We start from the raw sequence: 244,908 nt of genomic DNA, 5'->3' as shown, positions 1-244,908 counted from the left end.
ATGCATGTAAGGTTAATTGGTCACAGTTTCTCCTTGATGTCAGTGTTGTTGGACTGGTGACCTGTCCAGGGTATAACCTGCCCACACATTGTCAGGGCAATATTAGAAATAAAGTCTGACTGGTTGAATAAAGGGACCATGAAAAACAAAGAGAAACACTCAACTCAAAAAAAAAGAAAGATAATTGAATAAAAGGTTAGTATTAGTATGATAAGGTTTGGATACTGCACACTGGGAGAAATAGTGAGTTCTAAAGTAACAGTAAAGTTTATTCAAGTTTACATGGGCTGCTTGGATATTAGAGCATTATTGGATCTGTCCTGTGTATCTGATTAAAAGTCAATACTGCACTGGAAACCTTGTTGGACAATAAATGTCACTCCATTCATGTAATGTACGATAACTGAACAGTTATTTAGACATTAACAGCTTGTTTATGTGTTTTCTTGGTTTATCCACAATGTATATTTTATGAGATCATATTTTTTTCCATCTACAGTCACACCTTGTCTTGTGTTTAATATGTATTTTAATACTAAATTAAGATTTTTTGCATGGTTTTCCCTCCACTGTCACTTCCTTGTACTCTTTGCTTATCACTTTCCTGTTTTCTCACATGAGCACACAGAGGCGATAATATTGCTGGACTTGGGCTTGTTGTGTAAGCCATTAAAAGGCCTGGAGGTGTAATTGTCTGGGATGTGATTGTAGACTTTGGACTCTGCAAGGCAGCATGTGCAGAGCAATATGAACTGGTTTACAGAGCCACCCATTGAATATTATGGGCATTGCAAGTCATAAGTGTCATAAGTTCACAGGCAGAATCCAAACAGCATACTTCACAGTCAATTATTGTCCCTATGTTCTTTTTTTTTTTTTTACATATATTGTTTGTCTGAAATGTGCTTTGAACAAATTTATGTCAGTGGATTGAATTCCTGTTCTTGACAATGGCGGCAGTAGTTGAACCTGAGTGAAAAATATCTCGTACTTGTGATTTTGGATTTTTATTTTGGGCCTATTTTTGCACGGATGTCCGGGTTCATGATCCTGGAGAATCTTGAGTTGTTTGTCCATACAGGGATTCCTTATATCTGCAGATATGCTAATATATAGTTGAAGAGAGTCTACCAGTGGACCTTTCTCAGCATTTCCTTGGAAGTGAACCTCAACCCGATGATGTGAGTATTTGTATTTGACATGTCCCATTGGGCTGTGAGCATCATGAGTCTGCTCATATCAATAGAGCTCTCTTACTTTCTGCAACTCTTTTCACACATACACCCATGTACATTCGTACATGTTCAAATGAATGAATGAATGAATAAACAAATAAATAAATAAATACGTTAACTTACAGTACACACACACTTTTACATAGAAACAAGATATTTGATGTCGTATGTGTAAAAACCAAACATCAGCAGTTTCAGTCCAGGCTGTTGTGGAAGCTTTGTCATACCAAAGTCAGTGAACAGTTGTTGATATTTAGACATGTCAGGACAGAAGTTGTGTGTGTTTGTGTACGTGTGTGTTTGAAAGCAGCAGTGGACTGTGGACCGACACACACTATGAGTTTGCCATCAAGAAAGAATACCTGCTTCGATTTGCTGATTTTTTGGGTGAAGTTTTATTCCAACACAATTGAGTAAAAAATGTACTTTAGATTAATACAAGTGTGTGTGTGTGTGTGTGTGTGTGTGTGTGTGTGCTGGTGGTCCAGCACTTTTCATTAAGGTCTCACTTCGGCCCGTTGCGAGTGCAGCTGGGGCACAAGGGGCATGCTCGCTTGGTAGCGCCGGAAGTGCTGGGGTGGCTCCTTGGGATGTAGTGGGCTCCCCTATCTAGATCGGGGGTGGGTGCGGAGGCTCCGCACTCTGTCCACTCTCGCAGGGCAGCTTATGTCGGGGCCCGGGGCCCCTGTGTCCCTTCTCCCTCTCCTGCGGTCTTCTCCTGGCTGGAGGGAGGGTCTTCTCTGGTTCTCCCTCTAGTGCCTTCTGGGCTGGGGGTGTGGCTCTCTCCGGGGTGGTTCGCTGGGGCCTTCTCAGATCTGCTGAGGCACACGGCGGTATGGCTTCGGGCCCCGGGGTGTTGCTGCGTGGGGATATAATGTTCATTAAGTTCAGAATACTCCGCCAGTAGCTGCTGGTATACACCACCCGTAGCTAAAATATTAGTAAAGGATAACGTTACTCCCTTAACCAGCATGCAGGAGTAAGAGGAGAACAAGACCGCGTGTACCCGGCAGCGGTTTGCAATAGAGTGCACAGAAAATCAGCTTCCAGGATGGGGATAGACACTGCAGCCATCACAAAATCCCATCCAAATTGAAACACACAGTAAAAAACCTGGTGCCAAAGGTACAATAGAAGTACCATTTCCAGAATCCAAAGGTGACCCATTACTGCTGCCTGCGAAATCAGTGATGGAGGCGGCGGTGATGCTCCACTGTGCGCCAGTATCCACGAGGAAACGCCTCCCAGATAAAGTGTCCAAACAGCAGCTGAACAGCAGCTTATTCGAGATCCCAGCGCTCACAGCCACGACCGAGCGCCGGGTCTGGCGTTTCCCTGCACTGGACGGTGTTGAGGCTGTGCTGGCAGGACAGCATGCGCTCCGTACAGCCGCAATGCCAGCAGAATCTTGTCTGCCTCCTCCGCCAACCCACGATAATCTTTAGTGCACATGAGCGGTGAGCTGGCCAGTACACCTGAGGTGGTAGTTGATGCAGGAACAGCTGGATACAGAGGAACGTAGCATCACCCAATCCCAGAGGCTCTAACATGTTCTCCATCAGTTCAGTGGGTTCGCTCTCTCCCGAGCCGTAGAGAGACGGCAGGTGCTCTGTTCATTCGGCATAGAACAACTGGAACAGCTGGAGGAGTTGGGTTTAAAGCACAATGTGTTTGCCCTGAGCCGGCGGGTCCCGCAGCAGTCCCATCCCTCAGCCGGTGGTGGAAGAATCCAGTGCTGCGACGACATGAATGTACTTTGTGTTGTTGGCTGTAACCAGTGATGCCAGTGGTGCTTTAGTGTATGATCACTTTTTCAGTAACGAGTAATCTAATGTTATTATTTACAAGCCAGTAATCAGATTAAAGTTACTTTTCTAAGTCACTGTGTAGTGTCCCACAGGACGTTGGAAAGGAGGACGGGTTCCTTTTCTATAAAACCACTTTATTACTTAAGAGAACAGGCAGAATATCCAGGCTGCTCCTCCAACTGGACACACACACACACACACACACACACACAGGCAGCTGGTGTGTCCATCCACCTTCTCCACTCTCAGCCAATCACAGGTCAACTCGCTCTAACGGTGACTTCTGGATCCTCATCACCACTGGAGTTTGGGTCTGTGGTTTTTCAGAAATCGGTTTCATCTGTCTTCCCTGCAGCTGTCTGTCTTTGTATACATTGAGCTAATAAGGAATCCCTGTAGACAGTAATAATTAATTTATATCAATGAATGTGGTTTTATTTTACTGAAGTGTGTGCCAATCACACGTTTTTGATGTGAATACTTTCCTTCAGGATTATTTTTACCTCCCTAATCTGGCAACGTATATGTGGGACGTTTCAAAATTGGTTAAATCAGCTGTATACATTGTTTATGACAGTATGAGTATTCATGAATTTTATTTTGTGAAGTTGTTGTTTAATTAAAGGTCACCATAAGACATATTAAAGGGAGGTTTTCATATTTGCTGATTTGTGACTGATAAATTTCACTTCAGAGTCTCAAAGCGATGACAGAGGAACTCTTTGTTACCCTGAATTTACCAATAATAAACTCATACATATACACTGCCTGCACATGAGAGGTGAATCCTGATCATCTCGTGTCTTTAATAGAAGCACAACTTTACAAGCTTCTGTTTGCTCTGATCGGTATTAATTCAGTAACGTTCTGAATTCACTGTGACGAATCCAGTCAAGTACCGCCGAAATATAGGAACATGTGTTCAGGACTAGAAAAACAGAGGAGATGTTTGCTGACGACAGTTCATTTTATTCATGAAGGTTCATTTCATACTCAGTCAACTTTAAGACGGTCTGAGCTATTTTTGTGTAGACATTGATGCTGACATTTACCCTGCCCCCCCCTCCATCCTCTATTGAACCCCAAAATGAGACCAAGAGATGCATTCACATTGATTTCCTTCTCCTCCTCATTTCCCCTTGGTCTCGCTGCTCCTCATATTCAGACATTTCATAAAAAAATGACATTTACCTGAAACAGTGGTACATATACCCAACAACCCAAAGTGGTCTACAAACAGCCTGGACTAGACTCTGTTAAATAAAGTGTATTACAAACTACAGGAGATTCCTTTCACTTTCATTTGACAGAAAGTTTAAAAAAAAAAAAAAAAAGAAAGAAAAAGAAAACTGAGATAGAGAGATTAGGTTTGTCTAAAAGGAATATAAATTAACTTTAAAAAGCCTCCTGTTGTCAAAGAAGTTGTACTATCGTATTATAAAAAGCCTCTATAGAAAATACTTGGAATGTAGAAGAGAAATATTGTACAAAAAGAGAAGGTTCAGTGACACACTGCTGCCTACAGCTTCACGGGTGCAGTTCGCGGCTGAGAACACCCCCCGAGACATTTACACTGTGCCGCGCTGTGCAGTAAGACACCGCAAGGACCGACTGTCATCTGTTAGACATTTAAAGCATTAGACTACTCACAGTTAGACGCTTTATCATGTTGGTGTTGAGTTCTGGTAAGGTAAACTCTTCACAACACTAATGGAAGCTAATGAAGCTGAGCGCTAAAGCCTAACTTTCTCCTTTTCTGTGAACTTTGTCTCCAGTTCCCTTCAGGACTCGTCCTTCTGACTTGAAGACACATCTCCATCTATACGCTCCGCACGTCTGGGAGGGAGTGCCTCTTTTTGTCTTCTTTTCTCTTTCAGTTGTTTCTCCAGCCTTCACTGACTCCACATCCTACTTCTTGGAGAGGAATTTCATCTTATTTCCTAGAAGAAAAAAACAAAAAACATTGTCATCAAGATATTTTTTCCATATAAACAGTTTTTTTTACATTGATAAATGAGTCAATGGGTCATCTCTTTGACTGGGGAAGAACATAATCTCACCTAAACCTTTGAGGAACTTGTTGACGCCTCTTTGCTCGCTCCCTGGCAGCGAGTCCAGATACTCCTGTGCTCTCACCTCAAAGAGTCCTGAAGGAAGGGTCACAAAAACTCCACATTTCACTTCATTTTGAAAGGTTACGCCAATCTTTTCTTGAGCACGTTTTTGTTTGATATTTATAATCAGGTGTAAAGACATATAGTCAACTTCTAAGCAACGTTTAATGAATGCATTGTAAACACATATGGATTATCATATTGTATGCCACCTAACTTCTAATTCATTCTCTATTTGAAGGTGCTCTGTGCTCTGTCTTTACTAAAAACTGTGAGATAATATTAAGAGCTGTGACTTACTGCTGCCAACTATTAATAATACATATTTTATATTACTGCATTAATATTAGGTGTTACATCGATAAAATCTCAGAATAAAAGTAAACTAAATTGAAATTTACGGGATAATTACTGGCTGACACAATAACCCCAGTTTACCAGTTTGTTCTAAAGTTTTTCATTGCATTTTGAAGTCTCAATGAGCCTCTAAAACATAGTTTTTTTTTTTATCATATTTGAGAACTTTTTCCACTCATAAACAGTAATGCTTTTTCTTTCTTTTTCTGTGACAGTCACTGAAAGCAAAAGAAGATAAAAAGGATACAAACCGATGCGTTTTGAAATTAATGATCAAAAATCTATAAAATACAACATAATTGGACATAATTTGCAAATATAATAAACACAACAGTTTCTATTTACTCTCAATTTGAAGTAAAATACCAGATTTAATCCTAAACATTGTGTTTTTGAAGTTCAACAACATTTCACTGTACTGTACCTCTGAGGCCCTGCCGGCGTAGCTCCCTCTCCTGGATGAAGCCGGTAAACATCTGGGTCTCCATGAACACCTCCAGAAACCTCCTCAGGCTCTTGGAGGTGACCGCTTTGCGAAACGGCTCTCGTTGAAAGGAGGAGGAGGAGGACGACGAAGAGGAAGATGGGCTGGGTATAGTGGGGGAGGAGACGGACTCGTCCTCCCTCTCTGCTCCGCCCATGAAGAGGGAGAAGTGACCCACCATCTCCACGAAGAAACGCACGAAGGCCTCCGATACCACTGTGCTGAGGGAGCCGGAGTCTGTGAGGACGCACAGGAGAGAGGAAAATAGAGAACAAGGTGTTTAAAGCACTAATTTAACTTTTCAATACCGACCTATCAAAGAATAATCAGAAGGAGTGGTTTACGAGCCATTATCGTGGCAATCTTTTTCTACATTTTAACTACTCATCTAATTAAAAAATAGTTTTGTTTTGGGGTTGTTGGTTTTTTTTGAGGGGGGGCGCACACACACACACACCCACACACACACACACACACACACACACACACACACACACACGGTCCCACAATTAAAAAAAAATTCCACAATTAACTTCAAATGCATGTTTTTGGGCTGTTATCAGAAAGCTGTGACGCTGAAACAAGTTCATACTTTTTATATCAGTAGTCAAAGTTAGTTTATTAAAACATTGGCAGTTTTAAGTGAGATGATTCACCATTGGGCAGATCTCCTTTCTCACAGGCCAGCTCCCTCCTCTTGTCCAGCACATGCTCAAGAGCTGCCTGCAGCTTATGAGGAAGAATTGAGTCCTCGTCATCCAGCTGTAGGAGGACAGCAAAGACGGTAAATTGACATATTATGTCCACATTTGTTCAGAGTCTCAACATTTGCGCTGAAGCTGCATCCTACAGTTGTGCTCATAAGTTTACATACTTATACGTATTAAAAGATATCCAAAGAATTGAGAATGCCAATCAGCAGTGTTCGAACACTGATGAAGAAGTGGAACATGAGGGATTCTGTTGAAACCAAACCGCGGTCAGGTAGACCAGCAAAGATTTCAGCCACGACTGCCAGGAAAATTGTTCGAGATGCAAAGAAAAATCCACAAATAACTTCAGCTGAAATACAGGATTCTCTGGAAAATTGTGGTGTGGCTGTTTCTAGATGCACAATAAGGAGGCACTTGAAGAAAAATGGGCTGCATGGTCGAGTCACCAGAAGAAAGCCATTTCTGCTCAAAGTATCCCGCTTCCATTACGGAAAACAGCACAGAGACAAGCCTCAAAACCTCTGGAACAAAGTCATTTGGAGTGATGAGACCAAAATTGAACTTTTTGGCCACAACCATGAACGTTACATTACAATAAGGCCTATGATGAAAGGAACAGCATTCCTACTGTGAAACACGGAGGTGGATCACTGATGTTTGGGGATGTGTGAGCGACAAAGGCACAGGAAACAAAATTGACGGCAAGATGAATGCAGCATGTTTTTCAGAAAATACTGGAGGAAAATTTGCACTCATCAGCCCGAAGCTGCACATGGGACGTTTTTGGACATTCCAACATGACAATGATCCAAAACACAAGGCCAAGTCGACCTGTCATTGGCTCAGGCAGAACAAAGGGAAGGTTCTGGAGTGGCCCTCTCAGTCTCCTGACATCAGTACCATTGAGCCACTCTGGGGAGATCTCAAACGTGCAGTTCATCCAAGACAGCCCAAGAACTTACAGGAGCTGGATGCTTTGTACCAGAAGAATGGGCAGCTTCGCCATCTGAGAAAATAAAGAACCTCATCCACAACTACCACAAAAGACTTGAAGCTGTCATTGGTGTTAAAAGGGGGCAATGCACGGTATTAACAACTGGGGTATGTAAACTTTTGATCAGGGTCATTTGGGTACTTTCTTTTGTCATTTTGATTTAAAAAGAGTAAACACAGTTGTTGGCCGATACACAGCTTCGCCCAACCATTAACCATGAATGGAAGAAAGGTTTTTGTGTTATCATTCATATTCTCGGAAGAATGACCAAGAAATCATAAATTCTCCCAGGGTATGTAAAGTTATGAGCACAACTGCACGACTGAAGTCGGTACCTGTCTCAGGAAGCGGCTGTTGCAGAGGTCAACCACCAGGACCTGAGCAGAGATAGGGTGAGGTCATTTCCTGCAGCTATTGTTCTCTGCAGGAAATGCCCAGGTTCGAGGGCAATAAAAGCAACAAAAAAGATCCAAGATAAAACAACTGTGTCTCACTTCTTCTATGGGAAGCTCTTTGAGACGAGGTAGCGAGCTGGAGAGGAGGCCAACGATGAAAGGCGTCGGGGTGCAAACTATATCCAACATGGACGGTGGGAGAACGGGGATGTACGTGTGCTGCCAGGTGAAGGGATAGAGGAGAGCCACGACTGCATGACAACACTGAGACAATGTGCTGTGGAAAGAGGGAAAAAGAGATCGTAATACCCGAATCAAATGAAAAATATACTATTACACCTCAAATAGATATTGAAAATATTGTGACAATCAAAAAGACAAATTTGCAGATTCTCAATATTCAGACTTTTAGATTTTACTTTTCTTCTATAAAACATGTTTTTTTTTCTTCTTCATCTTGGATATAGTGCTCTGTGACTTGAAGCTTTTAATCTTAGTATTTGTGACAGGGTTTGTTGAAGACGTAACCGTGATAGTGTGAAGCAGGGTTGTTATGTAGATGTTGACTTATTTATTCACAAAGAGATAGTGTGCAACATGGAGTTTGCACATTATCAGTTACCAGCTTCACACGTTGTAGACATGTTTTCAGCCCCTAAACGAAGGTTCACTTCTAAAAAAAAATCATCATCATGCTGTTTGTAGGGCCAGGAGTAAAGTTCCTTCGAAGACTCTCATTATTGTCTCTAGTGATGCTCATTGACACCAAACAAAAGCACATTATAACGCTGTCAGTGTTTTTAAGTGTGGGTTTAGTTTTTAACCACAAGGGAGTGCTGACGTGCTAAATCCCCCCCGAAAAAAATCCCTCCTCGACAAACATTTATTAATACAGAGCATGAGGTGAAATTTTTATTTTAGTTGGCCTCCACAAACTGAACTTACCCTGAGAGGAATATTTCAATCGAGGCTGATAAAACATTTATGACGCTACAAAGCAGCAGCAGACACAATCACACTGTGAAGTTAATGTTTCCCAGGTGTGCATCTGCCCACAGTTAATTCATTAAGAAACAAGATTAATGAGGTACAATTTCCACTGGATGGTACAGAGTGTGCAGCAGCTCTGGAGGGGAAATGTTTCTCATGTTAACCTGCTACACTGAACAAAAGATAAAGCAGGAGCACGACATATTGTTTCACACCTCGTCGGCCTCGACGTTCAGAGTGAGTCCACTAAATTTAAGTAAGACCAGTGAGCCTGTTTCTGCTGCTTCTTCCTGTTGACTCAGGTTTGCCACACCAGTTACAATAAACCCTGCTGGGGAGGATTTAACCGCTATTATCGTGGTGAAAGTTAAAGGTTTTGGGGGTGATGACGTCTCACTGCACACGTGTTGGCTCTGCTTTCATGCTTTCAGGCCAAACTCCTTCTTTCTGGTATCCATGACAGCTTTCCAGAGGAGGACTGATTGTTCCCCAGGCGACTGTAAAACACAACAGCATTCCTTCCTCTCACACTTGGTCGGGATCTTCTTTTCCTCGGGCTGCCCGTCGAGTTGAGGTCCTCCGAGGCCGAGCTCCTCTGAGTGCCAGTACGCCGCCTTCATTACCACTCACCCGTTAAAAGGTTCATTGAGATGTCGCACAGTAACTCCACCAACCTGAGTTTGTCAGCGGTGAAGATGACCCTGCGCTCCAGCAGCAGAGAGGCAAACACCCGCAGGAGGAGGCGCAAGTTCAAGGACGAGAAGAGACATTCAAAGTCCACATGCTCCAGGCGTGAATCCGAAGGGCGACACAGTTCAATCACCTGTACAGAAGACGTTGAAACACTGTAAGACGTACACATGAAGACACTGATGTTTTGGAATCAAGTATTAGAGTCTCACCTCGGTCCCGGAGCCGGGTAGGAAGTTTTTGACAGTGATCGTCCTCCCGGGAGCCGGAAATGGTGCCTCCATGATTCCTCTCATAAACGGCTGCACCAGAGCAGGAGAGATAGCCCTCCTCTTCTCCACTTCATCCAGGATCTGGATACAGCAGAGAAGAAGCACACACTTTGAGTGTTTTATGAGTCTCGATGACCCAAAAATGACGTTCTATCTGTCCATCCATACAGGTATGACTAATCATTTTATAAAATAATAGTTTGTTCCATATTGTTGCCTGTGAATCAGTAGAAGTGTTTCAGTGCTGTATCTGACTTTCAGGAAGAAGGACAGGAAAAGAGCAAATACTATAATGCAGCTCTACTTTTCAAACTGATCGAAATAGATTAACCCTTCTATTTTGTTCACTTGTCTCCTGAAGCATCTGTGTGAACATGGCAGTCCACCTGCAAAACAATCAGCACCTCACACTTTTTTTTTGTTATAACTATAGTGTATTTATGAAACAGACTATTTCAGCATCGTACTGGAATACAACTACTTTGTTTAGTGATTACAAATGGTGTGGTAGGTTTCCAAACTCAGATAATTCCAAGTAATATTTCCTTGTTGTGGGAATAGGTTGTTCGCAGTTTAGTGTCTGTCTGGAGTATTAGGTCAGATCATATGAGAGTATATTAATCCCAGGTCAAATCAAGTTAAATCAAACTGGTGTAATGTCAAAGAGAGATAGTTTACTGTGATGTTGAGATCCTGCAATATTGCATTTTTTTCTATGCCCGTAAAACCTGATCAGTATACATAGTGGTATTATGGTTTCCATATATGCTTTACAATAGTGTACTTTACAGTGCATTCTGTGAAATCACCATTGATCCCCTCTTAATCTGTATTGACCTCAGTGTAATGTCTCATTTGAATTCGGTCAGCCACGCTTTACTTTTTTCATTGCAAACTCATTCTTTCTGAATGCGTGCACAGCCACCGATAGTAAAACATCAACACGACCGATGACTAACATCCTGAATCAATAATGTGTTCTCCTCCACAAAAACATGACACACACACACACACACACACACATCTGCATGGTATAAAAAACACCCGCGTCACTGAATTCATGCAGAAGAAACATGGAATAAGCTATTGGATGTCTAAGTATGTATCCTGACTTATATAACTTTAGAAATGAATAAAGTTGGCTGCCAGACATGTACTCAGGCCGTTATGTAGGTATTTCTAGTGCTAATCAAAGGGAACCTTCTCCACTGCAGCAACCACATTAGTCGCACTTCCCATGTGTTGCTCTATCGGCGCCTGGGCTACAAGGCCTTGCGGAGAGTGGGTGGGGCTTTGGTGGTGGTTGTGGTATTTATTTGGTGGAAGTGAAGCTGCTGTAAGAGCTTATGCAACACGCGCAAATCCAAGCAATGTGATGGAAGATGCAGAATATATCTGAATAATCATTTTGCAAATGTTGTTGCTGTATAATGTTGCTACCTTAGAGAAGAGGTCGAAGCATCCCAGCCGGCTGACGATACAGTAGACCTCAGGAAGCCTTCGGCCTTTACCGCTGGGCTGTGAAGGGCAAAGGAAGAGAAAAAAGAAAAAAAGACAGCTTCAAAACACAAGACCTCTCAGACAGCTGCATCGACAGCAGTGGTTTTCAGAGTTGGGGATGGGCGTCCCTCTGGGGGAACTAGAGCGATGGAGGGGAGCTGCAGAAGCAGGAAAACCTAAGAGGGAGGACTTTTTGTGAGAATTACTTTTCTCCTTTTTAATTTCTGCGAAGAAATCATGACACGAATAAATAAGTGGAGGATAACAGCGTTATTGAGTATGACAGATATAAAAGGTATTTTGAACAAGAATTATCAAACGAGCATGTTTTGTGGGTACATTTAAGAATCTTCAACCGAATTCAAAGAAATGCATGAGAGGGATGAAAGACGTAAAAGTCGACAGCCTTAAAATGAAGTGTTAATGGCCCTAATGGCAGGAGCATTTATAGAGCATACCAGTAAACGCCGACAGTAGCCAAATCGCCTGCTCCCGTCTTCACCAGTCAGTACAAATGAGAACGTCTCACTGAGGGAGTAAAACAAAAAGGTAAAGTCATTCATTGTATGTGGAAACCTATCTTTAACTGTTGAAGATGGTTTAAAATCTCCATTCTACACTGAGTTTCTGGAAGGAAAAACCTGTTAATCATCTTAAGTGGGAGGTGCCTCAAGGCAGGTTTACTGGGAGAAAAACCCACATAAAACCACCGTAGCTCTGCCTGACAGGTATTCATCGACTAGTGACGACCTCCTCTACAGCGGGGAGCCTCAGCCGGGTCAGTGCAGGTGTGTGTTTGGCCGCCGCACACTCATCAAACATTTGGCTCTGGGAAATATTTAACCATCCCAGTCAGGCCTCTCATTATCCCATCTCAGAACAATGCAGACATAGAGAGGATGAATTGGATAACACAGGCAATGTCAAACAACACTCAAAGAGAAGTGTTTGGGTTATTCTTTAATAACAAACCAGGTGTGAGGTGCAGAATACACAACTGCTGGTATGAATTTGTCATTTTCATTGACGTCTGCAATGAAAGAACAGTCGTCTAAATGAGCGACTGGCTTTAGGGCTTTCAGTTTCTTCACAACCAAGTGGTTATTAGGAGGAAAGAAACAGGTGAGATATTAGCAGTCACCCAAGAAATTCCTAACTCCTTGTTTTGTTCAACTTCATACCGACCTTGTGTGCCGAAGCAGCAGCTTGAACTTGAACTGACCTGGGGAAATTGTCGACCGGTGCCCAGTCTTTGGCATCGGGGAAACAGAACTGAGGGATGACCTTCAGCTGGTCCTCAGTCTCTCTCATGAACTTGAAGCTCCTCTCGAGCTGGATGATACGAGAGAGAACATATGAATATGTTACACTGCTGGACGGATCACACAATTAAAGTCATGTACATCCTGCTGTACAAATCCAGCCTAATTCATATTATTATTATTGTTGAGAGACGAGTATCTAAATCAACATTAAGTCACAAAAGAGCTGCTCAAGGCAAATAACTTGTTTTTATACCATAATCTTTTTATGTTAATGTTAGATCTGTATGAGCCTCATCCACATACCTGTTAATGAACAAGTTCTATCATATTTCTATACAGTGTTAACATATTGTCGCAGTGTAGATGAGTACGGAAACCAATGCTTTCTATGTAGCTCGTTCCTGTAGACCGCTTTCTCCTCACTCCATACCTTTTAGCAGGATTTCAAGCTGTATAGCTGCAATATGGTGATTAATTCTTTCTACACCCATCAACTCTGCAGTATGATGAACAGCTTGATGTCTTAAATCAACCTTTGTGTTTGCTTATGGTTCCATCTTCTTACTATCTCTTAACCACAGCAGGTACAGAAACTAACTATGCAGGTTTCTTCCTGACAAAGTGTAGTTTTCCCTTCACTATATTAACTATTCTTACTCATGTGGGGTTGTTCAATTAATATCTAAATATTATCATTTATCTATTTGTTTTACATGTCCTGTCTCACACTTTGTTTCACGAGAGTTTCCACCATCTTTTACCTTGAGAGGAAACTGCTGTGTGACTTCTGGCAGATAAGGAACTCCGGCTTTTGTTTTGTGGAGTGCAACAACTATAAAATACTCAAAGAGCTTCCTCTCCTGCAGCTCCATCAGATCTCTCTCCAGGGTTCGACATCTCCCCGTCTGCCTCAGCATGGACTGGACGGACACCAATCGTTGGCTGTGAGCTGAAACCACACAGAAACATGCATGTTAATGCAAACACACAAATCGCATACGCAAAAGACATGTGACTCTTTCCATCTGTGTATATCGTGAATGATCTTACATGAATACAGATGCATTAAACACTAGACAACAAGCAGTCTAATACAAGTATTTTGTTATTGCGTGTTCTCACCTTTTAGTTTCTCCTCGGTGTCACTTTCTGACTCGCTGTTCTCATCTGTTACTAAAAAACAAAATAGAGAAGAAAGTAGGAAAAAAGGAGTGACTGGAAGTAAAAAATCGCATTGCTTTTATTAATTCACTGTCACACAAACTCATTTACAGTTTTGAAGGAAAAATTTAACTTTTCCCCGAGAAGTGAATACACACGAGGCCTTTGTGGTTTCGATGAGTGTCGGAAATAAATGGATGCTGGAAAATGTTGCTCCTGCATAATATGCTGCCACACCGCAGTAACTCAACTCAGTTAAAAAAAAAAGAGCAGATACCAACAGGCAATGTTGTTGGTTTAAAATTAGATATAGATTCATAAACTCAGAATCAGGTAAAGAAGCAGCATAATAGTGATCATTGTGGAAATCTTTAATTATTGTTATTCAGATGAATAATATTCATAACCAAATAATAACTTTAACAGAAATGTATAAATTCTCTAAGGTTTTGCTATTTATTTTCTTTAGCCATTTTTTTTAAAACTACAGCATCCAAATCTTTCGTGTTTTTATTCATTGTCGTTGAGGCATAATTTGTGGTTGTTTTTACTGTTCTCTTGGTACAAATGTTGGTTTTTCTGTGTGGAGTTTATGTGGGTATCGCTATTTCATTGAAGTGTTTTCAAAATGTAAAACTCAAGCCTTTTGTGTCATTCTTCACTTTATTTTTCCACAAACATCATTATAGAGTTTATTCACCTAAATTTAAAACAAGAAATGTTATTAAAAGCAGATCATGTTTGACTATATGTCTCTGTTTGAGGAGAATAAATCTACAAAAATTCCTTTCACCTAAATCAAAATGGGTCCAGATGTATTGATTACATTCTTTCTTCAAGTTTACTGAGATTAAAACACAGGATTTCCTCGTGGTAGGAAATAGTTTTGACTCTCAGCTGAATCCAAAGCTGATGGGATGAGAAGGTTACAAACAGACAATGTCACGTCTGAGGCAGGACTGTGGTGCAGTGATTAGCACTCTGGCAGTTTTCTCCCACAGTCCACAAACATGTACTTGTGACTCTAAATTGCCAGTAAGTGTGAATGAGAGTGATTATTCAGGGTGTACCCTTCCGGACTTGAAGGCTCACCTCTCCCTGAGCTGGATTCGGTGGATTGTGACACCTTCTTCATGCGTTTCTTTCCCCTCCGTGCCTCAAAGACCGTGTTGATTTTCAGCACCATCTGGATTTAAGGGGAGAGAGAGAAAAAAAAACTTAATACAAAATCTTCCATGATCATTTCAATACATTTTCACTCAGAGCACACTTCCTCCAAAGAAAAAAATCTTTTTCTGTACTTTCCTCATCTGGCACACAAGCAGCATGAGCTGACTAACAACCTCTCCTATAGTGGGATGCTGGACCATAAATCTGAGTGAGCCTCTCAGACGTCCATACCTTTGGGATTTTCTTCCTCCTGCGATTGTAAGGGTCCCCGGAGAGACAGGGGGTGTCATCGGGGCTGCTGGGTGTGGAAGGGGGGCTGATACGGGAAGGGGAGGAGATGCCAGTGTCTCTGTTGGTTTTGCGTAATTCGGGTACTTTGAAGCTTCTTCGTTCTGAGTTTTGTCTGAAGAAGCCAGGCTTGGAGCTGAGCTAGATGGGAGAGAAACATTGCAAAGTGGTTTTTAAAAAGGAACTTATTCTGTTAAATGTAGTTAGTTTTCCAGAGTGCAATCAGCTACCTTAGTGGGCGTGTCGGGGACAGGCGATGAGGAGACCGGTGAAACCCATTTACTCCCCAAACAACTTCTTTCCAGCTCTATATCTTCATAGGGGTTCTCCTTGGATGGAGGATCTTTGGAAGAAAAAAAAATAAAAAATCTAATTTGAAGCGTCATCTCTGTTACATAATCTCAAAATCCTGCCCTTTCCATTGGACACGTAACTCTTCTTTCCACATCAGTCATGTTTGCTTTCCTAAATGATTCCCACTCAAGATTTAGAGGAGAGCAGTGAACTTAACCTGCTCATATTTCACCATGATAAGATGTTTTCACAGCTCCATCTAATAGTAGCCACCAGTCCTCCCCTGCAAGTAAAGAGTGAGGCAGTTTCCCCAAAACATGTGGCTCTTTCTCCCTTGGTCTGTGTCTGCTGTGTCTCTTCCCTGCTCCATCAATTCTTCCCCCAGATGTAACCTGTGCGTGTGCAAATACAGAGGGACATTCAGTTCCCTGGTTCTTGTCTCTTGGAGGAAAACAAGGGATCAGTGAAATGTTTTTCACATTGTTGGCTGATGAAAACAAGTATTCACAACCATTTTGGTGTTGTAAAACGCTTCGCTGTAACATGCTTGTAACTCATGTTTATCATGACAAGAATAATGCAGATACAATTACGCAAGTTTCAAAGAACTTGTTTGGTGTTCCATTTGAAATACAGAAAGACAGTTTTTGAGCTGCAGTCTGTCTAGGCTGCTAAAAAGCCATCCATAAACATCAGTTGAAGCTGAAGTCTTAATGTTTATCATTTCACCAAACTCCTGTTTACTCAAGGTTAGTGTTAGATGAACTAAATTAGCAAACATTTTTATCTGAGCATTCAAGATTCGGATGTGTGTCGTGCATTTCAGCTGTTCTGTTCAGAGAACATGCAGATTAGAGTATCTTTTTCAAACCCATGTAACTTTACCTAATTGAGAAACCCAATGAAGAGGAACTTTTACCAAGCAAGGAGTTACTTTCTATTTTCAATAAATGTGAAAGTAAGCCTCCGTCTTTAAAAAAAAGAAAAAACAACTGGTAATTTCTACAAAGTACCAGTATTTTTGTTAAACATTGTTGGTGAGAATGTTCTTCCTCTAAAGATCAAAGACACAAAGAGAAACTTGGGCAAGACTTTGAGTATATCACAGTCATTCATCATTGTCTAAATAATCTAGATTAAATCTCTGCCTCCCTGAGGTGTTTGCAGAGTCGACAGTGACAGTGCGTCTTAGCTCCTTTAATCATGGGACGCTGGTAAATGTTTGGTTAACTGTTTAATGATCAAACAAACATTGGCACTGTACATAAGAAGGGGACTGTAAAGAGATCCAAATATAAGATGTGACATCACCCAAATATAATGAAAAACAGCAGCGATTATAAGAACAGGCTCTCATCAGAAAATGAAAGGTACACTGAAGCCATTGCCAGTAATGCCGCACGGCTCTAAGCTCTGCACATGCCCCCTGCTATCGCAGAAGCCAAACTGAGCTACAGTACAACCTCACACAACGCCACTATTGTACATTATGAAATTAAGCAGGCTCTTGGTGGGGTTGGCACAACACTGCAGACAATAAGGCAGGAGCATAGTTCAGGTTCCTGCATATAATTTTTTAATAAAAGCAGAGCGGCCTGGCTCCAAATTAAAAGTGGAGCAGGAAAAAAAAAAGAGCAGAGTTTGTCCTTCTCATCGACTCTGGGCTGAACTCACACACACCGACATGAAACATGAAAGTCAGAGGTCATGGAGTGTATCAGGAACCAAGAAGAAAAAGGCAAAGTAAAATGCAATGTTCACATTTTACACACAAACACATCAGTTCGTGGATTATGGATCCATTGGCCTTAAGGAGCACGATGTTGAAACATACATGTCAGAAACCTCACTTCTAAAAGCAACGTCAAATTTAATTTAGCCCAGCTAAACCAACAGTGTGACAAGATGTTATGTACCTATTATGTCCTCATAGACGTTCTCCTCTGATAAAGTGCGTGTGAGACCCAGCCTGGACTGAGCGTACCAGTCCACCCGGCAGCTTTCCGTTGACGACTGGAGCAGGTCTTCGAACTCGTAAGACTTCCTGATGGACAAAACGACACAAAAATGCAGGAAGGCTGCACAGTCAGCTCAAAGAAAAGAAATTGTGTGTGTAACTGTGAATGCATTCACACTGTGTTTTATCAGCCAAGCAGGTACACTGATGTTGCAGCATTCAAGCAGCAGCCTTATAACAGCCACATCTGTGTTTCATCATTGGCAAAGACTTCAGCCCAGTGGGATAAAGTGCACTGGAACATCCAGGGTTTCATACATTCCTATATAGTCGCATATTAGACTAATATATCAATGTATTAGGACAACTCGCAACAAAATTCATAATTTAACTAGATAGATAGATAGATAGATAGATAGATAGATAGATAGATAGATAGATAGATAGATAGATAGATAGATAGATAGATAGATAGATAGATAGATAGATAGATAGATAGATAGATAGATAGATAGATAGATAGATAGATAGATAGATAGATAGATAGATAGATATGCCTGTGTTAATCATTAAATATGACTGATTTTAAGTAATATATTACTGTTTACAATCACATAATGAATGTCTCGTAGGGCACGTTATAAAACAGTCAATGGTATAAACCACAGGTCTAACAGGTAAAAAAATGTAGGGTGTTGACGGGAGAATTACTAAATCTTTAAAATTTTAAATCTATTTTTCCCCAAAAATCACCCAGATGTTTTGCAGATCTCTGGTTTTTCAAAATCTCTCAGATTAGAGATTTATATTATTGTGCATTACTGTGATACAATGATTTCTGTTTCTGAGTGATTAAGTCGCGAACACCAAGCTGTCAATCATAACAACACATTAAAAAAAATAATAATTCTGAGTAGAAAGTGAAGTATATAAAGTAAGTAGAATAAATTCTTCAGCAAAGTACAGACACCTGAAAACTTCAGTCGAGATAGTATTTGTGCTTTGTTACTTCTCACCGCAGAAAGCTACCCATTCATCCCGATCCAGATTGCAGAGGGGGCAGTGCTCCTGAGCCACAATTTACCAGAAACATGAACATTAAAAACATTGTAAAATTGGATTGTATTGTGGAACGACTCCTCAGAGATGGACGACGCTGAGTCTGTCAAACAAATGCGGTGACTCTTTGCGTTTGTTAGGACACAGGCATATATACAAAAAAATGCACCCTGTAACGGACACTCAAGAGGGAGACAGCCTGACCAAACAAAGGGCTTGACACCGCACATGGAGCAGAGTGAGGCCTCCACATATGGTATGGAATGTAACAGATTCAAGCCAAGCTCCAAACAAGAGCTCAGACCACTGGAGAAAATGAACAATAGATGTGCTCCAATACTGCAGAGTTCACATTTCTCTGGTTTCCCCACAGAGCTCTGTTCATTTTATTGTAACCATCTGAATTGAAGTATTGAGTGGATACTTGAACTTTTCAATCTGCCATTTGACAAAGGCCGAAATGTGTTTTTTTTCTTTTTTATAAAAGGGTTTCAGATTTGAGGCTTTATACTTCACAAATGTGCCTTTTGTGATTGCGACATCTTTCACTATCGCTTTTACTGTTAAGGTTGAATTCCTTCGGAAGTAAAGCTTGTACATGACTCACGCTGATCTAAATGTTGTTCTCTCTTCGGAGTTTTGGAAATGAGCAATGAGTAAAGCTGATGTGTACATTCCTCAGGTTCAACCAGTGAGCTCATTTTGTGAGATATTTAGAAACTGGATGAGCTCACCAGTGGTTTTGATTTACAGCAGATGTGGGAGATGTTGTGCACCTCGGGCTGGTGGTTATGGGGGAGGAGTTACGGGATATGTACATTGAAGTAGTGCCTATGAATCCTGATTCCACATCCTGACCTTGTTCTGAGTGTTTCTGAAATACTGGGCATTAAAGTTGACCACATTGGTTATATCAAACTCCAAACAGTGTATAGTATCTAAACTGGCACAAGGTAAACAGACTAATTATATTTGCCTTACCTGTTACTATTGTCACGAGCTTTGTCAGTCCACGGTCTCCTGCACACCCCCGGGGGAGGGCACGTGGGTAAGGGTGGGGGAGGAATGGAAGGCAAAGGAGGCAAGTTCCTCTTTCCCTTTCCCGAGCAAGGCCCCGAAACTGGGGTAGTGGGCGGCGTGTGGTGCTGGAAGGTTCTTTGAGGTTTAGGTAGAGGATTTATAGATGGAGCACCTGGCTCACTGTATACGTTCTCCAAATCGCCCTCCCTCCATCTCCGAGACCCTTCATGTCGAACCATATCAAAAGTCCCAAAGATTGGCTCGTTGCCTCGCTTTTCATTTTCCTCCAACTCCTCCTTTGAAGGAGGGCAAAAATAATTCCCTGGAAATACCAGTGAAGGCTTGTCTGGAACATCTTTTGTTGCTCTTTCCAGTTTCTTAACGTGGGTTAAAACAGTTTTTTTGTCTTGGGGTTGTTCTACAGGTTTGGAAGGCCGAAATCCTCTTTCTAGTATCACATCTTTGTCTTTGTTTGTTGGACATTCCGGAGATCGAGGCCTTGGATCCCCCAGCTTTCCAACATTTTCCTTCCCTGAGTCTTGTCTATCCCAGCTGACAAACCTTTTGCTGTCCGTCCTTTGGACCTCAGAGGTTTTGGACTCTTTTCTCCTCACAGTCTCAGGCTCCTTCTGCATTGCAGTTAGTGGACATGTCTCAGTAAGAGCTATGGAGGCAGGCTCTTTCTTTCCTTCCCACTGTGATATCTTGTCACGGATGCTGGCCGTCTTGGCTCCTGTTGAGCTCTTGCCGTGGTTCAACTTTCCACAAAGCCCATTTTCCACGTTAGTGGTTCGTGAGTCACTTGTGGTGGTCGTGGTGGTTCTCCTGTGAGCCAGCATGGTGCCAAGATCACCTCGGCTGTCACTCAGGCTGAGAAGAGGGGAGATTGGAGGTTTGACGTCTCTGTCTCTGTCGCCTGGTGACCCACACACCTCTTGGGGTTTAGGCACCGCAGACGACGGGGCCTCCCCGACCTTCAAGCCGCAGCACTGGAGCCTACAAAGGAAAGAGACACATTGATTAACTCTCACAAACAAGAAAACACATATGTACATGTCAAAAAATGATCGAAATAAATCAATGGATCAATACACTAATGGGGATTGAATCAGAAATGATTTGATATTATGTATGAAGAGAAAGAAAGTAAACACATTTTGAGCTAAAAACATCAAATTTGCTGCAATAATTACAAATCAAACACGCCACCTTAGTTTTAGCAAAGAAGAATTTGAGTAATTCATCTATCTGATTTTGTTAAAGTAAAATATATTTTCCAGCCTCAGTGAAAATGTTCTTTTTTTTTCCCTTCACAAGAGTCAAAGTAGAGCATGACATAAGAAGACAAGTGACTTTGTTTTAAAACAAGTTTAAAATGCTACATAAAATAGAGAAATCACAGCACTTTTCCAAGCAAAATCATGCAGTTTTAGTGTCCCTTTTCATATGGCAGAGGAGTAAGAACAGGAGTAAAACCAAAGTAACAGAAAAAACATTCTCTTTTCTGAGTGACGCTGTGGTAGACATTACAGTTCTCAACACCATTGCCACCCCTACAAATTCAAACAATGAGAGATTTAATAGAAGCGTCACTTGCTGCCATCAGTGTACATAACAAAGCACCAGACTCCACATACCTCTTAAAACTGGCCACGCAATGTGAGCACTCACAATTACATCCAAACAGATCCTTGTTTTATAGGGTAAACAAGAATTCTTGTTAAAAGAGCTCAGACATCTGCTTGGTGCCTCTGTCTCAGCTGTGAGTCACTCCTGGAGCATTACTGGGTCATGACTGTTTGAACTCTGGATTCAAGAGTCAAAGTTTACAAGCCATACAACACACACACACACGCAGGCACACGCACGCACAGGCACGCACAAGCACGCACAAGCACAGCTATTTCTGGAGACGAGGTAAAAGTATACAAAAAAACCAAGGGGAGGGGCTGAAGTTTAGACGTGCAGCTTTTCTTTTCTACTCCTGACCCACAAAACGCAGTGCTGGCCTGAGGCCCATTCATCAAATGATTGAGTTTCCAACAAACAGAGGAAACGTGGCCTTGCTGTGTGACTTCAGATGACATTGCTGGATGTAAAGTCCAACAGTCATGTAATCTGAAGAAGGAAATCTCGTGGGGAACTGCTGATTCAAATTTCCTCAGAGACCGTTGAAGGAGAGACGAAACCTGACGTGGCGATCACCAGCAAGAACATTAAATGAATGTCTTTCAGGCTGCGCAGGGTTTTATTAGTGTTTGCCCCCTCCCCCTCCCTCCCCCTTTTCAGTCTCCCTTCACGTCCCCTGGTTCAAACACAAGTTTTTATTAAGCATGAAGCAACAGAGGGGAAAAATTAGGTCAAACAGATAAGCCAAGAAAGGGGGAGCAGGAGAAGAGCTGAGGGGGTCAAGCTATGAACTTACAGAAAAATTTAAGCCAATTGAAGATTTAAATTTTTTTTGCCCTGATACAGGTGAAACAAGATTGATAATAAAAAGTCCCTTTTAAAGAACTGAAGTCTTGTCAGTTCCAGCATGATTCAGTGGGGGTACAATGCAGATATGGGTTACTGATATTTTGCTGAGCAGTTCTGCAAAAGAAGACCCAACAGGCTCGAGGTTGCCTTTGAATTGGTCAAAATGATATATGCATATCAACAAGAATCCTTCCTGAGAACTTCGTCTTTGGTAGGAGACTGACCCTCAAAACAACAGACGCTGAAATCTTCCTCCTGATAATCCTCCCTATTGGAACAAACCAAATCCCTTCATTATAATCTAAATAGCACTGATGAATATTGCAAGAATGACAGAAGGGACCGTAGAGAGTGGTCATGGAGGCATTAGGCGGTGGCAGCGGGGGGGGGGGGGGGGGCAGAAACAGTATCCAGATGGCAGATGGCCAGCTATGCCCTGTTCTGCTCTCTTGCCCCACTATTGTTTTACTGCTGACCCTAATGGAAAGGGACGTCTTCAGCTTGCTTAAGAGCACTTCAACATTTTATGATGACAGTGGGAACTTTTTTTTTGTTTGTTTGTTACACATCCAAACAAGGTGTGCTTTTGTACAGATCGTTAGGTCCTTTATGGGAAGTGATACCACATTCATGTACTGTGGGATGTGGTTTTCAACCTGTGATCCGGGACCACCTTGGAGGGGGGGTGAGGCCATGGGCGCCAGAGTAGGGGGGATACTTTGCCTGCCCTGAGATTGTCAAAATTAGATTTGCACATGTTGAAGAAATAATACGACACATTCTCAAATCTAGTGCAGATGTCAGAAACCGCTTATTGCGTTTATATTGAAGGCTCCTGCTAGTGCGTGTCGGTGGAAGCAGGGGGTGTTTGGCTTCACAGTAATGCCGCGGCAAGTTAGAGATTGGAGAGCGGCCTGCAGCAAGTTTTTAGAGGCTATCTCAATGTTCACCCAACTTACAAAGAAATTCTTGTTCGAGGGTATATAGGTGATTCAAAATGGTGAGGTGCTTTGTTGGCTTTCAAGGAACGTACCCGTTGACTGATTGGTAGATGCAGTTCTCAGTGTTTGTACAGAGCAGCAGGGCCCTCCCACCAGTCATGGTGCTAGCAGCTGGCATCCTGCACAGACAGAAAAATAAAAGGGTCAGTCATTTAGAGGAATATATTTGTATAATGGGCTGAATGCAGCAGCTCCATTAAAAGCTTGTAGGAAAGTATGATACTGACAGGATAAAAAAAAAAACTGTGTTAATAAAGTATCAAAGGGAAATATTTACATGTCAAACTGTTGTACAAATGAAGTTTTTGTTCAACAAAAACGATGATGCACAAAAAAAGGCTAAAGAAAGAAACTACTTCTCAGGAATTTCTTCAAGAACCCTAGTTGGTCTTAATTTCACTATTTCTATCTGTTTTACCCAAAAAATAAAGATGGTCTGTTCATGACAGCTTCAGTATACATGATTCAGTTACTGTGCTGAATGAGATAGATCAACCATGTGTAGAATCTTTGTGTAGCTTAACGGAGGGAAACATGTCAAAGATATGTTGACATTTTTCACCCAAGGTAACATGATTGTAGAACAACTGACAGATTCAGTGGCATCTAGTGAGAAATAAGTCCCATTTAGAATTCAAGCTGCTAATTGTCTGACTAATTCTGACTAGATTTATACTAAATGGGATAGAATAATGTAATGAAGACTAACATGTTAAAGAAACTGACTAACTCTTCTTCCATCGTCCTTGTATTGCAACTATGAAATTCCAAGTAGTTTTAATGAGTGCTACCTTTAAATTCGTGAGGCGCAAACAAATACAGCCGCATTTTGAATCTAACCTATGAGTAACTTTAAAAGAAATGTGCTTTGTGCCTTTTTTAGTACTTTTACCTGTCGCTGATACAGTTCACATGTCTGTCTGGCAGTAGTTTTATTGAGTACAAATTGTCAGTATTCGTTTGCTGGGACCTCTCAAGTTTGTTTGTGCAAAGTGAGACGTACGTATTATGAGTCACTGTCCTGCACACATATTGTTGTTTCTGCACCTCTTATCATGCCAGCAACAATAATTTTTTTTATTAGTTGTTTGCTTTCCAGCTCCATACTTGCTGCTGTCTTTCATTATGGAGATGGTGTTGTTGGCAAATATGAGGGGACGTGTTCAACCCATTTTTAAAAGCTCGCTTGTGCATTTGTCAGAAACCAGATCCGCTTGGAGCATCGGCAGAGCATCAATATGTAACACTGAAGCAGAGCCACTGGAGCACGCAGCTCATGACTTGGCCTTTAAACTCTGGCAGAGGGTTGGATGAAGCGCCAGGCCCCGGCCTCTGTTTGGCAAAGAGGGAGGCAGAGGTCAGGGCAAAACTCCTGTGTGTGTCTATTCAAACATTTATTAAATTCACAGAGACAGTGATGCTTGCTTTGCCAACCTGCTGCATATTCAAACACAAAACCTCATATAAAAGCACACCTACGTAGATCCGCACTGCCTGCCAAAGGCCTGCTATGCCAGACTAACACATGGATTTGTGTGTGTGACTTCTACCAGATGTGCAGGGATACTTTAGAGTATTCACAGGCCGTTAAACATTTCCTGAGCTCTGCCTGGCCCAACTCCCCCTCCATCCTTCTCTCTATAAACCTGCATTAGCTAACCCCAACACTTCTCCTTTTTGCCCCCCTATGGGGGGGAATGTGAAAGCCTCATTCAGCCAAATTCCACAAATTGTTGTCCAAGTTGGCAGCAGGACAGAAAAGTCAGCAGGGAAAAAAGCTACAATTTTAGAAGATTATGTTAAAAGAAAAAAGAAAAAGAGCTGAACTCTTCCGTGAGCTAATGATATAATTGTCCCGCTGGTTTCAGTGTGTTGGAATGAATCAAAGTTTGTTTGATTTTTACTTCCAGAATAAAAGGCAAAATGGACATTCGGGAGACACTGTGGTCAAACAAGAAGAAGACTATATTAGTACAGTAAGTCATCTTGTAGCTCAAGCCATTCATTCTTTTGTTTAGCCCACCATCGGCTCGAGGCCGAGCCCCCCAGAGAGAAGAGAGAACGGGAAGGAGAGGGAGGAGGAGGAGGAGGAGGAGGAGAGAGGTTTGCGTCAGAACGTCACTGGCCTGCAGGCCCAAATTATTTTCAGCTGTGAGCTGAGTGGGGGTCACATGTCTGAGGGGAAACATCAATAGTTTTGTTTTTTTTCTTCTTCTTCTCTTTCTGAATATTTTCTTCTGACTAAAATTTGACACAGAAATGTACAGCAGAAATCCTGCGAGGAGAACGGCGTGAGCTCTTTGGCACGATAAACAATGCATTATTTAGTTTTCTCATTACTATTACCATTACTTGCTACAGGTTGCTACATTTCACAGGAGGAGCGGAAAAATGGAAGATATGGAGAGAGAGTGGCAAAGTTAGGGGGTGGGAGAGACACGGGTTGTCAAAACTAAAGAGGAAAGTGGATATTGTAAAGAATAATATAAGTATACAGTTGCACTCTGAAAACAAGTGCAGGCTTTTAGGCTCTCCCTTTTCATTGTTTGGAGCCCCAAGGCCAAAATAGAAAGCGTTCGTCAGCAGAGATTCGAGGGCCGTAAAAGGTATTTTGTTTAATTCAGACGATTGTGACTTATTGGGCTCAAACATTTCTCAGACTCGATGCATAGGCACAAGACAGTGCTTTCCCCTGTTCACACCCAGTCTTGACAAGCAGTAGTTCATTCTCATCTTGTCGAAGCAGTAAAATTGACAGCATTGCTAGTTTTACTGTGTTCGGTTACTGAGGAAACTCCTTTCGTGGGGCACACAGGCTTTTGTCTCCTACAACTATCAGCAAGTCTGACCTCCGGAGCATGATGGCCATCATAACAATGCAGCGGCTGAGGGAAGCCATCTGCTGAGGTCAATAAAAACATCACGAGGAGCTACTATCCAAAAAAAAAACCCTCCACCTGCCCCACCCCCTCCAGCCTCTGTCCTGCGAGGTGCTACGGGCCGTGCATGCTGCAGAGGAAATGGAAGTAGTATTGTTCATCAGCAGCTGGTTGGACGACCACAGAGTCCTCAGACTAAAAGTAATTCACAAAGTTTCAGACATTTTTATAGGACCATTAAAAAGACATTTATGTAAGTAAATAAAGTAAGACATAAGAAGGTATTTCCTTATATCTTTCAATCACCTGTTGCTTCTCTGCTTTTATTATTACTTATAGTTTGGGGTATTACGAGGCTTTTATTTGATACATTTCGGATTTTTAAAAAACAATAATTTTTTATTGCATGTACTGTACAAATTTCAGAGCAGTTCAACTCCAATCCAGCTCTCGGATTAATAACCGGACTGCACACAGACCTGAATAATTTAAAGACTCTAGTAGATGAACATAGCAGCAGCCGGGGTCAGAGGCAGGCCATCAAAGAGCACCATCAGTTGCATAACAAACCCTGCAGGAGATTCCTATCAACGGATGGACACTGGAAATCTGGAGCACATTCTTGTAAACATGCACTCAAATATATTGCCGTGTATAGCGTTGATCTAATAAACAGTAACCTCAATTATTGACTATCACCACTGAAAAAAGTACTTTAAAATGTTGAGTATAGAGATAAGATCAGAGGTTGTTATGTCTATTTATGTGTGCAAGTGCAGCATTCTTCTTCTTTTTTTTTTTTAAACTCATTTATGAACGATCCATAAACATACATACTGGTTGAACCTAGTCTGCCATGAAATCTTTAGCGATACCTCTTATTCCGTTTTCTCAGAGGCACAGTCCTTGCATTGACTATCAACAGTCTATGCAAGGACTGTTAGTCTTTTTGCATTGGCTCAAAGACTTAGATTTCACTTCAGCTGCAAGATTTTCCCCACGGGAAGTCACGCTGACAATTAACTGGCATTAAAATGAATGCGTCTAGATACACATGGAGGCCTTCCATTGATGATTCTTGTGCTGAGTCGACTTGTACATTGTGAAGTTCCAGAAGAGGCAACAACATCAGCCTGAATTCATCCACTTGTGATGACACACCATGTTTTATACCAGTGAGGTGGTCCTCAACTTTGTCAACAAGTGTTGGCTTTTCCTTTCTACTGCTCTATACTGTGTCATACAATGCAGCTCTCAGTTGAGACATGAATACTCTCAGTCACCCTTTTTTTGGTTTGTAGCTTTAAAGATGATCCCTTTTGTGGGTTAAAATGGGACGAAGTTTTGCCACTGTCGGCGGCCCTGTCGTCGTTAGCTTCAGCTCCATCAGACCCTCAGATAGCTGTCAACAAGCGGTGGGCTCGATGCCGTTACGGTGCTCTGGAGGCCTGCTCGTCTGTATCTTCACTACAGCTGCTTCTCATAAAGATTTCAACCTCCCCTCCGTTCGTCTGTCCAGCCCTGCAGGAAGAGCTAACATCATGACATCATCGCGGTCCCCGGCTTGCTCGTCCTCAATCTTTTCTCCTCTCTGTCTTTTTAAAAACACTTAAAAAGCACAACGACACTCACACTGCCTTTCACAGACATTGTTACTTGGATGGTAAATACCATAAGAGCACTGAAAATTTGTTCTGTGACACATTTCTTAAATCAAGTACTGTTGTTGTGAATATTCAAATATAATTAAAAAGTGCTATTTTCAAAACCTACTCAGAATATTAGTTACCTTTTACCCCCAGTGTACTGTATTACATTAGCAAATTTGATTCATGTGAATGAAAGGACATTTCTCTGAAGAAAAAAAAAAAATCACAAACAAATTTTATATGTGAAGCACTTTTTGCCTACAAACATGCAAATTAAAGTTACAGGTTGAAATGCAGTATTGAATTTTAACACACAGTTTGGGCGCACTAGTGGAGTAGTTAAAATGGTGTGAACTGAACTTAAGAAGGGATCAAATCACACACTCTAAAAACAACAAGTACCAAGAAAAACCACTTAGTTGTACCATTCTATTCTGTTTTTGTGATCTCCATCTCTGCTCAACACAGAAGCAAACAAAGAAGTTGACATCCTGTTACCACTTGCAATCCACATGAATCAAGCTTGAGCTCACGTGAGACATGGGAATGATAGAAGGCATAGACGGAAGAAAAAACATGATTTATTGTCCTCACTTTCCTTCAGCACACGGGCTTAGTGGAGGACCCCATCCCCTACGAGATGTAGTTCAGTTTAGCGCGTGCCAAAGCCTTGCCTGCAATCAATTTAACGCACCACTGGACATTTGGCCAGGAATGGCAAACTTGGCTGCACTTTTACCTCTCTGCCCTTCACTTCTTTTGTTCCTTTCATTCCCACTCTTTCTTTCATTCCCACCGACTCTAAGAGTTGCATGGAACAAGGTATGATAGAAGAACGAAAGGTGGACAAAAAGGGAAGGAAGGAAGCAGAAAGGAAGGAAGGGGGAGAACTGGTGTTTAATCCTTTGCCACTCTGCCTCTGTGCTGTGTTTTACATTCAGCTGATCTGGAAGCGAAACTCTTCATGTACAGCCAACCTGCTTTCAGCACTAGTGTGCCTGTTACTTCTCACATGTCTAAAATGAAGTTCTCGGTTGCGGGGATTTCACGATGGCTGACACCGTTGCCTTGACCTGGAAGGTTGAGGGAAAGAAGAAGCCGGAGAGGTCTGATGGTGAAGGAAAAAATGCATGTAGAGAGGAAGAGGAGGTTGAGAAAATAAAGAGCAGTACTTTATCGTCTCCTTCTCTCTGTTTCTGTCTTTGTGTCCCGTTCAGGGCCCCTGCTGCTTTCCCAAGCTGATTTGGCCTTGTGTTCAAGCCAAACAGGACAGCTCTCTGACTGTGTGTGCCTGTGTTTGTATCTACTGTCCATGTGACCGTGAGACAGAAAACGTGCCACAGGGCTGGACGTTACACACTCGCCGGCACACACAAACAATGCGAATACAAGCCATCTCATTGCCAAATACACTGTCTAAACCTATTGATAGTCCTGCAGCTCTGCTGTGTTGTGTCCCCCTTGGCCCTCCACACCCTCTCCTCCTCCCTCCATTGTAGGAGGAGGATGGACCTGAGACAGCATTGAAACTGGGTTAGCCACAGGAGCAGACAGGAACTGACGGGAGGGATACCACAAACAATTCATTTCTCCATGCAGGTTTGTGCTTATCAGTCTATTCTAAATATAACACAAGCATTCATTGTTGTACCCGTTATGCTGTGCAGTTAACATTGCTTGCTATTGTTGCTTATAACAGAGACTCCTATAGGCCTGATTGTCTACGGCCAATCCCACTGGGGGCTGGAAGTATGGTCCAAAACGTTACCTCAGTAAAGGCATCAGCATATTGTAATTATGACTGGGGTCACAAAGAAAACCACCGCGGATGTAATTATGGTGTACAGGCATGACCATGACTGGGAGCTCCACCACTCAGGAGGCCAGATAGTTATTTTCTTGTTTGTCTTTGTGCACTCAAGCAGATAGGAAGTGTGATGCCACTTCAAGAAGTGGAAGTTCGGCTGACATCCTGAGGTGAAGTCATCAGCATTCTGCTCAAAACAACATCTATCCCACAAATTCCCCTTGTGCAGTAAGAACTTTAGTTTTTTTTTTTGCTGATAAATGAGACGGCTCTGATCCCTACAAGGTCGAAATGGTAGAAAAAGGAAGGAAAACACCAGACAAACTCAGCAAATTCCTCCTTAAAGTCCTTGCTCAACTCCACCTGTCAAGAATCTTACAAATGACCATCCTTTAACTGTTTAACTACAGGCTTTTAACAGAGGAGACCTCCCCTTCCTTTGGAGTTTGTGGGTTTCATTCCACATTCCACTGACTGCAAATGGTGCGACTTGCGGGCTAATGATGCACTAAAGAGTTAGAGGTGATAAAAGCACAAAGTCAAGTGGAGCAATGAAGTGAAGTCAATTGATTGACCTTGTGGAAAATTGAATGCTTAAAAAAGTGTTTACAATATAATACTAATTCAAATATGCTACAAAGACCTTGATGAAATGACTCTTTACCAACAAGACCACCTTAAGGGGAAGACAAAAAGAAGTAGGAGGGTAAATCCAACTCAAGAGTCAGAAAAAACAAATCTCTCTGGATCCCTGCATCTACGCGAGGGTGTCGGGTGTCTTCCCTTCATAGAGGTGGAGCGTTTGTCGTCCAACTCCCTTCACAGACATGCCAGCCCCTCCTCTCCACAGCCAGAAAGCTCCCATCAGTAGAGCTCCTGACTCATCCGCAGTCTGCTCCCAATTACCCTGCTGGCTTTATGGTCCGATGGCCATGCCAACTCATCCCAAGGCCCACTTTTAAACAGCTCGAACCTACCAGCCAACATCGCACCCCACTTCACAACACTTCTGTCAAATCCAAATATTTCCAAATATAGTATGTTTTTTATCAAAAATCATTGTAAAGTTAAACATCAGAATCTGACTTTTTTAACGTTGTCAGCAGGCTGGGATAATCGTGAAAAGAACAATCCAGCATTCTGTAGGATATCTTGCTTTTATCTCATCTTTAAGTAAGTCCATGTCTAAATAACAATAATGCCTTTAGATATGCCGGCACATTTTGGACACACAGACAATTTAAACCCTTGTTGCCATATTCTGCTTTAACATTTGGAAGTTGTGTTAACAAGAGCATCAGCAATACTGTTTTCAAATTACTCTCTATTTTCAGACATTCTAACACACAAACCATCAGTTCCTGGCAAAAAAGCAGGTTGTATTCTTCCTCAAATCGCAACACTGTAATTCGGATGATGGAACTGCATTTGGCAAAGCTGTTGTGAGTATAAACGACCATATCACACCACATGTGACTTACAAGAACAACATAACTTCATAAACTCTCAGCGATCAAGGTCATGGTATCGCTGTTTCATGGCAATTGTAAGGCATTGGTCCTGCCTTACAAGTCTGACGGCTTTAAACTGTGGAATTGTCGGCTCCCTCTCATCAAAACACTGTGCAAGCTGACATGCACTGCACACATTCATCTTGAAAATGAAACTCAGGGTCCTTGAAGCTGCCCAGTGTTTACCTTAGGAATACCAATACTACTCATTTTGGCAGTTCTTTACATAAACTCCACAACTCAGAAAAATGCCTGAAAGGAAGAAAAAAAAATCCTAGCTCTGAGGCAACTGGGAAGGCGCATTATCCGATCTCTGTCTGCCGCTTGATTCAAACAGACATATTTCCGCGACTATTTAGAGAAAAATCTAATTACACATTCATTTTTGAGATCACATGCTTTGACAGTGGGCCGACTTAGGACTGCAAGCAGAATAAAACTTTGAGTTAACATGTTAAACATCTCGGCATCTGAAAGAATTCCACGAGAACGTATCAACACAAGAATATATCTAAAGAAAAAAAAAAACAGTAGAAGGTCATAACATGTCTTCCACCTCACATAATATGTGGCTCTATTGTTAAAAATACTTGATGTACATAGATTGTAAAGACATGGGGAAGTGTGAATTCATATTCAATCATTCATTGGAGAAAGATTAATTATCTGATTTTATACTGCCAATACACACTGTGGGATTTTGGGACATAATGATAGAAGCTGTCCCGTCTGAATCAGGCGCAAGCCAAAGTGAGTGTGCTGCAGCAAGCAGACAAACGCATGCTTTCGACAATAACCTGGCTGCCTCAGCACACGAACATTATTCTCTGGGTCACATATCACATTTCTCCTCCAAGCCACAGACTCTGAGCCGAGCTCCAGTGTCAAAATACTGTCTTTTCCCTCTCTTTCCTGTTTTTTTCCCCCTTCATTCCATATTTTTAAGGTTCCACTTGAGAATTCCCACCAGAGCTCCCCCGTCTCATCCCTGCTCCGCTGCAAGCCTGCACAGAAACAGATTTTTATAATTCAACCCACTGATCCCCGGGAGAGTCACGCAAGGCGAGAGCTTGGGAAAGTGCTCTTCCGGAGCGTAAACTCCAGCGTCGGGGCCGACGGTTTCAACCTCTGTGCACCCCCCTGACCGACAACTGTGAGCTTGAGCCAAGGCCACCAGTGGATGAAATAGTGAGTGAAATGGAGAGGGGTGTTTAGCACCACTGACGCAGGCCAAGCAAAACCAATGCAAAGATGTGCAGTTCCATCGCGCTCTCATCGGGAACCTCAGGACAAATTGTACTCAACACATGGAAAACATGCTTTGTAGTTTTGAATTTGGGGCCGTTTAAACTCCACTCAGCGAGCGGTGTTGTTTCAGGACTATTGCTTCAGCAAATCCTGATGGAAAAAAACTACTACCCAGCTTTCTCCATCTATCTTGTTAACCCTATGTTGTTGTTTCCAAGAATGTGTTTACATCTCATCACCATAACTCTGAAATTATTCATATCATTAGAATCAAGATTTTAAAACAATAATTGAGTTGCGCTTCGAAGTCTGAGCTATTAAGACAGTTTGAAGAAGCAATCCACCATCCAACCACATACAAAGGTTCCACAACTTGTCGCACCTTTGGAACATGAGTTTCTCGGTACCATTAACAATCAGACAGTGATATTGAAGAACTGCCAGGTATTGAAACCTGGAGTGATCTCGGATCAGTGAGCAAATATATTCTACAGCCGTCAACACCAAACAAACGCAGTCAATCTATTAACTAGGTTTGTAAACACCATTGCAACCGTCTCATATCCTATTGACATAACATATAAAAGGTGCAATTTTCCACAAAACAGCAGTGTAATGAATAATGATATCATCAAAACTGTAATTACCCTGGAGACAGACAAAGAGAAAAGTACCACCTTGCCTCCTCTCAAAACTAACGAGACAGTGTTTCGATGTGATTTGGTAAGATCAAAGCTCCTCTGTGTCTGCAGTCTGTCTGGAGTATCTACTCATTAAGTTGTTACACTTGAATTAACTTCCAGATACAGTTTTTATTTTAATTGTCACGAGAGCGTCTCGCTGGATTGACAGGTAAACAGCATTCCTCTCATTCTGAGCTAAGAGAAGAGAAGAGAAGAGAAGAGAAGAGAAGAGAAGAGAAGAGAAGAGAAGAGAAGAGAAGAGAAGAGAAGAGAAGAGAAGAAGGCCTAAATCATTGAGTTGCCTGGCCATATTGGAAATACATTGGGAACCAAGATGGACACATTCTTCCCCAGTCAGAAATCTTCACGTAAATCTTGTCTGTCCAAACTGAAGGTGTTAAGAAAACAGCAAATGCAGGTTCATGTGCGCGTGTTGTATGTCAGTGGATGTGTTTGGACGTGTGTTTACATCCATCTGTCTGTGCATGTTCTCGTCTATATTTTCATGCCTGTGTTTGAGGTTGTCAGTGTCGGTTTCCCGGCAAGTGTTTATGTATGTTGTGGCATATGTGTGTGTTCAGGCTTGTGCTCTGCTCTGCTCTGCTAAAGAGCTATAAAGCCACAGCAAGGGCCGGATTTACAAAGACTCTGTATAAAGCAAGCTAGATATATGCTAAGGCTAATCGATTGCTCGGTTTTCAGTTACAGATCAGTTGATCAGTTTTCATTCATACAGACACAACCAGAATAGCATAAAGCCGCCACCTCTGAGCCTGGTTCTGTAAAGGTTTCTTCTTTTCTTTACAAAGTCGCTTATGCTTGCTCATGTGGATCTGTTGGGTTTTCTCTGTAAAAGTGCCCTGAGATGACTTTATTGTAGTCGGCACCATATAAAAAAAGTTTAATCCAATCCAATCCAATCCAAGGGTTCTCGACATGGGTATTAGTTTCCCATGGTTCTCGAAGGTTTGATCCAACAACAAGCCATCAGAACTGTCGTTGCCTATATTGCTAGAGCTTGACATTATACGTTGGAATCTGTGATAATACCACAGTAGGATGGAGATAAAGCCTGCTTTGTCCTGTTGAATGTTCCAATTAGACTCACAGTCATCATCTCCGATAAAAACACTGTCCACTTTTTTCAACTAAAACAACTTTGTGGAAATGGACTTCCAGAAAGAGCAACATCAATGCAGGATAAAGAAATATATGTGTATATATTTTTGCATTAACCCATTCAGCGTATCTTAGAGCTGATTCTATCTAACTGAAGGCAAAAGCGGGGTCCATCATAGAGAGACTGACAATCATACACACATTCATACTTTTGGACTATTTACTTCCCAAATTAACCTCAAATGCCTATTCTTGGACCACTAACCACTGCACCACCATGCAGCACCTGTCCAAAGTTTGTCAGTGAAACCAAAAGCATTTGTAAATATTAAATATTTGAATGTTGCAATCCACATTCATGGGTAGCAGTAAGATTAATAGAGAGAGAAAAAACATTTGAATTACAGCCTTTTTTTTTTACACTAAAATCATAGTCCAAATATTTACTACCGATGAAACATTGGAATAAGACAGCATGCAGAATATGTGCATATAACTAATCATTAGCCTGAGTCAAGGAAACAAATGATAAACATTTGTTGCAGATCCAACTTGCAAGGTCCTGCAAAATGTCTTTCACTTTCACTAAGATTGAAAGAACTTGGCCTACCAGAAAAGCATAAGTGTGAAAGTTTGTTTGTGAGAACACAAACGGAAAGTATATAAATATGTCTTATTGCAATCCACATTCATGGTAATTTCAGTAATATTCATGTAGACACGAGACAAATTAGATTGACTGTTTTCAACTGTTTTCCATAAAACCATGATCCAGGTCCAATCCATGATCCAAAATACTGCTTGGTGGAGTGGAACTGCCAAACAGAGCAGCAGCCACAGAAAAATAGGTATTATCATGAGCATATTTTTTGCGGCAGATCCAGCTGTCATACCGCAACAAGATATTCCACTTTCACTGACATTTTCAGATATATGGCCTACCAACATTCAATCAAAGAAAAATCCAGTTGAATTAAGATTAAAGTTCGCCAATGACGAAACAAAGGTGAATGTAGATACTTTAAGTTCACAGCAGTGTTCACCTCAGAAATCGACTGGAACTGCTGAACAGAGCAACAACATACAGGTGGAAAACGTGTTTGTGTTTGTCAACATTAATATGTTCAAAAGGAAGAAATCATTCAATTTTGTTGTCAAACCTATTTCTGCAGAATTTATCTGCCAAGCTGAACAACAGGATGGAGTAAAATACGTGTATATACTGTATATGTATGTGTGTCAAAGTTCAGGATACACATAATGAGAAAAATATGGCGAGCTGCCAACTGGACAACTCACTGGAGGACCGAGTGCAATGGAATCTATTATCCATGCATGCATGTATGTATGTCTGCATGCTGGTTGGACTGTTTCAAGCACAGGGTTGTGGTAGTGTGTGTGTGTGTGTGTGTGTGTGTGTGTGTGTGTGTGTGTGTGTGTGTGTGTGTGTGTGTGTGTGTGTGTGTGTGTGTGTGTGTGTGTGATGAGGGCTGCTTGTGATCAGGACCAACCCCATGGCCATCCACCAACTTCACAGACAATACCGTTTGCCATAACTTGGACGCAAGTTGAATTCTGTGACCGTCACCACAGGACACATACTTTCATGGTATATTGCTGTGGCAACAACAGCAGAACTGACATGACGGGAGGTTAGCCCGGTGGGGTCTTTTAAGTGTCTGTGCCTCCCTACAGCGTGCTTGTCAAAAAGTAGTTCCTAGAAAGGGGGGGGGGCGGTTCGGACTGTGACCTCCTAAAGCCCTGCTGTCACTTCTGTGAGCAGACAACAAAAGAGAGGACAGATGTCACACACAGATATAGCGACACTATGCAAACAAACAAGCTGAACAGGTCACCAACCAACAGTCCTTAAAGACGGCCACCATTTTATGACAAGTAAAAAAAAAAAGTTTTTTAAATGAGAAAAACTACACATAAAAGTAAATGTTAACTTTGTTGTAAAGTCAGACCGTAGCGTCAGTGTGTGAGGCCAAACACAGCTTTCCTGGATGAATTTGCACTCCAGTGACTCATACTAATCAATCAAGACCCAATTCTCCACTTCAGTGTTCTTCCAGAAGAAAAAAACAAAAAACAAGCTGATTCAGTTGTGAGGGATGACAGAGTTGTCACGACACTAAACATCTGGTGCTTGGCTTTCAGCGCGCTGAAACCATCTTTTAACTGAGGAGACTCAGGACCTGTTGATTTGTTAAGTGTGCGCTTAATGTTGGTGGGTGTGCGAGAGATCATGGGTCACAAGGGTAGAATAGATAGAGTAGAAGATCACATAGGGAGGATGCCATTAGGCAATACTTTTGGTGAGAAGAAGAGAAAATTGACGACTGACTGTGTGTCTGAGCAACAAGTGAGTCATGTAGTGGGGGAGACTCGGAGTGTGTGTCTACATCCTGGGTGGTGAACACAAAGTGACAAACACCCTCCGTTCCCACTACAATGCTCATTGTCCTGCACAGCTGTCATGCAAAAAGCTTCTGCTCCAAACTCAGAATGTAGAAACAGCCACAATTAATTACATTTTTTGACAGTTTCTCACTTATTTCTGTCAGAAAACAGTCGGAGAGCTGCTGTTCCTCTGCTGAGGCAGCCGTTAGTATTATTATTCTATAACATTGGCTAGTATTAACCAATATTAGCCTGTGTGGACAGTTGAAGGTGCATTCATGGCCCATAGATAAATATTAGTTTATCTTTAACAGACCTGTTTGATGAAGACGACATGTTGGTAGTTTATGTCAGTTTAGCATATGGGACTTCAATAATGACTGATGACCTCAAACAGTTTATCACCATTTCACTTCCAACTAACTGATGTAACTTCAGCTGACCTTTATGAGTCGGTCAGTCATCAGACTCTTGAAATATTACAAATATTTTCTGTTTATTTAACCAGTAAAATAACTCAACGGCTTTTCAAAGAAGTAACTGTTTGCAAGCGCTATTTTTCAATAAATTGTCCGACACTGCAAATACCTGGCTTAACCTGCCAAACCACACATGAGAGTAATGCTGGTAACACACACACACACACACACACACACACACACACACACACACACACACACACACACACACACACACACACACACACACACACACACACACACACACACACACACACACACACACACACACACACACACACACACACACACACACACACACACACACACACACACAACAAGATTGCAGCCCACTCATTACAACCTTGCTGACTAGCAGACAGTCAGTCTCTGTCTCTTTATCTCTGATTCTATAAACCCTCTCTCTTCTCCACAGCGCCAGAGCAGCCAGCCCCAATTCAATAATCTCTCGGTCTTACCCAGTTGAGTAAATAGAGAGCCGTGACAGACAGCAGCAGGAGACGGAGTGAAAGAATGTGAATTTGTCCTCAGTGAAACTCCTGTTGACCTGCTTAAGCTGCTCATCTATCCCAGAGTGAACATAAAGTACGGAAAGTCGTTCCAAAGATGAACTCAACCTTACTCAGCAGCTACACCAGTCAGGTGTATAAAATTAAATGTTCCAAACACAGTGTGTTCCCCAGAATGTGTTGCTTAACGATTGCTCAACTGGTTGACGGCCTGTCAGAGGCCCACTGAAGCCACTGAAACAGATTAAGTGGACGGACCGATAACCATCTGTCACAACTCACCGCTTTGAGGACATAGCAGACATTCTTGCAGCACTGTTATGTGACGTGCGGCGGAGCAAAACTTAAAGGTGCAATATAGTCCTTTTTGGCCACTTGTGTCATGCTACAATAAAGGGCATGCCATTTGTTTAATTCCTTGTAATCACTCTTCTCACATATAAAGTCCACAAGAGCTCATTGTTTTTCAGCAAATTCTGCTGAAATCGTAGCAGGTGACAATTCCATATTGTCAGCTGTGCTTGTGAGCAAACAAGACTAAATTACAGTTCCAATGTGAATCCAAACAGTCAGCTTACATTGGGTGGAGGACAGCTTGGTTTTCTGTCTTGCTGCTAATGTGTCCGCGATTTTTAATATCTACAACAGAGGCAGTCAACATCAATGGGCAACTTGGTAGCCTGCAGGAAGTTTGTGAGTAGCCCACAGCTTTAAAAGCAGTGGTCAGTACAAACAACATGATTTGAAACTGTAATTATTGTAACAATCCTTTGTCCTTTGTATTACTCGGTACACTTGTACAAAAATTTTTTAAAATAAAGTGTCCATAGGCTCAATTACTGTAAATAATTCGATCATTTGCACACGGCTGTTGGCGACGTCACTTACACAGATGCACAGTCAGTTATAAAGTGACTTTTTGCCACCACCTGAAGCTGTGAACTGCTCTGTCCTCCCTGGGGAGGGGTCCACCCCTGCCTGCCTCCTCACAACAATACAGGCGATGCATGAAGAGGTGCCTTTGTTCACCGTGAAGAATGCTCATTTTACTTATCCTCTCCTCACTTCTCCCCCCCCCCCCCCCCCCCCCTTTGGCGAGCCCAGCTTGGAATGTGATGGTTACGGATCCACGGGAAAGTCTGTGTCTTGTTGTTTTCATTCAACAACCGCTGACTGTGCATGTGCGTTCACGTGTGCGCGGCTTGATCGGTGAGGTTGAGAGGAGAGACTCTTATGTGGGCAGCTGTGATGGACTTGGTTGTAACCGGCCACTTGGGCGACACTCAGCATACTTCAGCTGGAGCCCGAATGAAATACGGCTTAAATAAACACAGACAAAGCCATACCTAAACATTGGGCATCCATATTGCTTCAAACGAGCAGCACTGGAGTACATTCTGTACACACACACACACACACACACACACACACACACACACACACACACACACACACACACACACACACACACACACACACACACACACACACACACACACACACACACACACACAGCACTATACATTTAGAATGGAGGACTGTAAATGCAATACCAGAACAGACACATTGATTCAATGTAATGTGTCTAACAGCCGCTACAGTTTTGACCGTCTTTCTCAGGAAAATCATGCAGAAACATCAAACACAGGGACATTTTTCAGAGTGACAGTACCTCTCTGAGCTGGGTGAGCCCTGACGAAGTGCTCCTGGAGTAGTCTCTCATTTTGCGAAACCTGACCCTGAAGAAGATAGCATCCACTTGCATGGCTCCTTTCCTTCAGAGTAGTTTTCCTTTTTTTCCAGACTCTCTCTCTCTCTCTCTCTCTCTCTCTCTCTCTCTCTCTCTCTCTCTCTTTCTCTCTCACTACCTCTGCTCCTCACTTCTCTCTCTTTGCATTGCTCCAGCCAGTTTCGTCCACATACACATACTGAGAGATGAACAGAAGGCACAGCTCCAATCACCCTAGTAAAACAGAACAAAAAAGTTTGAAAAAGTCACAAATCCCTCCTTCTCCTCCTCCTCCTCCTCCTCTTCCTCCTTGGTTCTCCAGGCTCAAATGTTTACAGCTCTTTCTCCACTCTGTCTTTCAAACACTCACTCCGCTTCCTATCTCTCAGTGACACTGACTTCTTCTCTTTCTCTCTCCCCTTCTCAAACTTTTCCCACCCCCTCCTTTCACTAAAACCTCCCTCCCTCTCTCTCTCTCTCTCTCTCTCTCTCTCTCTCTCTCTCTCTCTCTCTCTCTCTTTCTCTCTCCTCCCTCTCCATTTTCCATCATCACCCCCTGCTGCCCCCTCCTTTCCTCCACATCCCCCTTCTCCCACCCACCTAAACCCCCCACTGTTGAACTAATCTGGAGCTGGCCGGGTGATTGGAGCCCTGGTTGCCAAGGAAACCGAGTGGAGGATTGCAGCAGGAAGGGGCAAAGCAGAGCACAACTGAATACATAAATAAAAGCCTCCCCCGGGAGCAAATTACAGAAGCCCAAAGGGCCGCTCTTCCTATCTCAGAGAGTGAACAACATGTTCATTTATTTTATCTCATCAAGAGGGTTTTGTTTTTTTCCGGAGGCCAACATGTAACAAACAGGCGTAACAACAAGTAAACATTGCTTAAATATTCCACTAAATACTTTGTGTGTTGAATACACAATGTGGTTGTGTGCGTGAGTTGAATCATACCGACCTCTCGCTCCGAGTGGAGGAGTCCGGTTCACCATCAGACCCAGACCTGCAGAGGGATTCAATATTCCTGAGCAAAGAGCAGAAAAAGAAAGTGAGAGGCAGGAAACAAGACAGAACATGCACACTAAAGACGGGTGGTATTAACTGTTAACCCGTTTAACCTCACAGGCCAACAGTCTCACAATTTCAGTGCCTCGGAAAGTTTCCCAGACCCGCAGTCTTTTCTCCTTCTTCATAGAAATGAAGACTTGAGACGCTTTGGACTCTCAGTTTCATATATAAGAGATTTTTGCTTTGTTGATTGATGTAGTTAAAACATCTTATTTAAGGAAAATTGTCAAAAAAATGTAAGCAATCAAAATTGTGAAATTATAGTTATTGTATGGTGCACATTTATAAGATCTTACCAATAAGGCGTTGCATATATATTCAAACACATCTAAATACATAAATGGCCATTTTCTGAGGAAAAACACCTTCCTATAATATCTACATATTTGCATGATTATTGTTTTAGGGCACATGCATAAGTTGTTTGGGTTAAAATATAATATCTGATTATACACGAAGGATCAACTAATCAACTAATATTATAAGCTACACTATTTTTATTCTTCCAGTTTTTTTATTGATAAATTCAATTTATTATCTTGAAATCAAACAATCACTCAATATATGTTGTTAACTTCGGTTTTCAAGACTTCAGTGGTAATTGGTTGAGAAGCATCATACCATAAATAATAATGCAACGTGATATAATTTCACTGAACTATTTTGCAGTGTCTTTCTCATATGCGGCTTGTTTAGTTTCAAACCATCAGAACATCTGTAAGTCACAAATAAAACCACACATTTCATCAGCTTGCGGCTTCTCAAGTGGAAAGTTGCATTAGATGCATTTTATTTTTCAGGTGATTTTAATTTTGATGTTGTCCAGTGGTACAGACTAATGATCGATTCTCAATCTCACAGTACCGGGTGAGACAAACTGAAAACAGGTTTTTGACAGTCCCTTCGCAGAAACATGTCAAAGCTGCATTCCTCCAGTCATTTCAATGAGCAGCCTTCATAAAGTGAGGAACAGCTTCACCTCAAACAGAGCAGCCATCCTGCTGACCTCTGAGCCTCGGCCCTGACCTCGCCTTTGAAATGCAAGCGAGATCTAAAAAGGTCTGCCTTGTCAATAGCGGTGGGGAGAATGGGGGTGGGAGGTGGAGGTTAGGAACATCTGTTTAGCGTTTATCCCACCTTATTGTGTTGCGGAGCCCTCTATCAGGCCCACAGCTGGGATCCTGGGAGCGGACTGAGCCCAATGTCCAGGGGGCTCACACCGTGACTGGGAACATGGCTACAACAAGTTCTCAGTCCTTGGTGGCGCATGGTGGGATAGTTGCTTAAAGCAAATTAAATGATAATGAAATCCCACCCGAGCAGGGTTTGTTTTGTCCCCTGCCTCTTCTTTTCCCCCTGCGACCCATGGACTGCTTTGGTTGTCATACTAACACTGCAGAAAAACAATAAAGCAGTTCATAAGTTTTTCCTCAGGATCTCTGTTCAGGAAAACAGAGTATCCCGTCATATTGACTGCGGCCAAGACAGCCAGCAGTTTCAAACACGAAGTCAGGCTGTAGGCTTAGGCTGCTGTCAATGATCAAATATGCAGTGTACTATATCCGCGAAACATTTTCAAAATGAAAGCCCAATCACATCGCCATGAATCTATTAGAACTCTTCTAAAGAATGACGTATTCAAGCTAAAAACCACTTTGTGAAAGTTAATTGAAAAAACATATGGATGGAATTCAAATATTCTTTTCAGTATGATAATAAGTCAAACTTTCATGAGTTGTCTAATCAATTTTGTCATTTATTCCGGGATATGACTCAGTTAGTATTACGACATTCTGGTGAGTCATTTCAAAATAAAATCGTTTTGAAAATTAGAACAGAACCAAACACTCTCCCTGGTTTCTTGTTGGTTCTACTCCAAAATACCTAGTTGTTTTGAGGTCTTTCCACATCACAGTGATAGTAGACCATCCCAGGATATCACGCAGTTAATGTTAGGATATTCTGATGTGTCATTTCAAAATTAAACATTAAAAAAACAAAACAAAACAAAAAAAAACACTTCATCATTACAACTTATTTCAAGTTGGAATAACTCCAGAATTTCGCATTACAGCGATTGAAGGCCATTCCAGGATACCACTCAGTTAATATTAGGAAATTCTAATTTGTCATTTTAGTGAGTGCTCATCTTTGAGAAACAATGTGAGTACCAGAGTAAAAATTTTAAAAGAGCAGTTTTCTCATTAATAAAATACTGTTAATACAGCTCCTATTAAGTTTCCTTGAAAATTACATTCTTTAATAGAAAATCCTAATTATAATATAGTAAATTAACAGCAATTGTTCAGCCCTACAAAGATTCATTCCACAGTGTTTTTGAAGACTTATTCGAAAAAATGAGGCTTGTGAAAGCAATAGCTACATTTTTAAACCGTAGAGTAGACTGTCAACAGTCAACGTATGCCTTTGGAGTATCATATAAATGCTGTAATATGGTACCGAATTATAGTTGAAAATATACATCATGAAACTTATGAAACTAAAAATATCTTTGTGAGGTATAACAAATGGGAAATAGTAGCCGCAAATGTCTGCCTTCAGTATGATTCGCCATCAAAATATCAAGGGATATGTCGTTTGCAGGTTATTCAAGTGAAGTGTTGCTGTTTTCTGAATGTAGAATGAAACACAAACCATTGTTTTCCATACTCAACACAGCCAATTTGCCCGGTCCAATATGGCGGAGCCTTTAACGTCCAGTTCAGAAACCAATATGGCGTCCATGTGTTTCGTCGATGGTCATACCGTGTGATGTGTCTTCATCTGGTGGTTAAAGAATGTCTCTGCAGTGACATCCATCAGCATCTGAAGGGTTTTAGTCTCGTCCTCCGTCAAATGGATATTTAAACCGTCGTTGCTAATAATAATAATTCTATATTACATACAGACAACTTTGGCAAAAGAGAAAAAACATACTATTGGCTAAAGTAATGAACACAAAACTAAGAAACTACTTTTTTTTCGGACTCTGACTGGCATTTTTAATTTGCAGCAACGTTATAACGTTGTAAGTGTCTCGCGTAACAATTTCATTTGTGTTCGTAATGTTAATTAACAAATTAATTTATCTAAAGTTGCATTGCGTCTTCATCACGTAACGACGGCGCGGTGACGTAGTTGTCATCGCACCCGGAAGTGAATCCTCCGGACTGTTTTGAATCAACATGCATGATGTTTTTATATTATATGACCCATGAAAGGTGTCTTTCATTCAAGAAGAAAACAAAATCCCAGCCCGACCTACATTAAGCTGCAGTAGCCGTCAAGGGACGTGCGCGAAGGTAATCCTGGTGGATCTGTAAAGAACACATTGCTCGTACTAGTACGGATTTCTTGTAACAATAACCAAGTTTGCGTGTCCTTTCAGGAATACTACTTTCCAGTCGTTTAAATGGAGAGTGCATTTTGTTCAGAATCTGGAGTCACCGTTCACTGATGATTTCGTAACCTCCAGTCACCTCCAGGACTCATCCAATAACATCTGACAGGATGGCCCTGATGGCCTGTGTGGCCAGAGGACTCCTCGACCTGAGGTCCACTGTTCACAGAGCAGGCTCCTTTGCCAGAGTCACATTGATCCAGAGGCCCAAGACGTGTTTTATGAAAAGAAGGGTGATTTTAACCCATATACCCAAGGTCACCCTTCTGTGTCTGGGGGCAGTCAGTGCATCATCATGTGCTGCCAGATGCCAGGAAGCAACTCTCCCATTATCCCAAGTTTCCAACAAAAAGTATCTGGTTAAAGTCCAAGTGCACAAAGTTATATTCCTCCTTCGCCTCGGCTTGCGAGCAATAATTCTTTTCCTGAAGTTTGGGCCTCTCCTCGTTCTCTCCCCCTTGGCTCTTGTGTCGACTCGCTGGGCCTCTTACTGGCTGGATGCACTCCTGTGGGTCACTGAGACGTCTGGCCCGACCTTCATTAAGCTGGGCCAGTGGGCCAGCACCAGGTGGGATGTCTTCCCTCAGCAGTTCTGTGAACGCTTCTCTCGGCTCCATGTCAAGGTGCACCCTCACTCCTGGTCCCACACTAAGCAGTGCCTGCGCAGGGCCTTTGGGGAAAGCTGGAAGAACGTTTTGATGTTTGAGAGCAAAGAGCCCGTGGGTTCCGGGTGTGTTGCCCAGGTGTACCGAGGCATGGCCAGGGTGGATCAGGTGGAGGATCCAGCCTTCCAAGCACTGATTAAGGAGATGGAGAAAGAAGACTTGCTGGAAGCTTGGGAGATCCCTGGCTTAGCAGGTGTGGCGAGGACTCTGCGGAAGCTCTGGAGGCGGGATCCCGAGGAGGACGGCTTCGAGGAGAGAAGTCTTTTAGGTGGCCAGCATGAGGAGGGCAGTGCTGCGAAGGAGCACCTGATACCTGTGGCTATCAAGGTCAGCCTCACAATAACAAAAAAACCCTTGTTTCACACTTCACAGATGTTACACCTCAATGAATTGTAACTTAAGTAGTATGGTTCTCATCTCGTTAAATATTGTTAAATGTTGTTTTTTAGGTGATCCATCCAGGCGTCAGGAGGCAGGTAGAGTTGGACCTGATACTTATGAAAGCAGGCAGTTGGCTTCTGCAGTGTCTGCCGGGGCTTAAATGGCTCAGTATGTGTGAGGTTGTCGAGGAATTTGAGAAGCTCATGACTAAACAGGTACTTTTTAAAAAATATTCCAAACGTGTGACGATGATCTGACATTTTACTAATGTGACTTATTTAGATAACTTGCAGTGAAATAGCACTAAACTTTTTCATTCCTCCAAAGTTATTCCTACAATTTGGGATGTTACTTTTCCAAAAGTAGAGGGAATCCCTCAAAGCAAGGTGCTTGTTTCAGATTGATCTTCGCTTTGAGGCCAAGAACATCGAGCGGTTCCAGGAGAATTTCCGTAATGTTGAATATGTTAAATTCCCCACTCCGTTACACCCGTTTGTGACCAGGAACATCCTGGTGGAAACCTTTGAAGTGAGTAAAAAAAAAATATATATATTTTTTCAGTTTAAATGCACCATGCTGCAAATATCCGAGTTATATTTGAATCTATGTCACTGATAAAACTGTTTTAAGGAGGGGGCATGTGTCAAATTGATTTTGATATTCTTCTACAAGTACAAAAAAAATGAAGAAATGTGATGTGAAAATATTCCTACAACTATATATACATATATTTATATAGAGAGAGATTTTTTCCATAATTGTTTGGCACATAATAAAAGATGAAGTTGAGACTTGGCCTGAAGGCACAAGATAAAAACTGGGGAAATGTGTTTAAGTGGTTATGTGTTCTGTAAAACTAACATTTGGTGATTTCATCTCTGAGCGCTTATTGTTTGAACTTAAAACTGTCACAACAAGTTCTCTTTATATTCAAGTGGTTTTTTCCTTCTTATCAGGAAAGTGAGCCAATTTCGAAGTTCCTGAGCCCGGAGATTTCCCCCGAGGTGAAACAAAAAATAGCCCGGATGGGAGTTGACACTCTGCTGAAAATGGTGAGAATTGAATTATTGATTTGTTCTTAATTTCTTAAACTTTTTTTTATGCTCAATTAATTGATCAAGCCCTTTTTGCTGCCGTGTCTGTTGAGCTGAACCGTACCACTCATTCGGATCCCTCCTCCCTGCTCCAGGTGTTTGTCGACAACTTTGTGCACGGCGACCTCCACCCTGGTAACATCCTCGTGCAGTCTTGTGCTCCCGACGCCGGGTCCAGTGCGGCTGCCGGTGCGCATCACGGAAAGGCCGCCCTCACTGACCTGTGGGACACGGTGGTGGTCAGCGTCCGGCCCGACCCGTGTCCGTTCCAGCTGGTGCTGCTGGACGCCGGCATCGTGGCCCAGCTCAGTGACCACGATCTGGCAAACTTCAGAGCCGTGTTCAGGGCCGTGGTGCTGCGGCAGGTGAGAAGAGGAACGCCGCACGGCTGAAAGGGTCCATGTTGAACTGTGGAAGGGTCAGAGCTTGCACATGGGGTTTCCATAATTCTGAATTTCAGTAAAAGAGTATTAATTAGCAGAAAGCATTAAACCTTTTCACGTTTCTTAACTTTACACTACATCCCAGCAGTTTTCAGCTCACGCTTCGTCATAGTTTTGTTTTGACTTCTTTCTTCCCGACGCTCTGTTTCTGTTCCCAGGGTGAGCGAGTGGCAGAGTTGATTTTGCATCATGCCCGAGATAACGAGTGTTCGGACGAGCCGGAGTTCAAAAGGGAAATGGCTGAACTGGTGGATCACGCCCTCAGCAGCAACAGCCTGTCTCTGGGAAAGGTAGAACCGCACATTTTGCTCTTTTAATGGCATCTAATCGGCCTCGTGTCTGCCCCACAGGGTCAAAGTGAATGGAATTGATTGGAGCCACATGGTGGTGTAGTGGTTCGCACTCTCACCTCACACTGAAACCCTAAGTGTGGTTCGAGTCCAGGCTTTCGCGGCCTTTCTGAGTTGGCATGTTCACCACGTTGCATGCATGGGCTTTCTCCAGCTCCTCTAGTTTCTACCTCCAGTCTCAAAACGTGTGGTGATTGATGACTCTAAATTGCACGCTTTCTTGTGAATGAGTGACCCTGCCTTCGTCTAGAGTTCACCGAGATCAGCGCCAGGGCTCCAGAAGATGGATCAAGCAGTACAGATAGAACTGAATTGAGTGGCTCATGATTTCAACTCATGGAGACTGTACTTCAGAAGATTTTTGTGTGTTCTGTTCGGTTTATAGATCCAAGTGTCGGACCTGCTCTCCAGAGTGTTTGGTCTACTCATCAAACACAAGGTAAAATGTTCAGAATCACTTTGCTCCTGCGTGTGCTCTGAGGTAGTGAGAAGCCCTGGCTGTTTTGATGGATTCATATTTTGGCTGAGTAAACGCTCCAGAGATATCTTAAGGTTTAGTAAAATGAAACATGTCATCACCGTTTGCTTCACGGTGTTGTCAGGACAGTGTAAGTCAGGCGGCTGCTGCACGAGGACGCGTCTTCATATCAGTTGTTCACGAGTTCTGCACTCGCAATGCCTCAATAATCCAAATACATTGCGTCGCACAAATTCCCAAAAAAACATTACAGCTGTGGAAGTTTTGTCACCCACCAACAGTTTTTGTGCATCTTTTGGTGCTGGAAACACACAACGCTCCAGAAAATCAACTGGAGGCCATAATCATCAAAATTGCAACTTCTAGACTTCAAGGTTAAACTAATTTAACGTAACAGATTTTTATTGAAATCTTCTGAGATGCACCTGTAAATATTTCCTCTCTGGTCTGCTGGGATTCCTCCGGGTTTCTGTGATGGAGGTGTGCAGGACAGTGAATTTACTGAACTATGACTGAGAGACATTGTGAAGTTTCAAACTTCAGGCTGAAATATCAAAGACAATCTGTAGATTTATGCACGATGGTCCTTTTTGGCGATGTCTTACAGTCTCAGATGTTATTTTGCAGTTGTATTTAAAGCTTTGTCACCGTCATCCATTGAGAATATTTACCATGCAGCACTCACTCTATAATGGTTGTTAAAATTTTTTTTAATTTCATTACAATATTAGTAAGTTATTGGGTCTTCTAACTTTGAATGGACTATTATATTCTTAGGGATTCTGTTTTAGGCCCTTATTGCAATATTGGTTTTTACTGGAACCGACTTCTCTGTGGAAGCGACGTCTTCCTATGTTTGGATATCTGAGCTTATAAGCAACTGGAAAGCAGGATGAACATTTTGAACCAGTAAAAAAACACAGGTGTTGAGGAGTCATGTTTTCATGTATGCTGCTTACTGTCTTTTTAGGTCAAGCTGGAGAGTAATTTTGCCTCCATTGTGGTCGCCATCATGGTTCTGGAGGGTCTGGGCCGGTCACTCGATCCCAACTTGGACGTCCTGGATTTGGCCAAACCCCTGCTGCTCAAGAACTGTGCCTCGCTGCTCTGATACACACTCAACACCAAAACCATAATACATACCTCATTTCATTTCGTGGAAGTGTTTTTATTTCCTTTCCCGTTTCCAGCACTCCTTCCTCTTGGGTTTTGCCATTTACTGTGTAGCTGACGTGAAAACATTTCACGCACAAACTAACTTCGAGGCTCCGTCAGCTCCGCCTAATGAATGACAGGCCCAAACGCCCGCCGTGGTTTAATGTGTGCTAATGGATGAGTCAGACATCGACAGACACACAGATGGCATCGGAGACCATTTGTAGTGATTTAAGGTATAAAACAAAATAGTGTGAGAATCCCCAGTCGATACTCAAAAGCATATTTTTACTTTTTAATGACTGATATTGATTGCAGGATGTCTTTTATCACTTAATCTTTTATTGTTTCATAGGTAATGTTGTCTAATGGACCATGTTTGCGTGAATCGCGGCGTACTGTATCGTTTGTTCCTATACACTACCATGACGATGTGAAAGGTCGAACTTTCCATTAAAACTGTGGGAAAACTGTATGAATTATTCATTTCAATAAAAAAGGGAATCCACAGCTAATTGGACTTTATCCTTTTCTTTGCTGCCTCTTGTGACCGGCTATACACTCTCTAACCCTTTTAAGCCAGACGGCAGCATCGCCAACGCAGAGAAGTCACTCCATCGAGAGCACGGCTCCATTAATTTACAATTTTATTAAATCTGTCAATGAAAAACACAGACAAGACGCGATTCTGTCAATGTCATCAGGAAGAACAGTCAGCATGGCTGAAAGAGTGAGATCAGGAGGTTTTGGTGCAAAAAAACTCATCACATACCCTTTATTGCAAAACTGTTGATTTCTTTTTTTTTCATAACCATCACGAGCCCAGATAGAGCAGCACTGTTCAAGTAAGGAGGGAGGGGAGAGGTGACAACTGTGTAAAAAAACCCAAAACAAAACAAAAAACTTTCAATAATATTAATAATAATAGTAATGACAAAAGAAATAAAAACATCTCTAATAGACAAACACAATCACCTCAGTATAAGACGAGATTTTTGTCACGGTCACAACAACCAGAGAAAAGTTGTTTTCTTTTTTTCCTATTTTTTAATGAATTAAATAGTTTTTAAAAATATCTCACCATTTACTTATACTCATCTTTTTTTTCCATTTATTGCGAAAAATAGGCAACTGGACTAATTGTGATGATGCGAGGTGTGTGTGTGTGTGTGTGTGTGTGTGTGTGTGTGTGTGTGTGTGTGTGTGTGTGTGTGTGTCATAGAGAAATAGAGATTAAGTGGAGAGACAAAGTGGAACGGTTGGCACTGAGAGCAGTAGCGATGCAGTACCCTCAATCGGCCAGCAGGTGACACAGTTCAGTCTGGACATCCCTCCAGGGTTGAGCCAAAGGGGAGGGAGGGGTTATCCCCCGCCCTCACTTCCACTCCATCAGAAGAAGTCGAGTTCTGCCAACAACAACCTCTGGATTTTCTTGTTTTGTTCTCTCTTTTTCTTTTTTTTTTTTTTTTTTGGAATGATGTTTGTGTGTTGAAACTTTGTCCACAGTCGCTTATCTGTGTTGCCAAATCTCAGTTTTATGTACAAATGTTTCAAATCCCTGAAGGACATCTACAAAGACAAGTGCAACCTCCATGTAACCATCACCTTTCAGGAGAAGCTCAGGGACACAAAAGGTTCCTCTAAAGGGCAGACAAGGAGGGAATAGTACCAACCAGATCTGGTAAACGCGTCACAGTAGGAATCAGCAGTACTTGGGGGGGGGGGGGGGGGGATTAAAGTCAGGAATGATGGCGGACGACTGAGGTTTGGGAATGTCAAAAAGCTGACAGAGAAGGGATTGTAAAATAGTAATCTTCGTTGGAGGGTGGCACCAAAATATCCTAATGCAGTTCTTTCTAACAGAATGTTGAAGAGGAGATGATGAAACCAGAAAGAAACCAGCGAATTGCAACAAACTAACCAAAGCGTCCGTTGTTCGTTTGTCATATCCCTTCATGCTGATCCGTCTATCTCTCCATGCAGTTTAAAATCAGTCTCAAAAGACCAAGCAGTCCTCCTCCACATGGGACTGATTGCTTTACTCACTGCACTTCAGCTGTATTTCTGTCAGTGTGGTACCCCTGGAGGACTGGCTGCCCTCCGGTTCCCTGTGGCGGCGCCCCCAGCAGGAGCATCGACGGGAGTCAGGGCGGGTGTGGGGGACGCAACAGACGACGACGGCTTTCGGGAACTGGATTCTTGGAAGATATCAGGGTGTAAACTTTTGAGTTCATTGCGTGGGTTGTCCTTCCAAGACCAAGGAGGGGTGGGCGGGACTGATTGAGGAGAAAGGTGTATGGAGGCAGATCTCGAGCACAGGCACATTTGCTCATTCTCATACACAGTAACACACACATTTGTCCGTCTTTGAGGCCCCCGCTGTGTAAAGGTCATGGCAGAAGATGAAGCTCTGGGTCGTCGGCTACTCGTTGACATTTCCTTCACATTACTGGAAAGACCAGCAGCTGTCGAAGCCCCGTGTCAGGATCCAAACAAGTTAAACTAAGAATTAGGAAGTGATGGGCGCATGAGAATGGCTGACATCTTGACGGCAGAAGAGAGCGCCTGACTTTTCCCTTCCAAGCAGCATCCATCCTGAAAGTATCCAATTCGTTTGGGGCGATGTTCAGGAAGACACAGTCACGGTATCTTCACCAGCTTATCTTTACATTCCTTTTGGGAATAGATGAGAGGATTTAAGCCATGTCACGTAAATGTGCGATGGGGATGTAGGACAGGGCAGGAAGAAAGTCTTTCTCATCTTGGGCCGTTTCTGTCCAGTTTCTTTCCACATTGTGGTTCCAAGGGCCGCCACCAGGGGGTGATGTTTGGGCTAACTGTTTGAAGGGACAAGAGGAGGAGGGTCTGATCCGAGTTTGTGGCTACGAACTGAGCCAGGGATGGTTGAGGCAATCGCCAGCCGAGGCCCTCTTCTCGGGGACCATCTCCAGCATGGGCAGAAGGAAGTGGGTGAAGTGGCCGGCGTCCTCGTGTGCCCAGCCGTACTTCTCCACCAGCACATCGAACAGGGACCACGGCTTCAGCTTGGTGATGTGCCGCAGCTCACCTGCAGGCACCACAATGAGGGGAGTCAGTGAGAGCACCAGAACATGTGGGGAGAACAAGACAGCAGTGTTTAAAGGGCGAGTCCACACAAATCACATCCTCTCCTTTATGATTGAAATTGGTGTTTTTGATTTGTTATTTTTCTCCTTTTCAAGGAATCTCACACATTTGGCTTTTTAAAACTAATGAAACAAAACAACATCATTGATAAAACTTAAAAGGGAGTTTGGATTAACTGAAATGGGGTAGTTCATAAGAAGGATCAAGCGTCTAAATAATTAGTCTGCGAATAAAATCCACATTCTAGAAAATCTCATCACATTTCCATCAGACTTCAGAGTGTCCTCCACCTTCAAGTGATCCAAGAAAATGTCTGTGTACGGCCGTCTGCGCCTGTAACCTGAAGATATGCCTGCATTCATTTACTGCAGATAAGAATCGATTGATAAATATTAGGTCTGACCCAACTTCAGATCCACACTCACAGACCTGCCATCCTAATTTACACGATCAAATGTGTATTTGTATATAAAATTAGTCTTACGATTTACTGCATCAGTTTCATTGTTTTCATATTTTGAGAAATACGTCTTCTTTTAAAGCAGAGGTTTCTAAAGAGTGAAAGGAAGATCCTCTATACAGATGGTCCACATTGTGGCCACCTACACCCCAAGCTCATTTTCTGGTTGAATGCCAGACTTACTCATGTTTTCTGATCAAACAAAATTATTAGAAGCTGTTGGGATGTATAGGAAATAAAATACCTAACTCATCCAGTAAGTATTTATATTTTGTATATATTGCATATAGTACAGTGAATATAAAAAAAATTATCCAAGGTGTCTTCAGGAATTCAGCAATAACATGTGTTCCTAAAACAATGCACATTTGGCATTTGGATTTTTTAAAGAATACATCAAAGAAAAACCATTGATAGAAACACATGATGTATTATTGTGCAGGGGTAAGTCGTAATTTATGTGATAAATGCATCTATAGTTTGAGTTTGTCAAACAAACATGGTTGCTTACAGTTACTGATGTAGCCATAAAATGATAAGTTTTGTTATAAATGAATAACCCCGCGAGGCAAAACGTTGTCAGCTGAAACTATATGAACATCAGTAATCTACGTTGAATGATGCAACTAAAGCTTTCATCACACGAAAACCAAGATCATTGTAATTGTTTATGTCCGTGTGGAGTTATCTTCAATCTTAGCTCATCAAGAAAGGACGTTACTGCTGAAATGTAGTTTTCTGGTGTTTCGTGTAAATGTGTGTGAATGTCAGGAGGATTTTTTTTCTTCGTGGGCGTGTTTGGGTGAACTGGCCATTTAAATCAGGTACCACAGGGTTTGCCATCATGCAGACTCCGGCCAAGTGACAGCTGATTTCACTAATTACTTCACCTCCACTGTTTGAAGGTTTGCTAATCAGTGAGGCGCTGTAACTATGGAGGGAAAGACTTGGCAGAGGCCTACTGGATCGGAGTGTGAGAGATGGACAGAGAGATGTAGAGCTAATAGAAATAGCCAGGCAGAGGAAGAGGTCCATTATTCAGAAGAGGAGGAAAATCAGCTGGTTGAATGTACAAGTCTGACAGAGAAGAGAGAAAGAGCGAGGGAATGATTGATGATGGGAGAGCGATCAAGACCGAAGGTCCAGTTCGAACCACGGCTGCCATGGTAACCTGTCTTTCCTCAGCGCTGACAAGTGAACACAACATGTGGAAATGAAACCATACATCAATAATTCCTTCACAATGTAGCAGACATGCATTAAGACACTGTCGAAAGCTGATTTCCAACATTGATATTAACCTACAGAGACGTCGCCATTGTTTGCGAACAAATAACGACATCATGGCCGGCGTATTCATGAGAGGAAATGTGCGCGGGTTTTAGAGAGTTGTTGTGTCTCCTCTCCATGTACCCGCTCTCTCTGAAGTTCAAGAAAAAAAAACCTGCATGCTTGAAAAGGAAGGCTGATAGGACTGTTCCACACAGCCGAGGGCTTTCAGAGCAGACAGGAGGAGCCCAGAGAGACACGGCCACAGAGTCAGACCAGATTAACAGAGCGCCGAGAGATAAAAGGGAGAACATTGAGACATCAAGTGTAGGCTAGAGACAACATCAAAGGCAAAATATTCAGGTCTCATGACACACTATGAAGAATGTATGAGCAGAAAGGAAAGTAGAATGAGACAAACTCAAAAGAGAATAAATGAAAGAGTGCAAAGGTTATTGGCTGTATCAAACACAGACGCTGCACACTTACCGGGCCCACAGAGGAGCAGAGTCAGAGACGTGTGTGACACACTAAGGTAAAGATCTCACGCGTATATACGGTACAACGGGACTGTGTCTTTAAGCTGTATTTCACTGGGCTGCGACATGCAGTTAAAGGAACTTGTTTAAAAACGTTCCAAAATATCTCGAGACCTTCGCAGTCGTCTCAAACCCACCTTGAACCCTTCTTAACTTCCTTCACAGGAATTAAAAAGTGTGAGAAATGAGACTTCATCCATGTTGGGGTCTTCCTCCGCCAGCTTCTGCTTTTATGAGCTTGAGATTATGTCTCCAGTAGTTGTGAGTTGTCGCAGTCCAGTGAGACTGAGGCCTTAATAACCATTGTGCACAGGTAACCGAGCTGACAGTTGTAAGTTCTGGGTCAAAGCATATGATTTTATTTAAGTATTAAGTGTTTTAGAACCAAAAACTGATCTGCTACCCGATCTACCGCTGCACTGGTTTATCTGAGTCTGTTTAACTCCTTAAGACTTGAAGACCTGTGTGACGCGAGTGTGTTTCTCTTCTAGGAGCTGAATGCTACCCTATCCTGTCTTTTTCCCACATTTGTCTCAGAAACTATGACACATTTTATTGGTTATGGACTTGAGTACAGTATGATCAGCAAAAATTCATCTTACAAACAGTGCTTCAGTGCCTCTTATTAGTTTTGGATCAAACAATTTGATAATTAAAAAGTAGGAACAAACATTTGAACTTTGGTTGACTTTCAGATAGAATTTAGTCCGATTGAACGGTTTTGGATATTGCCAATCTTTGTTCATTGTAACTGGTGACGAAAACCATGATGTTGAACATTTTAAACATAAACTCTGATCTTGTACAAACTTACCTTAACCTGGCTTAATGCAGGATATAGAGCCCACACTGCGCTACGCCAGCAACGCTACCTGATCCAGTTGTCATTACCGCCTGCTGAGTTCCTCCGACACTACGGCTAACCTCTTGGGTTGAAGCCCCCCTGTACACCTCAGCAGCCTCTAACCGTGGGGTCGTTTACCTTTCTTGGAGAAAAACTCTCGGCTGTACTTCCCGGCAGCGACCACTTTGCGTGGGACCTTCCCAAGGAGCTCCGTGATCAGAGCGATGTGGTCTGCCCACCACCACATACATCACAGAGGGAACAGCATTACAGCATGCACACGCATCGACACGCACTTACACTGGCTGGACGGAGACTGACACACACTGCTGCCCTCAGGTACGGCGCGGACACGCAACTAATGGATATTTCCATCACCACCCAATCAGTAGATTTCACTTGTTTTTTTTAAACAAAAGTCCAATCTATTGATGCTTTTAAATAAAAAGTCTTGAGTGTCTATAATCCCACCTCCCCCTTAGGCAATTGTGTGTCTCAGTCCCTGCAGCTCTCTGGCCAGCGCTACCTCTTCTGTTGAAGAACTCCCGGGAATATTTTCCAGAGAGCGCAAAGTGCCTCGGAATACAGCCCAGCAGCTCTATGATGTGGGCTATGTGGTCTATGGAGGAGAGAGGAGGGTGGGAGGGGGAGGAAGGGGCAGGGAGGAGGCATGGGAAAAACCCAAGGAGGAAGGGAAAAGAAATGACGACAGAGAAATACATGGAAAAGCCGGGGAAAAAAGGCAAATATTTAAAAGAGAGATGGAGAAAAGAAATATTGTGGACAGGGAGTTAACAGAAACGGGGGGTAGTGGGTGAGGGGGATCACGGGGTGGGATAATAAGAAAGGGAAGAGGAAAGAGAAGAGAGACGGTCACAGATAGTAAAGGAGAAACACCCGTGTTAGTGAGCTGTGCCTCCACAGCAGAGGTGACGACAAGAAATGAATAAAAATGACATGCATTCAGATTTGTTTTGAAATGAACGGGCTGTGTCTTTAACGCAGGATTCAACAATAAAGACGACACTCGCCAATTGCCCGAGTAAAACATGCGAAACGGACATAAGCAATTACAAAAAGAACACGCACAATTTCAAAGAAATGAAGTGGAGATGAAGTAATGGATGAGTGTAAATGTGTTGTGTGAGTCCAGGTCACAAATGAACGAGAATGATCAGTGGGTGAACTCTAATTACAAGTACAAAGAAAAAGTCATGTGACCCGGGCGCAATTTTTCCGGGAGGATCTCGGGGGAATCCACTTGGTCTCCTTTTTTTTACAGGGATTAAAGCTAATTTACCACCAGAATGGGGAAAAAAAGACCCACACCAAATAAATATATAATAAATGTCTATTAAAATCAAAGTAAAGCAGATGCCAACTCTCTCTCAAGATTGGTGGCAAATTTGGTTGATATCCAACTTCCGGACAAATTCTAGATTTAAGATCTGTTTGTTGACGTTGTTGGGATCAATAGCCAATAAAAAGATGTATCGGAGTCATACTGGCATTTGGCTTTTAATTTAAAATTGGATGTCAGGTGGGGTCGTTCCTTATTTTTACAGAGACACTCAAGGCTTTGCACTATTGCTGAATTTACTATTCTAATGTCTTCCTTACGTTCCCCTCACAGCCAGTGCCAGACTCGTGCATTTTAATCAAGTAAAAATTTGCCTGAAATGCTATTTATTTCTATTCTGTTGGAAAAGAAAGAGACCCTCGCCCTCTATGGATACTCGTAGTGTCACATCCATTTCTTGGTTTGTTGCAGAAAAGGTGTAAACAGAGGCTGTCTGAACTTTTAGTGTCTCTGAAAGTCCTTCGGTGTTTCCATGTGAAGATTTCAGTGAACAGCAGGATGAAAATGAGTGGAGGCATAGCAGCAGAATTAAAGGACAGCTGACAGTGGATAGGAGGGTTTGGGGAGAGGGAAGGCTGTACTTTAAACTAATCTCACTTCGGGGGATCATTTCTATCCACTTTCAATACTTCCATCTTTTTTCTTTGAACAGCTTGGTCTCCATTGTTCAGATGCGTTTGGCAGAAGTCCGTTGGACAGTTGATACATTTAAAACTGTGCAGTGTTGTCAAAGGCCCTTATTCTTAGAAAGATTGGATGCCCAAAACAACCTAAACGTTTTCAAATGGGAGGAAATGTCCACTGAAGCACATTCTAACAAACAGACTTTAAGTCCAAGGGACGTATGAAGTTCTCCCAAACGCCAGTGAAGCAGTGATGGCAAAAATGGTGCTCAGCACACAGAAATTAGACAATATTCAGAACATAGATTTGGATATTTCCTAAACTGACTACATTGTAAAACTTTGGGAAAAGTTTTCCACCTGAACGTGACTACCCAAAAGCAGGTTTAACTACAGATATCAACAGAAAAGCCAAAACACTTGTGTTTCCAATCATGACAACAGCAGCCACCGAATACATTACAATTAAAGAGGTGAAACCAGAAGCGCCAATAAATAGTACGAGAGAAACAACCTGGGGATGTCACTGTCTCCTAACATTACACACTGTGTTGCACATAAACATAAATGAGTAACGACAGCCACACTCTTTTGAAATCCACATACTTATTTACCTTTGTTCTTAATTGGTTTGGCTGATTGATTAACTGGTTTCCTTTTTGTCCTCCTTCTTTTGTTTCATTAGCGTGATCCTCCTTCTGACTTGGTAAAGTACAACAACTGTATCACGGTGTTATAAAACCAGTGTAATTACAAACAGGTTCCTATTCAGCCAAAGTTAGACAGCCGCGTCTAAAATCAAAACCAGGACATCCGCACCAATCCGTCTGAACAATGGAGAAGAACTGCGAAGTCAGTCAACGACGAGGCCATTTCAAATATTTCAGACACTTTGCTCTTACTTATTATCACATATTATTGTTCATTTTCAACTTAACATTCACACTATTCATAACAGTCAAAACTGATTTCATTTTCTGTACGTATATGGAAAAGGTTTTGATGCTCACCCTCATCCCGGGAGTAATCCTCTCCAGAGTGGGGTTCAAACAGGTAATCTCCAGTGGCGAGCTCAAACGCCTGCAAGGAAACAAGTGTGCTCTTTTTGTTCCCGGTATGTCACATGTGGATGATTACATGCATGTGCTGTCCTCACCATGCACGCAGTGCTCCAGATGTCAGCGGGGGTACTGTAACCGGCTCCGATCAGGACCTCGATGGAGCGATACTGTCTCGTCTGGATGTCCTCCGTGAAGTGCTTGTGCTGTCGACGAGAGGAGAAAGAAGCTTTCTCTAGTTAAATCAGGCTAATGCAATAAGACTTATGAACCACACAAATACGCCTCGTGAGTCATTTTTATCGTTTGAAAAAAAAGAAAAAAAACTGAATCAAAATGAAAAACGACAGTGACTAATGTCAAATGAAGTTACATCGATGTCATATTCTTGGGAGTCAAAACCTTGTTATACAAAGTCACTGTTGCTTTGTTTCTATTTGTGTAATTACTCTGTGTGCTGACTGCAGGAAGTCACTTTCTGCCAGAGTGTTCACATCTTGTCCTTTATAAAAGACAGCCCACTGAAAACAACAGTGTCATTCAAACACTGAGGAGAGTTCAGGGTTTGACGCCACATGTGTTCTCCTCTTCTTCCTCCTTTTCTTTTCGTGACCTGAATCAAGTGTCCTCCACGACTGAAGCTTCTAATAGAGCAATTATTTAATGGTATAGCAATATTTAAACACTTGTAAGCAATATATATATCCGTATAAGTTACGAAACCCTCCTTCGAGATATGAACAGCAGCAAACAAAGTGGCAGCTGTCTGGCAAATTTTCTTTCTCCCTCTCGTGGTTGATGCACGAAACAATTCTTTGTCTCTTTTCTGGACTCTAACAGCAGCAATAAAGCACCACTGCTGTTACTTGTTTCTTATTGTCATGTGATTGCTGTAAATTAAAAAAAAAAAAAAAAAAAAAAAAGGGACCTGTGGCCAGTTCCCAGCTGCAACAACATGTGATACGAAAACGTCTCTCTTATGTATTCAGAAGTTCTGCTCAAAAGACAAGGAGTCTTACCACCCAGCAGGCATTTCCAAGATCAGCGATTTTGACTCGAATTGATTCAGCGTTGCGAGGGTCTAGTGGGTTTATCAGCAGGTCTGCGGCTCTGGCCCTGACTGGAAGGAAATAGATAGAGAGGAATGGTGTGGGGTTCAAATATATAAAGACACAAGGAAACATGCAAGGCATCGTGTTCACTGGGTAGTGACTATAAACACCACCTTCACAAGGGATGGGGGGAGGTGGGGGGGAGGGAACAAACCTGAAGCAGATGATTTGGCTGAGGGGAAAAAAAAAAAAGGGTGTATCTCAGAACTTGCTGTACTCACAAGTTTTATTGACAGTTTGTTTCTACTTACTGAGCTCCAGGGACCCTGAAACAACCCTGGAGAGAAAATCTTTGGTGTCCAAGTTGATGATTTAAAATGAATGTTGTAGGTGGATGAGTAATGGTGAGGATGTGTCATAAATAACAAACTAGAGGTGATATTTGAACATGAAAATGAAGAAATATATTCAAATTTATTCTAAAGGACATATACTCATAATGCAGTGAGCATTTGTTGGGTAATTTGGTAATGTACCTTAGACTCTTTTCTGTGAATGTGCGTTCAAAGAAAATTCACTAATATGTACATTAAAATTCATTTTCGAACAGAAACCGCAGGTTATTTGTTTATTTAGCGTATTTAGCAGCAATAGGACATGAAATAGTTGGATTTTTATACCCTGTGCTACATCCCGATTCAAAAAAACACTTTTTACTTCAGATAACTTGTGTAAATGACCTTCATAAATGTGATATATTCAAACTGTGTGCATTCACAGGAATTGAAAGATGGCATGGTCACCATATCAGTTATTCCCTACAAGGTTCAGCAAGCTCCCAAACTTGTCAGGAAGCGTTCGATTGGATATCAAAGGACACTTTACCATTTGAGATATAGAATTTCTGCTAATGGGGATCACAAACAGAATAAACATCATTTCTGCATCAAATCTAAAGACCCCCCAAAGTTCAAGCAGAGGGAAAAATAAAAGCTGCTTTGTTGTGTTGCAACCGAACAGAAACTGAAATGTTCATATTGACATTGAAGTTTGATCTAAAAACATCAATAAAGGTTTTTTTTAATGAATCCCACTGTCAGGTCTCAGGAATACTATGGAAATAAATTCGGATCAAAAATCTATTTGAAATCTAGTAACAGAAATGCCTTTTCATTTTCAGATTAAAACTGCATTTTTGACTGATAAATAAAATGAATAATCAATCATCCAAACTGCATTTTCATTTTCAACCTCAAGACTGCTTATTCTGTGACTTAAAAAGAAAATGACTTTTGTAAGATTTAATTTTCAACAGTTTAGATGTTTTATTCTTAATTTTATCTATGAGTCCAAAAGGCAGTTTTTGTTCACTTCCATAGAATACACATGTAATTCTTAATTTGGATTACAGAGTTAAACCGAATACAACTCAAATTTGCTTCAAAATAAGAGAAAATATATCAACTTCGATAGAAACCTTGGACACTGGCAGACGAATTGAGCAAAGCGTCTGAGAGAAGATTGAAAATATGGAACTACTGCTGAGTCCGTCATCGTCCATGAACGCCTGTAGAAATGCTTCTTGCACGAGACCCATTAATCCAACCCAAGAGCACCTTTCCATGGCAACTTTCCAGGAGCAATGACCTCTTGCTGCAGGATATGAGCGCTGCCAAATTGTACAACATACATAACGTGGGAATACTTTCCAAGTGTCCTCAAAGTTCAAACTGTGTTACACAACTGTGTGTTAACAACAGTCAATACTTGTGCCACTGTTGGTGCTTGACCATCAATTACATGTGAGGTCGTAGCGTGCAACAACCAATGATGTAACTCCTGCCAATAATATAATAACTTGCCAATTGTGTTTTATAATATTTGATCCATTATCATAATAACACAACAGAATTGACATCATACGTTATTACAAGATTGAAGTAGGATTAAATCCTTAAAAATGTAATAACTGCAGCCGATAATGTAATAATACATGCACAGGGCTGCATTTCTTTTCAATAAAGGCTTTGTTTTGCGGGTTTTGTGCAGTTTGCTTATCAAAAATAAATATATTGGATGGGATAGTCGTCATATTCATTGGTTGAAAGTGCACACTCGGCAACATTCTGAGCCATGGTTGGAAAAAAAAATCTTACTATATATTACATTATAAGGAAGTTATTACGTCATTGGCCATTATTACATTATTGGTTATTACAGGGCGGTTGTGTTAACAGGAATATGTAGCGTTACTGGTTTTTTCACCTATTTATCGTGGTCGTACAACTTTGAGGCTTACTTGTGGACTTTATCAATGAGTAAATCTATCGAGGGAAATATCCGGAACTGCATCATCTTATATGGCTTCACTGACTATCACATGGCATCTGCAGGGTTAGATAATATCGCCAGATGAGTTTGTGAGGCAAGAAAAGAGGATTTCATTAGACTGACAGGCAACATTTGGCCAATCAGTTTACAGAGAATACAGGCGATTAAATAGTTACAGAAATCTGTGAATCTGCAGTACGCACTCTGCTTCTACTGATGCATCACTCAAGAGTTGGATATAATGGTTAAAATAAACATGGAAATGTTTATCATGTTCACTTTGACTGCAATTCCTCTCATGATTAAAAAAAAAAAAAAAGGCCTTTATTTGGACAAGAGTAGGAGTAAATGTGTGAAATTGTGAAATGTGATAAACACTTGCGACTCACCTTTGGGTGTGTCTCCTGTGCTTGAGGATGACACAGTGCGGCTGCGGTCTGCAGAGGGGCTGTTGGGTAACGGTCCAGCTCCTATGTCGGCCGTTCCAACAGAAACGGGGTTATCTGGTTCAGGGTCTAGAGGCAAGTCAGGGAAGATCGGCAGCCTGCCCTGGTGCTGCTCGCTGGAGCCGTTCGTCAGCACCGGCTCGCTCACTTCGCCGTTGTACAGCTCATACCCGGAGCTGAGAGAGTTATCCCTGTCTGTGTAGCTGAGCTCGGACTCCACCAGGGGGCAGAGGAGAGGCTCGGGGGTGGGCGAAGGAGGCGGAGGAGTGCCCGGGTTGGGCTTCAGTAACTCGGAGCCCAACAACACGTGGCCATTGGTTTTGGCCAAATTGGTTTTATTGTTGAGGGGTTTGACAGGGGAGGTGTTGTCCGTGAGGAGTTCAGTGGTCGTGTCCTCATCCTCGTCATCCTCGTCATCTTCTTCTTCCTCCTCCTCATCATCATCATCGTCATCATCATCCTCCTCCTCCTCCTCTTCTTCCTCTTCCTCATCCCCCTGCTGCTCCTTTGGGTTCTCTTCCTCCACTGCAGCCTCCTCTTCAATTTTGGTCTCAATCTTTGGCTCCTCTGCCGCATCCTCCTCTGCCTCAGTCTTATTATTCTCCTCCCCTTCCTCCTCCTCTTCCGCTCCTCCCTCCACCTTTTCCTCTGTCACCACCTCCTCATTCTCATCTTCTGTCCCTTTCAATTTCTCCTCCTTCTCCTCTTCCTCTTCCTCCTGCGGTTGTCCCCCATCCCCTTCCTGCCCCTCCTCCTCCTCATCCTCCTCCTCCTCCTGCTCCTCCTCCTCTACCCCTGGTTGTGATGGATTGCCATTACGTTCCTCTGAGGTTGGGGGAATAGGGGCATCTTTTTCAGCGACAGGCGTGGGTTCCTCCTCCTCTGCTTCATCGTCTTCTTCTTCATCATCATCTTCTTCTTCCTCCGCTTCCTCCTCCACCTCCTCATCGGGGTCATCATTAGCAACGTTCGGCACCTCACTCTGCTCCTGGGGAGGCGCTGCACCTAACACGAAACAAGGAAAGCAAGGAAGTGGGTGGGAAGGAGATATACAGTAAGCACAATAAAAGGCAGTGTGGGCAGAAAGAAGAAGAGCGGGAAAGGAGAATAAAAGAGGGAAAAGCAAGCATACGAGAATGAAAGAGATAGAGTGTGGTGAGACAGTGTGGAGGAGGGAGACGGAGAAGGATGGTGTTTTTTTTGTTTTATTTTGTGAATCAACCCAGCCTCCCTTGCTCAGTAGGGCGAGTGTGGGTTGAGAGGTTGGAGCCAATCCACATCCTATTCATTCACAGACAGACTACACAAACCTGCACAAGCACTCCACACTCACACACGTTCACTCAGGATGGAGACCTGCAAGAGCCTCTGCTCTGCTTTAGAAAGATACGTCTTAAAATCTTAAAAAATAAACTACATTTTCACTGGTTGATTTAATACCTAGAAATGTCCACCAAGCTGCTGTTAAAGTTTTCTTTATCCTATCTTACACTGTGAAAGTGGGTCATCCTTCCACACTGACCTCATGAAACCCTCGCAAGAAATGTATCTCATTCATTTCACAGTGCCATATTACGACACAAATGTCCATCAAAGTCTGAAATATACTGGTGTAAAACCTATACAGAAGGTGGACACAAGTTTTAAGAGAATTAACAAAACACCTGACAGGCACCGGTAATATGAATGCAAATAAAGTCAAATGACAAAAGAAAAACACTAATTTTCCAGGTCAAACCAGCAGCTCTCATCAGAAAAGCCTCCCAGGAGCACAGAAGAGGACTCACATGTATGATTGGTCAACCTGATAGGCCTCTCCCTTTCGCCTCCCTCCTCCTCCTCATCTTCCCCGTCCTCCTCATCGTCATCGTCGTCATCGCTCTCTCCCAAGGCCATGCTGGGGCCCGGAGGCTTGGGCGGCTTCTGCAGCGGTGAGGACTGGTTGTGTTGGCTTCCCTCCTTCTCTCCCCCCTCTTTGGCTTGCTCCTCCCTGATCTCAGCCTCTCTCTCCAAGGCTTCAATCTCCAACATCCGCCTCTCCAGCAGCTCAGCTTGCCGCTTCTGTTTCTTCTTCAGCTTCTTCTTCTTGTTCTTGGAGATCTTTCCCACCTGGGATGGAAAAAGAAGGGAAGTCACAAGGAAGCAAAACACAAATGAATGGGAGGTATTCAAGAAAATGACTGGTGTGGTACAGATTTGATTGGTGGTTTATGGCTTATACGTAATATCTTGCGTGTCATTTGTAGCATTAAGTGTTCATAAATAAGTAAAAAAACAATTTCCTGGACGAATATGATAGTTAGAATTAATAACAGATGTATGATGTTTTCTTGACTGTGGTGTACTCAGTACATTTTCTGCATCTTTAACAGTTGAGGCATTACTCGAACTTCATATTTTTATTATTCTGCTTCAACCTTAATGCGTATTTATCTAGCAATGTACGTATGTATTTATTTATTTAAACCCCCCCCCCCCCCCCCTCTAATTCTTATTTTATTTTAATTAATTTAAAAATATTTTTCTGACATTTAATGGTGCCTCCAGTTTTTCCCTTCTGAGGGTTTCTTCAGCCATTTGTTTTCAATGAGTAATGTTATGTTGTGTTTGGGAGACGGGAGGTTGTTTTTCTGTTCTTGTCGTGTAAAGCACTTTGGGTTGCATACTATTCATATGTAAAGAGCTGTACAGAGTTTAATTGCTTGATCATTCATTTTCTGTGTGTCTCTCTGTGTTTTTATTTACTGGCGTGTGTGTGTGTGGAGTATGTTTGAGTGTGTATGCATGGCTCTCGCTTCATACTCACATCTGTTGTACTCACCGGTTTGAGCTGGGGCGCTGTGCTAACTGACAGACAGAAAGAAAAACAACAGGAATCAAACACTGTGAGGTTTCACCGACATCAATCCGTAACGCAACCGAGGTGATAGCTCACTGGGTGTTTTTTTTAAACTGGAAAGCAGATTGATTCTGGAGACTTCCTGTAGGTGAAAACTGGAGAACAGCCTGTCCTTTGTAGATCAGGAAAACCACCAGTATGAATAGTTTGATCCACTTATGCTTTCCCCTGATTCCGTACATTAGAGTACATGTGTATATGAAAGATCTAAACATTGTAGCTAAATAAATCTGCAATATTTTCCTTAGATAGCTATAAGCTCATTATAACAGAGTAAAAGAGAATATAGAGCCCCAATGCATGTGCCGCATATCGAGTTGTTCTCAGGGAGAACAGAAATAGAAGCCAGTTCAAATTTGCTGACGTCAGCACAAGATTTATTTGTTTTGCGTCTTTAATCACAGATGGATTCGGTCACCCTGGACTCCTCTTGCTTTGACAGCTGATGGTCCCGCGCCCAACGTTGCACATGTAGAAACGTAAGCTGTATAATTTGGTTACCCTAAGGCTCAAAAACGACTCGTCTGGCTGATGCAAGCAATTGACAGCTCACTGAGGGGGGTAGGGGTTCACCGGGGGGACAGGGTTCACGCTGAGTTCGTCAAGTACATTTCTTTTAAGAAGTTCTCTTTCGCAGAGGAGGAACTTGGTGACGAGCGATGGAAGGAGAAAAAAAAAATATCTGTAAAATACCAAGAAGGGAGCAACTTGATGAGGCACGAAAGACTTTACTCTGAGTTCTTTTTGTGAAACACTTCAGTAGTAATAATGATCTTTGAGATGGAAAAAATAATAATAAATCAACCTTTGGATAGCATGAGATTCATTCCTTTCATTGCAAATGACAACACAAAAAAAGATCTGGAAAATAAGCAGAGGATACACAGCTTGTTTAAATCCACTAAATATAACAACCTAAAACAGTTTGAACCTCAAAACCTTACAATATTCGCATAGTGGTAACAGCATGTGTGTATAGAATTTCTTTCGGGTATGAAGATATAAAACGTTTTTATTGCTTCTTCTTAGTAATTGATAGTTATTATTTTGTTTTCGCCTGCTTTTTCAGCTGATTATTCATTGAGAAAAAAAAAGAAGAAGAAAATGGGGGGAAAAAAGTGAAACTTTCAAACAAACCCTTAAGCATAGCTAGTAATACAGACAGGTTGACTGAAATGTCACAAATTTATTTACCACATACAACAAATAGAAAAGGTGAAGTGGTAAATAACCTCTGATAATAAAGGCTACTGCTCTTTTAAAGGTCTGGCAATTACGGAAGATATCATATTTTTAGTGTCTCCTTTCAAGGTACGATTTAGTTGGGATGTACTCCTTCTAGTCAGCTGCTGATCTATTTATAAAAATGTACTTCGCCTTCACAGCAATTAAGTCTATTTACCAGCAGATTACATATGAAAAGGCAGCACAAACTTCACCATCTCACATTTGTTCAAATCACTGAGCGCACACAAGTGTGTCCGAACGTCACATTCAAACTCTTGCTAATTCACCTGTAATTCACTGTAGCCTGGATAACATAAGTGGCATAGATGTCAGGGGTTAGAGTCACTGAGTTGTTAATCCTGTGGTTAGAAATGAGCTCCTAACGAATGGGGAAGCTTTAACATCTCAGCAGCATCCAAATATAATCCTAAGAAAGAGAGAAATACACCTAACAACACCACTAAAGATGTCTCATTTGTTTAACTTGAACTTCAAATGCATTTCTTATGGCTCCACCACAGATTATAAAGCAGCACCTTTAAAATACACACTGGGACTGCGTTGGTGTCCTTACCAGCAGATCCTGATGGCGGAGGAGCTCCAGCTTTCTGCCATTCCGTCGCCTCCATGGCCATACGCCTGACAAAGACATCGTCTACACACATCAGGATGTTCTCCGGCTTGATGTCCGTGTGAATGATTTTACATTTTGTATGGAGATAATCCAAACCCTGCAGGACCTGCAAACACAATAAGATAAAAAAGACACACATTTTATGACTATTGCTCACAGTTGAAGCATGTGCAGGCTCAAATAAGCACTGCCTTGCTACCAGTCCATCTTCATCTCCTTGTCAGCTACTTCCCCTCTCAATCCTTTTCTCCTTCGGGGAGCCAGATTACTCATTCGTCTAATGATTGTCGTTTTCTGAGAGCAGAAAGAGGAAACTGTTGATGTTTTTGTTTCGCTGTTTCTGCCATTTGTTTCTGTCTGGAGGCTCAAAAGTGAAGACGAGAACAGTCTCATCTAATTTCATCTCGTCTTGAGCTCGGCGTTCAAGAGGCTGGCAGCGGCTGAAATGATTTGACCTCTTCACGCGCTGATCAGGTGAGACAGAAACGCCTCAATGCCCCACGGCTGACAAAAACAGTGGTAATGAGTGTATCGCCATTAGGCATTTTCTTTTCACTCAGAGTTCATCTCTTTGAAACTGTATTCGAGAGATGGAAAGAAATTAAGTAACTTTTTTAAATATCAGCCTGAATACAAATGTATAGTATGCATTTCACTTTAAGCCTGTTGCCAACAGGTGTGATTTTAATGCCCAAAAAATGTACTGAAATATTACTCATTGTCAACCCAGGAGAGCTCCTTCTGATTGGTCAAATATGTTGACATACAGAATATGAATGCGGTCAGTCCAGTAGATATCACAGTTCTGATACATTTGCATTAAATCGTGCAGCCCAAGTTTGTGTCCATAAAAGTTGTGAGGATGAAGAGGAAAAAAGCATTGAGATAGCAAAAGGTTAATGGGTGGCTATGCTCACTGATGTACTTGGTCCCATGCAGACCCTAGCTCGCAACTTCTGCTCAGTTCTTGTCGGTTAGCTTTTGGGATGTTAACGGATAACCGTTTCCAAATAAATGCCAAAAAACAGCGAAGAAATGTCCCATACAAAGCGGATGAGAGAGACTTAATAGGTGAAATCAAAGGAGATCAGCGCCTGTTGCCATGGAGACGTTCCAATCTCAGTGTTTCACGCAGTGATGTTGCTCCCTGACAGGGGAGTTAGCATCAATACGAGCTAACAGCTAACAGGCCAGCAACGCTAGCTCAGTTCCGCAAACAAATGTGGCTTTGGCGAAGGTCTGCGCCCTACTGAGTTCTAGTTCTCAATGTTTCAGCTCAGGACACTTTGAGAAAAAAAATCTTATTTGATAAAGGTTGAATAATCTGTGCTTTAAATATGAGAGATTTCATGTCCGTATGATGATAGGAAGTGTTAGTGCCACTACCTGTTTGATGATGCTCTTGACACACGGCAACGGCAGACCTTGGTAGTTGGATTTAATAATCCATTTGAGCAGGTGGTGACCCAGCACCTCAAACACCATACACACATCTGACATGGGGAGTCAAGGATTCACATTATTAGAACTCTGTCATGCACACAAACGCGCGTCGGGTTTTAATCAGGATACGTATGCCGTTGACTCCGGAAATCTTGAAGTCATCAATCAGCTGAACCACCATGTCCTTGTTGGGATCACCGGGGTCACTTTCTCTCACCTGGAGGACAAGATGAGCAATAAGACAAAGTCAGTATGGCAAAGATGAAGAGATGAAAAGACACAAGTAAATACAAAAAAAGACACAGACAGATTAAGAATAGATTCAAACTCGAGGAATCAAATGACTGAAGAAGGCTGAAACAGAAGAGAAAAGAAAAGTCTTGAAGAGAACAAGAAGGCAAGAAAGGCACATGAAGGAGGTAAAGATGCTGAAGAATTCACTGGAAGATGACTGTCCTCTGTATCGAGCATGCAAGATAAATAACAAGTACATCCTTAGTGTTTGGTGTTAACAGAGAGACAAAATAAAAATGGAATATCTGAGGTGTCAATGAAAGAAAAGAATGAAAGGTGGAAATAAGAAGGAAACAGAGAGAAAAGAAAGAATGGCGTTGAAGCACAGAAGAGGAAAGAGAGAAGCGTGATGAGAAGGAAAACACATCATGAAAGAAATTCCAAACATTGAAAAGGTCAAATTAATCAGATTCTCACGCATCGCAGCAGTTTGATCTCATCCAGGGCCGTCTCTGTGTAATGCTGGGCGCTCTTCACCACCTTCATCGCCACAAAATTCTTCACTCTGAAATGCCACACACACACACACACACACACAAAATACACTTTCACTTTAGACTGACTCACTTGGACCAGGTTTTTGGAGCCAGCGATGCTGATTACCAGGATGAAAATAGGAATTACCACAAGATGCAGTATTAACTAGCAATTGTTCGCACGGCCCACACTGCCACTGGAAATGCATATGTATGAGTCGAGTGGCATTTTATCACAAAGGAACAATCTCAACTTTATGAAATGATAAAGCATTGACAGACCTCTGTTCTCAAATGGCCCACTCATGCAAGTTTTGATCGACCGACATCATGCTGGATATTTAGAAGTGCTTGTCCTACTTCTTTATCTGCTATATGTCCTTATGTACGTCTGTAGACTGAATTCTTGGTATTTTAGCAACACCCCAGGAGACTGTGATGGCCAAATGTTTAAGATAACGTACTCAAAAAAGCATACACGGATTCCCCTTGAAAAGGATTCATGACATGTTGCATTTGTCTGGACAGACATTAACATCTAAACCCTTGCTGGACGTTGGGAGTCATATAATTATCATACAAATTCTCATCATGAAGACGTCTCATCAGAAAGGCTTCATCGGGACTGATAGGAGTTAGGAATACTCTGACCTCTATAATATATATAACTAATATATACATCCTGATGTGTGTAGACTAATATATACAAACTGCTTGACAGTAATTCTAATTTCTTCATAACATTGTCTCAAAACAGTCAAACATTGTTAGCTATTGCAACGCTATACAAGTGCAAAACATCTGAAAACATGATGCTTCTGATCACAGTGACAGCAACCATCAGGATGCAATTAAAAGAAATGCTTTGTTTTAGAGAGAGAGGAGTGGTGTATCATTTGTAATTTGCTTTGATAAAAGAAACAAATGAAGACTTATGTCTGTGGCAGGCAAGCACAAAATGGACAAGCATCAGATGAACATAAAACAACATCAAAATATCTAATGGTGAAGAAACCAAATCAAAAAAACAGACACAATTAAAAAATAAAGGGGTAAAAGAAGCAAAAGAACAAAGCAAAAGAACAGGGGAAAAAAAACAATTATTTACCTGTCAAATGAGGAGGTACAAAATAAGACAGTACACTCCGTGCAAGTTACATAGAGTGAAATAAAAGGATTTGCTACAGATTGTGACTGAGTGCCGACAGTAACTCAACCTCAATCCACTAGTTTATGACCACCATTAGTGTAATTAACACCAGTGACATGAGTAAATGAGTTTGTGCGTGTGCGCGTGTTCGTCAGCGAAAGGTGACACTGGGTCGATGATACGGCCGTCCATCCAGCTCGGTTGCCACGTTACCACAGCAAATAACATTATAGTGTGAATGGATGGTGACAGCGCAGGGTGGTGTGAGTGGCAGCTGATATCAGAGGGATGTGTAAGAGCCTGGCAAAGCCTGTGTGTGTGTGTGCGTGCATGCGTGCGTGCGTGCGTGCGTGCGTTCGTGCGTGCGTGCGTGCGTGCGTGCGACACAGTTGGTATTAAGCATATGAGGGCTCTTTCTGAGTCATGACATGTTTCTGGGGAGTATGGGTGGGTCTTTAGTGTGTATGTGCATGAGGGAAACATGAAGCAGGATCTGAAAGCCTATACTATACAATGTCATGCCTGTGTGTGTGTGTGTGTGTGTGTGTGTGTGTGCGTGCATGTGCGTGCATGGAAGACTCACTGTATGTCCCAGCACAGCCATACGGTGGAGAAGTGGCCCCACCCCAACTTCCTGATCACATGGTACCGCCCGTTGAACAAATCCCCGATCTTCACCGGATGGTACCCTCCTGAGCGAGAGAAAGACAGAGATGATGAAGGTTACAGTCAATGACATACTATTTATTCAAGAGGAAGAGGTGGAGGAAGAGCAGCAGTGGAGAAGGAGGAAGGTCAAACTGAGAGCATGTGAGGCCTGAGGATGATGATGGGTATTGAAACAACCGAGCCCCTGGAAAGCTCAGAAATAAACATCACTTTGAAATATTCAAATAAAAGCAAGAATAAGTATTTTCTTGGCTGATTCATTAACTGAGGAAATTGTCAAAAAAGTGTTCATGTGTTCAGGGGTGTGTGAATAACCGTTTTTTTTGTTGTTGTTTAATTTATCAATAAATATGCACCACATTATGGAGATGACAAAACTATATTTAAAAGTTTATAAGCTATGTTATTTTCGTTTGGAAGGTTAAATGTGTTTTATGATTTCAGCCAAATGTCATCTGATGCTTGAGGGACAAAAAATGTCTCTTTCGGTCATAAAGGTTGCAGACCCCTGACCTGACTAGGGCAATATGAAACACTACAAATGAAGCCTGTTATACATTCTTCCTTTGGCTATATTAAATATAGAGTTCAAGTTAACTGAAACCCTTTTTCAAGAACAGCTGAATACATTTTATGATCATGTTTAAGTCTGTAATTTGCGGTGCTGTTAAATGACTCTGCACATGCGGAGAGGCGATTCTGAAGGTTAAAATAATTCATTCCACTACTGAGCACATTCTAATCAGCTCTGCATCATAATCTAAAAACTGAGTATCAACTGGCAATGAATTTAATTAAGTATAGGTAATTAATGATGAGCTAAGGCAAGGGCAGCGCTGACTTAAAGGTTAAGAAAGTAAGCTTGTTTCTGGAAGTGGGTTCGAATGCAAACCGGGTCATTATTGTGGGTTACTGAACAAGAGACTCAAGAGTAGAAAAGCTTTGCCAAATCAAATATATGGCTCACACCATCCTTATAGCAGACCCCGGATGGAGGCAGCCAAAACGCACCACCACCAATTAGTTGGGTCATTTTGCAGACGACTGGTTGTTTTTTCTATTTGCTGTGGGAGATATATGAGTGAAGACGGGGTTTCCTGCCTCCACTGAATGACTTCCATTTCAGGTGGGGACAAAACCCGTCCTTACTCATTGTGCTTTTCTAGCATAAAGCTTCGGCTGGATGGCCGAATGAAAGACAGATCAAAATAATGCAGTGCTGCATATTGTCCTACTTTTATGAGACCTTCAAAAACAACACCTAACACTGAGAAATAGGAATTCAGGATGGGAAGTATCTCACGGGATGATGAGTTCAAATAAAACAACAACCGGAGCCTGTAATTTAAAGTTTTTTCTCTTTCAGTGAGGTTCAGGGACGACTGCGAGGGAAGATGGAGATCAGCTTGTTCTTTCCACTGAGTCACACATAGTGTGTGTATGACCAAATGACAAGTCCGACTGAGATACAGTTTTTCAAAAAATGATTTAAATCTTTATTCATTTGCAGAAATACATTTTTCAAATCACAAAATGATAAGGATTAACAATGAACTTTTGTTCAGCTGTCATTGTATTTAAAGTGCTATTGAAATAAAGTCGACTTACTGAAGTTTAAGATTATCCTGCCAAAGACAAACAGGAAACAAATTTCCTGGGTAAAGTCTGACCTGGGACACACTGGCTCATCCTGTAGCATTGGGACATTCACCAGTGGCCTGGTCGCTTTTTAATATTAGAAAATGAGCAGTCTGAACTGCCAGTCTGACAACAGAAAGCCAATTAGAATGCAGGAGATTAGTCATAAACCCTCTCATCCTTTTTTACAATCTCTATCTCTCAGTTTTTATTAAATGTGACCCTTTCACAATCAAAATGAGTCAACAGAAAGTCCCCGCTCACAGATTGATCACTTTATGAGTAAAGACAGAATAACACATTAGTTGTAGGCAAATGAATGCACATTTACCATGTAACTGTAACACCTGAGGTTTGTCTGTCGTCTCCCAATGGGAAGGTTGCCGGTTCATCTCCCGCGGAACACACGTCAAAAGTGTCCTTGAGCAAAACGCTGAACCCAAAGTTGCTCCCAATGGAAGGACTTGCTTGGCAGCTGCTTCCATTGGTGTGTGAATGTGTGTGTGAGTGTGATGAACACTGTAAAGTGCTTTAGGACTGCTGAAGCGGTGGAAAAGTGCTATATAAGTGAAATCCATTTACATGTAGTTAAAGTCTGCACCACTAACAAGAAAACTTAACTCAAAGTATGTCCAAACACGTAAAATATTAATTGAGATAAGAAAGGAGGACTAAGTAGTTGAAGGTTTTTAATGCAAAATTTGGCAAGTCATTATATAGAGCATGCAACCGTCACAAAATCTGTCATGAAGTTCTTATTCTTAATATCATGAAGATAAATCTCTTATTATGTTCTTCTCAATAACTCCAAAGGAAAAAACTCTGGGCTGGGAAAAGGCCCCTGACCTCCAGCATTCTCCTGCTGCTGCCCCCATTAAGTTCTTTGAAAGCACTGACATATTGCATGAACCTGATGAAAGAGAGACGGACAACAAGCACATATCCCACACTGCCTACAGACAACAGCTGTCTCTGGATGGAAGCATAAAACGTCCTTTTTCAGGTTGCATTGTGGCATCGCATCTACAAACACCGCAACTTCTATTTATAAAACCTGCTCATACCAATTTAGATTATACTACAGCATTGTACACACCGTGTACACTTCTCATGTTGAAGAAAGAGAGAAAACATGCAAGGAAGAAACTTTTTTTTTTTTTTTTTTAAACAAGAAGTGCATGAAATACACAAGATATGGATCACTTAAGTCTTTTATCTTATAGAGCTTTCTGACAGTGGATCTTCCTAAACTTCAAAATCAAGAGTATTTCCACATAAAGAAAAACAAGCTATCCAGAAAAAAAAAAAGCTCCCTTTGTGTTTGCGGTGGGATATGAACAAAGCTAATGACTACAGCTCCTCACAACAGATATAGAAAGTGAAAACGGTCAGCTGAGAGATTTTAGAATGGCAAGTCCCGTCTGCGTGCGGAGTGTGGCTCTGACCTTTGCAGTAGTCCGCAGGATCCTCCTGCTCCTCATCATCGGAGCCCAGGATCTCCTCCTCCGGCTCCGGGGGCCCCGCCGGCTCAGGGGGAGGTGGAGGGGGTGGAGGGGGAGGAGGGGCGCTCACCGGGGATTTCTGCTGGGTCTCAGGCCTGCGGAGACACGGCAGCAAGACAAAAAGTTCAACGTTCCATCAGAGCAGGTCATTTTCACTTTGCGCGCCTGTGTGTGGCTCTAGGTGTGACTCACAGCAAGCGAAAGCAAACTAATACCCCGTGACATTTTCGTGCGTATAAATGTCAGCGCTTAAAGTGGTCAAAACTGCTGGTTCATGAAACCTTTTACATTTTCTGTCCTTTTGGGAGAAAACAAAATTCACAGAGTGACGTACTCTGTGACTGCTTCAGACAAATGAAGCTAAATCTGCAGGTGGCATGCCCATCAATATTCGGGAATAAAGTGTTATTTATCAAATACAAATGGATTAAAGCTGGGAAAACTCAAATATAAAATGGAGAGAATTAGTCTCTGGAAGTTACAGATCATCAAATACCAATAAAGCCCAACAAAGTGGTGTTTGGTTTGGTATTTTCTGCAAGTGAATGACCAATAATATGCACATAATATGCAATTGTCTTAAAACTAAATGCTAGTAATCATACAATATTTTACTTGAAAGCTTTAATGCAGTAAAGTTCCATAGATATCAGTCTATCACAAAAAAGTAAGCAAACGTCTGTTTGATAGTTTATCCCTTGTCAGAATCGTATACGAATAAAAAGCCCCAGAATTCAACTTGCTTTTAATAGGGATCAGCTTATATGCCTATAGTGAAACATTCGTTATGATGAAATTAAACAGAATGACCATAAAGACTAACAGCGTCCCAGAACAGAAACATAGCTGCATACGGTTGAAGGATTGATAATAGTTTTAAAGTTGAGAGACAGTCAGGTTAAACCAATCCACTCCCACCCAACACCTCAGAGATAAATCAGCACTTTAAAAAAAAAAAAAAAAGCTGTCCAAAGTAAGCCAGAAAGAAATGATATTTTCACTCCTGTAAGTGTGTGGCACTGGATGACACTAACCTCTCAGTCTATGGTCAGTCCGTTCACCTACTGACCTTTGTAGACTTCACTCTCTTTTTCTAAAATGGAACTGAATCCGCGAGAAATAAACTACTAAATAGACTGCAGAGCAATGGCAGCCTCTTTCTCTTGACCTGGCTACATTTTGACCATCTCGCAGGCACTTTTATCGACCAGGTAAGGGAGTCTGCGTTCTACATGAAGCCACACACACTGTAGCTCTTTCTGGAAATTTTTGGAAGCGACCCTGTAATATTTCTTGTTTCAGAAGATCCCAACACGTCTTCTTGAGTGGCTACATCTTCTGCAGGATTTGTATTACAATACAACACACAGACAATAGCAACTATGGACACTCGTGTGTCGCCAGTTCAAAGAACACAAACAAAGGCACAACATATCATGAGTACCATCATAATATAAAAAAAAAAAAACCACAAGCACAAATCAAATTTGTGCATATGAAGAATCCTATAGTGGTTACAGTAATTAATGTGGTTCAGCTAGAATAAACCAAAAGAAACAGATTCCTGGGGGAGGATGAGATGAGATGGGTCAATGGATTATTTACAGTATTTCTATCCTAGTGGTTGTGGTGTTAGTTCAGAAAAGTACAAAAATAGATTTATTTGGCAGTAAGTAAAAAGACAATTCCAATCTTCGTATTGTAGCCAAAATATTTTTTTCCAGCACATAACTATGTATGTTAAGTGCTTCACAAAACGTATCAAACAGTAATTACTATCACCACAGTTATTCTTCTTAACAAAAAGTCCCTTAGCTTTTAGTCTACATCGTAAAGTACTGTTTGATGTAATGATGAAAGCACACTGGGAGCACCCATCCACGATGATATGCTTATATATGCTCATATACATAACCCTAAGTTGCTGGAATATTTTTTAAACAAGCAATAGAACAAACTGTCCAAGGACAAGCTTATTTTACAAACGGAATTTATCTTTATTACATTTTTAACAAAGTCAATACTAACATGAGTTTTAATTGAATAATCAATCGTTATATGCTTCATATTCTATTATCTTTCTTTTTTTTTTTTTTTCTTCACAAAAATGTAATAAAAAAAATTTATTGGGTAAAAGGCATTGAGACCCTGAGATATTTTCTCCCACTGCAACTCTCCTGAAGCTCTTTAGCGCACCCCAAGAGGCCCACACACCCCAAAAATCACAGTATCAGTGCTAAGTATCATTCGCGTTCGAGTTCGAGAGTCACATTTCTGACCATCTGATGACGTTAAGCCCATTAATCTCTCTTGGTTTAGCTTCAAGCAGCTCCTCCTGAGGGAACGCTCTCATTTTTAGCTGCTAAATACTCCCCTTTATCATTTGGAGACGCACAGGTGGGTTTCTCAAGCTTTATTACTGAGGGCTACAGCCTACTATGGTCCAGAAAAACATTATTAAAGTGCTGACGGAGAAAAAAATCTGTAATAAAGTGACCGGCTGGCAAGTTAAACAAAGAGCTGAACTACATAAGGTCCTGTGGAGCCACGGAGAGCAGCAGATTTGTGGGATCATTCCCAGTTTCCTCACTTCAAATAACCCCTGATCAATAGATTTTGCAGTTTATATATTTTAATTAAAAAATATAAATCGACCATAGCCCAAATATATTTTTGCAATCCCGCAAAATGATGTTTGATGGATGCAATGTACAGATTGATGTATAGACAAATCATTGATTTACAATCATTGGTACATAGAAAAAAGCTGATCTTCTTAAGATAACTGTGTGTCTTTATTACAAAAGAATTACAGAACAAAAAGCAGGGAGGTCAACAAAAACTTTGTCCAGTGCTTCACCTCAAACTACCAGCAAGATGATCAACAGCTAAAATTAAGATGGGAACCAAACATAAACACACAAAGCCAGGGCTTGTGAGCTGTTATGAAAATGCGGTCACAGGCACAGACACATGATGGAGCCTCTTGGTGCGTTGCCATGGCAACTCCAGAGCAAAAGGGGCGGTGGGCAAATCCGGGACTCAAAGCACTAATGTGGTAACAAGGCACAACACACACACACACACACACACACACACACACACACACACACACACACACACACACACACACACACACACACACACACACACACACACACACACACACACACACACACACACACACACACACACACACACACTGCAGCAGCAATGCTATTTTACAACTCATATATACACACACAGAAGTTGAGGGCTGTGTCCTTGCAGTAGAATGCTACTTCCTTACCAAAGCAGTCACGTAGCGTGTCATACATCACATCTATAAGTTCCATGCTTTTACAATGGCACATCTCGCCACTGGATGTATGAACACTTCGCTCTCCCGACCCCCCCGAAACTTTTTGGACCTGAGCCGAGCAGTAAAAACACGAGTATAGGACAGACCCCGGCGTCTGAAAGGCGAGCGGAGGAGAGACGGTGACAGAATAAAAAGGAACCAACCCGGAGAGCAAACAGATCTGTGATTTGTCGAGATAGAGATGGAAGTAAAAATGCCAGAGGACGACTCAGGCAAGAGGGAGAGCCAGGAGGGCAAAGAGAAGCATATCAAGAGGACGAGGTAGACAGACGAATGGACAAAATACAAGAAAAAAACGGACAGAAGCTTTACAGAAACATGAGAATGCTGAAAATCTAGACGCAGATATAGCAGGTGAGGACAGAGGACAAAGAGAGACAAAGGCAGAGAGAAACACCAGCAGTCGATTGAGTCCAGTGACACCAGTCAGAACAAAATGGAGACATAAACAGAGACAACCAGAAAGAGAAGGAGCCTGTCCAGAGGCGAGAGAAACACTGTACACTGCACTGCACTCCACCTTACATTAGCCTGAAATACAGGTGGCGGTGGGGGTGGGAGGGGAGCAATAATGCTGAGCAAGTGGAAAACACCAGAGACAAGGATGTCAACAAGCTCATTTACCAGCAGCAAGACACAACAGTGAACTCGGATAACTGAGGTGCACAACCTTCAAACATTCACTGTTATTTGTTGAATTTACATACGTACATTAACTGCCCCGCGGTGTGGTGGTAGGCGTTATCGCATCGCAGCGAGAATATCAGTCAGTGTGTTTACACGGCGTCCCTGTATTCCTCCGGGTGCGCCGATTTCCTCTCACAGTCCAAAATCATGCTTTCGAGGATAATTGGTGTCTCTAAATTGACTGTATTTGTAATTGTAAGTATGTGTGATTGTCTGTTCCTCTGACCGGCGACCTAACCAGGGAGTAACCTGCTTTCCCCCGGTAGTCAGCAGGGATTGGCTGCAGTGCAAGGATGAGCCTATAGAAGATGGATGCACGGCTATACCGAGCATGTGATACACTGAAGCTCCTATTGAATATTTCATTCAGTCATTCTCCATTGAGTCTCCTAACCTATTTCTTTTGCCATCATGGTGGTTGGAAGCAATTGTAATAAAAAAATGACACTGTCAGAATTGAAAAGAAAATCTGGACTTATTGAACTAATTAACACCTCCTAACAATGACTAAATACCTAAACACATGCGCAATTATTTCCCAATACCATCCAGAGCAGTAAATTTGAGTCTGACGACAGACGGAATAGTGGATACTTTGGAAAATACCATATCCCTGGCATAGTTATTTATTGTGGACTTTGCAACAAATTTAAATGCTGATTTATTTTTTATTTATTTTTTAAAGAATTAGTAAACATGGATAAAATTGTAATTGCATTCATTCACAATATGCTAAATTGTTGAAGTTGGTCATGTAAATGAGTGACTTCAATATGTGCCAGATCCACCAGTGTTGAGAGGTTTTTGTCTTTAAATCTAGCGTGACAAGTACCCCACACTGCTAAAAGGAGCTCTAATCAATTCACTTCACTAATTAGAAGTAATTTTCACTCCAGGAGCAATGATTCAATCCTCAGCTGGTGACTCTGCCGCTACGTTAGTGACTTGGGTATCTTTGTTTTTTTAACCGTTTACAGTTTCGATTTCGCAATGCTTTCCAAACTGAACTGCGCCTGTTTATGGTTGAAATCACCTCTATTGGGATCACTATAGACATCAAGTACAAACTGGATTGTATCAAGTCTTTGAATTTCTCAGTCTGTTTCGTTTTTAATCGTAGTACCATAAAACCACAAACATTTCCAAGCATGACTGAACAGGCCATCGTCATACAGTAGGTGCTCACCCATTGCAGTCAGGCAGGGCCATCGTTCAGACACAAACACAAACACACCCTTTTCATCCTGATAATGAGGATAAGTGTCTGCGGCACCCTGAGCTTGCACCTTTAGGAAAGGTGATGGTCAGGTGTGTACAGTGTAAGTATTTTTGTGTTCATACAAAAGAAAATGGGCGTACGTTTGGATCACTTAGCCTTAAGGGTATGATGACACTCATGCAGGCGTTCTATCCTGTTACGGGTCACGGGGCTCTGGAGCCGATCCCATCTTGTTATGGGCGATGCAGGACACACCATGGACAGGTCGCCAGTCTATCACAGGACAAACACACTGGGACAAACAACCACACATACTCACATTCATACCTAGCGGCAATTTCAGTCACCAGTTGACCTCACATGCATGTTGTTGGACTGTAGGAGGAAACCCATATTTTCCATAAACCCACTGCGGTGTAAACAACGATATCTAGGCTACGGTTACCTACTGAGAACACCTTCTGTCAGGAGTCCGTCAGCCTTGTAACCCTGAACTGTAAATAACTGCAGAATGTGTCTTCCTCCGTTCAACATCTTGTTGAGTGTGTGTGTGTGGACATGCCCAAACTGCCTCTTTCAACCATCAACCATGTGTGTGTGTCTATGCACAAACGTGAACACACCAACACACACTGGACCTATTCTTGAGTCTCAGCTTTTCCATCTCACACCCTGCAATGGCATCTACTGCCCGACTGTTAAAAATTCTACAACCCAGCATGCTTCTCTGTAGCTGGCATGTTGTGTCGTATACTATCCGACACAAAAGAAAAATATTTTTCATGGCACGTTCAGGACTAGTTTGAACTTGAAGAGTTAGTGTTTATGCCCATGTCTAATGTCCAACCTGCATTGCTCCAGTCATCCTGATTGCAGCGTTTACGATGCGCTGATGGATGCCGTGAGCACCGAACAAGAACAGCGATGTAAAATGATTTCATTTGATAAGATCCACAGGGAGATGATGGAAAACCAGGATGCCACCAAAGGCTGGATTGTGACCCGATCATAAAGCAATTTTTCCTGCCTGTAAATTCCTCGTCACTTCGCACTTCGTAAACGTGTCTGACCAGATTTACTGCTGCAAGTTGCAGAGTTGACACGACAGGACTGAAAATACCATCATAATAGATGTTAAATAATTTCTAGATTTACCCTCAAAACAAACACTGATGTTTGATGCATCAATGCACAACAATCTGCCATAACAACATGACTACCATATTGTATAAGCCTTCTATTTTATAGCCTCATCAACAAATGCATTTTGTATCGTGACACTTTTCGATCAGACGTCGATCAACACTCAGGCTCCCGCATACGTACCTCACTTAGACCAGGAACAGCTCATCAGAGCTGGAGTTTAGCTGCTGCAGCTTGCAAGATTGGGTCAGAGATAGTCTGATCCATCTGAACTCGTCACATCTAATGAAATCTTTATGCTTTCCCATTTTTGCAGTTTCAAACACATTGAGGACACCGTGTGCACTTGCTACTCAAAATATCAAGCCCACTCACAGGTGCCATGATAAATCCTAGCAGCGTTATTGACTTCAACTTCAGTGGGCATAATGTTACAGCTGATCTGTGCAATTACGTCTTACAGTCACTGTAAGACTAAATTATCAGTAATCTCTGGTGGTGATAACGATTTTGCCTCTATGTCATCAAAAAATGACAATTGTATAACTTCCCAAAGAATGGTGCCTGTGACTGATGATATCCACAACTTCTTTTTTAATACTATATCTATATCTAACATTTTAATACTATATCTATCTTATACCAATATCTAGTTTATATCACTCTATATCTCATCAAAGCCATTAAACTAACACTATCTGAGTAAACAGGAAATCATTTAGAAGACATGCTGGTTGAAAACCAGAATTGTACTATATAGAAAGTCTCTGAGAAGTTAAAATTACTTGGGCTGCCAAATAAAACTAGTGGCAGCAATTTGCCTCTGTAATAAAGAGAAAGTAAAGGCTTCATATTCAGGCCTGCTGCAATCATGCCTGTTACGCTTGTGCTTTTCCACTCTATCAAAAGATTCCTCCTAGATAAAGACAAAACCATCCGCCAACCACCACTTATTGTCAGAGACACCCATGCACAACGATATTATATATTTACTAGAGTAAAAGTAATTTCCTACTTTTCACTATTTATAATCAAATGTCAGCATCTACTTTGCTTTCGCCTCATCACTGCACATCCTGTCTGGGTCGCCCAGTCAGGTGAGTCATCAGTTTGAGCCCTGAGCTGGCTGATTCACAGAGATTCCCATTATCACAGGAGATAATCAGTCACCGCTGCGTTGAAAACTTCTTAAAAGGACCCATCCGGGCGAGGGATACACATGCCTTTTGAATTTGTATTTATTGCGTGTGAACGTTTGAGGTAAACTCCACAGATGACGCATTCATACAAGGAAAGCATGTGCTCTATGCCGACCCAGTGTGAGAGTGTGTACGTCACAGATTCTTTTTTAATAATACAGAATATAACCAAAAGCTGGATCAATATATATTATTAAAGGGTAAGTTGTCAGTATCAAAGTCAACCCCAATGTTTGTCCTGACTTATACATGAATGCATGCACAAATCAAAATCAGTGGGGTCATTTTAGATTTTACTGCTCGCACATAATCTATTGCTGATACTTGTTCTATTTTAACTGAAGTAAGAACGCAAAGGCAGGAACCTTTCATATTATAGCATCTATAGACTGATAATTTCCTACTAGAAGCTTAATGATATACTCTTCATAATGGCATAATATTTTTCAAGCATTTCGTCACTAGTCACTTCACGTGTTGATTATACAGAATATTACAACAAAAATCTATATTATAATACATTATTAAGAGGTAAGCTATTGGTACAAACCCACTGTTAGTGGCTGCAACTTTATTGTGATTTATACATGAGGATAAACGTATCATGTTCGTTTTCATGTCAAAATTTCTTTGAAATGCTTTAGTTTATCATCCCACATGGATCCAAACTAGATCGTGATATATTATTAAGGGATAAACTACCCTGGGACCTGCTTCACAAGGGAAGCCGACATTAAAAGAACTCGCCAAGTCAGAAGTGAAAGCTGCAAAGACTCTCTGTGCCTGTAAACAGCCAAATAAGTGAAATCCAAATAGACAGTTAAACCAAAGAAAAATGAAAGAATAAGCTGTCAGTATAATCCTTTGACCTAAAGTTACTGACTGCAACTAGTAGATGTACTCAATGCAAATGTACAACAATTGTAAGCCAGTGGGGTCATTTTGCATGATTAGAACTTTTTCTGTTGTTATTTGTTCTCGAAAATCTCTAGAAAAACAAGCGCAACCTACTGAACACTGCACATGTTTTTCAACAATATAAGTGAAAACCTTTTTTGTCAATTCAATGGGCTGAGCAGAAGGAACGTGTGAATGGCCTTTTCTCTAGTTGCCTCTTGCCTTCTGACTGATTCGGTCTAAAGTTAGACGGCTTGACATCAGTGGCATGCCCCGCTGCTAATGAAGGAGTCACAGTTCATGGTTAAAGCAGCCCCGACCACCGAGGAGTCCAACTCGACAGCTGACCGCTCTGGAGTTCAAACTTGATGACTCATCCTTAAACATATCGCATTATCACCAAGGTAACAGGTATTCCTTAGCAACAAGAGCACCGTCCTCCACTCTCAATGTTAAGGCGTGGGTTTTTAGACCGCGCGTGTCCTTCGGCACTGATTACCCATTCCGATGGTGGCGTGTCTACTTCTGATTGATTCATCGTTTATCTCTCCCTCTCTGCATCTCGGCCCGTGTTGGCAAGACAGCTGACTCACTCTCTCCTCTCTTCCTCCGGAGGATTTGTCTGCGTGCAGAACTCAGATCTCACCGCTATTTTCAGGATGCAGCCTGACGTCACTGGCTGCAAAGCCCCCACATCACAATCTAAAGCTGCACATCGTGGCTCCGCAAGATCCAGTTTCATCCTACCAGCCGACCTTTGAATGTTGTGAAGTGCAATAAAGGTGTTGACTTAATCTTAAACTTTTTTTATACAAATTTTGAGTTCAGTCGAGGTGACCAAACCTAATTTAAAGATATACTCAACATTGTTGCAGATTATCTGGATTGTGTAAATAAATGATTTTGTTTCCAATTCTCGCGAGACGATATTAAAATATCTATATTTGCACAATTGACTTAGCTAATAATAGAGCGGTTTTTTTCTGTAGTTGCATGAAACCTGCATTGCATTGCCTGTTCACTTCCAACCAGTTCCCTGGGCTACTGTAATAACTGAATTGCCCTCATAGGGATCAATAAAGTGTTTTTATAAACACATCAGTAAGCTCTGCTTAAGTTTCGACAGTACAACAGCCAGTTTACTGAATCTAGGCATTTTACAGCAACAAAATGTGTTTCATTAACAGCCACACACACTGCAAGACCATCAGTTGCTGTACTGTACGTCACACTGGGTTAACACATCAAGTAGTTGGCTTTAACTTGCAGGTTGAGTTGCAAAACATAATATGTTTACAGCAACAACTCACTGCAGCCTTGCCCAGTGGTACATGTATCTTCTAAACATAGTACCATGCTCTAAGTAAAACCCAGGCTCATGGCTAAATTGGCATTTGTCACACCAGTTTATAGATACTGAATTGATTTTTTGGGGGTAACTCCCCTCAGGCAGCAAATGGATTAAAAACCACACGCATCGCTGCATTGACTGCACTCTGGAGCAGACACAGTATCCAGTACGAAGCATACTGTCCAAGCACAGTATATATGCAAAGATCGAGATCTAGAGAAGCCCTGTGGCATGCATGCACGGTTGTGCTGGTGCACTAAAATAAACTCGCAACAGTAAAGCACTTCTGCGACAGCCTGGAAAAACGCTAGAAAAGGATTTGCCTTCCAGAACAGGAACACTGTTGCACATGGCTAGTAGGGGTGGCACGTGGGCGCAAAACGAGGAATTCAAGTGACATGACTGCAAAATGCAGGACGGATCAGTCTTTTTAGATCTGATCCAGCATCCACATCCTCAAATGCACAAAAAAAAAAATTGCACATCAAAACAAACAACATTCACATATCGATGTTGTTGCGTGCTGCAGCCACTCCTTTGCATCATGTGTTTTCTGTTCCCTGTTATACAAAAAGTAATTACCTTGTGTTTATATTACACTTCACTCAGTATAGAAGCAAGCAACCCTCAATCTCTCACCCACCGCCGCTGGGCCTCTCCTGTATCTTCGATTGCACGGTGCACATACTGTATACATTACATTGAGAACTCCCTTCTCTCTCCCTCTCCCTCTCGCTCTATAGTGCACCCATTCACTGCCTTCTGTATTTATACATTCCAACGACGTCAATCAGCCACAAAGCCCCATATTGTGGAGGTTACATCCGCCCACAGCAAGAAAGGCCATCGCATGAAGCCACGTGCATGCATGTAACATGCTGATATAAATATTCTGTAGGCTGACTGTGATCCTTCTTTCAAGGGACTTCTGTGATTTACATAATGTGCGGCATATTTACAGTATATATAACGTGATGTAACCATCCATCCATCCATCCATCCATCCATCCATCCATCCATCCATCCATCCATAAACATCTCCAACTGCCCTGACAATGACGGCAAACCAAAACTACTAATACGGATGCATTAATTAAACCTATCAACATAAATATATCAACAAACATGTAAAACTGCAATTTTATCCACAACTGTAATGGTAATCAAACAACATTTTGAGACTTTAGAGAATCGTTTCTTTTTAACCGACAAATTAGTAGACTGAAGACAGTTTTCACCTGACATGTTTCGACTGCGTCTGCAGTCTTCCTCAGTGTCATCTGACGTGATATGAATTGTCGCTACAAACCATCTTTCCCTGCTGATTTGTCGCTTGTATAGAAACAACTTCCCCTAAAGTTATAAATGACAAAATGTACATAACTAGGCAAACATTTATAGTCACTTTTAAAGCAAAATACTTGTCAGTCGCAGTTGTGACAATATTGTTAACTATATTATATACACTATACTGGCCATTAGCAACTGCTACATTACATACAAGTAACTAGACCATGAACTGATCGTTGAGAAAACTACCGAACCGTTAAACTCATGCTCAGGCTCAGGCCCAGGAAATGACAAAATTGTTTCAGAGCATAAATCACTTATTGCCCTTATACCAAAAAATTTAATACATTTGTAAGTAAGAAAAACTAGCACAAACATTTTTTGAGTCTTTGTGAAATACACTGGAGTATAAACTGGGATATATTTTCAACAACTATAAATGGAGCCTCATTTTAATTAACAATTCACCATGAGTTACAGTCACCACTATAACTCAGTGTCTTCATGTACATAAGCAGTTTACATGGCTCATGGCAAAATACAATTCTGCGTATTAGTAATAAATGAGCCAAGTTGATATTGAGCTGCTGCTCCCGCCTGCTCAGCCCTCCCCTGGGGATTCATTGATAGCAAAGGCCCAATTTCCAGCAAGGTAACATTAATCCTGAATGCTAACACAGCGTTATGAGTTTTCATATGGAGGCTCTAAATCAGTTCTCATAATCACTGCCAATCAAAAAGGATGTCACCACTAATGAGAAATATATAACAGTGCCTTCAAGAGAAAAATAATACACATAGCATGGACCTGTCATTCCACCATGCAGCACAGAGAGAGAGATGATCAGGGACCGAGCAGAAAGACTGAGGTAACTGTTGTCTGACGTAATCTCAACCATCAGCAGCAGACATAGAGAGAAACACTGCAAACACAACTTTATGAGCTCATTGTGAATATAATCATCATCAGTCCCCCTCATAGTGTCATCAAACTATACAGAAACTTCACATGTCACTTGTATCTCATATTACCCATTGTGATGTGTCTGTGAGTGTTGGTCAGCACTGGTGTCTCACTGTAACCTTCCTTGTTTGGATCGACGAGATGTTTCAGTGTGACGTTTGTTTATTCTGTGGTATTGTGGCTTTTTCCTACGATCCAAAGACATCAACAAAGTTGATAGCACTGAATATCAATGTGAACGTGTGTTTCTAGGGTGTATGAGGCATTTACAGGTGAACAGCTTGCACAAGTCAGTTTAGTTCTGTAAATAATGTACCTTTACACCATTCGATTTAAAATGACTTCAGATGTATTTACATTTGTAGTGAAATTGGTTAAACAGAATTAAGGTTTTTCCTATTTAATAATGTAGAAAGTACCACAGTGTTTAGATTGTGGTGGTTTGGGTGAGTGGGGGTGTTAGCCAGGCGTACTAGAGCCCAATATGTAACGACGAGCCAAAATGAAAAAATCAACCTGAAATGTTATAACAGTACATTTTAGAACAATTCAGGTGGTTGTCACATGTTGGGTGGTTGTTACCTCCTGGACTCTAACAAGACACATCATGCAGCAGTATTTAACGTTTTTAACATGTTTTATTTTCTTAACAACACACTCTGGTGGGGGAGGGGTGGGGGACTTAGTCTCAGGTTCCTCATGGGAAGATCTTTCTCTGATGTCTCTTTTTTTTTCTTCTCCTCCTCCTCCTGCTCAGCTTCTCCTGCTCCACCTCCTGCTGCTTCTCCTCCAGCTCCTTCTCCCCCTCCAGCTGTTTCTCCTCCAGCTGCATCTCCTCCAGCTGTTTCTCCTCCAGCTGTTTCTCCTCCAGCTGCTCCTCCTCCAGCTCCTCCTCCAGCTGCTCCTCCAGCTGTTTCTCCTCCAGCTGTTTCTCCTCCAGCTGTTTCTCCTCCAGCTGCTCCTCCTCCAGCTGCTTCTTGTCCAGCTGCTCCTCCTCCAGCTCCTCCTCCAGCTGCTCCTCCTCCCACTTCTTCTCCTCCTGCTGCTCCACCTCCTGCTCTCTATCAGAGGTGCACACCACCTCCATGTCTTTTCCAGAAGATTTCACATTGACATTTTTATCTTCTTCAGTCAAGTTGTTCATCTCCTTTTCTGGAGTGCTGATCTTCTCTTTGCTGTTTTTCAGAATGTTCAAACTCTTTGCTGCGACTGCCATCACTTGTGTCGCCGGTGCTTGTCTATCTATGGTGGGAGCGCCACATATATACTGTAAAACACAAGCAAAGACAATCATTAGACCCGCTCAATTACATTTTTACAGTACCTTAGAAAATGTTATTGTGGTCTTCAATCTCACTCTCATTTCTTTTACATCCAACATTACATTGTTTGACCTAGATGCACTTGAAGTGCCACTAACACATGCAGAAATTGAAAGGGCCAACGAATCCCTTCTCCTCCCACTTCAATTGCAATAAAAATTCTCTTTAAATTTTAATATACATGTAATCACTCTTTTGATATAAATATAATCACTACAAAAAGTATTGTGACTAAAAGTGTGCCCTAGATAACATCGATTCATAATACTTTGTTGAGCTTGTCATATATAAATGACGTGTTTCCAAATGTATTGTCAGATTTAACATAAGAACATGTGCACTGTTGGTCTAGTGGTTAGGAAACATACCTGTCATGAGGTTTGGGTTTGATCCCAGGAGGTGTCACTCCCCCCATTGCGTCGCGTCATCTAGAGGTTTGGACATTTATATGACGTCCAGACAGGGCGTCCATGTAATGTCCAGGAAAGACTTGGTTGGTAGAGCGGTCCGTCTCCCAATCGGAAGATTGCAGGTTCAAATCCCATCTCCACCTGCCCGTGTGTCGACGTGTCCTTGGGCAAGACAATGAACCCCAAACCACTCCCATTGGAGTGGCAGCGCCCTGCAGCCTCCATTGGTGTGTGTGACTGGGTGAATGTGATGAAGAATTCACAGACACCTATAACATGAGGCCATGATTAGGCCGACCCCGACAGGCCAGAGTACGAAGCCCCGATCAAGGCTGCTTGCAGCTTTTCTTAGGGACTGAGCCCGAGAGGCCAGGACCCTTTTGTATTTCGTGCATTTCATATTATTTTTTCTTTCACTCCTGAAAATTTGGCTATTAGCCCAAATTTGACAAACTAAACACACTCAAAAGCTCACCAAATTTGGCACCTCATCAAGACTGGCAATAGAATTAAGGACATGTCAAAATGATGTCCTTAATTCTATTTTCAGGTAGATAACATTTAAAAGGGGCCAGAGGCCGTGGTTGGGCCAGAGGCCGTGGTTGGGCCAGAGGCCGTGGTTGGGCCAGAGGCCGTAGTTGGGCCAGAGGCCGTGGTTGGGCCAACCCTGACGGGCCAGGAGGCGAGGTCCCGGCCAACGCTGGTTGCAGCTTTAATTTTAATTGTTATTTTGGGTTAGTGTGGGCAGATATTTATCCTGGCCTTTACCCAAATCTCATTTCAAATGACTCCAAATGTCTTTATCTTTCATTAAAACATAAGGAAAATCATGCTGCTTGAATTTAAATGCCTTGTTTCAGAGCTCTACATAAGTGCAGAGATTCGGTACAAAATTTGGTTTTAAATGGATCAAGACAAAACTACACTTCATTATCATTTAAACAATGCTTAAGGTTTGGAATCATATTTATATTTCCCTTTCTGACAGATTAGCAACTTTGTTGTAAACTTTAAAGTATTCAACTTGTTAAAATATAATACAACTAATCTTCATATCTTAGCATATCTTTTATTGGTAGTGTTTTACGAATGCATCAATGTAAAATGTCCCAGTTCCCTTTGGACGATCTGCTCTGTTTGGATTGATCCTCTTTGTCTTCACGTCATTAGCCCTGTCAGTCTGGTACCACGACTCTCGACCTCTGCTTGTCAGTCATCCGCTCCTCTCTCCACAGTTTGGAAAACATCATTTTGTATTTTTGGACCTTTCTTATTTAGAAATGACACAAACAAAGATCATAGTGCAATACAATTATTATTTCGAACATTATTCCGGTCAATCCAACTAGCCCTCGTCACTCTGTTCCTCATTTCGCTTTGCCAAATGTTCAAATATTGATCCCAAAGACAGCAACTAGTCAAATGACATACTCCAAACAGCTTAGCAGCTGTAACAAAAAACAAAAAACAAACAGCTCACACCCTGCATTTTCTCTGTCCATCCAGCAATCCTCTGACATCCCATTTCAATCATGTCTTGCTTTTATCTGTTTCTACCTGAGATGAAGGGCTCGGTGGCGCAGACGAAGCACGCACAAAGCCAGACCCCATTTCTTCTTCGCAGCCATGCACGAGTTGAACTCCAGAGGAGAGAAAAGACAAATGGATGGCTGAACAGCGAACACAGATACAGCAGGGCGAAGTGGGCCCGGCCCTGAATTCCTGCAGAAGTCACATGGAGATTTGACACCCACCTGCTAAGGCTTCCTGCTCTGTGTCGACGCGACACGATGAAGATATAGGGGCAATCATTCACACAATCATGCAAAAAAAAAAAAAACATACTGGAAAAAAGTATTTCCCTGAAACTCCCACCCTCTTCTCACCCAATAACACCCAGGGAAAGACATCCCACAATTTGTAAAATACTGCAAGGTGTTTGCTGTAGGTTGAGCCGCATCTAATTAAAGAGACAAAACAGTACAAATAGTTGAACACAAGTGGCTCCAAAACAGGTCAGAAACTCAACTCCAGTACATTTCTATCTGCGTGATCATTAAAACAAACCATAATACACTCTCCAATGTCAATTAAGCTTGAAGACAACACTGTTACCAAAAATACTTTAAAATAAGGAGTTGGATGTCAGCTCATTACCAAACCAGTGTACCTAGAGTCAGAGTTTTACATATTGTTGTTGTGACCCAGTAAGACTCTGGCCTGGAGTTTCCCAGCAGTGCAGGATGGTGGTGAAAAATTGAGCTAATTAAAAATAATGACCTGTGTGGATTGTCTTTTATATCAATTTTTTTTTTTTTTTTTTTAACAGCGAGATCAGCAAAAGTTATCTCTAACCATTTCCTAACTCACCGAGTTGTACTTCAGTTTCAAAATGTGGGACAACCCACCTCCGAGGTAGGGGTTTGGAGGATGCCTTTTCATATTCTGTCCTATTCTTAGTTTTTTTGTTTTTTTAATGGAAACACACATTTTCAGAACTGATTTGTTGAGCTTGAGAATGAAATTGTGATGTCGTGTGGCCTCATTTATCTTCATCTTATGGTTGCATATTGTAAGATTGACCGTGGAATGCAGTCGTGCAACACATACCAGTGGTGTGGATTCAAAGTGTGTTCAAAACATTCCTACGCCACGATGCGTCTGACAGTGTCTGCAGCACCGGGGATGGCTTAAGGTCCATTTGGGATCTTCTTTCTGAGTATCAAGACACTTGGTTTCATTAAGTTTTCTCTACAGCTTCTCATTCATAGTTGCCACTGGTGGTTTATAACAGCTTTAACTCGTCGTTGTCAATTATGTGATCACTGCACTGAAACATCAGGCCCAGTTCACACATTTTATGAACTGAACAAAGCCAGAGCGACTGTATATAGTGTTTCATCCACACACAGACTGTGTTTTAGTTCATTAAAACTGTTAAGATTAGCAAAAGTTCCTTGTCTTTGTGCGCTGGTCTATACGTGAAATTCAGAGTAATTTCATAATAATATCCAGAAAACAACTACATTTTCATTTAATTTTACTTGCAAGTCATCATTCAGTCTTCACCACACACACATTTGTGAAAATGCAACGGTCTTGAGGCTGGGAAATTTTTTCTCATCTCAGACAAAAGAGAGGCAATCGTGACGATATCTTTTATCATTGGACTTGTGTCTGACAGTGAGATTGGTTTGTTAAAGGCCAATGTCAGAGTCATAACACCACAGACTGACAATTATCTTAGAGATGATAATTATTGTGTGACAGTGTTCGAAATTTCACTCCTTTTACTAAACCCCACAGTCTGACTGCTGCTATGACTGACGACGAACAAGAAGCAGAAATTGACATGATGATCAAACAACAAAAACTTCCAATATTTCATTTGTTTGATGACGTCCTATCCGCAACAGTAGGTCTGTTTATTAGCCAGTTAATATCTGCATTCATAGGTACAAATCTAAAGCCTTCACAGAACAAAGGTTAAACGTGGGCATCAGAGTATCAGGGTCAGTGTTGATGTGGCATTTTCAAAGTGTCGCCAACTCCATTGTTAACAAATAAAAACTAAAACTTGTCTACTACCTATAGCTCGCTCATAGTTGTGAATAAAACCGCTGTCTTTTGTTTTGAACGAGTATTAAAGTCAGAAGTCTATATTTGGAGCTGTTTTTTTCAGGATGCTACAACCATTGATATGATTTACTAATCCTCATTTCAGTTCCCTCTTGAGGTCGTACTAATTAGTTAGACAAGCTTAATGTTAACAAGTTTAGAATCCACAATGAGGAATTTATGACTTCTAATCCAACAACAGCTGATCACACAAAGGCAATACATCTTTGACATTTGGTTATTTATATCCTGCAAGGGATAACAGCTAAACCAGATGGGATTCAGATTTGATCATTTGGTCAGATATTGCATTTGTATTTGGTGCGATGCCATCAAACTGCAGCACTACCCACCACTCTGATGGTATTAGCTGCTGCTGTCTGACCACTGCTGCTAAACTTGAGCCCTGGATGTGAGCAGAGCATGTCGAGCTGGTGTGTTAGGGGACTTTTGCGGGTCCAAGGCTCAATATACTCCTCCCACTCGGGCCAGTGGAGAGAAATGAAAACACACACACACGACCATCCGGCAGGATAGGAGACAACAGCTGAACACTGTTCTCAGACACAACAAATGAATACTGTTCACAGTTATGCAGCAGACCGGTGACTCAGTTCTACAGAGCTCTGAGGAAAGGGGTAATGTGTGTGAGTACGCAGGGGTTTATGTGAATGTGTGTGTGTGTGTGTGTGTGTGTGTGTGTGTGTGTGTGTGTGTGTGTGTGTGTGTGTGTGTGTGTGTGTGTGTGTGTGTGTGTGTGTGTGTGTGTGTGTGTGTGTGTGTGTGTGTGTGTGTGTGTGCAGGTTTAAGGGTAGCAGGAGACAAAGGGAGACGGGAAAGTGGTGCCTTCAAAGGAAAACATGTTATCTTCTGACGAGGACGTGCATATGCAAAGCCGCACAAACAAACACATGTCTCCCAACACAAACAGGCCATTATCATTCCAGTGCTTCCACGCTGCAGCATCAGTCGAGATTAGTCCCCCGGTGACCTAGCATTACCCAACACACTGCGCAAGCCTGCAGAGAGCCATCTATCTTCCCTCTCCATCTTCCCTCACTTTCCCTCCCATCCTCTCCTTCCCCTCAATGGATTTTTGTTTTTTTGGGGGGGGAATCTCCGTCTCTCCTGAGGTTTCTGCTGTCCTTTCCTGTTCTTTGCTCTGCGTCTCTATCAAGTCATTCTCCTCTTTCCCAGCCTACCTACCACGTCTTTATCATCTTACCCAAGTTCCTCTGTGGGGATCATCTGTCTCCGAGGGCTATCGTTGAACCATGTTCCTCTGCTCCTCCTCCTCCGAAAAAAAAAAGAAAAAAAAAGAAAAATCGTAAACTTCCCCTCCTCTCACTCTTCTTTCATTTCTCAGTTTCTGCTGAGTATGAGTTGCACTGTCGTGGCATTAAAGTCGACTCCAGGAAGGCTAATATGCTGATGGCAGATAGCTGTGAACTAATGAGAGGGAAAGGCCCTAGCTGCATGCTAACCATCTTCACTGCAGCGAAAGTTATTATACAGTATGATTAGGGGGTCGAACAAGAACGCTCTCTTGGTTGTTTTCTTCAGCAAATTCCTGTTGCATAATAGACATACAGTGAACTGCTATACAGTGAACAACGAGCATCTCTGGGCGCACAGCTGGTGGCTAATAACGCACAACGATTGCAATTCTGTTGTTGGCTGGATATCGGAGAGCTTATAGTGCAGAATTAGTTTATGATAATAAGCTGCAGTCTCGCCACTGTTAGAAAAAAAAGCATGTGGCTTAAAGTTTTATTAACGAACAACAACGGGGGACCTGAAAATGAATTGTAACGACAAGTTTTGCGTGAGACCGTGCCAAACGGACAGGTAAGAAGAAGAACATGAAAGAATTTAAAAAGAAAAATAAATGGTTAAGGGTTTGGAGGACAGGAACAGGGAGAGAGTGAGTGATATGAAAATGACCAATTAAAGTGCCATGCAGGAAAGGCTGGAATGTTGTATATGTAAACACACCCAAGTCAGCAGGAACTGGACGCAGGAGCTACAGCAACCCAAAGCAGTCAAAGTGAAAAGAAATCTTGCTGCTCATCGCCTGGATCTTATTGCAAAACACCTACTTTTCCATTCAACACAATAGAATTTGAGTAATACTTTGCTCAAATCTTTCACCACAATCAAGTGATTATCATAACAGAAAACGGTCTTATATATAACCAGAATGTACAAGTATTTACATTCTCTACTCAATCAGAAGTGTCAATACTTAAATCTTTGGTAATCATACAAATTAAATTTCTTTAGTGAGGTTAAGTGAACAAATTGAAGGTTCTGAAATGTACTCTGTTGCAAAAGAAATATGAATTGTTAGCTTAATGATACAAAATTACTTATTTTAAGGTATCCTCAACCTTTTTGGGGAGAATTCTGGAATGTCAAACAGAAAGTTTTGACATTCCAGGACTTTTGTCACTCTTTGTCAACTTCTGCAACTTCACTATTTATTAACGTCAGAGGCTTTGATCCTTCACTTTCACTCTCAACAGTCCTCGTAGGAGTTTAAACAAATATATACAGGACAGTTTCTAGAATGTCAGCACAAAGTACAGACGTTTGCATTCCAACATAAGCAGGGAAATAAAAAAGTCATTACAAAAGTCAAAACTGACGTAAAGAATTACATATTTGGAAAATCTAATACTGAGTTACTTGGTATCTTTATTTGTATAAAAGGGTGGGTGTGTGTGTCCTTGAATCAAAGTAACGTTGTAGCTGTATGTTGCCATTATAAACACTGACAAAGCACTGTTATTAGTATATGTGTTATCTACTAATAATATTTGAGTTTTATTGCACCACGTTAAGAAACACATGGTGTTTTCATCAATTCTCACACATCTGCTGATACCTCACATGACCTTTGACCACAGATTACACATGCTGACACCACAGTCCCACTGAGACGGTCTTGGCAGATCAAGTGCCCGGGTTCGGATCACATGACCCATCCGTGGGGACGTTGCCATGGCGATTGACACACTACTCGTGAGGTGTCTTGTTCCTGGGTGCTGGATGTTTGACTCAGTGATTGTTATTACTGATTAACCACATAGGATTTCACTGGAAATTCCCAGTGCTGTTCTGTGGCGACACGGCCATGCAGGCCGGTTAGGTTAGTTCGTGGTGGCTGAAAATTTCAGGGCAGTTTCGACAACACAGTCCCACAGACTGTTTTATTTACCATATCGACATCACCGAAAGCCCTCGCAGGGATAGGGGAAATGGCCTGCATGCGTTATCTGCTTCATCCGTCCCAAATCAAACAAGAAAATGAGGTGGCAAGAGAGAATGTAACGGTATTATCCTCCGTTTCCCCTACAGACATGCAAAGGGGCTGTTGGCATGGCGGGATAATGGAGGCCAGAAAGCCAGACAGGCAGGGCAGGCCTGCTAGTTTGCTAGCTAGCTCGCTGCCACGCTTCATTAGCTATTGTCATGTCGCGGAATAGCTGGGGCTGCTCATGCTTGTGAGTGTTTTTGCACACTGTGTGTGTCTGCAGTGATGTGGGTCAGACCAGAGAAGATGGTGGAGGCCATGTAGGCCAGTCGAAGCCACATACAGAGAATGTGATAGCTGCTGGGTGCAATGCTGTCTGCTGTGTGGACCGGGCGTACCGACCAATTGGAGGCATTTCAACACTCCAGACGGCCTCCCCTGCTCATCTATATGCCCATTTATTTTCCTTTCTCTCCCCCTTTTTCTGAAGTTACATCTCCACCAACTTAGCAGTTTTTTTTTAAAGACACAGTAGGGGTTTACAGACAAAAATACTGCAAATCATGACAGGTGTCTCTGAACATTGTGTTGTAAATAGGGTAACAAAAGCAACTTGCCCAAGTATCCATCTTTTACAAGTAGGTATCATCTAATCCTCAGTTCTCTTTTATTGATAACTAATACCCTGTAATATGTGTGTAATTTAGTTCACTCTGTTCGGGAGGAATATAATTGGGGGGCGTTGCTGGATGGATGGATGGTTTGACTGACCTATTTACCGTCAATCCGGGAAAAATATAAATAAACTTGCATCAGACTTGTTCTTAAAATAGAAATCTTCCCCCTCTGTAACATGGTTGGGGATGTTACTCTTTTCATGGTTAATGTGGTACAGTGAGTTTTCCAGAGCAGAAATTTGGAAGAGGCAATATTGTGAATACTATCAATCAGAGTACTGTTGCAGAGGCTGAAATTGAAGAAGGCATCTGTTTATCTTGTTTTAGTACTCAAGGCTCCAAATCGAGACAAATGTAGACCTGGGACCTCCTAACCTTTTTGAGGGGGGGGGGGGGGGGGGGGGGGATTCTTCATTGAAGTTTTGTTTAATCCTCAAAGAAAGTCTGAAAAGTACATAAGCCTCTCTACCCAACAGCAATGTTGATGGCCTAAAATGATGTGCTGCCTGTCACCCCTCAAAAAAAGGCTTTAAGCTGTTCATACGCAATGAGGATGTCACAACAATTAAATATACTCGTGCACATGCGCACACGCACACACAAACACATACAAACACACACACACAAAGTCGTTGTCGTCCATCCATCTTCAACATGCCTCAAGTGCCAGGTTACACAACAGGGATCGTCTTCCTAATGCGAGTGCTCCACAAGAAACCTGTCACTGTGCCACTTCTTGCTCTTTTCAGCCCACGACACGTCCATCCATTTACTTCAACACACATCAAGTCCACTTTGCCTTATTGTTGACAAACATGCCAAGGCACATACCAAATGAAGTACTCTCGAACTGTGTGTGTGTGTGTGTGTGTCTGTATGTTGTCTGGGGCCCAGATGGTGTTGTAGACAGAGAAGCTGTGTTAACTGGTCTCAAGACACAAAGCCAATATCGATACTGATGTTTCATACTCAAACAAAAACCACTCAGCAAACTGAGAAGTAGATCAAACTGCTCTTAAACCCCAAATGAATGTTTTTGGAATGTGGGTAAAAACCTATTCATGTACCATAACAAAACGAAAACTCCAAACAGACGTATGGAGGGTATGTTTGCTGTGAGATGCAAGTACAAACCACTACACCATGTGCCCCAACTCTTGTCGCATTGTGTGTAATTCCACTTTAGATTCAGTTAATTAGTCTTTATTGTCAGTAAATATAACCGTAAAAAAGAATCATTATGTGAGCTTCAAACCTGGATCAAGAAGTCGACTATCAAAAACAATTCAGTTCACATGCATATAAAATGCCCTTAAGTATCATTAAGAAAGTACTCAAAAAATGTAATGTACTGTATGTCTTTGTGGGTGATCACATACATAACTTGCATCTGCACAAATTCCATCATTCTCACATCATTTGCCAAATTACTTTCTGTTCTGTGGCCAACGTAAGATGACTGCTATAATTACATTACTATGTGTAAAATAAATAAAACATGTCCAGATCACGGAAGTTATAGATTCCCCCTGACTCCTACTGCACAGTTCAGGTTGTGGCACTAACTGAAAGGTTGACTATGCTTGACAATGAAATGAAGCATTATCCCTACTTATACAAATAAACCTTTGGCCAGTTCCTGAGTGACCAATCATCTGCACAAAACAACCAGTTAGCTCTTGCATAGCAGTCATCTGAGTAGTTGCAAGAGTTAAAAAGGTTACCCATGTATGCAAGTGTGACTCTTTGTTGTGACCTGTCATGCATCAGGGGGCTGCTGTATTATTCTTAATTACAGGCAGGCTGCTTTGGCCCCAACAACAGAGGACAAGCTGCATGGTGAAATCCACAGACCTAACCACACCAGAGCTGCCAGATGATACAATGTTATGAGGGTGACACAATTCTGTTTTTTTTTTTATTTGTGTAGTTGCTAAAAGTAGTTTTCATTCATGCATTCTTATTGGCTGTTTGTGTGTATCTAAAGCCACTTCCATTTGCTCCAAATTAAACTTCACTTCATGGGTCCAGCATAACAACACTCTCCTCTGTGCCCAACTGTCCATGTATTAATGCTTAATACTGTTAGTGCCCATTCATTTTTGCTTTCAGTGTGCCCAGTGCACTGTGCGTTTACATGTGCCAGTCTGGGGCCTGGCACTAGGTTGTGTGGATGGCAGCTCTGCCTGATCGTACTTGGCACAGCATCAGTGGCTACCTGAGTCATCCAGTCTGCCTGCTCCTCACCCTCCAGCACCCGTCAAATTGAGCTCTTTCCACTCCTTTCACCAAACTGAAATAGGAATGTGGGATTCTTCCAATTAAATCTCAATGGATATAGGCTGTGCATTCAGGAGAAAGAGGCTGCGCACACATGACTTTCTTAGATTCCTTTTTAAGAGTCCCTGCTTTCAAAGAGATATAGCAATGACCAACAAGAAATATTTTGCTCCTAAACATCTCTTGTTTGTGTTCTCCCATTTTTTAAATAAGCACAAACTATCAAACACTAAGGGGACGCAAACCTTCTTAATCAGGATCGTCTCAGTGGCCAGCATAAGTTCAAATGCATTGTTGACATTCATGTTGGAACATCCAATTAGGCATAAATAAGTACAAATTTAAAAAATATACGACATAAGAGGAGGAATAGCTTCTGAATCATAGCTAGGCTTGAGCGTCATCCTTTGTTGTGATATATGCAGCCATAACAATCGTGTGTGTGTGTGTGTGTGTGTGTGTGTGTGTGTGTGTGTGTGTGTGTGTGTGTGTGTGTGTGTGTGTGTGTGTGTGTGTGTGTGTGTGTGTGTGTGTGTGTGTGTGTGTGTGTGTGTGTGTGTGTGTGTGTGTGTGTGTGTGTGTGTGTGTGTGTGTTTCATTAGACACAGTATGCCATGTCACTGATAATGCCTTATGACCTTGCTCGTCATGCTATGCATCATTATTGGCTGTTTCGCAATATGAAACACTCTCAGTTGGCCAACAATTTGATAAACCTGCATATGTTGTGTTTTGTTAAGAGGTGCCATTGTTCAGTGATGTTATGCACTTAGGTGCGTCATGTGCTGAGCTGTTGTCTTCCACTGCTGCTGAGATGCATTGCTGCTGCTGCTGCTGCTGCTGCTGCTGCTGCTGTTCATGTTGACGTGTGTTGACACTTGCTGTGTAAGCTCTGTGCAGCATGTGTATATGCTGCTGTGTGCATATGAATGCATTCTTGTTGTTATTGTTGTCTTTGAAGACGATGCAGCTTCAAAAGGCAGCGTCGGCTTGAGCCAGAATTCATGCGAAGTGGTGTGAACAGGATGAGGTTTTAAGTCGATGTGTGTGTACTGTACATGCTGCAATGTGTATTTAGGCAAGGATGCTCTCTTTAGGCAGATATTTCTATTTCTACAGCACCAAAAAACCATGAAACACTGCATTTTTCCTCACTGCTGTGACCCAGACAATAGACAAACCCAGCTTAGGGTACACAGACAAGAAACTGAAAGAGTAGAGACAAAACATGGAGGTGCAGAGGGGGATGGTGGTGCTTGGTAACGGTGTGGTGGGAAAACACAAAGTAGCAGATGCAAAAGAAGGACATGCACGTAGACGTTTGGGGACAAAATGATAAGGACAAGGAACGGGGGAAGGAAGAGGATGAAGTGTTACCTTTCGGGGGACGAGGATTTCTCCGAGTTCACGGACATGAGCGGTGCCTGTTAGCCGCTCTCTGGCCGAGGGACCACAGGAGACGGCGAAATAGAACAGAAAGCTGCTTTCTCTCTCGTTTTTTTACTCTTCTCTTCCTATCTCTCCCAGCTGAGCAAAGGAGAGGAGAGGGTTACTGCCTCCCCTCCTTCTCCTCCTCCTCCTTGTCCTCTTCCCTCCTCCTCTTCCTCCTCTCTCTGTGTCTCCCTTGTCCTCTTGCTCGGAGGAGAAGAAAGGATGGAGGACAAGGCTTCCACAAAGGATGATGAAGGAGCAAGCTACTGTGCAGCTGTCTGGGTGTGGGTCTGCCCGTGTTGGTATATGTATGTATGTGTGTGTGTGAGCTGATAGCAAAAGCAGTAATGTCAGTCAAGCGCCCCTCCTCATGCATGCGTCTCTTTCCTTCCTCCCTCCCTTTCCTTCCTTCCTTCTCCTCCTTCACCTTGCTCTCTCCCTCTCTTTCTCCTTCTCTCTCTCTCTCTCTCTCACTCTCTTTCGCTCTCTCTCTGACACACACACACACACACACACACACTCTCCCTGTAGTCACTGAAGCTGCTTTAAGTCCCCTTCTTCTTTTTGTCCCGGTCCACTCTGGTATTGCTGGTTGGACTGGGTGATGAAAAAGATCCCGATCCACACTGTGTGTGCCCCTGTCAGTCTCGCTCAACCTTCGTTCTCTCCCTGTCTAGCTGGCTCTGTCAGGCCTTCTGCAGCTCTGCACAACAACAGAGCCCAGAGTGAGCTGGAGTATTCCACTTCCTGCCCAGGCAGAGGGGTGTCGGCTTGTCACGCCGACGGAGAATTTGATGCATTTTTCCTTGAGGCACACTCCTCTCCCCCTGTTTTCACCTCATAAATAGTCCCTCCCTCTGACTCTCTCTGCCTCTCTCTCTCTCTGCCTCTCTCTCTCTCTGCCTCTCTCTCTCTCTCTCTCTCTCTCTCGCTCTCTCTCTCCCAATTGCCTTATTACGACATCCTGTATCTCAGGGCAACGCTGCACAGAGCTGCCTTGCTCTCCTCCCCTCTTCTCTTCTCTCTCTCTCTCTCTGGCATCCTCATTTTCTCTGAACCTAATTTCCACCTCTGCTTTTTTTTTTTTTTTTTTTAAATGCATACCACCGCTTCTATATACGTGCACACATGTGTGTCTCGTGCCTCTCCTTGTCTGCATCCCTGTCTGCCTCTTATTTTCTCGCAATCTCTCGGGGCAGATGGGTCTGCTTCTACATGAGTGAACAGCTCACTGAGAGGTAGCCAGAGGGTGTGCCACGATGGGGGGTCTGTGTCTGTCTCTCAAATCTGACCTCAATATTGCTGTGTGGGTTTGCGGAGGTATGCGTGTACTGTACATGCAGATTTGTGTGAGAAATGCACGGCGGGGAGGTTCGAGGGGCAACCGGAGGTTAATGCGTCTGACTACGCCTCCAGGAAAATTACAGTTAAACACAGGAAGAAAATGTGTAAGGTTCGGCTTTCTGTAAGGGAGCTGAAAGGACACGGACAGGATTGTTGCCAACAAAAGCTTATAAGAGTAAAAGATATGTGGATTAAAAGAAGATAGGCGGTAGGGTCGGGCAATATCAGCCATGAGAAGATTTGCCACCAGATATTGTGCTGTATGTTTTTTTTTTTTTAAAGGCAGCTAGCCCTTTAAAATCTCTGCGCTTTTTAGGTCATTGCAGGCAACGATGCAAATTAATAAGCATGGCTGCTTTTTGATGTTATTGGATTGAATAGATTCTGCATCAGTGTGGCGACACACTTTTTTTATTGTGTGTAAAAACCAAAGGCAGACATTTCTTTCTACTTATTAGACACGCACGGCTTATAAATGGCTGTTGGCCAGTCAAATTAGTGAAAATACGATTGCAGCGATTTGAGGGTGAGTTAGTATCACTAAGAAGAAGGCATCTTTCATTTTTAGTGAGATATTTTGTACACTGCGAAGTCTCGCCGTGAACATTAGAAAGAGCCGCCACTAGGGATGCCTACATCTTGTCGGCTTAATGATGAAGAGTCCGTCCCCTTGCTGGTCAGTAGCAGAAATATTGGTTGGTTGTTTTTCATTTCGTGTACAAAGCTACTCAACTCTCATGCGGCCGCCCGCCAGAAGTCAGGAGTAATGTGACCTGTTGTTGCTCCCGTGGACTAAAGATTTAATGAATTTAATGGAAGATATTGAGCCTTAATACATGAGATGCAAAATAATACCCTCCTGAGTACTGGGGGACTCAAAGTGCCTCATACCTCAGCAATATTTGGAATGTGATATAGGTGTTGAATTTTGTGATTAAAGGCTTTAAAGGGCTCTTAATATCCAAAAGTAGTTCTGTTTAAAATATGTGATTTACTTTTGTTTGTCCTGTGATCAACTAACCTGAACTTCATCCATAATCAGCTGGGATTGGATTCCGCAGCCCTAAATTGTATAAAGTGCTATAGATGACGTATGGATGGATGGATGGATGGATGTTTGAGGTCAGAATAAGGTTGAGATTAGGCAAGTTTGATGTTTTGATTATGAAATGGATGCTAAAGTTGTGTGTGCCCTTGCTTCTATTCTAATAGTGCACATATTCCTATTGGGAAATGCAGTACATTGTACATGAGGACATGAGGTTAAGATTACAATTATTCATCAAAAAATTCCAGCCTTGTTTAGAGCATTTTCCTTCCTTTTCTAGACTAGTCATTGAGCCTTATTCAAAATATTAGTTTTGTCGAGAGAGAAATTAGTCTTGGGGAATGTCTGGAGATACTGGACCGGACCCTGATGCAGCATCAACAGAAGGCGATTGACAACCTTCCATTTACTTCTCGGCCACCACTGACCAAGTATATTACAACACAAGTGCCTTTTGAATATCCATAGATCTACCATTAGCTGTAATCTCGTCACAATTACGTCTCACTACCAACCGACCTTAGACCCCTCACTGTCTGTCAGTCCTGGGGTTAACACAGTATGTCTCACAGCTGCTTTTTCATGGTAAAGCCCAATCGCAGCAGCCACATGCATGAGAAAAAGAAACAGAAATAAAACAGGAACACGATGATCCTCTTTCTCTCCCATCTCCATACACTCCACTTTCCCACATAAAAGGACTACATTAGGCACACATGTCTCTGAGCCAAACTATTGTCCTCATTCTCTGTGGATGTGGGCCAGTGGGGGGTAAAGTACACTCTCACTCTTGGTGCCTCCAAACAGCAGGAAGAACATCGAGCTGATATGAGGAGGTGCACTTAACATTTATCCATTCATTTTGGGGTGCCTGGTTGATTTTCTCTTTTTCTTTCTTTTTTTTTTTTGTTTTGTTCGTGGGTCTCGGGGGTTGGAGTCAGTTGCAGAATCATTGATAGAACCTAAGATTTTAGAAAAAGGACAAATTACCACTGTGACAAACACTCTTTCAAGCACTGTCAGGATTTAACAATGTTAATTTAACCAACCAATAATTTATAAATTTATGTGAAAAATACAATTGCGTCTTGAAAATATTAATAGAAAAAATATTTTACATTTAAGCTGCATATATTTTACGTTACCTACATTAAAATATTTCAGACCTTTTTTTATTTTTCACTTAAATCTTAAAATACAACAATATTTTAAAGGGTTTTTTGTATATAATTTAAATTTTTATCATTATTTAAACAGAGACCATAATTATAATTAAAAGTAATACTTCAAGCTGAAGGCAATAAACTTTTCAATAATATTCAAATTTGCGAGAGGCACCTGCGATTTCTGACCATAAACTATTCAAGCGTTGAAACTTATACAAATACAAAATCATCTGTTACTTTTCTGCACTTCATTCAACTTTGTGGCGGGGCCCTGAAGCAGACTATGTGCAAATACAGGACACAAACTGGACAGATGGTGTTACCTACCACTGACTATTTGGACTGTGGGAGAAAATGGGAGTAAGCTTACCCAAAGCCACACAGAGTGAGGAGTGTGACATACATCACACCAGTGTGCGGCTGCTTATTTCAGACATGTAAACACTAGACAAAACAAGAAACAGTTTCATAACAGGAACAGAAAAAAAAAAAAAAAAAAGGATTTGTCTTCACAGGCCTGGTCGAGTCTTTTGATCGAGTTAATCGATACGTCTGAAAAATCAACGACTGAATCAAATATTTAAGAAAATGATATTCAGTTCATATTTGAATTCTTGCAAGCATATTCTAAATTGTGTTGGTTACACTCCGATTTATTCGAGGATTCTTTGTCAATGTTTCTATAAAATTCTGTATAATTTGTTCAGCATCATGTCATAATTTTGCTTGTATGTCTTTCTACAAGTTTCCCTTGTGCATCCGACCATATGGGGAAATCCTCAATCCACTCCCCTCGTTTCAGTGAGAACAGTGGTACCATCCTGATGTCACACTGTCACCTTTTTGTGAGGATAACTTGTAAGGGAAGACTTCAGAGTGCCAAAAGTTTAATAGCTCATTCATGTAAAATAAACATGTGCGCGCACACCTCAGGATAATTCTCCTGGGCATCAATTTGCAATTTCAAAGGCTGATTCTCACTCTGTTTTCAAAAGAAGGAGCAAAAGAAGAATAAGAAAGAGGGGGGGAAGGAGGGAGATGATGACTCTCATGAGCAGATATATTTTAGGATCTGGTATTGAGGCTGCCGGGAGCTATCTTTAAACGGCCTACTTCTCCTCACTGCCTGGTGGATGCGCAGGAGCGAGAAGGGGTTTACGCACACGCGCGCACACACACACACACACACACACACACACACACACACACACACACACACACACACACACACACACAAAAAGGTCCTGATGCAAGCTGGTACTGGACATACAGTACATACAAAAATGCAGCCAGAAGTCAGTGCAAAGCATAATCATGAGCACAAGTAAATGCACAGTGTGTGTGTGTGTGTGTGTGTGTGTGTGTGTGTGTGTGTGTGTGTGTGTGTGTGTGTGTGTGTGTGTGTGTGTGTGTGTGTGTGTGTGTGTGTGTGTGTGTGTGTGTGTGTGTGTGTGTGTGTGTGTGTGTGTGTGTGTGTTGCTTGAACATATTCAAGTAAGATGCTTCTTCTTCACAGTGACTGTGCTCTTTGCGTCAGTAGCCTCATTGTCTCTGTCCGCAGAGACAACACTGCCCCCAAGTGGTAAAACGCACAGAAACTGGCCTGCCCATACTCAGTTGTGTGTGTGTGTGTGTGATAGTTTACACCCAAACTGCTCTCGACACACAGATTGATTGACATACTGATAGCCTCTGGTCTGCCTTACAGCACTTCATTTCCTCTACTACAGACTTCCATATGGACCCCGCTCGTCTGCAGGGACTCTATAATTCAGACTGCATCACGTGGAGACGAGCTGTAAATCTGCATGTGCGCAGGAGGCGAGAATAAATCCATGCTCTTTGTGTTGCAGTGGCACATTTCCCGCTGTCAAAATGCACACAGTAAAAGGAAATTTAGATTGTCAGATTAAGCGTGGAAGCACTAAAGCTGATGGAGACGTACAACTCAATGATCTGAACAGATTTCTGAATCAATAAATGCTATTTCCCTCTCAATTGCTCGCCAAATGTCCAGACAGTTAACCAGAACAACACAAGATACAATGAAGATGAAACTTGTGGGAATAATCACAAGATTAAGAGGATATCATATAATCAAGCTGCGTGATGTGTTGTTTAATTTTTCATAACGCTCACGTCTACCAATAGGCCTGTTTTATTCAAGTGTTGTAATCGGTCACGTGAATGACTGAGCATGCAAAATACAACACCAGGATTGCCTTGCTCATACAAATATCCATCACATATTTGATTTGTGACATTGAATCGGAGCCTTGAAACGTTCCACTCTCTTCCTCCTGTTTATATCCCGTCACTCTACTTTCTTCCAGCTCAGCAGAAAAGTGCCCAACTTCTCCCGCAACACAAACACACACAATAACACAAAGAGCCCAGCGACCAGCACCAGTGACGGGTCAGAGCTGAGTGCTCGTAATTCATCCAGACATACACAGGGAAGCATCTTGCACTTTCTGTGCCTCATTACCCCCGGGAACGCACTCTCAAGCAATATGTTGGAATGTGTGCACCTTGCAAGACAGCCCAGGTGTGTGCCGCTCGTGTGTGTAGGAAGTGATGCGAGAGGCAAAAGGGTGTATATAATTTAGCGAAAGATCAAGGTTGAAGGTAAACCGATCGTCTGAGTATACGTATGTATTTTGGTACTCAGGCTTGTGAGCAGTCACATTGTGGAGACTTGTCTTATCAGTTAGAATCAACAATGTTCCCATGACATAAATACCTGTATTTTGAATGAACACTGGGTTTGACGGGCCACTCAGGAGTGTTCTGGTTTGCACGTTTGCCTGATAGCCACACTGTCTCCAGTTGGAGTCCCGGTTGGTCTTCAGAGCCTTTCTGCTTGGTGATTGCATGTTTTCTCTGTGCGTGCTGGGGTTTTCTACGGGTCCTCTAGGTTTCCTCCCACAATCTAAAATACAGGCATTTGAGATTCATTGGTGTCTCTAATTTGCTGGTCGCTGTGGATGTGAGTGTGAGTGTGATTGTCTAACCTGCCTTCATCCATAATCAGCAGCAATTGGATTCAGTAGTGCTGCATTGGATAAAGTGGAGGAGATGATGTACGTATGGAGGGATGGATTTAGTTTGAGGTCAGAATAAGATAAAGATTACTAGTGTCTGCTGTTATGATGGGGAAATGGATGCTAAAATAGTGACGGCTGAGGTTATAATTTGGTAGAAGGATTTAGTTGATTGTCAGTTAAGGATTGGGTGATGTGTCGTCATGGTATATGTGTATACATTAGAGAAGCCGGTACAAGGATAGAACTGTGTGTGTGTGTGTGTGTGTGTGTGTGTGTGTGTGTGTGTGTGTGTGTGTGTGTGTGTGTGTGTGTGTGTGTGTGTGTGTGTGTGTGTGTGAGCTCATTAACTAAGTGGTGTATGTTTAATTGATGAATGAGTGACCCGCGCCCTCTCGTCCTGCACTCTGACCTCAGCCGTTTCACCACAGCTAACAGCTTTCAGAAGGTTTTATCACAGGAGGGTCAGGAAACATTTCACACCAAGCTCAAGAGAGGTGGCAACACCTGTGTTTGATCAAAAATAAATAAATAAATAAACGGTCTCATAAAGCGTCCTATATTTGTAGACTTGACAGTCCCTTCTGACCAGTTGACTGTGTTTGAAGCACTTTTAGTTTATTTTAAATTCCAGAGCAATTTCTCCAACAAAACTTTAATGACACTACCTTTAATTGAATTTGGATATGCTTTTACACTACATTTTGCAAAACAATGGCGCTTAAATACATTCTTATGAAACTGAAAATATTATATAGTATTACAAAATATTCCATATTTTTCTAAATGTGTAATCAGTTGGGGCCGTATTTCAAATACAGCAGCTACAATCCTGAAGTATGATTTTATTAAATTGTGTGTGTGTGTGTGAGTGTGAGTACACATTGACACACACGATAGATAGATAGATAGATAGATAGATAGATAGATAGATAGATAGATAGATAGATAGATAGATAGATAGATATCACACAATACATGACAAATATTAAGCTTTCGTCCCCTGTTCACTTAATAGAATAAAGTATTCCATCATTTCCAACATGGCACATACAAGTCAAGATAAGCAATACCAACAAAGAATCACTTCACCACAAATTCTGGGACGTGACTGCCCTCTATTGGTTAAAATAAGAAGTGCATGAATGAAATTTCAACCTGCACGTGATGCTCTTTCTGCTTTATACAAGAAGGCATCTATAATGGTACACAGGGCACACCAGGTAATAAAAAGAATCACTTTGGGAGACCAGACAAGGATAAACGGAAGATATTTCTCCTCTTTGTGTGGCTTTAAAGTGTGCAGAGCAAAATAAATTAAAAGAATTGGCAAAAGCAGAGGAGTGCACAACAATGACAGCCCTGTGTGTTTCCGACGTCACAGCGTTGTGATAACAAATCTGCAGCAGAGAAAAAAAGCAGGCCTGTGGTCACCAGCGAACATTATGTCAACACAATGAATGTGATACTTCAGCTCGCAGAAACACTGCTGTAATGTCACTGAAATAGCTGCAGAATGGAAGTTTATTGTCTCTCAGTGAGATCCAAGCCTTCAAGTTCTGGGGTCAAGCAGCAGCCACATCCAACAGGCCACCAAAGGACAAGCCAGAGCTGGAAATATGTGCCTCAAAAAAAACCAACTTGTTTCTGAATTCCAGTTAAGAATTAAACATTCATAACCTAAAAAGTTGAAAGTTTGATATGTGGAAAAGATCCATGGGGCTTCCTGTCATCAGCCTCGATTCACTGGCAAGACAGGAAAACACAAATTGGTACAAGACCAAGCAACTAGGACTTATGTACATATGGCCCTAGTTACTGGGTTACATGTGCAATTTTTAAAAGAAGCAAATCACCAATAGAAAGTCTACAGCAGCTGTGCAACAACAACAACAAACACAGAAGTTTTTGGAACACACTCTACTTGCTTTATTGCTGATGACAGTTTAACACAAGTTGCAGATAAAGTAGGGCTGCATGGTATATCACAAATGTATGGTTATCATATCAACATTTACAATACACATTTAAGATTGAGTTTCAGTAAATGATATTTTTATGGATTCCTACTCTGTATGCCAATACATCTGGCCAATCACTTAAGCGTAGGCTGTGTAGACAATAGATCATATTTCTTGTAATTAACAACATATCATATATTACGACTTCATACCTGGTGTCATAAAGCCAGACGTCAGAGACACAAAAATGAATGGAAAAATATTAAAAACAAACTTTCAAAACACCTTTGGTGGGAACTGCAGGCGCACATGCGATGAAATAACTGTCTGACTGTGTTGCTGTGTATTTGTTGCTATACAAATAAAGTTGAATTGAATTGAAAGTTGAAATAAGGCAGAAACAAAATAGCGTTGAAGAGAAACTGCACTGTTATTTCATTAATGCTTATTTATTAAGCACAAATCCCACAGACATCAACGTCACTGTGTTTATTTATTGCAAGCCATATCTCGATTGCAATACTCAACGGCATTATCGCACATCAATAAAACAAAGATGCGTCCAGATTTGATGATTTTGGAGACCCGCTCAATGAGGCCACCAGACTGCTTAGTGGAGCCAATTACTCAATGTTTACAGGAGCAGCAGCAGCCTTGACAGAAAGAGGCTGATGCACAAACTGTGTCGGAAACACACACACAAACAAACAAACACACACATTCTCTCAGGAGATATGGGTTAGTGTGCCGAAGCGGTGCTGAGACAAATACCTTGTGGCTGGACTGCAAACATGAGCAGCGATAGGAGCCAACACCAGTAATTCAATGTAGCAGGAATGAGTATTGATTCTGCCGAGTTGTGCCTGAGTCTGCATTCATCATATTAGCAATAATTACTGGTTAGCAAATGGGGAAAATGTTTAAATGTGTTGAACAGCACTGTGAACATGAGCAGCATCTTGGTAAGTCATCAGCAAGCGTCCTTGTTTTCCATGACATTTTGGGGCTTGTGCTCAACGATACTTATTTTAAGAAGGGGGTCATTACTTCAAATCAATGGTGCCGGTTCACGGTGTGCAAAAGCTATTAGACAAATGCTGAAATGACACAGGAGGAGACGGATTATTTTCAAAGAGTTGACATCGCGTATCCTGCACAGGGTGTAACCAGACACCGACAACACAACCAAGAATGTATAAAAATGATGAAAGGCAGTGATGTTTCAGGGTAAATCTTCCACTCAATATTTCTGACTCGCTTGCCAAAAATTGCATGTATAATCTTTCCGTTTGAAGAGTACGTGTCTGTGAATGTGTTTACACGGTGTTCCTTTACCAGATCGAGACCAGAGGAGAGAAAAGATATGAAAAATATTTATTCTCTCATTTGAGCCTTCTGCTATAATCAGCCAGTACTGATTTTCTGGCCTGTTTAGTCTTGGGTTTAGATTTTCAGCTCCCCTGTCTAATTTGCTGGGGCTATATATAAACCTCGAAGGAGATCTGTCAACACTACTCTACTTTAATCTCTGTGTGTTTTTTTGAGGGGTTAAAAAAAAAAAAAAAAGGTTAAAAATGGGTTTCATTTGCAAATTCTACACAGTCACATCAGAAAAAGCTTTAACTTTGAAGACCACAGAGTGAGCTGTAAGGCCAACATGCGTTATATTATCAACAACGTCTCCCAAATGCTACATAACTCAAGGGTCAAGGCAGAATATAGAGCTGTGGTTTGAGGACCTTCAGACTGCAATGGCAACTATGCAGTCTGCATTTTAAAGAAGCGGCCGAACAGTTTAAGGCAGACAAAACACCGAAGGAGGAAGCGTGACGTTTTATAGGCCTTTGTTCAAAATAAGTCTGATTACAGGTATAAAGAAGGTTTATAGAGAAGGACTCACTAAGTTAAACAAAGAGATGGATTAGGGAAAAAAAAAAGAAAAAGGTAGAAGAGACACATGCATCAGAAGCTGCGCTATCCCCCATTAAGTCTGAAGGGGGCAGTGACGAGTGCCTCGATAAGGTCTCCAACCTCCCCAGCTGCTATAAGCTCCTGTCCTCAAAGAATTACATGCTCTAGTAATGTCTTCCCTTCCTCTTCCCGCGATGACCCACTGGCCCCCCAACTGCAGAACTGGACAGCACTTCACGAGCATTACATGAAAAGGAGGCAAATCCTTGAAATTCATCTTTGCTGAACAAATCCTATTTGGACCACACACACACAAAACATGGGAATCCCTCCCTCTGGGTCACACTGGTCTTATCTCCTCATTCAGTATGATCGACTCTGTAGATTTGCTCGGATCTTGTGCTTCGCCGGCCAGCACAAAGCTCGTTAAGGATTTTCCTTTAGTTCTTAAAAAGAAAACAACCACCCCTGGTCAGACAAATGTCTGGTTTGCAGAAGAAAGCAAAGCCAAACCAATGTGCCTCTCAAGAAATTGACAATATGTGAAGCAGTTTGAACTGCCGCAAAAGAAAGTTCCGACGTGTCCTATAATGATCCAGCACAACCTCACTAATTCACAGCCTTTGAAGAGGGAGCTTCTGTTCAGGTTCTCCCACTCACACCAACTGGAGTGCCCTATTTCTAAATTCAATCAGTCAGCCAGCAATAATAGTGTAATAGTGTGCACTGTGGCCATCAGGGAGATACTCATTCCCACTCAGACACCACAGAGGAAACTGCCAATATCATATTACAATTGAATATGCAACAATGAATGATCTCATAGACACAAAGCTTATCTTTGTGACGGTACTACAAGCCCAGGACTTTATCTTTACCATAAACTGTAAAACCTCTGTGCGGACCGACAGTCATTTAGTGTGTTCCTCTCCCAGAATTCAAGTATTTTAGATGGATTTTATACAAGACATGTGGAAAAATATTTGGTGTGTGTATGTGTACAAAAACCCAGTTTTATGTATTTGCTGGTACTCGATCTCAGAGGTTGTATACTGTCTTTGCGTATCCTGCTAGAAAGAACAATGTTTTTGTATTACTGATATATGAGACATCTACCTCCAAACTGGAATGAGATAATCTTGGGACGTTTTCCTCTTCAATATTTTGCATGCATACTTCATTCATCCAAAGGGTTTCCATCCAATATTGATTCAATTTTTCAGCTCCAAAGTGGCTTAAATGTTTTTAAGAAACAAGTTGGATTGACTGTGGACCTCTACCCACACTCTTTCCTTATAATACAGCAATTCAAATGCACCATTTGTCATCTATTCATTGTTACAATTTGGTATTTTATTCCAACTTTTTGGTTGTTTTTTTTTACAGAGCGCTTATGAATTTCTCTATGAATTATTAATGCCAATTGTGAAAACAGAAACGTTTTCAGTATCCACAAGAAAATAAAGTCGGTGTTGGTGGCTGAGAAGGCCTCATGTAAAATGTAATCTTTTTCTATTTCTTGTTCCACAAACTAACATTTTTGCAGCATCACTGCATTAGGTGTTGGTCATGTGGTTGTGGTAACAGCTTATTGTGCTGTTCCGAAGTGGCAGGTGAAATAAGTTAACGTCTATTTAGGCTTTGATGGACAGTCGGGATCATCCTGATCAGCTGTATAGAGGTAAAATTCAGCACCGCAGGCTGACGTGATGAAACAGGTCACAAGACATAGTGGGTGTGGCTCACCACAGTGAATAAACAAAAACCCAAATGTGACTCTTGCGTTCGGTCCTTGTCATCTGCCAGCCGACTGTGTGAACTGTTGTCCTGCAAGTCTAACTTGTACTCGCGTGTTTCAAAAGCTCTGATAATTTTGTAGACCAACTAATGAACCAGGCATGTTCTTTTACCAATTACCAGTCCTCGTGGATCATAGTTGTGTAGAAGTGGTCGTTATAGGCTTTCAATCAGCCTCCACATTCAGCCACCTATGAGCTTTCCAATCAGCACAGCGGTTTTTCTTTTTGCTGTGCCTCTTTTCTTGCTTGCAGCTGCCTTATAGAACCTCCTTTTCTTTTTTTCTTCTTCTTCTCTCTCCACTTTCCTTACTCACTCTCTCCAATCTGAGCTTCCTTGCTGCAATTGGTTGACCACAAAAACATGCCCATACAGAGAAAACTCTGCTCCTTCTCGCACGGTCTATATCGCCGTTGCCTATTCTCCCTCTTTACATTACGCACAATCTCATACTCATACTGCCTCTCTCCTTCCTTTAGCTCCTTCTTTCTACATGCAGCTCACACGCTCGGCTCTCGAGTCTGCCATCAGCTCCATCCAGGCGGGCCGCAGTATTGATGAAGGAGGTGTTATAGGCTGAGCCACACAAGTCTGCTGGCCAAAGATCCAATCGCTGAGCTATTCCTCACACACATCACATAGCGGTCATCAAACCACCAAGCCCTCTTCAGATCGGACATCTGGTACACTCTTCGTCACTCCAAGCCTTAGACTGAGAATCGATTCAATTCATTACCAGCCCAGCAGGTCCAGAATCAATAAAGATCATTCGATACGGAAATGAGCTGACGTGACAAATAACCAAACACAAACAAGTATTTAAATGCTAGTGACAACCTAAAAGAAAAGTTACAACATTCTAGAGCTTTAAATAGTTTTCGAGCCGGGAGTGCGATGAACCGATCAAGACCTCTTTGATATCTGTGCCGTAGATCAATTGCCAATCTAAATGATGAAACCATAAAAAAAGACAACGTGGAGAGACGGGGATCCAATCTGTGTCCCAATTCACTCCATTTCATCTGTTCTGCTTTGGTCTGTGCCAATAAAAAAGCCATGCTGGCATTTATTGATCATTTCACTGCTGTGAGAAGAGGTACACAAGAGCACTCTGTGAGTTCAGATTAAGCTGAATGCTTCAAAGCATATTTCAGTGTTGTTTTTCCTGAGAATATAACCAAAACAACCCAAGGGCTTTTTATAAGGAAGCGCTGGAAAATTCACCATGAGCTGAGCCAATCACCTGATTTTAATCCAACTGTGCTGAATACCATAAGATAAAAATAAGCCTCAGTATTCTTTGTCAAAGGATTCAGAGTTACTGGAACATTTTTCACAGAATATTAAACAAGATAGTCTTGCGTATGTGCTCAGTGTCTTGGCCACTATGCCAACCAAAACCAGTCTAAAACCACCACTGGCCAAAACACACCTCCCACAAAAACTGATTATGGACATATATTTTTACCCAGAATGCATTAGAAAATTATTTCTTTATGACAGCGTCTCTTTGTGTTTAAATTTGCATTGCTGAAGGTTGACTGTGGTCATGACAATAAACCAGGTACTCAAGCAAGATGACATTTCACTGTCATTTAATGTTTTGCACATCAATGACTCAAAGCACTAACAACTATGACTATTGTTGGTAGAATATATAAAAGCCTAATAAGCACTGTCCAGCACAAGTGTGTTGACTAATTCTATAAATAGTAGGGCCCTTCTCTGACCTCTGCAGACGTGGGGTCCAAACATACCGGGGCGTATCGGACATCTGCCTCCAAGCACGCTTGTCCTTAATCAAATCCTCTGATTCTAATCCTGTAGAATCACCAATAATGATGTGCTGGTGGTAATTCAGGTAAACTTTGCAGCTTGGCAGCAGTGTGGCAGTTTTGGTTTCCATCACACACAAAACTACAGTTTTGCCAAGTGGATTTCAGAAGCTTCCAACTTCTGGGTTGTTGCCACCAGCTGTGATGTAATGTTGAGCGATGAAGTGAAATACAATCCAGAATAAACATTTATTTGACACGTCTGGTAGCATCCCCAAGGGGAAAAAAAAAAAACAATAATCCCTTCAATCACCAATCGGTACAAGCGTAATATGTGTACATTGTTATATAGACTACCTGTTTTCGGCAAAGCACGTCATCTTTGCATGGGTGACTGTAACTAACATTGAGTACTGTTCATCTAATAGAAAAGTGCTGTTTAAGTCAGATCCATTTGCCAATGTAAACCGCTCTGCAGAATTTATCATGTATTCGCTTCAGTGATCTATATACAGTAAGTGAAAACGAGCTATAGCTTGACATTGACTTCATCAAAGTCTCTGATGGCAGTGAATAAGCCCTGTCTCATCTTGGACAAAGTTCTGACCGGCTGCGGTTCAATCAATGCAGTTTACAGTGCGACGTGTGAAGTCATAAGTCAGGCTGGAGTCAGTTCATTTCATGCTGAGGGGGCCTGTTGTGCTCAGAAGGGCAATGCAAACTGCCCGATATATATCTCAAGAAGAGTATTAGCATTTAGACTCACAAGTGCTCTGGCTGGAAGGAAAAGTTATGAATAATGAAAGCTATTATACTGGTGTCATTTTTATGCGCCTTTTTCACACTCACTATCCCATCTTGGTATGCTAATGGCGATCTGTTTTATTAAAAGGAGGAAAATCAGATTGAATCTCTGCCACTGAAACTTGCAAGGAGCCGTCACCTCTTAATATGAAAAGCTGGAACATTTGCAGGGTCTGATCTTTATTCTGGACTTTACAAAGAGCTGAAGAGAAGAACAGTGCACTGGCACTAATGGGCAGCCAGCACTGAGGTAATAAAAACCACAGTACAGAAAACTTAAACATTTTGTAGGTGCTACAGAGCGGCCACCCAGCTTTTCCACCCAACTCCTGCAGCATCTGTTGTTCCCTTAATCATGGCAACTCGGACTGACTCTGGTATTGTTGCCACTGGCTTCACTGGAGTCACACTGTCCGGGTTTCTATGGCAACGTGCACAACAAAGGGCACGATGGTCCGGTTATTTGAAGTGACAGTCTAAATTCAATAAAGGGAGAGATGAGAAAGTGAAGAAACTAAATGGGAAGGTGTAAACTATGACCCATCACTGCGTGGGACACATCAGAGAGAAAAAGGGCTGTTTCTTCAGCAAACTTCAAGGCACTGATGTTTTCACTGCCACCCTTTAAACAAAGCCTAATAAGGAGAAAACTAATTACACATTAAACACTGGGCTTTCCCAGATATATCAGAAGGTCTGCGGTACAAATAAATAAAAATTGTTTTATTCCTAAATAACTCGCATGAATTCTCAGTTTAAAATCCAAACTGTTTCAATTTGAAACTGAATTTGCCCCCATTGAAGTGCATAGTTCAATTAAAAATGTATTGTCCGTTTTTTAAAGCTCATGTTAGGAAAGTATGAATAAAACTACAGCAAACAATGTGATAATGATGGATGGATGGATGGATGGATGCACCTTTTGAACTTCAGATGGTTAAACCCATAGTTTTCTTCTCTTCTTTTGGCTTTGACTGCATAAGAATGACTTTAGTCAAAAGTCGATACCAGCAAGTTCTCACATCAACTCCAGTACGTCTCTTTGGAACACACACGCACGCACAAACACACACACACACACACACACACACACACACACACACAAACACAGCCTGACTCATTTCCACACTGAAAACCAAAGGCCAGATCAGCAGGACAAACTAAAAGAGAGATCACATTACTCAATGCAGACAACAAACTGAACTTCAAAGGGCAACCCAAGCAAAACTTTCGGGCAACAAAACATCTCCTACTACTCCACCTACAGGCATTGCACATCTTTATGTTGGCATGCATGCACGCGCGCGTGCACACACACACTCACATAATACAGTCAACACTGTGTTATGTGAGTGAATAAATCCAATAAATAGCACCACAGCGCAACTGTGTACACACACCGGCCCGGCCCGGCCCCATATGTGATGTGTGGTCAGCACATTGAAGAGAAGTAATAAAAGCTGGAAAAAGCCTTTGAAGACCGTACTTGTAGCTGAAAGGCCGATACATCAGTTTCTTTGCACCGTGAACGTGCTCTCCTCAGCAATTCATGTAGTTGCACTCAAACATGTGACTGGTCCACCTCCTGTGCGGATGATCAGAAAACAACAGTGAGCATGCAGTTCCTCGCGGATGATGCCTCTGGGTGGAACAAATATGGTATATTTCTATTTCTGAATAAATGGGAAAGTTACAATCATGAAACACAGCTGAAATGTGACATTTCTACAGTACGTTTCACATCAAGATTGTATGAAAAGGTGTTAAAAGACAGTAACGAGGTTTAGTTCATAAGTAGCTATGAATGTATAAACAGTGAAAGGGCCAGGTATAAACCTGCATGAACTACAGGACAATTCTTCTGTGAAAGCAAGTACGGTATTCATCTAAAAGTATAGTGAGTCCTGTTAGGTGCAACTATTGCCACTGGGGAAGCAAGGAGGACAATTCTAATCTACACAAATACATATTGTATCATTAGATAATTAAAGGTGATTACATAACTGTCATGACTCAGGCAAGGTTTACTCTGTGTAACACAGATAAATATTGATGTGAAACATCTATGTGCATGTGCACGGATTCTGTTTTAGTTTTTAACTATAATAGAAGGTTATACTGTTATACTGTGTGCTAACACAAGTCGCCACAAATGGGTTCTTCTAGTATCTCCTCCTCTCTGTTAGCGTGAGTATGCTGTGCAGACTGAGGTCATGTCAGAGGTTAAAGAATCTAAAAGGTGAAGACAGACACTCTCACAGCCGAAGGCTTTCAATGTGCATGCAACCTTCCTGTCTTTGTGTGCATTTCTGAATGAATCAGCTCTCAAAGCACTATCCGCTCAAGTCAGGAGACATCAAAGTCAAGGGACAATGAACTGAACTGAAACCGAGCACCGTCTACAAAGTATCAGTCACCTGGGTACATAACAGAAGAGATATGAACGTCTGTTTGTGGGTGAAAGTGTGGGAGTAAGAGGGTTTGTTATGGTTTACATTAACAATGGCCCGTCTAAACTGCATGTTTCTGGATTAACGTTATTATTACTGCTGAAGAATAAACTCACTACTGAAAGGTGAGTAAGAAGCCAAATGTCAAAAAAGAGAGAGACAGAAACTTTGCTTTAAGGTTCAAGTATAAAATATAAATGATGTCCACTTTTCCCCAATGTGATTTTGAACCTGACCTGGATAGGTTTCTCAAGCAGGGTGAGATATATGTTTAGATGGATGAATGTCTGACCCGTTTATTTTTCATGGTGTGAAAGAAACAGCACAAAACCAGTGGACAGGGATGATGAGAAAATGACAAAGTTGCTACAGGACACATTCAAGTGCATTTTATATGCAAAAGTCTATTCCATATATTTTAGGTGGGCTGATAGGCAGCAAAAAGCATTCAATGTTTTCTAATATGTTGATGATTTATATACAGTAGCACTATACATCCCAAACTTGAATTGAGTAGGAAACAAGCTTTGCACCACCTGGCAACAAAAGATCAGGAAAATCACTTGTAAACTGTAAAAATGTAATTAAAAAACTGAAATGATGTTGATAGCCTAATACTTAAGTCAGGCCACACAAGCTATAACTATAATCTCTCCTGGCATCATCTCAAACTATACATTTGATAAAGCTGTCTAGATTGGGTCACACTATAAACTGAAATATAGGTACCACAATTTTAATTTCCTTGTAAATGGATACTTGAAATGCAATACACATTTTTCGGGCATTTTCTTCATTGCAAATTGGATTCAGTTCTTTCTGAACGACTGATACAATATGCCATATGTTGGGACAGGATCATGAGGCACCAAGCATTTGTAGTTTCACACCAGCCCTGTTGTCTCACTTTCTTCTGCTGTGTTTTGATAACCATAAAACGAAATGGAGGTGAGCTCATACACACCTGGTTCAAACCACCTGAAGCCTGATGTTTCTTCTTCTTCCAAAAGGAGTAACATAAACTTGTAGTTAATATCATTTAACACTATGGCAACATTTAACATTGTAATATCAGACATACTGCTTCAGAGGAGATACAGAAAAGCAAAAGAGGCAAAATTCCTATAGCCTGGAAAATAACAAGTAAAAGTTACAACTCAACATTGAAAACAATTGCCCAATAGAAACATTGCCAAGATATGACTGATTCTGTCAAGGGAAAGAACAGTTGGTCAGCAAGCGCTTTCATCTGTAGCACCAATGTTAATAAAATGCCTACATAAAAGTGTTTCTTTGGGAAAACCCTTGATGGAGGCAAACAGCAGTCTGAACCTTTATCCCCCAAATATATATGTAAACTTTGTATCTATGAGAGGAAATACAAAAAAGCAAAAGAAATAAAACCCTGAAAACAATTTCCATAAGCAGAAGGTGCTTATACCCTCAAACCTTGAAGAAGAGACTAGAGAGCTACCGTCTGGGTCCAGCCATCTTCTATATCGCTTTATCCAACTTAAAAGTTGCAGACACTGGAGCCAATCCCACCTGACTACACTCAAGACTCAAATGCATGTGCTTTGTATGTGGGAGGGGGAAAAAGAGAGTACCCAGAGAAACGCCATGCACGGGCCCGATACAGAAAAAGCTTCAAGCCTGGGCTCGAACCCATAACATTCCAACCGTGAGATGGTATTTTTTTGTACTAACAGCTACTTCTACAAGTCTGGCCATTGGAAGTTCCTTTGACCATATGTAGCTGTTTGACTGTCCAACCACATCCCACAGGGAAATGAGAACATACCAATCAAATGACAATTTATTTACATAACATGCAATACGCGAGCGTTATTTAAAGTTGAAGATGTGAGCATTAGTTTCCTAACGTACATTGGTTATGCTTGTGGGTGGGGTTTTTTTTTTAACCTCGAATATTCATTGTTGGCCAAAAATGCAAAGAAATACAGAAAAATGGAGCAATCAGACTCATGTAACATACTGCTTGTTTTCATATTGATGAGAATTAAACAGTCCATCCACAGTAGTCCTGGTTTTTTGTAGAAATCTTTCATGACAGTTATGATGAACGTGCAGCAGGACACATCTGATTGCTGTGTCTGAGTCATGTGCATGTCTTGAGTGTGCAGCCGTTTGGGGGCGTTTCTGCACCTTCCTGCAGCCCCCCCGGGGTGGTCGCACCGTTGGTTTCACCTAAGTGATGCCTTCACCGGCAGCCGGTGACGTCGCTCCAATAGCATCGTGCCATGAAGGAAGCCCCCACTCTCCCCACGAACATTCGCATGCATTTTACGCAGCCACTGCACCTCTCACACGCTAAGGCAGTCGGCTAGAAAAAAAAAAAAAAAAAATAATAATAATAATAATAATAATAATAATAATAATAATAATAATAATAATACTTCTCATTGAAAGCCTGACTCAAACCAGCAGCAGATCCGAGGAAAAGTTACATAACACCAAGAGAGAGAGATTCCCCAAACAGGCAAGGAGGCGTTTTACTCCTGGGCCGTCTGCTGCTGCTGCCATCACTGCAAGAGGATCACGGAAATGAGCCGTCACGTCTCCCAAACCTTCCCTTTGTCACCCCCCCCCCCCCCCCCCCCCCCCCCCCCCCCAGTCTGATTATCAATCTGTGTGCCATCGGTGCTGGAAATCCGGGGGGAGGGGGGGTGCGGTGCGCAGCCTGGAGGAGCGAGGGTCGTACAGTCAGGTGTGTCCACATACACAGCCCTCTAATGTAAACGATAACTTCCCACACCCTGCAGGATCACGCCAAAAATACCCATCTTATACCATATGCGTTCACAGGCTTCCCCGCCGACGCACCGGCAGCCGCGCCGGTGTCACACAGAGACAAGACCGGCTGTCAACAAACCAAACCCCGGCAAACAAACACTCCACTCACTAAGCCGGACAACCTCCATCGCCGCCGCCCAGCTTACCGCTTATGGTGACCCGCTTTATCTTTCTTCCCTTTCGGCCTCCTCTTCTGGCCTGGATGGCCATCACTGCCGGTCCGAGCGCGCGTTCGTACGCGGGGCGCAAGCGACGTCCGAGTCGGGGGAAAGGGTGTAGGAGTGTCGGGGAGAGAGATACAGAAACAACAAACACATCATCATCACGGAGATCTAAACGCGTGGCTGTTGCGAGACATGCAGCGTCGTTTTAGCGTTGCACACACACAGTCCATGCACAAGACTTTATTAACATGAAGCACAGTCGGGAGTCGGCTGGCACAGCCGGGTGAGAGGCTGACAGATACGCACCTTTCCTGGAGCTCATGGTTCCTACTCTTGCTCCGCAGAAGCGGACAGCAGCGACAGCCGGATCCTCTCTCTCTCTCTCTCTCTCATCTCCTCACTCTCTCTCTCTCTCTCTCTCTCTCTCTCTCTCTCTCTCTCTTCTCATCTCTCTCCTCTCTCTCTCTCTCTCTCTCTCTCACTCTCTCTCTCTCTCTCTCTCTCCCTCTCTCTCTCTAGCTGGCAGTAACAGTAACCACTTTGCCTCTGGATGACATGCGCTCCCTCTGTCGTTAGAAATAGGAGCGGCGTGCAAACAGCGTGGCTCTGCGTCGAGGTGCGCTTTTTTTTTTTTTACCTCAATGTTCGCATCATCAACGTGAGCGAAAATCACGTGGGAACGTGTGTGTGTGTGTGTGTGTGTGTGTGTGTGTGTGTGTGTGTGTGTGTGTGTGTGTGTGTGTGTGTGTGTGTGTGTGTGTGTGTGTGTGTGTGTGTGTGTGTGTGTGTGTGTGTGTACTGGTTCGAACCCCCACCCCTCCCAAAACATGCTCTCACCACCTCAACATTTATAACAAGCCTCAACATTCATAATAAATTGACTGAGCAGGTTATCTTATGAGAATATGAGTGAATCATTTTCTCTGGCTCAACTGAAACTAGAGGTCAGGGAGGGAGGAAACAGGGCCAGACCAGGTGGTCTCAGTTCCAGGATGCTCAGTGACTTTATCTCAGGTGGTTCTGTACATTCATCACACCAGTTCATACAGACATCAGCGACTAAAAGAAACCTAAAATCTTACCTTTAAAAAAAAAAGCATTCTCTTAAATGTCTTCTATGGTTCTCCTTTGCCATGGAATGAAACCGACAACTTTTGCATTGAAACTATTTTTTATTGACCTTCTACATTTAGTTTGTTTTTACGTTGTAGCACTTCGAGAGTGCCCAAATATAAAGTGTGTTACAAATAAAATCTGTTGTTGTTGTTACTTTTAATTACCTGGGTGTTTGCCTCACACATAAACGTACATTACCTGTACAGTAAAGATCAGAGCCGACTTCATCTCATCTCCACTTACCCCGTATTTTCACGACTATAAGGCGCACATAAAAGTCTTAGATTTTCTTCAAAATGTGCGGCGCGCCCTATGGTGCAGTGCGCCCTATGTGTGTGTTGTTGTTGTAAAGCGGACGTAGTAGTGAACACCATGAGAACGTTAAAGGGGGAAGTGTGGGCGTGGATTGTATATAAATGAACGGGTATGTGCGTTATGCAGAACATCGTTGTTTTAACAACCCTGAAAATGGAGAAGAGACACGCTTATGAAGCACAGTTTAAACTGAAGGCCATCAGCTACGCGGAGGAACATGGAAATCGAGCAGCCGCGAGAGAATTTAAGATTAATGAATCGATGGTTCGCAAGTGGAGGAAGCTGGAAAACGAGCTCCGACAGGTGAAGAAGACGCAGCTGAGTTTCCGCGGACATAAGGCGAGGTGGCCCGAGTTGGAGGAAATACTCGAGCAGTGGATCATCGCACAAAGAACGAGTGGGAGAAGCGTTTCGACGGTCACCATTCGACTAAAAGCAGTAACGCTAGCAGAAGAAATGAAAATTGAACATTTCCGCTGGACATCGGTGTGAACCGGCCGTTCAAAGTAAGGCTGCGAGCGGCGTGGGAGCGATGGATGACCGATGGAGACCACAGTTTCACTAAGAGTGGAAGGCAGCGCCGGGCGAGTTACGCCACAATTTGCAAATGGATTGTAGATGCTTGGGCTAGCGTGTCTGCTGGCACTGTTGTTCGAGCTTTCGCAAAAGCCGGCATCATTTCCAAGGAGCCGCACGGCACGGAAAGTGACTCTGACAGTGAAGAACAGGAACCTGGTATGTTTGATGGAGATTTAGCGCAGCTGTTCAATTCAGAAACAGAGGATGAGGAGTTCGATGGGTTTGATTGATGACGATTACAGGTAAAAAAAATGTTAGTACTTTGTAATCAATACTTAAATAAAGCACAACCAAACTCAGTTTTGCTCCCGCTCTATTTTTAAATACGCACACTTGTATGCTTGTGTGCGTGTGTTGTTGTAATGCGGACACCATGAGAACGTTAAAGGGGGAAGTGTGGGCATGGAACCCGCGCCCTATGAGCAGGTGCGCCTTATGTGTGTGTTAAATGCAGTAATGGCACACATAACTGAGACTGCGCCTTTTAGTACGGTGCGCCTTTTGGTCGTGAAAATACGGTAGTTAAGGTCCTTCTATGACACAGTAGTTACAGGTGCCAGGTTTTCTGCAGAGGTCTGTTGCTGCAGTGGTTGCATGGATAGAAAAGAAGTAGGCTACATGCCAATAGTCTTTTGTCTCACAGGCAGTCAGGGTCTTCAGTCAGTCTGTCTGATCTAGTGTATGTAGGTTTATGAATGTATATATTGTACGCTGACCCTGTATATACTGTAATGTTTTAATATGTCCCATTCTGTACACACATAATTCGTATATTGCAAAATATACATGGTGACCCTTTTGCATAGGCCATTCTCTTGTATGTAGTATTTTTATAATTTTTTTATGTGTACCATTTCATATTACTTTGTTACAGCGCTTATTAATACTTTTCACCTTATTATCTATTATTGTCACATATCTATCACCGTTTCAACAATTGAATTTCCCCAGTGTGGGATAAATAAAGTCAGCTCTTAAAATGGCCATCAATTCCACTGTATAAACAGATAAATAGTTTGTCGCTCTGGATCCCTCTGAATACCCTCTGTATGGAACAGCAAAAGCAAAACCTGTTGTCTGCCTGTCTGGATCTTTAGATCCATCCGTATAGATTTTTATACATTCAGCATATGACACCTCAACACGTGCTGAAAACGCTGCCAACAGGTCAACTTTTCTTTTTGCCTTCATTTTAAGCTCCAGCAAGTACAAATCTATACACGGTGCCTATATTGTCCACAAAAGGTATTTCTGGCCAAATAACAGAAGGACTAAACTTTATTTGACTGATGCCCAACTTTTGCACATACTCAGCGCTGTAACTTCCGAATCTCATAACACGCCCCTCGTCCTCCCAACAAGGTTGCAGCACAGCTCTTTTTTTGAGTTTTTGAGGCAGAGTCAAAAACAATACACCCATAATCCAACACCGAACGAATCATAGCGACATACGTACATGATTTTCAGAGAATTCTGACGAGCTCCCCACTTGACCCCACTGAGGCATCTCATAATGTTGATAACTTTCTGGCACTTTGTTACAATTCTACTGATATGATCTCTCCAGATAAGCTTAGTGTCAAACAGTACCCCCAAAAACTTAAACACATTGACCTCCAATATCCTTCCATATAGCTGAAGGGACACCTCCTCCGGGACCCTCCTGTTTTTAGTGAATGCCATACGATTTGTCTTCTCAATAGAGAACTTGAATCCCCAGCTATATCCCCACCGCTCTACTTCAGTAATGGCTTCTTGCATTCTGTATTTAACGTGCCCCAGATCTCTTCCTCTCTTCCACAACACCCCATCATCTGCAAAGGAGGGAGCTTCCAATATCTGGACGAACAGTGGAAAAAGACATTGTTAATCTTCAAGGAGAACACGAAAGGACGGATCACACTTCCTTGTGGTGTGCCATTTTCAACCTCAAAACGACGGGATAACACACTACCTACTTAAACTTGAATAGACTTACCAACCATAAAACTTCTAACCCATCTGAACATTCTTCCCCCTACCCCCATCTGTCTCAACTGTAGTAAAAGCCCCTCCCTCCACATCATGTCTTAAGCCTAAGTCAAAAAAACACTGCCAGTACAACCTCTCTATTTTTCTGAGCTTTCTTAATTTCATTTTCTAGGCACACTACAGAGTCCATGGTTCCTCTCCCTTTCCTGAAACCACTCTGATATCTTGAAATAATGCCATTATTTTCTGCAAAATACCTCAAGCGCTCAGTGACCATTCTTTCCGTAACTTTACAGATATTTGATGTCAGCGCTACAGGTCTCCAGTTACCAGGTTTAGATGGATCTTTACCTGGTTTCCTTATTGGTATTATCACAGCCTCTTTCCATACTCTGGGGAGTCTCCCTTCCTCCCACACCCTGTTATAAAGCCCAAGAAGGGATTTCACACCCCTGTACCCCAAGTGCCTTTACATTGTATAACATATTTGATCTTTCCCAGGCGCTGTGTTATGTACCTGCCTTGCTAATTGCTCTATAGAAGCTCGTCTAAAGAGAAATGAGAGTTCATCGGGCACACGCTCATATCACCCACATTATCCAACAATTTTGCAGACTGCCTCAGAGTCTGCTCGCTACACCTTTTGCTTTCCGCCGATAAATTTCCAGACCCCATGCACCTTCACAAAGGCCCTAAGTAACATTTCTGACTTTTCCATATCTGGAATAGCCTGATTTCCAAGCATAACCCTTCCCGGCAAAGCTTCTCCTTGAAATTCAAGCACCACAGTCTCCGTGTCCTGTCGGATCTCATCCACCCATGATTTCATGCGATATGCGTCCAAAATACTCCCTCCCCTCAGATTTGCTTTAATTTCTTCAACTCCGATATCCACTGGTACTCTAGTGATGACACCTGTACGCCATCTGGTCTTGTTTGATCCAACTGTGTGTCTTAGCCACCTGCTCGTGGGTAGTGCACCCCACTAACAGATTGCCATCCTGAATTCCATTCCACCCGTTTTCTCCCCAAAGCGAACAACACACTTAATAAACTCTTTATCTTGTTGATCAGAATCATCAGACCTGCTCCTCTCCCTCCTCTCCTTCCTCTTCTTCCGTGTACCTATGGTACCCCTATGGTACCCCCACGGTCCCCCTCACTATCATCCTCCCCATTCCAACCAATATTACTCTTTGATCCACTCACGGAACAATTACTCCTCATCGCTTCTGCTCTTTGTCCAGCGGAGGAAGCTGCCATCCGTGAGCAGCAGTTGTAAAGATGCGAAGCAGAAAACTTCCCAGAGTCTGACCGCCGCTGCCAGTCACAACAATCAGCCGAGCAGACTCCGACACACACTCGATCACCAGCAGTTGTACACAAAGCGCCAATCCAGCCCAGCCACCCTTCTGTCAAGGATTTCAGATCCATGACCCTCGTCTGTGCTTTACTGTTGCTGTCATGACTCCACAAGTGTTTCCCTGCTGCTCTGCTGGCTGGCTGCAAACTGCAGAATGGATTTCCTGAAGGGAGGCGGATCTCAATGAGATGAGGAGTAATGAGTCAGGAAATCCAATCCACAGTTTGCAGCCAGCTAGCAGGCTAGTGTAGGAGCTCTGTGCTATCCAACTTTTCATGACAACATGTCGCTGTTTGGACGTTCCGTAGTCACGCTCAAAACACCGCAAAGCAACCCACCAACTTGAATGTTTGCAAAGCCGTAGTACAGCGAGTCGGCCTCTCTGCAGCCAGGCGTCACCGTTTTAAAACGCCAGCTCGCCGAGGAGAACGGCATGGACCGCAGCATCAAAACAATGAACAGCAGTTCCTCCATGCTGGAGCAGGAAATTCACACCTCACAACCGTTTGAGCTGCGTTAGTGCTGGAAACATTGCTGTTTGTGCTGCGTTGCTAAAGAATGCCCCCAGGGATTAATAAAGTGATTGAGGTTTAAAAGATATAACAAGTATATTATGAGATGATGACGCCACGCAGACACCCACATTGTCCAAATTGAACAAAAATAGTTTGCACTGTTCCCTTTTCTGACCTTATACTAACCTCAAGTTGCCTTTTGAGAGAATGCATGCATACATTCGTACATTTCATACTTGCCTGTAGAGAGGAGTTTATTACAGCCTCACATAAAATCAACAATAATGATAATAATATCAAAACAAACCGAGCTCTGGTATCGGAATAGTATCGGTATCGGTAGATATCCAAATTCAGGTATCGGGATCGGATCAGAAGTGAAAAAATGTGGATCGGTGCATCTCTAATTTTGGGTCTGGATTTAGAGTTAGCCTCATTTTTTGATGTTAACTCTGTGGCTGAATCGGTACATATGAATGACTTGGCCAGTTTATTATCCATCACCCAACAAAGTCCCAAAATAATCCCCAATATTTTTGCTACTAGATATACTGTCATGTAATCTGGAATTCTATACCCTTTTCTGACCTTGAAATCAGGAATGAACACACCAACAGCAGGGTTGATTTTATCTGGGTTGTTAGATCCGCCTGTGTAAATTTGTATATGAGAGCTCCATTGTTTCCCAATATGAGGCCTGACAATGTTGTTCATGCACTCTGACTTTAACTTGTAGCTTTTTAGTATGAACAGATCAACATCTGGGTTAAGGAACAGCCATGATGGGATGACTGGCCAACAAATTAGAGAACAGACTTTAAGACTAAGTCCGCCTATTTCTTCTCCAATTTGTTTCCAAAATAAGGCTTAAATGGTTTGCAAGAAAATTCCCAATGTTGATCTTGCATACATTTTTGTAAGAAATGATTCGTCAAATGCTTTTATTTTCATGAAGTGCCGCCTCGCCCCGTGATTGACGGGTCTTTTGACCTACCGCGTGGAGGGGGCGGGCTCTCGGTGGGACTTGTTTCCGGAAGCACGCACATGTGGGAAAACTCTGGCGTTAACAGCCGTACGGTTCCTTTTTGAACGCCTCCAGACACACGTGAGTTAATCCACAATCTCGCCTACCAAGGTCAGCATGTAGACTCTTCACAACATCATCTGAACGCGGGGGGTTTTCTGCCAGAAACATCAAATTGAGCCCGCGTTGTCAGCTAGCTTGTGCCTGCTCAGACGCTAGCCGCTTTGCTAAGTTGTGTCAAGTGGAAGTGTGTTTATATTCTCTTATAGATCCTGCGTCTTCGTAGGGCGGCTTTTTGCTACCTTCTCACAAACTGTAAGGTTTTTCAAAGATTTAGAAGTCATTTTTTTTAATCGAAGTGGATGCAATTGTCCCATTCTTTTCGGCTGTAATTTTGATTGACAAATCAAAAGTACACTTATTTGTTTTTCACAAGGATGTATTTGGTGACTTCAGGAAAATCCGTTTGAATCTAGTAGGTACAAGTCATCTTTAGACATAATTGTTTTTCCTGTGTTTTTCCTGTTCCAGCTTGGCTTTGATGGCAGAATCAGAGCCCATACCTGTCCCTGTCCAGGTCGGTGAGAAGAGAGGCTGTCCAGAAGGGGAGGAGCAAGAAACACCGTCCAAGAAGACAAAAGTTGATAAAGATCACAAGAATGGTCGCCCTGCAACCAAAGATGAGGAGGAAGTGCCCGGAGGTGAAGAGGAGAGTAATGGGGAGGAGGAGGAGGAGGGTGAGACCTTTGCCGATATGATGAAGCATGGCCTCACTGAGTTGGATGTTGGCATCATTAAATATGTCAGTGACCACCAGGGCTTCTCAGGGATCCTGAAGGAAAGGTTGGCTGATTTTCTTCACGGATTGTCATCATCTTTTTTGAAGTGGTTCAATTCATTTAGTGTCACTTTTTGTTTATTTTTTTACTCAGATATTCAGATTTTGTTGTGAATGAAATCAACAAACAAGGCAAGGTGGTGCATTTGGATGACCTCTCTATCCCAGCAGAGGCTGAGGTAGGATATCACATCTGAGTCATTACTAACATACAATTTGTTGCAAGTTGAAGTTAATGTGAAAGACTAGCAATCTGAGATTTGCCTGCAGGTGTTAAGTTCATTATAAAGGTGCAGTTAGTGATTCAAATCTGCTTGAATGACTGCGAGTTTATACAAAAAATAAACGAGACCTTTCCAACAGTTTACGGATTTGTTTATACCTGGTAAATGTATTTTCTTCCTGTTTTTTCAGGAAGTTCCACAAACTGAAGAACAGCCAAAAGAATGTGATGTACTGACTGAAGAGCAGAAAAAGCAGCTCAGTGAACTGCAGTTATTCACTAATAAAGAGGACAATGTCTCCATTGAGGTGAATTGGTACAAGTTTAACTCCTTTTTCAGTATTTTCTCAGTTCTTTTTGAGAATGTAGTTTTCTAACTATTTTGTCGAATATCTTTAGGTGATGGATGATACAAAAGAAAAACGAACGCTTGTCCACAAAGCCATCAAGACGCAATTTCCTGGACTTGAAACGAAAACAGAAGAAAAAGAAGGGCGCAAGTATATTGTGGCATATCACGCTGCAGGGAAAAAGGCTTTGGCAGGTATTTGATTGAATGGCTACAGTATTCTGAACTATTATAATGTATGATCCAGAGATCTATTGCATGTCCTTGGTTGTTCTAATCATATCTTCCCGGCTGGACCACATGTAGAGCAGAACAGTAAGCCACAATGCATGCACTTATGCATATGCATGGTCAACACACCTGCATGAGACGGTTCATCTTTGTTAGTCCAAGTAGTTATTAAACCAGAAGCAGTTTGATTGTGGACTGACCAGTCTGAGGGACTGGGGTGGGGGGTGGGGACCCTGTGCACTTGTGTTGCATCAACCATTTGAACGCTCCGCTCTCAGGCCAGTGCATGAGATCTCACCCGTCACGTCATCACACTGCATTAAATCATAAAGTTATCTTTCTTAGTAATGTCATTCTATCCTCCCTTTGCTTTTCTCTGGTGGATAGAAGTCAAAACAGCTGCAGGTAAGACTTTGTTGTCTACACGGCAAAGAGAAGTACCGCACTTTAAACCCATGTGGAGTGAGGCACAGCTAACGAAATGTAATAAGTTACTCTTTTTTTTTTTTTCTTCGTGTTAAGCAGTGGAGTTATTGGAAGAGAGAGAGAAACCATCCTGAATAAGACTTGTGATATTTAGCGTACTGTTCAAAACATGTATGAGAATCTGTCAAACACCGTTTAAACTGTATCTTGATCTTTAAATATATATATTTTCAAACAACCTTTTTTTTTCTTCCCCCTGTCTTTCTGAAAGCTCCCCGGAAACACTTTTGGCCGAAAAACCGTGGCAGCTATTGCCACTTTGTCCTGTACAAGGAAAACAAAGACACGATGGACGCCATCAATGTGCTTTCCAAATTCCTCAGGTCTGATTGATGTGTGTTCTAAAAAAATACGATCTGTTGATACCCTGATAAGAATATCATTGAAGAAGCAGAATAACAACTATAAGGAGTTTTAATAATGAAGCCCTGTCCTATCTGTTCAGGCTGAGACCCAACATGTTCTCCTACATGGGAACCAAGGACAAGAGAGCCATCACCGTGCAAGAGATCGCAGTGCTCAAGTGAGTATGCATTGCTCCCAACTAAATACCACAATGATAATGTTTTTTGGGGTTTTTTTGTGCGTGAGCTTTCTGCAAGCATCGGTAAATGAACATTTTCACTGCTCTCCCAGGATCACAGCAGAGAGGCTGGGCCACCTCAATAAGTGCCTCATGAACCTCAAACTTGGAAACTTTAGCTACAAAAACCACCCTCTGAAGCTGGGGGAGCTGCAGGGAAACCACTTCACTGTCATCATCAGGTCCGTACATGTCAAAGGATGCAGTCTGTGATATTTCCTATTTATGCTAGTCACTTGTAATTCAAGGGTGAACTGGAGGGACGTCAGCAAGACACTTGTGGACGTTAGTTAGCAAAATCACATGTGTTGTTAGTTTCTTCTTATTAAAAGGGAGTGTTTTTTAAAAAATAAAATCCTTTATGCCAGGTGCTTGCTCAGAGGGAAACTTATTTAAAAACATCGGTTAAGTGACAAATACTAGAGTTGGCACTGTATAATTTTAGATAAATCTCATTGAAGTTGCTATATTGAAAGCAATGATGAACTCCAAGAAAAGCAAATGACATTAAAGGACAGGACATCTATGATGCCGACCTAAAATTATGTTTAAATTTCTCCTTTTTGTTTGTGCGCAAATAATGGCCTGACCTTTGACTCTGCTTGGTTGCTAACTGCTTCCAGAAAAATAACAAGTGTTTTATCCATTTGCAAACCAGGAACATCTCAGGGAATGACGAACAGGTCCAACAGTCCATGACATCCCTCAAGCAGACAGGCTTCATCAACTACTTTGGCATGCAGCGCTTTGGCACCACGGCTGTTCCCACCCAGCAGGTTGGCAGGTGAGCTGCGTGACGGGTGTCAGCTCGCTTCAGAATATCCTGACACGGCACATTTCGAATGAGCCGTAATCTAAACGGTTTTGTTTTTTTTCCCCCACCTCTCATTGTCGTGTACAGGGCTATTCTGAAAAACGACTGGAACCAGGTTGTGGATTTAATACTGAAACCTCGGCCTGGAGGTAATCATATATTAGTGCCCTTACTTTGTTCTCCCGTTTCAAGTGTTTTGACAGTGATTAAAACTTTTTCTGGATTGTTTTTCTGCAGCAGAGAAAGGGTTTCTGGTGCGGTGCCGGGAAGAGTGGGCAAAGACTCAGGACCCAGAGGCGGCGCTGAAAAAACTGCCTAACAAGCGCTGTGTGGAAGGACAACTGCTGAGAGGCCTGTCTATGTACGGCAAGAAAAACATCATCACTGCCTTCGGACTGGTTTGTTATTATTTTTACTTTGTACAATTTCCTCCTTCAATAACCCGTCGGACTGCTCATTATTTCAAACTATTATCCCAATGTGCTCTTGTACTTGCCAGATAAGCAAGTAGGAAGCTGTGCTGTACCAATTGTAACGATATTTATTATGTCATACCTCCATGGTGAGGAAGATCAAATATATCGCACCACAATCGAAAACATTCATTTATGCCTGAAATTGATCATAATCCAATCATGGTGCCCTTCTTTCTTTCTGCTGGCGTTTTGTTTGATATTGTCCATCAAGCACAGACATAAGTCTGTCAAGGCTTTATTTTAGTGGCATTTTCTATGACATTCTATGAAACATTTTGTTCCCTCCTGTATTTTTGTCCTCCACAGATTCCTCGCAACAACCGCTTGATGTACATTCACAGCTACCAGAGCGTGGTGTGGAACACCATGGTGAGCCGCAGAATCGAAGCCTTCGGCCTCAAAGCTGTGGAAGGGGACCTGGTGCTGGAAGGAAGTTAGTAATCCGTCGTTTTATACAGCAGTGTCGCATTGACGATGATGTGTATTGTGCTCCACCGTCTTGGTGTTGGTGAGGACTCCTGATGAGATGCAGCAGACTGACCGATTTATTCACTGAGACCTGTGAACACACCGTTACAATAATCCAACGTGCTGAACAGAAATGCATGAATACGTTTCTTTGAATCTTGTTCGGTCAGAAATCCTTTAATTGTTGCAATATTTTTCAGATGTTTGTAAGCCGATTTCGTTATCAGTGTGTTAGTTGAATTTCAGCTCTGAGTCCATAATTACACACAGATTTCTGATTTGTTGCCTCGAGTGATGTGTCAGGATGAGCGCTGACTTTTAACCTTTCTTCTTTGGAGCCAAAAACACTTGCCTCAGATTTTTTTTCTGGGTTAAGTTGTAAGAAATGGAGTTTGCGCCATACATTTTGAAAGGTCAACAAGCTCAGCGAAACTAAATGATCTGAACACCAGAGTCAGATTTAATGCCCTGCAGCCCTTCAAAGAGTTTGTTTTAGTTTAGCTACAAATCGAATGTAATGATTCCATGTAGGCTAGAAAAAGGGAGTTCAATGCAGAATAAATGTGTTTATGGTTATGTGCAAAGAAATTGTACTATTCAACATGAAGTCCATTGGATCGTACTGCAAGCACAGCTGTTATTATGAGAACATGATACATTACAAGATGAGCTGAAGTTCCATAGACTGCATTCTCAACCTCGGGATCATTCGAAGAAGGATTGTTTTGATCCTAATATTGTTTGTATGTTTTTGAAGCCACGGCACGCGTGCTGTCTGCAGAGGAGGCTGACAAACACTCCATTCATGACATTGTGATGCCTCTCCCTGGCTTTGATGTCATCTACCCCTCTCACCACGGTAAGAAGAGTCTCCGTGCAGTCTATTATTTATTTGTGTTTTGGATGAAGAGGGAGACATGATTACATGTGTGACTGGACGCAAACTGAAACTGCTTGTTTGTTAGTCGGTAAAGGCTACAGCGAGCTGCTGACTGCAGATGGGCTGGACATCGACAACATGAGACACAAAGTGAAGGACTACTCTTTGGCCGGAGCGTACAGACGCGTCCTCATCAGACCCACCAATGTCAACTGGTTAGCACGCCGTCTGTTTCTATTTTAAAATATTTCTCTTTTCAAACGTCGTACTTGTCTGTTTCACAGAAGATGACCCTGCGTACAGAGAAAGTGTTTCAGCGACATTTGTTTAATACAATAAGAGTTGTCTGTCCGCATCACGAGCACCGCTTGCAACACCAATTTATAGCTCTGCTTGCCGCCACCTCAATCTGTGGTCAAGTCTATTTTGAGTCTCCAAAGGACCTTTTCTTTATACTAAATACATTGAACGTGTATTTGCCAGTTTTAGGCCCCGTTTACACACCAATGAAAACAGGTGTAGCAGCAAAACTTTCTTCACTTTCGGGAGGTCCGTTTACACGACACCAGTGTGCCTATCCTCTGCAACTGCGACGTTTTTTTATGCCGGGGCCCAAGGTGGAACTTTTCTTTCACCCTCTCGATTCTCCCCCACAGAGACCGCCAGAGGCTATACAGTGCCGTTACTGTGCATGCGCATCTCCCCCCGTGGTAAATAGGTCCTTCTGCTCATGTGCCAGTAACAAACATGGCATCCCCCATAGTGGTGTGACTCCTGGTCTGTATTCTAGTTTTAGTCCATATCTGTAGTTTTATAGTTGAAATTCCCCTAATGGCATTCGATTCCTCGTCTGTCGATATGAATGTCGCCTACTGTCCATTGTGTTAATGTGTAAAGCCTATTGTTTTCTGCACACATGTATGTGTGGTTTCCTTACAAAAACAAGCAACAGCCTCTTTTATTTTGAGGCTGCTTATGATTAGTGGACAACAGCTTTCAGCTCCCTCAGAGTTTTGTTAAACTATTATCAGGAGTAGTTAGTTAGATCCAAGTGTTTGCAGCATTTTGTTAATAAGTTACTTTATATCTGCATGAAGTTCTTTGTGAGTCTCCATAAACAGGGAGTCGCAACTGTGTGATGGTTTTACAATCATTATTTTCCTTATGCTGTCATGGTCGTCTTAGTTTGATGGCGTTGGTACAAATATTGATTTTTTAATGTGTTTTATTTTTTCATATTTATGATGAACACAAAAGACACTAATTAATTCACACTATAAATAGGATTCGCTTGAACCACGTGTTGCACTTTGCACAGAAGCTGAAACAAATTTAGACATAAGCTTGACTGAATCTAAACGTCCTCTGACTTCAACTTAGTACAGCTCACACTCTGCTTTCTGTGTGGACAGAGTGACGCCCACACATTTGAAAGAAATATCCTGTTATTGTGTACTTATAACTTTGGCCTCTTTACTCCATACCTCTGCTGATTCCCCTTAAAATGACGTGTTACGATTGATATTCTGGTTGTTCTGTACAGGGAGGTGATTCAGTACGACGACCCCAGGATCTCCCTGGTCCACAGTGACTTTGAGATACTGGAGAACAAACCAGCCCCAGTCTTTAACACAGGTAAGTCTATTACAGGTCTGTCCTCATTTGTGTATGACTTGTGCAATTATGCATGTGCATTTAAAAACATCAAGTTACAAATCTCTCACAGGTTTCTTTTCATTATGGATTGCAGCTTTCAGAATGCATCAAAAAAGTAAAATGTTTGTGAAGTGTTCAGTTGTTCACCCAGTGTGGTGCAGATGGACATATCGAACTACTTGTGTAGTGTTTTGCTTTTGGAAGGGAAACTACAGCCCTCTGCTGCAGGAGGAGGTTTGAAGTGTCTTAACGTTTCCCGGCGGATTCTACATTGCGTTTGAACGTAACAAACCAGCAGCAAATGAAAAGGCACCTGAAATCGTTAGACACTCCGCTGCCATATTCTGGGTCTCTAATTTCCAAATGCTATGCCCTGCTGATGTTCGTAATGAGAAACAGCGCTTTAAATAAGTTGACTCACATTTGCACATCAGTTTGAAATCTTTGATTTCTGTTGTGGTCAACAAAGAGTAAACCATTTCGATGTTTGGAGATTTTCTGACCGTCTTTTTTCCCCCATGGCAGAGGGGAAATATCGGGCTCTGCGGATGGAGTTCTCCCTGCCTCCTTCGACCTACGCCACCATGGCAATCAGAGAGGTGCTCAAGCTGGACACAAGTATCAAGAAACAGACTCAGCTCAACACCACCTGGTTCAACTGAGGCCAAAACCGTGCCAGGTTTGAACTGGACTGCAGAGCACCGATATTTACTAGCTACTTACTGTTGTGAGTGTTTTTAAAATATACGATTCATTCTTTTAGAGATAATTTGGGTTCCATATGAACCTAAAGGTCATTTCTTTGACGTACAAAGAGTTTATCATCATGCAGCTTTTTTTTTTTTATGTTTTTACTTCCTCTGAGATGTTTTTGTGCTGCAAGTGATTGAGCACATTGTCACGGTTGTTTATGTAAACCTTGTGCTTTCGGGGTGCCCAGTTATCCCGGCTGCACCTGGTGCCTCGCCTAAACCTTTTTGTACAGAAGTATTATTTTTGTTTTGTTTCAGCTTTAGTAGTGTGAATTGTAAAAAACTATAAAAACAGAAATTAAATTGTCCAGAGGTTTAACATTTGAGTCTGTCTGCTTTATATATATTTATCGAAGCACGTCTTTTGTGTAATACAACATATTTTTGGTTTTCTCTTGTTTATACTGAAGATTTTATACATGAGGTGTGGAGCTGCGTCATGTGACTAATGTAGTATCTTTGCCTCCCTCTACTGTTGGTTGGAGAAAGCGATTTCTCCACCTGCACAATTTGGGCTCTTATCAGGCTGCTGCTAGTCAAAACAGGCTCTGTTGAGCTGGCCTTCTGGCACAGCTGGTAGGATAAAATACCCCCCACTCCCCCAACATATTATATTCAGTTTACTGTTATTTCTGCCTTCCTAGTTTTCTCTTTTTTCAGTTTTAATACCGTTTCGTGCATGACTGACAGAAACTAAACTAAACCTAAAGAAGAAAGATCCTTGTTTCTTATAACAATCAACAAAACTCATTTGAATAACCCTGACCGTTTTTCTTTTGCATCACAAAGTTCACATTTATTTTAGTGTGTGTGTGTGTGTACTTTCAATAGAATTACTAGTTGGACATTAAAACCAGGTTGTCTGTGCTAGAAAGCATTAGACTAAAGGTTTTTGATCGCGATATTCACTGCAGAGTTAATGAATATAAAACTGAAGTCTTTGGTGTTCTCAGTTCTCAGTCCTACAGAGGCGAGTGAAGATCCTTGTAATGGACAGAAGACCAAAGAATGACGAGTAAAACCACAGCTTATGAGTAAAGCTACATCATTCACAGTGCATTATCACTGTATTGTTCAAACTTGAGCAGTTTTTTTTAAGTAGTGATACATTTTATACACTACTCGCAAAAAATTAGGGATATCCTGCTTTTGGGTGAAACCTCAGGATAAAATTCACTATAACCTTCACAGATGAACTTACTGTGCTCTTCTTTAAACCTTTGTATGTCAAACTGTTCAATGTTTCACTACTTTTTGCATGACCTGTTCTGTTCTCTAACAAAGCTAAATGGCAAAAGTCACAACAGATGTTTCATCCATGAATCGACCAAGACACATCTTGGTTCAATTAGGAGACGTTACCAAACTAAACTGTTATTGACTTTTGTTTTCATAAATAGAGATGAGAAAATCACCTTTGCGTACTCCTCGTTCAATGCCCTAGATTCATGATGTAATATCACTGGAGCATGAACTTTTTACGTTTTCAAAAAACTTCACCCAAAAGCCATAATTTTATGCGAGCAGTGTGTATCATAATTTATGACAGGTTTGAATATTGAGAGATATGGACCTTTGCTATTGTCGTACCTTGGCTTACTTTATTGTGTATGTTATATAGTTTCGAGTAAATTCAAACAAGACTACACATACAACAGTCGACATCATAGAGTAAATCATCAATCAATATTGAAATGTTGCATAATTTTGAGGCTTCTTTGATATTACTGGTATAAATGTATAATATATTGAGTGTTCAGCTCATTTTCTTAGATTTTCTTTGTCAAATCCAGTTTTCAGGACTTTTAGGAGGCACACAGTTATCATAGAAAATCTTGAAAGTGCTGCCAACATAAGTTACTCTTTTCAGGAAGTCCTCCAGCTGCTGCACCGTCATCTCTCGGACGTTATTATTCTCCCTGTCATTGAGCCCATGCGCTGCAAACGCGGGAAACTTTGAGCGCTCCGAGTAAGGGGCGCTGTGGTCGAAGTCGATGCAGCAGTAAGCCGACCACAGATCGGTGGGGATTCCAAGGCGGTTGATGTTCTTGCGGCGGATTCTCTGCCCGGAGGTGGTGGCCCCAGTGACCACGAAAGCGGTGCCGCGGCAGTAGTTGTTGAGCCGCTTGCGGATGGCGTGCTTGTGGTGTTTCCAGGGGCCGATGTTGAACTCTCGAATCTGAGGAACCACGTTTGTCAGAGTGTAGGTGGCTGCTTTGTCGTCCGGTTGGGCCTGGTGCTCGTCTGGGTTCAACTGTCCGCGTTCAAAGATCACAGAGTCGGAATAGTCATCAAGCACTGCCTGAGCATTCTCAAAACCCTTGTGAGCGTTTTCGGAAGAGAACTGCTGCATGTCTTTGCAGTCGGACGCTGAGGAGAGCTGGCAGAGAAAACAGCTGTCATTCAAAACAAACGAAAGTGGAAATTAAAATAAATATATATCTGCTTCAGTCATCTTTACCTGAGGCTCATACATCCAAGGGACGTCAGCCTTCGTGGAGCCATCTGAACGCTTGAAGGTGTAGGCAGAATAAACAGGAAGGCGGTTGAATGTGTCGTACAGAGTAATAAACCGTGGTTCCCCTTCGTAGAATTGACAGATCTTTTTAAAAAACTGCTCCTCAAGCCCCTGAGGCAGCGTCTCCATATAAAGGAACTGCTTGCACTCAGTAGAAAGATGTTCCTGCACCTCTGCCCCTGCCATCGTAATGATAAAAACACAAATAAACCACTGATGTGCTGCAAAGAGAGTCATTCTTGAATGTGTCCTATATCTCCTCAGGCTGTTTAATCCCTGATGCTGGTCCGCCCTCTGATATATGCTCCTCTGTCACTCACTCCATTCAGCGCTTATTATGCAAACTCTTATCTGATTTCCTTTTTCAAGTGGCCAAACCAGCATGTTCGATGAGTCATGAAAGAGGCACAGTTAAATTCCTACATCTATTTTAATATGGAAGGTGCTGATAATTATGTGACACCACGATGTTCATCCTCGGACAGAGCTAAATGACTATGCAGCATTTCAAAGGACAATTTACCGAGCAGAGTGAAAAATACTCGTCTTTCTCACCCAAGAAAAACATAACTGGTTATTATTTTCATTTCTCTGTACATACATATTGAAACTGTAACGCCTTCTTGAATTTCTAAACGATACTAGTAATAACATTCAAAGAAACTATGATAAGATGTGGCAATCATTAGTTGGGCCTGGTTGAATTACACTGCACCCATGGTGAACTCTTGCCCGTGTTGCGTCCCACTGGGACTCTCAGCCTGAAGTCATCCTCTCAAGGAAATGCACGGTGGTATTTACTTTACCCTTTATTTTGTTCTCAGCAAGCAAACTTGTGTGTGTGTGTGTGTGTGTGTGTGTGTGTGTGTGCGTGTGCGTGTGCGTATGTGTGTGTGTGTGTGTGTGTTTTAGTGAGAGAATAGACTGTGGAATGTTTTTGAGGAACATCTGCTCCAATGAAAGGCTGGGATGACCACATGGGAACAAACACTTCCTGTTTGCTATCCGAATGTCCCAGGAGTGACACGTTAACTTCACAGCAATCATTCACCCATCAGTCCTTCCATCCAACAAGGATTGACGTGTGGTGTTGTAGTGTGCTGTGGTCAAGACACAATACTGCTTGCGGAGAACTTATTTGAAGCTTGAAGCTGGATGACTTTCTGATACCCTGACACCAATATCATGTTTGAGTGCAAACTTGTACAGATTTAACACGAACTACAAACAGAAGAGCATCGTTCACCTTTGTGTCTCTCTTCTCCTTGTTTTGCCATCTATCTGCTATCACTTAAGAAGGATCAACATTTATTCTGAGAAGTGATGACCTTAATATTAGGCTTTCGATTCACGCAAAAATTGATATTCAAGCAGGAAAGTCTGAAACATTGGCATCGCCAAAGAAACTGCAGCTGTAAACTAAAGCCCGAGAATATAAACCTGAATACAGCAGAGTCCACAAATACAACTAACAGCGGCCATATACACTTGACTGCAATTTGGGACCACAGTGTCAACTTTCCACTGACGACCATTTGGTATTAAAAAAAATGACTGTAACACTCATTCTCTATTGAACTGTGATTTGTGTTATATCTGAATTTATATAGGTAAAGTAACTGCACCGACTTCACACGTCAAAATAATAAGCACTCTTAATTCAGTATAATTCTAGACAGTAATACGAATGTACTTGTGTCAGAAGAAAAGAATCAAAAACCTTAAGTCAAAATACATTTTTGATATTTTCAATACCACAATAATAAAGGAGCCAGCTGTATTAAGTCTTTTTGGACTAATTTTTCCACCTCTACTTTGTGGTTCCAGGGACTAGTCATATAGCTTTTTTTTTGTTTTGTTTTGTTTAATAAAATCTTTTAGATGTTTGAAACTACTTCAAATATTGTATTACTTACTGTGTAATATATTTTGAGCTGAGTCCTCCTTAACAGCAAAGATCAGCTCCAAGATGATCATTTTGTACTGGGGATCTGCCAACGAATTGTTCACAGGCCTTTTCACAGTATTCATGACGGGCGATTGCCTCTATTCTGATATTGCGCTCAGGCTATGAATGTGAGGGCTGTTAGCTGTTATTTGTCTTCTGTGTGGGTCGTTACATTTGATTTCTGTGTACGCTGTGTGTTTGAATATGTGAGCCACAAAGAAACAAAGAGTGCAGTTGTGTTTGCACATATTTGTGTACTGTAGGCGCATTTGGAAGTGTCTGTGTCTGCCTGGAGAATATGAGCAGCCCAGGGGATGGGCAACTCTCTGTGTGTGTCTGTCTCCGTGTGTGTGCTGCTGTAGATGTGTGTTTGTGGGGGGAGGGTGGTGGGAAGTTATTGTGTCTCTCGGGAGGTGAGTGTGTTTGTATTGCGGGGGGTTGATGTTTGCAGGTCTTGTAACTCTCTGCTGGGGTGGTCTTGTTTGAGGACGAGAGAAAGGAGCTATCTGGGTGGGTGTGTGTGTACATGTGTGTGTGTGTGTGTGTGTGTGCGCGTGTGTGTGTGTGTGTGTGTGTGTGTGTGTGTGTGTGTGTGTGTGTGTGTGTGTGTGTGTGTGGAGGGACACTGATATACACTCAATGTCTTCAGTCAGCACAGTACAGATGTGGAGATTCAGAGAGAAACAGAAGATATCTCTGACAGAAAGTGAAAAGAAAGAGGACGGCAAGAGAGGACTCATTCTTGCTCCACAGCGGCCATCAGCTGAATATCAGCATCTGCAAAAAGAGCTTGTCCAAAAGACACCTGAGGTGAGTGCCTGTTAGGAGCTTTACCAGAATTATTCTCACGACCACTTCTCACTAATTATCATGGGTACCAAATGCTTATCTGCTTTAAGGTTCCAACTTCACACTATTGGCCCATAAAACAGAAAATAACTATTTCTACCTTGAGCTCTATTCCTCCACACAGAATAATGAGACTGACACTGGGCACGTTGGGATTTTATTTATTCCTTCCGTTGTTTCGATGAATGCTGATTTAAAAGTGCAATTCTTATTTCTTGAAGGTATTGGTATGTAATGAAATGTTTATGTATTTTTACTGGGACACATTTCATTTCACTTGCGTACTGAAACTAAATATTCATTCATTCATTCGAGTGCAATACACACTATTGAACGTAGAAATAATGAAATGGAAATGTTTTACGTATATGTAAATACTGAACCCTGGAGGAAGTTTGAAAGTATCATGTCTAATAACAATTCCCTTAAAATAGTTCAAAACGTTGATGACCCTCATTTTGAAATAGCAGAACAGCACGATTTGATTTGATTTTACTAACAAGGTTAGCTGTATGTGTTGCCTTTGACCAAAACCTTTCTGTTTGACTTGCATGCTGCCGTCTATGCTACCTTTCTACTGACACCACGCTGCTTTTCTATGTCACCAAAGTCTATCTGGCTTCCTTGTGTCTCTGTCCAACTGTCTCTAACTCTTTGTAAACATTAGTTAAACAAAGTGGGATACAGTCTCTGCAAAACGGTGGCGACTAATGTTCTGGATTGAAAAACGTGTATGCGCATATGTCAACCGCTATATGTTTCTGTTGTTGTATTAATAAAACCTTGTTGTGTTTCTTTGAATTTTCAGACCATCCAAGTCAGCAGATAGAAGAAGGAAAACCAAATTCAGGGTTTATTCATATCTGCCATCATTTATACTCCTGGACCACCAAATCAGCTGTACCAGGGGAGGAGTTTTCCTTCTCCACTTCTCCACAGCGTCTAGGAGGTTCATGGCATCCCATGACATTTAGAGATCAAAGAGACAGACAGATGTCAGGCACAGGTCTCCTCCAATCCCCGGCTCCTTCTCTGTCTCCCTACTTCCACTGTGACTACAGTGAGTGGTCGCCCACCTATTCCATCATCCCCTCCATCTACCTGCTGGCCTTCTTGGTGGGCTGCCTCGGAAACAGCCTGGTGCTCTGGGCCTACTTGGACCGAGCTGACGGCAAAAAAACAAGGAGGATGGAGAAAAAGCAGCCACGAGCTGGGTGGTTCTGCTGCCTCTCTGTTTTCGGGGCCAGTCCGCAGAGCATCAGGAGCGATGGCGGAGCTCATTGCATGTCTCTTTCTCAGACAAAAAAACCCAACAGTGGATATTCTTCGGGAAAAACCTACAGACCTTCCTCTCAATCCTCCTCTTCTCCGCCCTCCAACCCTCGTCCCACTCGCTCCCTCGCAGACGCTCTGATAGCCAGTTTAGCATTAGCTGACCTGTGTTTCCTTGTGACTCTGCCCCTGTGGGCCGTCTACACAGCGTTGGGATACCACTGGCCCTTTGGCCAACCCCTCTGCCAGATCAGCAGCTTCCTCACTGCCCTCAACATGTACGCCAGCGTGTTCAGCCTGAGCATGCTCAGCGTGGAGCGGTACTGGGTTCTGACTGGACGCCGGCCCTCCAGCCGCCACACCCTGCAAAGCTGCCCCAAAAGGGCTTTGTGGGTACTGGGAAGCGTGTGGGTCGTGTCTGGAGTGCTGGCCCTTCCTGGTTTGCTTCTGCGCTCTGTACGGGAGGTGGAGTTCAGTGAGGAATTGGAGGATGATTGGCAGCAAGATGCTGTTGATCGATCTGTCATTCTTTCCTGCCAAATGGATTACTCCATGCTTACTGGAGCACAGCTGGAAGAGGCAGAGAAAGAGAGGGCAGAGATGTGGTGGGCTGCTGTTTTGAGCCTAAAATCAACACTCATTGGGTTTCTGTTGCCACTCATTATATTACTAGTTTGCTACTGCTCACTGGCCCAGCTCCTCAGCAGACATTTTGGGCAGGGACCTCGTCCTGACCGCAGACGCCAGCGCAGACTCCTCAGGGTCATTGTAACTTTAGTTTTGGCTTTCTTCTTGTGCTGGCTACCTCTGCATTTTAATAAAACTGCGTCCCTGCTGCTGGAGTTTGGGTTCCTCCCTTACTCCTGCTCTTTAGATCGTATTTTGCTGGCCGCTCACCCGTATGTCACATGTTTAGCTTACCTGAACTCCTGCCTGAACCCTCTTCTCTACGCCGCCTGTGACCCATCTTTCAGGAAGAGATGCAGGGGAGCTCTCTTTGGGTGGTGCAGGATGACCAGAAAAGGGAAGGAGACGGGCGAAGGAGACGAGGGTAACAAGAATGGAGTAGAACCAGAAAAACAAGAAATGAGCTCAAAGTTTCGCACAAGGACACAGGAGGAGACGGAAGACAGTATAGAGGACGGAGAACCAGAGAGGGTGGGTGACTTAGGAGTTGAGTAAGAGCTGAAAAAAATATGTGCTGTGACCCAATCAAATCTAACATCATCTCAAACAAACACGATATTAGGTTATTCTTTGTCAAAAGCAACTTGGTATATATACTGGCATATTTACGCATGTACCATTAAGGATAAATCACATGAGAACAAACCCCCGATGAAACCAAGTCAGGGGTCACCATGTTAAAGAAAAAACATCCATATCAAATGAAGATGAACATTCAGTATATATTTTGGTTTCCCATTATTCCCACCGGAAAATGAAACTTTCCCAAGGAAAGACAGGGGGTGTGACCTGTCCAGGTCCCCTCATGAACTCTTTCTTTATCTTGTACTTTTAAAATAGTGCTGCTTGTTGATTTGTGTTGCACGGTTGGTGGTCTAAAGTACTTTGCACAAAATTGAATGCTATTTGTGTTTGGCTGATTACTCCTATGTTCTAACAATGTTTCTTGACAATTAATCTTTTACTGTTGAACAGTCTGTTCATTGCCCTTTTAAATGATATCACTGTTTTAAGGAGGATATATTTGTGGAATGAGCAGCAGACCTAAGCATGTGGGGTGTGCCTAAATGATCAAAATCTTCTCTGCCAATGCCGCGCAGCTTTTTTGTGTTGTTTTTGACTCCAGTTTGGACTTTTGGTAAACCCAGGTTTGGCCAACGGTGATGAAATTCTCCAAACATATTTCCACATTTCCACAAACAAGGCAGCTGGTTTATTAGAAGCTCAAACCAACAGTCAAAACCCAAACCAAAAACAAAGGCTGTAAGGCATTGTCTGGGAAGATTTGGATTTTTTTTTTTATTGCCGCAATCCATATACGTACTCTGCTCTACTGTTCATCCCACAAATGCATGTTCCTTACAAATATACAGTATCACTATTTGAAGGAGCAATAAAAAGGCTTTTCCATTGGTGAGATGTATGGAAGTATTGTCACACCAGGGAAATGTTTTACCAAACACAAATGTTCTTACTTTTTGTGCATTGTTTTATAAGATCATGAGAATCACTTCAGTTCACTTCAACTTTATGGATATAGCACCAAATATAACACGGTTATTTCGAGGTGCAACAAATCCACATGAGGAAGCATAAGCAACTGTGGAAAGGAATAACGTGAAATCACTTTTTCCTTGAATTTTTATTTTTATTTTTCATGATATTGCTATGATATCTCAGTTGTCACTCTATTTGGCATGCCTAGATGAAACTAATGTCTTTTTTTTTTCTTTTTTTACAATTCTTGTACAATAAATCCTGTTTAAAATGGTGTTTCACCTTTACAGTATTTTCAGACTGCTAACCTCTATTCTATTCTGCTGAAGTTTTCAATATAGCGTTTTCTTCATTTACATCAGTAAGCACAGCCTAAATAAACACTCAAAACATGTTGCCAATTTCTCCAAGAGTAAAATAGAATGTGAGGAGGGTCGAGGCAACATGCATCATTTATACTGCTGGCATAAGGTTTTGTTGAGAATATGCAAAAATGAAATAGTGTCAAAATTAGCAGCAAAGCAGAAGTAAACATTGGCCTTTATGTGGCTCCTGTCTATGCCAGGATCTGGGCTTGATCCGTGAAGTAGAAGAAAAAGAAAAAACATACCTAGACAATATGTTTCAGGTGGAACTAATTCAATGTGATGTGTGAACACCTAAAATATTAAGTATCTCTATCCATCAGCCTTTCAGACATGACTTCTTAGTCCATTGCAGAGCTGAGGCACCAGGGAAATAATGGATGTAATATAATAAGTAAAAAATTCTTATCATCCTCATAAAAACCCTAATAACGCTATTTCAAACATTAATAAAAACAAAGATGGAACAAACCGCAAGTGCCTGACTTACTGTGAAAAAAACTAAAAGTGAGTCTCTGTACTGTTGTGTTTGTCTGGCGCTTGCACCTGTGGTCAGTGAAGGGACGCGTTAAAGACTGGAAACACACTCACCAAAGGATGTTTGCTTGTACAAAAGACAGCAAACAAATGCCGTTGTGTGTTGAGCAAATGAAACAGAAATGTCAGGTGATGGTTAAATCTACATGACGAAGCAATCTTTATTTGCACTCAGTTGGAAATATTTTAGAAAAATAAATAAACTGAATTACAAGGCTTTACAGAACGGTGCGCTTACTTAACATGTAAGGTTATAATTCCATGATTTTAATAAGTCGTGATCTATAGTTGGCCGGTCCAAAGCATGAAACTCCAGGGCTGAAAATGAATGCCTCTCAGGCCTGCCCTCAGATAAAGAACTAAACTGGTTAGAGGAGAACCCCTCCAGCAGAGGGCGACTGTGCATGCTTCTTTTAACTATTTGATTTGTCAACCATCTCCACACACGCATGCAGCGATTAATCAATGTTGCATCGGACCACTTGTTCGTTTGCAGCTGCAGGCTTGCAGCCTTAGTCCAGACACACTTTTCAGTCCTTGTCTTGTCTGGAATCGGCAACACTCGAGGGAAATGGCCACAGCGCTTATTTACGATGGAGAAATGACCAGCCACAAACTCCTCTGGGATGAGTAAGTATTAGACACACAATATTATACTTCATGGTTTAAATTCTTGGACATAATCAAGCAGACTACTGTAATCAGACGCTTGTAACTAGTTTACTACATGGACGCCCTTTTCGCTACAACTCTGTTGTAATCACTGTAATCACTCTAACTAGTTGATTACTTTTTGTTGTGGGGATGTTTCCACACTCACATTATGTGAGTTAGTAGTTGATCATTTTTAAAAAACAAAATAAAACAAACAAACTACAAGAGAGACCGATATTGTTTTTATTTTTATTTTTCCTGTTGCTCATCGGACCCATTTCAGGGTAGTACCAGGATTTTATGAACGCATGAAAATACTTGAAATTTCTTCGTTCTTCTGAATTAAACGAACATCTATAGATTCGTTTTTCACTAAAGTGTTTGCGTGACTCTGTTATTGTGGTGTTTTTAATCTCTTTGCTGGCTCTGGCTCGATGCTACAACAACAACACGTCATGTTTGTTTGAACGTTGTTTTGAACTGACTGGTTTAGTTAGTTTTAAAATCCACAATTTACCTTCTAAAACGCCTTTGTTTTTCCCATCGCTGCCGTTCATTGTTTGTCCTTCCTTGTTTTGTCTCGTCGCGATTCTATCATGGTTGTGTCAACTATCCTGTGAAACTCTTGAGTTATACCAATAATCTTTTCCCCAAATGTTTGGATAAAATAGAAACATTTTCAGAATGTACTTGCATGTCTTTGCACTATATATTTAAAGAACACTACGTTTTTCAAAATAAATCTTTCTTCAGGTAGTAGGAGAGGGGCCGACCAACAATCACTGCCCTATTGCAATATGTAATGTCGATATTTAAATGTATTGATTTGTACTTGCGCTCCTTCCAATGATCTCAAACAACTGAACTTTTGATGTTGACAGTTTATCAGTATTCTAAAATAAAGACCAACAACTCTTTGTATCTTTTTGAGTTGCTGAAACAAAGCAATTTCCTGTAAATGATCAATAAAGTTCTATTCTCTACTGTTCTATTCTATTCAAATGTATTCTATTAAGGACGTTTACAGTAAATCTGTAAATAATACCATTACTCATCAACAAGCAGGCAACTGGTTAAGACCATCAAATTATCTTATTGGAACATAGAGAAGAGTTGTAGAGAATTTTAATAGAAGAAGAAGCATAATGCATTGCTTTCAGCTTCAATGCTGCAACCTGACTGCTACTTCTGCTCTGTGATGTCTGAGCCAGACAAGGATACTGTTTATATGAATGTATTTACACAAGTACTGTGTCAAAAACAACCTGCTGCTTTAAGATTCTGACTGATCTGCTGAACCTGTGCCATTTGGTTATCAATCATCAATCCAGTCACCTTGTTTGTACCACTTTGCAGGGCACTTGAGCCAAGCCCATCAAACTGGGGAAGAGGCGGGGTAAACCATGGTCATCTAAACTGGCAGTCATTAACAATCCATCTCGTTACATTTTATTTGTTCAGGAAAACACATGCTCATAAAGATTCACAAGAAAACTAATACTGAAGTAGTCAGCATGGTCATTACAATGAAAACAACAGTAAAGGAGGAGCCCCTCACAAAAATCCGCAATGTAATTTAACTGATCTCTAGTTAAATATACTGTATGTGCCCACAATAATTTGACGATATCACAGGAAAGATACATTTTACTGAGAAGAAAGTAGAGAAGCTGCCAGTTGTAATGGGATCCAGGCTTGATAAACAGAAGATTTAGAAGAAACTCAATGATTTGAAATCGAATATTTCAGAGAGGAAAACTCTGTTCTGCTGATCCGCGCTTCTTAATAATGAGAATAATGTAATTATCAAATTTTGATGTGTTCAAAATAATGCTGTCTTTATCTCCAGCCCATTATGTAAGATCGAGGTACCTGATCGTCTGACTGTGAGCTATGAAGCTTTGGTCAGGAGTGGCCTCGCCGATCGCTGTGTCTCCATTCCAGTCCGAGAAGCCACCGAGGACGAGATTCTGCTGATTCACAGGTCGCTTCTGAATTCAAGAACTTGCTCGTGATTTTGAGTAATTTAAACTCTGCTCATAAATTCTCTTTAAACACCTCCGATTACTTATGTTTTCCTTCTGCCACTCAGGGAAGAATACCTGGAGAAAGTGAAAAAGACTCCACACATGTCTGTGGAGGAGTTGAAAGACTTCAGTCTCCAGTTTGATGCCGTCTACTTTCACCCGGTTAGTCACGCACACACACACACACACACACACACACAATCTTTTTCTTTTTTTATATACTGTATATCTCATCTGTGATCAGGACTGACTGGCTGTTTACCTGCATTGTCCCATATTTTGTATTTGCTCTCCCAGAACTCTTATCACTGTGCAAAGCTGGCGGTGGGGGCTTCACTGCAGCTCGTGGACCATGTCATGCTGGGGAAAGTGAAGAATGGCATGGCTCTTGTCAGGTGAGGCGACTCGGGGCAGTCTTGCTGTGAAATACTGCTTCACAGGGAGGAGACTTGTTGGTATTGGTGCTCTGTTTTTGTATTGTAAACTGTTGTTTCACTTCCTATTTGACCTGGACTTATCCTTCAACTCCCACATTAAACAAATCTGCAGGACTGACTTTTTTCACCTCCGTAATATTTCCAAAATTAGAAACATGCTGACTCAGAGTGATCTCGAAAAAGTAATCCATACATTTGTTACCTCCAGAGTAGACTATTGTAACTCCCTATTATCAGGGTGTCCAAATAACTGCTTAAAAACCTTCAATTGATTCAAAATGCTGCAGCGAGAGTCCCGACAAGAACCATCATCAGAGATCACATCACTCCAATATTAGTTTCTCTTCATTGGCTCCCTGTTAAATCTAGAATAGAATTTAAAATCCTCCTTCTAACTTATAAAGCTCCTAACAACCAGTCTCCATTGTATTTTAAAGAACTGTTAGTCCCATATCTCTCCCAGAAGAACACTCAGAGTGCTGGATTACTGGAGGTTCCCAGGTTTTCTAGAAGTAGAATGGACAGAGGTTTTAGCTTCAGGCAATTAGTGGCTCGTTATCAAGCTTTCTGCAGAGCCTCATCATGAGAAACTCAGGTGTGTTTGAGCAGGGAAACATCTAAAACATGCAGGGCTGCGGCCCTCAGGAGCCGCAATTGCCCACCGCTGCGTTATTTAGACACAGCGCCACCCCGTGGGCACATTTCCCCTCATTTGGCTCCTACACTATCATCATATTCGTCCATTGAGGATACATACTCTGCGACTCTCTCGCTCAGTTATGGTTGTAAAAAATCTTTTACTATCTTATTACTTCACTGGCAGTTATTGGCCATTTAGTTTCTCCAGGGCAGGTAAAAGAAAATTAAAAAAAACATGGAAGCTGGCAAAAGTATTTAATTGTGCTTCGAGCTGATATGGAAATTACTGTACCTTTATATGAAATGCCATTTTCTCTGTTATCTGTTTACTTCAAACTTTCACTTTTTAAAATTTTCTGTGTAAATATAAGCAAAGCACTGAGGCAAGTTCTGTTTCTTTTCAAAGGAATGATGAGTAATCGGCCATCATTTTTGTCTGCATACATTGAATATTCATGGCTGGTTCTTTTTTCTGTTGATAGGCCCCCAGGACATCACAGCACGCACGATGCTGCCTGTGGTTTCTGCACCTTCAACAATGTCGCCATAGCAGCTCAGTATGCCAAACAAACATACGGACTCCAAAGGTAGAACAGCCTTTCATCTTTAAATCAGTTCATGCAACCATCTGGGGGATTCAATTCAATAAAAATCACCTGCATATGTTCAAATCGAACATCTTTTTCAGAGTGTTGATCGTTGACTGGGATATACATCATGGCCAAGGGGTGCAGTATTGTTTTGAAGACGATCCAAGGTGACTCTTTTTCTCAGGGATGATTGTGAAGTGTTGACATTTTTGTTGTCTGCCATAATCTTATATTCTATGTTCTTGCTGTCACTTAAAAAAAAAAAAAAAAAAAAAAACATTTCCCAGCGTCCTCTACTTTTCTTGGCATCGCTTTGAGCATTCCACCTTCTGGCCTAATCTCAGTGAATCAGACTACAATGCTGTCGGCAAAGATCAAGGTGCAGGGTTCACTGTTAATGTACCATGGAACAAGGTGAGAAGGTGCTGCAACAAAACCTTTGGATGTTTTAGTTCACTTTCCTTAATAATTGTAATTTATGTTGTTTTGGGGTTTTTTGTTTGAACTTTTGCAACAAGAGAAATAATCTATAGGCAATGATTTTTATCTTTTAAAAAAATAAGAAAATATTTTAAAAAATGATTAGTTTGATATTATTGGAAGGATTGCCAGTACAAATCAATACATTTAAATATTTTTGTTACATTTTGCAAACATTTTACTGGATGTGAACTTAATGTAACATCAAATCTGAACCCCTGCTCTGCCCCCACACACAGTCTTTCATTAGCTCTTAAAATCGTTATTTTCCAGCATTTTTTTTTCTCAAAGTTGTATTCAGTCTAGAAAGTCTAGAAAATATTCATGTATATACAATTTGCTTTGGGGACAATGTGTAAAAAAAAAAAGTGTATGTTTTGTCTTATTTTGAAATGATTCATTCAGACCGTCTCATTCGTCATATTTCAGGTGGGGATGAAAAACAGTGACTTTCTTTTGGCCTTCTGTCATGTCCTCATGCCAGCTGCATATGAGGTAAGTCATTTTGTAAAATTCATCTTTTACAATGACTAAAGTGCAGCATTCAACCTGACAAGTCTGACTTTGTGCATCTTTTTAAAAGTTTTGCCCAGAATTGGTTTTGGTATCTGCTGGCTTTGACTCAGGAATTGGTGATCCGGAGGTAAGACATAGTTTACCACAACCAAAGCTGAAGTACAAGTTTTAAAACAGTATGAACTCAGTGTTTCCTCCATTTCCTTTTTAGGGTCAAATGCGTGCCACTCCAGATGTCTTTGCACACCTGACTCACCTCCTAATGAATCTTGCAGGAGGGAAAGTGTGTGCCGTGCTGGAGGTCAGACCACACACACACCGTGTGCTTAACATCAAACACACTTCAGTTGCAGCTCCATTTTCCTCAAAGGCCGGGTTGTAAAATGTTACACTGTGCTTTCCAGGGTGGATACAACTTGACTTCACTCTCCCAGTCAGTCTGCCAAACAGTCCAGACTTTGCTCGGAGATCCAAACCCTCGACCTGACAATCTGGACAGTCCCTGTAAAAGGTGTGTGTGTGTGTGTGTGTGTGTGTGTGTGTGTGTGTGTGTGTGTGTGTGTGTGTGTGTGTGTGTGTGTGTGTGTGTGTGTGTTCCATATCGGCAATTATTAATTTAATAATTTAACAATTTTTTTGCTATCTGTCAGTGCGCTTGAATCTATCCAATGTGTCCGGTGGGCTCACAAACAGTACTGGTCCTGCTTCAGGCATGCAGGTACAACTTTCACATACTTCAGATTCTGAGGACCTCAAAAAGGTCATTGTCACTACCGGAGGTGGCCCTTATGCACAGACTATCAGCCATAATAGAGATGAGTGTGGCTTCTAATTTGATTAAAATGATTATTTTTTAACTCATGAATTTTTTTACACCTGGGAATTAATTTAGTAATACAGTCATTTCAAATTTAATACAAGTGAAAGCTATTCTTGAAATTTTCATTTAAAGTTTCTTTTAATCCAGAAATAGTTTTTGTTTCTCAAACATCACTCCTATGATATTCAACGTTTACATAAATATGCCTCATAACATTTAGATATTCAAACTCTGCCTCCTCTGGATGGATATGCAATTCAGATTTAGTTAACAAAACAGTTACTTTATATGGCCAAAGGCACAACATCAGTTTGGCTGCTCAGACGCTACTCAAGAGCATTTTAAAACAACCTCAGATGAAGCCAAAGTGTTGTACATAAACATAAAGAGTAAGCAATAAAACAACAAAATACAGTAAAATCAAGTCAACGGGGTACACTATCAGAGTACTCAGCATGCTTCATTATTATAAAATCTATCTTTAGTAATACAATGAAAAATAATATCTCTTTTCAATTCTTACTGTATAACTAAATTAATAGAACTGTCAAAAAATACCCTGGATAACTGTTTTTAAAAACAAAAATCAATCTTTAATGAAATAAGTATTACTGTGTCTTCAATGCTATTCTGTAACAAATAGTAGCCTCCCAAAGATCAATCAATCAATCAATCAACTTTAATTTATAAAGCCTATTACAACACGCAAGGTGACCAAAGTGCTTCACAGTAAAAACAGTCAGTAAAAAGGAGGGGGGAAAAATTTAAAGACAACAAGAGTAAAAACATGCACTATATCAACAAGAATAAAATCAAATTGAATCAACATAAAATAAAATAAATAGGATAAAATAAGATCAAATGTCACCATATTACTGTGTATGAAAAGCCAGTCTGAATAAATAGGTTATGAGCCTGGATTTGAAGAGGTCAAAGTCGGTTAAGGTGCGTATGTCAGGGGGCAGTTTATTCTAGAGTCTGGGGGCAGCATTTGGCTAAAATGCGAAGTTGATAAAAACCACACTGTCCATCTGTTTGTCGAATTTAAAACTCGGAATACAAAGGAACATTATCACCAAATAGGATGTATTCTGTTTTGTCCTCATTTAAATGGAGGAAATTTTTCCCCAACCACAGCTTAATTTCTTTGTGCAGATTGGTGTTCTAAATATAGATGAGGAATTCAACCGTTATCAATCCTGTGACCGGAGTCTGTTGTTTCCCCTTGTCTCCTTCTTCCAGCCAACCTGCCCGAGGGCCAAATCAGCACCAAGCCCGTTGGATTGGCAAAAGAAGAGGAAGAAAGCACAGTGAAGAAGGCAAAGGAGTGTGTTTGGCCTGAGCCTCCAAAACGTGTTGCTCCTCTTGTGCGCACTGCTGTGCTCCTCTCAGATGATTCAGTTTGTCCGGAGGGATGTGAACGCCTCACCTCCTCGGACAGTCCCGACCCGGACGTCGTCAATGAACTCAGGTGTGGATCTGAAGTTGCTTATCAGGGATGGAATCAATCCTCACTCATATGCAATTCAAGCCAATGTCTTTTCCTCTCTGCACTCAGGGAGAACTTCCTCAAAGGTGACGGTGACCGCGAAGCTCTGTCAGCCCTCACTGACCTAATTACCTTCATGGAGAAAATGGAGAAGAATGAGGTGAAGCCATGAAGTCTTTGCATGTAGTTTTGGCTCAGCTGATCTCTGTGTGTGTGTGTGTGTGTGTGCGTGCGTGCGTGCGTGCGTGCGTGCGTGTGTGTGTGTGTGAGCTGACGGAGTGTTTAACTCTTGTCTTGCAGATCTGCAACGGCTTGGCCGTGGTCCGTGACATCACCATGGCGGTGACGTGTGTTGTGCAGCAAGTCACCAAGGCTCCAAGCAATCGGTATACATATATATATATATACAGTATATACATTACCATTTAATCTTAGTGTTTATCACCCAGTGAGAGTTATATGAAACGATACCACTTTCTAAGAATCTGGGACTTGTAAGCAAATGTCTATTTCAGATATATTCCAATATTCTGTGTATTTCTTTTGTTGTTAATATGTTGTTCTAAGGTTTATTTGTCACTTTGTACTCAAAGTATCACAGTTGCACGTTAACAGCAACATAAATGTATTTTGAAGTGACCGGAAATGTAAAAATTGCTTGCTGAGGATGTTTTGTTCTCAGTGGTGCATTCTGATCGGTCCCTGCATGTCTTCCCGCAGGGTTTTGGTCGTGTGTGTTGGCGACGGAGAAGTCCCAAGTAACATTACAGGAGACGGGTGATCTTTGCTTCCCCTCTCAATATAAAGACTTGTCTGATTGAAGAATTGTAACAGCAAGAACAACATGCTCACAGTGTCTCTTCCTGTAGGAAAACACTGATGGTGCAGGTCGGCTGCAGAGAGACCAAGCGGTCCGATCACAAATCTTACATTCCTGTGTGTTTAACGAAGGTACTGTGGACTGCAGAGGGATGAATATTGATTCAACAGATTTTGTAGTGTTAGATTTTATTTGCGCATGTGTTACTTGCTCAGGTTTATTTTCACGTCTTCATCATGATGGTCAAAGTAACATTTATGTGGTAGCTCGTTCAGAACTCTTAACGTGGGGATGTATGTAGAACATGGAGGAACTACATTAAATTGTTTGTCCCACAGGGCTGCAGTGACTTGTCGGGGTTCATTCAGGCTGTGTTTGGTCTCCTTTTGCCTATGGGATATGAATTCAACCCCAGTCTTCTTCTCCTGGTTCGGATGCCCGGGAGTGACGTTTGTGACCGTATGTGGCAGCAGCTAACTGGTCTGCTGCAGAGCCTGGCTAAAGGACACATGCTGGTTCTGATGCAGGTAAAAGACTGTACTGGGAATCGTACACATCCTGTGGTTCTGCATATTTACGGCCTTTTGTGTTTTATTGTTGTTTTGTTTTTAATTTCAGGCAGGTGAGAATAGCTGTGTGAGCCCAACAGCCTCTTCTCTCCTGGGGAACCCGGCCCCTCCACTGGGCCGGCTTCAGGCCCCACTCCCACAGGATGTGGAGGAGATAGAGAGGCTGAGACTGAAGCTGCAGGTCGACTGGAAGCTCCTACAGAACACAGGTGAGACCGCAATATCAGATAGCAAAGCATTTCAGCAACAAAGGCCTGCTATACTCTAACTGGACTTTGTGTCCCCTGAAAACAGCACGAGATGCACGAAGGAGTGATGAAGTCTGAAGATGAACGGATCTTCTTCTGATTGATGACATCTTCAGAAAATATATGTCTTGAATAATTGTTGTTTTTTTTTAAGGTCTTTTTTATTAAAAATGAACTGTATGGGGGGGGGGGGTTGAAGCAAGTTGAACAATAAAACTTTTTCTTTTTAACACTTGACAACAAAATAAATTGGAAAAATAAAAATAAAAACTGCCTCTGTATAGTCGTACACAGTCAGGTCGACATTTCACTCAGATTAAAGTGAGCAAAAACAAAAAAACAACCCCAAAAAGCAGGACATCAGTATATCTTGAGGTAAACAGTTTGTGTTTTGGATCCCGTGGATAGTGGACTCTTATCACCCAAACACTTTCAAAATCAGTTACAATAGTAAGGGAATGAGTAAAGTATCCTTAAAGCTAAATAGTCAAGTAAACAATAAGTAAGTGAGTGTTAGAACCGAACGGGAAATCAATTGGGAGATAGTAAATTCACTGAGAAAATAAAATAAGGCTGAATAAAACAAAATGATATAAAGCTAGTCAGAGATCACTGTTGTGGGATTCTTTTGGAACTTCAGGAAGGGTGTCAGGAGAATTCCCTAGTAAGATCCTCAATGAGACAGAATACACAGGAATCAGACTGAGAGTGATTAAAGAAAATTGAAGAGAATTTCATTACATTATTCTTGCAAGAAAATATAATTTCACAGCACAACCCTTAGTGGGTGTCCAGGAATTTGTCTAACTATGAAGTCAGACTTCACCTTCTTCACAGAGGTTCCAAAAGTGCTGACACAGGTCATCCTTGAAACACAGACTGCAAAATTACACATCATTCTTTATGAGACAAAAACAAGATTTCCTTAACAACGGGGTGCCAAGCTCTATAAAACGTATTTTCTGATCCTTGTGTGGTCAAATGGATTTTCTCGAGATTCAACCAGCTCATTGTGTCTCTCATCCAGTGCGAGGTTGAAGTAAGAGGGGTAGGATCTCTACGTTTCAGTAAAATGGGCCAGCAACGAAATAAAGGCTAGAACTTTTGCTTTTGGCAAATCAACATCTGGAGATATGCCAAAGACAGCAGTCAGAGGATTTGGCTGCAGTCAATGGTTGAGGAGGTTTGGAAATAAAATGTCCAGAATGTTGTTAAAGTTGGATGGGTGCAGAACATATTCAAAAGTGAACCAAGAGCGATTTTACATTTATCACAAGTCGCCTCGACATCAGGGTAATTTACCAGTTAGTTTGATTTTTATAAATGTGAATTCTATGAACTGCTTTGAATTGTAGCAGAGCATGTCTGACACATATGAAAGAAGAGTATATGTGTTTGAGGACTGATTCCCATGTGTCATCTGTAAACGTGGCATTAAGCTCCTGCTCCCAAGCAGTTCTGATATTTATCTCAGAAATGAGGTTATAGAGCTCAGACATAATACCTTTGGACGTTGGGTTGTTGGAGAGGGTTGGTCGGAGGGTTGTGAGCAAAGTTTGGTATTAAAACTCTGTACTTGGTGCCTAACTAGTAGGAACCTAAAAAAGTGTGTGTTGGGGATACACAATGTTTGGGTCGGTTGGCAAAAGGAAGAATAGTGATGGTCAAAAAACAGATTGTCGGTACATTTGACATTTTTGTTGAAGTACATCTTGAATTCAACAGCAACTTTCGAAGGGACAAAGAGATGACCAGAGACAATAGGACTTCTAAGTGAGAAAATGCTTTTTGAACTGGGCCCAGATATGAGAGGACTGTTTTACCAAATGATTACCACAGAAGTTAACAGAGGATAGTGGAAATGCGGTCCACCTTTATGCCGCGCTTCAGCAACTCGTTTTTAAGGCTGGTTACCGTGGCCTGTAGTGAAATCATTTCATTGGACTATGCTGATAATCCGTCCTTCATGTCCCACATGTCCCACATGTCCTACATGTCTACTTTCACAAGGTTGACTTCAGCCCATATTGCCTTCATATTATTGGAGAAAAAAAGCAGAATACAATGACTTGTATATAAGATACTGACTTTAATGTCATGTTTCTGCATCAGGACAGAAGTCATATCATCCACTGCCATTCCTCGTCTTGCAGGTGGGTGGCGCTGTGGCGGAACCGGTGCAGCAGATTGAGGCTCGTTACTCACATGTGACTTCATTGTGTTGATGCCAAACCACCACAGCTTCTCTAATTCCAGCTGTCTGTCACATTAGGGGTTTGCGGGTTTTCGCTGTGATTATCCCCCCCCCCCCCCCCCCCCCCCCCCCCGGTGCCTGAGTGCGCCACAGGGCGGAGTGAGCGGACCAGTACCGGGCGGAGAGCAGAGCGCACCGCGCCGCGCGCACACACCCGCACTGAATATGTCCGGGACTCCGGCCGCGTCCGGCAACAAGATGAAAAAAGACGAGTCCTTTCTAGGGAAATTAGGAGGAACCCTGGTCCGGAAGAAAAGGTCCAAAGAGGGTGAGTATTGTTGTGGTTTTTACCCGTGAAAGTGTCCCCTGATGTGATTCTATGGTGCGCAATCACATGATGCGCTATTAAGATATTCTCCTGCGGGACATCTCAAGCGGCTTAGACTGCCAATCTGATCCATTTACCTGCTTTCATCCCATTTTATCATATGTTATCGGTGTCGTTCTTGGTTAGTCATCTGGCAGGTTTTATATAAAACGATTCACTGTAAATTTTGATCCATAAAAATGTGAGCTATTCCTATTCTGAAGAAGGCAAGACAAAGCAGCCTCACATACACTTAGCATGAGGTAAGTAAATATAAATAGATCACACACACTCTGTAGCCTGCGACAGGAATGCAAGTTCATGAAGATAAAGCTGTAAGAAGATTACTTTATTGTGGACAGTCCAAACTCTCTAGTTTATCATACTGGCTTTCACTGTTGGGGGTTATTTCTGGTTCTCACTGTCTAGTCAAAGGAACAGCTGCAAACTTTTAACACCTCTATGTGTGTGTGTGTGTGTGTGTGTGTGTGTGTGTGTGTGTGTGTGTGTGTGTGTGTGTGTGCGCGCGCGCGCGCGCCCAGTCATGTGTTTCCCATCCCCTGCTGCAGGCTCACAGTAGCGCTTTAATTGTTTAGGCGTCTCTTTGAATTTTATAATTCACTTCAAAAGATTCAAGGTTGACTCTCATCCAAAAAAGAATACGAATAAAAATTCATGATGGACAAAGCACAAAGGCTTCTGTTATATGATTCAGCTCTTAAAAACCACCACTACGCTTCAAAAAAAAAAAAAAGATAGCACAGATTGACTGATGAGACTTTTCCACACTTCAATGTCAACACATTTTTTCCCCCTGCATAAAATGATTATAAAGCCTATGCTCTTATGCATGTTCATGTATTTTCAGTGTGTTTCATTGGAATTTATAATAAACATCTGGCCTTTTAGGCTACCTGGCAGCATCTTTCTTTATTTTATATGCTCACTGAAATGTTGATGATGGTCATCATACCTGTTGGTTATGGCCTAAATACACACATTTGGCTTGACTTTACAGCTTTAAAGTTACTTAAGGTGATATTAGGTGACTGGAAAGAAGTAGACACAGTAGTATAGTGGTTCCCACGCCTGCCTGACAGTGACAATATACCCAGTTTGAGCCTGCTATAAGGCCTTTCTGTGTGAATACATGTTTTACTGCATTTGTTGTCTTCATGTACTTTAGTATCTGCCCACAGTGTAAAAACATTCATTTGGGGTTAATTGGTGACCCTAAATTTCACTCTATATTGCAAATGTGAGTGTACATCTGTGTTTGTGTGTCTTTGTGACTGTTGTTTTCCGGTTGATGGACTGGTGGTCTTTCCAGGGTGCATCCTGTCTCTGCCGATAATCAGCTTCCCAGCCGGTCCCTCGTGGCACTCAATTGGATAAAGTAGTGTAGAAGATGGATTGTTGATTAGACAGCCATCCTGGTGGATAATTAGAACCGGAGAGGTGGAGCTCTGTGTATTGAAGCAATTAAACTAATCTGTCTGCTTAAAGACAAAGGAGCTCCAGATATTGTAATGAGTTTGATTTTCTCAGTCTGACTGGGTAAATGCAATAAGTTATATATCATTTATATGTCCCCTTGTTTTTGGTTCCAGAATATCGAGTCCAGTTCAGAATAAGATATATGTTTTAAACCAGAGGTCAAAATAACAAATTTCTTTTCCTGACATTGCTGTTTCTAACTTGTAATGTTGGTCACTTGTATTTTAATTTGTGTGTTTTCAAGAACATTGATTTACTCTTTGAAGAAGGAGCCTTTATCTGTTTTTTTACAAATTGCCATAGTGTAACCTTTATGTACTTTATTGTTCATTAGAGAACTGCGCTTTGAATGTGAAAGATGCTTCATGCCTGATATTGACCAAAAAGTAATCCTGTGTATTTTCTTTCTTGAAATTAAGTAATTAATATTATCTTGGCCGTGCATAGTTACACATAGTGAGTATTCTCTCCACCTCTCCTACAGAAGTAGAAATAGAGAAGACTTGTATGGAAAAAGAAATCATCTAGCCTAAATCTTTTTGGAATGAATCGTATTAACAAAAGAGTTTGTGTGGCGCAATTGTCGGTAACGCTCTTGCATCACAGTGAGAATATCCTTTGTTTGTGAAGATTTTGCATGCTCTCTCTCTCTCTCTCTCTCTCTCTCTCTCTCTCTCTCTCTCTCTCTCTGTGCCTGGTTTCAGGTTTCTGGTCACTTTCTCACTGAATTTGACTGTATGTGTGAATATGAGCATTTGTGTCTGTCTCTGTGTTTACTGTGTGGTGGACTGGCGACCTGTCTACTCACAGTATTAGAAGTGGATGGGTTGAATTCAGTCAGTTTAAAGGTTTTCTTTCTTATAAAGATATAATAAAAAGCTATTTAACCTTCATTCTGACAATAAAACAAACAAACAAACAAACAAACAAACAAACAGAAAAACCCCTCTCTGAATCAGAGCAGTTTGCGAGGACTCCTCCATGTTGGACTGGCAGTGAACCTGAGCGTGCACTGCCCCTGTGTGGTCAGAGGATTTAAAGCTTGTGTGAAAACACAAGTCAGTTTAAAAGACACATGTGGCGTTGTTTCAGTATGAAATGAATGTACTAGAAATAATCGTTTCCGAGAGCTCAGAGCATGAAGAAAGCTTCCTGCTGTGGTTTCTCTTTTATTTCTGAGTGCGTCTTCCATGAAGGATACACCCAACAGAGACGAGTTGCCACTGGAAAAGGTTTGAATAATCACAGTATTACAGACATGGCCTTGTGGTTTCTCAAACTTTGCTGACACTCCTCCGTTTATACACGTCCTCCTCCCTTTGCTGATACTGTGGAAGTGCATGTTGCTTGAAACATATGTGGCTCATACTATTGATATGACTGTGGCCTTTTTTCTGTCAATGCAGATAAAACTGAAAGGAGGTCTGCCTTTCTCTGACAAGACTCAGATCTCATTGTCAGCAACAAGCAATGCTGTAATGATAATTTAGTGAGTGAGGAAGGACAGGATGACTGTTTAGTCACATCCTGACCATCTTAACAGGAGAAAACACTCTGGCAATGTGAAAAACATTAATACAAAAAGGGAGTTGCTGTAGGATGGATGCTCATGATTGTAAGTCAAATGTTATTGTTTTTTAACCAGCAGATATTATTTTTCAACCATTTTACCAAAATCGCGAGCTCTGCAAATGTCCATTGATTGTACAGAAAGTATAAACGACAAAAATTAAGGAATTGATAATAATAATAATAATAATAATAATAATAATAATAATAATTTCAACTGAGAACCTCATATGGTGGTGTTAGTTTGTATTATAATTTTTTCTCATACTTCTAAGGAAAAAATATACACTAGTTTTTACAAAATAGTTATTAAGATATTTGTCATTTCAATCTGGTGTAAAAAGATTTATTCTCCATACAATTTAAAGTTGTCCCAATAAACTAGTGAACTGATGTTGTTATGTCTTATTTTTACGGTTTTAACAACATGATGAAAGTGTATTTCTACCTGTGTTGTTTCAGTCCTACCAATAAATGTAAAGCTAATTCATTGCGCAAAGGTAAATGTATTTGTTTATTACAAGGGTTATGATGATGAGAATATGTATATCTTCTCTGCAAGGTCAATATTACTATCAGAGTGAAAATAATAGTTATATTAATGGCGGTCCGTCGACACATAAATGTAGGATGAACATGGCCACACACATACAAACACACACACACATCATAACTACTATATTATTGTCCAACTTAAAATTAATGGACAGAACATAAAACAATACAAATTCCATTTACTTCCATTTTGAAAACAGAACGTTTTTTTGTTGATGTAATTTCATAATTCCTAAATTGGTAAACTTCTGCTGACTCATCCCAGGTAATTGTTTTAGGAAGCTGCTTTGATCCTTTCATTGCAAGTCTAAATCCTCATTCAGAGAGTTTGAATGAATTATTGAGTCAGTTATAGCAATGTCAGTTGAAACCACAGGTACTAAATGTAGGGAGGAAGAAGTCATGAGAAATATAAATAGTACGGATATATGCAAATGCTTGGCCGCCTCTGTAATTAGTACATCCACTTTTACTTTTTGTCTGAAGAGAAGTGGAAAATTTACATTATAAACAGCACATCATCTCAAAAAGAGCAATCACTGCTATTGTGCATAAAAAAGAAAAAACAACAACCCACAAAACGGTATTATTTCTTTGTATATGTGTAATGTATATTAGAAAAGCACAAGCAATGAATATAGTAGATAACATAAAGTATGGAGTAAATATGAAGAGTCGCTAATGACTTGCATAGTTTTAACTGTCATTCTTAATATTGGCCGAAGGCCCCCTGTGGAACAGACTCGGTGACTCTGTCATCTCCTGCCTGCTGTTACTCACTGGAGCCACTGTTGGTGTAAATAACCAGAGCTATATTTAAGGTATTGCCTGTCTTCTCCATACTGCCGCATTATTTATATCTTTCCGCCCCTGTTCCACACTAAACTGCCTCCTCCCCCTCTTCTCCCGCGAGCAGCGGCAACAAACGAGATGCGGTTGATGTCAGTCTGGTTTGGTGTTTATGATGGAAACCGGTTGTACCATTCCAAACAAATACAGTCATATGTTTTCTGTTATCTTGACTATGTCGCTTTTACAAACTAGTTAAGAGAATCTTTCAATAAATGGTGCATAGCAGCTGGCAGAAGATGTTTGATATGGTAATTGTAATCTTCTTGACTGTAGGCTTCCTTTATATTGATTTACTTTAATTCTGTTAACAGGATTGCAGCCATTGCATGATTGATTACCTGCTGCTGCAGCAAAACCCATGAAAGACTGTTCATAGTGAAACAAGTCTACTTCTCTGAATGCTTCACATTTGCTGGACGGCTGCTGAATCGAGCGGTGAATTAAAATTGTGACTTTTTGTCTACTGTTAAACTGCCTGCAGATAACTGGTGTTTCCTGATGATGGCTGATGATACATCTTATTCCTTTGGTGCCAAAGAAATCCGGTCACATGTTTCTGTTACCCTAACTAACTACATAACTACCTTTTTCATTAAGTTGAGCAAAGAAACTGGTCCGTTATCTTCAATGAAATACAGTAACAGGGTTGTTCGTGGCTGCAGGCTTTGCTCATGACTCATTAGTGTCATTCTGTTAACTGTGTTCACACGGAGAGCGACGAAACAAGTCAACTCTGAAGTCGACAGATTCAAATTCACTGGACAGCACCGGAATCTAACAGTTAGTTACAAACCTGAAGACATAAAACAGAATGTGTTGCATTTAAAACCTGCTGGATTTGGAAAATGCGTGCATGTGCAGCAATTACATTACCTGATGTTGAGCAGTGTGGTCTGTCATGAGTCCACTGCTGAACGGTAACTGTTGCATCTCTGCCACTGAGTCTCCCTATCATACACACACACACACACACACACACACACACACACACACACACACACACCCCTCCCTCACCCTCTCCGGTAACTGGACCGTCGACGTGGGGTGGAGGGTTGTGACAGAAATAAACACGTGATGACGCTCTGGCCACTGCTCAGCTGCACTGACTGCCGTTCACACAGACACACAAACACACACGCACTACCTTTACTTTGCTGCGATTAGGACGAATCTGCTGGTTTATTGAGGGGACATGGCGGGGCTGCTGTGTGGGACCAAGAGGAAGAAACAAGGTAATAAGAAGTTAATGTTTGGCTTTGAGGAACTTGAAAGTAGAAATGGGGAACCGGGACCTGTTACCTTTCAGTGCAGTGCTGGGGAACACCCAGCTAGTGCAATGTTGGTCTCTGTCAGAGGTCATTAAGATGCTTCGTTTAAAATTCCCAGGCAGTAAACTGAGCTATGTTTTATCCTTGTTGCGTTTTAACACAGAATTGCATGACGCTCCAAACTGGTGTCCAGCCCGGTCCAGAGCAGCAGCAGTGCAATCAAATGCACACAGACGGAGGAAGCGGCACAACGATGATGGCTGCTCTGTAATTACAGAGCAAAGTGCTGATCTGTAGTGATATTCAGGGCTCCAGCAGATTTTTAGCCCTTACTTGAAGGCTGGATCAGATAGTAAGTCTGTGGGGACCCTTTCCTCCTGTTCTGTTTATCTCCCTTTCATTCATGCTTTGAAGGAGGGATTTTGTTCAGATTGCAGTGTAAACACACTGATGCAGGCTTCCACTTTAAAATAGGTTTATTTCAAGCTTCAATGTGAAGAAAAACTCCAAGAAAATACTTTTCTTTCCTTTTTCTTAAGCCACGCAGGCTTTATAAATAGATATTAAGTCAGTAAAATGACAAATTTCAGACTATTGAGTGTGTCCCAGCCTGTTACAAAACTGAAAGGCATGGAGATAAAAGCAGCATCGCCATTAGAAGTAGAAAGCCTTTAAATCCCTGGAGTGTCTCATCTCGGGAGATATTGATTTTACTCAATGATAGACTCGAAGGCAGTTTGTTTATCGGCTGGCCCCTTTTGTGTTTTGTTGGCATTACTGATAAAATTCCAGCGGAATTCTCTTTCAAACCACATTTTCAGAGCATGTTGTCCTAAACACACTGCAACTTAAGGTCTAGAGTTTTCTGTGAGGTGCTCAAACCAGAGCTTTGAGTGTGTTGTTGAAGGACGCTGCCCAGTGTAATCTGGGGGAAGGAAAAAGCCTCCCGTGGCTGGAGGAAAAGAGGGAAGTGACAGACGTTTGACACCTCTGGAGGAGCTCAAAGTGTAATGAAAACAAACATTTGAACTCAGTGTTATGCGCTATATAAACCACCACAGCAGCTGTGTTCACTTTCTGCAGATCAGAAGATTTAAAGTCAGAAATTCGACTGTTTGATTATGGTTTCAGGCCAAAGGCCCTTTAGTGGAATCTGATGCTTTGTCTGAGTATTGTCAAGTTAAGATTTGTTTTCAGTATTTTTCCCAGCTCATATACTATATGATAATGGCACAGTGGTCTCGTGGTTAACGCCTTCAAGTCACAGCTAGATAATGTGTGTACCTTGCCTTCAGAGTTAACCAGCTGGGATCGCTTCCAGTGTCCCACCACTGAAAGATGAATGCTGGATGTATGTTAACGCCAAGGTTAAAATAGTTGAATAACACACAATTTTACACACTTTCTTGTAATGAATCTAGTATAAGCCAGTTGGACGTGTGCGTAAACTACAACCTCGTTGGTAAACATGTAAATTAAGGAATATCTTCAAAATGTCCTGAAGCCAAATTGAGAAAATGTTCTGTTCTGTTTACCTGTCTAGTTATTAAGTAAATCCGGTGTCTCAGACTTGCAGTTCGTTTGACTATATTTAGTATTTTATCTCACTATTATTTGTGTGCATTTGGAGTCAAACTGAATATACCTTGTCTTTGTCACTTCTTTCCACTGCCATGTGCATTGAATCGAGTGGTTTTCTGAAATGCATGAAGAGGTGCCTGCTGAGGCGGGGCAGAGAATGGAAATCCTTTAGAGGCCACAACTTTGCCATTAAAACACCAAATCTCACCACCAAGTGATACTACCAGTCTGTTGCCAGGTGTCTTCCCCTACTTCTCTCCTCCACTGTCTCCATAACGTTTGTGCTGTTTTCTTGTCCCACCAGTGAGTGATCTACACGAGGAGGGGAAGAATGCCATCAATGCTCCTCTGCTTCCCACTGGGACAGACATCCATCCCGAGGACACACTGCTTGGTAGGGACACACAGAATCAAGTGTACTGTTGGTGATTCCTCCAGTGTGTTTTTCAAGCTGGGTGTCAGCGGTAGCTGAGGTCACAGGGGGTAAAATGAATATGTTGACACAACTTGACTCATGGGGACTCTGACAGTGGAGCAGCAGGAAATGAAAGTGGGTGGAGTGGAGACGCCCGTGTCTTCACCAACCAAGTAAATCACTGACATGAATGCAAAAGGAACAATGTCTATTGCTTTTGTGTCTAAAAAAATGTATTTATGTGAGCAGGACATATTGATCTTTTATTTTGAAATAAGGGACTGAATATGGAGAGGAAAACATGTTGATTGTTGCTTGTTTTTCTGAATTATTCAACATTGTCTTCCACAGAGGAAAACGCTGAGAGGATCATGTTGGATCCAACATCAAGGGACAACCTTAAATTTAAAGACCTTTTGAAGGTATTGTGATTACATTTTGCGCACAAGTACGTATCCACGTATGCTTGGCATGGCATAATATTAGAATAGAAAGTTGGCACAGAGAAACAATAAGCAGAAAACCGAATTCTGCTGTTCACCCAGGTCCTGATTGACTGGATCAACAGTGAGTTGGAGGAAGATAGAATCATTGTGAAAGACCTGGAAGAAGACTGTTACGACGGACAAGTGCTACAGAAGTTATTTGGTGAGACGCTGCTTAATTTCATGTCCCCTTTGACGACGTACCCTTTAACCTGCCATGCACAGGAAGGACGTATAGGAGCATAGAGCAGTAAATTAAAATACTCTAAAGCTGATTGTAAATTAGCTTGATTATTTATTTATTTTTTTACATCACTCTCTCATCCATTTAACATACTGTACTGGATTAAGAGGAACAACGGTCACAATAGCTGATTGTATTGACTTATAACTTGCTTGAACATAAAATCATCATAGAATGCTTCAGAAAATGACAGAACACATGCATGTCATAGATTCTTTTGAATGAATTTATTGTGTATTATTACGATTGATGGAGTTGTCAGCTCTCTTGCCTCAGAGTGACAATTTCCTCGGTTTGAGCTAAATGTGGATGATCTCCCTGTCCCTGCATGCGTTCAATGTGGTTTTCTCCACAGTTTGAAGAAAAACCAAAACATGTTTCACATTAATTGGTGATCCTAAAGGGTCCCTATGTGTGAAAGAAAGTGTGCGTTTGCCCTGCAATGGACTGGCAAGCTATTCAGGTTGTACCCACTTTCGGCAATAGTCAGCTGGGAAGTGTGCCATTCCTTGATGACCCCAAATTCAATAAAGCATGTCATTGATGCGTAGTTCCTCTTTTTAAGCAAGTATTGCTCACCTGTTTCCTGTATTGTAGTAAGACACAGTGTCCTTGTTCCAGTGGAGGTTTCCCTCTTGTGACTGTTGTTTGCAACTGCAGTCGCATCGCTATAAAGAACTGAAGTCATGCAGTGTAAATCAAGGGATTTACTCTCTCGATTCTCAAAAAGTTGAAAGGAGGTATGAAATGTATAAAGAACAACAATTTTGCGAATCTCATTAAATCTTATTTAATTCTCAAAAAGCACAATGCAGCTTAGTTGTGTTTCTATCTGCCTTTTTCAGCCTAATACACAGCAGGCTATGTTGCAATTGTGTTGCGACACTTTTCATCAGAACCAACAACAACTTTTGTAGGACTTTGAGCTACAGGTGCTCATCGGATCAGATCCCACTGGTCGGCTTTCACTCCACATGTGCGAGATAAGCCCACCTTTGACCCCATCTCCAGGTCACCTTTCCTTCCTTTGACCACTTTTGACTGATACTGCCCCCTGCAGACCAGAAACGCTCCATTGCAGTTTCCCCAAGTCTTCTAACATGACAATTAGTCAAATTACACAAATCACACAAAATCAAGCAAAGAGAGCAATTGCAGCTTTTATTTTGATTGTTTTAGATATGAGTGGTGTCTCACACTTGACTGAAGTAAGACTGTAACTGCTCCTCAACAGTCCAGACATATCCTCTGGGAGTTTTTGCTCCAATGTTTTCCACCGATGGATGATTTTTACTTTATTACATGTCACCTTCTACTGTGATGCCTTTTTATTGTGATGATTCAATTACCATATGGTTTAGAATTATCTTTCTGAAACCTGCATTGTTCATGTATCCAATGATAACAAACACATTTATTTGCATATGTTGCTGAAGTGTCAAGAAAAACTGTTGGAAACAGTTTTGTTGATTTAGGTGTTATTTCTTGCTTTTTCTTTGAGCCTTCTTTAGTTTTCACACTCTTTTATCACTTTTGTACCTTATGTAATCTCACCATTATATTACATCAGTGCTGCTTGCAGTGGCATTTTCATTTTTTTTACTTTTCATATTTGAACCTACACTCGGGAGCTAAGCCTCCTAAATCCTGCGCCTCATTCAGTACTTGGAGCAGTAAAATTTCCCTTTCTACTTATCTTTTGTATCCGCTTCCGCTGAAGTTCTTCAGCATCGTTATGCCTGTATTTTGCAAAGACTGGCGCTCATACCACCATCGACCAACATTTCTTTGAAACCTTTTATTGTTGTATTTATTTCCGGTAATAGCTAAAAGAAATGACAACAGACTTCTCAGGGCTTTTGAGGTTGGGATGAGAAGATAAACTTCATTCTTCTCCCATTATCGGATGGTAATTTCTTGTGTATTTTACATAAAATGTGTCGTTTTTGTCTCTTTTGTGGTTGACAGAAAAGTTGTCCGGCAGGAAGCTGAACGTGGCCGAGGTCACCCAGTCGGAGATCGGCCAGAAGCAGAAACTCCAGACGGTTTTAGAGGCCGTCAATGATATGCTGAGGCCTCATGGCTGGACCATTGAGTGGAGTGTGGACTGTGAGTTTAAGCATGGCTTCTGTGATTCACAGATTAAACTGGTGCCTCGTCAACTGCAGCATGTAACTCAAAGACACAAGAGCAAAAGCTCTGAATCCTATTTATGGGTCAGGCCTGCATATCCCGGGCTACGACTAAATCATTTTGATTTTTCCTGGGATCTCAGATACGTTTCAAACAGCTTAACATTTTTTTTTCAGACCTAAACATTTTGTAGCTATACTATATACACTGAACTTCATGTGTTAAATGCCCCTTGAGTACCCAGTTTTAATTCTGTCCTCAAACATAAGGATTTCTCTTTGGAAGTAATGCCGTACTTATTTAAATTCAAGCTTCATTAATTCCTCTGTCAGTAGCAGCTTTTCACTTTTTTTCCTCCCCTTTGGTCTTTGTAAAAGCACCAACTGTTATCTTTAATGTCCAAAGAATTGCTGCTCACATTGCTGCATGAAGGAAGCTCACAGTCTTCCATTATGGTTTATTGTTTTTCAGCCATCCATTCGAAGAACCTGGTGTCTATTGTTTATCTGCTGGTAGCTCTGGCCATGCACTTCCAGGCTCCCATCAGACTGCCCGAGCACGTGTCCGTACAGGTGGTGGTGGTCAAGGTAAAGTGTCCCATCAACATGTCGAGCAAAGTCGGGATAGGTACAGTTTATATATAAAATATTTGATATTGAGTAGTTGAAATAAGTTTAATACAAAAATGGTTATGCAAATAAGACAAATTAACTCCAAATCATTTATATATATATATATATATATATATATATATATATATATATATATAGAGTATATATTGTTTACTGAAATATCAATTTCCTTATCTTCCTTTCAGTGTCCTTATTTTTACTCCTTATTTTTACTCAAACTAAGGCCTCTCACACTATTCACTAATAAAAAGTCATTGCAATAAGGATGATTAGGCATCAACAAGTGTATTTTTACTATCATGTTGAAATTAACGCCCCTCCCCCCCCTTTTATTTTTTTGTACACACAGAAACGAGAGGGCATCCTGCAGACCGGACTCGTGACCAAAGAGCTAACCAGCACTACAGAGTAAGTTCTGAAAAGTATCCTCTCCTGTTTTCTAAGCTGTAATGTAAAGTAACACTACTACGACCAGGTGGGGCAGCAGGTTCAGTCATGACCTTGAGTGTGGGTGACTCAGGTTATGTGATAAAGGGCATCCAGCTTAAAAACCAGCCGGTTTTACAGTGTAAACTGCAGCTGAATAGAAACTCAGTTACTATTGTTTCATAACCCACAAAGTAAAATAAGAATAAGGATTGTAAACATTGTGCGATTTCTCATTTTATCTTCTCTCTCTCATTTTTTGTTTGTCAGAATGATGATGGGCAGATTCGGTGAGTGTCACAGGGTCTTCGTCATCGAGATTTGCTTTTTGTTGCTTTGAAAAAATAAGCACGGTAATACATGTAAGGTTGTCAGATCACTTTAGCCATGAATTATGTCTTCCTCACTCAGAAATAGCCTGATACATACCTTAATTGTAATTCCTCTATGCAGTTTAGGTGTTAGATTAATGACATGTAATCCATCAAATGATGAGACTAGGAGTTGACAGGGAGTGGATTTTATTTTCCTTTAGACTTGGCCATGTCAGCGCTCTCCCTGATCTAAGATGTACATTTAGAGGACGGATCTGTGAAGAGTATTGATCTCCTTCTATTCTTGACATGCTTGACATTGTCCAACATATCCAGCCAGTAATGTATTCATAACCTTTGATTTTCTTTTTCTTTTCAACAGAGAGAGATGCATTTGACACTTTGTTGGATCATGCACCTGACAAGCTCAACGTGGTGAAAACGGTAAAAAGCCATTTCCTTTGTGCAGTGAAGGATTTATTGTGTGACATCAGTGTATTGAAGTATACACTTTAATAGTGAAGAAAAACGATTGATGTATTCTTGGTTCTGCTCCTAGTCTCTCATCACCTTCGTCAACAAACACCTGAACAAGTTAAACCTGGAAGTTACAGAGCTGGAGTCTCAGGTGTGTGTGTGTGTGTGTGTGCGTGTGTGTGTGTGTGTGTGTGTGTGTGTGTGTGTGTGTGTGTGTGTGTGTGTGTGTGTGTGTGTGTGTGTGTGTGTGTGTGTGTGTGTGTGTTAATATTGTGTCCCATATATTGTGTATGTAGTTTGCAGATGGAGTGTACCTGATTTTACTGATGGGGCTGCTGGAGGACTACTTTGTCCCCCTGTACAACTTCTTCCTCACTCCTGAGAACTTTGATCAGAAGGTGATTTCACCTTAAGGCTGTTTTATTACGTATTTCAGGAGCAATATTGCATGTAAAGGAACTTTTTGCTCTTTTCCAGGTCCACAATGTTGCCTTTGCTTTTGAGCTGATGCAGGACGGAGGCCTGAAAAAACCCAAAGCCAGACCAGAAGGTAAATCACTTTTCCACGATATTACAAAGTCAAATTAAAGATAGAAAAACATACATTTTCTATTTCGTTTTCCTTCAGACCACAGTAATAAGACATTGAGTTCTTTATTTGACCATTGTCGTGTTGAAGGTTGTCCAGTAGGTGGAAACCTTGCCTCAAGCCTCAATTTTGAAAAGATGCTGCTGCCGAGTTGCTTTTGTCTTGACATTTTAAAGACAGATTTTACTAATACATCAACATTTTATTGTTTGATCTCATATTTGTGTTTGATTTTAGTGGCTAACTACGATTTTCCTGCTCATTTCCTGAACAGAAAGAATTTATGGACCTGATACAGACGATTCCTCACTTAAACTATCAATAGGTGAACTTTTTAAATACAGACATAGCAATGAATAAAATACATTAAATAGGTTTATAACCTTGATATACTAGAAAAACTCAAAATGTGCGAGCTTATTCTGAAACATCACATTTAGAGCCAGAGATATGGATCTACAATTTTAAGCAGCCTGTATTTGTGTTTCTATTGCACAGCCTTATATGTAACCTCTTCTCATGTTCTACCTCCATATAGTTCATTCATTTTTTGTTTTTGTTTGTAAACATCACATGTTACATATCATATAGTCAATGACCTATATTTATATTTTAAGCTTTTATCAGCCAAGGGATGATTTTTGAACTAACTACTACACCACAGAAAATAGAAACTGTGCTAATTATGAAGATATATTTATTATTTTGGTAGTTTTTCACATAGTGGCATCAACCCGTGTGAGCTTTTTGCTTCAGCAGAACATATCCTGTTCATAGTCTGTGCAATTGATGACCGCATTTATCTTAAGAATACGTCAAACACTGTGGCTGAACATCGGCGCTGAGAAAATAACTGCAAGTGACCGAATCTATTTTTAAAACCACACCCAAATGACTCATGTGAGTTATATTTAGTTAAATTTTTGTGTAAACGATACAGTAGGAGTATTGTAGGAGTAGCTGTCAGTAATATAATGGGCATTTAGAGAATTCTTACGATTTTGAGGACTTTAATGTTTCGAGATTTGACTCTAAAACTGGCATCTTCACACTGGCTTCAACAATTTCAACAAGAAATATCTGGCAACAACACAAATTTTAGTGAGAGACCAATGAAGGATTGATCAGTTGTTTCTGTTTACTTCAATTTCAGTTTATTTTCGATGTTCAAGAAGCAACAGTGGTCAGTATACACTACTGTATATACTATACAAAGTATATGTAAACACTCCAGCTTTGGTTGTTTTTTTGTGCTTATTTTTTCTATATTTCTTTCCATACCATCCATCAAAATCATGTAAGATATTGATTGTCAATGTTGATTCTTTTCTCTCTTCAAACATTTTTCCTGTATAAAAATGGTTTGTTTTTATTGATAAAGGCTTTTTGCTCACCATAAACAAGCAAGTAAAGAAATACAGACATTAAGATGTTTAAACTACCTACTATAGCTGTTGTTTGGCTGGTCTTGTAAAATAGACTCAAACACCACAGTGCCTACTAAGAGAACAAAAAGTACTTTTGTGCCTTCGAATCTCCTGGTAATGCATTTAATAATAATTATTTACAAATTCTTGGGAGATGTTTTTAAGCTCCGTTTATTTCCCAAAATACAAATAACCTTTTGAAGGAAAGCTGTCCAACAGAAATCATAAATGAGGCTCCTTTGCATTGTAAACAGGATTTTTATGGTAGCACAGCCAATTTATTTTGCGCCTCAGTGCCCGGCTGATCCAAGTTTTTCTCCCATAATTTTAGCTTTTATACACGTCAAACCTGTTTTCTTCCAAAAGTTAATGATCTCTGCTGTTTGCTTTCCAGATGTGGTCAACCTGAACCTCAAGTCTACCCTCAGGGTCCTCTACAACCTGTTCACCAACTACAAAAACTCTGAATGAAGTTCCGCACTTCTATTCCCCTGACGTTACTCTGAACGCTGCCCTGTGCCTGCAACCGACGTAATACATTACAGCCTGGACACCGGAGACCAACTGGGACTAAAAGTCATCATAATATAGGACTTAAACAGACCCGGGGGGGGTGAGCCAGGGAAAGGATCTGAATGTTAGTATTTAATCTTCCCCGAATGTCAGTATTTATTTATTCCTTCTTCGGATGTTAACTGCAGCGCAGGAAGCCCTGCAACCTTTAGCCCTGCATTTGAATACACAGGAAAATGTTCAAACTGGAAAGTATTCTGAATTTCAACTGAACTGATTGCCTTAACTCCAAGGGCTAAAAACAAAATACTGCTAACAAATCTGTATTATCTATATGTGCTTTGTATAAATATTAAAGAAATTGTTGGATATTTTGGGAAATATCATTCTTTCTTTCAAAGTATTCGAAGAGACGATGGATTCTTCTGCTCATGTCTGATAGAAGCAGAATTTCTGAGCCTAGGTCAGTTTAATAACACGTTAAGACCTGAGGTTAAATATGTATGCACCACTTTATGATTGTAACGTGTGCCTTGCCCCTGCAAAGCTGAACACAATGTAATCTCACTTTGTGACAGATATTTCTGCAGGTCATAATGTATTTTACTGTACCGTAGGGCCCCTAAAAACATCACATCCCTATAATCCATCACGTCAAACAGAAGTCAAATAGAAATGTTAAAGACATCAAACCAAAGTGGTTATTTAATGTTGGCTATTTGAGACAGCAGAAAGTAAAAACTACTGAATCTGGAGCCTAAAAGAACCATTCAGATGCCTTTTAAAAACAAATTACTTCACCTTGCAATACATACCAAACATTAAAATATTGATACAGTACAACAAAAGAGTTTCTTTTAATGCTTGATGCCTTTGAACTTCTTTAAAACACTTTCGACGTGGCTGATATTAAAAGTATAAATAGCCTCCCGGTAGTGATAAATATACATGTATGTAATGTATTATTTAAAGAGCTCTTATTATTTTAACTGGAGGACAATCAAGATGTGCCTATTTAAAGTAAACAGATAAGACTGAGTACATATGAGTGAGTCTACCTCACATCTTACAAAAGTAACAGCATTTTGTAGAGTTTGCTTCAGACCTGGTGATGAAGTGACACTTTTGATTTACTCTATAGGTGTAGCTCGGGTATATTTGTCTTATTCTGCTCTTCGTTGTCCTGTGTTCTGCTACTTCCCACCCTCATCTCAAGATATGCTAATCAACTTCTCATTATCAGACGCTGAAAAATACTTATTAGCATTTTTACTAAGAGCTGAGTCTAATGATTTGGTGCCACTGCTGTGTTTGTTTGCAGACGGTCAGCTTCGCCTCTCACACATCTTCATCTGCAAGCACATCAAAGTGTACAAATTAACATGTCATATTTATTTAATTAGTGTGGGGGGGGGGGGAAGTGTGAAGATCTTGCCAAAAATCAGTAAAAATCCAAGCAAATAAATATATTTGCAAAAATATTAACCCAGAAAACTTTTGTGTAATTGTACACCGTGTGATGTTACGTCTGAAAACCATATACCACGCTCACTTCTTGATGTCTGTGGGAAGTGTGAAGGATTCTTGTTTGCTCTGAGCTATGCACACAATATTTCATGCCGTATTCTAAAAGCTGAAGCCTTAAGTGCAGTGTGTTGTCGCTGTCCCAGGAGATCCCCCGTCAGAGTTTCTTCTAATCGGCCCGCTCCTTACAGCCAGTCTCAGAGGAGGCCCGGACCTCTCGCTGGCCCCGCGGTGCCACCCGGAGACCCGCTGAGATGTACAGTGCATGAACGCGTCTTAAGAAGCGGGCTGAATTATTGAGTGAATGAATGAGTCGATCTACGCTGACGTAGTTCTGACTGCGTTTCTTTTATATCGTTTGCCTATCAAGAAATAAATGGCTGGAATCAAACGGTGTTAGAATTTCATTTTGATCCTTTGTTGGTGTGATAGGTTAGATTCGCTTTTCTTTTGGATGAGATTGGCTTTTGAACAGCCAATTCCTGCAATTTGGGTTCAGCTAAAGGAATTATGGGTTTATTTTAGGCTTTTATTTTCTTGTCTCAATCCTTTGTTGCTATGGTAACCTTCCACATCCCCCAAATTGCCCCTTCGTCTGGCTGACGGGTGGTCTCTTTTTCTTCTCTTGAACTACGCCGGTGCACACACAGAGGTTGCCGTCTTGTTGTCTCCGTCTCTTTCTTCCCTCTTTGCTGCGCTTGTTGTGGAGGAGACGGCTGGAGGCCAGACTGATGGCAAATTGATCCGGCCGGTCACAGATGGAGATGGGTGAGTGAAGCCTGAGTGGCTCAGACCTCCGAGTGTCACGTTTCTCCCGTTTCTCTCGTTTCTCTCGTTTCTCCTAAAGTGTAGTTTTCCAAGCAAAACATTTTTTTTGCCCAAGAGTCCCCCCTCCTCTACACGTCTGTATTATCAAAGTCAGAAACACTGATCGTGACACGGAACGTAAACGCCCTCATCAGTGAGGCGCTCAGCTGCAGAGCCAGAATCGAAAGAGGAAGTGCAAACTTCTTCGCCTCCTCCACTTCCTCTTGTTTGTGCTTATCTTTCACCCCTGTGATCGGTTTTCTTTTAAAGCAACTGTACCAAACTGAGTGCAGCCGGGCTTTTTGCATTAATAGGATTCACAAGAGCTTCCACTCAGGTTGAGTGCAGCCACTCCAGTTCTTACGTCGCTGCTGTGACACTATGCACAGTTGACATCAGTTAAGGAACCCAATTGAACAGAAGTCACGCTTTTCTGTGGCGTTGCTCCCCGAGAGCTGAAGGTAAGCTTTTTAAAATTGACTTTTTTGTTTATGGCCTTGTTTGAAAGTTAGTGTCAACATCAAGGAAAGAGAAGCAGCAGCACATGCACACACATTAAAAAAAAACAAAAAAAAAAACCCAGAGAGAGAAAAGTTGCTCACCTTTGTCTTTGCTCTGCTTCAGATCCAGGAAACAACAGCCTTATGCACCCCAGGTCACGTCTGTTATGTCAGACTGTGTTACTTCATGTGTTTTCATGTGCTTCTATGTCTCCAACCATAAGACTGGAAATGTCTAGAGGGAGAAGTGCAGTCCTGCAAGTCTGCTAGGATCTACAGTGCTTGATGTGCTGTGTGTAACACTGAGATAAGAGAAAAGGAAGTGAGGAAACTAAACATCTTCCTCTCACAGTTTGACGTGTTTTGGTCCAGATCAGTTGGAATCTGTGCTTTTTCAAAAACATCTCACATCCTCAGTGGAGCGTTGTATTCAAGTGGAGCCCAAGACTGTTTTTCTTTTATACTTGAGAAACTGAAATTGAAATGGGGCAAAACTTCCTCTGCACAGTAACCTGTCAGTTCAATCAACATCACACCACGCCGGTCAATGAGTCAATCCCCACAGCAGTGGCCAAGAGTCGAGCAACACGACCGAGGACACGGAATGAGACTTTCTGCCAAACACATTGCTGGTCAAAGCGTTTCTTCACTCTGGTGAAGTTTATATTTTCGCACTTCATCTGAAGGGGTTTGAGCAGAGTTAACCCTTTGCAGGATTTGTTGACAGGCCGGCCAGCAGCAGTGGATTTCTCACCTTGAGGGGGAACGATGGAGGCTGACATCTTCCTGTATCACAAAGAGGAAGACACGCTGGATGTTGAGTCTTTTCAGGGTACGTGTGCGTTTAGCAGACTGGAAAATCTCCAAGCACAGGCTCAGTTACCCGCCCGCGAAGCCAGTCAATCTCACTCTGTCAGAGTTGATTGGAGTGCCAAAGTGAAATGGCATGTTTCAGCTCATTGACGTTAATCCCTGATACAGACATCAGTGGAAACCATGCTGCTTTTGGTGAGAAGCGTCACATCACAGCTGATTCAGTGCTTCAGTTTAATCTCATCAATATCCATGCAGTCACCGCTCTAGAATTGTGTGAGCGGCAAGGCTCGGTTGGTAGAGCGGTCATCTTCCAATCGAACGGTTGCAGGTTCAATTCCCATCTCCACCTGTCCACATGCTGAAGTGTCCTTGGGCCAGACACTGAACCACAGCTGCCCCCATTGGAGTGACAGCACGTTGCATGGCTGTACCCTCCGCGTGTGTGAATGTGATTAGTGATGTAAAGCAATTTGGTACTGCTCACACGGTTGAAAAAGTGTTATATAAGTGGTGTAATCAAGAATTCTGAAGATAAATATTCTATTTATTTCACATAAAAAAAATATTTGGGTTTTATTGTTTATATTTCTGGCTTAAGTACTGTAAAAAGAAAATACACTATCTCAAAATGACAATATTGAACAATTTCCAAAATATGGAACATATATTTTAATGATATTTTATTGTTTCCCGAGGAACATGTCAGGGGGATCAATAGGATATGAGAAACACTTTAATTTTGAATTCAAGTACAGTCTTCAGTATGACCATACATATAATTCTAACAACAAAAGGGGCGTTCATACCTCATGACAGAGTGTAACTTTTGTATCCTTCTGTTCCTAAAAGGGATTGGTTGTTATTAATGTCTGGACCAAATTAATTCTGAGACCAGACTCTTGTGTGGGTTGCTAAATCCTTCCTACTGAGCATTATATGTATATTCCTGATTTTCATCTTGGTTTTTTTTTCTCTAAAATTATCACATTGTAAAAATACCACATAGATGCTTATCCTCACTTCCCCTCACAGGGGATGGCTCTCATCCGAGCTATGGACGAAAGGCACCCTGGACAGTGTGCAGATCCATTACTCATTCAATGCATGTCTTCGGAGTGTAAGATAAATCATATTCTGTCCAAAAATCTAAACAATAAAGCCCTACAGCCTGGAAGCAACAAGCCACCGTCTTTATGATTGTGACATAACACTATTGAACCCTACACCGCCGTGAAAATTGAAAAAGCTTAATTGTGATTTTACAGTGCATTGCAGCTAGTTTGTTCACTTGCAAACAAGATGCTTTGTCAGTATTTTTGTAACCATTCAGTCTTCAACCATTTGGTAGAGCAAGGGAAGTAAGGATCTACTTCAGAAAGTCCTGGTACTCTGCAGAGAATTCACATTGATTTTAAATAGTCGAGTACAAAGAGCTTCACTTTGTTTCAAAAAAGGCCTTGTGCCGTTTGATAATGCCAAATGTTTAAAGTTGTGGTTTAAATGAGATGTGTCTACATTTTAAAGAACCTAGTTCTGTTTTAAAAAGTGTGTGGTTAGAAAAGTCAAGGTGGAATGTTGATGTTTTAGAATTAAAGGTCTATGTCTTATTTAGGGACTCTGGATCCATTTTAACAAGTGGAGCTCTCATCTGAAAACATCATTTTTCCTTTTTTTTCAGATGAGATGATGTTAAAAGCTTAAAAAATTGGCTCCATTGGGAAACATCTGTCTGTAACTAAACAGAAGTGAAAATAAAAACAAAACATATATGTATATGTACAATTCTATGGCTCATTATCCTAATTAAACTGTTAAATATTTAAAAAAAAAAAGTGTATTTCACGAATAATGAAACACGTTTTCACATACAGGAGAGAAGAGAAAAGTCATTCAGCCAGCATCTTTAAAAGACCCCAAACTTGAAAAGCTTAAGGAGGTAAGAAAACTGCAAACAGACGTTCATTTAAGAATCTGTCAAAATGTGAAATCAAAAGCTCCTCCAGGAAAACCACAGAGCTGCATTCATGAATCGCATACAGCGATATTTACACATAAAGCAATGAAGAACACAAATAATATCACATGCAGTGAAAATGAAATGAACATAATTACAAGAGGTGACAGGAGACAACTCTGTCACAGCAAGGAGCCAGATATTAAAGCACAGTTTAAGATGGCAGAACTAGAAACTCAAAACAAAGCTGACATGTCTTGTACAAGAAGAAAACAAAAGAAATGTCAGGCGTTCTCAAGCAGTGTTTTGTATTTGTCGGCATTTTCACCTAATTTTAGATCAAATTATCTTTAAAAATGTATTATAGAATTCACAAAAGATTTCACATGGTTTCTTTTTTTTTTTTTTTTCATCTCACTGGCAATAGTGGTTGGAACTGAGAGGGTTTGATGTGTCTGACTATGTGATGAATCGTGTCTTGGTAGGCGCTGGGTGATTGGATCAATAGGACTTTGAGAGCAGATCACATAGTGGTTCAGAGTCTGGAGGAGGATCTGTACGACGGGCTGGTACTTCATCACTTGCTGTGTGAGATAATACACATTTTGATATTCCATTAATTGCATGCCTTCCTTTTATTCCAATTAGAACACTGAAAAAAAAAAAAAAATACTGAAATGCTGACTCTCTCCATGCAGCCAGACTGGGTGGTGTGCACTTGTCCGTGGACGAGATAGCGCTGACCAGCACGGCTCAGATCCACAAGCTGGAGGTGGTCCTGGAAGAGCTGGACAAGAGACTGGGTCTGCAGGACGGCAGCGGGATCAAATGGGACGTCAAACGTGAGTCACGCAGCTGACTGTGCTTCAGCAGCTGAGCAACAAGTGAACAAATGTTCTCTGCTGGCACACATTGCCGCAGGATTTGGTGTTAGCGCGATACCGCCATATAAGCTTACGCCAACTGTGAGAGATATTAGAGGAGATAAAATGTGCTGGCATTATTTGGATCCCTTTAAATCACCTGTTTGTGGGATTATTTCACATTTGCTGCGTTGTGGAAATAAAGAGAGGTCAAGTTAAAAGCTGGATTTTTGAACACACGATTTCTAAGTCAAATAATCCCGTTTTATTATTTTATTGTGGTAGCAGTTGCACACCAAAATAATTATGGTTGTGGGGTACAATACAATCATAATTCTTGGAATCAGTTTGATTCAACACATTTCTGATTATGTCCAAGTGAGTGTGACCTTTGGCCTCTTCATATCAATGCAGCATCTCTGCAGTTTCCCAAAATATCTTTCCAACAGCTGTCAGATCACGTTGCCAGACGCAACTTCTCTTTCCTGTCCTCCTTCCTCTTCTTTGCACCACCGGCACCGGCTCCTCGCGCACATAAAACAGCTTGTAGCAACACAATAACAACAACAACAACACAATATAGTAGAGATCATTTCATACAGCACTTGAGAGAGACTGTGGGCGTACAGCCTGGGGATGCCGCAGCAGAGGATTTCTCAGAAAGAGATTCTGAAAAATAACAGAATACTCTGTCTTTGCCTCACAACTTAACCTAAAAGGACAGAGATCAACTTCCTCGATGGATTGATCTCATGTAGCACAACAGAACTGGATGATCAAATTCATTCGATGAAATTAACACAGTAATGCTGGATTATATTCAGGTAGCTGCAATATGGTGTGGGCTGGCAGGTTGCCAGTGCATCTGTATGGAGAAAAGAGGGCCAGGGACACATTCACGCCACGGTGACACGGCAATTTAACCGGGAATAATTCAGCTGCGAAGCAAGAACACGAAAACCCACCAAACACATTTGATTTACAGGCATTGTCAAAAACTATCTGATGTATTCAGAGGTCATTAAATATAAATGTTATTTTCCAATTTTCTCTGTTTACTCGCTCCTGCTTTGCTCTGTTTTCTGTCACATCAGTGAACGCTTGATTGGGGTGTGTTTTGTTCTCTGTTTGACCGTCAGTCATCCACAGCAAAGACCTCCTGGCCACTCTCCATCTCCTGGTTGCCATGGTGAGATGTTTCCAGCCCGACGTGGATTTGCCCCCGAACGTCAAAGTTGAAGTCGTAGTCGTGGAAGTGAGTCTCATCTCGAACTCGAGCACCTTTTTCTGCTCCGTGTCTGTCTGGAAGAAACTCACTGGGTGGAACTGCTGCTCAGTTGAGGTTCATTTTTATTTTCTCACAGGTCAGCAAAAGTGGAATCAAGTCAGATGTGCAGACAGAAGTCCTCACAGAGGAAAGGTGAGGGGATTTTTGTCCTGCTGGATTCTGTGAATAGGAGTAAAACACAGGATTCACCTTTATTTTTGTTGGGGGTCTTTTTTTCATCCTCTTCAGCAGGGATGCAGACTCAGCTTCCCTCGGCAATACTGAAAGTGAGTGAATGTGATCAGAGGGTGAAGGGATGGAACATCTTGAATGTCGTCCAAACAGCATTACAGCACACTGACACATTTATTTTCTGGCTGTCTGGTCACCCAGGGGAGGATCCCATAGAGCAACTGCTGAAGCTTGATGCTCACAAGGTCAACACGGTGAAGAAGGTACAACAAGGACGAGAGAAGTGCTGAGACAGCCAGGTGTTCACTCAACTCTGCTGTGAGCGACAAGCCGTAGTGCTCGGAAGGCAGATGAATACTTTTCAGTATTCCTACAACATATGTGTTACGGATGTAGTGTAACTACTGTAGGGTAGAATTAGATATCAATCTTGTTTATAGAAGTAGCTGTAATTTCTCCATTCGTTATTAATGGAACTCTGTTCTTAGTTTCTTTGTCTAAACCTTTTGTCAGTACACTTCAATGTAAATATATTTAGTCATACTAACACACAGAGGAGCTGAAAATCTTCACATTGCTGAAGGGGAAACTCAGGATCAGCAGTGAAGAATTCCAGTTGCTTTAGTCGTGGAGCTAGTGTATCAGTTTCTGCAAATAATTTGTTATCAGGTACTCAAAAAACGTGAGATAAACTACAAAATTCATAAAAAAAATGTGTCAGGTATGTATAAATAAAAGCTGATGTTAATTTGCAAGATGCTGTCAAGAGAAATGACTTAATTCAGGTTTAAAAAGTAAACAGTGGGTGAATTGAGCATTTCAATGTGAGACAATTCTTCAGCTCTAAAATGGCTCAATGTAAATTCAGTTATTAGTGCTTTAAGTGGGCTGGTATACACCGGTAAGCTATACCGGCACTTTAAAATTTTACCCCTCAGTGCACCGGGACTTTTTTCTAGCGTACGACCATACCGGAATTTTTCGTCGTTTTCGGACTATAAGCCTCTACTTTTTTCACACGTTTTGACCTTAACCCTAAACAATGAGGCCAATTTATGGATTTTTAACGGGTAAACGAGCTTCATGCCAATAATTCATGGGTGATGCGCTCATGTGCATCACGTAACTCCACCCTGCTGCGCTCGGTGGCTGACCAATCCACCTCCTCAGAGGAAAATCTTCTCTCCTCAAAATCACAATCAGCAGTAATTTCATAAATGTTACTGCTGCAAGTATACAGGTTACATTTATATGTTACTTTATGTTGCACTGTTCCCAACACTGCTTGAGACTGAGCTGAAGCGTCTTGCTCTCAGAGCACAATACATACGGTCCAGTTTCCTGTAGTAACACCAGGAGGCTGGTATTTTTTATTTTTTTTTGATTGATATTCCTCAATTAATATTTGAATACACTGTCATGACATTTGGTAAAAAAGGTCATATTTCCATCTGAAGTCTAATAAGTGAACACACCATTCATGCTGTGACAAACTCATTGCTGGAGGAACTTCTAGTTCTATACATTGAACTTATACCTGAAAATGTCAGCTTTCATTTCAAACTTACTAATCTTCCCTGTAACCCTTCCCTTTTTCAGGCCATCTTACATTTTGTCAACCAAAATATGGCCAATGTGGGGCTTCAGGTGTCTGATATGGACAAACAGGTAATAAGATTCATTCTGAAGGTTGCTTCTTGATGCTTATATACTGACTCGTTTCCTTTCCCCTTGAGGTAATGTGCCTGTCCTCTGACGTGTTTCTGTGTCCCATGTGTCTCTTGTTCAGTTTGCTGATGGAGTGATTCTGCTGCTGCTGATTGGACAGCTTGAGGGTTTCTTCATCCCCCTCTTTGACTTCAACTTGACCCCTGTCAACCACTCTGAGATGGTAAGATATGGACTCATTTTGGATTCATGAAACATTAAGAGCTTCCTCACAGAGGTGATATGTCAATACCGAACAGAGGCTCACTTAACATTTAACTGTTATAAATACATCCGGCCTGTGGCGAATAGGTGATGTGGGTTTCATTTTCAACATTTCATTATATTAAAAATTTAATTGCATTAAAATTTAATTAACAAAAATTCTATTTGGAGTTCCTTCAGTTTTTTTTTTAAACCGTCATTTTATCTGATTAATTTCCACAGAGTGCTTTAGTTTGATTTATAACTTCAACTGATATGAAATACATTTTTTCATCTTCTTTGACCTAATCACATCTAATTCCTTTGTGAGCAGAGTGGATAATGAAATACAACACTAAGATCTGATTCTGAATGGAAACTATTGCAATATGTGCTGTGAGGAAATGACTTCTTCCACAATTACCATAAAGAAAAGTATATGCAACATTTCTTCTGTGTGATGGCTCACTTGCGATGCTCTCTTTGGTTTGACTTTACTTGGAAGAATAAGATGATACCGTATGAAAGTTATACCTATAATCCTCTCACTGAAAACAAGATAAATGTTGAATTAACACCATTTCCACACTTATTTAGTTGCAGATAGGTTTCAAATGTATTGCAAATGCAATAATATAAACCAAACACAAAATAAATAATGTGCACATTGAGCTAATCTGGCGAGTTAAACCCTGGAACAGTGTTGTACACACGCAGAAACAACCGGTATGTCATCAGCTATAAAAAGTTTTTAGAACTTACTGCCACCCAAAAGCAACATTTGCTGCATTTTATTTGTTATATTTCCACATGCTTCTCACAATCTGTCACCAAGTTGATGTGGCTGATAAAAGGGTCAAATTTGCCACAGTCTACGTGTCGTTCTTTCTTTTGAATTATTTGAATCACTTCTAGTGATGATCAACACTTATGTCAAGAGCATATATATGAAAAAGTATCTTCTTGCAACTTAAACGTGTTTCTTTCTGATGTTTGAGTGTATATGAGTTACAGAATTTGTACAAATTTAACTTAAATTTCACTTTTCTGGATAAAAAATGTGGTGCGATTCTGTTTGACCTGCAGGTTCACAACGTGACTTTGGCCTTGGACCTGCTGAATGATTCTGGCCTGCAGATATCTAACGTTGCTCCACAAGGTGAAAGAGCCCCACTTGCTTCATACAAAAACCCACTCTGACTTCTTTACACATTTTGAAATGCCATTCCTGGTGAATTGAAGAACAACAACAACAACGACTGAAAAACAAAAACAATAACAGCAGAAGACCCGTGAGCAAAATGATTCTAACAACCGACACTCAAGCTTCAAGATAGCGGCGTCAAACTAATTCAGATGATATCCTCTATCAGGAGTGTTTATCAGTGACACGCCACAATCTGTTTGTGTATCAGGAAGGAAATCGCTGGTGTAGTTTGAGTTAATCTCCGCTGCACAGCGCGGTGAGGCTTTGACAGTATTTTGGGAGGGGAAGACCGAAGTGCGGAGGGGATTTGAATGGGTGTGAATTGCGTCTGGATGTGGAGCACTGCAGATGATTGGCTCAGTCCGAGGCCATCACCGTTCATTTAGAGGAGGGGAGCGGGCGACAGTCTCAAGGGGACGGTGTCACTTGGTGGCCGCTGATAGACACAGAGATTTAACCTCGCCGCTATGGCTTTATCTGCGGAAGATATGTAATTTGTATTCATGAGCACAGCTACTGCATATCACACAGTTCTCAGGCCGATCTCCAGAAATATCCGGAGTGCATCTCTTTACTGTAAAAATGTCTGTGGAATCTCAGGCGTTTCTGAGATACAACTTACAAGTGAAAAGATCGGATTTCAGCTTTCTAACCACGGAATAACATCTTCTTGAATCGTGCCATAAACCAAACATCATGCCTCACAAAACCTCTGAAAAGCTTAAATGTACAATATTTCTAATGCTAATTTAATAAGTTTAAAAGATTTGCACCCTGATTTAACCAAAGATTGAAAGAGGAAGTTTAGTATGTATGTGACAAGTTGGTGGCACTCTGTAGGTTTGAATGTGCAATATGTAATGTTAAATGGCACAAATAATCTTTTCACTGTTAACAGTCATCATATATTGAAAAAAAGTGTTTTGTGCCGTATGGTGATTTTATTTGTAATCCAGTTCAGTATTCAATCTAATTGTGCAATATCACACTGAAGCACGAGAAGATGGTCTTGTGAGAAACATTCAGTTTATGTTCAGTCTTATAAGTGAAGCAGAAGGTGCCAGTTCTTGAAGGTTTAATAGTAAAAAAAACACTATGATTGGAAACACTCTCTGCAAACTGGATGCTAGACCCAACAGCCAGTGTTCACATGATTAGTAGGAAACAGGACTGTAACACATGAATCCAGCTATTAAACTTGTATATTTGCCTCGAATCAATTAACTTTTGATCTGTAATTTCTCTCATAAACAATATTGATCACATTGTCCTTGATCCCACGCACATCTCCTTAAATGATTTTATAGACCAAACTATATTTACTGTTATTCAACACTAAAGGGAAGATTCAATCAAAGCTGGTGACTTTCTCAATTGTCAGCAAATTCTATTTGCATGATCACTTGCGATATTTAAAAATGTAATCAGCTGCAAATCCAGTTTTCACCAGATTGTAGTGGTTATAAGTCCATGATTTAATATCGCTTTATTCAGAAGCCCTTTTCAGTTAATTGTGTAGAGTATATTTATCTGATGAATTTAAGGAGTAATGCTTCTTGTATTTCTATAATAAATCTCCATGAACTCTGTTGTATGTTTCGGGTTGCTTTTACCTTTATCCCCCCCCACCCTGTTCCAGCCTGGAGGATAGTTTGAACTGCGCAGACGCAGCACTGTAGGACTGATTAGTTTCGAGTCTGGAGTTTTAATCACTGTATGCCTGTGTTTGGTGTGACTCTAAATAAACGAGACAGAAATAGAGAGAGTGACCGAGTGAGTTACTGACTGGTTTAAGTGTGTGAATTAATCAATGGCAAAATGGATCAACTTCACTTCCCCGCCAATCCACTATTGACAGGATGAGCTTTGTCTGTGAGCTTCAATCTCCCTCTCCCTTCCCCTCAACGTAACCCGCCCGCCAGACAGCCTGTAATTGGGGAATAAATCCTAAACACGATAACTGTTAATGTAAAGACCGGCGCAATTAATCTGAGCCAGGAGCAAGCAGCTAATTTAATTCATTTTTAGTGTCTTTTTAATTAACGGCATAATTGCTGAGATGGAATGAGGAGTCCCAGTACTGGGAGCCTAAAAAGGCTGCATGCTCTGTGCATTAATGAGGTTAGCCATTGGTGGAGTCTATCTTTATGACACATTTATTTGGTTAGTGTATTTCACAACAGAGGGCAATTTTGTCATGATCGCATCTCTCCAAGGACGTATTGATTAACTTAATGTTTTTGTGTCCCCCTGATCTATGACCTGTTGGAGAGCATTATGACATTAGGCATTAGCTAATGCTGGTCACAGGTTCACCATATTTTCACTGCTGCTGTGGTCGAAGGACACTAATGTGTGTTATCTCTCTGGACTTTTTTGGCAGATATCGTCTCTCAGGACATCGCAGCCACCATGAAGGTCCTGTATTTGCTGTTCAAGAAGCACAAAGCCAAATGCGAGAGGACGTCACGTGAAAAATAACTGAGCACCTGAATTTGTGGCGCAAGCAGATGTATGCATGATGTTTTTACAGAAAGAAATAGAGACTGAAGATAATTAAAAGGTTAACTTGAGACAAACAATTAAAGCTGTGGTTTTTAAAGTGGGGTGAACTTCACCTAGAGTGTCAATTGCTTTGATTTTTTTGAAACGTACTTGTTCAGAAAATAGTAAATTATTATTTTGCATCTATGCAAAAGTGTCGCCTATACTCAGACTATAAGTCAAGACTAAGTAGGTATTTCATATGAAAAGTGCCTGAATAGCCGGTTCAGACTTTTAAATCCTGTAAAAGAATATTTAAACGTTCTGCGGGTAAAACTTCAAGGATCAAGGTTGGTGCTGATGGAGGCAGCTGCAGCAGCGGAATGACTTTGGCATGGTATTCGAAGATGGAGAGTGAAAAAGGGGCTGAGTTATGGCTGACCGCTCCTGACCGAACCACTAATGGGAAAAGCCCGAACAAAGCAGCTGATGCAAGTCAGGTGATGCCGACGCAATTTTCAGTGGCCTGCCTCACAAAGACTCCTGCGGAGAGCTGAGTACTCGGCGGCATCGATTTTAACAAAAGCAATAAGGTGGGTTTTGACAAACCTCAGAAACAAACTTCTCTGAAACGATTGTGACTGAGACTAATTAAAAAAAAAAAAATCTGTCAGTGATGAAAATCAAAAAGTAAAGTTCAGAAAATCTTGGATCATTAAAGTGCATACAGGAAATCCCCAAGTACTGCCACTGCTTTGTTTGTTACACAAGGACAAAATTGGTCACGGAAATAAGCCAGCCAAGTCAAGTGAGCGGTACTTAAGCACATGTCCAATTGACCTGATTCAATTACTTTGGGATACTTCCTACCTGAACGAATAAGAATATGCATCAACATGGAAAATATATTTTCTGTTATGGTTTGTCACAGTTGTCTGCTCTATCTTTAACCCTGTTCATTCTCCACTGGCAGCCTGTGGACTAACAGCACTGGTGGAGGCTGTAGTTAACCTTGACTCTACGACGGATGTGTATCACTTTCGTGGTCTACATGTTTGAATTTCAAAATGTTTTATGCAGAATACCACTCATGATGTAACTGTCTGGTTATTTATCTAGAACTGGCATCACACAAGCATATCCCCTCTGAGGCTGGATAGGAAACACAATGGCACTGGCTCGCTGAAATTGTATGGTGGCCATTTTCGAGGACGGCTACCAATTTTAACAAAGTTATTGCATATTTGAGATGCAAACTTTTTTCCCAGAGGGACACGTACGGAAGAATGTCCAAATTACAGCACAGTCTACAGGTAAAGTTCATTGTCTGAAATCTTCTGCACTCACTTGCGTTTCTTTGGCTCTGCCATTTGTGGTGACCAGCAGTGTCTCCAGTGAGGTACAAACCCTGAACTGGATAACGGGGTACAGTTCGCTGAGTGCAAAATCTCCAAAGAAGAATATAGTTAAGCTTCATGAGTATCTTCCATTGTATTTATTATAATACAAAACTGGCAAAAAAAAATTGGTCCACGGGCCACAGTTTGGACTCCTCTGTAATAGACCAACGTCCAGGTTTTTACAACCCGCCTGTTTCTGTGCTAGCTGGCCTGTTTTACGATTTCTGATTGTTTGATCATGTTTTCTTATCCTTTCTCTCTCTTTTTTAAATTAATTCTTGTCAGTTACTTCAATTAGAATGGTCATTTTTGTGCCATTAACATTTTATCTGATAGCCAAAACTATTAAATAAGAAAATATGCATTAAGATCTGAATACTCATTAGTATTTATATGCCTGCACAGCACATTGATCATTTATGAAAGCTATCATTTGTTCATATACTAGCAGTTTATGGGGGAATAATTCATTAACAACTATATTGTTATTAATATTTTCTTTTGTATTAATATCTTATTATTGGTTTTCTCAAAAGATGTTGGGTGTAGTTGTTGCTTCCTTTTAGTTAAGCGTGTCCTCTTCTCTCTTTATCTTTCCCCCGTCGATGTCCTTCCTTTCCAGCCGGCTTTGTTGAAACATGGCACTTTCCTTTCTTATAATACCCCTCTTCTGTCTTTGGCTGTCGCTTCTCAATAAACAACACGTGATCCTTTTTTCTCCACTTCCTCGTGTCTTCCTGCTGACAATTTGTGTGACCTCTTTTTACTTTCTTCCCCCCAGTGAATTGTTCACCACTCAATGTCACACCATTATGTAGAGGATGCACTGAAAAACAAGACAATAGATTCAATTCGAACAAAGCACAGCTTGCTAATGTGCCAAATCAAAAGTTAAGAAAAACTGGAGAAAAAAAAAAATGCATTTAATTGTCCTGTTTTACAAGCACATTCGAATGATGTAATTCATGCAAACCATTAGTGACTTCAGATTTCACAGGAAATTGGATATGGTCACCCTTTTCTACTGTAAAATTTAAATAGATTAACCTTATTTATTCAAGCCTTTCGCCTTGTGGATTTGTTTTGTGTACTAGCAAATTGCGATGTTTGTTTAATTGTTTTTGTAGCAAGGTTAAAGGTTGAAATGAAAACAACAACAACAGCAAGTACAACAACAATGTTTTAGACTCATTTCCTTCCCTCCAGTTTGCTTACAGATACTGTACCCGCTGACATTCAGAGTACCAGTTCATTTTCTTCCATCAGGTTGATGGAAAATGGTCCTTATACATATTTTATTACCCTGACATTTGGAAAAAGTTAACATAAAATGTATTTTGAAGCCAGGTGGAAAAATCACAGCCGTAAAAATAGAGATAGCAGAGAGCGAGAGAGCGACTGAGGTGTGTGCTGCTCTAATTCATCATTTCATGATCATTTTAATGGACAGTTTGTGTCATAAAACATCCAAATGGCTCCTTCCAAATTTACAGCACTTAAGCCCTTCACCTTGAATGATTGCAAACTGCAGTGCTTGTTGTAAATTGAATTTGAGTGCAAATCCTACTGTATTACACGGTCAGACCACGAAAGACCAGTTTCAGTGAAGTGATGCTAATTTTGTGAACGTCGATGTCTTCCACATGCAACTTTATGCAAAATACACAAAGGCTGCAACGGAAGTATTTTGGTAGCCACGCCAAATCTCAAATACAAGGTATGGTATAGTACAAACAATGGCTGTTGCTCGCATTTCCTCCTGGATGCTTTGCAATCCCTCACAAATTTAACTTCTGTTTAACTTTGGCGGCCTTTGGCCTTGGGCTCAAATAAATGTTGTTTCAAGAAGTGACTTTTCTGAAAATACAGCCGTTATCTAAATTCAAAGATACGCAAATGCATCACTGCTTAGTTTTTTTTTGTCTCTATTGATACTGAAAATCAGTAACACCTCCAGGAAGTCACAGCCTCTGTCTACTGTCACTAAATGGAATGTCAGGTCATAGTAAAAAAAATAAAAAAATCCTACTGCTGATGTGATGAAGTTTGCCAGAATTGTGGAAGAAAACAATGCAATGAAGAATGAAAGGGCAACAATGAAGGATTTAGAATTTTGTTTTCCATCTTTCACATTTATCACATGCTACCAAAACAGTATTTTTCTTCGTATCAATCTGCTTTAGCTTTGTTGATTTTCCTATGTAAATATATGATGTAATGTTAGAAATCCTTTGTTGTTTATAAGGTTTATAAACCCTATCTCACCCCCATACCAAACAATGCTATGTTCAAGGACCTTGGCAATCTGGTCTGTTTTCTGTGTTGTGAAGTGGAAGTAATAAAAGACCTTTTGTTTTCAAGATGCCTACATGCAGTGTGACATGTTAGGATAAACAGTGCTTGTTGATGTTGTTTTTACAGCTTATAGACATTTTTCTGGATTGATTCATAGACACAGTTTTGCCATTGTGATGCATGTGCATATGAAGTAACACTGCAATTATCAACAAAACACAACGTAATGTTTTGATTAAAACTCAGATGGAGCTTGCACAAGAACAGCCTCCATACTATTTTCTTCTCTGCAATGTTAAATAATTAAATGCAACAACACGTTTTTGTTTATTTTTTTCTTCGTTTTTTTTAAAGAAGTTATGTCAAATTTGGAATATAGCATTAGCCACAGACCACTGAATGTTTCGATCCAATATTACAAGATACCTTTTTATTTTTCTTATTAAATTCTATGTCCTTCACTGGTCTCACAAAGCCCCTTTTGCTACCTTGTGGTAAAGTAGTATAAATGTGACGTGGGCTGTCCTCTACTATTCTTCATCCATATTTTACTGTGATTATGAAAGATGTTTTCACCAGAGACAAGTATGCTTCTACACAGTGTGCAGCGTTTCTAAAAAAAAGTCTTATTAAACAGATTTTATTTCTCTTTCTCTCTGAAATGTCCAGATGTTACTCCCTTGATTCTCAATGTCTTGTTTTCTTCCACTGTGTCTGCGTCTAAGTACCAGCAGTTCCTGGTAATTGGTACAAGCACCGCAGTCTGAAGACTGGCTCCACACTGAGACAAACCGGATAAATTACGAGCCCGTCACTGCACCTATGGGTAAACACTTGTATGTCTTATATTTATGCTTTGAACATTAGCAGAAATCACACAAGATGAATGTACTTTAGCTTTTGTACACTTATCTAAGTAAAGGTCACATCTTACACTGACATCTTCGTCTTCACACCACCAGCACTGACTCCTCACACACATAAAACGGGCTGCTACAACATGATAGGAAATAAAGATATAGAATTTAAGCCCACTTTTCAGCAGCAAATGATGATATAGTAGAAATCATTTCATAGAGTCTTTGAGACAGACTGTGGGTGTACAGCCTGGAGTTGTTGCAGCAGAGGATGTCTCATAAACAGATTCTGAAGAAAACAAATGCTGTCTCCCTGCCTGGAAACCCACTGGACAAATACATGTCGGAGTCCATCCAAATTGTTGACAGGAAACATGAGTAATATCTCCCTCACTTGTCACACTGAACAGATTTAACGCTGCGTGTGCATGAAAACTGGAACGGAGCCAAAAGAGCAGAACCAGTAAAGAAAAAAAAAAAAACCTGCTGCTTCTTAATAATATGTATGCTTATATTTATCCTTGCAAAGGCAACTAACGGTGCACATGGGCATTACAAATCACTACATTGTAAAGCTTCAAGCTAATCTTTTATAGACTAAGACAGTAGTTCCCAAATTTGCCTATCAGACCTCGTCGATGGCCCTGTGCTGGACTCTGGATGGTTAAATCAACACAGTGAAGCCAAATACGGCCAACCACTGGTCTTAGTTGCTCATCTTCTCCTGAAAAGCATTTCTTTATGTCACGAAAAGAGATTTCAAATCATCTGAAATATGTTGTTAGAATGGAAAAATATAAGTTGAGGCATCTTGGCTGAAGCTTGACATTCAGCTTTGTGAGGTGTTGGGGTTTTTTCTGTCCTTTCGGCCTCCTCACGGACCCAATAAGGTTCTCTTTGGTCAGATACATCACTTCATCGTTGTTGCCTCTATTTTCTTTCCCGAGTTGCTCTGTTCCTTTTCTCTGGGAGTTTGGAGAGCTCTCTTCCTGCCTGTTGCATTTTGCTGGAGAGTTCCCTCTGGAATTGCCCTCACTCAGGTAAAGCCTGAACAACTGTCCCTCTCTGAAGGACCTCCTTCCAATTGCTCACCTTATTACTACTTGCTTTCAAAGCTTCTCCTCGAGAGACGCATCTCTCAGCGTGTTCTGTCAGAGACTTCATTCCAAGTCACTCAGTTATAGACCACAGTGTCCACATGGACATCTTTGCATGTTCCACCTTTTTCTGTATGGTTCCCACTGATGCCACCTCGCAAGGAAATGAGTTGGTAGCTGAAAGACAGCACATGTGCAGTTTAGGTAGCAATAGTAGTATATTTGTAGTATCGACCCACCGACCGACCCACCGACTGACCCACCGCCACAATCCTGTAAGCACCACAGTCCGATTCTTAAAAATGCTCAAATAAGTGACCTAAAAAAGTTATTTTGTACAGAAAATATCCAAAAGGTTCAACACATTTAAAGTAGCTGGTGAACAGAAGGCAGATACTAATGAGACTGTGAACCAGTCACACTGGACAACACAACCCACAGTCCTATATGAAGCCAAACGGTCAGAGCTGAGCAGAGGGAAAAGTGGCAGATTTTATTTATAGAGCGATGACAACTAAGAGTAGAACCGGAGGAATTTAAGCAGTGATGTGAGACTGGACTGAGGTCAGAGGTCTTCTCTTCTGCTGCTTTTGTGGACCTTTGGAGATGTACATCACACACGTGAAGTAAAAGACATCTGCTATGAGATCATTCCCCAACTAATAATGAGCCTTGCATCAGTTTTAACAAATAACAAACGTTTCATGAGTGCTGCTAAAGTACACACTTCAGAATTATTGAAGACATGTGTGTATGAAAACCATCCATCTTGTATTTGTCCAGCTCAGGATGTCTGGGTGCTGGAGCTCTTCCCCGCTAACTGGAAGCCCATGTATAGGGAAAACATGCAAACTCTGCACAGAAAGGCCAAACACGGATTTGAACCCATAACTATCTTAGTATGGGATGAAAGAGAGAGCTTATATACCCTGGATGGAAGCCACAGAAGGAAAATTATCAAACATTAATTTCAATAGATATCAATACCCTGTGACTGCGATTGTATTTGCCAATGAATTATACACTATTTCTTTTTAAGTGATAATTTATGATCAGATTTGGAGTATTTCATGAGTGACATGCTTGATGAAAGATGTCCAAGTTTTATTTATAATTGGTCCTTGATATACCTAAGACTGATCGATGCTTCTGGCTTTACCACTGAGTGAAGTAACAGTAAAGTGATGCACCCATACCTCTGGTGAGCGTCCCAGCCCGTTGTTTATTTTTCTGGATGCTTAGACAATCCTTTGCTAGAAGCCTTAAGTAAGTTGTTGTCATTGATTTTAAATCTAGAAATTAATTTATTCATCCATTCATTTTCTCTCAGGAGCAAGCTTGTTATTTTGCTGAAAACAAATGATCCAGATCGTCAACACTTCCTCTTTGCTACTGTGACCGAGGCAGATATAAAGAAAAATGATTTAAACTGAGTTTTGTTTTGTTTACCCTCATTTTTTATGCCACAGACGATGGATTCTCCTGTGGGAAACTTGTCCTCTAAATTTGACCCGCCCTTAGTATTTATAGCGAGTGGGCTTTAAGCTGCTTACCAAACACGGGCGTCTTTTCAAGTGGGAGGTCACTGATGGACTCAGAATCACCCAAGAGATCAGGACAAGTCCCGAAAGAAAACAGCCACAGCTTTTGTTCTTCAAAAGTCACATATCAAAACGTTCTCCATATTTACCAAACATCGAAAGGTAATTTGCATTAGACTGCACTCTGCAAATGAAACTAAATGAAAGCGATCACATCTTTTATTGTAAAGGCAGTGTTGTGCTGGGCCTGCACTGAAAACAGACATTCATGCAAGCAATACACAAATACAAGTGGTGGAGTTGCAGCAGCTATCCATGCTTCCATCAGCTATTCAACAGCAATTTAAAATAATTTTAAAGGCATATCTACAATCTTGAGCTACACATGTTGGAACTGTAAATACAGCTTCAGAGGAATTACACGACAGAAACTTTCATGAGTGGTTTTATCATATGTCACGTAACCATGACATCACAAGGTATTATCGTTGTGATTTATAATTAGAACGGTCTACCGACCCTCTTTCTGCTGAATTATTTTACTGTAAACAGGGATTAAATGAACTATTTTAGCAAAAAACTGAATTTTTTTTTTTTAAATGTCTTTGAAATTTAAATAATGGTGGGTTGCCAACTATTGACAAACTCTAAACTTGTATGCCACAAATACTTGATCTCTTGTCAAAATGTTTGGCCAAATAGGGAGTTCCCTATAAATCCCGGGTCCCTCGGAATAGAAATGATCTTATGTTAGATAAAGTGGAATTTAAGATCTATGGCTGTATGGGTATTCAACAAATTCTGTTCAAAATTCAAAAGAGTCAGGGCATGTAGGTTGTAATTTCACAACATTAACAGTTGGTAGATCCCCAAGGTTGTGCCAATGGTTGGTTTTTTTATTGGATGTGTAGTTGCTAAATAAAAGGGCAACTGCTACAGTGCTACAGGTCATTTTACTCTTTCAAAACCAAATAATCATTTATTTAACCTTCTTTTATTTTTTCACATATAACTGTGTGTATGTATATGTATATAGACTGTTTATAACTGTGCTTGAGTATTTTTCTTTCTCACACCATACCTACTAGTAGACACACCATGTCTACTTGCTGTGTGTGTGTGTGTGTGTGTGTGTGTGTGTGTGTGTGTGTGTGTGTGTGTGTCTGTCTGTCTCTGGGGTTGTTTCCTCACTCAACTGGATACTCCTCAATCAATTTTCTCATCAGCCTGAACCTTCATTACACTGCTTCCTCCACCGCTTGTCACCAGTTTCTCAGTTTGCCAGTATGGTGAGGAGTTACTGTATTGGTCCTGAGTTTTTGAGCAGCAACCCTGCACTAACCTATCATATGTCTCTAAAATAGCTCACACTGTAGGTTTGCTTCAAGAAAGAGCTTTGGAATGAGCTTCAACTGTTAAAGAAAATCAGCCCATTCTGAGTCAACCTTATAATAATTTTGTACCAGAAATGAGAAAAGGTTTTGATCATCCAGGCATAGAATATTCAGTCACATTTAGAAAACATAGACTGGGTGGAATAATGAGGCCTCGCATTTCTGAAAGGGTTAATTGTCCTGATCAAGGATGAGTTAGCCAGGCAAGATACATTAAATAAGCTGGATGCACTGATCTCTTTGGCAGTTAAATTATACAACTAGTGGAGAGAGACACGGGGGCAAATTAGGCACTGAGATTTCAGTCTTACTTCATATGCAGCACCTCCAATACCACTTAGAACACAATCACTAACAGTAGAAGTGGGCACCCTGGTGAACCAAATCTACTCATATTCCCGTCCCAGTGTGCAGCTCAAAGCCGCTCTCTGCTGTCAGCATTAGTCCCTGCTCCTTCAAGATCCGATTGACTCTGGTGCAGATGAAAATTGTATTGACTCCGATCTTGCCTCCCACTGTGTTTCTCCTGCACACTGGTCTGGAGGCTATGGCTCTGAATGGGAAAACCCCTTGTTCGAGTCACCCACCCCTCCCAGCCAGTGCGCCTGGTCCTGTGAAGTAACCATCATAAATACTGTACATCTAGTTTTGCATCATTTCTTCTTAGTCACCTCTAGTTTGAGGGCACCCCAGCAGTGCTCGCACAATTCCAATTTTAACTTGTCCCGAGGTGAAATTTACAGTTGGAGACCTAATTGCAATTCCTCCTGCCTTCAATTCACCCTGCCACTGCAAGAGTACCACATCGCCTTCACAAAAAAGCCCTGACTTGTCCTCAGTCCCATCCATATATTATGACCTCAGTGAGATGTTAGTAAACACGAGGCGCTGTCCTTGAAATCACAACGTCCTTATGCCTGTGCAGTTGATCTCCTCCCAGGAGCCCCTCTGCCCTCCAGTTGTCTTTATAGGTTGTCCTGTCCTGGGAGAGAAACTATGGAGATGTACATGTCTGAGTTGCTCTCAGAAACTCTGAGATTAGTTTTTTTTTGACAAAAGTAATGAAGTCTACCTAAGAAGAACATATGAAGGCTTTTCTAACTTGATTATTGTATGATATCTGCTGATGATATATTGTCTGTGGGCTTTAGTCATTGACTAAAGACAGATGATACACTGAGTCGGTGAATGACTTGACAACGAAAACACAAATTAGCGCTGAAAATGCACATTGACGTCATAATAAATGCAAATAGGACCAGATGGTATACGTCAGTCTTGCTGTATTGCTTTTCCTGTCATTTTGCTGCACTTAGGTGTGATTTGCTGCGGCATAATAGCTTGAACACTCTACAGCTGGTTTTGTAAGAAGTCATGAATGGTAGAGTTAATATATGTTCCGGATGGATCTTAATGTGCCGTCGATGCCACAGATGATCCGGCCTGAGCAGACATGGCATAGGAGAGGCAAGGCCTAATGGGGTTTTAATAGATAAATGCTGGCAGGATGTGTCTCGGCTTCTCAATAACAGCAGGATGTGGAAATCCGGACAATGGTATTTAAATGGTGATAGATTGAAGCAATAGCCTTCGTATATGCTGATGGGATGAGCGTTGGTTACCGGAACACAGGAAGAATGTAAAAGGTTGTATGGAACAAAAGGGAGAAAAAAAATGGTAAGGCAGCTTGACAAGCCAAACAATCGTAGGATGATTGACAGATGTAGACAGGGGTCAGATAAAAAGAACATGTCAGAGCTTATTAGGAAGGACGAAATGGACCTTGACAGTGAGGTAACAAAGTCCTCAGTCATCTTGGCCTCTGTCGAAGGCGAGCAGCAGGTGTGTGATTTGAAGTAAGATGTTGAGCTCTGACATTGTCTGCTGCTGTCCGTCTTGTGCCTCTGGTTTTCACCAACAACTCATTGCTTTAATGATGTTTCCATGTTGGCTGGCTTTGGATGTGACTCTGCCAGCTTGAAAAGGTCATTGCCTTGAGGCTTTCAGCGCCATCATGCAGTCCATTGATTGTCTTTGAAAAGCAACAACTTTTGAAGTCTCAAAAGGATCAAACACAACTGAATATGTCAGTGACATACAACTTTTACATTTTTCTTGGAGCTATGTTGGTAAAAACCTTGAAAACTGTGGACTGTGTGTCGAACCCCTGCTGTCCTCAACCAAAAATACTGTCTTTGCAACCTTTAAAAGCTCAAAACATGAAATAAAAAGTGTAAGAAGTAGATTAGACTGTGTTTAATCTCCAGTTTACTGTCTAACTTGTGTCTAATCGAGGGCAATACTTGGTTGTCAAGAATACAAGACAGACTGAAAAAAGCCAGGCCTCTATGTGAGCTGGTCCTGGTCGCAACAATTAAAACGTGATGAGCTCTCTCCTGCTCCCTCATGGACTTGGTGACATTTTGCATTTCAGGACTTCAATCAATCAGTTTGTGAAAATCACTGCTGTACGTGACGTATTTCCATGGTAATGTTTAAACTGATTTTCTATCATTTGAAAGCATTAACAATACATACAGTAGCTCTAATCTGTGATTTGGTCATGACAGCCAGAGCCTTGTATTCTTCACATTTTATGGAGTGCTTGATGTAGATTGTGCAGGTCTTTATTTGAAAAGATTTCAATGTGGAGGGATCAGTCGGCAGAACAGAAAAAAACAATGTTTATTGAATAGAGGTTTGGTGTTTCGACTCCAATAGCAACATTGTAAAGTCATGACAAATGAAATCTTAAACTCTTGGGGCTTACCTCTGTTGTTAGTGTAGTTCATCTCGGAAGGTTAAAGGTTTGATGCCCAAGTATTGAAGTGTCTTTGAGCAAGATTCTGAACCCTAAGTTGCTTTCAATGTGGTGCAAGCACCTTGCGTGGCAACTGTTCCCATTGGTGTGTGTGTGAATGATTGTGCAGACTGATTATGAGGAATCATGTGAAGTGCAGTGTGACTGCATAAGCTGAAATAATATAAGTCGAGGTTGTGGTGGCCAAGAGGTTAGACATGTTGTAACAGCTTTGAATCCTTCCATCAATGTTTCCAGACTGGGGGTTCCTGCAGAAGAGACTTATACTCCAAGTGCTCAAGTTGCGTTGGAGCGGTATTGTAACGTTTATGTCAAATCAAACAAAATGCACCATCATGTCTTTATTTACCACATTTGAAGATGGAAGACAGCGAGAAAGGTAGTGAATAGCGAATGGCTGATAGAGGAGGGAGTATGGGGAGAAGATTATTATGTCCGTAAAGGAGATCAATTATTGGATTTTGGAAAATTAGGATAGCAAAATCATTGGGCAAACAAACGGCAAATACTAACTTTGAAGATGAGGTCATGTAATAGTGCGGACCAGTGAAAGTCAAAAGATAAAAATGATGTGAATTAGTAGGTTTTTATGAAACATTAATCTGTCAAGCTTTAATGCAGCCAAAAAGAAATTGTGAGCCAAACTAATTCAAGACTGCAGTTCAATTAGTTTTGGTACTCCTGAAATAAATATGATCAACCTACGATCGAGATATTCAAACTCAGTGTTTGTTTACTGGAGCTTGACTGGAGAATGTAACCTCAGCATGCGCCATGTTGGAATGTTGGACACAGTGCAATGGAAATGTGGGCGAACAATATTATATGAAACTGACAAAAATTTCTAATTTCTGTTACACTGTTGGCAGAGATTCCCCACTCCTCATCCCGTTAGCAAAGCCAGTTACTATGTAAATGACCCTGTGTGTTATTTCTCAGTGGGACACCAGTGTGGGCCTGCAGCTCAATGCAGGACTTGTGTCTCAGTCAGAACTGACATCTCAAAGTTTTGACGAAACATCAACATTTTTACCGTGAGTCATCATCAACATATTTTACACTCACAAAACCACATTTAAGGGTATATATGGTCAAGTAGTTAATAATAACACATATAATTGTAAAACATGATCTTTCCTTAGGCCACCAAGTGACGCTGTCTTTGTTAAAAGATATTGGCATATTGATTGAGCATGTGTATTATTATTGCACATAGCGGTATGTAGAGCAGAGTTACACATCACTTCCTATTCCATGCTGAACCTTTGGAGCGCTATTCATTGGAGTGCCATGGCCACGCCCTTTTACTCTTGAGTAACATTTTAATGTGTTTTCATCAGGAAGGTCTGTTGTATTCACTGGCCAAATTTCCAGTCTCTTGCACTTACTCCCTCGGACGCCCTGCTTGTTGCGTATGTCTCCCAAATTTCTTGGAAAAGGTGAAACGCGTTAAACATGTTGCTTGTAGTCGATATTACATATGTGAAAACAATGTATGGGACCATTTGGCCAGACACACGCGCAAACTTTTTCCGCCACACCTGATGTGTGCAAATAAAATTTTCAGCAAGGTTCGAGCACATTTAGGGCGTCAAAAATACAGCAGTTAACGCAGTAGCAGAATAAAGGATTATAATAATAATAATAATAATAATAATAATAATTCCTGGCATTTCAATAGGGTTCTCGTCTAGCTCTACTTCTACATTATCAGCCTGTAATTACAAAAACACTCAGACCTCACGCAACCCATAATCGGGCTTATTCCTTCATGAGATATTTTGGATCCTCCAGGCAAGTATTTGGAGGATAAAAATCTAACATCAGGCAAACAAGTTTTGATTAGCTACAGTCTTACCCATATATATGTTAGTGGTGCCAGATATGACCTAATGCCTTCACTGGAATCTTTTTACCAGCAGTAGCAGGACTGGCTGAAAATTTAAAAGTTGAAAAGTTTCAAAAGATCCAAAGACAGTAACCCTAACCCTTGCCACATGCTTCTAATTTGGTAAATCCTTATTAATAGCCTGCAACTGTTGCAATCAGTTCGACTCACAATTTTGCATTAAAGCTTATTTCATTATTTCAGTTCTTATCCGTCATAATAAATTAACTTCCTAAAATGTCTGTTTTAATGTTTTATTCTCTAAATTGAAAAAAGAATCAAACTGGGAAAGGGCAGCCCGATGACCTTCAGCTTCTCCCTGCATGTTATTACTGCTGGTTGTTCTTGCAGGTTAGAGAACATAGGCTTTTCCATGAATTGTGGTGAGAACAATACTATATACTACATGAATAATTGTTTTTACACTGAGACACCAATAGGAGAAAAAACACTAAACCAAAAAAATTCTAATCAAATCAAATGATTTCAAATGTGACAAAAAAATAAATAAAAAAACAGCATTTTAGAAACAGAATGCATTCTGTTTTACTTTAGACTTCTGATTGCTTCTTATGAACCTTCGTCTGTTTCAGGCTTTCAGGGCTTGGACTTTAAAATAAATAAAATGAATCACCGTTTCTACAGATCACATGACACAGGAATTTAAACACACTGGAAAAGATAAAACTTTATTTCTCCCTGTCGTGACAATACAAAGTCAACAAGTGCAATAACAACCCAACTGAAAACGGTACTGGTCATTCTATCTAGTAATAAATACATAGACAGAACGCGGTGCACACCATCATCACCATCATTATTGTCATCACCACACCCAAAAAAAGTGAGGTATCAACCACTACAAAGCTTCTGCGTACAAGTGGGTATTCAACTGTAAGGCAACTGTTACCATGACAACCTGGACGGACTGAAACGGATGTGCGCTTCCTTCTTCCCATCTTTTTTTTATTGTGTTTTTTTTTGTTTAATCTCTTTTATTATGGGAAGAGGGTTGAGCTGATACAATTTACAGTACCACATCACATCAGGCCAGAGCCGAGACTGCTTTCAACAAAACAGAAAACATCACAAAACCAACTTGTGTAACATTTTTGAAAAAACTAAACAAACAAAAACAAAACAAAACAGGGGAACGGCTCCACACACGTCTCAGTTTTGACCCTGCTACCGCTCATCAGAGGAGAAGTGAAGCTTTTCAATGAACTCCCTGGGTGTGACTTGTGTGTTATGTTATTGGTGATAAGGACAGACCTTTTTTTCTTTGATCACAGGTCAAAACGCACAGCATGGAGCCCTGAAAAGCATGTTCTCTAACGTAGCACTCTTTTCTTCTTCTTATCCAGCACGGGGGACTAATTAAATCCTCTTTGTCCTGCAGCACCTGTTAAAAATCTCTTCCCCCTGTTTGCCGCTGCTGCTCTCCACACTCTGGGAATAAGGAGGCAGCCAGAGAGGGAGAGCAAGTGAGCATAATTTTGAAGCAGTGCTGAACTCTAGGCCAATTATTTCACTTGGACACATCCTGTTTCTGTGGCCCTGAAAGTGATGGCGCGAGTCTACTGGGGCGCACATGCAATTAAACTTCAGCTATTGAAATGGGAATTAACTTCCTCTAACAACTCAGCAAATTTGAATATTATTGCTGATAACCGGGAAGGACGCAGACAGGACGCACTTTACAGCACTTGACCACAGTCTTCTTATGTTCCACTTAAAAACTTCATGAAACATAAAGATGTAATATGAAGGCAGGACCGGAGCCTGGTGGCTGACTCCTTCCTGTCTACACCCATTTGGGTTTAATCAGGGTGTTTGTGGCCAGAATCCAACCATTCCTGCTATCTCCTGTTAAATTTCACCCACATACACCCACGTGTGCCTGTACAGCAGCTGCCAGATTAACAGTTGAAGATTGAACGACTTTTAGGGAGACTTTCCTTCTCACTTCCCTTCTCCTCCTTCTGTACCTGCCTGCCGTCTCATCAGTCTTCACATGCTGGCACCAGCAGCTTTATGGATTGCTGAGTCAGTGTAACTCAGCAGCTGGGTTCAGATTTAGCCGAGAGCGGATTCAGTTTATCTCAACTGCAGAACAGGAATAGTTACTTTATCTAATAGTCTATGAACAAAGAATTACTCTTCAACCACCCGGTTAATCTGTTTTATTGTTTTGCTTTAGTGTTTTTCAGGCTCCAAAAAATAAAGACTGCTGCTTTTCTTTGTCTTAGTTTTAATAGCACTCTACCAACAAATCACAGACAAAGCATCAAAACGAAGTTAATCTTTAGGTGTGCTTCTAGTTCTACTCTTTATAATGTCTTAGTTGTCCTTTTGAGTATTTGGTTTATTCAAACTGGCAGATTTTAATGAGATTTCACGCTCAGTGGTGTTTGGCTGACTACAACAAACAGTGTAAACACCTGATCTGCTGAAGATCATTATGGGCAGTTTTCATTCCTGAATAAATAAGCATTGACTTCAGAGTGATCATCAGTTTGAATTTTAGAGTGAAAATTGTCTCATGTATTTGACAGTTCTCTTCTTACAAAGATGACACATAAAATCTTTGGAAATCTGGGAAATCATGTCATTATCTCTGTTATTGACTTCTCCTTACTGAATGCAAGCGTAATATTCCTCAGTGGGTAATCACCACTGCTCACATGGCCAGTCAGTCTGGCTTTTACAGACCGTGTCATCCCTCTGATGAAGCTACTGTACATTATTGCTGACAGTGAAGAGGATTTTAATGGATTTCTTGTTCTTTAAACGTTTTCTATTATGGCTAATCGCTCACAATTGTTGACTACCAATGTGGGATATAAAGTGGTCCTTATAAAGGAACTAATGGATATTCATTTGCATCGTATTGCTAATGGAGCTGATTCCAGGCAGCTCGAGTATTAAGGAAGGTCAGACATGTCACTGGTGAGGATGTGGAGCAAACATCCACGCAATATATCTAAAAGTAAGGGTATAAATAAGTTTGTTATCTCCGTTTTCTTTATTGTGAAAGCGTCCCTGATCCCCATTGATGTTTTGGGTGAAGAGAGAGAATGTCTGATGACCTCACGTCAAACCTTCAGACCTTACAGCAGCTCAACTGAACAGCGTTTTGTCCTCGTCTGACACAATGAAAGAAATACCGAGTTTCGTGGAACGGAAACCTAAAACATTTCATACAAGTTTTTCAACATGGCTGCAGAGACATTGTGTCTGGTCTCAGTAGGAAACAAAAACACTCTACTCTAAGTGAGATGCTCAGCATCAACCTAAGCCAGCACATATTCAGAATGTTAGCCACTCATATATTTCTCCGACTAGTTCACATAAATAAATCACCAAATAGATAACCCACAACTGTGTCTAACTGCTACTGAACACAAAGTGACACAGCAGTGTAATAAACATTTTATATCTAGAAAGATTTTTATTTTTTTTTAATTCTTTAACAGGCAAGCCTTCTCACTTGCGAGTGGAGTTTAAACCCGTTCAGCTCAAATTTGTTTGGGACGCTCCACCAGCCATCTTTGTGGCCGACTTCACCCTGTGAGCAGGTGGATGTATCTGTCTCTCCTCTGCTGGGGCAGCGGCATTGCAGTCCTCCGGGTTTCTTCCAAGCCGTTGCTGAGCCCATTGCAGGGCTGCTCCTGTGGTCCATGGGTGATTTGTGCTCATTAGAGAGGGGCAGTAGTCGCATCTAACTACTACAGTATGGCTGGCCCACCAGTGGAGCTGTGTCTGTAGTCCAGAGAGGGGCGGCTGTGGGACATCTCCTCTGTACCATTGTAAGGAAACAAGGTGTTGCTACTCTTCTGTTTGTCCACGGCATCTTTCTGTTCAGGAGGAGAAAAACAAGACAGACATATCATAAAGTCACTATTTGAACAATACAAAAATGTGATGATGATATAAACATCTATAGAATCTATAAATTCATCTTCAGTGATTTGCACACTTTATTGAAAAAAAAAAACCTTTTCGAGCGTTGTGCTCTAAAACACCATAACCAATATCTGATAATTAGTTTTGTTTCTTCAAAAGACCAAGTTCTGTTATTAAAGATGTGTTCGAAATAAGAAAAGCTAACACAAGTGATGATTTTATAATAGATGTGGCATTATTTTCTTTTTCGTGGAGATATTGTGCTTCATATTTTCACAAGTCCTTTGGCTAAAAGTAAGACATCAAGATTATTGTGCTTTCTTTCTCCTGGAGTAATTGTTTTATTTTTGTGCATACTGAGTTTTTCCTATTTTAGTTTAACCGATGTCTCTTACAGTATTGTTTTTGGATTCAGATGATAAGGAGCTCTGATTTAGTTTGTTGAACTGTATATCTCTGGAAACGTTGCAAATATTCTTCAAACAAAATTATGCTAGATTCTTTTTTACCGGTAGATGTTACCATTTTGTATCTTCATGGTAATATAAATATACACGGACAGTCAAAGCAATCAGTGGTGAGCTGTAGGCCTCAAAACTATACCGGGCAGATTTATGTGTCACCTTGGTCCTATTGATAATCCTTACACTAACCTCATCAGTTGCATTTAAAAAAGAGTAAAGCATTCAATCATAGCACCAACACGTCTATGTTTTGCAGAAATAAACATGTGTACAAATACACACGTCTTTCCTGAAAGCTGAGTTTGGTGTCCAGTTTTCTAAACACTGAACAAGAATACCAAAAAACAGATGACATGAACCATGGACAAGATGAAATACTTCAACTAATGGTCATTTGACATCATTCATCATTCATGCACAGCAGCATATTGAGAATATCCTTGTGAATAAACTATCTGGACAATTGACTTCAATCGATTCCACTGTGAAATACACACAATACTAGTTAGAAGTACTGACTGGAAAGGGGTCAAAGGTTGTCAACCAAAATTTGATGTATGCCTAGAGAAAGATCACGGCGCGTGTAATGATTTCACCTTCACAAAGGGCTGACTTTTATCGTGACGAAGCTTAATAATGCATATTAGAATAATTGAATAAACCTACAGAAGCATGCAGAAGGTCTATGAGGTAGAAGTCTTTGATAACAAAGGCACTGTAGAGAACAGGTCTCATTATTACAGACACAATTTAAAGAGCGCACACAAACAGGGCAGGTAGAAAAGAAATACAGATATGCCTTAATCTCATTGAAAAGGTGGTTTGTAGCCCACAATAAAGATGCATAGAGAAGATGCATGCATCATCAAATTCCACTAAGTTGCCACAGAAATTGTTAGGAGAAAAATCGCCTAGATTTTATTGAACATAGACAGGGCTTTTAGTTTCATTGCTGAAACGGTCTCAGATTGCAACCTTTTTTATCACGGTCTGCATTGAACTTTATATAACCACATTGGCTTCAAAATCAGCTCAAAAAACACAAAAACTAATAAAATGAGGCAGCTTTGCTGTATAAAAAGCAATCGGATTTACAGGAATATTTTACAAGTCAGTAATTCTTGTGAAGACTCGAAGCCCACCATGGATCTATGAATCACATCCACCATCTGTACTGTCCAAAATAATACAACTGTGTTGTAATAAGAGAATAAAAAACATCTACTTGCTTTACCCTATTGATGATTTACCCCGTTTTCTTGAAGGGAAGCTCGTTGTTTTATGAGCAGAGTGACACAGAGTGCTTTTAGGACTTAAAGGATATTGTAATGCACTCAAGAGAAAATGACTGAAATACAAACTAAATGTGTGACTGCACATCCAATAAAAGATCACACACACCGTACAAGAATAAATACAAAAAAGGTGCGTCGATCCCACTTGCTTTTGGCAGCACCGGTAGTCATTCTACAACTTTCAAAGAGCTAAACCTGTTCCCCTACTCCTTCCCTTTGGCAGAACTCTGTGTCTGGCTCCCTTTGTAGCATCTATGATGTTAATTAACCAGCACCACATGGAGGGCCTTGCTTTAATTGGACAAGGTCTTGGCGTGTCCGTCTGCGGACAGACAGGCCAGGAATAATTTCATAATGTGCAATTCTATTATTACCACAGAAAACCGACCACTGAGTTCAAAGATGGATGTGAATATGGAGGAGACAGAGCTTGGCTTTGATCACACTCTGACAAGAACAAAGAAAAAAAAAAAGAAAAAAAAACAAAGAAAGAAAAGATGTGAAATCTTGCTACTAAGGCTGGCTGACCATATGTTATTTCCTCAACAGACAGCACAGCCGGTGTTTAAGTGCGGGCGTTAGCAATGGTTACCTATGACCAAAGTGAAGGAACGGATAGACTAAGTCACTAATGGAGACAGCATTTACTAGACTGGGTGGTAGCGCTGAGTCACCGATGGCTGACTGGAAGAGGCAGTGTTACGATGGCTGGTGAGTCAGATATACGCCGAACGTCGTGACAGATGTCACCTCACGCGGACCCGATTTACCCAAGGCTTGGCTCAACCGGTCCAATAAGCTCCCAGCCTGGAGTGAGTGGGAGGGTCGACGCTGGCATGAGCCACAATTGTAAGTTGGTGCCAGTTGATGTATCAACAGTGTTTGGGAATAACAAATGTGTTACTGAAAATCCAGTACTTTGGGGAGTATTGTGTTGCTGCCCATGAATACATGAAAACAGCTACAGAGCTGCTGTCTCCCTTTGTTCTGCTCACCGAGCCAGCTGTTAGCTATAGAATTAGCCCAAACTTTTGTTATGATTTATGTTGACTGGCTCATTAAATCTGAGCTAACTCAGTCCTTCTGACAACAACATGAAAGACTGGAGGCAGGTTGATATCTTCAGCAGTTAAGGCCCTACCCTTGGTCGTTTTATTGTTGAGAGTCACCTGTAATAGCAATACAACTTCATCATCTGTTCATATGAAAGTCAGTGTACTCGCCATTGTTAATGTTTATAGAGTATTGTTGTCTGGGTGCACGAGTGTGTAGTTTAATTACAAAAACCAACAGCACCCACGAGTGGCACAACATGAAAAACATAATTTTCAGCCTTTCTGCTGTATCCGTTTAAACGGGCCTCGTTTTCAAAAATGTTGCCATGTAAATGCAAAACTTTTCTGAAACAAAAATGCAAAAACAAAACGTTTTCACTTGAATGAAAATAAATTCAGTTTCAATAAATCAGAACCGCTAAGAACCACATTTTAGAGGAAATTCCTTCAGCAAACTGATGTAGTATCAGCTGAACATGATGAGCCAGTCATTGCTTATTTGATAGAATTGGATGGCTTTTTTGGGATCAGATAATAGATATTTTGGATTTTTAACTGGTGGCAGACCTGCTGTTTGCGCGACAATGATCGGATGGAAACAGCATAATTTTTGTTTCAGAAACATTTCCCATCCAGAGAGTATTTTTGATAATGATTGCAATACATGATTCAGAAAAAGTTACTAAGTGACTCATAATGCCATTGTTGTCTAAAGTATTAGCCAAAACGCAATGAAAGTGTGTTGTTTTCAGTCTTTCTCTTACCAAGGGGAAAGAAAAGATCTCCGTTCACCCCTCTAATCATTAACACGTGTTTGGATCGCCAATCAACACAACCCTATTAGCTAATGCGTCACCGCAACACGGTAATGTCATGGTGCTGGTATTTTTGTTTTGTTTGCTGTGCTGTTTTCATGTTTGGTAATCCCTCATGTTTCCTGATGTCCTTGTATTTCATGTTGTATTTCTATTCTTAATTTCAAATGTTTAGTCCAAGCCTTACTGGGTAAAACAAAAGTAGCTGTTCGCTTACTGTCAGTTTAAAGTTTCTCTATTGCTTTTCAAACTAGTAAGTGTACTCAGGTAATAGTTCATCTGATTTTGCCTAACACTGTAAACAACATAACTTCGCCTGTATTTATACCAGCACTCTTCGAGCTGGTGATCATGATGCATAAAACCATCAAATATACTTTTATGTCTACCACCACAACTGAGCAAAGCAGCACGGTAAGTGTTGATCAACACTGACTCACGAAAAACTAAATGTATTCAATATATGCAGTAAAAGCAAGACTGAAATGACAGCAGCAGTTCTGAGCGGGGATGTCACACCCAACGAACTACTACACAAGGAATGTAATATTAGTTGTGGTATAGGAGGTGCTCACACCCAGCTCCATTAAATATTCTTCCTCTCAGGATACCCAAACCATGATAGTTATGATGCGTTTGCGGCACCACTAATTGTAAAATGTGGAGAGTGGGCAAAGTGGGTGAGTACAAACTGGGAGCTGGGCCAAGGCTTTTATGTCTGCATAGCCACGGATGGACAACCGAGTTGGACTGTAATGCTGTCGAGCATCTGAGCAGAAACTTCCAGGAACAGTCATGTTTAGTGCCGTTTAAAGACCTGCATTAGAGCCCCGCGAAGACAAGCGGTGCCAAAGTACTTTTTCCGCAGGAGTAACACGATACCCCTGTGCAGCGACTTTTGTACTGCTGGATCCCTGTTCAGAGGAGTTCAAGTGCCCCTTCATTTACACCATCCAGCTTGAGCCAGGAGTGGCAATGTGAACAGATTTTAAACCAGCAGGGGTACTTCGACAATACACTGAGAGCTAGATGAGAAAGTCAATCCCATTGATCGATATCACATCAGTATGATCCACACAAACCCTCAACTTTGGAAAGAGCCTTTCCTCAAGCTAAGACAATAATCCTGAAATAAAGTGATACTTTAGTCTCTTTGATTCAATAAATTTGATGAAATTGGTTGGACTGCTACCCAGCGGCACCCATTTCTATAGTTCAGTTCTTTTGCCTCTTAGTTGCAACTGCACAAAGTGGGTGTTAAAATTAAGCTGAGCTGTGCTCCGACTGCGCGGTCTGCTCATTATAGCTGATGGATTTTTAGTTACTGTGACAGTAAATGTAAAAGAGAAAAACTTAATATTTATGTGCTTACATTTGTTTCAAATGCACATAATTCGGGAATATTTTTTTTCCTCTACCTTTTTTTTGTTTCGCAAATGAGTTGAACAAACACAGAAATACCACCTGGGATGCAAGTAAATGTTATGAGCTGAGCTTTTTCATCTCAGATATTTGAGTTGTGCTCCCGGGAAGATCAGTCAAACTGGTGGCACACAAAATTGCCTCTGAGGTGTTAGTTTTTGAAATAGTGTCTTATATATCATTGACTGTGTTGTTGCTGCCATCAGGTGCCACATTACTCTGCGACTAAACTCCCTTCTGCTGGCAGTTCCCTGCTGGCAAAGAAACAGTGCATCCCTCCTATCAAGGGAAGATAAGGTATGCCATCAGAAGGGGCGTAGCTGTTGTGTTTCTCTGGATCGCACTTCCTTTGGTGAAGAATGAGACAGTTGGGTTTCCTTTTTACGTGTTCACACTGGAGTGAATACGCCAATAGGATATTTTAATAAAGTGCATCTATGGAGAGAAAGTAATAACAGTTTCTCGAGCCGCCCACGCTGAACCCCCAGCAGATCTGCAGCAGTAAATACAGGCCTGTTCATGGAGCGATATGGAAAACAGCATTCCCACACACTGAACCAGGAGCTGCTCTTTGATACGTTGACTTGTTGTCAGGATTGCTGCGCTAAACTGGTAACCATTTGTGCTGGATTCCTAAACTGCTGTGAAATCGGGTTGTTTTTAGATTCCTGCTGCGCCAGTTGTGGGACCTGACCCCGACTTTGTTTGTTTACATTTGGCCGACAGATGTTCAACTAAGCGGCCCCGGTTTTCTGAGCCATTACCCAGAATGCTCTCTGGGGATGAAGATCTGTACCCCCGCAAATCAAACACGGGCCATCTGATGACGCACTGTGTGGGCAACAGGCAACTGTGGTATCCATACAGTATCACCCATTGTGGTAACTTCACGCATTGAATAAAGTGTAAGCATTAGATGCATCTAGAAGCTGAGAATTCCTTCACTGTGTGAAACTGTAAACAAGCTATTCTCGTATTGCCCCAGAAACTGCATGTGATTGATTTTAGTTCACAGCATCGGTCACTTGTTTTTAAACTAACGTGAGTGATTATGCAAGAATATTTTTAGCCCTTGTTTAATGCAGTCATGTTTATCAAAAACTGTCAATTCTTTTAATAGAACAAGATGTTGAACGTGACCATACCATTCTACTCTTTCATCCTGCTGCAATTCCCATTATTCTTCATCTACCTCAAACTGAGCCTGCGATCATTTTCCAGTTCCAGTTTATCAACAAGCATTTTGCCACCGCTCCAAACACCTTTTATTCAAGGGTTTCCTGGCTTAAAGTGAGCACATAGCCAATGAAGGTCACCATAGCCAGTGCAGGATTGATGACTCCTATCACACTGAACTGACTTCATGTCTAATGAGGAGGCTCCGTAGATATGTCCAGTCTTAGTTAACCACATTTTCACCAGCAGAGCGGCCCCAGGATCCCTCTGCAGCATCCCAGCTCGTCTATCTATGGCTCCCACAGTCCACACTGCTTCTCGGAGTCATTTGTCAAAACTCTGCCTACATTAAATTATCATGACCCAAGAGAGACGTCTACCTCGAGGAGGAGTCGGAGCCTCAGTCAGACTGATAGGGCGCACGGCGGCTGAGACGGAGAACTGAATGAAAAATTGACTACACAAAAATGTACGTTTGTTCAGGCTGTGCTCTGTGTAGCTATATCATAAAAGTCTGAACAATGTCTGGCAGTAGAAGAAAAGTACCCGGTAGCTACGAGGAGTTGTAGCTCCCTGCCGGCGTCATAAATTATCCCTTATGTGTTAACAACAGTCACATGCAGCCTTGCGCACCTTGAGACTACTGCGACTGCTCTCCGAGGTAATAAAAAGATAAACTGATGGGATAGCAGATGGTGTTTTGCCACAGAAACTCCATGAATGGTTTTTAATGCGACCCTGTGTCTATTCACTCAGGTTAAATATGAGATAGAGGCCCCAGGCGGGCAGTGGAGCTCTCACATTATCCCGCTCCTCTCTATTCATTAATGACAGCTCTCTAATGAGATGGTCAGACTTAAGACCAAGAAAAATTCTGCACAATAAAGTTTCTGTTAAGAAGAAAAAGGTTGGCGTTGAGAGTCAGGGAGCAGCTATTTTGAGATGAAAGAAAAATACAGATCAGATGCTTTGCAGAAAATTATGGGTGGAATTCATAAAGCACTGATAAATTCTGTTACTCAGTGAGCTGCTTTGACTTTGAAGCAAATACCACAATGTGTGTCCACTGTCTATATCTTAGTGTTCGCACTGCACGCCTAACAAGGATCTCTAGGAAGAAGGGAGCCTCATGTTTGAGTTTCCTCCCCGCTGGCTTGGAAAAAGTATGCTAAAAATGCCGTAATTTGTCCTTCTTGACTCACGGTTTCTCTGCCATGTTGCTCTGACAAAACACTGAGTCCAAAGATAAAATCTGAACAAACAAAGGAAAAATTGCTGAAAAGGGAGGAAAAGAAACATGTGTTTCAGGAGACTTTTGATATTTTCGCCTCAGCATCTGTTTCATTGATTGTTTTCCAAAGAGCTGCAGGAGTCTCTGCACTGTAAATAAATCAGATTTTACAATATCCATCAAACAGTGTGAATTAAGCTTTAATTAATTTCCCTGAAAGAGAATATTTTATTAATGATGAATATAATATAGTAAAACTGATGCTGGTATCTTGTATTTATATTGACAATGTAATTTCCTCCCAAAGATTGCATGACTAGAAGAGTTTAAAATGCCACAATAATAAATGTAATAAAAAATTATTCCCATAAATGAATTCAAACAGTGAAACTTTACATTTAATAGACATACAATATATAATGATTGTATTTTTGAAACATTTATCCAATGTAATTTTATGAATCATTTAATTAAATAATGTAAACTTTCCAATTATTTACAGTGCAAAGAATCTGCAATAAACATTTAATTCAGTGACTGATGCTGATGACAATATAATGATTATGTGAATATATAAAAGTTAATGTTCTGACCTATAGTAGGTGACAAACATTAAAACACTCACTTTTCTGCTCATTTAGCAAAAACATTGTTAAAAACATAGAAACAAGTGGAAAAACCCTCTTTATCATTATGTATTCCAAATATTCCACACTGCACAGCAGATTTCTTTCCCAAGTTTTATACGTCATGCAGATATTCTGCATATCACCTTTGTTGAAGCAGGCAAAAAGGTTGTCACTTTAATTATTTTCAGTCCAAGTTTTTCAGCTGCTCACATAGCACTGTTATCATTAAGATTTATCCATTTTGACCCTAATTAAAAGTATATATTAAAAAGTTCTCAGTGCTCGATTACACCGGAGAGACTCCTGACATTCTGAATGGAAACTTGCGGATTTTTGACCTTTTGCAGTAGACATTTGTACCAAAATGCAGAGAGCAGGGTTTTTTTTTGTGAGGCAGGGACTTACCATGCGGTGGATGTGTTGTAGGGCAGGAGCGTTGGGCTGTGGCTCTCCCCTCGGAGGCTGTGTCTGGGCTGGTAGTGGCTGGGGACCATGGGCTGGGCTTGAGCCTGAGTTTCATTCTCCTCCGGCATGGACCTGTGCCACTGACTCCGAGCCTTCTTCAGCCAACGTCCTCCCAAGCCCCATTTCTCCAGGTAGATCCGGCACAGCTCGTAATTTATGGCTGAGTAGTAGAGAAAGTCCAGGGCCAGCAGCACCATGACGAAGAAGCCATAGATCCACACGCCGACCAGGGCTGTGTAATTGCTGCAGAAGAGACAGACTGAGAGTGTTAACTCAGAGTCGTCTGAGAGGGGTGACGACAAACAAGCTTCACATGCTCACAGCTTCCGTCCAAATGCCGTTAAAGCTGGGCCCTCGGATCCTAAAAGCTGCGATGGTACTGCCAGGTGTGAATATTTGCTGTTCATGAGGCAAAACCAAAACGTTCACAAAATCCTCCCTCGTTGGGAACTGTTTAAATGAATAAGTATGTTGAAAACCCTCCATCTGTTCACATTTGCAGTCTCTTAAACACTGCCTCTTGAAATGGACAAAAAATTTCATTAGCACAAGAGACTTTTCAGTCCCCCTCATTTAGGCTCCTACGTCGTCCTTTTAAAGAAAATCTGCTCTTACTTTGCACCTCTCAAAAATTCTCTTCATGTTCTACATGATGCAGCTGGATTCATGTGGGGCTCATTTGAACTTTGTTTGAGTCCGCCCACATCCATGAAGCATAACAAGGTGAATGAGCAGAGATAGCTTCCTGAGGAATATGAGAGGAGAGGAAAATCAGACACGTTAAATCATCTCTGAGGTTGATGTCCCTGCTTGAATTGGAACTGAAGGTTTCAGACGGGAAAACATCACACAAATAGATAAAAATGACATGACACATTTTACCTCAAAGTAGAACTATATCTGGTGTTGAAGCAAATCCAGACGGGAAACATCTTTTGTTCTACCATAACATACACTTAGTATTTTGGTAAATGATGTAAATCCACTTCAGTCTTGAAATGAATCAGCTCCAGAGATACTTATTGAACAACGTGTTCTATAGTAACGCCACCAGCAACGTGCTGGTCTCATTTCACAATGAGAATATGAATTTAACAAATGAGACTACATGAAAACAGCTCGGACATGAGCCAAAGCGTTTATCTCAGTGGTTGTATGTTTTTTAAACCTAACGCTAACTGTAGGAGCAGCGTCTCACTAATCGTTTATCTCAGGTTTTTTTGTTACGCCTTTCTCTCATTGTCATTAGTTCATGAATCAGTGTCAGACTAAAATTACATATATGCACCACCTATTGACTTCCAACTTATGCAGGGTTTACACATAAGCAAGCGCTATTATGAGTATAATTTTCTCAGCATTGCTGGTACATTTCTGACATTCGTTATGTGAAAAAGGTTCCTAAATGGGCGTGACATTCTGGTTTTTTGTGGCGCATATTTTTGGCTGCCAAATAAAATCTTCCACGAATATCAAGATTCTACGGAGCCGTAGAGAGTGGCCATAGAGAGGAAAAAAATAATAACGCGAGGGAATGAGATTGTTTAACTTGTGGCCACAAATGAATTCCCTCGAGTCATATTGTAGCGATGGCCACTATTTTCTACCCCACAGATACTTTTGGTTCAACAGCAACTACAAAACAACCTACGTACTACTGTAAAAGAAAGCTTGGATTTTTTTTTGCCATAAAATGTGTCGTTTAACGGCGCTTCATGTGAAAGGGAACTTTTGTTGTTGTTGATCAGCGTGTGTTTACGTAGGTTGCCATTGGAAACGGCTGTAGAGCAGCGTTCTATCATTCTGTACCTCCATTCCTCCATGTTGAAGCATTTGATTCAGACACATCCAGAAATAAAGCGAAAGGTGCAGAAATTCACAATGTAATGCCAAAATGTGGAAAAATAAGCCCTAAGCTCATTCATTTATGGTAAAGAAGGGCTCCATGATTCGGAGTTGCCGAGATTTATATCCTCTCTTTTTAGACCAAGATGAGTTTAACATGTCCGTAATTCATATGGTTTAGTTATACAACACCAATATCTAATGTGGTCTGCATCATTTCGTCTCAAAGCGTCCATAACAGCAAATAAGACTGGGATAGAGGCGACATTGGTGAAGAAGTATAATGCAAAGGAACGAGTTACTATCTTGTGGCCACAGATTAAATTATCTCGTTCATTTGATGTGTCCTAATACCAGAAACAACATATTTACACCTGCATTCATACCAGACCCCTTTGAGCTCATGCTCAGCATAAATAAAACCATCAAATATATTTTTACTTCTATCGCCACAACTGAGCAAAGTAGCAGGATATTTTTCTCTCTTGAACTTCATGAGTGAGAAGCCATCCATTACTTTTTAAAGAACTGTTATCGAGTTTTAATTACTTGCATGCCAGTGTATAAAACAACTAAGTCACTCGAATGAGCACGACAAACAACTGTACAGGACGTGAACATGCCGATAACCGTGTTTACCTTCTCCCACATCTGCGTCAGGCACACAGAGCTCTTATCTAGTTTTGCGTCTTTGTTATAACACAATGGGCTTTTCAATGTGAGACTGTATTTCTGTAAGCGGAACATGTGCACGATTAACAGGGGAATTGATCCTGACCACACCACTAAAGCAAACGATTTTCAATATTTTACATTGATTTCTTGGAGGGAGAAAGGTGTCCTAATTGATTATTTGTCAAAGCTTTTAACCTTTCTTTTTACTTTTTTTTTCCAACATTGTCAGACAATCCCTTTATCCATTTCCGTCTCACCTGTTTCCAGCTACTGTTTAACCTTACACACGGAGGACCACTTGCTACAAATCAAGTGAGACTGTTTAACTTTGAGCCGCGATAAATCCCGGGACTAGAATACCATTTTAGTCGTGCGGTGGGAGACGATAGTAGAGTTACGACCAGTTTGAGTTCTCTTGCCAGTGCGGTAAATATCAAACCCGCACTCCCATCGGCCTTCGAGTTGAGATGAAAGAGTGGCTCAACAGGCCATCTGACACTAAAAATGAAATATCATGACCTGCTGCAGGGCAGTGTGAACCGTCTAAGACAGTAGCATGCTGGGGGGGGCATTAGTACAGAGAGTAGTGGCTTTGTCACCCAAACCTCCCGCTGAGAGCGCTCACAGAACAAGAGGATCATTTTTCTCCCCTTTCCCCAATTTAATAAACGCGCCAATCTTGCAGGCTCCGAGTGTGTCTTCAGGTTTGTGTGTCCTCAGCGACACACTGTCATATCTTTGCTTGTGCACAGTAGGTTATCATTAAGAAGCCCTGCATGGCACTGTGACCCTTACATAAAATTCATATCTGTACTGCGAGGCAGTTCAGGCCATCGGAGTATCAAATAATAGGCAGCATTTAACTTCTACCTCAGTGTGCTTTCATGTGGAGGCATCCCACAGCTGCTTCTAGTATCTGTTTTGCTCTGTGGTGGCCCTGAATGCCTCTGTAGGTCTAGATCAGTGTCAGCAAACCTTCTGAGCAAAAGGCAAACTATGTCAATGAGGGCGATACTGCCAGCCTGTGAGTGTGCAGACTGAAACGATCCAAGCAAATGCCTCTGATGTTTTAGTTGCATATTTCAAGAATCCCATCATAGATTTTAGTTTTGCCATCATAGAGGCACGTGACATAATGACTCGTCATCTGTTAAATGGGCTGCGAAACAATGTCAGAGAATGAAGTGACTACGTATTTGAACTAAAAATGGCTAAACTTGTTTTATTTTTTTTTAACGTGTGATTTACACATGCTGTCACATTGAAGCCATTATTTGCATTTCTCTTGGCTTCAGAATTAGTGAATCCCTGCAGGTGAAGGATGTCAACAGGCATCAACTCCATTTCAAAGGAAGTAAAAAAAATTCTTTGGAAAAAAATTTAATAAAAAAATTGATAGAGAATAATACTCTTTTGACAGGTACTTGTCACTGATCCGCAGATAACTGAACAAGTTCAAAGACCCAAAAAGAAAACTCACTTTTCCACCTCTTGGGAACATTAGACTTTTAGAATTATGAAAATATTAATACATTTTGAACACTTGAATACATTTATTCTTTGAATCCTTCCTTATATGTTCAGGGTTTATGTCAAACATCTCTTGATTTTTTAGTTTAACCTCAGTGTATGTTGGGTACATGAAATATTTTCATGAACTGGAAAAAGTCCCTTTGTATTCGTTACAACTATAAAATATGTGCAAGAGTGATGCAATTTAGCTACAGAAGGGGCAGTAATGAAACCTGCAAGTCATGCTTATGTCACTTTTCTTCAGAAATTTGAAGATTGAACAGAGAAAGCATTTAAAAAACTTTGGATGAAAGGGAGACATTTGACAGGAAACTTTGGTCAAGGTAGGTGTGAAGAGTAATGAAGTGATGCAGATGGGTGTGTGGCGTGCAGTTTGACCACAGTGGTACTTTAAAAGACACTGTTATAGATAGTACAGACACAAAGATGAATAACTGAATATTTGAACTGCAGTGACCTGTTCAAATTCAAAACGTACACTCTGTGAAATTAACCACTTGAAAGATTTGTCTCAAGATGCCTCTGAGGGCTTTCTTCAGACCTTTGCTTCAGCTTAACAGGCTTGTCGGAAAAGTAAGTCAAAAACGGAATCAACAATTGAAGACTCAACGACTAGTTTACCACCCAAATGAGATGCAGGAGAAAGTAAAACAAAGCACAGCTGAGGAGCTTTGTCAAACGCTCATATAAAGCCACAGGCAATGGAAAGTCCAGTATATATTTTATACTGGCTCGCTGCAGGAATCTATATATATAATGTGATAAAATTTGAATTTATCACTTGGATTCATAAATTCTAGCTTTTTGGGGGGGGGGGTGAAATAAAATAATAACATTAAGTAGCTTTGATATGGTAACAAAGTGTGAAATCAATAGCAGATGTACCTTATCAAAACATCAATACTCCTCAAAAATACTAATATATGTGATTAACAAGAAAACACTGACTTCTCCTGGCCCTGAATCTGCGCCTGCGTGGCCCATATAGTGACCTGTTCACACCCGTCATCGTGTGCATTCTGATCGAAATGTAGACTGAATATAGATTGAAGCTTTTTTAAAACATAACTTTAAGTAGCAGCCTTGGCTGTCATTTATACTCTCTGAGGAGTTTCTAGGTCATTTTGTTATGACCGAGAACAGTACGAGTCTTCAGCTTAATGACTTTCCTGGTCATAGCTTGAAGACTGAACTCGCTGCAGCTGGAACTCCCCACTTTCTGAACCTTGTTTTGCTAAAAAACTAGTGCAGACTGAGTTAGTCCAGGGTTTATCGAGGTCCTCCTCTTTCCTTCAACAGAAATATAGTGATACAGCAACTGCGAAGATAACAGCGTCAGCAATTACTCAAGATTAATACTTCAGCAACTGCAGTTGTTTTGTAATTGTAATTGCTTTACAGTGCATTATTTTCTGACTTGACAGCAATACTCACTTGTGTGCATATCCATCTGAGGTGGTGGTGAGGTTGACCTGCATGACCAGCTGGAACTCGGTCTCGTTGCAGCAGTACTTGAAGGCCGTGTTGTTGTGATGACAGCAGAACATGTAGGTCTTGTTGTCTGAGAGGCGCGGGCAGTGAAAGCCAAAGTGGTACCGCCCTTTGTGATCGGAGTAGGGTTCACACACTCGGTAATGAGCAGAGAGAGCTGTAGTGTTGAAGACACACACACACACACACACACACGTATACACGTGCACGCACACACACACACACACACACACACACACGCACACACACACAGAAACAGCTGCTGTCAGTGTAGCATTCAGGAGACCGTGTTCAATTGAAATGCAGATGATGACCTTTGAGGCAGAATATGTGTTTGTCTCCCCGTTTTAAATAATGACAACCCCTCATTAGAATTATTGATGGAGAAAAGCTCTCAAACGGCTGCAGCCAAAGTACAAAAACAAAGTAGTGAATGCTTTTTGTTTTCTTTGGGAGGCTCTGAAAAGACCCGACTGAAGATAATTTATCTGCTAATAACAATGTAGAACAAGGAACACAAAACAAACCCAGTGTCCTCACAGAACTAATCACACAGGAGACACCATGTTACGCATACAGACCCATCATGGCAAACACGGTGCCACTTTTATCCTAGGAGAACTGCAACAACCCCAAAACATCAAATACATCTACTTTAGTAGGTCATTATGCAAATATAAGCGTGTCTATCCTTCTGTCTCGTCAGTCCTTTACAAAAGTTACCAATCCCCTGACGGCGGTTTGGCTGGAGTCACAATGAAGGACCCCCCCCAAAAAAAACCTTAAATAAAAACAGAATAGACTCCATAAATCTCTGTATGTCTTCATTGATGCTAAAGTCATATATCTTCCTATTTTTGCTGCTGGAGTCATACTCAGTTCATTACTGAGCAATGAAAGCATGTGTGGTACAGAGAGTACTTCGACTTATCTGCATTTATTTGTAACTGTGATTTCAAATCCTTTATCTTTAGGAGATGATAAATCTGTTATCTTTACTATCTCAAGAGTGAAAAAAACAAGATGTTTTTTATTATGGGATCTGGTATCTAATAAAGTTTGGAGTAGAAAGAAAATCACTGAAATATACTGCAAAAACTGCACGTAGCCCACGGAATAATAATAATTCATGACCAATTTTTCCAATAAAATCAACCTTGTGAGAGACATTCAAAAGGTTAGGCACAATAACTTTAAAGAAATGTGCTATTGTGAATCATCAAGTCATTAGAAGATGATTTGATCTCAAACAAATAATGGAGAAGAAATAATTCATTTTGACAACCTGAGCTCTCTCATATCTACAGTGTCTAAGTTATGAATCGTTGCCATACATATGAAAACACCTTAAAGGCCTTGATGAAAAACTAGAGTGGGATGTATTCAAGTAACAAATTTGGTAGAAGTTGTATCTCCATCACAATAATGGGGGGGAAACATTGACATTGACGAGCACGTTCTCCAAGATAAAACTTTACAGGCTTTAGTTTTGATTTCATTGAGCCTTCTCGTGCTCTGCGTTGGTCTATGAGAGTCAGGACAACTATATCATAAAATAGGCCTCTCAAGTAAAGGAGCAAAGTAATGGCAATCAACATGAAGAATTGGTGTGATCCCATTTAGTGAGAGGAGCTTGTTGGATTCTTACAACGATGAATTAAAGCTCTTGTTTAACTGTACAAAACCTTAAGCTGTAATAGGCAAGAGTTCGCCGTAGCGCTGTGACACCTGCACAAAACATACCCTTGCTATTAGAGTCAACTCTGTGCTCCTACCAACAATCTGAGCACATGAAGTATGCAAATGAAGGTACTGTATGTCAGGGGGAAGAACCATCTCCGGAATCATAACACCACCTCTCTAACTGTGAAGCACGACGGTGGATCAATGTTTTGGACTTGTTGTTGCTGCCAGCGGCACAAGGAACACTTCACTGGCAGAGTGAAGACGGGGCTCAATTTAATACCACCACGTTGAGCAAGTAAACATCACTGTCTGTACAAAACCTGATGATGAAGAGGATGGTTTCCACAACAGCACAATGGTCCTAAACACACCAAAAAAATCCACAACAGACTCCCCAAAGAGGCGGCCTCACAGGCTGCTGAACATGATTGAAAATCTGTAGATAGGCATTGAAAGAGCAATTCATGCAAGACGACCAAAGGATCTTACAAAACCGCCAGCTCTTTCCAAGAATGATGAAAAATAAACCTAAGAAGTATTAAAGGACTTTTCGGCTGTCTGAAAAAAGGCCTTTACAAATGTTGTGACACACCCGAAAAGAGGGGTTTTAAGAACTACTGACCATTCAATGATACTCAATAGTTTACTTTGGAAGCTTTGAAAAAGAAGAAGATGGGAGGCACAGGCAAGGTTTTGCGCTCACAGCAACTAACAGGTTTAGGCTTTTCTGTGAGTTTGCATTGGAGACAATTAATAACTCAAAAATATACACAGTGATTATCTGTTCCTTTGATGGATCAGTCACCTCACCAGAATGTACACATAAGGCTTAGTATACTTAGGCATTGCTTGTATAAAAAGGAGTCCAAGGAGTGATATTGCACACACTTGAAAAAGCTTATCTACTACTGACAGCAACCGACTGCAAAATAACAAAACATAATCTTTTAGCACATTTGCCTTCATGAATGTAAAATATCGGGTGAAAACTGGGAGGAGTTTCTGCTAACTGGTTAAGGTGCAAGGTGCTTGTTTATCATTGGGTCTGTTCTATCATGTAAAAAACTGGTGCAAACTGTCTCAGTTTTAAGCAGAGATTCTGCCGTTATGCTGTGACGAGAGACTTGTCTGACTTTAGTTTGTGGACTTTATTCAAAGGTAATTTCTGTGATGCACCGCAAATTGCTACTTTGTGATCAATCAACTTGGGTAAATAACTTAGATGAATGCGGGGTCTCTATAAATCAAAGTTAATATCATTTTACTTACTATTATTAATAATTAGACCAAGAATCAATGTTGCAGTATAACAAAAACAGCTCTGCAGGATTATTAAAAAAAAAAAAAAGCAACTGTGAAGACGAATATGTACAAACTCATGAACAAGGAACTGCACTCTGAGCGCAGCTCATTATCTGTCATTATGTTCACTTTATTCAATCAAAAATCTGTTATTATTCTTTTCTTAAGAAAGTAAGACACAAAAATAAGAGCACTCAGCTGATATCAAATATGGCACAAATTAGTCCTGGATGGAAATTACATTATGAAAGAAAAAAAGAGTTCATTCTAAAAATCTAAATGCCTTAAAAAGAATCCAAGATTTGTCTAAAACTGTGAGGAAAATGCACCAAAACATTGAGACTCACACACCATGTTCTTAAAATATATCCTCAATTGCAGCCAAATTCATCCAATCTATAGAAAGTACTCAAGGAAAAATATACACTTGTCTGCACTGTCACACATTATTGTATGTGATACTTTCTCAAATTAATTCAAAATGAGCTTATTGTGTTTTGTTGTTTCAGACATGCATCACTCATGCTCAAAGTGTGTCATTGTCTGATCCTCTAATTTGTTTCTTTATGCTACATAATAATCACTTCAAGCATGCAATTAATGTCATTTAGATTAGTATGATTAGAACGGATAAGACTTGATCTTGTGTATCTTCTTGCTTCAGCGCAGCCTAAAAACCAGGCATGTTGTCAGTGACGCCGCTGCTGCTGTGATCTGGTTCAAGCTTCACTTTAAGCTGCAGGTTGATAGAAGTCTTTCACTAATCTCGGGCGGAGACAGATCAGCATTCGAAAGAGGGCTCTTTCAGGTTATAATGAGCTTGCTCTTACCAACCAGCTATGCTTCACCAATCCTAATTTTAGCTGTAGGCTGAGTAAAATGAGGCAGGACTGAAGGTCACAGCAGGAGTAGATGGGGAGAGAGGACGGTTTGTAATGAAGGAAAACTCCTCATTTCCCATTTGACCCTTTCATGGCAAAACAAGTGAATCAGTTAAATGATTCTACACCTGGCTCTAGTTTCTTTATGCCCCACACTGCATTGCACCAAAAGAAAAGGGTCAGCTTTCGGAGTGAGGTGAAATCGCAGTAAGGAAACAGAGGCCCTTGATGTTGGAAGTAAACCATAAAGTCCCCTAATGACACACAACTGGAGCGAGACGGGTTTAGGGCCGAGTCTGGGGCTCCTCAAATGAACAACAGCTGCGTCTGGCAACGATACAGCCATAAACACACCTACCCTCCTAATTTCATTAACACCTCTTGAAATTTAGGATACAGTTAACAGCACGGCTCTCGTATTACAGTTTTGTTTACAACCTGCGGTTTGAGAAGTGCTGCAATTCTCCCCCAGCAGTGCAAACACACAACATCTGAACTTCAGTTGGGGCGCAGAAATCGTAATTATTGATTTATGCCCGCAATCACAGCTGAACTTTGTTGTTTTTGTTCTGAAACATAAAAGTTAGTGTTGTGCTCAGTGTTGTGCTCTGCTGCAAGAAAACAAAAAGATACTGACTCATTCAGTCGGACTTGTCAGTGAGCTGTAAATTTCATTTTCATCTTGTTCTGCAGCTAAGTGAATGGATTCTGTGTGACTGTTGTTGATGCATCAAAAACAGATTGGACAGCTGCTTGTATCCTAATTATCTGTGGTTTCATGACTATTCGCCCCAAAAAACAAACCCGTTAGAGATATTAGCGTGTACGGTGACCACTTTACCATTTTGTGTACCAGATCAAAATGCAAGTAATATCTCTAAAACTGAGCCTTAATAGGTAAAAAAAAATAAAAATCACATCTGTATATATTGTTTTATACCGAAAACATCTATCCATCCAATACCCATGTTGTCCAACATAAAATGTATGCATCCTCCATTCATACACGAACAGAGGAATTTGTTCTCTCGTGTCCAGTTTGGGAGTTTTTGCAGCTTGTTCTGGAATCATCATTTGGGTAAAACTCACAGGAGTTCTTGCACTTTAGTTTGTTGTAACATCTGTGCTTGCCACACGGAGAAAAGTAATTCCTCTTTTCTTGTGGAATATAAATTCACATTTAGCACCCCAACCTGTCCAGAGTGCAGGTGGGAAAGTCACAAATCCACACACATTAGCACCAGTGGGAAATTTCCGAACTGAAAGGAGCTGTTGATCGGCCATACGCTTGACATGCAGAGAAGCCTAATCCATCAGTTACAATCGGCTGGTCGATGGTTTGATTGACATGGCAACAAACATGAGATCTCAAAAATATCCCAAGAGGGAGCAACAATTTTACTAAGCAATTATGTTGTGTTTGCAATTATAACAGAAATAGCTGTGTGGTGGAATATGTAAAGTCCTGTGAAAACATTAAAGGCGTGGTGAAGGGGTGACGGACCTGGTGGATCTGATTTACCAGTTTCCATGGTTACTGTTGACTGTCTTCAGGCAGCATTGGTGATTATATGTTATAACAGATGCTACAAATAAGACAATAATATGTAGTTGCAATTGTGTAGATGCCATCCTGTTTGCATGGGGGGGGGGGGGGGGTGAGAGAGAGAGAGAGAGAGAGAGAGAGAGAGAGAGAGAGAGAGAGAGAGAGCGAGAGAGAGAGAGCGAGAGCGAGAGAGAGAGAGAGCGAGAGAGAGAGAGAGAGAGAGAGAGAGAGAGAGAGAGAGAGAGAGAGAGAGAGAGAGTGCATGCGAGCACATGCAAGCACATGCAACGAGCAGATTATCAATCCATCCCACCAACCCCAGGTTCGACTTTAGGCCTTCAGCCATGATGTGCTTGAGGGGAGAGAGCTGCAGCATCCTAAGAAACCTCATGCATGCAGAGGGAGAACATGCAAACTTCACACAGAAGTGTCAAAACCTTAAATCAAACTGGCAACCAGTGAGAACATTGTTAAACTTGATGCCACCACGAGCCCTCCATCCTCAAAATTAAACCAGTCCTTTCACTGCACAAATGTACATTACAAGTCAAATCTGACGTGATCTCCAGCTGAGCAGAGTTATATTCTATTCCTGCAGCTGCCGAGTAAAAGTGAATTTCAGGTTTAAGCTCTTGTTTCTGGCATTCACAGCCCCAGTCACATACTAGACTTTCTTTGAAGCTCTTACTTGAAAAGAAATTGTACTTCTCTCGGTGTTGATGCATGCTTTTTGTGCATGCACAGATTACAATTTCTGAGCAAAAGTGCATGGTTGAGTTGCTCTGAAATAAGGCGCTCATTAACATAAATCGCACTTTTCTGAGTCATTGCGGGCTTCCTACCTTCTGTACGTTCCTGATAGCTGTTGTACTGATTTCTCACTCGAACACTTCGTTCTCCTCTTGCCCTATTCTGTCATTTTCAGACTTGAGTTGGCAGATTTCGCTTTGTGCTGTGTGTGTGCCACATCTTGGAGATATGTGTTTCTCTCCTCATGGCTTCTGGGGTTATAATGCGCTCTCTCTATAGTTTATGCACTACGGCCTTATTCAGAAAGCTCCTAGGGATCAGAGCTTTTACTGCCAAGTAAAAGCAAGTTTTTGGCAGTGCATACTTGAAAGTACCTCGATGTTAAGTGTTTCAAATTCTGTCTATCAGATGTCAGCGTCTATCTTGTACTATTGATGAACATGTATTGAGGTCATTGCACCAGTGGCAACTCAGATTTTGGGGCATATGAGGTTTGTGGGAACCGCTTGAGTAATATGAAAACACCCTGTAACTCTTAGGAGTGTCAGCAGTCTCCTGTAATGAAAAAAAGATGAACTTCTGAGGGTCCCGAAAGGCAGACTCACTGATAGGTACACACTGAACTTGACAGACCTGCAGTGGACAGCAGGAGGAAGATGACTGTAAGGACGTTGAAGGACTGCCGGCTGGTGATAGTCATCTTCTTGTCCTCATGTGGGAGGGAGGGAGGGAGGGGAGGGGAGAGGAGAGAGAGAAAGTGAGAAAGATAGAGAGAGATAGATGGGGAGGAGGGCCGCGTTGTTCTAGCTGGACGTGGGCATCCTGTGCTCGCTGACAGCTCCTCTCACATGGCTGCTGCTGGGAGTCTGGACTCCTGATGGAAACAAGACAAGTAGGGGAAGCAGAGATTAAGATGTTTGATTTGGATTACTGGAAGATCCACCCAACTGTGTGGACAGCTTGTCTGGCAGCGTGCGCCCATGACGCCATCCAAAATGTGTCCTCAAACTTACGCAACGGCGCCGCCCGGGCATTCGGTTTAATTGAAACTGGCACTCTGACAACACTTAGGTTAAATATGGTTCCATTCCCGCTTCATCTTAATCATGTGAAATTATACAGCCAGGTGTGATGAATAATCGTTCATTTTTGATTGGCAACTGTGACTCGAGTTTTTCAACCTCTCTCAAAGTAATATCACGTAGATTCACTCACTTACAAAATATCCAATCGAGCTGTTTATCTGTGCCTATAATGCATAGAAAATAGAATTAATCCAATTTATTTGGCACAAAACAACAGGAAAAGTTGTGACACATGTCTATAGTGGCTCGGTTGAACTAACTGTCCGAATGAAAGAGAACAAAGTTTCTAACAACTAAAGTATTTTCTTTGTGCTTTTCTGTCAAGGTAAAATATATTTTCCTTATAATCAATGCTGATTCACATCTTTCCAGCATCTGAGGTATTGAGAATTGTTGTTGGTTTTTTTCCAAAAGAAAAAACTGCTGTTCCGTAAAATGAACAGTCACAGTTAGTTGCAGCTGCACTGATGTTACCTTTTGTGACTACGTGTTCCTCTGAGAGCCCATATTGTTTACTGATTCATTTTATCATCATGCTCAGGCATTACAGACAGGAGGAGGAACGTTTTCGTCTAAAATCTGTCTCATTAATCAGGTAATTCAAAGGAAAAAAAAGCTAAAACATCTAACAGTCAAGGGATTTGCTTTATACTGAAGAAACCATGGGACTAAAAGCGTGGTTTTCTCAAAGAAAGCAATGTTTTAATGAATTACATAAACTCTGCTTCTTCAGCACAGTGCAAAGTTAGCTCGAGAACAGAACTGCTGAGGAGCAGTTTGTTTGTAAATGATGTATTGTGGAAGTTGTTGATTCTTCAGCTTTGCACAGTGACCATTCAAATTGTCTGTCCTCAGATTATAAGTGAGATTAATGGAGTGGCGGCACACTGTCCTTAGCATTGCTTCTTTCTGGTCTTTGGTAAATTTACTCCTTTAATAGCATCAGTGTAAATTGCGCATGAAGAGTCCCTGTTGCTGCATCAGCTAAATGCTATTTTCATGGAGATTGATGAGATGTACTCATTTAAAGTATTTCCAAAGGTAACCGTGGGCACAGTTTGTCTGAATGTGACTTTGGGTGAATTGGAATGTCCTTACATGTTTTATAGGATCCACATTCTATATTTATGACATAATTTCATTTACAGTTTAAGCAGAGTGTGCTTTTGGAAATAACACCATGACTTTGTGTGTGTGTGTGTGTGTGTGTGTGTGTGTGTGTGTGTGTGTGTGTGTGTGTGTGTGTGTGTGTGTGTGTGTGTGTGTGTGTGTGTGTCAGCATGAGCTGCATAGAAACTAGTACAAAACTTGGCTCCTGAATTATTGAGAAGATGGCGACAGCTGACAGCAGAACAGAAACCACATATAAAAGAGCAAGAACAAGGGTGTAGACAGCCATCAGTGTTCGACGTCTTGTGATGAAAAACAATGTAATGGTTGATCACATCCAGTTTTGTGTTGCATCACCTTCAACTGTCTCCCTCCTTCACTATTCACAAGCGGTTTTTGGCAAGCTTGCAAGTGATTTTCAGACTAATAACTTTGTCGTCAAAGTCAGGAGAACCCAGTTTTGCCTATTTTATCATCGACTGGCTACACAAAAAACATATGGCGTGGCCATTTGTGAAACAATCGACAGCTTTCAACCCTCATCCTGTCATAGCTAACCAGATAACCTTAAATCCTCCACCATTCTTGATATTTATAATAAAAATAACCAGAAATGGAAGCAATTATTGCATTCACCTTTGACGATAAGCAAAAAAAAGCAAAAAAAAAAAAAGAATCTTGTTAGACGGTAGAATACTGACATTTAATTGTGTCAATTCATGTTTTCAAATGTTTTTGCCTTTTCTTAAAAGATCAACATAATTACAGAAGAATGTTGAGACAAACCTTTTATGAAGAAATAAGTGGTAGTTATATTTGAAAAACTCCACAAAAGAAAGATGGACCGGGAACCACCCTTGGACCCCCCCCCCCGAGTGCTGCGACCAATGGGTTAATTAGGAAAAAGAATTTCCCCCATGGGGGATTGATAAAGTGCAATAAAATTTTAAATTAAAAATAAAACACTTTTCCGGTCTCTGGTCAGCACTTACTAGGAGAATTTGACATTTTTTCCACACATTTCTTTTTTATTTTTTGCACTCATAATTTATCTTTTGATGCAGAAGATAACACATTGACACTTTTATTTGTCAGCTTCAGGAAGCTTGAAAATGAAAAGTGTTCACACCTTGAGAGTCTTATTCCAAATCCATCGACTCAACATTGATCTCCAAGAATGTTGATCCAGATAGAGAATTGAAGCCTTATTCATTTGGTTTAATTAAATCTCCCCGACGTACAATAGAGATAATGCCACACACGCGCACAATTATGCATTGGCCCTCATGGAGATTGTAGTGCGATCATAGGTGATAATAAGTGTGTATCACAATCATTAAAAGACAGAAGTGAACAGCACTGATCAGTGTCACCCTGATCGGATCAGATTGGATATAATTTGGGCTGTTTATTAAAACCAAGGCGCCACTGAGTCCTTTAATCCCCTCTCAGACTGGATAAACAACATCCTTACAAGAACACAAGATTTCTTTGCATTGGTTGTGACACGGCTCCCTGCTGATTATAAATATGGTATTTAACCATATGAATGTGAAATTATGCATTACTGGAAAAGACTGCGCAGACTAATTGAGCCTCAATGGATGAACATCTGTGCTGGAGGAAACCTAAGCTGTGCAAACACCTTGGAGAATCCCTTCCCCTGTCAGTCTCTGTTATTGTACCTGCTCCAGCTCCTTCCTGTTACCATGCTGATACTGAAATCCAGACTGATGATTGCACATGACGGCACAGATGAATACAAAGCCCGTTGCCATGGACCATCTGGTCAGAGTATGTACTGTATGTGGAGCACAGCAGGCCTCTTCTGCTGGAGTCCTATAGAGCATTTTTGATCAGAAAAGCTGTTCCCTCTTCAGAAAGCCACGCAGCGGAATTCCCAGGAGGCTTGTTAGAGTGGCATTTTATATATTTTTTCCACTCTTTTTATTTCTGGTGAGAGCTTTCGTGTACTGTCAGACGACAACATACGGAGAACAACGAGGGATTCCCATCCTCATCATCGCTCCTTCAAGCCAGCTCTTCCTTTTCCTGCCGGGGTCCTCTTTGCAAGGCTTTTCTTTACATTATTTTTTGGTTTCCCGGCATACTCACATGGAGCCACATCACTGCCCATGCTCGGCAGCTTATAAAAGTGCAAGGTTCACTTGATCACAGCACTGAGCTTGTTTGCAAAGCAGTGCTGAAGGCTTTGTGTAAAGAGCCTGATAGTAGTGAAGCAGAACATGTACAGTAAATACACCGGAGTGCATGCACACATACAGCGTAACACACAACTCCTTCCCGGGACTGAAAATAGAACACACTGCCCCATGCAACACAGATGGAGAGTCTAGCTACTTTCTCTTTACGTCTCATATCAAAATAAAATATACACAAAGACCAAAGCAACGATCTCAGAGAAAATGTGAAGGCTGCTATGAGAGGAAATGTGTAAGTAGTCATAAAAGGCCGACGGAGCTCATTGATTTGTTTGCATGTTACTCACTGTCGCCTGAGAGAAGGAGGAAATATTAAGTGACCAATTACTGCAGCAACCACTGCGAATCTAACAGCACACTTTTCATCACAACGCTGCAGGAGACCCAAATCTGTCAGGGTTTTGATGAGGAAAAGCACGATGGAAGATTTTAGGGCTATTTGGAGATTCTACACAGCGATAAGCCAGGCCACAGTCACATGAACATCCTGTACCGAAGTCTCGTTTTTGTTCAAACACAAGACACCTTATTTCTAAAATAAATATTCTTTATTTTGGCCTGCAATATCTTTTATCTGAGAAGCTTTCAAGTTTGCAAAGGCCTGAACTTGACATCACATCTTGAATATTTCTGGAGCTTCCCTTTATTTTTAGGAAAAAATATTTAGGCCTGTCACTTTGAGTATTCTCCTAACCTTTTTTTTTTTTTTTTTGCAGGTAGTTAAGATATTTATGCGCCTTCACTGCCTTGTTATTACATTTTCCTCAAAGCCCACAAACTCACTCCGTGTTGCTATGCCTGCCCCTAATCCATGTTAATGTGCCTGATCAATCATGATGAAACACGCAGGTTGGTGAGCTGCTGAGTGAAGTACAGTTTAGGGATGCGACTCCCACTTCACATGGGGATGAGTGAGCACTCGCTAAATTGCTGTGGGTCCACTGATGGGCTCGCCTCCAAATGCTGATCCGTGTTCTGTTGCAAAGAGCCCGGTGCCTATTTTATGCTCCCTTTGACCGTCATCGTAATAAATTGGGTTTCATTCGCTTTTGATGACATCGGAGCTTCACTAAGAAGCCCCACTGTGCTCCATTAGGATTTGTTGGCAGATTTAAAGCCGTGATTTAATGATCATCACAGGCATGGAGGACTGTGAGTGACTGACAGCCTGAGTCACTCACAGGGATGGTGAGCGTGGTGCGGAGTGGATATTACTACACTTCTTTTGTCTGCTAAAACAAACATCAACTGACAAGCCATAACATTGTGAGTGAAGTGAATAACGCTGATTAAAACCCTATCACAACACCTTTTAGATTGTGGAATGTAACAGCCAGGAAGTTAACGATCTACTGTATCTTTAAAGTTGACGTATTAGTCGCAGAAAAATGAGTGTGAGTGGCATTTCTGAGTTTTACAGAGGTGTGATGGCTAGACGACCTTTTTCAAAACTGAAAAGGTGTCTGTTTGTTGTGGACAGTATTTTTTTTCAATTTTTTTTATTTTAAAAGAAGGTGGCCGGGATAGACAGGACATAGACAGCCATTGAGGCCCGTGGTCCCATGGAGGCTCCACCTTCAACTTACAGGACTGAAAAGATGAGAAAAACTTATACTGGCAACTTACTAGCAACTGGCTATCACATATTCCCATGCTTCAATGGATCAGGGCTGTTTGGTAGCAATGGGCAGACCTACGGTGTAAGTCATAATGCTGAGGCTGATCGGTATGAGTGATTTGAGTCATTCAGAAACTAAACAGACTAAATAGGAGAAACAGCCCTTTTGCATCTCTGGCTGCTTATTCAAGGTCGTACTGCAGAATGAATGTGGCTCCATTAAGGTGCAAAGTGGATATGGATTTTAACACCTGAAGTGGTTTCGTTTATTTTATCAGATTGCCTTGAAATCATCCAAAAAGGCAGAAAAAAGGTTTTGACTTTTTAACAAAACCATATAAATCATGTGAAATGTGGCTTATTGACAAATTAGTTATGGAAAATACCTCCCCTTATGGCAATGTCAGTATTTCTTATGCTTGGTTTTGTCTGTCTCTACATATGTGTTCCTAGCCAAATTCATCCATCCATCCATCCATCCGTCCATCCATCTAGCCAACCATCCGTCCATCCATCTAGCCAACCATCCGTCCATCCATCCATCCATCCATCCATCCATCCAACCATCCGTCTACCTGTCCGTCCATCCAGGATAAATTACAAGTTACCTCAAAAGTTATTGAGTGTTTCAATTCAAATTAAGTTCAGTTATAAAGCTGGTAGCCAGACCTCCTAAAAGAAATCTGATGTTGCCGTTGAGCTTTTACTCCCATGTGGAACAGCGGAACCTCTTTGCTTGTATTTTGAAGTAACTACAAGCTTCTCTTCTGGTTTTGAGTGACGACATCAACATCATCATCATCATCATCATCATCATCATCATCATCATCATCATCATCATCATCTCGGGATCTTGTCGAATGCTTTGTTTTGTTTAGACAAACGAGCTGTCACAAATCTATTAGAATCTGTAGCTGATTACTTTTGGCATATTCACATTGCTCATTGTAAATATTATAATGTGAAATATTACGAGGAGTCTGTTCTGCCCTTTTTTGTATTTATTCACCTCACTCCCAGTGTGTTAAAGCCTCACTAATCAAAATAGAAAAACGCGGACTCATAACAAGTAACCCGTTTTCTAAGAGGACAAAGACAGATATCTATTAATCCGTCAGGTACATTTACACAACCACCCACAAGTGTGTTTGTGATCTTGCACCTTTCTATAACAAATTGTTGAAGCACTGTAATAGGAGTTTCTTCTTTTGTGCTGCATCTCTGTGAGGGCCCAGGACTGCAGCACGAAACATAAAATTGACTGATGAACTGAGGTTTCTCTTTGGTTTATGTGATCTGTCACCCAGATGCATATGCCAGATGAAATCCTCTAAATAAAACCACCAAGCAGGAACAACTTGTTTTGGTCTGGTGGCCCGATGTTGTCTGGGAGATGTTTGAGTCACATGATGCAGGATGTAGCATGTAGTTCTTAACAACCGCAATTTAATGTACAGCAAATGAATACAGTTGAGTTTTCAAAAATAAATATTATAAAACTAAGAGTTGAAGAAGAAAAACACAGCAGGGTTGCCATAGAGCTTGTTGTGGAGAGTTTGGTTAATATGGCAGCATAATGGGCACGACTATTGTGCTGTGCAGCTACCTTACAACACGGGTGGTCTGTTTCCGTTTTTGACTTCGGAATGGTTTGTTAGTTTAACACAAGCAGAAGATGAGAGAAGAGCTGTAATTAAACATACATCTGCTGCAGGCACGCTCCAGTTAGACCTGCTGAGAGCTGTCATTTTGATAGAAGACATTCCTGCGTTCACGTTGTCGCGCACCTTCAATTCATCATCAATTTGGATCACAAAGACAGATTTGTCTGAACCTTCTCCCACATCTAACTACATCCTTTTTTTAATGTATTGCTTGGTAATACCAGGTGGAAATGAAACTACCAACTAGCATAGTATATCTATTACATTCAGGAGAAACACATTGAGATTAATAATCTCTTTTGCAAGTGTGTCCTGATAGTTTAAGGCAATCTATTGCACAAAAACATTTGCTCAATATCCCCGCGGAAGGCAATATCAGCATCCATCTAGAAATAAACCTTCCCCAAGTGGTGGTTCTTGACAGATCTGAGCATTGCTTACTTCACCTCATACCACTGCTTCAGTTAAGTTGAATAAGCCAGTGTGTTATGCACTCACTGCCTTTTTGCTTTTTTTCCGTTTTGCCTGACACCGCTGTGGCTACCTCAACTCTGGCAGGTGATCCTGATTAGCTGTTAGGCCATTAAACGAGAGGATCTGGATGTTTTAGGGTAGTCACAAGAAGCCTACAAAAGAGAAAGCGAGCTGACTGGCTGCCTAGATGGAGATACACATGCCTCCAAGTCGCGCTCGATTAGAGTTCAAGATGAAAATCGGGATGCCTTTCTGTGAAAATGTTAAATGTGTTAAATGTTCTCACTGTGCATTTGTGGGCTGTCTTCAAATCCTCTGGTGATTCCAAATTGCCCCTAGGTGTGAATGTGTGTGTATGTGACTGTCTCGCTATCTTTGTCTTGTGGCAACCTGTCCAGGTTGTATCCAGCCTTCACTCATATTCAGGTGTGATTGGTTGCTGACCCTAAGGGCCTATTATGAAAAGTTTGTTATGGCTCAATTGGTAAGCTGGGTCTTCTTTCATTCGCAAAGTTGCACGTTTGTTGCCCCTGTTCATGTCAATATATGTCAAGCTTTGGAAATCTTACAAGGCTCTAAATAACTCTTATCATAACAATAGAGTTGATTTGGGTTTTTTTTCCTTCAAGTGGTAACCACCAAACAGTGAAAGTAAAAGGGGTTATTATGATATATCATTTGTATCATACAGCACCTCGTGCAAGATACTTCCTTCTGACCAAATGTAACAGGGCAATGCTTTTATCTGTATTTTTTGCATTGCAATAAATATATGCATGCAGAGAGGGAGAGACGGCTAATGAGACAGCGACTGGAGTCTAATAAGTGGAATTCATTATACAATCAAGGTCTCAAAGTCAACTGGGAGATGGTAATTCTTGGAGCTCTGTCTAACACAATGCAGGTCAGCAAAGCTTATGTTTCCATGTGGTGATGCAGTATGAATGAATGCAGCCCAGTTAAGGCTACATGTTCCTGTGCAAGAGACTGGACAATTGAGGTTATGTATGAACTGATAAAGCTTTTATTAGATGACATGAAAAGCAGCTACACTGTTTACTCTCTCTCAGATTTCCCTCACATTGAAAGGTTTGGAAGAGTCATAATTTAAGGAGAAGAATATTTCCATCTGGATTGTTAAGAAAGTCAAATGATTTAGCTAAAAAGTGAAATTTACATTGACAATATTTACATTAATTTACAAGTGATCATTTGAATTGAAATTGACAAGTGAAACACAACGTGCTGTTTGGGAGTTTTCTTTCAATTCCCAAGTTTGAGAGGAGAGTTGATCTTAACTTTGAAGAATATTTAAAGAGTTAAGATAAATTAAAAAGGCCACGGTGATCCTCACAGATGAGTTTCTCTTTCAGTTCTTAAAAAAACGAAACAAAACAAGGTTATTTAGCTGTTATTAGGCACAACCCCATCACCATGCAATGGAAAGAAAATTTGAAAAGAGTCATTGTTATTGGAAGAACTAGAGTGAAACTACAAGTGGAACTATGACATTTTTTGTATTTTAGTTTTTGACACCTATCTGTGTCACTGAGGGCAGGAGGGTGTTAAGAACATATAATGCATATGGTGTGTGTAATTGGGTACAGATCTGTGTGCACCGTGAGGAATAAATACATTTTAAAAAAATCTGAACTAATCAGAGAACCTTCTAAGCATTAACTGATTAACTACTAGATTTACAACAGTTGACAGATCAGGTGATAATATACATACAGTGAGGATTAGTTTCAGCCGCACTTTCAGCTGTCCTTGAGTATTATCTGTGCTGTTGCCGGTCTTGCTTTGATCATGCGACTCTGAGGATTGTGTGTTGTTGGGTTTGACTGCTAAATGTCACGGAAACGCAGTGACTGTCGCAGTTAAGTCACTTTCAGGGCTATGGAAAGCCTTCCAGGAATTCTTTTTCTGCAGCTACCAACACTTGGTCTTCCATCAAGGTTCTTCCAGCCTGCAGGCAGCAGAAGCCTCATCTATCAACGCATCAGTGCTTTGGCGCTCAGTATTCACTTTTCTTTGTTGGTGGTTGCTGTGACTCATGCAGAATAACTGGACTTGTTTTGGCTCTGGGCTTGGGGAGACATATCCTGTGGACTTTCTGGTGTCTGTGATGCAGACAGACACGACTATCTCCCAGACACAACCCACCATTGTTTATCTGGATATGCTTTAACGCCCGACTCTGGGCTCAGTCGGTCTTCTTTGGAAATGTTCCCCATCATCATCTGCCTGACCCTGGGTTTAAAATAGCTTCTATTCACAGACGAGCTGTCCAGTGGGAATTTCAAAAATGAAAGAGAAAATGATGCCAGGAGACGTTAATGCACGACAGAACTAAAGCACAAACGCATCAGTTTGATAATCCTTGTTGTCTCCCTATGGTTTGCATTATTATTCTAAGTTTACAGCTATGTGGTAAAGCGGCAACGCTACAGAAAAAACTGTCACTTTGGAGGACTATAATGCTGCCTGTGTGATCGAGCAGTGTGAAACAGTAAAGAGTTCTGTTCATGTGATCTCAACATGGAAATGGGAAAATATGGCCATTGAGTGTAATGTGGATAAAAGACAAAATAGTCTTTATCTTTAATGTCATTCTATCAATAACAGATTGCTGAATCGGTAATGGACGGCTATCCATTGGTCTGCCCAGGATAAAACCTAGATGAAACTTGATGCAGAGGAAAGAAATCACTTTCACACTTTGACCTGTTGGAAGGAAATCCATTACACACACCGAGGCACAACAGCTGTCATTGAAATAAACTACACAGAGATTTGAACCTTAACATTGAGGCAACCAATGCTATCAATATGTCAGAATGTCAAAAGAAAAAAAAAGAGAAAAGAACAAGTGCAGTTTGTGACTGAGGCATTGCCTGTGACCGTATATATATATATAGAAAGCCCCCTAATCTGCAGTGACTTTTACAAGTAAGTTAGATCCAAAAGTAGCGCCCTGAACATAAAGACTTGGACGGGTTGTAGCCTCAGCTGACCCTTCTTGACAAATGTCTGTTTTAAGAGGCTTAAACACTCCAGACTGCACCCCGCACAACTTGGCCTCAAAATACGAACAACAGATAGACTGCAGAGACCCACAGAGCACTCCAACACCTCTGTGGTCTTTGGGGTCACTGAGGGCAGCAGCATAGACGACCTCAAAGAGCACGGCCAAGAATACCTCAGATGAAAACGGATAACACACCACGCGGCTCCACATCCAAATGCTAATAGTGTTTTGGCAGCCAGTTTATATAGCCTGTTAGAAAACCTTGAAAAGTGCCGAAACGTTTGCGGGCCGTTCCAGCGATCATTACTTAAGGTGTTGGTCGACTGGCCATCGGAGTGAGATTGTGCCTCATTAATGAGGCTGTCCTGGGTTTGACCCTCTGAGAGTGAATGCTCCTCGGTTTGCATAAGTTTGGTGGATCTTCTGAGAATAATAACATACTATTATGTCCCGAAACGCTCCTCGAATGCTGGTGAGTTCAACTCTTAGCCCAGGCATTATAAATTCCTGCTAAAGGCTTCACACGTCTCTAAAAAAAGGATTCTGCTGAGCTGATTTCTGAGACCGAGGCATGATTTATTTTTCATTATCAAAATGAACAATAGGGGAGTTACCTGCTGTTCTTCAGAGATAATATGTGGGCACGATTATCGTGTCCATTTAAATTATTAGTCATTATTGGAGGGAGGGATTATCGTGAGCCATTATTTTACACAGAGAATCAAAAATTACAGTCATTTGAGCCATAATGACTCACGGATTATAGTCATGTTTTATATAGCTCATGATATCTGTCAATATGCTGAGCACATACATGTGTGCTGCACCATTACAATTACTCACACTCACATCCCTGTCGGGTGGGTTGGCTAATAAAAGAAAAAGCAGACCAAAAAACAGCAGCCTGGTAGACATTTTCTACATAATTCCTATAGTGGAAAAAAATCGTACTCTCCTTTTATGATGAGGCTCAGTACTCGTCAAAGGAGTTGCATGCGCTACGTTTGCATGCGTGGGTTTTCTCTGACTTTGGATTCCTCCCACAGGTAAATATTTCATTTGAAAACCCTGCCTCTCTCTAATGACTTTGAGGGTTGTTTGAAAGCCTCACAAACGGTCAAGTGACACTCTGCGTTTTCATTGTATACGGCTGCAACAGGTCAACGATTACTCCTCTGCTCAGAAAACATTCCTCATTGATTATCTGTCAACAAATTTGAGCTCCAGACAGCAGCGGCAGCACTAAAGCAGCTGGCATGTTAAATGCTAATCCGGGGTTGAGTGCCCTGTTTTGGTCCACTTTGCTTTTGCCACTTCGCGTTGACATGGTAGGTGTATTTAAGCGGTTACCTCTGCACACTCCTTTTATCTGGTGATAAAAGCTTTCTCTTTATGTTGCAAGGCTGAGCCAAAGTGACAGAGGCTCGGCTGCAGCCCAGGCTGAGTATTCAACAGCCAGCGTCTGACATCAGCGATTAACCCTTCATACACTCCCCATGCATCACAGCTGTCAGTCGCAGCTGCTCTCTCCCTGTAACACCTCTCCGTAAGGGAGGTCAGGCACACATATGTTTCTTTACAGAAACTGTTAAGAGCAGCAACTGCCTCTCTGCCTTCATTATCAATCATTCATGTTCTGATTTTATACCATAGCAAATATAAATCGGCGCCAGAAGTCAAACCTAGCTGCAGTAAAACTGCAGAAATCCCATAGCTGATGAAACAACAGGCGTGCGACACAAACAACTGCTATTTCGATATTTGGCAAAGGCTCTTTTCTGCTCACAGTGTCACAGGTTTAGCAGGATTTTTGTCTCATGCAGGCCTGCTTAGTTTTCTTTTTGTGTAAACCACATTCCATGTGCGTACTTCGCTTCGCTGCTCATTTACAAGACAAAGAGCAGATTTTCTTTAGTCGCTGAGTAAAAAGTGCTTTTATATGACAGCGCATGCAGAGACTGTACAGGCACAGAGCCTCTGTTATCTTACAGTTTACTCTGTGAGTTGAAAGCTGCCACATGCCGTGTACAGCAACTTTAAATCACTGCACCGCAAGCGGAAGTAAATGAACAAAGTTTTGTTCACAACTTTAGGATGCCTACAGAGTTGGGAGACTCAAGATGGTTTGGATTGACTATTGTATAAAATGACACTAAACTACTGATCATAGTTCCATTATATTATTCAAAAATGTTCCAACTCATGCAGAAAATGTATTTCACATGGCAGATATTTACTGAATAGACAGCAAAGAGTTACACACCGAATGAGACTAAACCTGCCATGGGAGGTCTGATCTCAGTCAGGATTAACTTGAGATCCAGTGTTAGAGACTAAGAGAAGAACGTTTGGGATCCACTCGTTAAACGTTTTACTTTTAAAACATAAATCCTTTAAAAGAAATAGTTACACATGATTTCTTAAAACAAACATAATACAATGCATGGAGCAGAACATTATATTTAACATATACTATTCCACATATAAGCATCAGTATTTATCATTTCAAATCTACCATTAAATGCCACATTTCCAAACTTTTACTAAAACTTAAAAACTAAAAAAGGACAACAAATAAAAATCACTAAATTGTGATAAAACACGTCAACAGAAAGTCGCTTCCAAAGGTCAATTATTGCAACATGATGAAATACTGGTCGGCGACAAATCTAGAGAAATGTCCTCTATATTTGTCATCAGGTTATTATAAAAATCAGACATGGGTGGCATAAAGATATTATGGACCTAAATGATATATGGTGTTGTGCATCATGCCTGGTGAATGGCTCATTATGAAGGACAATGTCATGGAGTGCTGTCTTACAATATTTAGTGTGACATAAAATTTATTTTTGATATTTTAATAGTTCTATGCTAATTTAATTATCTTTTTTCAAAGATAATGAAATGAAATCAACAAAGAAGAAATAGGGAAGGCCACACATTCTCCAGTAGCTTAACACAGTTTAGTTGTGGCTCATGATGGTTGTCACACACTTCTTTCAAGTTCAAACATCAACTTGTTGAAAAAGCTATTTTCACTATTAAAATATTTTCTTGAGTCAAACGTGTGCAGAGATTCACAGTTTCTCCCCATTTCTATTATTCTAAATTCCAAACAAACCTCATATTAGAATCTATAATTAATGGACTTAAGTCATTAAGACAAACCATTGGAACTGGGAATGGAAGTGCTGGATTGGTGGGTCCCTCCACACTCATTCCTTGCTGCATAATAACATTGATCTGCGGCGTGTGGGGAAACAAGTCAAGTGAAGGTTAAACAGAAGTCAACGGAGTATTCACGTTGTTCAGCTGCAGCAGGAGAGCGTGAGCTGGTCAATGGACAGACGCTGGTGCACCGAATAATGAGAACTGACCGACGTGAGGTCATGCATAAAGATTCAAATGTCAATATAATAATTATTATGCTCAGAGAGTATTCATTTTTTCAAAATCACCCTTGGGAAAGCCCCCCATGACCTTTCGTTCTCAATTAAGGTTTTGAACACTTCTAATGAAGCTAAATACATTGTATTCCGAAATATGTGGAAGTGAACAAGCACAAATTACTGAATTTACATAATAGGTCCACTCCAGTAAATACTGTTCCTGTGCACTGATTTCCCTCAAGTATTTATCTGCCCTCCAGTAAACAATCACATTCATGTATGATTTAACTGTTTCGACAGGGTTAATGCTCAGTGGAGTCTGAATCGATGTCATTTTTCTCTCTCTTTTGTGTTGACCAGAGACATGCCAAACCATACACAGAACAAACACTGCATTAATATTCCAAACAGCCACTGGGTGAACCTGCGTCTGAATTGCAACAGCTTTCTCTGATTTGATTATGCTTTCAGCCTCTAATTTCTGGAGCAGCAGAAAACCAAAAAAACACCAAATGCTTCCACCACTATAAGAGAGAGAAAGAAAGGGTGCAGAGAAGCACAACACAAAGTGATGCGAAGACGCAGATGAATTTGGAGAAAACAAATGCAGCCTCACATACTAACAGGAAGCAACAAATTTGCTGAACATTTAATGGACTGTGTTATCGGTTGCAAAGATGCAGAGAGTACAAAGTTGAGCCACGCATGTGCTTAGACTTGTGTGAACAGAAGTGTGACTGCGTGCCCAAATGAGTCAGGACGCATGCCATGAGCACGTGGAGCAAGCTGCACATATTGGCATTGACAGCATAATGGGACCGAAGGCTTTCTTGTTCTGTCATATAATGGTCGCTGCACTAAAGCAAGACGGGGGCCACACGGAGAGAGAGCAGTGCTCACAGCTGATGAGCAGAGATAGAGCGTCAGCTCTGAAGGCATCAGCTCGATTATCATCTGCTCGCTAGAATCTGATATGAGGGGGAAGCCGGCATCAAAGGCAACTTTGACGCTCCATCAAGGAACCTGCCTCTGCTAGCCTCGCTCTCTCCCTTTCTCTTTTCCTCGGTCGCTCACCCACACAGACAGGAAACTATAGACACATGCCGTATACTGTACTCTTTGCAACTCTGCCTTTTGCTATCAAGGAAATAAATCCACACGAACGTGCAAATATAATGTAAAATAAAGCAAATGCATCAGTCCCACACGCACACGCTCAATGGGGCTGGGTAACTTTTTGCGAACCCTATGGAGAAAGATGTCACCATGACAGACCAGATAAACTGAGTGAATGCAGAGTTTTCTGCACCACAGATCAGAAAACGAGACACTTCTGTGCTCACACTGCGACTACACGCTGCTGTTTATTTTGGGTCGGAGAATGTAATTATTTGGCTGCCACTGCTGCTGTTGGTGTTATTAATCAGTTACACCCTCAGTTGGAAACAATTCAATGTGAATTTTTTTGGAGGGGACCGGTGGATGACAGGATCCGCTGCACGCAGAGCATCAAATGAAAGCCTTTGTTTTGGTCAGATGTGCAAACAGAAGCAGATTAGTGCAGCCTTGTCCACTTTTTCATTTTTTTTACCACCTTATTTCTGAATTGTATTTGATCTGAAACACTGTCAAGTTAAAGGGCATGCAGTAAATGCTAGTTAGGGAGAGTTGGGCCTTCAGTCACCTCATTGTATTGAATCATATTGAAAGGGTTATTGTTTTTCCATTTCATGATAATCACTGATACTTTCACATGACTTAAGATAAACTTCATACAAATATGTGTGGAGAATAACATCCAAATAAATGATGCAGGCATGATTATTCTTTAGTTATTGACAGTGCAAAATGTAATTAGCACATGAAAAGATTTACTGCCAACAATTTAGTAAATAATATTTGTAATAATTATCTTTTATAAACCAAACACATCAAACAGCTTTTATATTGCAAAGATTTATGTTTTGCACAATTACACTCTCAACATATTGGGATTCATAACAATCAGTTCAATAAAACAAGTTATTGATATTTTTTTTCATATCCAACTGTTTATCTTGAGAATTATATATTTTTGACATTTCATGATCACTGGAATTATTTTTTTTTTTTACTAAATTAGGTGAGTAGTCTCCATGGCAAGCTTTTACACTAAAAAGGAGATGCTAAAAATGGTAACACATTAACCTGGAAATCATTCTCCAACAAATGTTTAGCAGGTCTCCAGCTGCACTTTAATAAGATCAGGATGTAAAGGAAATGTATGTCTGAGCAGCAATGAAAATCTAAATGCAGCTAATGATGGTCTAGCAAGAAGCAGTCCATCAGATTCACAGGTTCTGACTGAAACTAACTCGCTGTTAAATCCGCCTTGAGGTGGTCATTCATTTATTCATTCTTTGGTGGCCAGGCTGTTTGCCCCCAGTGGCGTCCAGAAGCCAAGAATTACGGCCCAGGTGACACAGTAAACCGAGGTCATTTCCTTTCGGCCTGTCTCATTTGCGGCAGTGCTGGTGTGGAGTTTCTATCTGCTCTTATATCAGTCTCTGCAGTTCACTAAAGGTATGCTTGTTTGCACATCTACTGAGAAAATTCAGGGGATCAGCCTCTATTTACTTTGTAGCCCTCCCACACGCCTTCGACTTAACCTTTAACCTGCCACAGCATCAACTTTGCCAGACTTCTGATGGTGTCCGTTGGTATCAAACACTAGTACCAGTCAATTGTCCTCCAAGCATTGATGCCCGACAGCAGTGTGATATGGATAATGCAGGCAAATCATTACCAGGCACTCTTTGTCGAGTTCATCAATTGTTTCCTGAAGAATATTTGGGGCATGGAGAGGATTTTATCCTGCTGAAAGGGCTTAATGCCATCAGTAAAAAACTGAAGCCATTAAGGGCTACAAAAATGTGTAATTATGTTGTACTCCACTAAGTAGCATCCACATGAATGGTGAGGACCAGAGGTTTCCCTGCAGTGAGAGCACTGAGAGCATCATAGTACTTCTGTTGATTTCCATCGTGCACCACAATGCCTTGTTTTTTCTCAAGTGAACACACATGCATGCCATCGACATGATAACAAAGATATCACTCATTAGAAGAGCCCATCAACCTCTTTTCAACTCTGGATCATGGTTCAGCTCAGATGCTCATTGTTGGCCCTTTCAGATATTCTGACCAGTCTGTAGCCCCCTGAGCAGCAAGCTGTGATGCATCACGAGCTTGGACACATTTGTATCTAATTAAGCATTAATGTTTCCAGTAGCCAGTGCTACAGTTGCCCCTCTGTTTCATCAGACCACATGAACCCGCCCTGACTCCACATGTGCATCAGTGAGCTATGGGTGCCTGTGACCCTGTTGTTCGCCCACCTTTGCTGAACCTCTTTTGACGCACGCTACCCACTGCATTACCAGGAACACCACACAGCATCTGTTGTTTCAGAGATGCTCTGATCCGCTTTCGAAAAATCACACCTGTGCTCTTGTCAGAGTCGCTCACATCCTTACGCCTGGTCCGTTATTTTTTCCTGCTTGCAGCACATCAGCTTCAAGAACCGAATGCTCAGTGTTGCCAAATACATCCCACCTCTTGACAGGTACACTGTAACAAGATAGTCAGTGTGTTCACTTCACCTGTCAGCGGTTTTAATGATGTGGCTGATCACTGTATTTGTGTTTGTGTCTGTCTTGTAATCCTAGTGGTGGGCGGGAGAAAGAGAATGCTGGAAGATCAGTTCATTTGGAGTTAAAGACATTGTGTCAGGCTGTATTCAGGTGATTAAGAACTGCTAAGCAGCTTCTTTATTCTCATAGACCTAGTGCCGTGCTGATGTTTATTGGTTAATGAGCTCAGTGGCACTTTGGAGTTTACCCAGGTCTTTTAGACTGAAGAAATTTGGGAAGATGCTGTCACAAGGCTTTAGGGATGTGGAAAATTGCCTCCTGTTTGGTGATGGTGAGATTGCAGCGAGCCCCCAGTTTGTCACAAACACACACACATACTCACACACAGTATGTCATGTTCACGTCTGAATACCCTGCTGCCTCTGCACTCCGATGTGTCTGGATATGTGGCAGAATAAGGTATGTTAGCAGAAAAGTAAGTGCTGCTCAGTGCAGCCGTGAGGTTTTTTTTCTTTTTCTTTTTTGGCCTCATCTGGACAGTGATAAGAACCACCAGATGATAAGCACAGCTGTATTAATTTCAGCCCTGCGTCTTTGACTTTTATGTTTAAGATCCAAGCACCAAATGGTTTCCCTCTGCCAGATGATTGTGTGCATTTGGTGCTGCCAGCTACTTTGCAAGTTTTGACGCTGGTCTGATCACCTGTACTGAATTTGAAAATCCTCGCTTTTAAAACTGTTCACCTTGGGGGCTTCTGCCAAGAATCCGGTCACGACGCCTCTCCCAGCTTCGCCTCCCCTGGTGTGTGTCCTACAGAATTGCTGTAAGCTGGGTGTGATTCCCGAGGAGTTATGGGAAGAGTATGCCCTCCTTGAGTCAATGTGTCCCACCTTCAATCTTATAGGGATAAAATCTACCTCCCTCTGACAATGATTAAAGCCACTTCACTATCAGACTAGACAAAACACAACAAATATTTCATTCTCAAACCTAAAAAAAGCAGGACTCCCAACTTTCACACACTGAGAGTAAAAGTTATGCAATTAAAATCACACACATTAAGCACTTAGCAACAAGCATCGTTGGAGGTGTAATAATAAGGCTATTGTACCTTCCATATAGCAAGTTATATAATTTACATTTTTCTTCATTGCACTCAGTTTCAGTAATGTATGTTCAAATATAATGAATATTAGTTTTAAACTCTACTTCTTATTTTTTTTTTTTACAATTATTTAATGATCCAAATTACAAGAATTAAAACATGCTGGGGAAAAAACATCACTGCACAAAATGCACCAAGACTCTATAAGCTACTCCGCCTTTCCGAATGCTTTTGTGTGTACTTGTGTCTGAGGGAAATGAGTGAAAATACTGAATGTGTGTGTACCAAATGGCTCTTTCTTCACAGGAAAGTTAGCAAGCCACTAATGGAGTCACCATAACCGTCCCTGTGAGGCACCATACAGCCGCTGCGTGCGTGCGTGCGTGTGCATGCGTGCGTGTGAACGCCTGGGACAAGGTGACACGGCAAACCATCCCCAAGTAATGACTGATGGGTCAAACCTTACTGCCATGACCTCACTCACGTTCAGTCCCCCCTATAGAGGTGACTGTTACGTCCTGACACAAACACACAAAGTCCAGACTAAACACGAGGGGAGAAGCTAATTTGTCATGAAACGACTCGTTCTAGAAGCCAATTCTTCACTTCAGAGATTTCTGTACAAACACATCCTGCTGACATGGACCAACACTTTCCTGTTGAGTAGAGGGCAGGCTTATGCAATCTCTCTCCTTTTGTGTCAAAACACACACGGCCCAGAATAATTGCCCTCCCATGTTTCCACCTGTGTTTACACTGAGAACACAACACTCTGTCCCCTGCCCTCTTCTTGAATACATTAAAATCAAGTGAGAAATTCAAAAGAAAAATACCTCACCATCACTCTCATTTACTATATATCGATATCCAGTCTTGCCTGCGACCAGAATCTCCAGGCACACTTGTCTTATCCACTTAGAAAAATGCCAACAATAAGGCTTTGTGATAAACAGTAGTGAGCCGAGAAGATCTTCACTGACTTCAAGAAGAGCTTCTCAGTCATATACAAGACGGAAAGCATCCTTCGGGAGCTTGTTTACTGTAAAACTGTTCATGTATTCTGCTCATGGTATTTGAATGGGAGTCACTACGTTTTGTATTCGTTGTTTCACACCCACCCATTTGTTTGACTACTTTACCCTAGGAATTATGTCTTCTCCTTGCTGTAATTAAAAGGTGAGCGCTCACCTCAGAGACTCACTACCTGCAGTGTACACTCTGCATGGACACACATGCAGCCGCACACATAGCCCACAAACACACTTTCTGTGCCCTGACACACACACACACACACACACACACACACACACACACACACACACACACACACACACACACACACACACACACACACACACACACACACACACAGAATCGGAAAAGCTCGTAACCGCTGCCCCCCCGGGCCAGTTTTCACACAGACATGCGGGCGAGAGAATTCTTTTTTTTTTTTTTCTTACAGAGGAACAGGCTTTTGTGTGAATGAACAAAGGGAATCTCCTTCCTAAATCCTATCGTGTGCCACCATGCATCTCCCACACGCCTGTTTCCAAGTTACCGGCAGCGTCGGCTGCCAATCCCGCTTAATTGCCTCCCGTGTAAAGTGACAGCTGAGGAGAGGCGGCGAGAGCGAGCTGTCCTCGCCTTTTCCTGCAGGTCCGTAGCGAGAGAGACTCCACCTGAGACCCATACTGTAAGCCTTTTGGGAAATTGCGTAGCATAAGGTGACATGAAGAGAAACTTCACCAACCAAACTGAAGACTTGCTGAATGAAAACGAAACATCACTGAAATACCACTCGAGCACTTTTGATTTCAAGAAACAAAATGTTCTTTATTTCTAAAAATCTGTTCAGCGAAGTCAATTCATTGAAACCTTAAGAGAGCAATTCAAAGTGAAATAATTAAATTATAAAAGCCTTGTTAAGGATAAAAGTAAAGCACAGGTGAAAAAAACCCAATAAAACCAAGAACTGGTTGTTTTAATGACGTGCAGCTTTTTACACTAACCTCTTGCCTCCAGAAAATGGATTTTCTTGCCCACTCCTGCTCGCTGAATTAACCACCCTGTTGCTTCTCGTTCCCTCTTCCTTTGTTGTGTCTTCCTCACAAACAGATCCTCCTCATCCTAGGGACTTAGCAGCTCATGAGGGAAGCCAGGCGGAAGAGAAGGAAAACACACCACAGAAGAAAAGAAACACACTCTTCCCACCTCTAAGTCCTCCTTGGCAGTGTATCGCCATCCGTCAGAGCACAGCGACTGTGAGTGTGTGTGTGAGAGAGAGAGGGAGCGAGAGAGATGAAATGATACTAAGTGGGCGAGTGAGTGAGAGAGGCAGGAGAGATAGAGAGGGAGAGAGAAAGAGAGAGAGAGAGGGAGGGAGCTTTTGCGTATGCACTGGAGGGTGATCCTCCGTACTGTATGAGCTCCTGTTTATTTCTCTGGCTGTCTCCTCTGCATTTCTTCCCAAAAGAAGCCACGAGGTCAGCTGCTTTTGCAGTGACAAGAATTTGTTTCCACATGAGGGTAAAGACTTCTTGTGAGTTCACCAACCATTCAAATTCTCTCAGGAGTAAAACTCTCCAGTGTGTTAACCTTTTATATCCGCTGAAGTCTTTCTTGGGCATAAATCTTATTAGTATTTTTGTTTCTACATTTATTAACACCAAACAAAGGGTTAATCTAATCCGCTCACTGCCACATTGTCAATCAAGGTGAATTCTGGATGCCTAAATAAACCAACAAATAGAGGCCAGAGGTGGACATCTGATTGTTCAGTAAATAGCAGTCCAATTTCAGAGTCAGACTCAAAATAAGTTATTTGTCACTTCCACATGATCCTTTAGTGTCCTTTCAAGCAACGTATTGATTAAAAACATAACACACTACTAAATAATAGATCTCCATAATCTCTCAAAACATTCACAGATTTTCATAATTTCCTCAGTTGAGTAAGTCACAGGGCATGGAAGACAGGTCGCTTGAATTTAAAAAATGGGGAAAGAATTAATACAACTGTATCATAAAAAGCCTCATAGTCAATGCAGATGTCTCAAACTCATTTGGAATCCTTCTCAACTTCAATCTAGACTTCATCCAACAGCTTATGCACTTCTTTAGTGAGCCGCATTTCACTGGACTTCTGAAGACAAAGTGGGAGCTGGTCTGGAGAGACACCCTGTTAGTATATGGCTTATAACGATTCACTTGTCGTTGACCTTTGTGACTTTTGCATAAAATTTCGACAGTTGTAAGACATTCGCACGCACCCCAAACTTTAGTGTGATTTAAAGTAAAGGTTATCACATGATTTGCATATCTTCTTTCATATTTTGTGTCTTCAACAAATCAACAGTTGTCACAGTAAAGTGAGATGTGCGGTAGAATCCAGCCAACAAATAAATAGCAACGCAGCTGTCCTTCTAGACAACCCCCAGAGACCAAACTTAACTCAGAAACACGCACTGAGTATGCATGTATGCATTTGTCTTGCAGTGAGGATGTGTGATACTGAGGTAACTCTGAGAAATGTATCTGCTGCAGAATCCAGCAAGAACCTACAAACCCTCAAGACCCTTCAACAAAAATGTGCCTCTTAGACCCAAACTATGTTGGTCACCTCATCCACATTTGCCTCTGAAAGCATAAACCAGTCAGTCTGTGCAGGTCAGTTTTTTGCTCTTCACTGGGACAGCATGGACACCTCCTCCAGTCTCTTTCACACCATTTACGGTGATTCCTCACACTGACTGTGGAGGCAAGCCAAGATGAGGTCCTGGTAAGAACTGCAACAGTCACATTAACCCTTATTGAAATGCGTGTCTCAATGTGTTTAAGGGATCTACGTATGTATCAGCCACCAAGCATACATTGTAACATGTCCACTTGGTCTGTGTGAACACTTGTCAGATTCTTAAACATGTAAACAAACATTTGCAAAGGAGGAGACTCGAATTCCCAAATGTTAAGAATTAGTACAGTTACAACAGAGAGAGACATAAACCACATGTGCAACATCTTGAACAACAATTATAAAACCAAATGACCAGAGTAGCCATTTTTATGAAAGCAACAGCCACTTAGATAAGGGGCAAAACGTCTTCCAAAAATATATTGAACGAACAACGTCCAGGCACCGAACACCCCATTATACTCTAAGAGGTCCCAGTCCACCAGAGACACACATGCAGCCCGCCTGAAATGGCGCCAGAGGGAAAGCGCTGAGAAGGCCGCCCCTCAAGCCCCAAGGCTCAGCCTCAATCCACCAGCCAAGAGCAAGTGAGACCCACAGCCTCCGGGAGTCACCTAGATCTCAGAACAGAACAGGACCGAGACGACCGGAAAGCCTGTCGAATGATGACCGTTCAGACCCCCATAACTGCACCACACACTCCCTACCCGACTCTTAGGCCCCATTTACCAATCATTTCAAGTGAAAATGCATAATGTTCATCTTTTTGTTTCGGAAAACTTTCAAGTTTACATGGTAACATTTTGAAATAGATTTCTGTTTATACGGACCCGGCAAAAACACTGAAAACTATTTTGTTATAGCATGCCGGGCCACTAGTTGGTGCTGTTGGTTGTTTTTGTAATGAAACCAAACACACACGACCGCAGAAAATAATACGGTAAAAACAGTAAAGTTTTACATTTTCACTTGAAAGCATTTTGGTGAAGATGTGGACGACCAAGAAACACCTGGCGTCACTCCTGGGAGACCGAAATGAC

At 41.3% G+C, this 244,908-nt stretch overlaps 10 protein-coding genes across 28 annotated transcripts; 6 read left to right on the top strand and 4 right to left on the bottom strand.

The window, feature by feature from the left end:
* Window positions 1-3,994: 3,994 nt before the first annotated feature.
* Window positions 3,995-39,660, bottom strand: LOC308116619 (DENN domain-containing protein 2A). 2 transcript variants are annotated; one of them, XM_080474898.1, is made up of 20 exons: window positions 39,208-39,660; window positions 23,278-23,364; window positions 19,728-20,762; window positions 17,647-17,774; window positions 15,667-15,779; window positions 15,380-15,577; window positions 15,071-15,164; window positions 13,940-13,990; window positions 13,579-13,766; window positions 12,775-12,884; window positions 12,011-12,080; window positions 11,493-11,570; window positions 9,993-10,133; window positions 9,765-9,913; window positions 8,200-8,377; window positions 8,041-8,082; window positions 6,655-6,760; window positions 5,939-6,235; window positions 5,104-5,190; window positions 3,995-4,983 (listed from the first exon to the last, which is right to left on the bottom strand). In XM_080474898.1, exons 2-20 carry the CDS (start codon window positions 23,361-23,363, stop codon window positions 4,952-4,954), a joined length of 3,183 nt encoding a protein of 1,060 aa, XP_080331024.1. In that variant the 5' UTR covers window position 23,364; window positions 39,208-39,660; the 3' UTR covers window positions 3,995-4,951. The 2 variants fall into 2 exon arrangements, with proteins under 2 accessions (XP_080331024.1, XP_080331025.1); XM_080474899.1 differs by having other exon boundaries at window positions 13,940-13,984.
* Window positions 39,661-43,451: 3,791 nt separating this feature from the next.
* On the top strand, window positions 43,452-48,811 carry adck2 (aarF domain containing kinase 2). Its single transcript, XM_080476013.1, has 9 exons — window positions 43,452-43,633; window positions 43,720-44,723; window positions 44,846-44,992; window positions 45,177-45,305; window positions 45,734-45,829; window positions 45,967-46,236; window positions 46,473-46,604; window positions 47,050-47,103; window positions 48,113-48,811. The coding sequence occupies exons 2-9, from the start codon at window positions 43,842-43,844 to the stop codon at window positions 48,251-48,253; spliced, it is 1,851 nt and encodes a 616-aa protein (XP_080332139.1). The 5' UTR covers window positions 43,452-43,633; window positions 43,720-43,841; the 3' UTR covers window positions 48,254-48,811.
* A 957-nt stretch (window positions 48,812-49,768) lies between these two features.
* Window positions 49,769-119,042, bottom strand: srpk2 (SRSF protein kinase 2; the record flags this gene model as incomplete). The annotated part of the gene is given in 17 exon segments (XM_080475041.1): window positions 49,769-51,364; window positions 54,674-54,766; window positions 57,529-57,598; window positions 57,675-57,782; window positions 58,596-58,696; window positions 61,349-62,410; window positions 63,193-63,514; window positions 64,212-64,252; window positions 66,106-66,271; window positions 67,552-67,658; window positions 67,738-67,825; window positions 68,320-68,407; window positions 70,112-70,220; window positions 73,281-73,432; window positions 118,703-118,751; window positions 118,754-118,768; window positions 119,027-119,042. Coding segments are annotated over 17 exon segments (2,772 nt in total). The 3' UTR covers window positions 49,769-51,179.
* Window positions 119,043-125,587: 6,545 nt separating this feature from the next.
* Window positions 125,588-133,676, top strand: pus7 (pseudouridine synthase 7). Of its 3 annotated transcripts, XM_080475043.1 has the most exons (17): window positions 125,588-125,684; window positions 126,135-126,446; window positions 126,536-126,620; window positions 126,856-126,972; window positions 127,064-127,208; window positions 127,632-127,649; window positions 127,942-128,053; window positions 128,176-128,253; window positions 128,367-128,495; window positions 128,972-129,097; window positions 129,215-129,276; window positions 129,365-129,525; window positions 129,910-130,036; window positions 130,829-130,930; window positions 131,037-131,166; window positions 132,495-132,586; window positions 133,133-133,676. In XM_080475043.1, exons 2-17 carry the CDS (start codon window positions 126,145-126,147, stop codon window positions 133,267-133,269), a joined length of 1,923 nt encoding a protein of 640 aa, XP_080331169.1. In that variant the 5' UTR covers window positions 125,588-125,684; window positions 126,135-126,144; the 3' UTR covers window positions 133,270-133,676. The 3 variants fall into 3 exon arrangements, with proteins under 3 accessions (XP_080331169.1, XP_080331170.1, XP_080331171.1); XM_080475044.1 differs by lacking the exon at window positions 127,632-127,649; XM_080475045.1 differs by lacking the exon at window positions 127,632-127,649 and having other exon boundaries at window positions 125,588-125,714.
* A 1,266-nt stretch (window positions 133,677-134,942) lies between these two features.
* On the bottom strand, window positions 134,943-136,050 carry LOC308116720 (endonuclease domain-containing 1 protein). Its single transcript, XM_080475066.1, has 2 exons — window positions 135,821-136,050; window positions 134,943-135,739 (listed from the first exon to the last, which is right to left on the bottom strand). Exons 1-2 carry the CDS (start codon window positions 136,004-136,006, stop codon window positions 135,143-135,145), a joined length of 783 nt encoding a protein of 260 aa, XP_080331192.1. The 5' UTR covers window positions 136,007-136,050; the 3' UTR covers window positions 134,943-135,142.
* A 2,429-nt stretch (window positions 136,051-138,479) lies between these two features.
* Window positions 138,480-141,128, top strand: aplnr2 (apelin receptor 2; the record flags this gene model as incomplete). The annotated part of the gene is made up of 2 exons (XM_080474780.1): window positions 138,480-138,635; window positions 139,483-141,128. The coding sequence occupies exon 2, from the start codon at window positions 139,638-139,640 to the stop codon at window positions 141,126-141,128; it is 1,491 nt and encodes a 496-aa protein (XP_080330906.1). The 5' UTR covers window positions 138,480-138,635; window positions 139,483-139,637.
* A 2,259-nt stretch (window positions 141,129-143,387) lies between these two features.
* hdac10 (histone deacetylase 10) lies at window positions 143,388-152,574 on the top strand. The gene is made up of 20 exons (XM_080475042.1): window positions 143,388-143,662; window positions 145,536-145,670; window positions 145,779-145,875; window positions 146,011-146,108; window positions 147,272-147,376; window positions 147,478-147,546; window positions 147,667-147,793; window positions 148,289-148,354; window positions 148,443-148,502; window positions 148,587-148,676; window positions 148,780-148,886; window positions 149,026-149,093; window positions 150,438-150,666; window positions 150,754-150,844; window positions 150,985-151,070; window positions 151,405-151,461; window positions 151,554-151,635; window positions 151,843-152,031; window positions 152,123-152,282; window positions 152,368-152,574. Exons 1-20 carry the CDS (start codon window positions 143,604-143,606, stop codon window positions 152,397-152,399), a joined length of 2,007 nt encoding a protein of 668 aa, XP_080331168.1. The 5' UTR covers window positions 143,388-143,603; the 3' UTR covers window positions 152,400-152,574.
* A 1,959-nt stretch (window positions 152,575-154,533) lies between these two features.
* Window positions 154,534-171,771, top strand: parvb (parvin, beta). 3 transcript variants are annotated; one of them, XM_080475046.1, is made up of 13 exons: window positions 154,534-154,843; window positions 162,509-162,598; window positions 162,971-163,041; window positions 163,165-163,267; window positions 165,317-165,457; window positions 165,953-166,068; window positions 166,463-166,521; window positions 166,810-166,829; window positions 167,236-167,297; window positions 167,413-167,481; window positions 167,627-167,728; window positions 167,808-167,880; window positions 169,741-171,771. In XM_080475046.1, the coding sequence occupies exons 1-13, from the start codon at window positions 154,741-154,743 to the stop codon at window positions 169,815-169,817; spliced, it is 1,086 nt and encodes a 361-aa protein (XP_080331172.1). In that variant the 5' UTR covers window positions 154,534-154,740; the 3' UTR covers window positions 169,818-171,771. The 3 variants fall into 3 exon arrangements, with proteins under 3 accessions (XP_080331172.1, XP_080331174.1, XP_080331173.1); XM_080475048.1 differs by lacking the exon at window positions 154,534-154,843 and adding an exon at window positions 157,960-157,994 and having other exon boundaries at window positions 169,741-170,237; XM_080475047.1 differs by lacking the exon at window positions 154,534-154,843 and adding an exon at window positions 160,444-160,587 and having other exon boundaries at window positions 169,741-170,237.
* A 611-nt stretch (window positions 171,772-172,382) lies between these two features.
* On the top strand, window positions 172,383-183,528 carry parvg (parvin, gamma). Of its 14 annotated transcripts, XM_080475057.1 has the most exons (14): window positions 172,406-172,651; window positions 173,199-173,344; window positions 173,418-173,522; window positions 175,378-175,442; window positions 175,946-176,048; window positions 176,159-176,302; window positions 177,463-177,578; window positions 177,688-177,743; window positions 177,840-177,877; window positions 177,984-178,045; window positions 179,382-179,450; window positions 179,572-179,673; window positions 180,780-180,852; window positions 183,284-183,516. In XM_080475057.1, exons 3-14 carry the CDS (start codon window positions 173,459-173,461, stop codon window positions 183,379-183,381), a joined length of 990 nt encoding a protein of 329 aa, XP_080331183.1. In that variant the 5' UTR covers window positions 172,406-172,651; window positions 173,199-173,344; window positions 173,418-173,458; the 3' UTR covers window positions 183,382-183,516. The 14 variants fall into 14 exon arrangements, with proteins under 14 accessions (XP_080331187.1, XP_080331183.1, XP_080331182.1 ...); XM_080475061.1 differs by lacking the exon at window positions 173,199-173,344 and having other exon boundaries at window positions 172,383-172,651; window positions 175,946-176,046; window positions 177,473-177,578; XM_080475056.1 differs by having other exon boundaries at window positions 172,434-172,651; window positions 173,199-173,522.
* Window positions 183,529-197,347: 13,819 nt separating this feature from the next.
* On the bottom strand, window positions 197,348-242,461 carry shisal1b (shisa like 1b). Its single transcript, XM_080475067.1, has 5 exons — window positions 242,187-242,461; window positions 221,478-221,718; window positions 214,623-214,836; window positions 209,076-209,378; window positions 197,348-200,534 (listed from the first exon to the last, which is right to left on the bottom strand). Coding segments are annotated over exons 2-5 (585 nt in total). The 5' UTR covers window positions 221,545-221,718; window positions 242,187-242,461; the 3' UTR covers window positions 197,348-200,533.
* Between the last annotated feature and the right edge of the window lie 2,447 nt (window positions 242,462-244,908).

The sequence above is a fragment of the Lipophrys pholis genome, assembly GCF_963383615.2.
Source record: "Lipophrys pholis genome assembly, chromosome: 11".
NCBI classification, from domain to species: domain Eukaryota; kingdom Metazoa; phylum Chordata; class Actinopteri; order Blenniiformes; family Blenniidae; genus Lipophrys; species Lipophrys pholis.
The sequence above is the reverse complement of the archived record's forward strand: the minus strand, read 5'-3'. Positions and strand labels throughout refer to the sequence as shown.

What these genes read in the sequence shown, in the direction of transcription:
- LOC308116619 (XM_080474898.1), bottom strand. Translation starts at nt 23,363, where the DNA reads ATGCCAGCTGCTAGCACCATGACTGGTGGGAGGGCCCTGCTGCTCTGT. An exon ending in CACAGCAGTTTCCTCTCAAG is followed by an intron (nt 12,885 to 13,578) that starts GTAAAAGATGGT and finishes CGTATCATCCAG; the next exon opens with CTCGAGAGGAGCTTCAAGTT. An exon ending in GCTTCGACCTCTTCTCTAAG is followed by an intron (nt 10,134 to 11,492) that starts GTAGCAACATTA and finishes TGCTGTATCCAG; the next exon opens with ATCCTGGATGAAGTGGAGAA.
- adck2 (XM_080476013.1), top strand. Translation starts at nt 43,842, where the DNA reads ATGGCCCTGATGGCCTGTGTGGCCAGAGGACTCCTCGACCTGAGGTCC. An exon ending in TCCTGGTGGAAACCTTTGAA is followed by an intron (nt 45,306 to 45,733) that starts GTGAGTAAAAAA and finishes CCTTCTTATCAG; the next exon opens with GAAAGTGAGCCAATTTCGAA. An exon ending in GGGCCGTGGTGCTGCGGCAG is followed by an intron (nt 46,237 to 46,472) that starts GTGAGAAGAGGA and finishes TTCTGTTCCCAG; the next exon opens with GGTGAGCGAGTGGCAGAGTT.
- pus7 (XM_080475043.1), top strand. Translation starts at nt 126,145, where the DNA reads ATGGCAGAATCAGAGCCCATACCTGTCCCTGTCCAGGTCGGTGAGAAG. An exon ending in GGACCTGGTGCTGGAAGGAA is followed by an intron (nt 130,037 to 130,828) that starts GTTAGTAATCCG and finishes ATGTTTTTGAAG; the next exon opens with CCACGGCACGCGTGCTGTCT. An exon ending in AGCCCCAGTCTTTAACACAG is followed by an intron (nt 132,587 to 133,132) that starts GTAAGTCTATTA and finishes CCCCCATGGCAG; the next exon opens with AGGGGAAATATCGGGCTCTG.
- LOC308116720 (XM_080475066.1), bottom strand. Translation starts at nt 136,006, where the DNA reads ATGGAGACGCTGCCTCAGGGGCTTGAGGAGCAGTTTTTTAAAAAGATC. An exon ending in CTTGGATGTATGAGCCTCAG is followed by an intron (nt 135,740 to 135,820) that starts GTAAAGATGACT and finishes TTTCTCTGCCAG; the next exon opens with CTCTCCTCAGCGTCCGACTG.
- hdac10 (XM_080475042.1), top strand. Translation starts at nt 143,604, where the DNA reads ATGGCCACAGCGCTTATTTACGATGGAGAAATGACCAGCCACAAACTC. An exon ending in TGTTTTGAAGACGATCCAAG is followed by an intron (nt 147,547 to 147,666) that starts GTGACTCTTTTT and finishes AACATTTCCCAG; the next exon opens with CGTCCTCTACTTTTCTTGGC. An exon ending in GAAGCTCCTACAGAACACAG is followed by an intron (nt 152,283 to 152,367) that starts GTGAGACCGCAA and finishes CCCTGAAAACAG; the next exon opens with CACGAGATGCACGAAGGAGT.
- parvb (XM_080475046.1), top strand. Translation starts at nt 154,741, where the DNA reads ATGTCCGGGACTCCGGCCGCGTCCGGCAACAAGATGAAAAAAGACGAG. An exon ending in TACAGGTGGTGGTGGTCAAG is followed by an intron (nt 166,069 to 166,462) that starts GTAAAGTGTCCC and finishes TTGTACACACAG; the next exon opens with AAACGAGAGGGCATCCTGCA. An exon ending in AGCTCAACGTGGTGAAAACG is followed by an intron (nt 167,298 to 167,412) that starts GTAAAAAGCCAT and finishes TTCTGCTCCTAG; the next exon opens with TCTCTCATCACCTTCGTCAA.
- parvg (XM_080475049.1), top strand. Translation starts at nt 173,459, where the DNA reads ATGGAGGCTGACATCTTCCTGTATCACAAAGAGGAAGACACGCTGGAT. An exon ending in GATCAAATGGGACGTCAAAC is followed by an intron (nt 176,303 to 177,462) that starts GTGAGTCACGCA and finishes TTTGACCGTCAG; the next exon opens with TCATCCACAGCAAAGACCTC. An exon ending in AGGTCAACACGGTGAAGAAG is followed by an intron (nt 178,046 to 179,381) that starts GTACAACAAGGA and finishes TCCCTTTTTCAG; the next exon opens with GCCATCTTACATTTTGTCAA.
- shisal1b (XM_080475067.1), bottom strand. Translation starts at nt 221,544, where the DNA reads ATGACTATCACCAGCCGGCAGTCCTTCAACGTCCTTACAGTCATCTTC. An exon ending in CCTCCTGCTGTCCACTGCAG is followed by an intron (nt 214,837 to 221,477) that starts GTCTGTCAAGTT and finishes TCAACACTACAG; the next exon opens with CTCTCTCTGCTCATTACCGA. An exon ending in TCAGATGGATATGCACACAA is followed by an intron (nt 209,379 to 214,622) that starts GTGAGTATTGCT and finishes TCTCTTCTGCAG; the next exon opens with CAATTACACAGCCCTGGTCG.